This window comes from Mastacembelus armatus, chromosome 17 (assembly GCF_900324485.2).
Source record: "Mastacembelus armatus chromosome 17, fMasArm1.2, whole genome shotgun sequence".
In the NCBI taxonomy this organism is placed as follows: Eukaryota; Metazoa; Chordata; class Actinopteri; order Synbranchiformes; family Mastacembelidae; genus Mastacembelus; species Mastacembelus armatus.
The window spans coordinates 13,961,277-14,180,102 of NC_046649.1; the positions used below are offsets into that span (position 1 = coordinate 13,961,277).

A 218,826-nucleotide genomic window follows, 5' to 3' on the forward strand; every position below is an offset into this window, starting at 1 on the left:
GATTATACATAAGCAGAGCTTGTATCTAGTGATTTCTTTCAGATGTGCAAAACATTTGCTCAGTCAGCTTCCTCTTGTTGTTGAGTAATGCAAACTGACACTGAGATGGCTGATTTTGCAGTAATCATCCCTAAATCCAAAGTGACCACCAGTCTCTTAGTCAGATTTCTGGGCTCTTTATGACGTATGGAGTGAAAAGTTATGCAAGAGGCATTCATTTCATTTTCCTTTCATAATATAATATAATATACACATATCTAATTTAACTAACATTAAAGCAACATCATTTATTATCTTTTCAAAATATGGAGCTGATTACCAATTAAATTAGTCAGTCACTGAATCAATAGTGATAACAGTGTTGAAGGTTCATGTGTTATATAATAGAACTGCTAACTGGAATTAATATGTTTATTGTAGATGCAGTGACAGTAGAAATATAAAATCATAAACCAATGACATGTTGATTCTAAAACCACCAAAAACACATTATTTATCACATTATATTTATTATTTAAAGGCAAAACAGTTAAACCATATGTATAATATTTTACACATAAGTTTTTCTGTCATTTATACAATTAAAACAAAACACACTAGGGAAATATCAAATTTTACAGTTTACTGATAAAAGGAATAAAAATCATATTAGTTGGTGAGTAACATTCAGCTCAGAGGCTTTGTGAGAAGCCAAGATAACTGTGCTTGGTGTCAATGTCACTTACCCTCTGATTGGGATATGGTTTACCATGTGACACAACCAGCATGGTGGTGAGATCAGCGTATTAAAGAAGCCATAAAGAGACACTGCTTTCACTCAACCCGATGATAAATGGAGACAGTCATGTTTTCTCCCCTGGCAACTAAAACACTATTTTCACACCATTTAAGGCAAACATCTTGACGATAGAATATTAATTTGATAATACACCAGCAATGATGACGAGATTCTCACATCTACTGTGTCAGAACTAATTCCTCTTGTTCTGTGGAATATAAAATCAAACTTTTAGAACAAAGAGTTTTTTTTGAGCAGATTAGTGAATGAGGACTGTGCTCGTTTTTGGCATTGAGGTGACAGTACTGGGAACCAGTGAGCTCTGTGCACGGGAAACCAATATGGAGGTGGTCTTTGAGCAGAGGAGCGTGCACGTAGAGTTGTTCTATTTCCAAATTTCCACAAGAGAGCTAATCCCTGCAAAGCTTTTACTACAATGAATGGAGGAGAGGAACTGACCTTGCCATACACGCTGAACAATAAAGCTTACACAGTGATCTAGTGTTTGAACGTGTAGTGCCACAGAGTTTGGCCGTTCAGAACTCTTTTTTTCCTTAAATCAGGATTTCATTTACTGTATTTACCGTGCTGCCTGTGCTCTACCTGGTGCAGTGTCCGCCGGCACAGTGAGTACAGGCAAAGAAGCTTATAGCCATTCACTCTTAATGAGACTTTGTACACTCCAGTCCCCCTGTCAAGAACAATGACCCAGCTTTGTGCGGCTCTTTTCTCTTTGGTTTCGTAGAACATAAAAAAAGCTCTGTTAACAGGTCAGTGGGAATGTAATGACCCCTCAGTTGTTTGGATGTACTGTATATTTTTGTGTTGCTCTGGCCATAGATGAAACACAGCTGCATCAGGAACAAAGTGTACTCAGGTGTTTTCCTCTTTGTACAAAGGAGGCCAACCATAATGTTTTGGGGACCTAGTAATCAGATCATATATTCATATTTTTTCATTCGGCCACTCATTGCTTCATATGTATACGTGATTCGGTTTAAATTTTTGCAGATCACTAGTCCAGTCGAAGTTTGAAAGAGGGTTTAACCACTCGCCTGATAATAGAGCCATTGAGATCTGAAGGGGCTTTTGCACAAACTGAACTCACCATGAATAAACAAGCTCCTCTTACATAAACTGCTAGAAAGGCCAGCTCTAATTATCATACAGCCACAAACAATGGGCTTCCAACTTGAATATCATTGTGTCAGAATTTGTTTAGACTTTGTCTTATGATGGGATTGGACATTTAGTGACATCTCCCTGTCGTTCAGTGCAGCGTGATACAATCATAAAATCAAAGCTGTAAATGGAAGAAAGTAGGTATTTTGTTAAAAAAAAAAAAGAATAACTGTACTTAAAAATATTGATCTGATTTCAAAGTACTTTCTATTTTAAGCAATTTTAAGCCACATAAATGTACCTTTCTGTTTACAGTACAATAACCACAAGGTCATTATACATCCTGCTTTTTGTTACAGGTTATCTGTGGCCATTACACTTGCAGGGCACATTCTGTCCGAGAGCAAAGTTATTGATTAGGTTTCCTCTATGGCTATCACCATAGCTGCAACAACCTTAAATACTATGATAGATATATGTATATACAGTGGGTATGGAAAGTATTCAGACCCCTTTAAATTTTTCACTCTTTGTGTCATTGCAGCCATTTGCCAAAATCAAAAAAGTTCATTTTATTTCTCATTAATGTACACTCAGCACCCCATCTTGACAGAAAAAAGCAGAAATGTAGAAATTTTTGCAAATTTATTAAAAAAGAAAAACTGAAATATCACATGGTCATAAGTATTCAGACCCTTTGCAGTGACACTCATATTTAACTCACATGCTGTCCATTTCTTCTGATCCTCCTTGAGATGGTTCTGCTCCTTCATTGGAGTCCAGCTGTGTTTAATTAAACTGACTGGACTTGATTAGGAAAGGCACACACCTGTCTATATAAGACCTTACAGCTCACAGTGCATGTCAGAGCAAATGAGAATCATGAGGTCGAAGGAACTGCCCAAGGAGCTCAGAGACCGAATTGTGGCAAGGCACAGGTCTGGCCAAGGTTACAAAAGAATTTCTGCAGCACTCAAGGTTCCTAAGAGCACAGTGGCCTCCATAATCCTCAAATGGAAAAAGTTTGGGACGACCAGAACTCTTCCTAGACCTGGCCGTCCAGCCAAACTGAGCAATCGTGGGAGAGGAGCCTTGGTGAGACAAGTAAAGAAGAACCCAAAGATCACTGTGGCTGAGCTCCAGAGATGCAGTAGGGAGATGGGAGAAAGTTCCACAAAGTCAACTATCACTGCAGCCCTCCACCAGTCGGGGCTTTATGGCAGAGTGGCCCGACGAAAGCCTCTCCTCAGTGCAAGACACATGAAAGCCTGCACAGAGTTTGCCAAAAAACACATGAAGGACTCCCAGACTATGAGAAATAAGATTCTCTGGTCTGATGAGACCAAGATTGAACTTTTTGGCGTTAATTCTAAGCGGTATGTGTGGAGAAAACCAGGCACTGCTCATCACCTGCCCAATACAATCCCTACAGTGAAACATGGTGGTGGGAGCATCATGTTGTGGGGGTGTTTTTCAGCTGCAGGGACAGGACAACTGGTTGCAATTGAAGGAAAGATGAATGCGGCCAAGTACAGAGATATCCTGGAAGAAAACTTCTTCCCGAGTGGTCAGGACCTCAGACTGGGCCGAAGGTTCACCTTTTAACAGGACAATGACCCTAAGCACACAGCTAAAATAACAAAGGAGTGGCTTCGGAACAACTCTGTGACCGTTCTTGACTGGCCCAGCCAGAGCCCTGACCTAAACCCTATTGAGCATCTCTGGAGAGACCTGAAAATGGCTGTCCACCAACGTTCACCATCCAACCTGACAGAACTGGAGAGGATCTGCAAGGAAGAATGGCAGAGGATCCCCAAATCCAGGTGTGAAAAACTTGTGGCATCATTCCCAAGAAGACTCATGGCTGTACTAGCTCAAAAGGGTGCTTCTACTCAATACTGAGCACAGGGTCTGAATACTTATGACCATGTGATATTTCAGTTTTTCTTTTTTAATAAATTTGCAAAAATTTCTACATTTCTGTTTTTTTCTGTCAAGATGGGGTGCTGAGTGTACATTAATGAGAAATAAAATGAACTTTTTTGATTTTGGCAAATGGCTGCAATGACACAAAGAGTGAAAAATTTAAAGGGGTCTGAATACTTTCCGTACCCACTGTATATGATATATATATATATATATATATATCATATATATACATATATATATATATATATATATAGTATATATATTTAACTACTACAATCCCAAGAAGAGCTAGAAAAGATGCGTAAGGTGAAGGCAACAGTGCTCCCCGTGGTAATCGGCATCCTTGGGGCTGTGACCCCCAAACTGGGAGAGTGGCTCCAACAGATCCCAGGAACAACATCAGAGCTCTCAGCTCAGAAGACTGCAGTGCTAGGAACAGCTAAGATACTGCAAAGAACCCGAAAACTCCCAGGCCTCTGGTAGAGGACCCGAGATTGAGGAAGACACACACATACCACCCGTAAGGATGAGAAGGGAGTTATATATATATATATATTTATATTCATCATGTTTTTAATAGATAACTACTATGTGTGCTGTATCAATTACATTCATCAGTGATTAACTGATCACACAGTTGAAAAAGTCCAGTCATTCTCTATAAAAGTTTCTTATCATGAGAATGTGCTGACTATAGTAGGAGGACAGTACAAAAGGAAACTGAAAACAAGGAAGGTTTATTTAAGCTTGCTCCATGACGAAATGCTTTACTTTGCAGAAAATCTGCAGACGTATAATTTCTACTATAGTAAAAGACTTGAACTTTATGAAAACCTTGTCAAAGTCCAAAGCCTTGTCCTGAAGACAGGTGTCAGTGAGTCACTGTAAACTTTAACCTGATCATGCCTCCTGTTCATGAGATATTCCCTGATGGCTCTGGCAACATAAAGAGGCCGTTTGTTGTCTTTGTTGTGTTTAAGCTTTAATTAACATGGCTCAGCTAAATGTCTTTGTCGATGTGTGCATCTGCTGCACTGTAGCATGGAAGACTGAATAACAGGGCATTCAGTCTGTACTCAGTGTTGCACCCCAGAGACGAACAATCAGATCCTTCTAGCCTGACTCGGTTCGGGTTGAGTCGGGTGATGTTACACGAACATGTTGTTGTGTGCCAACCAAATGAATTGGGTCTATGCTAAAAGACAATTCTTGTTTTATTCCGCTGTCCCACTTGACATCGCCTGAGCCACAATGCCCAGCTCTCCACAGATCCTGTTCCCACGGTATGGTGAGCATCCTGGGACTCACTAAGTTATGTGGTTAGTAGTGTAAGAGAGCACCAGTGTGTCCTTACCTGAGCCAATCATGCAAGAGAAACGACACCCAGAAAACAGGGATGTGGACAGAAACAGACAATAACACATCACACAATAAAAGTGTTCAAATGACTGGTACAGGCTTTTGTAGGTTTATAGGTGGAAATGAATGGCCTCTTTGGCATGTTATTGTGAAAACCTTCTTTGGAGATTGAAAAAAACAAAGATGTGAAAATGCTGCAGAGGAAGTTGGTCCAGACAAGGAAATAAAAACAAAGAGAAAGTGCACCCAGGTCTATTTTGAACATATTGTATATATTGACCAGTGTGTGTGTTTGGCCAACCAGTTTTAAAAGGATTTTTAAATCAACTTTGTTAATTTCATTTATTCTTGATCAAACCTTAAACAGATTTTAGATTTTAATGAGTTAAAGTCTTGAATGAATTCAGTGAACTTCTAAACTAAAGTTTACTTGAAATTTGACTAAATATTTGCTTCATATAGGAATTACATCATCATTCAAAAGGGATATTTTGTTTCATATGTACTAGAGGATATTTCCACAGAAAAGATCCTCTATTGAGTGGTGGTTGCTCGATGCAGATGGCCTCTTTCATTCCTCTCTGAAAACATCTGTCTTCTCTGGGCATAATGTTAAAATGACTTGTCCTTCAGCTGCAGGTGGACTGCTGAGTCTTGTCCTGACAAGTAGGCTGTCCTGTACTGTACCATGCACTTGTGGAGGAGTTGTTTTGTTTGTCCAAAGTTTTAGCATTCCTCACTGCATTGAGCTGCGTATGCTGCACTGCTCTGGCCTGTTTTGTCCTCAGGGTGGGCGAGCTTCTGCCTCAGTGTTGCTGGGTTTAAAATGCACTGATACTGTGTTTGTTAAAGATCTTCTTGAGTTTTTCAGATACTCCAGGTGTGGATGAAATGAAAATTTTGTGTCATTTGTTCTTTTACTCTCTTTCTGTTATAGAGGACGACTTATTTGCTTCTTTTGTGGTCTTGACAAAGGCACATTGGGGGAGCCACAGGTTTTAAGTGCTTCTTTTGATGTGCCCTTTTCCTTTCGCTGTATTTTAGCAGAGATATTCTTAGCTCAGTGGTGTATTGTGATAAATCCCACTTTGTGCTCCAGTGGATGGTGAGAATCAAAAAGTAAATACTGGTCTATCTGTGTAGGTTTCCTGTGTTCTTCAGTGTTCATGCCTCTGTCATCCAAGGAAGTCAGGACTTCCAGTCAGTCAGGACTGAAGATGCTTCTTGGATAAGAAATGAAACGTCTTCAAGAACTTCAAGTGATTCCAGTTGTCTACTTTCAGCACATGACCTGGATGATTGAAAATCTCCACAGATGTTTGTTATGGTTTAAAGCAGATACTGTCTATATTTGGTCTTTAACAGTGTAACATGATGATGACAGCAATGCTAAACATTTGCTTAAAAAAAAAAAAAAACAGTCTTGGTGTTTTGTTTTTTGTTTTTTAAATTGCCCTCCTCTGGCCACTGGAGGGCAATCCCTAGCTTTAGCATTCACAGTGGTTTCAGTGTATATGAGTCTTTAGTCTTTTAGTTAAATTGAGCACCTCACCGACTCGGGTTGAACAGGACGAACAGTTTAAGTGCATAATGAAATGTGTTTTATTAACTTCTTTTATTTCAAGTTCTAATTATATTTTCTATTGTGTATCATTATCAGCTAGAAAAACTTTATGTAAAAAAACAGCTAAACAGCTCTTGTGCTAACTAACTAAATCAAATTACTGGAGTGAAAACCACTATTTATATCAGTTCCATGAGTTTGAGCTTTTCTAAATTTGTATTAGGTCCCAGCCCAGCTCATTTCAGGTCAGGAAGCTTTTTCATGCCTGTGTCTCAAATGGATTATCCCAACAACCTACAGACATTCACCACAAGTTTTGTTCAGCAGCCTTTAAAAAGGGGAGAAAGAAAGTGGCTTGGTTGTCATGTCTGAAATGGAAACGAACTCTTCGATGCCTCAGTGTTGTTTGATAGACGGTTTTCCTCTTTCTGCTTGTAGACACAGATACTTTAATGGATGGACATGCACAGGTTACATGGAGATGCAACACAGTTGCTAAAGTGATAGACAAAGAGTTAGGTACAAATTTTTTAGACAATTACTGGTAGATGTTGTGAGTCTGTAGTTCTGGGGACTTTAAAGAGACATATCACTCAAAATCTTTCTTATGATTGTAGCACACCATCCTTGCAGACTGTACAAGCTTTGTAGTTTTCAAAGGAAACAGAGGTCATCGTCCTCGTAGATCCTTTGCTGTTACATGGAAGTGGTAACAATTGAAACACTTGATGATGAAGTATTAGTATGTCCGAGGTGACTTTTTAAACTCATGCATCATGATGTGCTTTTCCATTTTTTTCAGTTTGCATTCTCACTACTAAATGGTTGGTGCGCCTAAGTACAGATAAATGTACTGCTACTGTGTCTGTCACTGTGTGTGAGTGTATTAGGCATGTGAGTAAGGCCATGTTCACGAGGTCAGGCAAAATGAACGTCACGCAGTAAACAAGCTGGATCTGGTTAAACTGTTTCTACAGACCAATGTGATGCTGCTTTGGCCAATATCGTACGTGCAAGCGTGCATTCACGGTGAATTACTTTGTAACGTGACTGACATATTTCTGCTCTTTAGCTCGAGATTGTCACAGCCAAAGATAAAATAGTTTCCACAATAACTGTCCAGAATGGTACAGTCCTGTCTCTGAGTATTACAAACCAGTGTGCTGTGTTTTGATGTCTAATAAGCTTTAACCACATAAATCCTTTCCTCAGCTAACCTTCCCAGAACATATTTCAGTGTGTCACTGATACATGAAACAACATACTGCCACCAACAAAGTGCCTTGTGCTTTTACGTGTGGGTGCTGCATTGAAATCATCTCTATGCAAATACCAGATAAGCGTGCCTACTGACTGATGAGCTCTACAAGAAAACATTTGGATGTTGTCTGTCCAGTGTCGCACTTAAGGTGCTTATGCATGGGCTAAAAATAGGAATGAAAAGTGCTGAGAATGCAGATCACTTCCAAAATATGAAGGTATCAGTATCAGTATCTGTGCATTAAATGTTATGGAAGGTATCCTGGCAACAAGACAAAACTGATTGGGTTGTGCAGAACAAGCCTTGTTATTCCTTTTTAACAGTCCTGAGTTGTGAAGGGCTCTCAGAGTGAAGAAGGTTTTTAGTCCATTGAAATTTGGACAGACATGGACAGATTTTGGTAGTGAAAGTGATGATGGGGTCAGTAGACTGCTATACTCCCCCCTAATTGTCCTTTAACAAGCAATAGCTACAAATGATATCAGCCATGACGACATACTAAATGTTATAAATCTGATAGACTGATTAGATTTCTTTATTTAAAGAGTCACATGCCCTTGCCTCCTTGACACGCTGTTAGGTAAATGTCAAACATCTGTGAGAAAGATTACTGAGATCACCCACCCTGTAATCGTCAGTTGTTTCACCCTGCTCCTGACGTAGATTGTCGAGCTGAGACAGCTTTTCTGTTTAATTTTTCACAGGGGAATTTCAGTGTAATACACAACTGGCCACAAAGCTACCACAATTATTAACAAAATGTAAACATTTTCAATAAAATCTTGCACTACATAGGTTAATAAATGTTTCCCCAGATTTATTGTGGTTTAGAGGCAGCAATGTACTGTAACATTTTTTGAATTAGTCTTATTTGATTTCTTCCTGAGCTTTAAATGAGAAGACTAACTCTGGTTTGATGTCTGTGCTTTAAGTGTGGTATTGAAAATTCTCTTGTTGTAAACAGCTTTGTGATGTTGTGAAGAAAATGTATACTATACTTTCTGACACTTCTGTTAATTGCAGATTATGTTGACTTGAACACATCGACAATGTGTGTTGTAAAACATCATATTATCACATTGTGAATTTTTCAGCATCTGTCCCAGCTTCAAAGTGGACTACACATGTCTGAATAATTATTGTTCTCTCTTATGCCTGTTGCATCCCCACCTTAAAACCTTGTGCCCTCTGCCGCCTTATGGGAAAATGCGTCATTCCCGTCTGATGTGCACCACTGTATTTTGATTAGTGCCTGTGGATTAGAAGGAAATTTATTCGTCATGATCACAATCCTTAGCGCAGCAACACAACAGTTTTTATTCTTTGCTCCTACTTTGTTGTTTTACCCTACTTGTTGTGGCTCCGTTAAGGCTGGCACTGGTGCATGTCTCTTGGATGGACTGACGAAAATAAAGGATTTGCTGGGATTAGGACCTTGCAACAGACTAATGGCACTGGAAAACTTGCTGTGGCACCACCAGATACATGATCAGCCTTTAATCTTACAGGAGCTCAAGGGGGTGTGGGGTTTAGACAGGGCACTGCTGCTTTCGTGTAATCATTTTTAAATCACTGTGTTAGGGAAGGCCTCATGAGTTAAGCAAATGATTTATCCACTGCCACTGTTGTCATCTTTACATTTCAAAGAATATTGACGTCTTGCATTCACGGCAAATAGTGCACAGACATATTTCAAGAATTCAGAAAAAGCATAAAATACTGGCATGACTACATTCACATTGGTGTGGGGGTGGAGGTGGGGATAACCAGCTTTTCTTTGTCGCGTTTCCTTCTGTTAATGCTTCACTAACCCTGACACTCGGTTGGCAATTATACAACAACAGCAACCAGTCTGTTCCTATGATATAAATCGACACTTGATGAACAGGGATTGTGTAAGAGGAGAGACTGGGCTTGGTTCAACTATTCTTTAGAATACTTTGGAAAAGATTAGTCCCTCTAAGATTTTTTCATTTAATTTGAATTCTAGAAATTTGATATAGTAAAGTTGGTATACTCACAGCTTATAGTCAGCACCACAACTCTGCGACTTTATACTGTAGCAATGCTTTGAGCTTAACTCTTAGAAGGTCACCAGTCCATCACAGGGCCACATAGAGACAAACAACCTCACACACTCACACTCACTCCTATGGGCAATTTAGAGTCACCAATCAACCTGACATACATGTTTTTGGACTATGAGAGGAAACCAGAGTACCTGGAGAAAACCCACGCAAGCACAGGGAGAACATGCAAACTCCATACAGAAAGGCCCCTGCTGGGTTTCGAAACAGGGACCTTCTTGCTGTGAGGCAACAGTGCTAACCACTTTTCCACCATGCTGCCTATGAAACATTTAGTAGAAATCCAGAAATCTGTTGAGAAAGTTGAGTCTGTACCAAGATAGACTAACAGAGCAACCAGCTGAATGACAGACATTCTTAGTGCTAAGTCTCACATGAGGGTAATTTCTTAGATCTAACAAAATGTCTCCAGAGCCACAGAGGACGTTAGAGAACTGTTTCTAAAAACCTCAGCCATACTTCCTATGACTAGTAATGTGAACTTTAAATGTGTAAAATAGGTAAATTGAAGCAAGCCTTTATACATCTAAAGCTGTGAGCTGTATCAAATAGAAACTTGGATTTGTTAGCCATAAACAGCACATTAACAAAAGGCAAAACACTGAAAGGAAGATAAGACAAATTCATTGACAGCAACAGAGAAACTTACAATATGCTTTTTTCACAGTATAGATGACTGGTTAGGGAGGGCATCAATTGAGCACACCTCAGAACATGTTGTAATCACGTCTATTTAACTGTTATTCATGCCATTTTATTGCCTGTTCATATAGAAAGATGTTTGTTAGCCTTGTAGAGCTGGTATGTCAGGTCTTATGCCAAAACAGCCGCCCAGATATGACTAACTATGAAGGAAACATTTTACATTTCTCAACTGCTGATCTGCCCTAGCTATGTTTATTAAAGTGAAACATTAGGGAAGTTTGACTACTACTACTACTACTACTAGTTGAATTTACTTGGAACAAAGCTCAAACAGAGGTGTGGTTCTGCACAACCAGTGGAGGAGCACAAGTACATTCACAAAAGAATACTTCTGAAGTACTAGCACTTGAGTGTGTTCATTATTCAGTATGCAAAACACCAGCATTCTAACATACCAGCATTTATATACTTTGAATCAAGACAAATTTTAAAATAATACACACATTGTGGTAGTTTTATTATAAAAATACTAAATAATTCTAAAATAAAACAATAAAACCTATCTATAAAGTCAAAATTGATGAAAAAAAAAAGGATTAACTAAATGAATAAATAAGTGGAATTGTATGAAACAAAACTTTTCTTAAAGCCCTAAGTGTAATAATTGCTGATAATAACTGGTTCACCTGTGTCATTTGTGTGAACAGATGTTTTGAGGAATATTTATTCATCTTATGTAACCCATTTTTTCTTAAAACCTAAACAAACAGAAGAACTAATACAGTGGTGAACTATAATGTGCGTGTGTAATGGGTATCTCTTTTTTAATCTAACTATTACGTGCCTTATCAAGATTCAGGCCAGGTGTAGGGTATAATGTTATTTAATACTGAACACAAACACTTTGACATTCTGGTTCGTCCTCAACGGGCTTATATGGTAGAGTACATCCCATGATGACAAGGCCTCGTGTCATTAGAAACGTGTGCATTGTTACATCAAATGTGTACTAAAAGGGAGGTGAAAATAAGTAAACGTAGGTCCTGCAGATCCTGGGCAAATAAGTGTTCCTGTTGTTCTTCCTACAGATAATAGTGAGATGTGTTCAAAAGTGAAACCAACAAACAGGCTTCTCCTGTCTTAGCTGGTGAGGGCTAGAAGCACACGGATAGATCAGCAAAGAGCGAGACAAAGCAGTTTTCACTCTCTGTCCCACCAGTGGAATTCTCTCGGCCTATTCACCAAAACCAACTAGTTAATGACCCAGGTTGTTTGCGTTACGCTGAGTTCAGCCCTGTCTTAATATCCTGAACATATTCACTATGCTGTTTGTACAGTTGAGTATAGGTGGATGACATGGCAGTGGGTGACAGGATTGGAGCTAAGCCATGCCAAAAAAAAAAAAAAAATGTCCTTGATCATGCAAGAAATCAGTTTTTACTTTATTAGCTGAAAATCCCAGGCCCAGAAACTTTTAGTTTGTTGTTACAGTTTCACAGTAACATAGTTTCTCCATCTCTTATTTCCTCAAAAATGTTTCAGTGGAAACATGATCGAAGAAGACCAGGAAGCACTGCAAGTATGAGAAAACTCTGCTGTTTGTTGAAGCACAGAACATTCAGATATGAGGAAGATTAACCTTGCTTAGTTGTGTAGACTGTATAGTTATGTCTGAACATGTTGGGAGTATATCTAGCTGAATTCCCACAAAAACGCTGCTGTAGCACCTTTGTGGGAAGATATTCAACTTTTAAATGGATCTAAACAACAACAGCAACTGAGTCTGATGTCATGGTACATGAATGCTGGGTGTGGAATTTATTTTTTAAAAATGGGCATATGTTACTATTAGATGTCATCTCAAAATATTAGGTGTTTATGTTGAGCTACTGGCAATTCTATTTCTAAACTCATCTTATTTCTATTACATCACATGTGCATTTCTTCCATAAAATCACAAAATCCTACCTCACTAGTCTTATATCCTTACTCATCTCATCCTATTTTCCTCTTTGAGCTAGAATGCACAACCACACACGTTAAAAATATATTGTATTATAACTCTTATTTGTGGTATTCTAATATTTGCACTAAACTCATAGAATGAAGTGTTTTTTGTGTGTGTGATTGTGTTTATTTTTATTTATATCACTGACCCAAATTCTCTTCAGGCTTTAGTTGTGATGAAGAAAAACCTGTGTGGAACAAACAGAGTATTGAAAACCTGTCAGTAGTAATGAAGTAGACATATTATGAAGAAAAAGCAGAGCCATTAAGAAAGTATATCGGCAGCTATGTTTGGCTATTACGTCAAATTTATTAACAAACGGTTAGATTCAGATTAGACAATAGCTCATCATCAAACATGGCAACACTACACACACACATCGGGGGTGCACCTACAGTCACTTCTAAAATTGATGGATGTTGCAGCTGAGGAAGCAGAGAATCACACAGCGTTTAAACACAAAAACAACACAGAACAGCCTGTGGGTGGCCACAATATGAGCTATGAAAGAAGCAGTGTATTCTAGTTCAAATGTATGTATTAGGGGTTTAAAATGCAGGACTTTTACATGTAGTGAAAGGTTTTTACATTAATGTATTGGTACTTTTAGTAAAGTAAAAGTTATGGAAATCTATCTCTGCCCTTCTTTGATTTGATTTAATTTGAGTTACTCTAGCTAATTGCTGTTAAATGTCAGAAGTAATCAAAATGATGTACAAAGTACTTACTGTACCTCTTGTCGGTGACGTCAGTCAACTTCTTAGGCAGAATAGGCGTGTACATCCTTGACTAACGCAGAGAGTGGGTGTGAGTGAGTGAAACTGCAGGAATTTATGGCAGAGTCATCTGATGACGTTGCTGCTTGTTGATCGTCTGGCAGTCATGTTTATTCACTGCTGAAGTGGACCTTAAATGTAGACATGGGCTATGTTCTTCAAATGTATCTTAACTTGATCAGGTCAACATGCCGTTATCAGGTTGATAATAGTTTGGGTTATTCTTATCCAGTTATTTTAATTAGCTAATCTTTGACAAAGCAAAAAATGGTAATAGTAAATTTCTTACAAACAGGATCATTTAAGTGTTTTTTTTGTTAACTGATTGCTTGTCATCACATTATATCCATATCCCACAAGAATCACTACTATAGTTGTATGAAAATGTGTCATTTTGGCATTTAGTAGTTTAAGGCTCCTCATTTTGCTTGACAAGTATACTCATTTTATGTACCATTATGATGCATATTTATACTATCCACTGCATTGTCCATATAGGCCCCCACTTAAAGCAATAAAAGTGTCATTTTATACTAGCTTTTAAACTCACTAATTGGCTTTAATTGCGACTACGTTAAAGTTTTACTGGACAAATGTGATAAAGGTTTACCAGGAAACACTTTTGTTGTCATCCTAAAATTGTTTCTTATGACATGGGTGTTTTTGCATGTCTTTATAACTCATTATAATATTAAAAAGGAAATGGTCTGGGTGTGCCACCCATTTGTTGTTTCTACAGAAGAGACAGCTCCAGCAGATACATCAGCAGGGGGGATTTGAAGAAGAGAGGCTTTCTTGTGAATTTGGAGTTGGAAGGGTACTGGTATCTGGCTTTTTATTTAAGCTAAGTAAGTGTGAACTGACTGAACTTTAGTGAAACTGAGACGGAACAGTTTGTTAACTACTAACAAAGCTGGTTTTGCATCAGGTGAAGCTTTAAAAACAGTGCCAGGTGCAACAGAAGTGTGCCCTCAAAAGCAAAACAGATTCTTATCAGCAATCTGACTGTGAAGGAACTTGAAGGCACCATGTATTGCGCCATAGGATTCTACTCTTCAAAGCTATAAATAAAATTGTTTTTATTTGTGAAAACACATTTCACCCACTGAATCAGTTTTCTATCACTTTTCTGGTAATTTATTTATCCTGCTTCACTGCAAAAAAAAAACCATTTTTTTCAGTAAACAGATCTGTACTATCTATTCACTGTTTCCAGAAATCATACAAACTGTGTCTGTACAGTTAAAACTGTGTCACTGTGTCATACATAACGGCAGGACCAATCATGGTGCAGGTAAGCTTGAGAGACTAAAGGAGATATAGCATCAGCCCAATCACACCAGAGCTCTCAGCCAATCAGAATCCACGACTTCACATGATTGTGACAATACCAAACTGTCTCAGTACGTGACTGTGCTGCCCATGTAAACACTGACTGAGCTGTGGTGCTGCATATGTTTCCAAGAGTCAGTGCAAGCTTGTTTTTCAGCTTCCTCTTCTGCATAAACACATGTAAGGGAACATTGTGGCCCACGTGAGAGAGGCAGCTGCAAGATAACAAGATTTAGTTGCCATACTTTTTCCTTGTTATAAAAAAAACATTATGTTGTATCTTTTCCTTTTGAAAGTATTATGCGCACTTCTTGCCAAGTAATGAGCCATGAGACAGGTCTGTTCCCTCTCTTCCTTCTCCAGTGTTTTGCGCAAAATAACAAGCCATTGTTTTCCTTTCTAAGCTGTTATGCAAATGTCATAATTCACTCACCCTTCCTAAGTCATGGCTTTAATGGTGAGTTCTTCTGTTACATATTGCAGGAAGAAGAGCTGCCACTAGTCTGGACTTGTATGATGTGTTACACAACACCACAGTGCGAGTGAGGACAGTCTGTCCATGCAGTGACAGAAAAAGCATAACCTTTAAAAATGATAGATGCACAAGCTGTTTTGCAGTAAATTACAAAAATCAAACAGCAATTTTTTTTTTCATATGAAAAGACTGAAAACATCAGAGGGTGTTTTTATTCTCTGATGCCATAGTGTGAGTCCATGTTAAGTGACTAGCATCTTAAAGCTGTGTTTGGCCAGGGGGTCTATTGTGCAGCTCCCTTTACGAGGCCCCGTTTCATCTTTTTTCCCCTTCTTACATAACATGAATGTTTTTTTTTTCTCCCGCTCCACACAAGAACCACCACGATCCAGTCTGTACATTCCAGTGGTTGTCATAGCAACAGGGCAGCATCCTTTTCCATCCTTTGTCCAGTCTTCCCATCGTTCAAGCTTCCTAAACAGAAGGTTGTTTGGATTTTGCATGCAAATCAAACCCCCTAATTGAGCCTCAAATTGAGGAAGTGAAAGGCATTTTTAGATAGAAGCTGTCATTAGGTGGCTTTCACAAATTACCCACATCTTGCAAATAAGAACACCCATGCCAGGGCAGAATGCAATAGAGCCATACTTTTTTTTTTATCAATATACAAACAGAAAGTGAAGAATTGGAGCTAAATGACATGCAGTGCACTGATATTAAAATGTTACCTTTGGTAATGTTTTGATTATCCATGTCCCCAAAGAGATTAGCAAAATACTGGCACAAGTGGAAATCAGTGGGTGGGCTAGGGAAAAGAACATAGTGTCCCAGTTTGTCTGTGGGAATGTAGGAAGTTTGGTTGGAAATAATGGACTGTAATGAACTTTTCGGCACTTCTTTAACAAAAGTGTGTGAAGAAGACTTTTAGGTCTGGATTCACATCTTCACAGCAGAAATGTGTGTGTGTGTCAGGGACTGTAACATTTACCCTACTGTTACTCCACTAATTTGTAGCCAAACTCCACAGCAGCTTTATTATGAAAATAGGCAGAAATGAAAATATGAATAAGGAATGTGCAAGATTTACCTCACAGTAGTAGTGAATTATGTTGAATTGCGTGCATTCAACTTAAAGTTATAGCATAGTTGTTTCATAACAACTAAGCTGTTTTTCTTAACTATGCATCCTGTAATGCAAGTACAGGATATTGAAGCATGAAGTATCAGACTTGCAAAGGCATGCACAAAACAAATGTTAATAATAGGGAAGTTGTAGGTTTTTGAGTGAGGGGTTGAGGGGGTGGGGGTGCGGGGGGTTACCAAAAACAAAAGATTGAGTACATATGTTGGTTTAGAGCCCAGAAACATCCTCTAAATTTATGATTGGTTGACTTGTTTCTGCCAAAGCCAATCAGTGAGCTGACTAACATCTGTTGTTAGGGCGATCAGGATGTAGGGGAAAGGTCACAAAGCAAACTTTGCTACCCTTCCCCCAAGAGGTTATGGGACACCAGAAATATCTATGCTTTATAAATGAGGTTGTGTTTCTTGTGAGGGGTGGTTGAAATGTATCCCTGTTGTTTAGGGACACAGAATAACTACACCGTGTTTGTATCTTTGAACCTCTCACTCCAAGTTCTCTCCCAAAAGCAGCCTTGCCACGAATACTGCTGATATGCTCTCAAGACCACAAGCGTCATATGCGGACACCATAAACATGCCGAGGTGTTTTGCCTTTACTGTGGCATTTCACAGTAATGTGTCTGTATTGGATTTTTAGGATCAGAAATGACAAGGAACGTGTTTATAGTAGATGTCCCTTATAGCTTTTCCTAAACTTGTACTCAGGAAACAGAAGATTTCACACACCAAAGTGCCTTTCTGTTTTGGATTTTTAGTAAAATAACATTTAGATATGTGTTGTGCTCAAGTCACAACAATCTGGCACAGTGTAGTTGCTACTGACACAACACTTCAAGGCCCGGTGGCTCCGCGATGTTGCAATGAAGGAGCTCTGAGTACACCAGTTTCCAGTTACATCCCATCCTGTCCTAAAACGAACCCAGCCAACCCCGTTGAACTCCTGCCAAGAGATCAGCCAAAGTGCAACATCAGAACATTTAGCCAAAGAAAGAACAGCCAGTCTTTAGTTATCACCTTTAAATGCACTTCAGTTTACTTTGGGTTTCTGAAATATGCATTGTTTAGTAAAATGCTGTGTCAGCAGCTTCATGTTTCAGTCTGCAGACCAGCAATGAGCCTAGAAAGTTGTAAAAAAAAATGTTAAGAAATTAAAGGGACGTCTGTTCTACTATTACTTAAAGTGCTGAAATGTTTTGAGAGTGTCAGGCTGACACTTTAACAAGCTAAACCTATGATAAACAGAGGCTTTTGATTTGTAGGTGAAAAAAAAAGTGTGGCCCTTATTTTGTTAAAGCAACAGCTATTCTGGGAATATTTACCTGCCGTGCTGAGAAACACTAATACAACTCTAATGTCTGTATGGGAAACAAAAGGCTTCAACACCAGAACAGCGCAATATAAAGACTGAAAATAGTGGGATACAAAGAGCTTAGCCCTTCTGCAGGTCCTCTAAAGCTAGTTAAACTAGACAAATTACTTTGAGCAGAGCCATCAAAGTGAATTTTCCTGTTTTATACTAACATTTACCTGGCAGCTATTATAAGGGTAGAAAAGTCTTTATGTAACTGACTTAAGAGGAAAAAACAAGCCTAAATACCAGTCAAGAGTCAAACAGCCATGATGTGATAAAAATAACTTTTTTTTTTTTTTAAATTTATCAATAAAAACCACCAGGTTCAGTAAACATGACTTACCAAATCAGGTGCATTACAGTATTGCAGTTAAAAGGATAAAACTCCTTGAGGAAATCTACAAATGGCATTATGGACATATCCACCACAGATTAACAACATGCGTCTGGGTTCAGACAGACAAAATGTACCACACAAGTTGACCCAGTGTGTCAAAAGCCGACGACAAATGTTGCCATTGCCAAAAAGAATTAGTAACAAACACTGGGTAGTTGAAAAGGCAGGTCAACAGATATTAACAATACATCATCAGATTTATTAAGTTAGACATGCTGTCCAGCCTTAGCAGCTCTACTCTTCAGTGCTCGTGTGCTTTAATTCTTGCTTTAGTTACAGACAAAAATGGAGGATGTGAGTTATAGAACAGTGTTGTAAACGCCGTTCCCTTCTCGAAGAAGACGGGAAAGACATACCCTGCTGTTACCAGCTCCTGACTACCAAGGATCATTACCTTGTCATGTTTAAGTTGACCAGCCAACTTTAACTGATTAAAATGCATGTTAAAATCAGGTCAGTGGGAGAAAACAAAAAAATACAGTACTAGCTTAAAGAAAGATAGTAGGGTAGTGGGAAATGGTCCATAATTTGTGGATTTAGTAATCCACAGGTTCGTCTCCCTCCTCGCTCAGAAGACAGGTGCGGATCAGAGCCTCGGTCACAGCGTATGGGTCACAGTTGGCTGATGGACGGCGGTCCTCAAAGTAGCCTTTCTTCTCCTGGCCAACGCTACGAGGAATGCGGATGCTGGCTCCACGGTTAGCCACACCTGCAGAGAATTCGTTGATGTTCGATGTTTCATGGTGACCAGTGAGGCGACGGGCGTTGTCTAGTCCCCCTTTAGGATCGTAGGCCCGAATGTGATAGCGATGCCTCTTGCCCAGCTTCTCAATGGAATCTTCAATGGCTCTGAAACAAAAAGATGAGGTTTGGGTCAGAAATTTTAAATTAATGGAAAAAAAAAAAAAAAAAAACAACCCCAAAACAAAACATTTGTCCACCCCACAAAGCTGTTGGCACTCACTTTAATCCACCTTCTTCTCTCATCTCTTTTGTGCTGAAGTTCGTATGGCAGCCGGCTCCATTCCAGTTACCAGGGATTGGTTTGGGGTCAAATGATGCAACAACACCAAAATCTTCACAGACGCGGTGCAGGATAAAACGTGCCACCCAGAGATGATCACCCATGGAGATTCCTTCACAAGGTCCGACCTGAAACTCCCACTGAACATACAGCAGTTCGTTAACTTAGTGGCTGTTAAAACCATAAAAACATGCAAACTCCAAACACAAATTGCTTTAAACATTACCTGAGCAGGCATCACTTCTGCATTTGTACCACAAATCTGGACTTCAGCGTATAGACAAGCTCTATAATGGGCCTCCACTATATCTCTGCCATAGGCTTTGTCAGCTCCCACACCACAGTAGTATGGACCTGCAAAAATGCAAATTGTTGAAAAACCCAACCAAACATTACCTCATATCTAAATGTAGAACATAATTTATACTAAACTCAAACCAGCTGCTTACCCTGTGGACCGGGGAAACCATTAGATGGCCATCCAAATGGGTGTCCATCTGTGCCCAGAATGGTGTACTCCTGCTCCATGCCAAACCAGGGATGCTGGTCTTTCACCATCTCCATCACCTTATTACATGTAGTTCTAAGGTTTGTTTCTGTAGAGAGAAAGTTCAATATTAAAGCAAATAAATATAACACTTTTATAACAGTTACCTGGGCCAGTCAGGACAATCACTTTTCATCATAACAACAATGTAGATTATCAAACCACTTCCAGATAGTACTTTACATTATTGAAGTTTAAGGTTGTAGAGTTAAACAAATGCAACATGACACAGTAAAACTGGCCAATTATAGTAAGATCTGTGTGTGTAAATATAAATTAATATAACTAACTTCATTATTCATATATTTAAACTTTTAAATCAGCTCATTTTTTGCTAGACTAAGGATATTTGTCATGTCTGTGTACACACCTTAACTTTTGAATGTTTTAGGGGTGTGTGCATAAGAATGAATGGGTGTATGCAAATGACTTTTATAAATATATAAATCTGAGCATGTGTATGGCAGCACACTTTTTCACATGTCTGTTTGAATAGGAGGAACAATAAATTTGGAGATTAGGTCAGATTACACATTTTAGTCACCATCTAAGAATAAATAACATCGAAAATTTCATCATAATTATATTGATGTTTCTGAGCATGATGCATTTCTAGATCCATGTGCACGTGGTCTCATTCACTACTGCTATTGTCCCACCCCCTTAACTTAAGGTCCAGTCAAATCAAGCAGATCTGCGACTACAGCCTTAATATATCTCACTGTTTTGGTGAGGTTAGTTTTGAAATTGTTAGAACATTTTCTACCCATAACAACTAAAAACCTACACAGACTGTGCTTCTTTGTTACCTGCAGGTTTGCGGTTGTACTTGAACACTTCACACAGGACCAGCTTGTTGGGGTCTTTACGGAATGGATCACGGAACATGGCAGAGGGGATCAGGTACATGTCGCTGTTGGATCCTTCAGCCTGGTAGGTGCTGGAGCCGTCAAAGTTCCACTCAGGTAGGTCTGCAAGAGGAGGTGAGCTGCTCTGTTACACTGCACTGAGGGGAATTACCGGGTTCAGTGTCGGAAAAGTCCGCTTACCTTCGATGCTTTTGGGCTCAAAATCCAGCGTCCTGGTTTTGCATCGGAGCCCCTCTCCGGTTCCATCAATCCAGATGTACATGGCTTGGACTTTATCCCCCTGAGGGAGCGCCATGTACTGCTGCTTGACAGCTTTACTTAAAGTGGCACTGGCGGACGTGGCCATCTTTATATACTATAACACACCTGAGGATCAGATGAGGAGAGCAGGTATGAGACCACAGCTGTGGACCACATGTTGCATTAAGCGGCTTTGGGGGACAAACGCGTCGTCTCATTTTCCATAAGGGAGAATGGATGAAAAATCTTTTAAAAAAGCACCGAAGATGTTAAAGGAGCCACATTTGCAGTGTCGCCCCGTCCCCCCCGTCCCCCCACTTAACAAAACAAAACACGACTTCTGTTTATCGCTTGTGTAAAGTTGTGACTATTAAAGACTAAACAACACAGATCACCAGCTCACAAATCTCGATAAACAACTCATGATGAAAAAAATACACACCGTCCAAATAATTTTCACCAAAAAGCGCGTCTTTTACTTCACGTCCTCGTATTGTAGTGTTGCTTACTATAGTTTACTACGAGTGAGGCACTATTACATCATGGGTTTCCCCATCCTAAGCTCCTGCCTGCAACAAAAAGCCGGATCTAAAGATACAGACTACAACAAGCAGATAGAAAAGCTGTGTCGACGGCACTGAAATGAGATGAATATCCATGTTAAGTGGGAGTTTATTGTCTGAAGTCCGTAACAATGGACAGTCTGCTGCACTGAGGACAGGCTGACCACCCCCCGCACCCCCTTTCTCTCTCCCTGCTCTATGACTGCGGTCAATAGGGAACAAAGGAAAAGGAATAAGAGTTACCTGGAGAGACGATGAAAATGAAATAAAAACTAAAGAACGGACGGGTCCGGGGTCTCGATGTGTGATGTTTCGCCAGTGTCTGTCTCATTCTCCGGTACCGATACTCCGGGTCCGGCTACATTTATAAGAGCAGGAACTGGGACGTCGCATCTGTGATTGGTCGGGGAGGCAGAAGCGCGTTTCCTCCAAGGCGATTGAAGGCAAGAAGCAGCCCGATCATTGGACAGATCATTGGACACTGATTCCGTGCACCGCCCTCTAGTACCTCAGCCGCATGTTACTGTGCGTGACGCCGCACCCCCCATACCCCACTGTGCGCGCGCGCGCGCGTGTGTGTATGTGTGTGTACCCCCCTCATCCCTACACGAATGCACGATCTGAAACGATTTAAAGCCAAACAGAAAGTGTGAACAGGCCTGAGATGGAGTCTTGAGAAGTTTTCTGGAAAAACGTTTTATTATTGGAGACGGACTCGAGTGTGACAACACAGGAACAAAATGTTCAACATCGTCCTCGTGAGATCAGAAGCATCAGGCAGTTTTCGGGTACAAGACGCCACCCGGTGGTTTGAGTCTGAGGTGCTTTTAATGTGAGATTATGTAATCCCATCAGGAACAGTCCTCCTCTGCAACCTCCTGGTTTTAGTCTGGACATCCATGTGAGAAAGCTCTGTGCAAAATGCGTTAGTATCATTAAAACAATAACAATACGTATTTCCTTTTTATTACACTTTCTTTGTCTTGGGTTTTTTTATGTATTATTCATTAATAGTTTGCAGTATAAAGCTGTTTGACGTGGAGCCATTTTTTAATGTAGTGATATATTTGTCAAGTAAATAATGGAATAGAAAAAGTGCAGCATTTCCCTGTAAAATAACATTCAAGTAAAGCATTTTACTTAAGTTTTAAAATGTTATAACTAGATATTTTTATTTTGTGACATAACATGAGTTTTTGTGATATATGAGGTGATTCATACCAGCATGTCAATTTTTTTATTACACCAGGCTCATTAGATTCTTCAGTGCCGCTCAGAAGTAAGTCTCATTCATAAAATGTTTTCTGTTAATACTTCTATTAATTCTTCCTGCTAAAATCCAATGTTAAAACTGAATAATACTAAGAAATCATTACATCTTCTTCAGAAACTAGAAATAGAATTTATAGCTAACTCAGACACTATATCATCAATTCTCTTCCATTTTATATGATATTATTTAGTGTTGATGCTTTTTGATTTTTAAGATCACACTATTGCCACTGTTCCAACTTTTATTTTGAAAATACAAGGAAAGGTTTATTAGAATGAATTTTCTCTTCCAGGTCAAATTAAACACCCTTGCTCTAAGATGAGAGTATTATGATACATCCTTGTGCTTTATACATGATTTATTTTTGTTCATGTCCTAAAAAGAAGCAGCTTTGGTCACATTTGTGTGTTGATTGACAGCTGTGAAACCCCAGCATTTTGACTTTGTTAGTCTCTGATTGGTTAGAAGGGTGAGTCACAGATGAGTGTGGTTTACAGAAGCATGTCTACACTTTAAGGTGAGATTTGCAGAACATTTTAATGAAAAATTGAAAATTACTGTTGTTACTCTGTGCACATGAGCTAAAGCACATCACCTCTAAGAGCCATCCAGACCCTGTGGCCTTAAGCTTGTTTTGAACTAAAAGTTAATGTGAGTCTGTGCAGGGTGGCATCAATCAACAGGTATGTGGTTGTGGTCACTCTTGGAAAGGAGGAGAAAGAGAGAGAGTGTGCTTTGATTTGCACACAGAGGGTGAATTGATGGAGAGGACAGAACCAGCCAAGAACCATGAAAACATGCTGCTGTCTGAGTTGTCGAATGTCACCTGAGGGAGCTGAGAAACCCTCCCATCCACTTTCATATCCCAAACATCGCCAAAATATTTGAATGAAGAAACAAAAATCTCTTATCTTGTAGACACTTTTGTAGTTGTTTTCCCACCAGTGCCAATCATGTTTTTTTTTTCGACCTACACTAGACTTTGCCCTAGTAAACACTAAATGTTTCTTGCTAGACTCGTCTGTTCATGTTACAGCAAGGTCCTTCTGAGGACTTCATGTGGGCCAGATTTAAAATACATTTCTGAAACTGCTTCTGAATGTCCCCACCAAATCCCTGCAGCAGATTCTTGCCCAGAATGTTGAAGTGTATCTGGGTGTCGACACTAGAAACAGAAATGCAAAACCCTACCTGAAACCCAAAACATGCATCCAGTCAACGTGACCTGAGTTCAAACTGCTGAGCAAGAAGTGAGCCAGGAAAATCTGATAACAAAACTCTGTTAATATTAACAGGCTCTTATATGAGTAAATGTTCACATTGCTTACATTTGTCTATATGCACATGTAATGTAAGCACATTTGTCTCCTTTCCCATTATTAAAAAACCTGCACTGGTGATCTCCTGAAATCAAACAGTATATCAGTCCATAACATTTTCCTCTTGTGTAACACTCTAATATCATTTTCTGCTCAGTTCTGGTGTTCAGTGAGTGCACAGCACCATTTGATGGACTAAGAGCTTTAGTGCAAGAGATGAACAGCAGGAGGGACTATCTATTGGAAGATTTCTGAGGCCATGCTAACTCCAATTCATCGACTACACCTGAAGTTTTTTACTTCAGGTACACCTGAGAGGGGGATTCCTCTTCTGCATGCACTATGGACCAGTAAGTCTGAGACTTATACATAGGACTGGACAATGTGTGAAATCAATATAATGACATTATGATCAAGAATATAAAAAAAAAATTAAAATTAAAAAAAGTAAAATTTTTAAAATACACCTAACTTTAATGGCCACAGGTATTTTGAGGTTATAAGAAAATGATTTATAGAAGGGAAATTTTATCCAAGAGTGTTATCCAAAGGTTTTGGGTAAGCAAGAAAGGCTATTTTAATTTTTTCTTATTTCAGTTTATTTCACTTTAATTTTCCCATGTGAGGAGAGTTAAAACATTTTTTAAGATAAAAGACAGATAAACACCACTCTGTCTCTGTAGCAGGGCTTTATTTTATATACAGTGGGTACGGAAAGTATTCAGACCCCTTTAAATTTTTCACTCTTTGTGTCATTGCAGCCATTTGCCAAAATCCAAAAAGTTCATTTTATTTCTCAATGTACACTCAGCACCCCATCTTGACAGAAAAAAACAGAAATGTAGAAATTTTTGCAAATTTATTAAAAAAGAAAAACTGAAATATCACATGGTCATAAGTATTCAGACCCTGTGCTCAGTATTGAGTAGAAGCACCCTTTTGAGCTAGTACAGCCATGAGTCTTCTTGGGAATGACGCAACAAGTTTTTCACACCTGGATTTGGGGGTCCTCTGCCATTCTTCCTCGCAGATCCTCTCCAGTTCTGTCAGGTTGGATGGTGAACGTTGGTGGACAGCCATTTTCAGGTCTCTCCAGAGATGCTCAATTGGGTTTAGGTCAGGGCTCTGGCTGGGCCAGTCAAGAACGGTCACAGAGTTGTTCCGAAGCCACTCCTTTGTTATTTTAGCTGTGTGCTTAGGGTCATTGTCCTGTTGAAAGGTGAACCTTCAGCCTAGTCTGAGGTCCTGAGCACTCTGGAAGAGGTTTTCTTCCAGGATATCTCTGTACTTGGCCGCATTCATCTTTCCTTCAATTGCAACCAGTCGTCCTGTCCCTGCAGCTGAAAAACACCCCCACAACATGATGCTCCCACCACCATGTTTCACTGTAGGGATTGTATTGGGCAGGTGATGAGCAGTGCCTGGTTTTCTCCACACATACCGCTTAGAATTAACGCCAAAAAGTTCAATCTTGGTCTCATCAGACCAGAGAATCTTATTTCTCATAGTCTGGGAGTCCTTCATGTGTTTTTTGGCAAACTCTATGCAGGCTTTCATGTGTCTTGCACTGAGGAGAGGCTTCCGTCAGGCCACTCTGCCATAAAGCCCCGACTGGTGGAGGGCTGCAGTGATAGTTGACTTTGTGGAACTTTCTCCCATCTCCCTACTGCATCTCTGGAGCTCAGCCACAGTGATCTTTGGGTTCTTCTTTACCTCTCTCACCAAGGCTCTTCTCCCACGATTGCTCAGTTTGGCTGGACGGCCAGGTCTAGGAAGAGTTCTGGTCGTCCCAAACTTTTTCCATTTGAGGATAATGGAGGCCACTGTGCTCTTAGGAACCTTGAGTGCTACAGAAATTCTTTTGTAACCTTGGCCAGATCTGTGCCTTGCCACAATTCTGTCTCTGAGCTCCTTGGGCAGTTCCTTCGACCTCATGATTCTCATTTGCTCTGACATGCACTGTGAGCTGTAAGGTCTTATATAGACAGGTGTGTGCCTTTCCTAATCAAGTCCAATCAGTTTAATTAAACACAGCTGGACTCCAATGAAGGAGCAGAACCATCTCAAGGAGGATCAGAAGAAATGGACAGCATGTGAGTTAAATATGAGTGTCACTGCAAAGGGTCTGAATACTTATGACCATGTGATATTTCAGTTTTTCTTTTTTAATAAATTTGCAAAAATTTCTACATTTCTGTTTTTTTCTGTCAAGATGGGGTGCTGAGTGTACATTAATGAGAAATAACATGAACTTTTTTGATTTTGGCAAATGGCTGCAATGACACAAAGAGTGAAACATTTAAAGGGGTCTGAATACTTTCCGTACCCACTGTATATCTTACTCATATTGGGACAAATATGCCAATTAAAAAAAAATAAGAGTAAAACCTTTCACTTTGTCTGCATCATAAAAATATGCAGTTAATACTGTTTTCTTCAACAAGCAATAGTAGTTATCCTAGCATTCCTAGAAATCTTACTGAAAAGCAATACATTATTTATTTATTTATTTTTTTTGGCACATAGGAATTTAAATTATTTAGGGCACTTGTGGATTCAGGCCATGAAGTATAATTATCTTTTACATCTAATTTTAACAGATTTCTTTTTGGTTTGGTGTTTAATTGCTGTGAGTTGTTAGGTATATAAAAATGATATCAATAGGCCATGCTCCATCAGAAAGCTGAGATGTAACAGTATATTTTTAAATTCTGAAATACTCCCCCAGGCACAGATTAATGTCACGATCAAAGCCGTAGACATTTCAACCAGGATATGTTAGCGCAGTGTGCAGACTCGCTGATACTGTGAGAATTAAAGGTAACTGTCGGTACAAGTCTTATCAGACACTTTGATATGGTGACATTCATTTCATAATAGAACTGAGTTTTTCACCATTAATATTTATGCATTTGTCCACTTCTCACAATATAAATCCTGATTATTTTCAGATTGAGAAACAGATATATGAGTAAATCAATGAGTGAATCTAAGTAACATAAAATGGAGATATGAAAACTAGGTACAAGTAACTCACAATTTGCACAATGAAGATCTTCCAGCATCATACTCTTCAGCTTCAAAATAATTCAAACTAACAAATAAAGACTGAAACATACTAACAAATAAAGACTGAAACATGCATGTAAAATATTAGAAGTGAAGAGAAATGTGAAAAAAAAAAAACAGGTTTATTTTGTAACTTTATATGCTAATCCAGCAGAGGGCAGCAGCAACCAATGTTCATCCTGCATAGCTGTGGTCCAAGGTTTCTATTCTGAACCACTAAGCAACATTCCCCTTTTTTATCATGTACATTTTTCTGTTGTGTATAACTCATGTAGTCAATAGATAAATATTAAAATGTGCAAATATCATACAAATCATCATCATAGTGTAATTTTGTAAATTAAAGGCCACTAAACATCTTCCATTTTGTTCAAAATTACCACATGTCACATGCTGTTTGATCTAATCCAGACTTGCTTGTCAAAATATAATTGAAGGCCTTTATAAAGAAGACTGAAGCGACAGTGAAGACAAAGATTGTATTTTTAGCAACTTACTTTAGTGCAGAGATTTTTAAATAAGGTTGTTGTTGACAAATGGAGGCTGTTGTTGATCGAGGAGGGAAATGTATATACAAACTGTACAGAGCCTTGTGTGTGACTGCATATCCCCAGCAAAGGATTTTGACTGTGCTCCACATACTTTTTCTCTAAACTTGTAACACCCGCCCGGTTTGCAGCTCCGTCACTCAGTACAAAGGTTGACGAATAACCCTCCACATATTTTACACCTTCACCCCACTCAACCTTTTAACAATTAGGCCCTAACCCCTGCGAACCCATGGCCGTCATATATCATCATGTCCTCTACAAACCACAGGACAACACTCTACCTTAAAAATTAATAAGGCTGACAACATACTTGTCGCTATTTCAATGCCCAGCATGTCCTCTGTGACTCATCAGTTCAGCTGTAAATCAGGCCAGGAGGAGCCCCGAGGGATTGTGTTCCTCTAAAGCTCCTTCAAAACGTTTTATATGGAGCATCAAAACCCAAACACTTTGCAATAACACTTATTGGCATGGCAGCATGAGATACTATTGACTGTCCAAGTGAAAATCAGCAGGAGCACTAGCTGCTGCTTGGATTGTTCCCTTTGCACGATCTTTGTCTATATTCTCTATCCAGTATCACCGAGGATGAAGGCAGAGCAGCGTGAGGCATCATGGGTTATATTTAATCCAGCCTTGCTCTTCTTTGGGATAATAACTTTTTTTCTCCATTCCTGGACTTGTCTGTCATCTTGACATGGCAATATCTCCCAACTCCACTGTTTCATAGTCAGTTTCATTTATTTCCAAATACCATTTCACACCCTGCTGGCTTTAACTAGGTATTATACAGCGTGCAGAGAGTGTGCTGCAGATTGAATCGTGACAGAGACAACAACGTTTCTGGTGAAAAATAAGTGCATATTGTAAGTGGCAGACTATATAAAATCATTTTTTGCTCCATTGTCTTGGCATGAATTTGTGTGTTTGTCATCTTGGTCTCTCAAATTCGTATGGGAAGTCTGCAGCTGATAAAGTTTGCTGCATTTATTTTGTTGTTGTTTTTTTTTTTTAAATTAAGCTTTGTATCAAAAATGAGTAAACACAACATTCATGCTTCTGTGACCCACAATCTTTACAGTATCCTTGGGTACACAGCACTGCCCTTCCATGAATTAAAAAAAAGAAAACATAAATGTATTGTTATTATTTTTTTTAATATTCTTAATGAATGAGGAAAACACTATCATCCAAAAACGAGTACAAAACAAGGCGGGACTCTAGTGTATTGCAAATCTGATTATTTTGGTGATATCCATTTTCAGTCTGGTCTTTTTTTTTTTAGTATTGTTTTTTTATTATGAAGAGTTTAAATCTGAATATTATAGGGAATGTGTTTTTCCCCAATGATTAGTATTAAACTTAAACCAGGAGATGGTTTGCTTAGCTTAGGCTGGAAACAAGCAGAACAGCTATTTCCAATGAACAATTATTTTTGGTCATTTTCCAGCCCATTGTCTTTCCCATGGCGTCAAATGCCGGCACTTTGTAAGGTACCATTTGTGTCTCATTTGTACACTGAAGGCTACCTTTGGCATACATATGAGACGCATAGGGTTTTCAGTAGAGAACAGTGTTAACCCCGTCACATCAGTGCCTAAACTTAACCAAGTAGCTTCAGTCTGTAGTTTGTTTGTTTTTTTTCTGCTAAACTTAATTACATCTTTTTGGTGCCCAAGCCAAACCAAGCCTTCTTAAATGAAGCCATATAATTTTTTTTCCCCTAAACCTAACCACACGGTATTTATGCCCTTTTTGCCATATCATCATATTTGATGTCGTGGGATGAGAATTTGTTGGATTTTCTGTTTGTTTTTTTTTAATGGTCAAAATTGACATTTGGAAGTTGTACGTAAAGTATTTGTACTTTTACTTGTACCTGCTGTAAACTGAGAATATTGTGGTTTTATTTGTACTGTAATCATGTACAAGTCTCTCAATGAAAACCTATTGCCTGCGTGTTTCGTGTGTTCTACGATTGTCATATTGCACAAAATCAAGAATGCACCTTGTTTAAGTCACACAGATAAACTCAACCACAACAAAACCAGCATACATTCAGATTTTTCACAGATCGTATTGTATATTTTACCTTCAGTCTTACTTAAACAATGAAATGAAGTGACAGGATCTTTTTTTTTTTTAAAAGTTATTTATTCTTCTCCAGTAATTGCCCTGCTAACACCCAAATGGGCCTCCATATGCAGAGGGCGCCCATGGATGTGTATGCTGAGATGCCAGTAGGTGGTCCTGCCCATTGGCTTGGTGGGTGAGCCTGCTGTAGTCCCTGCTGCCACTGTCACTGACATATCAGAGTTGTTTATTAAGAGCATGACAACTCTATCAAGCCCCATAAGCGGGCCCTCGTGCACAGGAGTTCTTTTGTTACTTTCAGGGAGGGTGTCATCAATCTTGCTGCCATGCTACTCTCTTGAGCTGTTGATGGCAAACACGATTCCTCCCTTTCTGCCTGGCCTCTCCCGCCTCGCAGTCTGGATCAGGCGTGGTGAGGGGGATCGGCGAGATAGGAGGACTTTCCCCGAGAGTGCCTTTTCTTGACAGGCGACAGAGCGGACCGTTTGGACACCAGGGCTGGATATATGGGACCATGTAATGAAAAGACGTTGACAGGACCTGCTTGCTCTGTAATGAAGGTCCTCTGGAGCTGTGAATGGATACACACATCTTTCACGCCTTTGTCTCCCTGCCTTTCCCACAGAATCTATCTCATCCATTTTAACCAAAAAAGAAGGTGTAAGAGAAGCATCCCAGACAACTGCTCACAGTGTTAAACATTTACATGCAAGAACGTGGTGTGAATTTTTAATGAAACAGCAACTAAGTTGATTTACACCCACGATTTGGTAGCTAAATCCCCTCAGCATCAGCCCATGAAGGTGCAGTTGAATGTTCTGCCTCTTTCCTCACTCTGTCAGTGCTACTCAAGACTCAGTGCAACTCAGAGAGATGGACTATGATGTATGTACTCCACTTTAGCATTGACTGAGGTCACAGACTCCATAAATGTCTTAGACAAGTCTGATATTTTAATCTCTTTTTAGTGAGGGGATGTTGGGCCTTTGCCCAATCAATACACAGGGCAATAGCCTTGCCAAGATATCTCATGGTAGCTTTTCATTGTTCTGTCTGGAACAAGCTGAAATGTCACACAGAATAGTACTGCTCAAACTGAAGCTGAAATACAGCTGTCCATATTCAGCCGTATTTCAGTTGTAGTATGATCTCGAAGTGTCTGACAGTAATGAACACAGATGTCGTCGATCACAGACTGAAGAAGACTCACGTCTGGGGGGGGGGGGGGGGGGGGTTAGACTGATGCCTGAGGTTTCCTTTTTATTCGAAAATCAAATCTATTTAATTCACCACTCACAAATTGTCCTAAAATCTAAAGAGAGCGAGAGAGAGAGAGTGTGTTAGGGTGGTGGGGGGTTGCTGCCTTTGTAAGCACACACCGCCAAAAATATCAAGACACTCTCTCACATTAACATTGCTAATTTGTTTGCCAATGGTTTCCAAGACGGTGAATAATTGGCTGTGAGATATTGTTTGTTCAGGTGTTCCGCGTAATTGAATTCTGTATTGAAAATACTGTGGATGGATGTAGGAAGAATACTGCAAAGAATCATGTACTTTGTGATACATTTTCTTTGAAATGGAGCAATTGCTGTAGATTAATTCTCATCTGAATAGCAGCTACTGATGATTGCTGCACATTAATAATCTAACCAGTGTATAAAGCATACACAATTTGAATTTTAATTTCAAACAACTTGCTTGTGTTCACCCATTTTCTATTAACGTCCTGTTGTCGAATCTCTTTTTGTCTCCCTTATAGAGATGATGTGGTTTCCTTTGACCTTTTGAAACTCACAGATTGATTTCATGCATCCATTATTCCACCAAAATGCTGCTTTTGTCAGTGCTCTGCTGCGACCTACATGCCGCCGATGTGTGTTGCTGTATAGCCAGTCCCATATGCACATGTGGAAGTGATATAGCATCCAGCTGCACATGTGTTGACAGAGCCGGATGATGTATTTGATCATAGTTAGCTCTGAGGAGGGTCTTGGTTGAGTTTGATTCAGCTGCCCAATGCTGACCTAATGCCTCAGCTCAATCACTCACCTTGTCCTCCCCTTGACTTCTCACCCCGTGATCTTTCTCTCCCGTCCCGAAGGACTCAAGAAAAACAACCCAAGTGCTTGAGACACTCGCTTCCCTCAAACCACTGCCTGGGCAGAAATAGATTAGATATGAAATCACTGCTGGGTTCTTCATTATTTTCAAACACGTTTCAACCCCAGATTTTAAACCATGAGGCCCTGAATTGTCGCGTCAAACATTTCACGACACTGTAATTAAATATTTGAGCACTAAAACTTTTAAGTTATAAAAATCTAAAATTGAAAAAGTTAGGTTTGATAGTAAAAAATTAAATCACAGGCATAATTAAACTAATTTAAAAGGGAACTCCACCGATTTTACACCCTAAAGTCTTTACAGGGCTTTGGCCAAGCCATATGTGAATAAAGTAAAGCCCTTTGTGGAAGGAGCGCCACAGTCTAATAAACTGCTTCCAGTGTCGGCATCAGTTGAGTTAAGCAGGGGGCTTAGCAGATTTCTGAGGCCCACTCTTTATCTCTGCTTGAGGCCAGACATTTGTGTTACAGTAGCCACTGCCAGCATAACACACCTCAATCCAAAGCCTCAGAAATTGCACTGGGCAGTGATGTAGAGGCCAAACTTGGTTACTCCAACTTTTGTGTTCATCATGTGACACACACTGGCCCAAAAATCATTTTTTCTATAGTGAGTCATTGGAAGGAGCAACTGTAAAACAGTGTATAGCATGAAGCATAAAGAATTGTTTCAAAGCATGTGGCACTGAGCTAATTTCTGACTGAACTGTGGCATTTGAGCTGCCTTGAACTCTTTTATTGAAAGTAGCTGCAGTATTTAAACTCACAACAAAGGATTTAAACATATGGTCACTCTTGCATAGTTTTACTACAGTACAGGATACTCTAATATGGTTTAGTTACAGGAATTACAGCAATACTTACAATGCTAATTTGAAATCTCACAGTCAGAGATAAAACAAACTTTTATTTCGAGACTCTCACCCTGTTGGATTCCCTTGTTCCCTTTCACTCTGATCCGCTGTCTTTTCACCAAAACAACCTTTGTCTGCTTCCTTCAGATTTATTAGGGGTTTTCTTGAATTTCTGTTTACCAGTCCAATAATGTATGTGTGTGTGTGTGTGTGTGTGTGTGTGTGTGTGTGTGTGTGTGTGTGTGTGTGTGTGTGTGTGTGTGTGTGTGAGGGTGTGTGTGCGCATGTGTGTGTGTGTGTGTGTTCGCCTCTCCGGTCTGATAATCAGTGACAGAGATGTTATAGGAGTGTGACAGGGTTCTATTTGCCATAACTGACATCTTCATCCCATCACTTTCCTTGTTTTTTGCAACTTACCAAGTGCTGGCATCTGTGGTGTTTCCAGGCGGATACACCGCAGTGGACTGGGAATTCACAGGATTCAGACAAGGCCACAGCAGCTCAGGCAGGTGGAGAGACGGAAATGCTGTGATACACAGGCAGTATAGGAGGATAAAAGAGGGAAAAAGAAAGGCAGAGGGGGGGGAAGGAAAAACTGACTTGTCTCTTGAAGTTTAATTCTTGAAGCGTTTAGCAAACATGCTGTCAGATTCAGAGGTCAGACAGGATGATTAAATCGATGGATTTTATTTGCTGGTCACAAATGAAAAAGAAACAGAAAGCAGGCTGTGATGCACAAAAGCATTAAAAATCACCACGTACAGCTTGTGCTGAATGAAAGCTGATTAAAAGCAAGAATAGTTGTTGAATATGTGGCCAATTTTCACAGTACTCTCTCTTCAAGCATATTTGCACACTCAGCTAACGTCCGATTTAATTTGGCCCACTCAGTTTTGAATTGGATTTACACTCGGAATCCTCATCATCTAAAGGCAAAACCTCAACTCCACTGATTTGATTTTAAATACTTTATTATTATTATGATTTATGGATACCATGTTTGGCATTTCTAGATTTAGGCATAGACTTTCATGCAAGAAAGCAAGAAAATATCATCATTTAATGTTCATAAAACTGACATTGCAAATATGCACAATTTTGTGACACTATTAAAAGGCTTGAATTCATTTAAATTTATTTGGATTTCTAAAAATAGGTTTTGCAGTTTACTGGTCTGAATTCAAAGCATTCGGATCAACATCCAACTGACGGTACTGAGAGAAACATGTAAAGTCTTATGTATATAGATATATCCATAAGATATATCTATACAAACATCTGCATACCACAGCTTTGATCTTTTCTTTCTTCACCGATCTCATTTGTACCCTCACAATTTATGTACAAGATCAGAAACATAGTCCATGTCATACACTGAACTGCATTTGCAGTCTTAACAAAGTCAGAGCATCTGGCAACGTCAAACATCCATTATTAATTATTAATAATCAACAACATCAGTTAACAGATTGATAGCACAAGATTAGCACCTGTGATTGTGACAACATATTTTTCAATACCATTTATTACCGAAATGTTGACTTTCTCAGAATAAGAAAACAACCTTGTTTTTCAACTTTTTCAATGTCTTTACATATTTGATTTAAGAGGGTTTATTAGCCTGAGGAGATTTTTTTTTTTTTTCAATTCAGAAATGGAAAAAAAAGATGCAGCAACTGCATACTTACCTTCATTAGAATTAATTTACTGTCTAAGATTTCTGGCCTTCATGAGAGCACAAATGTAATGCTCAGATGAAAGTCTATGTGACCAAGAGCTTTGCAATCATTCAATATTGTTTTACATCTAGCACCTTTGAGTCATAGTTTTGAACAAAAAATAGCAGAATAATACTTAAAATACAATATAAATATGGTGTTATTTGGTTTTTATTGTTGAGCTATAGAGTTAGTGTAGAATAATTTCTTTGCAGAGGTGTTGGTAAAGTTATTCTTTACAAGTACTGAATGGATAATTGAAGTGTACAGTGTTTGTGACACAAAGTAAAAAAGGCGTTGTGTTTCTCAGGGCAGTTTGCAGAGGCTTTTCAGTTGGCAGTGGCCCATGATGCCTGACCCCTCCCTTCCTTTGTCACCACTGGCGCTGTACTGTGTTTTCTCCCATCTCCTTGGCAACCGGCACTGCATGCTATTGTGTTGATGTTTGTCCACAGCTAAGGTGTCGCCTATGTGTTTAATGGACCTCCCAGTCCGCTTCAGTGTCCGCGTTGGAGTCCCCTAGCAAAGCTGAGAGCCTGCTCTGCCACTGTTTGTCCCTGGGTGTCAGTGAGTCAAGGCAGGGTGGGGATGAGATAGGGCTGATAATGGATGCTTTGTTCCTTTACTAGATGTGTTGAAGCTGTGCTCCTGTGGACCAGGAGACGCCTGGTCAAACAGAGACACACAAAGGCTCTGGAAACGGCTGGCCATGGCCCATTCTCCACAGTCTGCCATGCTGCCAACATACACCACCTTCTGCAGCCGCGCTGAATTACTACCCTCACAACCTTTCACATGTATAAAGGCACTCTTTCACTCAGTGGGAACACTGACATTTGCCTTTTGTTGGATACAAAGGATTTTTTAATACGAAGTTTTTTTTTTAGGTGATTACTCTGAGGTCATATACACCATTTGAATCAGTATGGGGGCTGGTTTTGAAGGGCATTCAATTTATTCACTCGTAAAAGCCACACAAACATTATTTGATTCATTCGAGCTTGAGTCAAGATTGATGCATTTCCACTGCCTTTGATGTGTAAGTGGCGCAATTTTGCTTTTAAGGTATTATTTTCACTTGATTGATTGACAAAGTAGGCGCAAAGCAGCCCTGATATCCTCACTAGTGTTAGAAATTGAGGAGAAATGACTCTCCATTATTGTGCTTTTAACATTTGCAGAAAGGATACATGGGTGCACAGAGAATAGTCATATTTTGTAGTTGTGAGGAGATAATGGCGAATTTAACAATCAATAAGACTGAAAACCAAATGTGCCACATGTTCTCATCTACCGGCTGGTGTTTTAACCTCTTTAGCATAGCCCCTCGAGGAAATGGGGGATATGATTAGGAATTCGTTAGCGGGCTTCTATTTTTATGCTGATGACACACTTTCTTCTCCCAGGCTCTCAGTGTTGCTGGCTCTTGACTTTCTCACTGTCTTTTCTAAACTGGATCAGCTGTTTACCACTGTGTAGGAACGTGACATGAAGTTCACTGACTAAAGCAGCTGCAAGCAGAAAGGAGTAATATCAGTCAGAGAGAAAACTCCCCTGTCATCTATAATCCAGTCACATGCCCTTTTTTATACAGCTGCTCCATTTACGTTTTACCAGTTGGACCTGCAGTTGTGCCACCTGCCTCAACTATTGACTGTGAAATACAAAAAGGATGCACAGAGCCAATAAAGGATGCCATACAATTTTGTTGAAATCCGGCGTTTTTGTTCATCCTATCATGTTTGGAGCAGATTACAGTGTGACCACACATCCTTGCTCCCCAGGGTGCCTTCTCTGTGGTTCAGGTTTTGTGACCAGGCAGGCGGGCTGGTGGCCCTGGGCCCTGGGTGCTTTGGAGAAGAGAGGACAGTGGCTGCATTTGTTTCCCATTGAAAAGGATTACAGGTCCTGACGGCCATGATTAATCACCCAGAGGCAGACATCTGAATACGGCCAGGGAAAGGTTCAACTTTTTAATTCATCCCACACACAATCTATTCAAACCAGCTGTTGGCGCTCCTTTCCCTCATCTCCCTGCTCTTTCTTCTCAGTGACCATTGCCTTCTACTGTCTTTCTCTCCCCATTTATGGCTCATATAATTATCTGGGGACGTGCAGTTGTTTTAATTGTGGGGGTGCTTGGATGATGCTCTGCACTCTATTTTTATTGGAGATGGGTTCCTTTCTTCTTTGTCGGAGAATAGTTAATTGACTTTGTTAATGCATTTGGGGATCAGTGATTCCTCAACAACAAATGACCTTTATGGAGCTCAGCATCACATAGTGTTTATTGTGTGTGTGTCTTAGTAAATGTGTAAGGGTCTGTGTGTGTGTGTGTGTGTCTGTGTCTTCTGTGTCTGTGTCTGTGTGTGTGCACGTGCACGTGTGTGTGTGTGTTGATCCATTGTGACCTTTTCTTGTGTCAGGTGTGTTTGTGCAGAGACGGAGAACTATTTCCCACAAAACTTCAGATTCATAAGCACTTTCGTGCCACTACCATGCTGACAGACAGCTGAATTCCTGTGTTTTGAATAAATTTCACATCTCGCCATGTTCATATCCACTCATATGAGCAGGCCTTCTCATTAAGACTCAGCAGGTTATATGATGGTATTGCTGGAATCCCTGGAGCAAAATGAACAGGGACAGCTACACTGCTTAATGCAAGGTAGCCTAGCAACAGATAGTGGGATGGCGGTGGAAACATACCCTCATATTTATGTTTACATGAGAGAATGATTTGTCTGTCAGGCTGATGGATCCTAATGTTCTCCTCTCCCTGGGGCTTTTCTTGTGCCGCACACAGGCCTGACACTTACCCTGAAGGACAGGCACCACCTTCCACAACACGCATGAATACTTAATACTGTTAGACTGCATTTATGCAAAGAATGGAAATGGCACTAGACGAGGAGAGGGAAGCTAAAATGCATCACTAGCATGACACAGTATGCATCACAAACATGGGGCGAAAGCACAGGGAATGACGGCAGACATAACGAAAGACAGTGAAACAGGTTGTTTTTTTTCCCCCTGCAGTTTATTCCTCATAACAGCGTGCAAGTAATCAGATTGTAGTTTAATAGAAAACCGGTTTCATGTGCATGGCGAGTGTTGACAACAGTGACAATCTAAACACAAGTCACTTCCTGTAAGTACAGTACATGAGCTATATGACTTGATAGAGTCTGTCTTTACTGTATGTCCAGCTCCTCCAGGGACAGACTACATCAACTCAATTAGCCTGGCACAGCCTGAGTATCAGCACCATAGATTAGATTTCATTCTGCCTTGTTTACCAGAGAGAGGTCTACAGAATAATATCTATACAATTTGTGCTTTCAGAAAAATGATGATGGTATCATAGTGTGGAGCAGCAGATATACGCTTATCCTGTGTTGTGGTATAGGGTAACTGGCTGGGAGAGATATAAAAAAGCCTTTTGTCAAGAGATAGGCATATCCCTGTTCATCTTGGGAACTTGTTTCCATAGTTACATCAATGTTGTTGAAGTGAGAAGATCAGGTATTCCAGTGAGTGATCCTTTACATGAGCTTTGCTCCTCTTCTATTGATTTTCATCCCACGTTGAAAAAACAGCCCACTGCAAACTGTCTCAGAGATATTGTTGAATGTAATGAAAGGGCAAAATGTGTCGGAAACGTGCTGGGCAAAAACAGAAAATAAAATAAAAGCCTCTCAAAAAGCATTGAGAGATTTTGAGATGTCTTGTCCAGCTTCTCTGCAGGGGGTCACGTAATGCTGTCTGAGCCACAAATCACAAATCATGGTAAACTAAAAAGTAATCGCTGTCTCTAACAGTCAATGATCGCCGTGTTGTTAGCCACATGCTTATGTGTTCATATGAAATCTCCTCAACAGCGTGCTGTGTGCTGTAATGCTAATGGCTGTGAAGAGAGAGTTAATCACTGCTGCGCGGTTAGCCACATGCTTGCCTCTTGCAGGATGGCTGGTGTGTTCCAGGGGTTAGCAAAACACTGGCGTAACACATGATCGCTCTTTATGAGGCTGGGGCCTGCAAGAGAGAGAGGGGGCCCACAGACGATGCTAAAAAGACGGTAATGACAGCCATTCACCGCAATCCAATTATGCAAAAGGGAGTCTAAACTATTCCATCATCCCCTAAATTAGATTGTCCTAACGAGATAAAGGCACCAATTAATCCTGAATTAATTTCTACAGCTCATTTTCCCCAGAAAACACTCTAATATGCAAATGCCAATGAGAGACAGAGAGGCATCCTTCTGCAGGAGTTTACAGCGCCAATGCTTGTTGGCTTTTCTCTTCCAGTGAACTTCTGAACCTGGACACATATTGTGAGGATAAGATGTAGGAATATAATATATGTAACAGCACAGGTGTCCCACTGAAGAGAAACTGTTTGACACCAGATTTAAAAAGTTAATGTTGAAGGGTTGAACCTTTCCCTGGATGGCATTGGTTTATTGGCACAACACAGCACAGTTCAGTGAACCATTCATAGCACTGCTACTAGTGTGACAGAAAGCAAATCAAAACCATAATAAAGTCAAAATGTCTAAATTCAAGTTTGTAAGGAGTTCAAAAGGTTTCTGCCGTGTCTGGATGACACTACAGTGATTTCTGTATGTAGAAAAAAAATTGAATTCTTTGTTCACTGTTGGTTTGCTTTCGTTCTAAATCTGCACACTCCACATCATCACCTTGTAAAAAACAGGTGTCTCCAGATTGAAGGAAATCTGACTTGTTTTCAGCTTTCTCACAGTCATACATGGATTACAAGATAATGGGTCCGTATTTATACAGGAGCACAACACTAAGGCATAAAGACACAATCAAAATGTTTAATCATTTTCTCCATAGCCTTTCAGTATCTCTCTGTGGCCTGGATGTTTTTGCACCTTTGATATTAGTTTGTGTGTCTGTCAAGATTTTTTGTGGTAGTTTTACATCTCTTTCTGGTTGGTTTAGGTTTCATTGTGATCATCAAGTGTTGCTTCAAACAGAAGCTCTGGCCATGAGCTCCCCGACCCCATTGGGAGTGTTCGAATGAGAGGACAGTACAGTTTTTAGATAATTCAATGTTTTTGTTAATTATTTGCTTCTCTTCTCCACTTTGGGTTTTCATTGAACAATGATGACTTAATTATTTTTAAGGATTCGTAAGTTAATGATCGACAACCAATACTGAAATCCATGTTACCCAAGATATAAGAGGTTGCACCCTAAAGCCTGTAAATATCTGCTGGCTTTGAAAACAAAGCAATTAAAATTTTTGTTCATCATCATCATCATTATCATTTTCACACTCCTAATTGTCTCGCTGCCAGCTGTCTCATGTTGTTATAATTGAATGATCTGACACATTTTCTCAGTAGTGTCTGAGATGCAGCCTCCACCTCTGGAGCAAATGTATGTTCACAGCAATGGCTGTTTACTTTTTATGTAAAACCGTGACTTTCGGTTGTTATTAATTATGATTCATGACCAAATAATTATTTTTTTTTTTTGCCTTAGCATGAATCTAATGCATGATTTAAATTTAAATAAATGAAAATTTAGAAATGCCTTTTCACTCCATATTTTATGAACCTGGTTTGGGCCTTGAAGTGCAGTATTCTATCGATCGGCAGTGAGCTACTACCACCTGTGCACCCCCCAGTGATGACAGAAACAACCAGGCTGTCAGTTTCCAGGCAATATTCACAACCACTGGCCCACATCAGCTAATTACCAGTAGAAATCACATATTGACAGATGGGCCCATGCATATTGATCGGCCAGCACTGCCACGTTCTAAATCACCAAACACTAATGAATCATTTCCCATTTGGGAAAGAGAAAGAAAAAAGCATTAGTCTTCTTCTTGACATCATACCTGTGTTGCACACAGCACATGACGGGAGTACACACAAATCACAGCAAACTCTCCCAAGACTTCAGCTGCTCATATACACACCACCAACCCTCTGTCTCAATCTCTCCCTCTCCCTGTCTGTCTTAACTGTCTGCCTGCCTCTCTCACCATCTTTCTCACCCTAGTCGTCCCTCTCTCTCTCTGTGCTGGGTGGCAGTTATTTTTCATTGCGTCGAGCTGGCCAAGGCAGTAAATACCCCGCTCCTCAGGCTGCGGACCCACAGTGACCCTGCAACCTCTGTGTGTCTGATGCCTCTCCCAAGGTCTCTCATTCCAAGGCCCCTGTGATGCAGCGTTCTGGTTGCAGCGCAGACCATGTAATTCACCAGCCTGCTAGATCGCCTGCCAGGAGCTATTGATTTTTGTTTCCCCAATCTCCAGGAGAGAGGGAAAGAAAAGATTAAAAACACTTTGTCAGTTTGGTAGGGAATAAGAATTCTGCGCAGGGGGATACCTAGGAGGGCATGGGGTCAGGGCTGAGGTACTGTACGTCTTTATGGCTTTAACTATTTCCACACCATGGACATCTCTGTCTGTGGCTCTTTGTCTTTCTGTGCAAAAAACATTCAAAAGTGTAAGAGAGGCAGAGATTTTTAGTCAGGGTTGACCTTTCCTCCTCTTGATAGCTTATTATGATGTGAGCCAGTGACTGCATGTAGATGAAAACACAAAGAAATGGTGGAACTCAAATGAATATGCGTGTTTGACATTAGTCTGATAATGAAAAACAAGACTTTACTTTAAATGTGCTCAGTAACCAGAATTATTCTAAAAATGACATTTTAGATGCCATCCTTTTAGGTATTGCTTCGTAAAAATATATGCAGTGATGATATAGATATAAATCTTACCCTTTCAGGAAAGCCAAAGCATCCCTGCCAACTTTATGGTTTGGGATAACAAACCTGAAACTAATTTTTCTAATGGTTTGTTCCCATCCAATATGTCCTGTTCTGTAGGGAAGAAAAGAGCAAACTGTGGCGTAAGCAAACTGCAGATGAATATATGAATGAACCTCACATCATCACTCGTCCTTGTTATGACAGTTGGTGTTCTGTGTGCAGATACCTGGTTTGCAAAAATACAGTGACAGAGACCAATGACACTTATAGTTATGTAGTTTCTAGTTATATAACTAAATAAGATGTAGCTATCTAATTTCTAAAAGAGACAGAAAGGAAACTATTTTAGTTCACAGAAGGAGAAGGATTTGTCTGTCTCTCTGTAGACATCACTATGTCAATCTCCAGTATCTATTTTTTCCTCCCATTGAAAAATTTTCACATCCCTTCACATATTTGTAGCAAAGTAGCAAACAGTTTTTTGCAGTCCGTGTTTATTCAGAGGTTTTCTGTGTGATAATGGTGCCTCCAGTTCTTCTTCCCATTCTCTCCGTTCATTAATGAATGTGCAAATTTTCAACGCACATGTATGTGTTTTTGCTTCTGTTTGTACTAAATTAGTATCCACTCATGTATTTTCTTTGCGTTAAGTGCATATTATACATATATGTTTATGTTTCCTGCGCTCGCAGTTCACAAGCAAAGTGTGATCTGGTTTCTTCAGCAGGAAACTATTTGTGTTAACTTTCTTAGCCCAAAATAGGAAAAATATCAGTCCATTAAGCACAGTTACATAACAGTATCAGATTTGGGTTCTACGTGTAACTCATCGTGTGTGAGTTGGGTTTTAAAAAATTATTTGAGTTTTTTTTGTGTGTGTGTGTTTCTCCCAAGAAGAAAAAGATGTATTTGAAAACCCTTGTACAGTTTCCTAGTTTAGCATTTCCCTCACACATGCTGCCATGCGGTCAGATACAGTCGTGCTAATGTGATGCCAATGCATTACCCCATCAGATTGTTTTACGCATGGATTGCTCTTATTATTTCACCCTAACTTTCAGCTAAACGTGGAGAATGTTTTCCCCCTGACATTAGGGTTTGGTAATGGTGGCTTTCAGGGCCACTCTATTTTCTGAAATGAAATATTCATTCATTGATGAAGACAGTCTTAGAGGAAGCCTGTCTGAAATGTGAATTCATGGTTCCAGCAGACATTTCTTCAATATTTGATGGGTCATCAGACTTCTGTGTCTAATACTGCACAGTTCTTCCAAATATTCATTCTCACTATATTTTCCTTCTCTTCAGTTGGTTAAATCTAGTTACAGCTAATTAAATCTGGCATTCTATTTACAAAAACACCTTCTAGGATCATTCTGGTACATATTTTGGTCAAGTTTTAAACATAGATCACCCTTTTTCATTTTTTTTCTTTTGTGACAGTGTTTTTTTTTTTTTCCTTCTCAACAGGTTAACATCTCTTAAGTCCAATCCATTGTGTGAAACCATCAGCCAGCACACACTAAATCAGCTTGATCGCATGCCAACAAGAAGATAAAAGGCTCGGAGGTGGGTACAGTAATCCAAAGAGAGCGGGTGGTCTGCTTGAAGGCATATCGTTTTTATTCTCTCACGCATATTCACTCCTAAGCCTCTGAGTATGCAGATTAGTCTTGTCTGATCAGTGGACTCTCCAATCACATCCTATTTTTGCTTTTTTTTTTTTTTTTCGTTCCTTCTAACTGCACCCTGCTGTGCGTGAGTGCGGGCACAATGAATGTAATGCGCATGTGTCTGTTTGTAAGCGTGTGTCTAGAGGGGATTTTTGCTTGTTTGCAAGTTCGGGGGCAGGCGGGTTTGAGTGTGCATGCATGAATAAATGTTTGGGTGTGTGTTTGTGCATGCGTGCTTATGTGAGTGCTTAGGTATGTGTGTGGGTATGTGTTTGCCAGACACATGGCTTTGTCTTGTCCTGGCACTGTGCTCGGCTCACCAGATGTTCTCCTTTTTTATCATCCTCCACTTGCACCGTGTTCTTTGAGGTTTAGGGAATCTGTGTCACTCGCATTCAACTTGTTCTGTTGTTTTCCACTGTTTTGTGGAAAAAAACGACAAGCTCTTCAAAGCCTTAACAAGGTTTTTCATTTTTAGAAAAAACAGAGAGAAAGATCTGTGATATTCATGACCTTAGTAGCAGCAATTCGTTGTCTTTTTAGTTTGTGATTTTAGAAGAAAAGTAAAGTATCAATTCAGGGTATTTAGTCAATTTAGTCATTTGTGCATGTTATATTGTAACACTGCTGTCTCTGGTGTAGACTGAAAACACAATTGTTTATTTGGAAAAGTCATTTCAGGAATTTTCTTGGGTAAACTCTACAAATGAGTATAATACAGATAATAAATAGCACCCAATTATGCAGTGTTACTGTTACAATAAATGCTGTAAGACTACATAAATCCAAAAAAATTATATAACATTAAACTACAAGCAATCAGAAAACATTTTGTCAGTGTAAAAGTTAACGTGTTCTTTTCACAAATACTGTTTCCACCTACACCGTCCTCACCTGTATATTTTTGATCAGGAGGTGAAATTTAAAAAAAGAGCACAACAACACTCCTATAGGTAAGCAAATTGTTTATCAGTCCGAACACACACCTCTGACCCATGACACTATGCTTCTAGCTGCTAGACTAACAGGTTCATGTATGTTTTTAAATGATGGGCAGGGTTATCCAATCATCACAAATGATATATGATTGGATGCAGTTTTCGTGTTAGCCGGTATAGATTTTGGGAGGATGGATGGATGCTACATGCTTAGCACAAAAGGGCTCAGACACAGTTAGTGACTAGCTGGTAAACACAGAGGAGCATTTAGTTGGCTAAAGAGCCAGCTATTTCCTTTAGGAGACCAAAACAGAGCTAAAAGACGGAGAGTGAATGTTTGATTTACATTTGTCAGGAGAATAATGTTACTTTTTGGTAACTTATATTCATCAAGTATTGCTTGTTTCAATTTTAATCCTCAGCTTTTTCTCCTGAGTTTAGATGCACTTTTTGCAAGACGATTTGTACAGAAGCATCTCCCATATGAACGCGGTGCACTGTTGAAATGACACAAATATTTTGTTGACAGCACCACTAAGCATCCCAGAGTTCCCTCATCTTTAACTTTCTCTTTACTTGACCTCATCTTGTCTGTTTGTTGCTAGTGAGGTGAAAGGTGGTGATGACCACAGCTGGAAATACACCAGGATTCTTTTTTTCTTTTTTTTTTTTTAAAGAAGTGAAGACCCAGAATAATTTTCATTCAGGGCCCCCTTGTGACATCCCTCTGACAAGAGGTCAGAGAGCAGACTTGCATACAAAAAAACATTCCTAATGGTGTAAGTGATGCAGCATTTAGCTCAAGGATACTTCAGCAGGGCAGATGTGTGAGGGGAGGGGAGAATTTGGAAATTAATTGCACTTAATTGCATGTTTATACTCACCTGCTGTTCAGTGTGAGCACCAGTGCTTTATTAAAAAGCTAGAATAAAAAGTCAGAATTTAAAACCACTGCACCACACTGCAGTCACGCCCATGTGGAATTAAATCAAGCTGTCACCTGGTCAGTGCCACCACCCACCAAACACACACACAGATACACATCAACGGACACACTCCCATCAACAAACACAGAGAGCTGTCAAATAAAACAACACTTGTAATTATGGGAGGGGGTGAAATTCATATTTATTTATTCCAATGAAGCCCGCTGATCGACAGAGGGACAGCTCTCCTCCATCTGTCATCGTTGAAGCCACACACATCTGACACAGGGATTCATTCGTCTTGTCGTCTTTGACAGTCAGATTTTCCCGGCGTACTCCCACCAGGAGTCGCACGGGATTTTTGGAGGCAGACTAAAAAAGAAAACACTCTGTGACAAGGAGTAGGCTCTTTATGAATGCAAATGAGTCTGGGAAAATTCACAGAGCAGCTAGCGGGCTCCGAGGCTCCGGCATCCGTCACATCTCCCCCCACCAGGCACAACCCACGCTTTGCCAAGAGGTCTAAGGGCTTACAGGGGCCCTACAGCAAGAACAGACACACTCATGGAAAAGGGCATGGAAATCCTGTGGCTGACAACACACCGTGAGTGCCACCGGTGACTATTATTTTCATGAAAATGATAAGCTTACTATTTTTCCATGCCATCCACGGAATGGCTGGTGGGTTTGAGGTTTTATTATAAAACATTCATCTCCCCATCCGTGTGTGTGTGTGTGTGTGTGCGCGCGTGCGTGCGTGCACGCCACACTCGCACGCGAGGATGCGTCACTTGTATCGCTTGACATTTGGTTCCCCTTTTATCCTGTTCCAAGGATAGTAAGTCAAATGCTATGTGACAGGTCAACCTCTTCATATCATTCATCCTTCACCCTGACCCAGCCACAGCTGCACAAACACTCATACGGCTCCTCCACACTGAAAATGATCATTTGCCATAAGATTCAAGCAAATCCTGTCACGTTAAATCTGTTTACTCCCACCAACAAGGAAACACTGCATAAAATCTCCACCCTAACCAGCATATTCTTGAATCCTAAAGTCCCATTTTCTTAAACAAAGGCACAAGAGCAGACAACATTAGTTCACATGTTTTCAAGCAAAAAGATAAACTTACTTAAGAAATTAAGTTTCAGAAAGGATAAATCAGGCAACGAGTCTTATTTAGTGACAATTCTAGAAAAAAGGGGATGCTGAACTGAGAAGCAGTTAATATGAAATCATCTTCATGCTAGGACTAAATTATGGCACTACACCAAATTTAAACACAAAGATCAGTTTACTCACTAAAATAGAAAAAGTCATCATAGTTAAAAAGCACAATTTCACCTATTGTTAACGTGAGCATTTTCAGATCCTTGTATGTGTCTCATTTTTCAATATTGGGGTTTGATGAAAGAAAAAAATACTTGACCTGACAGTAATCTGAATAGCCTCTGTGATATCACTGCCGGGTGTGGTTACAGGTGCAACAACCTCATTTCTGACCATACCAGTGTGGCACAGTGTGGTCAAAGGTGAAAGTCTTCAAACTGTCAAGCAGAGAGGGCATCAGGACACGGCCTTTCAGCATTGTGATTGGTTATTTTTATTATACTGAGTATTTTTAGGATGATTAAAATATGAACTGCTTGGTTAAGAACATTTGTGCCCATATTTCAGAAACACTGACTGTCGGTATGAACTTAAATGCCAACACTGGTTTCCCTGCATCCTGTTGGACTTTTGCGACCATTTAAAAAAACATGTCTTTCACCAGTCTTCCAGTTTTATGGAAGCGGAGTACTAAGTTTCTGGATCTGCAGAGGTTTCGTTTTCTGCTCCAGATTTGATTTAAGCACCTTCTTTGCCTAAAAGCTAATGCAAGGTGCAAAAAAATTGGAACTTGTGGGTATTTAATTTAGCAGGAGTTCAAAGGAGGATGGTCAAGTGAGGCAGAGCAAGGGCTTGGAAATGCTGACTCGGCTCCTGTCGCTTAATCTATTTGAGGCGTGATTAAAGTTTAATTCGTGCCCATCTCCTAATGCTAGTTGGTGTGTGTGTGTGTGTGTGTGTTCCTCAGTAGTGGGTTGTTGGGTAGTTTCAAGCTGAGCCCAGGTCTTTTCTCTCTGTCTGGGCCTCACTTTATTCATGCCTGAGGGACGCCAGGAGCTGCAAACAACTGAATTTTTCATCAAGGTTACTTCCTAGAGAGATGTGCCATGCAGTTGCTGTGCTCTCCCTCAGTGTGTTCTTAGCTCATACATAACTTACCTCAGTCTGACCTGCAGCTCTCTCTGGGAGGGGTTGTTTGACCCGGGTCTAGAAAGTGTGCTGTGGAGTTTGTCACAGAGCTTGAAATATGTGCGTTTATTTTAAATGGTTTTAATTTGAACACATATATATAATAATGCTATTTCAAACTGTTCTATGTAGCATCTGTATGCAGTTTAGCAACACTTACAAAGAACACACTATAATATAGACTAGGTAAACAGCTAACATTATCATTGTAATGACATTTAAAGATCCATCCATCCATTTCCTATACCCGCTTTTTCCTGAACCAGGGTCACGGGGATCTGCTGGAGCCTATCCCAGCTCTCTTTTGCGTGGAAGGCAGGGGTACACCCTGGACAGGTGACATTTAAAGATTTTATGAAGTATTTATTAGCTATTGTTAAGTATAACAACTGTCATTCCTAAAGCACCAATTAACAAATGCATTATAATATAACATATTAGTAATATAGCTTCATGACTTTTGAACATTTTTACAGTTTTAGATTGTATACAATTTTATACAGCACTGTAATGTAGTTATAAGCAGATACGACTGCATTTTGTGAACATTACTTTGTTTTTAACAACATAACTTGCCTTAAGAAGCCTTCATAAGCATTTAAGACATGCTTCAGAACATAACATAGTTGTAATTATATATAATATCTTTTTATTTTCAGTTTTAAACCAGACTGTAAATGTACATGTTTGCACAAATGTACAATTGTACATGTTTAGAAACAGTTAATAATGTAAATGTGTTAAGGATTTGTCCATGTGTGTAGTAACACAACTACATTAGACAGTGTCATCACTCGACGGTTGACAAATACATTAATAAACACTTGAATGTTACAAAGCTTGAACTATCTGGGTTAGTGTTTTTTCTACTGCTTGTTAATGTTCAATGTATAGTTTGCTTTTATTTTGAATACACACCATACAATTATCTTAACCCTTGGTTTACATGGTTCCTACAAAAAATTATTACAAAATCTTCCATTTCTCAGTCACAAATGTATTAAAATCTTTGTTTTCTTATGTATTTATCAAAGCATCTTCACTGGAAAACACAATTCAGTAAGTTAGTTGTTATTAGAGCACGTTTCTGTTGGGAATACTGACCTGCTTGGCATTAACATTTTTGGTTTTCAGAGATAAATTTTGCAGAAAAACATTTACTATTTATAAGAATATTTTACATCAAAATTCATCCGCAGTTATAATCAAATCCTACATATTTTTTTTTTTTTTTTCAGCTGCAGCAACACATTTGGAGGGAAAATATGTGATATCGGATGATTTTTTTCTCTTTCATCAAGGCTGCAAATGTTGCCTTTTTCTGAAATATAGCAATCAGAGCCACAAACAAAGTCTTATTTATTGTATTGAGAGTGCACTTTCCCAAAAGCAACCGAGCAATAAGGTCATTTCTGTTTATTGGCTTACATTGGAATACATTTGAATTCAGAGCAACAAAAATGAACTCTTTAGATCATATTTCACACTAATCAATGCGGCCTTGATTTTTAAATCAGTGTAAGATGACTGATGTGTGGGAGGTATAGATCAGGATTTGAAGAGCCAAGCGCACACTTTTAAATTCATGATTTGGGAGACAAATAATCAGATAAAAAAAATAGAAAAAAAACTAAGAAAACCTCGATATCTGCCATGTGTGACGAATATTTTTTCCACACCTCACTATGCATGTTTACAACTGAAGCGCCATCTCCTTTTGTTGGGTCTACAACACAAAGATAATCCCTCCATCATTATGACCCTGTTAAAGAGGGAATTAAATAAAGCAGAATGGCTGTTGGACTGCAGACTTCCATTTCAGGGCTGTGCTGTGCAGTCTTGCAGCTCCTGAGTGTCAGACATTATCACCACCACTACCCTCAACCTCTCCCTGCCCCTTGTGACAATTACTGCCCTACCTCCCTATTCAGCACGTAATGAGAAAACTGACTGATCGATTTCTGTCCAGCCAGTAAAAGAAAAGAAGGAAGCATTTGGATATAGCAGAGACCAGACGTTCAAACACAGACCTGCTATATCACCGTACTGTGATTTACATTTTATAAGTTAATATGAGAAAATTATGTGACTACCAAAATTAGGATTGTGGGTAACAATTATTTTCATTATTGATTTGTCTGCTGATTATTTTTTGGTTCACTGACTAATCATTTGTTCCTTAGACTGTCACACATCACAAGTGACATGTTGAAACAGATTCTTTTGACCAGTCAACAGTTGAAAACCAAGGATACTAATTTTAAGACTTAGAAAACCTATAAATACTGAGCAGCTGGAACCAATGATTATTTTAAAAATGTCTGAAAAAATGTGTTTGTTTTTTTTAATCCATGCACAAACACAAAGCATGACGCAAAGCTAACCCAGCGCCCCCCCCCCCCCCACCTCCAATTCTCCAAAACTTGTAAACATACTTTGCTGTGTTCAACTTGTGGAATTGCCCTTTGATCAATCAAGCAGCCTGGACTAATGGACTAATGGTAGTAGCTCTGTTAGCAAATGACAAATACTACATGTGTAATGTGAAGAGTGTCTGGATGTTTAAATACATGGCTGGTTCGACTGGGGAATGAGCACATTTATAACTGTTGTGGTCTGGTGTTACAACACAGGGCTCATGAAAAGTGCTCCCCACAAACTGCTGCATGTTCTAATAAATTCTTGATCTTGATTTATTATTCCTTTGACTGATTACATGGATGTAAATATTCAGCAGGAAAATATATGGTCTGGGTGACAGAGTGTCTTTTCCAAGCACCACCATGCTGTCCTGTTGGGTCAGAGCTCCACTGCCACTCACAATTATTTATTAGGCTACATATTCACTCTCTATCCATCACTGTATTACCACCCGGTTCGGTCACATCTCTTTATGTTTATTACAGTGTCCCACCTTCCCCCTGGAGGATGATTGACGTTTTCGGAGAGGACCGAGGTGGGACTTGCGCGCTCCTTCTCCAATCGTGGCTCGAGGGGCGGGGGCTTTTCCATCCATACTCTGATTATGAGTCAGTTACCAGACATAAGCGAAACAATAACAGTTGGTGGTTACTTTGTGTCCAAAACCTTCAGAGGCAAGTTGAGTCTTAAGCGCGTTTTGGCTCATCAAGCCTTAGAGTATATCGGGGATTTGATGAGAGGAGCACAAAACGCTCCACTTTTAATCAGATTAGGAGCCTTTAATGTTCAGTCCTTGTTTTTTCCCTCTCTACAGTAGCTGTGCAGGAGTGGCCAAAAGCAAAAGCAGCGATTCAGATCAGATTTCACCTAAACCAGCTGGGAGAGACCGAGAGAGAGAGCGAGCAGAGAGAGGGTTTGTCAGTCTCCCTCCTCCCAAATCCAGAAAAGCTTACCAAGGAAAAAAGGAGGAGTGTCGGGGCTGAGAGAGACGCAGAGGGATCCAGAGGAATTTTCCGAGGATATTTTCTCTTCTTTTCCCTTGTCTTCATATTAAAATTTAAAAGTTGGAGACGAGGCAGCAGGGACCGTGGTCAAGGATGGACGAGCAGCCTCGGTTGATGCACTCCCACGGGGTAGGCATGGCCGGACACCCCGGCCTGGCGCAGCATATGCAGGATGGCACGGCGGGGACGGACGGAGATGGAAGAAAGCAGGACATCGGAGACATATTACAGCAAATAATGACCATCACAGACCAAAGCTTAGACGAAGCACAGGCGAGGTGAGGTTAAACAACAACAACAAAAAAAAAAAACAACAAACACTTGTATTATAAACCGGAGAGTGGAAATATTACGCAGCGTTGTTGGGGATGGAGAGGGGAGGTTGTAACATTGTGATTTGTATTAAGACTCTCTCTAATGAAAGCAATTACGCCCACTGAAGTGCCGTGACTGCGCGAAAGCGATAAAAAAGACACTAAAAAACTTGTCACGATTCATGTTACATGATTCAAAACAACTTTTGTGTTGACGTTTTTTTTTTGGATCCAAACTATTAATTAGTGTTTGGTCGTCGCTGATTGAGACGAACCGTTCAGAGGTTTGTTTAAAGTGTGTGGAGCTGTTGGCACCTCAGTTTCACTTAGACGCTTCTACCTTCTTACAAAGGAGCTTGTATTATAATCCTGTGCTGCAAAAGCATGTTGCAGATCCTGTCCTACAGTCCTGACCCTCTTAGTAATAACACAACATACAACACAGAATACAATGCGTGTTACAGTTGTGTAACTAAGTGGATTTTCTTGCACGTTACGTTAAAAGCAGTATTTTGGTTGAAGTGTCACGTTACGCAGCTGTTCCTGAGGAAATGAAACACAAACATTCAGATGGATTCAGTGTCACTTTAATTCATTTTCTTTGCTTAGGCTCATTCTGACTGCCTCTGACAGTAAATACAACAGGGAAATATGTGTGTGTGTGTGTGTGTGTGTCTGTGTGTGTGCGTGTGGATTTGTAGGGGGGGTCAAACTGATTCTCCATCCTTTTTTCAGGTTGTTACCACTTGTTTGAATATTGATCTGAAAAAGTGGTATCCTGTCCTCTTTTTAGGAAACATGCACTGAACTGCCACAGAATGAAACCTGCTCTCTTCAATGTCTTGTGTGAAATAAAGGAGAAAACAGGTAAGTTCTGTTTGCTGGATGTGTCTGTTTTGTTTTGCTGTTTTGTGTTTTTGCTTACTCCTCATACTCATGATGTCATTGTCCACTTTTACGATCTCGTACAATTTTCCTAGTATCTTAGCATCACTTTCTTCCTTTATTCTTCAAAATCTTGTACTAATTAGAAAAATGACTATATATACAGTATATGGATTTAATTCTACATGATCACCCATGGATTTCTCCTGTAAGTCACGGGAAATTGAATTGGCATAAATCATATATTTCGCTACACGTTTTTCCTGGCAAACGTCACACAGCGTGCATGTGAACAGCTCTGGCCCCAGATGACGTGCTGTCATTGGACAGGAGTGTTTTCATGCAGACATTCGGGCCTTTCTGGGGTTGGGCTTTCTCAGCCCTCTCTGTCTGTTTTCCTTGGACGAGTTTGATGCTGTTCACCAAGTGAGCTGTTTTACATGCAGAGGCACATCAGAGGGATTTTCTGTTTATGTTTGCAACGAGGGTCATAGTCATGAAAAGGAATGTGTGAATTATTACTCACTTAGCAGCAGATTAAAAGAAGAGCAGCTCACATGATGAAAGCTTGTGAATATTCTCTGAGTGATGTTGCAGAGAGCTACTTTTCAAGGGAGGAAATAAAACAGAAATATCCAATATAACCTTATCTGTGAACACAACTCTGAAGCTGACATTATTTAGAGAGTGTTGTCACTTTGTCATTCAGGTGTTCTTGCATGGCAGCCATGTAGACAGTTGAATAAAAACACAGACTATGGAGTCTGCACCATTTTCCTCAATTTATCATAAAATGTTATTCTCTGGCATTTCATTCTTATGAGTCACACATTGGCAGAGATTATCCCAAGAAATTAGAAGGCACGAGGAGACACTTTAGGATTTTCACCAGAGTTATTGAGGTCAAAGAGTGTGCTCGACAAGGAGGAAGCTGTAGTACAGTAGGTTCAGGCTCGGTTTCTAAATCGCAAGACTCGGAAAAGTGAGAGAGCAATGGCTGGCTCTTTGTAAACTGTCTGGCGTCTCCCTGGGTTCAACCAGAGTTCGTTTCCAAAAAGAAGAACAAAGTGACTTGGACCTTTTCCTGGCTTTCCCCCCTGTCTCTCCTCTCTTCCCACCGTTCTTGGCAACCAGGGGGCTTCGGAGAGCTTCTGATGAGTGAGGCTCCCATCGGCCTGCAAATTCTCTTGCCCTCTCTCTAGGACCAAGTTTGGAAATGAACATATTTCAACAGAGTTTATATTTTCTCTGTTTTATGTATTGAATCAGTGTGGCTGAAAACCATGCTCCAAACCACAAATCAGCAAGCTGTAAATAACTACATTGTTTTCATAAGGACAGAGAGGCATTTAAAAGTTAAGAATAAGCCAAACAATTTGTGAGAGAATTGGGACTTAATGGCTGCCTCACTGAGTCCTCCCTGTCTGCGTTTGAAGAGCTGAGCTGCGTCTCATCTTCGCCCATAGGTGGTTTGTGCAGGCGAAACTGAAAATCCTTTCACTGCAGTGACAGAGAAAATGACTCAAACCTTCACCATGGCATTTACAGCCAAATGTGCTGAGTGCAGTGTATGTGCACGGAGTACAGCCTGTAATTTGTCAGGTCTTTTTTATATTCTTTATAAAGAGTCAGCTACTCCTTGCTTTTCACATTGTTGCAGTCAGAGTGTCTTAGAGGAGAAGTGCAGCCTGTAGGAGATGAGTACAGCAGTTCACATTTCTATAGGTCATATATCATTTGTTGCATGTATGGTAGTTCCTCACATGTACGTTGCATGTATTCCATCATCATCATAGTATATGAGTGTTGTGTGAGTGTTGACAGCAGCAATAGGAGATATTGCAGCAGGGAGTCGATTGGCAAGCAGCGGACAAACAAAGCGGGTGTTCATGCCAATCGTGGACGGATCAGCCTTAAGTGATGACCCCACCCCACTCCCTGTATATTTGTGCCAGGGTCAGACTCATGTCATGGCAGGAGAGTATTTAGCAAGCCTAAACAAGCTCAGGTTCGCACGCAGGTCTGTTGAAAATCAGCGACAGAGACTTGTGTTACCATATGCAGATGTTCCTTTTCGCCGCCAGTGTTGTATTTCACGTAAATGCTTGCCCTGACTGCCCGCCCCATCGTGACGGGTTTTCAGGCTAAGCTACAGCTTCTGAGAGCACTTAGAAGTTGCCTTCCTGTTCTTGTTTCACATCCTGTGAAGAGAGCGTCTTTGTTTGCATGGAACCATTACAACCAGAGAAACTGGCACATACAGGTTGACTAAGTAAGAGAAGCCAGACACCAAGTCAGTGTTTCTGGGTGTCAGATTTCAGGCCTACTCTCCCTCTCTCTCTTTCTCTCTCTCTCTCTCTCTCTCTGTCTCTCTGTGTGAGTGTGTGTGTCTTTATCTGTGGGCCTGGGACGGTTTCGTCAGGCCACTCTGTGTCAGCAGCCTCACATTACCCCCATGCAGGCTTGGGTCAGATGGAGAGCTCCTGCATGACTAATGTGATCAGACGGATAATGCATTACAGCGCTTGAACTTATCAAAGCTGGAGACCTGCTGAATCAGTCGGCCCCACTAACTGCAGCCCCCACCCCAAGGCTGCGCTGCTAATTAGACATGTACACGCATTTTAGATATTCACAGCGGTGTTGATCTGGTCCCTTTTAAGGTTCCAGCCAGGACTCATGAATGCTGGGAGAAGCAGTTTTCATCACTGGCACAAAACAGTTTCTCTGGATAACGGTTCTCAAAGTGCTGTGTCGATGGCAGGGCTGAAACTAACAATTATTTACATTTTTGAGCAGTCTGCTGATAGGTTTCTTGACTAAATAATTAATTGTTTAGTTAGTGAAATGTTAAATATAAATAGCCCAAAAAACATCATAAATTCCCAAGGTGTCATTTTTGAAAGACATTCAAATTACAGTTATAGACAAGCAGCCAGTCCTCACATGTGAAAATCCATAGTAAGAAAAGTTTAGCATTTGTGTTTAAAACATGACTCTAACAACTGAATCGATCATTTTAGGTCTAGTTAAAATGTCAAATTACTACTATGTCTAACATTAAATGTTGATGGAGGTACTGCTTGAGCTCCGATGAAGCAGTGTATGGACTGGTCAGTATGGCTGCCAGTGCTGCTGTTTTTCAGCACTTAATTGACATGGCTGTCCATGATGAGTTCAGGGGTTAGTGTTGCCTCTCTTTGTTACTCTCCTCTCATCTCCAGTGACAGATGGAGGCATTAGTCTCCAATGTGGCGCTGTCCTGAAACTAATGGCTATGTCCTTGGTTTCCCCGCACTAGCTGGGAGACTGTATATCTGTCCCCGGATTGGAAGTGCCGAAGCAGCAGTTTATCCCCCCATGTTTTAGTTTCCACAGAAATAAGGCTGAACAGGACTCTTGTCTGTTCTCTCATAAATAACTTCAAATAAATAACTTCAAAACGAGTGCGAAGTTTTCCTGAGAAAATGCCGCCGGGCTTTGATTCGCAAGTTTATAGGAAACTCTTCCTCCACTTACCAGAAATGTTCATCTAAGTGAATAATAATAAACATGCAATATATTTTTATAAGTAGTCTGAGCAGGGATGTGCTGATTGTAAGTTTATCTTTGCTTTTAAAGTGAGTTATATCGTACATAAATAGCCTGGATTCCCTTTCATCCACTGACATTTCCTCTATATTCATATTTATATGCACTACATTATCAGTGCACTTCAGAAGCAACAGCGAGTATTTTTGCTGTTCCCTGTCCCCGATATAAACTCACTTGCAATTAGGGCAGCTAATATATTATGCAAATGTTGACTGCCTTAATTGAGACGTGTTAATCATGTTTTAAGAGGCTAATTACAGCCTTGTATATCTGAGGTGGGAGTAGTAATTAGCCATGATAACAGATCTGGCTGTAGAATGGTCATATTCTGTGTGTTGACGTATGGCGAGGGAGTGTGTGTTTGTGAGAGTAAAGGTAGGTTGCTAGATGTTTCTTGTTTGTTTTTTTTTTCTGCAGGTGTAGCACCTGTTTATTTTTTAAACAAACAAAAACATTTATTTTTCGGTTGGTATTGAGCTTAAGTGTGTTTCTATGTGTATTCCAAGTGTGTTTTTCCTTCTACATGCACTTTTTCACCTTCATGGAAATGGCAAGGGCACAGATATATTAGTTCGCCTACTCGCAGAAATACAAATGCATTGCATCCCTGTCCATAGTTTGTCTCCTGCACTTTTCAATTTAGCTATCTGATGCAGCAGCACTGGCCATTCTGCACCCTGGGCTTTTATACAAGGCTGTGTTCTTAGTTTTCTGACAGCGATCATATTCAGATCCATTACGTTAAGAATGCCTTCCCACTTATCGAATATAAAATTGCTTTAGAGGGGAAATTTGCTCTATGGTGGAGTGGAGTGGAGTTTCTTTTTTTATCAGATGTTTGTCTCTGGAGCAGCTTTTAGTGTCTACAAAACAGCTCTGGTGACATTATTGCAGTTGCAATTGCCTCAGCCATTGTTTTTCTTATTGGTGCTGTTTGGATTTGATTGGATTTTCCACAGTCTTGTGGAATTGCTTCATGCAGCAGGGTCGGTGGATGCGTATATCCTCATATTGTTGTGGTTGAAACACCTGCAGATCTTATTGCTGATATGTTCATGGGGCACCGACTGCGTAATCCAACTACCTCTGAATTATACTGTTTAGTTTTTAATTTATTCTTGTGTTAAATCTGTGTGGTTACATACACACTTCACCTTTTTTCTCCCGTTTGACTTAAGAAACAAATCCTTTTTTGTATCAAAAATGTCACTTATGCAGTGATCCAGATTTTCTTGGACCTTTTGATAGAAGTGGTTGCCCTGGTAGTTGATAACCTTTAATTCGAGGTGTGGGATCTCATTTTTCTGGCACCCTGCCACTACAATGTAAGTGGCGTGTTGGCAGCATGTTGGGGTTGTACAAAGGAACCCCCCACCCCCGACTTCGATGAACAGTCAAACATAAAATGGCAAGCGCTCTTCCCTGGCTGACTTAGTAAAAATGACATAAATTAATACATGCTGCTTAAACAGGACCAAGATTAATGGTTGCCTTTCGCAGCGGCTTAGATCCACTGTCAGTCGCTGCTCGCTGCCCAGATGGAATCAACACCAATCAATGAGGCTACCCGACTCTCCCTGGATATCTGCTTAGGCTGTTGAGTGGGCCACACACACACACACACACACACACACACACACACACACACACAATTTAAATACACGCTGTGTACACACAGACACATTCAGACACATAGTCATGGAAAAAAAAAACACATGAATTGCACCCTTGTTGATGCAGTATTTTTGCTCCTCTCTTCGGCATTTCTCCATATAAACTGGAAGGCATATCCTGTATTACTTCCAATACAGTGGGATGTTCAATCAGGTGCCACAAAGTCAGATGGGGAAAAGCAGTGAGGCTGATGGCTCAGTAGTGATTGGATGTTTCAATTACTGATAGTAATGCCATGGTGTAGTGAGTCATGCAGTGCAGATAGCACCATTTATTTTAATCAGGACAGGGGAGAGATGGGTGTGGATGTGTCTCCCTCATTTCAGAGTAGTTTCACATTTAGATGCAGGGGAGTGTGCTTTCTCTCTCTTACTCTCTCTCTCTCTTTCTTTATTTCACACACACAAACACATGCACAGACACACACGCACATGCTCAGGTGGATTGAGAGTGGAGGAGAGGTTGCCGTGGGTAACGCATAGCGACAAGGTACTCTCTCGGTGAGCTATTCTAATTTATGTTAATAAACCTTGCCGTTGCCGTGAGAGACAAAGGGGCCACAGATGAGCCCTGGTAACCTCGGCACCTTCACTGGAAGGAAAAGGCGCAGACAAAGAACAATGCAGACACATATACACACAGAGAAAGAGGAGAGATATTGAACTGTAGAGAAAGACACAAATACTGTGACAGAGAGCGATGATAAATTTAGCCACACAAAGAGTTGTTTTTGTGGTTGCAAAATCAAACAGCCACATGCTGGCAATCTTCAGTGTGGTGTGTGGTATCTGCTATTTCTGCGTCTGTGTCAGAGTGTGTATTGGAGGGGCACAAATAGGCAGGCAGGCAGTCTCTTGGGGTTGTTGCTGCTAATTCCATGGGGCCTATAGAGACATGGGGTGTTCCAGTTTTGGATCACTTCCCGGGGCAGATGTGACACCACAGGTAGCATTTAGCACAGTGGGGTGAGAGCATGAGTGTTAGCAGAGGTCAGCACTTGGCCTGGCTGCCTGGCAATGAAAAGACCATCTCAGAGAGGCAGATAAGGGCACTTCAATCTGTTTCTAAAGTCGTGTCAGCTATTTTGGCCAATGGGAAGCCCCCAGGATGTATGAGCCAAGGAAATATTCAAGGAAAAATATAAAAGAATAAAATGCTTCATTATGGTGAAATGATTTCACTTGTTTCCAATAAAAGTCAAATAGTTTCAAAAACCTTGGTTTACATTATTGCAACTTCCATTATAAATTCATCATTAATCTAGAATCGCACTAGAAACTGTAGATTTTTCTCAGCCATCACCTGGTTTAACTTGTGACCACTTGTGATGCCTCATTATTCAACATCATTACTCAAAGTATTTTTTTACTGTGAAATTTATAGTGTCAATTCTGATTAGAACAAAGTAAAGTATGTAATATGTATTTCACAGTAACACCAACAAGGATTGATAATAGAGTGATGCCTGCTTGCTGGTTCCCTGTACTGTAGATATCTGCATCACAGCCCAAAGAATGAAAGCTGTGGGTTTCCTCTGTGCCTTCTGTCTGCCAGCTTGCCTTTGGCGGTGTTAGTTCTGGACAGTTAACTCCTGCTGAAATTATGTTAATTGCTGTCATTTTCTTTTTTCTACTTGAGCATAATCAGCAAATTATATACTTCTGTTCATTTATTACCAAGCCACTTCTAACAAAGTCTTTACCCTTCAAAGATCTAAAGTTAGGAGGTTGTTGGCTCTCATGATTTGTGAGTTTTCTGCACACATTTGTGGTTTCAACAATTTGTGTAATAATTTGTTATTGCATCAGCAGTGTCATAAAAAGTGTATGACATGTTGGATCTATGCAGATTAATTGAGTGAGTTAGAACAAAATGTTATATGACAAATTGCAACACATAATTGTATTTTGTGTATTAGTCCACTGCCTGTTTGTAATTGCTAAATGGAAAAAAGGCTTAAAGACTGTTATATTTAACACCTTAAAAATGTTTGTGCTATAGCAAAATATACAACCTTTGTTTACCTCTATTGCCAATTGTCCAATTGGAGTCATTTTTGTAGTGTTGTTTGGGTTATAGTAGTCTCATTTTACATTGTGCTAGACCACAGGACATAAGTACAAATTCAACTGTACATATACATATTACAGGTTTTTGTAGTTTGTAAAGTGCATCATGTTGTAAGACAGCTCTAGTATTGCTTCACAAGTTAGAGGTATTCACAAAATTAATATGGACAAACAAACAGTAACACTTGAATAGATCAAAGAAAATACAGGAAGCCGCTCACTGTTTATATTGTTTATTATTATCATTTCTGATGTTATGCTTTTCTGTGAAGTCACTTTTATTTATGGAAACCTCCCTGGAAATCAGTTGCAGGTGTGTGTGTGTGTGTGTGTGTGTGTGTGTGTGTGTGTGTTAGTACACAGTGACTCCCTGACACAAAACAAGTGGCATTGAAGTAGTACAGTTTCATATTGAAATTTACAGTTTTTAAAAGTATTCTTTGTATGCAGTCTCAACATTTAGACGTTCATAATTGACCAGCAGACACTCACAAACACACACACACACACACACACGCACACACACACACAAAAGGCTATGTTACAATATGTATTATCAAATCGACTGAAACAGTTTCTCATTGTGCTTTGTGCAAATTGAATATAAACTATTAAATTGTATTTTCTTTTTTTTTTTTTTTACATGATGCTAAATAGTTATTATGCTTTAAAATATTTTTTATTACACATGCAGCATGAAGGTGAAGACACCTGTTATAAAAATGGGAGATGCCAAATTGAGTTTTTGAGTATGTCAGTGGCTTGTTCAAGTTCACTACGAGTCTTGTTGTTAAAGGAGCGTTTTGATGTTTTTTTTTTTTCATGCTGTGACCAGTCGTTCACAAGATTTGAACCGACGACCTGGTGACTGAGAGCTGTTCTTCTTCTGTTATATTTTATTTGGTTTGCTGGCACCACCTTGTAGCCTTGTTTTATTGGACATGTCCTTCAGCACCACGTTTAGCAGTCTCCTCCCCCAAACACATAAAATTCCTTTATGTTCCTATTACTTGAGTTTATGAAGAGCGTCTTCACCCCCCCCCCCCCCCGCCCCTCCCCACCACCTCCCTGCCGATAAGATCATATTGATAGATTGATATTGGGAGAGCTGTAGTGTGATAAAGGCACAGGGTTAAGAGCTTCTTGGATAGTTTAACCTTGATAAAACAGTTGTTTCAGTGAGGCTGATTTTGCCCCATCCGTCTTCATCCGTCAGAGCCCCGCTGAAGTATGCAAATGAAGGCAGTAGAGGGAAGCGCCGTGTGCGGTTAAATGGGGCGTTGCGAATGTGCGGTGTACCGCGCCGACGGGGTGATACTACTTACTGTCCAAATTTAGTGTGTCTCTTCTGAAACATCCTCCCCTCCTCTTCCTTTTTGTCTGCGTTTCAAGAATATATACAGCCCTGAGAGGAACTGTGGCCTCTCGTAAAATGATTACAGCTGTGGCAGCAGAAAAGCAGTTTATGCTTGTACGTGTTTTATATTATTATAGATTTTAATGTTTTTGAACTGGAATGTAGTGACTGCAGAACAGTGTGTTAGCCCTATTTGTGTCTCTGTGTGCATAGTATCTGTATATACATGTTGCAGCAGGTTTCATTGCATGCTCCAGCCATATATTTTAGAATATGGCTATTTATTGCGCTAATTAGTGAGTCTGGAGGTGTAAGGGTAATAATCTTTATGATAACAACTGTTTATGCCTTAACACTTCTCTCCATTCACAGTTTACGTTGCTCGGGCAGCTTCATTTGCCTGATTAGTTTTGTACCTACTCAGCAGCATTAGGGATGTTTTTTTGTGTGTGTGTGTGTTTGATTCTCTCATTTATCTCATGTGTTGGCATATTGATTGATTCCCCTGCTCACTCATTATTTTGTTCTGTTCTTCACAACTCATTTTCAGAAGGGGGCCCAGCACTGAGGCCAGAAACAGATACCATGTCTCCTCTCTGCTGTCTGACTAGCCACCACACACATAAAGCTGTCAATCAGAAGCTTTCCTGCCTGCCCTTTGTTATGGAACGCCAGCTCTGTGGGTGGGTCCTCTGGGTGATAGATGGCTCAGAGAGCCTATCGGACTGCAAGAAGCATCCATCTCTGTCTGGAGCCTGTTAAACAAGCTTGGGAAAGCAGCCATGTAGCCCTAACCACCACTGGCCTCCACTAAAAAACCCCATTAACATTAATGAAGGATAGCTTTAAAAGTTCTTCAGTAATAGGCTTGAATTGGATTTATGAGTCAGATAGTTTGCCAGAGAGTACGTCATGAAAAATGTGGTAGATGAATGGAAATGAGCATTTGAAAGGTCTCAGGACACTGTTTCAGCAAGGATTTCAGCTCAGCTTGGAAACATTTTATTTTTTTCATGCCTCTCAATCATTTTCCCGCCAGCTCTAAAATCAAGCAGGAGCCGCAGAGTAGCTGTGAGGGAAAGCAAGGTGTTTGATGTTTTAAGTGACTGCAAAGATAAAGCTGCTCATCTTACACACACACTGCAACTTCTACAGAAATAAGTTCTTAATGCTTTTTCTAAAGGCCTTTCATCCCAGGTGGCACTGACCATTTCAATATCTTGCAACTACCAGTTTACCTGTCTGCAGGTCCCTATAGATGGCTGATGTGAAACTGCCATTAGTCAGCCAATTCCTCAGCCACAGATGTGCCAGTACGTGGTAATCACAATGTTGAAAAAGGTCTGATTGCACTCCATCCAAGCTACAAAGTGTGCCATAAATGGGTTTTTTGAAGGTCTGCAGTTGGTTGTTGCGATGTCATCATAGTGCATTAGGACTGTCAAGGGCGAAATGGCAGCTTTTGAAACCTCTTTCATTTCATGCGAATGTTAAAAGGATGCAGAAATACACTTGGACTGAACCAGAGAAATCAGTGAGATTGTTCAATCAAACCACCATATTTACAAGCTGCACCTCACCATGCTGTTTACTGTTTTTTTTTTTTTTTTTTTTTTTTTGCTTTCACTGAAAATATCATTATTTTAAATATTTCTAATATTATGTGCCTCTAATTTTCTTCTTCTTCTCTCATCGCCTGGCTAGTCTGCTCTCTGCTAACCTCTGATGTCATTAGCGTTGGAGTGAGGTTGAGGGGAGATTCTTAATGAATTCCAGTGTGTCTTTGCACTCCCTCACCTAGTTAACCCCACCCCCCTCCAATGCTCAAGGTGTCAAATTAGAGCAGCTGGAAAAGGGGAGAACAAGGAAATGGCCAAGGTACATCTCACCCCACCTCATTTCCTCACTCTCCTTCAAATCACCTAATACAACATGATATTCATGAATATTATCCATGTAGCAACTATGCAAAAACGGTTGGATGCACTCCACATATCCACTTTAATGATTAAGGAGCTGGTACTGGAGTTAATAACATGTTGCTCATACAGGGTTGTGCACTGAAAATACAGTTAGAGGAAAAACTTGCCCTCAGGTGCTTTCATACTGTTATATGCAGTATCACAAATCTGCAGTGATGGAAGAGGTATTTAGATCTTGTAATAATGCTATAATGTAAAACTACTCATTTATAAGGCAAAATCTGGCATTCATTCAGCATCAACAACAAATGACATTTCAAGAAAAAAAATTACACATGCAACAGAATGATCATTGTGGTATATTAGTATACTGTATAATATATATTGGGTTATTTCTCAGAATGTTATTGTTGCCCGTGGTTGAGGTAGAGCTAATCTGATGTATTTAAAATACTGTTATTTGTAGTATTTGAATCTACTACAGGGTTTCCCAAACCTGGTGGGCCTATAAGCCTTGTAATGAAACTCTCTCCTTATAACCCTTTAGGACATGTTGCATAAGCAGTTATACCAAAGGAAAAAAACAAAAAAAAAAAAACTTTCTCATTTCTGAGTTGTTTTTTTAATAATTATCAGCTACCAAAAAGGTCAAAATATCAATTTTTTTCAAAATGAATAAGCACATATTAAAGAAATATCTAAAAAAAAAAAAAAAAAAAAAAATAGTAATTTATGCAGCAGAACTATCCTTTTCTTCTTTCCCATCACACAATCCCTCAGAGTTCTCTCAGGCTACAGAGCCTCGATGTGGGGATTGCCCGTTTATTACAGAACAATGCTCATTATAGGCTCTTTAAATATTCAAGTGGTAGCCAGTAAATATAGCTATCAAATAAATATAATGGTGTAAACATACAATAGTTGCCTATGGAAATCAGTGTGGAATAAATACTATACAAGTAATATAAATACGCATGAGATGCAAGTAAAGCTTTTAATTACACAGCATGTTTCAAAACAAAATACTTAAATTTATCATGATCGAAAAGCATGATAAATACATAACACACAACAAAACCAGCAAACCTTATATTACAAGACAGAATAGCTTTTAAAACACACACGAACAAAAAGTTGTTTTTAATGTGAGGAGTCGTGTTTTATGTTGGTGTACATTTGGCTTCCAAGCTCTCAATTAACTGAGTTGTAGCCACTTTCTCTAAAATTTTTGGCATGAAAGATAACTCTGAGATAGGCCTGAAATTATTACCTAAAGTTGGATGCACGTTAGGCTTTTCATAACAGTGCTGCACACTAGCTCACTTAGGAACTAGAGGTGAGAGATGTATAAACAGTGGCCAGTAACCATAGACCTACAGTGCCAGGGGCATGTTTCAGAAATCTGGGAGGAATCCAAGCTTATGGACTGGAAGAAGGTTGTAAATGTGACAGTATTAAAAGAGATTGGTGCAAACTTCTATACCGTCCCAGAGGGTTTGCATAGTAGAGCTATAAAAACCTCTATAGAGTGTACATGTAAAAATAGTTTGGAATCAATGCTTAAAGTGAAAGGTATAGAGGGGAGTAGTGTTTGAAAGATGGTCAGTTGTAAAACTGAAAACCTGTGATTATTCTTGGTAGCATCAAGATCAGAAAAATGAATAGGTCTAGCATCAATAAATGAGGAAGTTCAAAAATCCTTATTATGAAGATAGTGAAATTGCATTTCTGAATTTTTCCGGCTATGATCTGCTTTCCAGTACTTTCATTAGAGAACCATTCTGAGCTACTTTTAGCTCAGACACCCTGGTCATTACAAACTCACAAAGTTCAGCCAAACACCAATCAAAACCAAATGAGAGATTTTTAAGATCTCAAAGCAAAGATAACAGGCTGTCAGGCTGCATGTTGGGGAAATATGTATATAATGATGTGCAAATACATCAGGAATCTATGATGATATTAATAGCCTTTAAAGAAATGAATTGTCTGGTTTAAGTTTTTTTTTCTGGTTTGAGTTTTCATCATAAACTTCAACGAAAATATGCAACAAACTGATACAGAATATATGTGATGGTGTCTGGAATAAGATCATTTTACAACCATGAAAGGAACTTAAAGCAAAATGTAAGGAGGCAATTAGATGTTAAGTTCTTGACCTAAGCTTACCTGTAACTTTGTTTAAGTTTGTGCCGTCCTTCTGTCCACTTAAGTCCTTTTGACAGTCTCCGCAGAGTAGGGCATGAACTTGTTGCATTTATTGCATGTGGATGGACAGAGTAATAGTGACAGTGAGAGTGAGAACATATCATCCTCCTTCTTAGCTCTGCAGGAAACATCTCTGCATGATGTCACATCCTCTTTATTTGGCTGGTGGGAGAAAAACACACCAGATGGACAAATAGGCTCGAAGACGCAAAGCTACACTGCTGGTAGTGCTTTTTAACGATGTTAAAGTGTTTCAGGGTGGATTTTCCTGTGAGCCTAGCAGAGTTGTTGTTGTCTACTTCACCCCAGCATTAATGGTTGATAGTCCTGACTCAACAGAGAGCCAGCATCCCCCTGTGGCTGTGCTTACTCACTCCTGAGCCCAGCGTTTAGTTTTCCTTGGCAGACCCAGGCCACAGCTCATTAGACTAAGAGAATGTGCTTGCCTTAATTAATGATATGTAAATATCCTTGAATTGGCCACATTTGCATATTAAGAGAGATTTGTGGAATCTGTGGAGTAATATATTTTAATTAGGGATTAATTAAAAATAATGGGAATTTCATTTCGCCTGGCAGGTTGTGTTTGGTGTGAAGCGTGCGTCGGGGCTCAATCTTTGAACGCTGAGGCAGCTACCACGATGTGAAGGAAGCTCGCTGTGCGCTTCCACCAGCTATCTGTGCTGCATACAAACATGTGCCCTCACACACACAAACACACACACACACTCTGGCATCTCAAGGAATGTGATGCCAGAGCCTTCCCAGGGGGTCTCCACAAAGCGCTGTAGTTTTGAAAAGCGGGCGAGGAGGAGGGAGAACCAGTTTGAACACCCACAATATGTTTTTGGGGATGGTCCCAGTTTGGCTCAATTTCATCTCCTCTCGTCTCTGTTTTTTTCCATGTAGTTGGGGAATGGCTCTCAGACACGGAACACTAGTTATGTTGGCAATTATGTTAATGGAATGCCATTAGGCCATGATTGTGTATGAGTGAATGGGGAGAGAGGGCACATTTTCAGAGGCCCAAGTCAATGTCTGCTTTGATCCACTTCTTTGCCAAAACATTTTCTAACAGATTCTCCATTTTTTCCACCCATAGATCTTCAGTACAGCAAACAGTTTGACCGTCATGTCAAGGGTTGTTTCATTTCAGGCTATTTGTACTGGGTAATGATGTACTCGGGGCGGGTTTTTTTTTTTTTTTTTTTCTCAGACAGCTGTGAAAATAAATCCGAACAGAGACAAAGAAACCATCTGTCATCAGCATCACTAATAGCACAGATAGCACGGCCACTATCGCAGCATCTCTTAGGTGGAAATCATCCCCATTACCAAGTATCAAGACTGCTTCCTGCTTCCTGATATTCCTTGCTGCAGCACCGCACACAGACACACTCTTTACCGTTTCACTCGATCTGCAAAGACAATTTTTGATTCATTCTATCATCTATTTTTTTTGGCCATTTTCATGGAGCAGAAGCATGCAGTAAATGTCTGTTTTTCTTCGAGTTAAGCTGGAAGCAGAGAGCTCCTTTGGCATTTGTGATGTGTCGTCAGTGTGCTGATGTTATTGATCCAGTACCTTCCGAATTCATTAGGAGATCCAGCCCAACTGTGCCGCATCTTTATTTATGTTGCTGCCCCCTCCCTGGCCTGCCTCTCTCTCTTGCTGCCTCACTTCGTCTGCCTTCCTCTTTCATCCTCCATGCATTATTCTTTTATTATTCTTTTACAGCTGCCTTATCGCCCGCATTTTGGTGAGGATAAGACCTGTCATCTTTGGGTCTTGTCTGGGAAGATGATGGGAGACTTCAAGGGGGGGGAGTGGATGGGAGGGAGGAGGGAGGGTGTAAAGAATGCCTGCTGTCCCCCTTTTTTCCCCGTATGAAATGGACCTCTCTGTTTTTTTTTTTTTTCCTCCCTCTACCTTGCTCGCTCTCACTCTCGCTGTCTCTCTTTGTAATGAGAATCTCTCTCTAATTGAGGGAGCTGCATCGAGCTGGCTGAGGGCGGCAGGGTTAGATTGTGATACTGGCTACGTGACCGTTATGCTGATAGAGGTGGCAGATCAATAATTTAGGCCCTGACCTTAATGGTGGTGTTAAAACGCTCATTCCTCTGGAGTCTGGAGGCCTTAAAGGTGCAGAGTTGGATAAAGCCGTGGAGCTGGCTGGATGTGGAGGTGGAGTGGGGGATGGTGGGAGAAGCAGATAAGAGGAGAGGTGAAGAAAGACAGTGAGAGAGAGTGTATTTGCAGTCAGCCCTTGAGTCTGTGAAAGGAGGGATCATGAATGATGTTTTTCCTGCTTCTACATTCAGTCGCTCACATTGTCACCAGCATTCATCCTCTTAGTATCTATATGAATGCTATAAGCTTTTTTCTGGCCTCTGTTTAGTATCTGGTTGTAATCCGTTTTCATAAGAAATCCTCCACCCATTCTAAGTGATGCACTGAATGCATCACCAGACACCAGAAGTGAACAAAGACTGTGGTAACGAGTGGGTTTAATCTGGTTCTGGGCTTGTCTTGTGCTCCTAGCTTAAGGCCATGCACACTGAGGAGCTGGACAGCCATCGATTTGATTCTGAGGGACATTAACGTCACGGCCTCATGCGTCTCTCTGAATCTCTGAGATCGGACTCATTCCCTGCTGGCAGGATGCGACCATCTCAGCTCTCCCCCTGCTCCTCCCCACCCACCCACCCAGCCACCCTTAGGGGATGATATATTAGATATAACCAATTCAATTTTATGCAGCCAAGACAGACGCCCTGGGGACATAAACACACACATTTTTAATACACTCCTCACCAGGAAGCCCAATGTGCCAGAGCCTGCGGCTGCCCTGGGTCTCCTCTCACACTCAATTATTAATGTAATGGCCGTAGTGGCTTAATTAAATAGTAAAGACAAGCTCACTGCAAAGGAATGGGCCAAGGACAAGTCGGTAGAAGAGGTGGTTTCCCTAAATGTCTGATTTTGACATATATGAGACACCAATGTTATAAATGTGCAATATTGTAATAATATTTGGTGACAAAAATGCCTTATCTGTCATCAAATATATATTGATGGTTAATCTACTATGTATTTGTGGACTGTCACTGTTTTTATACTGTCTTTTAAATGAGGTGCCATATTCCATCTAAATTGCTTTCTGAGAATAGTTAGTTTCATAGTGGTTTTTTTCCAGAAAGCCCTTTTCCTAAAAATAAATCATTTGAGAGTGAGGTGTAGACTTTTGGCTTCAAGTCTCGGATCTAGTCATAAATCAGTTGTCTTGAGAGTCGGGTCAAACAGGGGCTTTTGATACCTCAACTACATAAAAAGAGTGATTTCCTCAGATTATGGATTCCTACCACCTCAAGGGCAAGCCAGAGGAAGCACTCTGTCTCCGATGTGATGAAATGTGGCGTTATCTTTTACTTTGTTTCATTAGATTCACTGGAGATTACACACTCAATCCTCAAAGACTAGATTTTCCAGCATTCTGAGATGAGAGATCTTCTGGCCTCAGGGTAAAAAAATATATTTCCACGCTCCCGTCCCCAGCCTGTTTCTTGGGGTTCATGTCTGTTTTAACTTACAATTAATTATTTAAATTCATTTTGAAATGCAGGGTTACATTTTAAGCGGCTTGTTCAAAGGCAAAAGCAGTTTTTTTTTTTTTTTTTTTCACTAATGGCAAGTAGGCTCCGCCATTAGATTGAAAAATAGGCCCATTGTGTGTGTTGACTTGGTGGCGTACTGCTATGAAGGATTGCGACAAACTGGAGTGTTTAAATCGGCGAATTGAAATTAATGCCCTCTCAAAGCCAGGCTTGCTGACGATACATTAAAGCTAATACTCCAGTGAGGTCGAGCAAATGTTTGTTTATATACATGAAATACGCTGTGAGAGAATGAAATGATTAGATTTTGCCCAAGTAAACACTTATATTAAAGAGGGAGACAAAAGAAAGAAATTGTAATACAATGAGGTGTGGGAACTTTCTGTGTTTATTGTTTCTCCTTTGTTTTTGAGTAGACTAATCTTTCTTGACATGTTTCACTTATGGTCCTTTTTTTTTTCCTTTTGTTTTCATTTTTCCTTTTCTACAATTCAGCTTCTTTTTGGTTATATCATACATCCACATGCTTAAAGTATGCACGTCTTTTTTTTTTTTTTTTTAGTCTGCTGGCACATTAAGACACTTTCAAAGGTCATGCATCAAGTCTGTCTTGTCGCATCACTTATTCAGGCGGGTTTTATTTATTCATGCCACTTTTTGATTTTAATAATTTAATGCAGCGAAATGTTTCTTTCATACAGCTATAAAGTGCTCACAAGAAGTGTTGATGTGTCTGAAAATATGGTTATATGGCTTTGTGGTACAGCTTGGACAATCCTCCATGTAAAGTGTGAGCTGTTGCTGTCAGTAGAAGCTGTAATGCGTATTGATTGAAATTATCCCTCAGTTCCACTGCAGCCAGAGGACCTCTTAGATGCCGGACGAAGAGGCAGAGTGTATAAGAGGCTCTTTTTGTACTTTTCTTTTTCCTTTAGAATTTACTGCCAGCAGCTGAGAGTGGTATTTATTTTCCTCAGACTCTGCTCTGCTATCCTGGAGTTGGCAGAGTGATTTTGTAGAATAGAAACATTATAGACTGTTAGTGTCAAAGTGTTAAATGTGATGTATAGAGCTGGGGGTCTCTGAGGGAGGAGGGTGGACGGGGTTGAGGAGGAGGCGGTAAGAAGGTGAGCACTGCCAGCCATGACTGCAGCAAGGTGCTCATGGGAGAGAGGAGCCATCCACCATGTGAGGGATGGCAGGGTAATGTGGCGGGAGGTAATGGCTTTTCTCAGTCCGCTGAAACAGAGGGGAGATCATTAGGGGCTGCACCGCAACGTCCGTTTACCCCGACTCTGCCAGCGTCTCCTGTCAGAGCAGGGATGTGGAGATACTCATTGTGTTTGTCTGTCTGTTTTTCTGTTGCACTGGCAGCGTTGCTCCAAAGAGGCAAGAGTGTTTGATTATTATTTTGGGCCATCCTTACTGGGATGGATAGACACTGACACTTTGGCTTACACCTGCGCTCAGATATTTCCTTACCAAATGCTTCTCCAGCTGGAAATCAAATCAAAGAGCTAGCCTGGACCTGATGACAAAAACAAAACTCCTTGACTTCTCCTTTGCTGTTATTTGATGGAGTATCACTTTCCCACACGCAGTTCTGTAATTGGGTGCAAAAATAAGGATTAAAAACCTCTGAGACATAAGATGGTTTAAAGTACCACTACTTTGTTTTATCAAGGTGTTGCTTGACTTTGATTAATTAAAAAGATCAAAGTGGCAGTGATAAATGCTACAACATAGGACATATCTTTATACAGTAGATCAGAACTCAAGTCTTAATCAGAAGAGAAACTGACTTCAGACAGAGGTAGTTTGAAAAGCACTTAGACAAAAAGACCTTCAGATCTCAAAGCGACTGACTATGCAAAATAAAGATACGTCCTTTTATTTTCTTCAATGTGGTGAACATCTTTGGTTTGTGTTTACAAATCATTACAGTCACTGCCATTTATGTCTAATTACAGTAGGTACAATATAACACTTTACAACTGCAAGATTTTTATCAAAAGAGAAATTGTGTTCAGAGCAAATATCTTATTTTGAAATGCCAGCATTTCAAGCTTCAGACCAGTGTGGGTGAATATTTGGGAATGTATGTTTGTTTGTTTTTATAAATGGAGTGTCTAAGCTTTAATTGTGAGGAAAGAAAGTGATGACATGCTCTTTGCAGCCCATGGTAGAAATAAAGGTGTGCTTTGTGCATCAGCAAGGAGTCCTCGAAACCAGTTAACAGCACTTTGAGCTGTCGGTCGATTTTTGCCCCGGTGAGCCTCCAGCCCGGCGTGACAGAGAAGATTGGACGTCATTAAAGTCTACACTCATTCCGTTGTCTGGGGGTGTGTGAAATGGGCTCTATTGCTGCCAAAAGCGTGGACTGGTATTGTGTATCTCCATCATTCATGTGAAATCCCAAAAAAAAGGTCTTGCAGCACAGAAGACCAAGAGCTGCATATTCATCTTGTGGTGCCATTTAGCAGGTGTCTATTGGTTTTTCCAGATGTGTTTTTCCTCAGTTTTTATATGCCTTGCTGTTATAGTTGAAGGTTGGTGTGGAAGTCACATCCCTAACAAGAAGATTCTCCTTGTGTTGCTGTCAAGACTCATTCACAGCTTATGAAAAAAGCTTCAGAGAAATATGATCGCTCCTGTAAAACGCACCAATTACTCCCCATTGACAACCTTCAAAGCCCATTTTTATTGGCCGATTCAGCCAAATAAAACTTTATTGCACAAGCGGAAAGGGACGCCGTCATTTTTGCATAGCTTTTCCAAGCCCAGCATTTATATGATCCCTGTTATTACACCTCTGTGACATTTAAACTTTATTGAACAAGACTTTAAAATCTGTACGCAGTATATAAAATATCAAGAAATTTATTTCTTTCAGATGGGAGGAAAGTCCCTCAGTAGTTGAGACCTGCCTGAAACAGATTGACATGGTTTTGATGGAGCAAATGATTTGTAAATAAATTGTTAAAATGCATGTCTGATCTTTTAATATTTATTTTGTAAACTAAAATGTGTCTGCAGCTTAATAATATCCAAAATTTATTCATACTGTCATTGTGGTAGGTCTTGTAGAATGACAGCCCAGATTTCTAATTAGGGTTGCTATGATGAACTTTTTTTAAATTATTGATTCATTATGCTATTATATAGTCTACAGTATACAAGCTAGAAAGATGCCCAGCACAGTGTGACATGTTCACAGTGCTCCTTTTGTCTCAGCACCAGTCCAAAACCTAAAATTTAAGACTCCTGCAGTTATTTTCATTAATGATTTATCTAGTCGTTGTTTTATCTTATGTTCTGTTAAAAAATATATATATATCAGTGTCGTAACTTTCAAAAGCCCAAGTTAACATTAATAAACATTCTCAAAAAGCCCAAGTTAACATTAATAAACATTCTCAAAAAGATCCATTCAGTGATTTTTTTCTGACAGACTAACCAAACCCAGAGATATTCAGTTTACTCGCACATATTAGAAAGAACAGCTTTCAACATTATAAGACCTAGATTTAGAAAAAAAAAAAAAGACTTCAACAGTTAATCACTTGCCAAATTTCTTCTGTTGATCATTGATAGATTTTGACAGATTATTTACCAATGTTTTTTATTCCAGTATCTCAAAAGGTCAGTGTAATACAAGGACTCTAAGATGAGATTCTTCCTTAAAGAATAAATGTATTTCCTAGACAGCCAGACAGAGAGAAACTAAAGCAGAATAGGGAAAGGCACAGGGAGAAAGGTCCTGCCCCCCTCCTCTATGTAATTAAAAGGGGGTGTCTGTCAGGGGCTGCTGCTGCTTTGTGTGGCCCCATATGTTTGGGCGCTGATACAGGGAGGATTATTCTGTTTGGAAGCCTGATAACAGCCTGTTTATAACCTTGGCACAGGCTGTAGCCTAATCTGGCAGCAGCACATCTCCCCCCCCCCCCCCCCCCTCTAAATTTTCACACAAAAACCATATTGGCTATTTTTTTCTTCAACTGGGAAAGCAGTCATGACCCAAAAAGGAGTGCTTCACCTATATCTATCATTTGCATGTATGCTTCTGCTCAGCCGTAATATTGCGTGTGAAATGTTGATGTCAGATTCAAGATAGCTGGGACTGTGAATGTTAACAGGTGTAAAATTAGTCCAGCTTGTTTTGCTATTTTGGCTGATTATCGCTGCAAGGTGCATAAATAAATCTTTCCTCTCTCGAATCTATTCTTCATTTTTCTTTCAAGGTTTTATTTTCTGGGGTTGTACAGCATCGGTTCTACACTTACCTTTTCCTTCTTTTTCTGGACGTCAGCGCTCCCTTTGTGGTGAACTTCATTTTCATTTTTTAATCTGTCGGCTGATTAGTTCGGTCTTTTGTTCTCGGAGTATATCGCCATCGTGGTGCCTTTCACATGACTGAGTGTGTCATGACTTTAATTCTGCTACTGCAAACTCTTTTGTGATTTAAAGTCCTTTGTGCTTTTCGAATAACAGCTTCAAATTGTTTCTTTTGAATGCCTAAATAATTCCCATTCTTGACTAATTGCCACATGATTGATTTGATGAAATTAATTGAACACTAGTTGCCCAGGATGAAGGCCATATTCTTAATAAAACATGAAAATATCCTACTGGTTTGGGGTATTGTAACACAGAACATAATACTTCTAGTGTTCCCAGTAGTAGAGGAAAGTAATTAAGTGCCTTTGTTCAAGTATTGTACTAGGTACAATCCATAAAATTTCCATTTTATGCTGTTTTACATTTATCATACTGTATATCACTGTGTTTATTTAACAGCTAACAACTTTTTTAGATTTTATGGAATATTCAAATCTACAGTGTTAAATAACAGTTCAGATTATCTCTGTTTAGAATATTTAGGTAGTGTTTACATGTTAAAACATGATCCAATAACATAATAATCAGTGCGGCTATTCTGAATAACAAAACTGCTTTATTTTGTTAAATAGCCCAAATATTGTTGCTCATATTCCTGTTCTTTTACATAAGTAAAATTTCAAATTAAGGCATACTACTTGTGATGGAGTATTTTTAGTTTGTGGTATTGCTCCTTTTATAACAGTGTATGGTCTCAATACTTCCACCATCACTGGTGACAACTGAGTGTGAACATAAATGTTTTTGGTTTTTTGCTTTTTCAGCTGGTGAAAAAAAATGAAATTCAGGTTTAAGCTTTAATTGTGAGGAATCACATCGCGTCCTGAATCACATCATTTTGCCTTAAATGTACACATTAATAGGCGTGTTCTAACCTTGTTGATGAGTTTCCAGTGAGCTGAGTAAAAGTCACTCTCAGTAATACACTGTTCTATAGCAAGGACCCTTAACCGGCACACTGCGGGGAGAGGGAGTGCTCGGAGTGGCAGGCAAAGAGAACTGTCAACCTGTCACATTTTTCCCTCCTCTTCCCCCTGATAAATTAAAGTTACACAGTGTGCGTGTTGTAGCAGCGGAAGGCTGTGCAGAAAGCCGGGCTCCTCAGGTCTCAGGAGATAGCTGGCAACTAGGTCAGACTGATAATGTAATCCGCTGACTGGATCCTCAGCCCACTACATCCAGAGAGAAAGCATGACAAAAAAAAAAAAAAAAAAAACCTGAAACGCAGGAAGAAAATAGGAACTTCTATGTGTTGTTGCACTTATTTAGCAATACCTGACTGACTCTAGTTAGTTTAGCTCATGAAGGAGTAATGTCCATGCAGGCTATTGTGAGGAAATGGACCGATAACATACACAGCTGGGGTACACGATTATTCAAAAAGTGCAATCCATGTCAATAAACCTCACACTTCTCACAGGAGAATCTTATTTACATGGATTCCTTTTTATGTGTTATTTTTGCACCACATACTGCACTGCACATCCCCAACAAAATAGTATCATGCAAGTCCACAGGGAGAGAGTGACAAGAATAAGTTCCTGCATCAGCAAGGTGCATTTTCATTCCCATGCAGTATTCCAGAGAGGCTCTGTGGGCCCACTGTGACAACTCAGCCTCCCTGCAGGTGTGGAAATGAAACAGGGCCTATAAATAGCCTAGGCAGCTGGGAGTAGAGCACTGTAGAGCAGGGGGGAGTGAACAAGGAGGGAGGGGGGGATTAGAGGTCCAGCTGGGGATGCAGGTGTGTAGAGGCTGACCGACAGAATATAACTGCTGCCTCACCCAGGGGGCCAGGAGGGAGGAAAGAGTTTGGAGCCACAGTTCGATCCAGTTTGGGAAGTGGAAAACTACAATATTTTATTAAGCTAAATTCATATACTGTACATCTGATAATTCTGAAATACCACATCAAACTGGAAGTGATATTTTAGTAGTCCTGTGTCACCATTGTTGTAGCATTTGATAGGGTAACTTTATGGCCACCTCCATATGCAAAATGGTTCATCTAGGACTATTACCCTAGATAACAATGATTTCAAAGGTTTCAAATATGACCTACAAAATTTTTACATACATACACAAAAACATGAAACATAAAAAATGACCTTGCATGAAAGCAAAAATAAAAAAACAAATATGATAATATTCAACTCCAGTGGACAGAAATAAAAGAAGCTTGACTGATAAATCGTTGTGCCGATATGAGCTTTGTGCAGATAAATCTATAGCGGGGTACATAGTGGACAATAAATGACAATTAGAAAGCAAGAGAGAGGCAGAAGACTGGTGACCAGGGTGTACCCCTGCCTTCCACCCGAGAGAGAGCTGGGATAGGCTTCAGCAGATCCCCGTGACCCTGATTCAGGAAAAAGCGGGTATAGAAAATGGATGGATGGAGAGAGGCAGAAGATGAATCTTTCAATATCATACTTCAGTGTCATTCAAGTGCTGTTCACGTACTGTTCAATACTGCTCAATATCAATAAGTTTAATTTTAAACTGCATTATGTCATGCTGTCTTGGTGAGGACAGCGTAACCACACAAAACAAATAGGGGAAATCTTTGTGTAGGCTTTCTTGAGAAGAAAGTGTATCCGCTGATATGTATGGCATATTGGATTTTTAAATCATCAAATAAGAAGAAGAAGTATTGGTCTTAAAAATCGGTCAGACTAAAAAAACTGTTAAAGCAATAAATACACATATGTAGTTTCATTGTCTCTCTTAACATGAAATTAGCTTTAATCACCTTTGCTTGGTTTTGTATTTTTGCTCTCAGCACTGGTTTAGTGAAGTGGTTAAAATGAATGAATGAATCCTGACCTGCACGTTTGACGCTGTTACCATGGTTACAACCATCTGGATGTTCTACTGCATGGTGCAGCCATGTGCCAGCACCTCTTCTCCCTTACAGTAGTGTATCCCAGTGACATCTACAAACATTGTCCTATATGCTGAAAATATTTAAGATTTTTGTAAAAGTCTATATGTCAGTGGTGAGAAAAATATGGGTTATTATGACAATACTAACATCATCCTGGACATGGAACAACAGCTCTATATTCATTTATGAACAAGTAAAAAGTAGAACATTTAAGGTAATTGCATTTGATAATGTTGCAGTTTGATCTAATTTGGGGTTTAAAATGTGAATGACTTATTTTTATATCCACATGGTATATACTGTGTTTTATTGATTTCTGAACACAGTAAGACAGGTACATCCTCATGTTTTCACATACACTTCCCTGTATTGACAGAGCTGACCGCAGCATCGATACAAGGGATGCATGTCTTTTGCAGAATTAATTGTTTTTAAAGATAGATGGAAAAATGGAAGAGGTCTGGGTTGTTGGACCAGAGTTTAGGTTTCAGTAGTTTTGGTTGTTGTATTTTTTTTTTTACATCTGACACTGGTTTTCTGATGTGCCGGTTCAAAGACTTGGTGTGATGACTCCATGTGATTTGGCAGTTGACTGTTCCCACATTGCCCTGCAGACAGATACGGAGAGCCAGGTTAAACCCAGACTGATTTTTGATCTGAGTGGATCAGCAAATAAACTGTCTTTACATTTGTGACGATGTATGAACTCGTGAGACTGAACTCGCAGCATGGAAAAAACAGAATTCAGCAGACCCGTGTCATACACATCTCTGATTTGAATGGGATATTAGTGTATCTGGTGAGTGCTGCTGATGCCACAGGGCTGTCTGTGTTTTCTCCATTTACACAGAGCAATGTTGTCTTTATTTTTTAAAATCAAGCCTCAGCTTTTAGAGCAGAAAATGCTGCTTTCCCGATGGATCGCTCCATATGCTTTTCATGTAAATGACGTCTAGCGCTCACACACTGGTGTTTGCATTAATGCCTCAAATCTGAAGTATTATATGCTTTTTGTAGCTGGAGGCAAAATGATTCGTTGTCATCAAAAAGACCAACACCCCCACCCTCCTCCTCCTCCCAGCTTACAGTCCCACTCCACTCAGACACACACACATTTCAGTGCTGATTGACAGCAGGAGCTCCCTCTGACCCAGTACTCTGCTACAGTGGGACGATCCCACAGGCCCGTGATTAATGACTAGGCTTTATCCGCTAGTGGTGTGGTACGCCTGCCAGCCAGGCCACTTAGACTGCCTGGACCACTACCTCTGCTGTAAACACACTCTCTCCCTACCTCTGTGTTTCTCTGTCTCTCTCCCACTCTGCCTACAAGATTTGCGTCATCATATTCATTGTAAAAGCTCTAAAACTTTGTCCCAAGTTGACCCCCTTCAGTACACACACATGCATTTATTCAGCATCGCCATGAACTCAAATGGTTTTGCTTTTGCCCTGAAGGAATAAGAAACAGTAGCTTCTCATAGCAAACAAATATTATTTGCATAACTTCTGCATTAGGACACTTCTGGTATTGTTGTGTGTCGTATCATGCATGAAAGCCTGCCTTCGTTTGTATTTTGGTTGCTCTGTTTTGTTTATGGGAAATTTCCACCACCGATTTAAAAAAAAAAAATACAAATAGCCATCACCTTTTTAGTACTCTGGTATAAGAAATAGCTCCGAGTGTATGAAATGAAGCTGGTCTCACTAATGGACAGTGAAGCCTCACATAGTTTTTCTCTCCTGACAGCTAGAGGCAGACCAAGCATCACTAGTCTTTTAACCAGCGGGCCTGGCATAACAGTAAACCTCACAGGGATTTCCGTAGTTGTGACAGCGTCCAAACAAAGTGCACACACAGCAAAACAAAGCTGGTTTGACTTATTCTGCCTTGATGGGAAGCTCCCTGATAAATGCGGGAGAGACTATATATCCTGCCTGGAGCAAATCTCTCAAGTGTTACAATATTAATGGCATCTCAAAGTCTATCAAACATTTGGATGGCATCTGTCCACCTGCCAGATTTGTGCTGAAGTTAAGGGCACCTTTGACTTGTGTTGTGATTTTGTCATTAAATACAAATTCCTGCTGTGTAATATTTAAATGGTAATGTGAGATTTTTTGCTTGTGTACTTGTGTACTGGAAAAAACAAGCCATTTACAACACAGTTCTTGAATCTGGGCTCTTACGTTGGCTTTTTTTAAATTTTCTCTCATTCTGAGATTAAATTACAGCTGCAATTATTGGTCAATTTATTGTTTATTTAAATAAACTATAATCAATAACAAATAATGGTTCTAGTTTCTCAAATATCTTAGCTTTGTAATGTCTTTCTTAAAACCAACTACACTGACAACATTCTAATATTTTTAGCTTTGCCATGGTTTGTCATGGGACATCAAAAGTGTCCTTTGTACTTTTATGGGAGGATGATCTGAACTTCTGAAGGGCTTCTGGGCTTTTGCTGCATAACTGCTGAGAAATGAAAGAAGCTGCCAGTGATTTAAGCCATAAAATCTTTAGAGTTACTTTCCAAAAAATGTAGGTTAAGCTAAAAGCATTTTAGCCAAGAACAACTGATTCTCTTGAGCATTAAATCAAAACTTGTCAATTCGTGTTGTTTATCAGGACCCTTGGACCTAGTATGTGTACTTCGTGACATAAAACTTGACCCTGAGATGCACAGATACTATATATACATAGAGGAGATGCTTAGTTTGAATTGTGTCTAAATATAGAAAACAGAATAGGATCATATCTATTTACAGAAGAGGCATTGGCATATGGCTAACATTATTATCATGCTATTCAAAGCACTCAGTGACCACTTGTGCTTTATGGAGAGGAGCATTGTCATCATGAAAGATATTGCTCCTTGGGGAGATGAAATGCATCATGGGATAATCTAAGTAAACACTCAGAATCTTTTTTAATAGTAGAGGATGGTACAGACTGAACCATGTGACTCTGTTTGGACTCTACACAAGAAAATAATAATGTATCAGCAGCATCTCTGTGTTTCTGTTCCCTGTTGTTTACCCCATAAATAGTGGTTGTAGTTTTATTCTTCCAGAGATGCAAACTGCAAGCCAGCTTTGCGACGTTGTGTAAAATACATGTTCATATGGTGTTGAATGAAGCCGAACACAGCGTAGCAGAACCACAAAGCACTAACTCTATGGCTGTGAGCGGCCATATGGTGGGTGTCCTTGCATGGTAGCTTAAGGGATCCTTTCTCCCTGAGATGAAACAATTTTTGTTCAGAAATTAACCTCCCCTCTCAGCCCTCAGTGTGCATGAGGGCCCCATCACCCACCTCCTAGATCACACAGTGGATCACAGGTCCCTGGAGCAGAAATGGCAACCCTGACATTCCAGGTAAACCTAAACAAGCTTAGTCACGTGGTCGCTGCATCTCTCAAAAATCCCAGCCGTACTTGTCTAGCCTTGCTCCGTGCCTCCAGATGTGGCTTAATTTACTGCGACTCTGCTAATTGCTGTAATTAAGGATTAATTACTGTTAATTACCTACGCATAAACTCATCACCAGTCAAAGAGCGGAGCCTTATGAAATGTGCCATGCACAGGAACACACACCACGGGGACTTGAGGAGGATTGTGTTACTGGACCTCTTGTTTCATGTCTTGTCTGGGTGTGTAGGGAGGGCTTGTAGGGCAACAGTTAGGGCAGAATGCTAACTGTCATGGACCATCTCCTCCTGGCTCTGATCGCTTCACACGTCACCTCCTCGCCAACTGTTGCCTGGGACAGCATCACTACTCTGGCTGTCATTTGATTAGAGGCAGGCATTTATTTCTGGAGGTAGATGAAAATTTGATACATTAAGGTGGTCTTGATAAAATTGTCTACAATAATATATGATATTTGTTTTCAAATTGTAAATTGACAAAAAAACTTCTTATACTAACCCCAAGGCTTTGGGTTGGGAATTGAACTTCAGTATTTATTGAGTACCAACCAAAATGTGTCTGTAGAATAAAGTATTACAAAGTTTCAACAACTAGGAATGAATGTTTACATTCTTAGTCCAAAAGTGGTTGTTATTGCTGTTTGTATTGACATTACTATAAATAAATTTGAAACCAGTCGCATCATAGTGGGCTATGAGTCTATACTGTGTTGTCTCATCATGTCGGACAGCCTGTGCGAATGTTTGTGAATGTGAATCAATCAACAATCAAATAAAGACAAAAAGGTCTAAAATTATTTTAGAAAAGTGAAACAATACAAAGCCCTGCCCAAGCTTTATCCAGACATTGGAATGATCAGTTATTTGTGTACTTTGTGTTTTCCTGTGGATGATCTTCTCTTCATAGAGATGCCTTTGTCTGTCTGCTAGGGGATTGACTGTGCGGCTCACTGCTCCCTAAGCTCGTGACTTCTCTTCAGTTATTCAGCCATCGTGGTTTCTAGTGCAGCCTGGAGCTGTTAGAACTCCAAGCGCTGAGCATGAGTTTGATTCAGTCAAGAAGATATATATATATATTAAGACACCTTAAGAAAGACTGACGGCCACGGGGCTAATATAGTGCCTATTTTGAATAATGAATTATTTTAATGAAGGCTTTTAAATGGGAGTGCTCTGCGTTGGTGGCAGGGCTGTGCTCTGAATGGTCTTCTCCTCTGGCACTGGCTGCCTCGTTATCAGGCCAGCCCCTCAGGCCTCAAACTGGCCTGCTTAAGCCTCAGATGATGACGATAATTACCGTTATTAGGAGTAGCTGCAGGGGGAACTTGTTCTGAAAAACACCAAGCTGAGTTCTTGCCTCGTTTGCCGCCGCCACTGCTGCCGCATGAAAAACTACCGATCGCCAGTAGAGAAAGCCATGAGAGAGAGAGACAGAGGGAGAAGAGCGAAAAAAAAAGGAGGGGATGAGGGGAGCGGCCACCAAATCCGCCTAATGTGACGCCTGTCAGCTCGTCTCCCACCAGCTGTCACCTCCCAAATGCACTGGGGTTCATTTTTTTAATTGACACCTCGCTTTCCTATTCCATTTCTATTTTTCGCCTTTCATTCTCCCTCCATCACTCTTCCCTCCTTGCCTGAACCATCCACTTCTCTTCCTGTCCCTCCAGTATTTCTTTGGTGTTCTTCCTTGTCCTTGGTATCCCCCATCCCCCCTCCCAGTGTCAGATGCAACACTCAAGCTCTGCCCCCTTTCTGCACATGATGCTTGAGCTGGTTGATAAAACATAAAGCTGTTTTAGAGGTACTTTATGACTATGCCCTTGTGTACTGAAGCTGTACAGCTTCCCATTATCTGGTGATGGAGAGAACATTTTGGGCCCGAGAAAGTTTCCCATGAGTTCATGGATAGACCACAAATCTAGCTTTCATCTTACACCACAGAACATTTAAGACGATTTGAACAGCGCAATGTTGCAGATGCAATAATAGTTTCATGTCGTAGAATTCATTGTCAGTTATGATTATCAATTTCATAATTACTGTACTTATGGCTCAGGTTCAATTTGGTAGAGATGACCACATATACAGTAAATTGGATATAATGCAACATAATATTGAGTTAGTGTTCTCAGTAATGACAATAATGCTGTTCAGCACTGCAGTTTAATTCTAGTTTGCGGGTCAAAATGAAATATAGCATATTTAAAAGTCAATTTATTGCATCAAATGACGTTAGTTTTGATCATTTTTGTTTAAAACAAAGATGACAACGTTAAAGGAGTGCAAAGCCAAATCGACTGTGTAGCCATTTAACAGCTTCTCATTATGTAGCGACGGAAAGAGCGTTTTGACAAAGTTACACACGAGTTCATGGATACACTACAGATCTAGCTTTTAGCTACAGTTAAGTACAAAAACAGTAAAGGACATTTTAAGACTACAATATTTAGAAGACAGCTGTTGTTTTCATGGCATAGACTGCAGTGAGCTATGATTAGTAATTTCATAATGATTGTTCTTTTTTTATTGAAGCTAAGATCCAGTTTAGTAGAAATTACCACATATATTGTAAATTGGATATAATGCGACATAATATTCATTTAGTGTTCTCAGTAATGATAATAGCATTTCTTAGCACTGTAGTTTACCTCTGCTGTGTGGGTCAGTGTGAAATATGGAACAGTGCTTATGAAGACTGCTTTATTGGGCTTGTGTCAAATGCAGATGAGAGCAGGATGCTGAACTCCTTGAAGCAGTGGGGAGGGGAGGATTTGTATTAGTGATACTTGTCATGTCTGCTGTAAATCACGCTGCTTTTTTTCAGGTTCCTAGGTTGTTGTTGTTTTGTCTCAGAATGCTGTGTGGCAGGGATGAATGGTGGTGATGTTACATTATCATGTGGCTGTCGCTTTCACTCCTGCTGACTGGTCCGTGACAAGCCCACACACACACACACACACACACACACACACACACACAATGTTGTGTCAGGAGTAGGCCTGATTTATTAACTGCTGAAACCCTAGATGACGTGTACCCACACAATCAATAGAGAGCAGCGCCACTGCCTGACCCTCTCCTGGGTCATGTGATGTGGACAAGAGCTAAGCAAGGAAGGACACACAAAAACACACATATATACACTGCACTGCTGCAGAGCATATTGCATTACTGTATTGATGGGAAATGGATCCAGTCCAGCCTTGGCTGCTAGCTGCCAGTCAGAGGCAAGAAGGGTAAACTTTCATCATGGCTGTCAGGGACATCACTGCTGCCTTGTTTGACAGTAAATCTTCCTAATTGTGACAGAATACTTCAACATCATTAATTAAACATGTTTTCATTTAAAAGCACTCGCAGGGCGCCAGGCTGGGTGCTTAGGGTAGTCTGCCAATGTGCATAGCTATATATTTTTCCCTCTGTGTGTGCGCTTTTGTGTGACTATATGAGTGCTTACATTTGTGCACAAAGTGTATGTTTGTGTTGTGTGTTTGCGTGTGTGTGTGTGTGTGTGTGTGCGTGTGCACCTTGTTTCTCCCTGTATGAGTGGGTGGCTTAATCGTCATGTTTATTTACACTCCCGTTGTCTGCAAACAGCAGGCAGTGTAGCGATAGGCATGAGCCAGCTCTTAAGGAAGTAAAACAGCAGAAATTAATTTTGTCAATAACCGAAACAAAGGCTTATTCTTAGGATTCCATTCATTATTCAGGAAACGGCTCGAGAATTGTTTATGATACATATTCATTTTTTATGCCTTGCCTTTTTGGGTTTAGTGCCCCACATCTCAGGCAAGGAATTACACAAGAGTGTGCACAAAGGGAAGGAGAGATGGAGGGGGGGGGAGGAACGAAGCGACAGAGAGGGGAATTGTGTCCTCTCATTGTTCAATTAAGTCTGTCGGTAATGATCAAGATGAGATGATGGCCATCTTCCTTTTATAGACACTAATCTGTGACTGTCCATGGAATAAGACTATTTCAGAGCAATATGGACTCCATGGCTTTGTTGCTATATTATACTAGAAAGTGTGTATTATATTATTTTTGGTGTTATACAAATGTTGGGAGTCTGTGATGTATTGTAATAGAATGTACTTTCTTGTGTCAGCTGATTATTTTAATGTATAGTCCATGGGTGCAGAGTTCACAACGAACACTCTGACTGGCACTGAGGCCTAATCAATTTCATTGCTATTACTGAACAGAAATAAATAAAGCTGATGGCTGTGGTAGGGTAATTATGCCACAGCACAGTGAATTGTTTGATTTTCCTTATTAATTGTATTTATTTAATCCATTTCATGCTTTTAGTTGTGCACTCAGGGACTTGGGGGGAATGAATAAATCACTCTTAGGCTCATTAGATTCCCCCTCTGGTTGGGATGTGCCACTATTTTGTCAGAATCAAATTGGGGAGTGTTATAATTTCCCGCTGGTGTGATTCACATGAGAAATATCCACATATTCATCTACCAGCACATGTGCACATCCACCCACACACACATGCGCGCCCGCGTTTGCTCCCCATCTGAACTCCTGACCTTTTTCAGCCGTCTGATAGCCATTGACATTTGCCTCTTGAGCTGAGCTTGCTCACGTGTTGCAGCTGATGGGAAAGGATGATGTTATTTCTGAAGGAGAAAAAAAGTGGGAAGGAAAAGGAGTTGGATGTGTGTATTTTTTTGGGGGGGGGGTGGTGTTTGGGCGTTGAAAAGAGGAGGACTAGGGTAGACAAGCTCTCCATGCAGCCCTGAGAATCCATCTGGACCCCCTGCTCACCAGAAAGGTCACAGGTCGATTCAGCCTTACATCCTCATTATAAAAGAACCATCACTGTGACTGGAGACTGTGAGCTGCAATAGCCATCATGGAAAAGACATAGTGTATATAGTATTAGATTGTCCTCCTGAAACATTTTGATAGATGCATAGATTGAAGTGTGCAGGAAAAATACTGTGGCAGCATGAGCTTTGTCTTTGTCCTTGAAGACAGTGGATGGAATGAAGGGCTGCACCTGGTCGGCTGTTTTCAGCACCTCTGAGAAAAGCAGGACCGTCTGCTGCTTTACCAAGGGAGCCTTCTGGTGGCAGGAAGAGGCAGGGCAACTGATCTAAAAAAAAAAAATCATAGTGAAACACCTGCATGTTTTATACTCCAAAATATAGACCAAATAGTGTTACTGACAAAGCCTGCAGCATTGTCTTTGTGCGAGTTGTGCCTGTGTCACATATATTTCTCAAAATATCTCAGTGTGTGGGTGTGTGCGGTAATGCATTTGTGAATTTGCATCTGGCTTATTATGTGTGTGTTTTATTTGTGCATGTACATCTCAGCAGGCCTGTCTGATTGTTGTGTTTACACTTCACTCTTTGCACCATGGGAACTGAGTGTCATTTGAGAGCTGATTGCCTGAAGGTGTGTGAAGTCTCAGCGTAGGTTCAAACCGCCAAACAAGAGTCTAAACAGACCTCAGTATTAGTTATAAAAGCATCCTTAGCGCTGTCAAATTAAGATTACAACACTGTGAATACTGAGTTGGGGCTTCAGGTAGTAGAACGCTGATCATACAGATATTTGTTTGATATGTAGAGAAATAATTCACATATTGAAATGAGAAAATACTTGTTCAGTGTTTTACTATTATCATGATAGTTAAAATAATGAATACAAATTATTGTGAAGTCAATGTTGGTGAATTTGGATCTTTTATATTTTTCCAGTAGCCATGTAGTCATATTTTCCAATGTCTATACTGTATTTTAACTATTTTATTTAACTCAGATTTTGTAATCTCAATTTATTTATTTGACCCACACATCTTTGCGATAATATACTGTGTCAGATCAGTTTGTTTCCATTTGAAGACAAATTTGACAAGACAATAAAGTCCTCAGCCAGAAACTAAACAGTCTGAGCACAAGAAGAGCAAAAGATGAACTGTGGTGGAAGGGTGTGCTAATTTTTTTTTTTTTTTTTTAACTTGAGATGATAGTCTGAATCAATGAAATGATAGCTTTATGGTCTTGCCTAGCTGCAAGCCTCTGTGAGGTTTTTATGGCGCAGACTTGAACTATTAAAATGACGGTCATATTTCAGGGTGTTCAGTTTGGTAGGCTGGAGAAATAGTTAAGATTCTTTCAGTCATTAATGAGTTACCTTAAAAGTTAGTCATTTAGAACTCAAATTTGACTGTTTAGTGTCATTGTTTTATTATATTGACATCATCTCCTCCTGTCCTCCACAGTGCTCAGTATCCGAGGTGCTCAGGAGGAGGAGCCTCCGGATCCCCAGCTGATGCGCCTGGACAACATGCTGCTGGCAGAGGGTGTGGCTGGGCCCGAGAAGGGTGGCGGGTCGGCAGCTGCAGCAGCTGCTGCGGCGGCCACTGGAGGCGTCGGTGCCGACAACTCGGCAGAACACTCCGACTACCGGGCAAAGCTATCTCAGATCCGACAAATATACCACACGGAGCTGGAGAAGTATGAACAGGTGGGGACAGACATTGCTTTTGCAACACTGGCTCTGGTTTGGTTTTATTTTAAAAGTGTATGGTCATTTGGGCCAGAAAATTTGTTGTCCCACCATAACAAGCTGTTTCCATAAGTGAGACAGTTCAGACTCAAGGGAATCTGCTGGACCACATACTGTACCACATGTGTTGACTCCCCCCTTTTAGAGTAATGGTCTATTTCATGAACCTCTACATTCTTTTATTAGGAAGATATAGATAGATAGAGAAAAGACAGGAAATGATAGTAATAGTGAGAGTGAGGAAAAGACTTACAATAAGTGTCTCAGGCCAGATGTGAAACAAGGTCGTGGTTTTTATTGCTGCCTTTATTGCTGCTGGTCTGATTAATTATTTCAGCCAAGAAGGATTATATCACAGTTGATGGAGTGTGGTCAGGTGCCAAATCAATCCAGTTGTGTTATTGGCTTGATTTCTGTGTATTTATTTAATGGTCAGCAGAGGACAACATTGAACAGTATCTTCACTGATGATGACAAGGGATAATGACCATGTCAAGGGACTATGGCTCCAGTGTCTAACCTTAAGCTGTGAAACAGTCATATATATGTATATTTTTTTTGTTTTGGAAAGCAAAGAAAATGGTCTTATACTTGTATGGCGCTTTTCTACACTCAAGTGCACTCAAAGCACTTTTACAAAGACAAAAGGGAATAAATGCAATAAAAATAGCAAGATACTCAGACCATGTCTTCCATCATATATGTTTAAGTATCATGTTCAGGCTTTTTTCTTGTATCTTGTTTTTCTGTGTATCCTGTAAGGAGATGTATTTGTAAACCTAAATAGGAATAAGCAGGTATAAAGGATAGTTAGGATTTACAGGGGAATTTCTACCTCAGAGTAATGCTCTTGAAATCAGCTATCACAGACCAACTTACGACAAGCCAAGCTTTCAGCGATGTTATCTTCAGTGGGAAAGCAGCCATTATATCAGTCACACACCAGCTCTTTTCCAAAGACTGTAACATCTTGTCATTCCCTCGGAAGTCAAAGTGTTCTGGGTTTGTCATCTTCTCCGAGGAAGGCTAGTCATCGCTAACTGTCACAGTCAATATACACCTGAACATTTTTGTGTCACAATGCTACATGCAGCTCACACGCGTTATGAGTGAGTAGTGCCTGGCATGTGTGTGCAAGCAGAACGGCTGCTCGGTGCATCACTTTGACTGACGTAACCCTGGTGTTGACAAGCAACAGACACCTTGACTTTGAATGCAGTTATATCCAGTGACTGATTCAGACTGAGAGAGAACGAGGTAGACTGAAAGATGGAGTGAAAAGAGAGGGAGACAGTTTAAACCTCTTGAACGTGAACGGGACTGAAAGCCTGCTGTCATTTTAGATTTCACTTCACTTGTCACATTTTCTCTTCTATTGAAGAGAAGTCTTTTTAATATTCAGAGCACTGCGAGTCTCGCTGCCACCACTGTATGACTCCACTGCCACATTTGTTTGGCGTGAAACATTACGCTGTGTCTGCTGCTTTCATCTAGACTGTTCTTATTACCTCTAACGCTGCTGCTGTTATACTGTCAGCACTGCTTCTGCAAGGCCAAGGTCTCCCGGTAAAGGTGCAGCCTCTCCAGAATCCAATTTCAGCCTTTTGTTCTGTCTGAAGCTGTCGAGCCTCCAAAATAGTTATTCTTTTTATGAATCCTGTCTCTCTGTGCATCCAGGCGTGCAATGAGTTCACCACCCATGTGATGAACCTGCTGAGGGAGCAGTCTCGAACACGACCCATCTCGCCCAAAGAGATCGAGCGCATGGTCAGCATCATCCACCGCAAGTTCAGCTCCATCCAGATGCAGCTGAAACAGAGCACCTGCGAGGCCGTCATGATCCTGCGCTCACGCTTTCTTGACGCCAGGTATGTGCGTGTCCCCGGACTAGGAACCATAAAATCAAACTTTTTGTTTTAGTGCATTTTGCTCCGCTGTGTTCTCTATTTTAATTAAAAATTTTATTTTCGCTTTTTGTTGTCATTGGTCAGACAAAACCAATAGTATCTTTACCCTTCTTTTATTATCTTTGTTCCTTTAAATCACTATTCAGTCAAACTAAGCTATCTTAGGTAAATTCAGGTGAAGGGTAGAGATGAACTCACTATTTATTTGTTTACCGGGAATATTTCATTTATTTCTGCTCTCTCTTTTTCCTTGCTGCTGTCTATCCAGACGAAAGAGGAGGAACTTCAACAAACAGGCGACAGAGATCCTAAACGAGTACTTCTACTCTCATCTCAGTAACCCCTATCCCAGCGAAGAGGCCAAAGAAGAACTGGCCAAGAAATGTGGCATCACAGTGTCACAGGTAACCAGAATAAACGCAGCTATTTACCTTACAAATTGTATAATTACAAAAAGTGTCTCTCAATCAAGCCTTTGTTTCATTTGGTTTAATTTAAAGTTGCTGACGTAAATGTAAACGTTAAAGCAGTGAGCTTTAGGGTTGACATTACTGTAGTCATTGTTAATATCTGGACTGCATACTTTACAGTAGCTTGTGAGAGTTAGTTGTTGCTGGATATTATGGCTAAATACATTTGCAGTACAAGTTAACACTGTGCATCAGTGCTCAGATAAATAAAGTATAAAAATAATCACTTCATACCACTGTTTGTCTGGTGCTTTGTATGACGCTTAAATGAATTATAGTTCAGCTTATGTGTTTTGTCACTGACAGGTATCAAACTGGTTTGGTAACAAGAGGATCCGATACAAGAAAAACATAGGCAAGTTCCAAGAAGAGGCCAACATGTATGCAGCAAGGACTGCAGTCAATGCAACCAACGTGTCTGCCCATGGCAGCCAGGCAAACTCCCCATCAACTCCCAATTCAGCAGGTGAGCTTCGTTTCAGTTGCATCACCAAACGAATCTGCAAAGTTTTTTTTTCTTTCTTTTTTTTTTTTTTTTTTTTTTTTAACCGGAACAGGTAGAAGAAGCACCACGACAAAGCACAATAATGTTCCCATACCTGAACCGCAACTCAAGAATTCAGTCTCTGGTGCTATTTTGTTTAGACTAACATATAGTTATTCTTCTTCTTAACTAACCCAATAATAGAGTATGGCTTTTTTTTTTTTGCTCTTTGTTCTATTTTTGCTCACCCCTCTCTGCATTTGCCGTCTCTCCGTCTCACTTGTTTTCTTTTTCTCTCTCTCTCTCACTTTCTCCCACTGTCTGTTATTGACCTCTTGGTCTTGTGGACGTTAATTTTTCCTGCCTCTTGTCCGGTTGACCTCGTGCATGCCATTAAGCTGTTCAGAGGGCAAGCGGAGTCTTTTGTCATATAGCGACTTCACAACTGTATTGGATTAGGACCGGGTGTTGAAATCAAGTTAAGCGATGGTCTCTTTACATCTGGGGAGCTCAAGTCCATTAAAGGACGAAGACAATTCTTTGGGTCTTCCTGCAGATCAGTTATTACTTCCTTAGTGAAACACTAGCAGCACGGACATTTAACAACAGTATAATCCATAAGGCTAATTTAAACTGGACTTAAACCATTTTGTGATGATTTTCTGTCTTGTCGATCTTGTTGATTTTTCCTTTTAAATTATGGTTCAGTGATATGTTAATGTTCACCTAGTAGATCTGTAGTGTGCAGGTTTGTAGAAAAAGCCTTTTTCACGATGCTTGGCGTCCTCTCTAACTAACCACTTAATGCCCTTTTGCTTATGCATGTTCATTTTAACTCCTTTTTCTGCCTCTATCTTCTTCCCTGTTACTTTCTTCTCTTTGTCCTCCTCCCTTGCTCTCTTTTTTTCTTCTCTGCCCCTATGTATTCTCAGGTTCTGCTGGCTCTTTTAACATGTCAAACTCCGGAGACTTGTTCATGAGTGTGCAGTCCCTCAATGGGGACTCGTACCAAGGGGGTCAGGTTGGGGCCAACATACAATCCCAGGTAGGTGCCTCTCTAAGTTTAGTATCTGAAATACCCAAAGGCTCAAAACTCTTGATCACTTATGGTTTTGTTCAACTACTGACAAGGCAATGAATGTAGATAACACATAACAACTTGACCTACACGATAAATCAGAGGTTATACTTAGCCCGAAGCTTAACGTTAATGTAGTTGCCATTGTCAGCCCATAGTTGAGTAGACGACTGCAGACAGTTTTGGAAACGGTGCAGCACTCATCAGCACTCCTGACAAGAGTTCACATAGCCACTGGTACTGTAGCTAACCTGACCTTGCCCCAGTGGACAGTGATGACCAAAACAGTGTTTCTGAGTGTTACAACTCTCACCGTAGTTTTAAGGAATCGCTACCGATGGTAATGTTCTCATTTTGTTTCAGAGCTTTGGGCATAATATTTTTATCCTTACATCCCCCTTTTTCTATTCAGACCAGCTCTCTAAATGCTCTGGGTCATAATGAATATGCAAAAGGGACAACCATGATAGGAGGTAAAGAGGTCTTCAGGGTTGGTTTTTAATTATTAAAACTCATGTTCCTCTAAAAGGGTTATTTTTCTGATCATGTTTTTTTCCTAGGGATGTACAATTTAAATAAAAGAGGAAGTTCAACTTCTTCCCCAATGTCAGTTGGGTGTAGCCCCCAGAATAAGTGTGTAGATGATAGATTGAGAAATTTTAGCTTGAGCTAAATTTGCGTCCTGTGAGCTGATGTGTTGTGAATCAGGAGGTGTGATTTCATGCATAACCAGGCTGGCTGTTCTGCCAAAGTCCTCAAAGCCAGTTCCAGTGACTCAAAGAAGAACACAGAAATGGCTCTATTCCAATAAGACTTTTAGGTCTAAATCATTTAAGAGGTGACCTCAGTTAGACCGTATTTTTATTGGGAGCCATGTCAGGTAAACTTGTCTTGATGTAAAGCTTCATCAGAGTATTTGGTTCAGTGATATTTCTGGGATAAAAAACCCTGTTTGTTTGCATATACAGAGAACAGTATAGTCAGTATTGTGCTACATTTAATCAGTTGCAGAGTGTTGTGGTTTATGTCTTATTTTGATGTGTTATTTTGCTACAAGTACAAATACATTCATAATTAGTCACTTCACGTTGTGGCTCTTGTATGTTTGTCCTTTTGCAACACCTGTTATCAGCCTTGTTATAGCAGCCAAACCATAATGATTCGCTGTTTGTAACCTTTTCCTGTTTATGGTACCCTTTTACTATCACGCTGACCTTTCCTTGTGCTTGGCTGTCTTTGTTATCCAGAGCTTTTGTCTGACCAGGCCTTTTGTCTGTGTGTCCCTGTGGTTCCAGGTGGATACCCTTCGCCATGTTATCAGCCAGACCGGAGGATACAGTGACAGCCTCGCAGCCAGCCAGATGTACAGTCCACAGGGCATCAACGTAAGACCTGTAAACAATCTACTTCTGTCCTTCTCAATGTTTTTTGTTTTGTTTTTTGTTTTTTTTTTTGCTGTCTTGCTTTGCAATGATTCCCCAGTTGCAGGATGTGTATAAGATTATGTATTTCCATGTGCACACAGGAATGCCACTTAGCAGAGTTTGCCAGTGTTGGGCTGTTGTCCAGACAGTTGCCCCCTTGCTCTAGTCGTGCCCTAGGTGGCAGGCAACGAGGCAACTACCAGGCTGAGTAGCTGGACACGCTCCGAGTCTGTCAGAGGATATTAGCATTAGAGAGGCACCTGTAGTCGACAGGAACAAAGACACGGGTGTCATTCCCCCTCCCAACACTACTCTCACATTAGCACCATAGGACAAGTCTTATAATACGTCCCATTCCCACTGAGACTGGCTTCACACTGAAGTGCCCCATTGCTAATTCTTAAAATAATTCTTTAACTAGCCCGTCACAGGGTGGGCCAGATTTCTGTGTCTTCTTGCTGGGCAGAGCGGGACAGGCAACACTGGAGGCATTGTGTTAACATGTAGATCTATAGCGACAAGCTGCACGGGGCTGAACAGAGTCAATACGACAGTCACAGGGACAGAAAGAGCGGGGCTCTGGGCTAACAGTCCAAGCACATTGGTCAGATCATTCATCTACAGGAACAGCGACACTGACAGCCAAGCCTGCAACACCCCTCGTGCTAAAATAAGAATGTGGAAGCATCAAGCCAGTCGCAAACATTCAACAGGCTGAACTGGAAATAGGTGTTTAATACACTGTTAGTAGTGTGACTAATGAAAGCAGACAATATCATTTAGGAAATTTACAAAATGAAACAAATATCGCAACTAGGTGTTAGAGGGTATATTTACGGTTGGCAATAAACCAAATGTATTGAATTGCAGACTTTATTAAAATCTAGCTTGGGATTTTCTGAACAGTAATTACCTTTTGGTGTTTAAAAATCCCAGGAGGTGGTTCAAGAAGACTTAGTATTGCTTTGAAGATACTTTCCCATTTCTTAAAGCTTACAAAACAAGACACAAAAGGTGAAATCATATTGCTTTATAGTGATATATAAATAAATATTTTATTTTTTCATTCAAAACAACTTAACATAATACCAATAATAATATTAGCTAATGTTTTGCTTGTGGTTTACACAACAGCAGAGACATCGTGCAGTTTCCATCCACTTAAATTAGGAAATATAGTTGCAAATACAACAACTTTTAGTGGGCCACAAACTGAATAGGGACTTATAGTGATTTGTTAAAAAACTACTTATCCTTACACTTATAGAAATACATATGTGAGTTCATTGTGAAGTGGTTTTAGGTCACACTTTTCTAGTAGGAATACCAACTGTTAAAGATTTATTTTTTTATATAAAATAAAAAATAAAACAATTATAGTGGATACTAATGATGACAATATGAGGCTATTACTGCTTTTAAACAAAAATTACAGTCTTCCAGTTAAGAGTTGTGAATGAAGTGCGTGTATTTATTTAGCTCAGATGATATATATTTTTTTCTTTCTATGAGCTGCTAACTGAACCCTCATGGTTCACCTCTCCTTCTTTATCCTTGAACAGCAATTACAGCCCTCCAAATTGCTGGTGGGTGTTGCCTCTCTCAGAGACTGGAAATGTTTTTTTTCTCATTCTTTCTTTTTTCCCACTTGCTTCTGAATAAGATGACAGACAGTCTTTACGCAAAATAACAGGGTTTGGAAATAAGAGGCTGCCAAAGCATGTTTCAGGCTCTCACTAATAGTGTGGAAATTGCAATTAATGTCCCTAATGGTCTTTAGTCAACCTTTTATTATGATTTGAGAAGGCTACCATTTTAAAGAGCTCCTTTTTATTGTGATAATTTATTCTTTTATCAACTCTTGGGGGTATATTCTAAGATATATGAAAGGTCTGTGTATTCTGTTTTTCTCAAATTATGTCAGCTGCGTGGACGCAGAATTGAGGAAAGTGGTGCAAGAATATTTTTAATGAACAGTTTCTCGTGTTGACCATTAGAGTAGCTGTTGATAACACTGGAGGAAGTGCCGGAGCTTTTGTGTTTTGCTTGTTTTTAAGGCTTTAGATGGTCAGGCCCCCGCTTTTATCTGTCATTTGCTGACTCCATGAGCCTGTTCGCTGCTTGAGATCTTCTGGCCTGGCCCTTAATTGGTCCACAATCTGGACTTGTAACTAAAGGTGGCTGAACATTTGCTGTCCAAGCCCTGCTTTATAACGCCAGGCACACAAACTTTACGTACTCCTTTAAATCTCTTCTTAAACCCCTTAAAATGACTTTTCTTAGCAAATGCATTGTTGTAACTATTTTAATTAATTATCACGTTTTAGACCTTTACTCTTGATTTTATTGCTTTTATTCTTTGCTTTTACTGTAAAACATTTTATAACTGTGTTTTGAATGGTGCTATAAAAGTAAAAGTTATGATCATCAATAATATTACCCCACCTCTAAAGATCACTAAGATCTTGTTTATTCACACAAAAAGTAAAACTGTAAAACTGGCAAGTACAGGTTTTTAGAGATTATGTGCCGGACCATTTTTTTTATTTTTTTGCACTTTGAATTTGTGTTTATATCAAACTAACAAAACATAATGTGTTAATCAGTGCTTTTTAGAGGTGCTAGTGGGTAGATTACTTTAAATTTTGGACAGTCTGTTGTTGCTCCCAGTCTTGATGCAACCCTAAGCTAAACATATTCTTTTCCCCATGTTTTTTGCAATCAGAAGTACATGTTACAGTTGATTGGGGACTATTTTGTGTGGTGGATTGATACATAATTGCTAATTGCAACAGCAGTGCTCTGTTCTGTCTGTAGCATCTACTCAAAAGAAACTACCTGGCTCATGTTCACTGAAGTGAAACTGCATGTCACAGTTCAAGGATGTGGCTTGTTTAAGCATTGGTAATAGTTTTTTTTTTTTGGATAATTGAACTCTGTGGTGCAGAGGACTAAGCTGTATCAGGCTTTGGCTACACAGATGATACTTGTCAGTGGGTTTAATTCATTGGTGGTTTTGGTCCTTTTATGGAGTTTTTTTTTTAAACATTTAGAAAAATATGGAAAGGTGCCATCTTATCCTTCAAAACACTTTTGTGCTCATCTTGTCTCAGACAGCACACTGTGTCCCCATTAAGCTAATTATTTGCTGTCTTATCTCCACAGACAAATGGTGGCTGGCAAGATGCTCCGACTCCTTCGTCAGTGACATCGCCCACAGAAGGACCCGGAAGCGTTCATTCGGATACGTCCAACTGAATATATCCATCTCTACACCTCATATACAAAAAACATGGACTGACCTTGACATTCACAGTATTAGACAAAGGAATTTACTGTCCCACACTTCAGAGAGTTGCTGTGAATTCCAACCAGAAAAATAAATAATATTTCCTCCGCATATAACATTGGACATTTGGGATACAAACAAAAAGTTTCACAATAAAAGTCAAAAACAATACTGCAATCAATGGAGACCTTTGTACAGATTTCACATTATATTCAGAGGGCTGGGGTTACTTATTCACTTGTAATGTTTTCACTCATGATGAAATGATACAAAAAGTAAATAAGTCATTGGTTTTAACTGAAAATACTTCATTCTACCTCTCAGCCACAAAAAAAGTAGAAAAAAATATCAGTGACCATTATTTGTTTTGTAAAATTGAAACTTTTGTCATTGCAAGCAAGAGGCACATCTTCTTACTTACATTTTGTTGTCTCTCACCCATTCTATGGTACGCCATTTAGACTTAAATATTGCTCAGTTGTTTACAATGTGTGCTTGATAAAAGTATGTTCATCTTCCCCGTCTGTCTCCTGACAACTCAAAACAAAGTTCTGTCAGGAGATTTTACCTCTAAGGTAACCCTGTGAAGTATGTTATCTGTAAAACAATAAATAAATACTTGTCATCAAATCAGACAAGCTTGACATCATTCATTAAGATGGAGGATATACTAATTTAAAAAAACAATTTTTCAATTACTGTTAGTTTTGGTTCTGCAGCATATTGGTACATCAACAGTTCAGGATTCTCTGACACAAAGACAAAAACAGGAATTTTGTCTTTTCTGGAGCAAGGTTTAATTTACTTGAATCCACCATGATGTTTTTATTATTTTCCACCACTGGAGAAGAAATATTTTTGACAATACCAAAATGCTGATGTAACCAAAACAAAACTATCAAAAAAAAAGTAAGTTATAATATATTTTTAATCACATATATTCAGTACTATTTGTTTTTCTACCCATTTAAATTCCCATCTCCTGTCATTTAGCTCTGGTGCTACAATCAAGTGAATAATTCTGTCCCATTGGAAGAACATGAAAAAATATCACTTTCTACAGAAAACAAAGTTTGTCAGACATTTATAACTGAGTTTGTTTTTCAATACATGAACCACAATCCACTTAAACAGGGAAGTCATTATGGTAATAGAGTTTTACGTGCTGACACAGTGGATCCTTAATCCTGAATCTACCGCACAGGTCCAGAGATGCTTGTAGCATGGAGCTACTACTGATCATCGCCATGAAAGAAGCATCTGGAGGTGCCTGAACTGCTGCTCAGCTGAGGACACTTTGATGTAAAGATAATCTTATGTTCCACATTTTGTTGAATTGTGTCCTCTTCTGGGCGTATATTTGCATATAAATCAATATATTATTCTGCTGGTACTGCTTTAGTAACCCTAGAATTGACACCAAAACAAATGTACGCATTTGAATTCATGCTTGTCTCACTACTATCAGACTGATTTCTTTCAGTATAAAACATTTATGAAGATTGTAAATGTTAACCATTAAGCACTAAAGAAGGGACATGTCATTATGTCTAATGTGTTTTCTGAGCAGTCTAACCTTGTTTATAGACACTTTTTATGTTTTGTGGCCTATTTTGTATTTTGTTGTTTTGTTTTTTTTTATTGTTATGCTTAATGTAGACTATTACTTTTTGCTTTCTTACTCTCGTGAATTAGCTCATGAACTTTCAACATGTGTTTATGTGCACCATTGTGCTTGACTTGCTTTGTTGGAAAGGGTTTTCAGCACATTAAAAATGATATGTAATACAGCGAGACCATACATCAGCATTTTTTTATCGTGGAGTTTACGAGAGCAAAGATGCTTCATTTTGCTCAGCATCACAGGCATCAGTGGCATGGCGGTAATCGCAGACACTGTTGCGATAGCTGAAAGTCAACCAAGGTTAGTGACTACCAGCAGACATCTCCCCCGTTTATGGCCGTGCATGCCCCTGCCTTCTGTAATGGCTTCTATCCAACATTAGTGTACATGTTCTCAGACAAGCATACAAAGACACATGCATGCACATTAAGTTAAAATCAAGATTAGATAACAATGAAAGCACACATGCCTTTACAACATCAGCATCACAAGCAAAAGAAAAAGAAAGAATGACCTTTAAAAACTGTTGCTGCTATTTTAGATCGAAAACTTCCATAATTGCAGTTTGAGATTCATGTTGTCTTTTTTTACATTTCAGTTCAAATAAATGTAACCTCCAACACCTTCTATCAGAAACTGAAGCAGTGTTTGTGCTTTCTGAATATTTTTTAAAGCAACATGTGATACCAGATACAGTAATTTAATCAAAAAATTCCTGAAAACACCAAAAACATATTGTCTCATTTTCAGGTCCTACTGAAGATATAAATCAATTCAAACTAGTGATAAATAGTTGTATTCAAAAAATAGTTTTCAAGTTATCTGTGTACTATAATTTTTATAAACCAACACTTCATCAAGCATAAATAAAACACTATTTTCAGCTGCTCTTCTGGGTATTTCTGGCAGCAGGATGGTGTGTGTGGAATTTATTCAAAATAAACTTCAATGCCCATGTTCTTGATAATAAAGCCGTATGTCATCTAGTACATCAGTGTGGCTCACAAATGTGTTTTTAATAGTTTTTTGGCCCATGGAGGCCTATGGCACAGAAGAAATTTGTTGGATAAAGAAAGAAAGACATATGTGATATTTGATCATTTTACACTTTGTTTTTGTTCTTTGTCCACAGAAATATCAAAATCTGATAGAATTTTTTTTTTTTTTTTTAAATGGCCACGTCCTTGTGAGATTCTCCTTTTAAATAATACAAACAACACCGCTGACATTATCTAGCTGGACAGTTGCATGTCTGACAGAATTACTTTCATGGCAAGTGAATATTAATAATTGGTCAAACAACAGGGGTGAGGGTATAAGGGAGCAGTTGGCGGTAAAGTCTGCAGACGGTCACAGCCCTTGACTGCTGAGCGAGTGTGAAATGCCAAAGCCAGACTGCTCTCCTGCGCCCCGAGGGCAGCGAAGGAGCCGGCCTGTGCTCACCAACACAGAGAGCATCAAAAACAATCTGACAAAACTTCATCTAAAAAAACATCTTCTGGCTTGTGCAGCATTCCTCGCTGATTATCATGTGAAACAAAAATATCTTGTAAACTATGTTGTGGTCGTGATGATAACTATTTCCAGTCATTTTTGAAGGATTTTGTTATGCAGCGTAGTTCTAACACCTCGGTTTTCTGAGATGGTGGCACTGTGCAGGCTGATTGAAATCTAATGTTGCTGTTGACATCTGCCTCCCCAGCTGTCATTGTACCACTGTTTATAATTACTGCCGTCGTGGAGGAGCACGGGTGGGTGGCCCAGACACCTTGTCTTCACCTCTCAACAGAGCCCAGCAGACTGCTCTAATGTGCAGTGACACAACAGCCCAGACCCTGGTGCTGCTGTTCCCGCTGACCACATGAGTCCCTGGGTGGTGCTTCCAAAATTCATTCATTCACACACTGTCAACCAGACACAAATTATATTGTGCATAAGTGACTGGGTGTGGCTTCAAGATCTCCTAAATTACAGGTCTTTATTTTTTCTTGTTTTGGAGGATGAGACGAGACAATGTTTAAGAAGACGGTGATTGAATTAAATAAGACAATATCAAAGTAGATTTGAAAAGGCATCATATGGAACTAGTGTACAGAATAACCAGGAGTGTCTGTCTCCCTCCACAAGGTGGCAATGTTAACATATTTGTTAAAAACCTCTATATTATCCACAAAATACAGGTGGTGGAAACTGAATCATACCTCCTGGGAATTTTGTGATTACAGTAATCAAACAATCACTTTTTATTGGCAGAGAACAAAAAGCATTTCTGCCAATTTTCTGTTTTTCACTGATTTTTCTTTGTCAGTTAGACTTGCATAGCTCGAAAAGCATTTTGTTAGGTCTCCTGGGTGATGACATAGTCTTGTGCTTGAGTTTCCTGCTGATCCCTCTCCGTTTTCTTCTTCTTTATGTGTGTGTGTGTGTGTGTGTGTATGATGCAGATGATTCTGGTGTATATACCTAGCTTTCAAAACCAGTGTAGTAGCAGAATAATGTCTCTGTGTAAAAATCTGATCATTTGAGAGCTGTACAGCTTTGAGGTTGTATTTGTGTAACTACACTTCCATTCCACTTCTTTGTACTTTAACATATTAAAAGTTCTAAAATATGGTGTATTTTAATGGATTTAACATAACCGTATTAAAGGTTGTGAAAATTTGCTCCAACTTGGGCAGCTATGACATTCAAATGTTCCTTAACACATTCATTCATTGATAATATATTTCGATTTCTTTCTGCCTGATACATTTGTACTAAATTCAAATTTTAAATGAAGAACTTTCCCCTTGTTATTAGGTCTCACAGCACCATGTTTGCTAAAATACAGTTCTGAATACTCCTTTCACTACTGCCAAGTATGCGTTAAACCAGATCCTGGCTTGTCTTCACCCCGCCTGGCCCCTGGGCGACCATTAACTGAAAGTGGGGGACGTCTGTGAACCAGCAGCCATGTGCACATGCTCTAATGGAAGTGTTGTGTTAGAGCGCCCCTGGAGGCGCAGCGGTGCAGTGAGACAGAGTGGGAACAGGGGAACATTCCTTGGCCCAGATGCTCCTCCTCTCTTCTCGCAGTGCCAAATCTTACCGAAAGCTTGCACCACCACTTTCCTGAGCCTTTTTTGTGTCGCTGAAAAACAACATGGCAGACGTTTCCGTCCAGTCTGACAGACGAAGCGGTGGAATTATGGTAATTAAATACAGAGACAGGACAAAGTTGATTAATTCCTGGATGCGCAGGCTTGGTTGCTGCGCAGTCAGCCAACTTTGCGCACCATTTACATATGTTTTTTTTAGAGCCACATGGGACTCTCCTGGTGAAAGGGTGTAGGCAGGAAGCAAAAATAAAGCTCGTGTTTAGTGTGCGATCAATGAAAATGAGTGAACTTCAACATGATGTCTGCGCTTATCTTTTCCCTCCAGATTAACGATGACTGGCCAGGCTACAGTTTAGACCTCTTCAGCTATCCAGCTCACTACTCCGGAGATTTAGACTCTGTCATCATTCCACATGGCGTGATTATGGACAGGTACAACACAAAACTAACAGAGGAATCTGTCTTTGGAGGCAATTGGACAGAATTTCCGCTGCTTAACAAAGAGTGTGAGCTTCCCACATGTTCACTGCAAAAAGGGGGATTATAGTCATTTATAATTCATGAAAATTTGATGTTTTAAACATTTTAATGTGAATGAGAACAAATCAAAGTGTGGATTGATTGATACTTTTAGCGATATGCACATGCTTCAGAATATTTAAGTGAAATTTAGTATGGGCCCTGGCGATTACACTGAAAGCGCTACAGAAACACTTTTAGTAGTGACATCACATTGTGGCACATGTTTGCAAAATCACAAATAATCCAAATGATGTCCACTACAATGAAATGTGTTTTGGTATTAGGAGTTTAATGAAACAAAGCCCAGAAAAGTTTGTAAAAGAGCAAACAATGATGGCTGCATCTGTTTGATGTCACCACATCCCAAGGCAACGTCGTCAAATGTCATGTTTGTCCAACCAACACAGGTGTATTCAATTTGCAAACATGTGACAAAGCACAAACTCAATATTTAAATGACCGTGCCTCCACTCAGAATCATTCCTTACTTATATGCATGAAACAATAACACAGAGCAAACTTTACACTTTAAGGCTTTTGACATAGCTTACAAACAAGAACAACCTTCACAGATTGCTCTGATAAAATGCTCCTACTGCATTTGTTAGCTTTCAAACATGGGTCACCCAGAGCTGTGAGCAAAAGGCCTGCAAGACAAAGACTACAACTTGAGGAAAGTCACTTTTCTCACTGTGTACAGGACAGAGCGTCTCGCTCGAAATATCATGGATGACCTGGGGGACCATGACATCGTGGTTCTGTGCGTGCTGAAAGGAGGCTACCAGTTTTGTGCTGACCTGGTAGACAAGATAAAGGCACTGAGCTGCAGCTGCGACCACACAATTCCCATGAGGGTCCACTTCATCCGTCTCAGGAGCTACCTGGTGAGCCACTGCCCACTCCTGTAAATAAAGGGCTCAGAGACTTACAGTTTGACTTAAGAGACGTGTGTGAGATAGTAGAGACACTCTCCATGTTTAAGATCATCAGTCAGGACCGTGACTGAAAAGATGTGTGAGTTATAGTTTGTATGTCATTATGACATTGCTATCTCTGTGCTGTTGACCTTGAAAGATGTTGTTGTCATGGCCAATAGAGTCACAGTACCACACACTCATACTATATCTAAGTTCCTCTGTTGTTTCAAGTTTATAGAGATGATTCCTGTGCACTTGTCTGTAGGGAAAGACAAAATAATGCAGTCTCTTCAAATAATGTGCTTCACCTTTGTAGCTGATGTTGAACAGAAGTTATGTAAAATGTTTCTTTGGAATTGGGAATCTGTCCATATTTTTCCAAACTTTCCATTCTTCACTCGTATAGTTGCCTAACACATCAAAACATTTAGGTTTCTTTTTTTTTTTAATTTCTTTTTTTATTTTTTATTTTATTTTCACAGAATGACCAGTCAACAGAGGATCTCCATATACTCGGAGCAGAGGACCTGTCTTTTTTAGCTGAGAAGGTAATATTCCTCATATCTATCATCACCAGAAGCAGCTCTTTTAATAAATAACATAATCTGAATCCAATTTAACATTATCACGGGCTCTGTTACAATAAAACAAATTCACAAAAGTGACAGAGATTGTGGGCATTGATAGATTACAGCCTCAAGAGGGCAGCCTTCTTTCTAATCTGCTATCTCCCTTTCCAAATGGAGGAAATGGTTCTTTCTGCTTCTGTAACTCAGATCAGAGATGGTAATTTCAAATACAGTGGTGATCTGATGGCAACAGTTGTAAGATAATTGTCTAACACCTTCGTCTATTTTATCTCAGCAAAGGCAAAATGTAAAATCTATCTGAATGGGAGGATATACTGAGTGGATATCACAGTAGATCTGGAGGGTGGCAGTGGTCTAATTGTTACAGGCTCACTATTCATTCAGCCTTTCACAACTCACAGACCTGGACACTGTGACACGGAGCAGCAAGTAGACATCACTTTGTGTTAATGGTTCACAAAAACAAGGTAAAGAACTGCTCAGTCATGCTTTTACAGTGTTGCAAAAGCAGTCACCCATTTAGAACTGTGAACGTTTTTTTGAAAGTAAAATGATTTCCTCAGTAATAGGTCCTGTTTGTTTACTACGCTGAAAGAAAAGACAAACAACAACATGGAAATGGCACTGCTTCTGTTCTTTATAATATGTTGTATGTTCAGCACAAGCGCTGCAAATATTTTGCAGTTTACTTTCTCAATTGACTATTTGTTGTAAAAAAAAAAAAAAATTCAGAAAGACCCATGCTTACCTCTGACAAACAGTCCAAAACCAAAGACGGTAATTTCTGTGTCCTATAAACAGATTTATGATTCATATTTAAGAAGCTGGCACCACAGAATTAATTCAGTTAAACTGTGCAGTTTGTACATGTGTATCTTCAGATGATATAGGCATTAAAAAATTAGGCGAAGGTTTGTCTGCGGCTTGTTTGCTGGGTCTACATTCTTTTCTCTTTACACAGTTGTTCATGTCTGCATTATTGTGTGCACAGGGATTAATTACTCAGCCACTACTACAGGAATCATAAGTCAATGAGAGTATTTCTATGAAATGTAAATCAGCTGATCTGAACACTCACCGTCACACAGTCTCAAACACACACACACACACACACACACACACACACACACACACACACACTAATACACCTTGTAGCCAGGCGTGGTGCAGAAGTCTGAAACATGAATAAGATATGAGATAGTAAGCTTGAGTCATTGCAGGCTGCTTTGCTCTCAGTATTTTAAGTGCGCTTGTGAAATCCCTGAACTCCATGTGATGTACAACTAAATTTAGTCGCCCATTTGTAACTGAATGCTGTGATGTTTTGCTGGAAGAAGTGAACTAATTGTGTGTCAGGGAACATATTACGCAGTTCATGTTAACGCCTACGCCTCCCTGCAGTGTAGCTGACAGATGGTAGCTTCCCCTTTCTGCTTAGATGTTATTCCTTTATATTTCTCTGGGGTTTACTGCACTCATAAATAAATGTGTATGAATAATGAGGCCAAAACAATGCTTGTCTACAGAGTTTGGGCGAATCTTTTGTTTGAAAAGCAGAGTGCATACAATTACGTGGCATTTCAAGTTTTTTTAACTTGACCTATAGCTAAGCTGAAGTGAAGCTTAGAGAGAGACTCTTAATATAAATAGTACCCAGTTGTCTCCAGTTGATTAGGAAAACATTTGCAGAATTTCAGCTATTTCAGTGTGACATTCAAAGAAGCAGTGTAGGAACACACATTTCCAGTCTGGATGAGGCTAACATTTTTCTGTTGCATTTATTTCCTCGTCTAATCACCGATATCATAAAATGTAATAAAAGCCTTTGTAAAACAGTGCACACTTTAAGAAATATGGCTGGCAGTTGACAATCAGTGTTTCAACACTCCTTTTAAACTTTTTCAAAATGAAAATTTCCTTTCAGATATTTCATTTTTCTGCAAATCATGAAGTTTAAGTTAATCTATATTCCTAAACCATTTGTTACTTTTATTTTTGTTTCAGAGGCATTATTTGTTGCTGTTTCTGTTACTAATGTCATAAGTTTTTTTTTTTTACATTCACATTGAGTGTTATCTTGGAATAGGTGTGTTCAGTTGATGAGAAGATATTGTAGCGTTGCATTCTATTTCTAACAAGAATAATTTTCTTCTTTCCTCCCGCTTCCCATCCAAACACGCTGTCATAAGAATGTACTGATTGTGGAGGTGAGTCAAGCATGTTTTCTTTATTTTTCCTCTGCAGCATAGAGACCTATTGTATTTCCTCCTATCCAGGTCAAGAGGACCAATTTAAAGTATTTTAATTCCTTCTACAAGACGTGAGTTCAACATGAGGAAACTTTTTAATTAGTTGACCTATATTTTGGAAATAAGAGAGCTGTTTTTTTTGGTTTGTTTTTGTTTTACCCAGCATTATCATGAACTTTCCTTGTTAGCACAGTCATGTAGCCAGGCAATGGGGAAGAGATCCAATGGGAAATGACATTTACAGGAAGGAAAGTTGCTCATTTATTAATAGTTCCTTACTGTATGGAGATATTGGGTGATTAAACTTAAAATAGCACTCACTGGTCAGTACTAAAACATCTGTGAATATGTCATTCACTCAGTGACTATGACTACTATAGCACTAAGTATTGTGCTTCTTTGATTCTTTGTTCATGGTAAAAGACACTTGCAATACTGGAGTGGATCGTAGCTGATTTAAAAACTTTTAGAGGAATGCTCCTGAATTTCTGTGTATAATGTGAAAGTGGTTGGTCATCAGGATGAATCCACAGATAAATATGTTCTGATATTGTGGTCTGCATCCCTTTGCCTGTATAAAGCTTTTTAGGGTTGTTGGTTGCAGCTGTGGAAGAACTACACATTATAATTGGGGTGTTGTTTTTAAAATGTCTTTTCCTCAGTTTTCTTATTGAAAATATAAATTGACAGTCATCACCAATTTCACTGTTTCAGGGGAACATACAATGGAGGATATTTTCTTTAAAGCAATAGACATAGTCAAGTCATAGTCAAGTCAAGAAACAGCATTTCTGGAATTTTTACATGAGCAGCACCTCACAACTGTAAACCTACATACCATTCTGTATATAGGGCATGTTAACCTTTATCTACATGACAAGGCATACTTCTGATGGTTCATTCCTCTACTTTCCCCGGTTGAAGTCAAGTATTTTTTAGAGAATGCGCCTTAACAGTTGTGTAATGCAAGTGCAATGTGACCAAGTTCCTTTTCACTTAAATGTAAAACAAGTCTGTTTTTGTCTGCATTTCCACACTGGCATGCTCTTGCTCTCTCAATCCAGTTTTTCTGTCTTTGCTGTTTCAGGCCATTGTAGGTACCGGAAAGACGATGGAAACTCTCCTGAAGCATGTGGAAACCTTCAGGCCTAAAATGATCAAAGTAGCAGGGTAGGTTGTGGTTGTTAAGACCTCAGAACTAAACTAGTCCAGTTTCCCCTGATTTGTGAATCACTCCATTTCCACCTTCCAGTCTAGACAGAGAAAGACAATGAAAGAAAGAATAAGTGACACAGGTTTCAGGTGCTGCCATTTTGAAATTAAAACTGCCCCAAACACGACATATAAAAGTGTCTTCTTTTGTTTTTCCCAGACTCCTGGTGAAGAGAGTGTCACATAACTCAGCATGTCTTCCCGACTGTATGTACTTGACCAAACCTTTTATATGTTTATGAGTCAGTGGTTCTATCACATTTAAAACAATTGTTGCAGCCAGTTAGTCAGTGAGTCAGTGGATGATGGAAATACTTGCAATTAATGTTCCTCTTTGTCTTTTGTTTCAGATGTTGGCTTTGAGATACCCAATTATTTTGTGGTTGGATATGCCTTAGATTACAATGAGTATTTTAGGGACCTCAATGTAAGTCAGTGGCATTTTCATTTTAGAAATAACAGTCATTCTGTCTTAGACAAAGAGCACACAATGTCCGAGAGCACTGACCTTCACACATGTGACAGAAATACTACAAGTTCTGGATGTTGTAGAACTTGCTCATATTGTTTTTCCTCCTTCTCTTCCTTTAGCACATCTGTGTGATCAGCGAAAGTGGGAAGCTGAAATACAAGATTTAAAAAAACCGTAGAACGAGAGCCTGACAGATTTCATCTAACAGCAAGCCCAAACCTTTTTAGCAACATGGCATTCATTTGTAGCTGCTATCGAGACATCTGAGGTCAAGAATCCATGTTTTGTTGTAACATTCCTTATGTAAGATGTTTACGTTTTAACAGCAGACACTGACATTTAACAGAATCTAGCACTGCAAACTCATGTTTGAAAATAGCAACTTCATCCTTTATGTTTACAAAACTGATTAATGTTTAATGCTGATGTGCTTTAACTGTTTGCTTACATATGCTATCTCAGTTTTACATTGTCTTGTACACAATGTAAAGAACTTGATCATCATAACCAGTATGAATGTGATTTTAAAAATCACTACATGAAGAGGTGACAAAAGAAATAAAAGGGACTTATACTGTGGTTATTAAGAAATTAGTGCCACTTAGTGATTAAAATGTTACATTTTCTTCACATGTACAATGCTTTTTTTGGTGTTTCATTGTGGGGATGAGAAATACTTTTGTAAAGACACTTGTCTTTTTGTCCATTACTTGAGGTGTAAAAGGGCACTGTTATTTTGACTTTCTCTTAACATTTCTGTGTGCTATAAATGTAATCTATCACTGCTTAAAACTTCAAAACTTTTTTGATAAGTATTTTATGAATGATTCTGGTTTTTTTAAAAAAAAGGGTTAACTGCAAATGAATTAGTTAGAAGGAACAAAAGTGAGTGTTGTGTTGAGCCATTGTGCTCCTTGTACACACCTGACATATGACTCCCAGTTTTTAAGCAGGGAACACGAAGTACTGTGAAAACAAAACGTTTTTTTCTTGGCTCTGACGTCTGTTTGGGATTACACTGACTTGGCTGTCTGACCTATCAACAGAATTTAACTACAATGATGGTTTTCCGGTGTAATTACATTAATACTATCATAGGATGTAGTGAGTAGTTTTTGGCAGTTATGGAGTAGTACTGTAGGACCTAGTAAGATCTTTTACTGAAGTAAAAGTACAACACTAAAAATACTTCATTATAACTGAAAGGGAAGCATTTAAAATATACTACAAAAGGTTTACACAAACTATTTTTACTGGTGGTGTTTAGATACTATTGTACTGGTGTAACTTTCATTGGAGCTAATTTAAACTAACCAAATTAAAGTTAAATTTTAACAGCAAATTTGTAAGCTGATCATTGATTATTGTTTGTATGTGAAATATAAATTTGCAAATAAAATGATAGAGGAGGGACTACTTTAGCCTATAAAGTAGCACAAATTGAAACCAAAGTATTTCACACTTCTGTAGTGAATACATTCCCTTTTTGTGAATGTAGTTTACATATGTGTCATTTCTGTGAACACTGATATTGGCCAGAGATCTACAAGTTTTTTTGTTTTTTTCCAAGCTTATATCCTTAGTAAATTCACTGGAAGTAGAACTGGCTGCGCAGGGCAGCTTTGTGAAAGTCTCCACCCTAAACTGACCTCTGCAACAAAAGCTGCCAATCCCAAGAACAGGTGGCCCCTTATGTTGGAGGGGAATAAAAAGAACATTTGTCAGGGCCCTGAGAATCTGAGCACCATCCTATGCTACAACTACAATCTGCTCCAGACTGTGTATTACAGGAGTGGCGGTGCTAAGCATTATAATCTAAGTTATTTACTTTGGGGTGTATATAATAGCAGCACGATGAGACCAGAGATTATATGCCGTGTGGTACGTGTGAACTCATTCCACATCCAGTGGCATCCACATGCCAGCCCTGCTCGACCTCACTGTGAACCAGGACATGTGACTCCTAGTTCTTGTGTTCATGAAACGAAGACGGGTGATTATGAAACGAGCCGAGAGAAATGTGGGCTCGATGTGCAGTGTGCGTTTGTTACTTATACAGAAATGGTGTGCGGGAGACTCGGTGAACTCCGTTAAAAAAAAAAAACACAAAAAACGCCACTTTCCTCAGCGCAGCGGAGTTTTTTGTAAACTCGCATCTGATTGGTCCAATCAAATACAACGCCCTTTCTGATTGGCTGAGAGTGTCCTGTTGACCGAAGGTGGACTCCCAGAGAGTCGGGAACACTGGAAGCAAAAAAAAAAAAAAAAAAATTCCAGCTACGAAACTGCACCATGCGTCTGCCCTGAGTGGGAGCGGAAAACCACGGGGAAGCTGTTTGTATCAAAACTATATTAAATTATGACAACTCCTGACCACCTTTGAGTTTGTACGCTATGTTTTTACGTTGTCTTGTTGCTGTTATGGACACCCGCCGCTGCTGGCCGCCTGCACCGACGCTTCTGAACTACACAGGTAACTTTGTTGAAACTCAAGCCGTTAGCACGATGCTAACCGCGGCGCTAGCAGCCTGTTGCTCCACTATGCTAAATAACCTCAGGCTTTACAGGTGGCGTTCACAAAGTACCTAACGTGGGGAGTGGATTCCACGGCTCATATCACGCTTTTGACTCTTTGGTGCTGATATTTTCTATTCAGAGTAACAAAGGTAGCGCTGCTTTTGTTTGTCGCCTGAGAACAACAGCTCGACACGCTGTGTTCCTGCCTCGGATGAACATCGGTCCCAAACGAGACAAATTCAAAATAAACCTCTCTAAATCACAAAAGCGATGGGGGTTTTAATTGAAATGCGACTTGGGTGACTTATATTGTGTAATTCCCATGTTGTAGGTGTGTTACACCTTCATTTCAAGTCTGACGGACATTTACTTCGCCCTGCCTCCCGTCTGTAGTCCACTTGTTGCTGGCCATTCATTATGCAGTGTTGACGGTCCACGTTGTTTGTGCTTCACGCTGATGACAACAAGCCCAAATTGTTGCTGCGTGAATAACGTGGTAATGATGTGGCGTGTCATACCACAGCGTGTTTGTAACGTGATAATTACTTGTACATTTTGAGTGTTGTGTAAATTTAGAACTTTTTGTTTCGCTCATGTTTTGATCATTTTGAAAAGGTTTGGAAAGCGAATAAACAAAAACATCAGGTAGAAAAGAGCATTGAGTTCAGACCTATTGCAGAATGTTGATTGTCTAAAATTTAGCATGGATGGGCTGATGTTGTGTGCATTAAACAGCTGAAGTATTGAACATTGATATTCCTGAAATTTCATATTTACACATTTGTAATTTGACATAACAAAATGTAGCAAAAACATGTCTCTTCCCCTTTGTCAAATAGATGGACTAAGAAATCAAGCAAGAATGGAGGTGTAAATTGGACAGAGTGGAACATTGGATATCTCCCTGCATCCTGCTGGATCTGCGTTTTCAATGTGGGTGTTCACGGATAACAGGATTTTGAGTGAATTTGAATGATGGCATCACGTTGGGTTAATTCGTGTGAAGACGATGAGAGACAACAAGCAAGATCTTCTCTCTGTGAGGTAAACATAACTGAGTCAAATCTCTTTGTGTATTGTTTGCAAAATCATGAAAGTGTTTTTTGGAGGCAGATGACTCAAATGTCAGTGTCTTCCCTCTCTGTTTGGTGTTTAGTGGAGTAATTTTTGGCACAACTGTAACAATTACTGTTGCATTGTTCTCCCCTTTCTGTAAAACCTACAGCAATTACCAGTAATTATTTTGCCATTATTTTTTTTCTTTTTTATCACTGCAGCCAGAATTATGTCACAATTTTGTCGAGTACGCCCCCTTTTGTCTTTGGGTTAAAACAGTTTTCCACTGTAGTACAGCACTTAATACGATTTGAAATCTCAAACAACCTCATAACTGATGGAACTGGGAGGAGAAAATGGCTTTGAAAGTGTTTTTTTTCAAGCTCCATCTTTCAGATTTTTAAGCTGTCCCTGTAATACCAGACAGTACACCATCTGCTCCTCTGAAAGCTTGTTGTCTAAATGAAGACCTTGGTAAACTAGGTAGCAACCACATAGGGCACCTATTGATAAACTCTTATCATTTTTTAATTTCCTGCACTGCCTAGTTTAATTTATTCTTCACCTTAGAGTGTGTTCTTCTATGTAAATACTCTGTGAATGTGGGATGTAAAGCTTCTTTTGTAGTTACCTCTAACAGGCTAAAGGTACTGAATTTGATTATTAGAACATTAGACAGAGCACAAGAGAACAAAAGACTACTCAGTACTCAAAAAGATATTAAGACAGTTAGTCAAAAAGAGGAAGAATATAATTTTTGTACCTCAGAAAAAAGTAATACTTTGAAAAGTCCAGAAAAGAGCATAAAACACTAAAATAATAACACCTTTTTATGGGGGAAGAAAGCAAGCACAATATTTAGACATATAACAGTTTACTCTGTGCAAACAAGACAAACAAAAGCACACACTGCTAGAGCTCATTCTGAAGTCGTCTTCACTGTCACAGCTGAACTCCAGTGATGTGCTTGCCTTTGCTTAAACGACCATCTGGATACACCCTCTTAACTTTGAAATGAGTTTAACGAGTGAGTATAACAATTCAGATGCAGAAAATGTGCACATATCCTCATAAAATAACTCCAGGCAATATACAGGCGTCAGTGATTATTGTGAAAAATATTTTTCAATGGCATGACTTTTTTTTACAACACAAAAATATATTAGTTTTCCTTGTGACATACAAATTTTATTTTTCTTTGGGAAGGTTTTATTTTGCTGAATGTGTGAGTATGGTGTGAGGGGAATGTCTCACAACAGTGGAAATCTTTCCTTTAGTAGTCCTTCTATTAAAGCGACCACACAGACCAATTCATGTGCTAATTATGAGCCGGAACCCCCCTGGAGTCTGTGGTCCTGGGATTTTCTGGAAGTTAAGTCACTGGGTTTAATGATGTAGGAGTGGATTTATTTTTATTTTTTTTTGGGGGGGGGGGGGGGTCATTTTTTATCAGTGTATGTATTTATTTTTTTCATATTTAAATGACCTAAACTGGATGTTGGTCTAATAAGCTTGATGTGGAAAATTAGTTATTTCACTTTTTTTCATTTCAGTTTTTTCATTTAGTAATTGGCTAGTTTTCACTTTACACTGGAGTGTTTAGCCACTTTATCAGCTGAATAGTGCATGGTATTCAAACATAGCAGACAGCTATCTTAATGTCTCCATTTGCTGCTTGGATTCCTCTGGTGAGATATGGAGTTTGCAGCATAGAGATTTTCAGATTAGGTGCTTATCTTTCTGCTGTTATGTGCTGTGGTTGTGGTACAGTATTCTATCTTAGCATTATTCTATCAAACCTTACTACAGTATATGATCAATCTGAAACTATAGGACGAGCATAAACTTGAAGCTTTTCTCATGAATCTTGATAGTTGCATTTTAACTTTTTATGCTTCAGTAGAACAACAACTGACAAGGGAGTGAAATGGATTATTGTTTTGGATGATGAAGCAGGATCCATATTTAGCACTGCAGGGGGCTACTGGTGAACAGGCCCTTCTGTCCCCACCGTCTTAGGCTCATTATAGCCAGTTTTTATTTCATTTATGCTGGCTGCCTTTTACAGAACCCTCTGTGCAGGCATCATATGGCTATCTGATGGCAATCAGAAGGGAAAATTAACCTTCAATTGGATAGAGTAAAGTCTGTTACTTCCTGTTGCTTTATGCTTGTGTCTGTGTTTTCTCAGGGGTAAACATAAGAGATGGGCCATGTGAATCAGTTTTTCTTTTTTCTTAGTTCTGTGCAGTATGTATTGAAAAGACCATGTGAGATGAAAAAGCCAGTGTTATTTTGTATGTCTAAATACCTCACCTGTTAACTTCAGCCCAGTCACTCAAGCTGAATAAAACAGAAATAGATATTTCAGAGAGCTAACAGCTGCCTTCTTTTTCATATTATTGTGTCCTCTGCCTGTTTTTTTTTTTTTTTTTTTTTTTTACTGCTATATCTATTCTTTGTTGAACCCAAAAGATTAATTAAATTTCAGTTTCACCTCTGCAAGTAGTGAAATATATGTAGTGTTTGCTGCTTAGAAGTAATGTTTTTGCTTTTTTATAACAGTGATGTTAGGAGTATTGTAAAGAAAAAGGGCTAGTATTTTGGAAAGACATTATAAATGAACAGTAACCTACAGGACTTGTTCTTTGTTCTATGTTACAACTAAAAGTGCGGTGGACATAAAACTTGCCAAGTGTCTACCTAGGCGGAGTAATAATACTCCTGACCACGTCTTTTACTATAAGACTGAAACGCCCTGGGCTCACCAGTGGCCCTCTGTATCATTATCTTAGGCTTTTCACAGTTAAGTGCTTGGTTTGGATGGGATGTTGTGTAGAATTTAGCAGTCTGCAGAGAACTCGGTTTTTTCACATTTTAAGGCCGTGTACTTGTCTGATATTTTTTGAGAGCTGATGTCATGTGGTGTCTGTAATGTGTCATTTGATGATGTCAACAGAAGTAATATCACATGAACAAATACAGTATGGATTCATAATACTAGCTGAAAATGAACCAGATGGAAATTCCAGTTTCTTCTAAAGTGTGTTGCTTGCCTCAAGACATCAACCTTAGTGGTTTGTAAACAGCTGTGTATGTACACTGTTTCTGCCTAAAATTTCTGATGGTAGTGGGTGGTTTTGGTTGGCCTGTCCTCTAATCTCAGTGGTAGGGGAAACCACTCATGCAGTCTGACTGAAAATGGATTTAACATGTTAGATCAAACACTACTATAAACAGCATAACATTTGTTAAGCTTTTGATATTTAAGCCCTTGAGGAACATCCATGTTTTTTTTTTTTTTTACATCTATTCATAGAGGTAATGTGTGATAGCATGTTTAATTGAACACATTGAGGAGTTTAAATTTAAATGAATGAGAATGGGTCTGGGATGGCTGCTGTACTATACTACACATATCAAACCATGTCTTGTATCAATGTCCATATCCCACCTTGGCTTGAACATGAGTGGTGTTTTATTCACTTTTAAAAATGCTTAAGAATTTTGTTAAACTGTTGCTCTGTTACCTCAAATGAGTGCATTCGTGTGATTAGTTGACACCAAAAGAAAAACATAGAATATCACCAGGCCAGCTGGTGGTTGAAATCAGTGCTCCTGCTGTGTCACATTGGTCTGGTCACTGCTCAAAGCCAAGAGGTATCCTGCCGAGGAACAGAAGCCTACAGAAATCTCATTCCCAGCTGCCTCACCCACTGCAAATATCAGTCTGGCATTCTGGTGATTCATAAAGAGGTGAGAGGCATTCATTTTGTGGGCAGGAGAAGACAGGTGTGTATTTTGATGTGGGTGTTCCTTTCATTCTTTGTAGCCCCTTTTTTGACTAGTAATCTCATAATTTTCTCCTTTATATTGATTCCTCTTTGACCTCTTGTCATAATTATTTGAAAGCATTACTTTCTGGTTCATCAGGTTTACACCAGTCTTGTTTTGTCCTCTGTCTGTAATAATAGCTATTTTTAATAAATAAAAGGAAGGGGATACCATGAGAGGAAATGTGGATCTAAAATTTATTTATTTGGAGTGTCACAACAGTATGTAAGCGGCAAAGATAACACTGCTTGGCATGTGTCTGTCAGGAGGTACACACCCCTCCTGTCATCCACATCTGAAGATCAGAGGCTTGGAAATTGTCCTGTTTTTTGTGCACTGACTGCTAAACCAAATTCAGTAGACTGGGATTGCCATGCCTCAGAAACATTACGGGGGAGCAATGCAGAGAGAATTCAATCATCCAGTTGATCTAATGTTATATTGTCGCAGGCACTTCACTTCTGCTAAATGTTTCTAGTTATGTGAAGGAACAGATGCAAACATCAACGTGGAAGTGCTGGTATCAGAGAACAGCCAAAGTTTGGTAACATAGTAAACCTGTTTTGCTGGTTTCATCAAAATACATGGGTGTCAGCTGCACCTGCAGCTCTGTTTCCCAGCCAGCCAAAGTAGTCTCTGGATCCTTACTCTGTAGTATGCACATTTAAATTAATTTGCCATTAAAATATTCTTTGATTTAAGAGATTTGTTACAGTCTTTCTTAGAAATACATGGCTAAATACAGAAAAACCTAGTTGCTGTGAAGTAATAAAACATTCTGCAAAGGCTACAGTACAACATGCTTTAACTTGGTACATCCCTCCAGGCACACAATGTATTTATAATGAATGTTCATACTGTGAAAGACAGAGCATTGAGATGGGATGTTGCTGATTTTAAGTTTGCGTTTGTTTTTTTTTTTATAATGTGGTTTGGCTTACTACTTGGAACAGCTGGATCAAGCGGGAAAGCACTTCATTTATTTATTTCATTTCTGATTAAAGCAAACAGTTTTCATATCCAAATGTATAAACCTCTTGCAAGTTCTTTATTATAGTTTAGCACTGGTTTTGTTAACATGTAGGGTAATTTGCTCTGATTTTCTGATTTACTCAACAAATCTACCCAGGCACAGATAACATGAATGCAAGCTCATCAGATTCCTCACATTGTGGGGGAAAGTCTATACTTTTGGGGGGGGGTGGCAGGGGAAGGTTTGTTTGAAACAGGGTGTGGGAAAATATTTTTTTCTGTGTGGAAATACCAGACTTTGAACAAAGGTGTTGCTGCAACTTATATTGGAACAGGGAATATGATTTGCGGAGTCCTGAGTAAAGGGAGAGTTGCTGCACACATGATACCACAGAGGTGTGAGGCTATAAATAGCCAGTAAACAGTGGAGTGGCTGTCCAAAGCCCTGAAGCCTGACAGGCTCCACTCTCCAGCTGTTCAGCTCCACACTGTAGAGCTACCAGTGTTTTTTTTTTACAACTCATTCTCGTCTGAAACCATATTCAACTTTTATGAATAGCTGACACTTGCTGTCATTGTACAGTAATTTGTTGCGTATGTCATGCACTTTTAGTAGCATCATTTTTTGGAATCTAGCTTTGGGGTTTTCCAACATTGTCGCTTTCAGTTTCAAGATTTCATAGCTGCATGTTTTTGTTTGTTTTTTTTGTTGTTGTTGTTTTTGATCAAATCTGTTAAATCTCTTTGTGACCCTAGAAGCATGAACTAAGAACTATGTCATTTACATTTAGTTCTACCTTTCTTATTGTGCAGAGTGATTCCCCAGAGTGGAGAAGCTTGTTTGATTCTCCTTCAGCACAATACCCAACAGAGGACGAGCCGTTTTCATGGCCGAGACCTAAAACTGTGCGTTTACATCGCACTTCCCAAGGATTCGGCTTCACCCTGCGGCACTTTATCGTGTACCCACCAGAATCAACAGTGCACTCTTTCCCGGTAAATGTGAGAATTGTTTTTTTTTGCTAAACTTTTTATGAGTTTCATACACCTGAGTATTCTTTATTACATAAACTAAAACTAAGTCAACAAAAAGCTTTGATAGCCACTTCTGTGACCAAAAGTATGTTTTTGTGTTTTTACAGGAGGAAGATCATGGCCGCAGAGGTAAGCAGAAAAACTTGGCTGTTCCTCTACATGCCTTCCCCTCAATACTGCTGAGTCAGAGCACCTCCCCTGACTTCTCATGGCTCTTAATCCTTCCCCCCTTAGTCTCTTTTCCCTTTTGTATGCACTGAGAACCACTAGATCCTGTGTACTACTGACCTGTGTGAAGCTCTGAAGAGTTTGGTCAGGACCACCTGCTTCTGTCCTACATTGCTCCTCCCCTGCTTTATATTGTTGTACTTAGTTGTTTTGCTGCTTTTCTTTCTCACCATAAAAAGCAAAGATTTGGCCTTTAAAAAAATGTCAGTTTGTGATTACGGTATGTTTTAAAATCAAATACTTTATATCGAAGATAGACAGTTTATTAAAATAACACGTACTTTTATTATGCCTCAGCTTCTGCTGAATACAGAAGACATCAGGTTCATCTTAATCAATTTACAGTTACAGGAAATGTGAAGGTGATTCATTAGTTAGTTTCATGAAGGTTTAATTTTGACCAGTCTTGTGCCAAAATATGAAATTTTCCGCTGAATTTTATCAAACAAGATTTCATAAGTCATTGAAAGTCCGAGTTTTAGTCTCACATCTGTTTGGCTGCCAAGAAAACAATGTAAAACACTTTTGTTCTTCATAACACATACAAGAGATTCACTATGCTTATTTGAGATTTTTTAAATAGTAAATGTTTCATGTAAATTTTACTGATAGGAACTCTCTTTAATTTAAGTGAACTCCGTTACTTCCTTTCCTGTCCCGGTGTGATCACTGTGATACGATTTCCTAGTAACATCTTTGTGATCTAAACACTTTGTTCAGCCGTTTGTTGACAATGAGGAGGTTCAATCAAAGGAATTTGTCCAGGTGTACAACAGTCATTTTATTATACATTTTATTATATTAAGACCCCTTCACTTTTTGGACAGTTTATTTTGTTATAGATTTAATTTTACAGTTTTTGCATATTCCTTGGAAAACAAAATTATTTTACAGGGCAGCTCAGCAAGCTGAGGAACTACATTATTGTACGCACAAGTAAACTATTCGTTTTCATTAGCAATGGGAAAATCCCATGAATCTGTTTTCAACATTCCTCAGACTTTATCTACAGTTTCATCAATTATGCAGTCATTTCTGATCTTATACCACATTGTCTGTATGTATTGGAAATTTTTTATTAAGGGATTGCTGGTGTTTTTTAGTATATATTCTTTAAAAAAGAAATCATAAAGGAAAAATATCAGTAATATTATATGATGTTTATTGTAAAACATGGGTGATGAACTCCTGATCCTGGAGTACCACTGTTCAGCTTGTGATGGAATGAGATGAGATAAACCTGGTAAACTTTCAATTCAGAAATTAAATTGTTTTCTAATTATCCCTGCTATTCCACATTAGGATTGGCTGAACACACCTAATTCAGGTAATCTATGGGCAGGGCAGGGATATTTGGAAAACAACCAGGACAGTGTCCCTTGTGAACCAGAGATTGCCACCCCTGATGTAACATGTGGAGGCATTCATAGCTGTATGACACAGTGTGATAGTAGGTATCTGTCACATAAAAATCAGCCTTTTAAAGCATAGGTTCACTTTTTTTTTTTCCAGCTCTGTCATTAAACAAATACCTGTAGTTACAGGTGCATGGTATAATCATTCCTAATATTCACACTGGCCGTTAAAAAGTGCTCAGTGTGCTTTCAGTGTAAGTGATGACTGACAAAATTCATATGCCAAGGTCATTGTAAAAACCCACAAGTTAATCTGAAAATAATTTGAGGCTCAGCAGACTGACATAGTCAAGTCAGGTGGGTATTTTCCAAAGTTAGGCTTTTTAGTAGTTTCTTTGTTACACTCTCTCTCCACCGCACATGATCAAGGCAACATTATCCAAGGAAACAAAAAGAGGGAATTTAACCTTAAAAATGCTGTAACTTTGGAAGATCCCCCTTTAACTTTTAGTTGGATATAAACTTTTAAATCCTTTTATGCACATAGTACTGTGGGTATTGTCCCCTATCACTTACATAATGTTATGAAAGCATCTTGTAAACCGGTTTGAACAGGATGAAAGATTACAGTAAATAAAAAAAACTAAAAAAAAAACTGGTTGTACATATGCACAATGTTCATATGGGCAGCTGACTATTGTTTTAAGACAAGCCAGGGAAAATTGTGGCGCTGTCATGTGTGTATAGCATAGTACTGATGTTGGAGTGCTATACTGCTCTCGTATAGATATAGGTTAATGAACTGTGTTGGCCTCATGTGGGCTCTTGTGTATGGTGACATCACTCCGTAGAAAGCCGAGCCTACTTAGTCACTCAGGCCTTGGCATTTAATGGGCGACGTACTTGAACTTGTCATGTCCTAATGAGAATTGTTGCTTTCAACTGATTAAACTCCTGAATGGACAGAAATATTGTTGGATCATGCATGTAGACACTGTAGACATGCCCAGACATGCTGATAAAAATCACCGCAGCTTTTTTTTTTCCTTAGAGATACCCCTCTGAATAGCAGATGACTTATATTTCATACACCATCTGCACATAACCATGTGATAAAATGTTATTGTGGTGCCTCAGTTCCAATTTTGAACTTTGTTTCTGTGACCCCTCTTTGTGATATGTGCAGCAACAGGAATAGGCTGGAAAGCATACACAGAGCTTTCTCACTATCCAGATTTAAACTTCATTTAATACAAAAGACGCAACCCTCATTAACACAGTCAGGATTTATGCCTTACCCAAAAACTAAAACACTGTAACACTGTTCATGCTTTAGTCTGGAGCTTTGCTGCTTCAGACTGAGTAAGCCAGAAAATCTGAAAGAATCCTGGACGTCAAATGATGCTAGAAAAAGACACAGACAGAAAGTCAGAATTGAAGAAGGAACAGCCTGGTGTGTTTTGTTGGGGTAGCTTGGACACAGTAGCACCCCCAAATAATAGAAATGCTAGGTTGCTCTCACACCCCTGATAATCTCTTTTAATTCATAAATAGATTTTCTTTTTGTAATTTATTCCCTCTTCAGAATAAAAGTATCATACAATTAATCTGCATGATTAAGTTTGTAGTAATTTTTTTTTTCTTTCTTTTTTTTCTTTTTACAAAATGTATATAATCTAAATTGTTTTATCGTGTAGATAAAGTTTGGCTATATTGTGAAGAAGTGTGCGAAAACATGGATTTAAAAACATCATTTATGATTGTGCCACTCTCACCCCTGCACAGTGCTGCACCACCATCGGTTTTCTCAATTCTCTTATTGTATTAGTCTGCTGCTTCCAAAGACAAAGCTCTTCTGTCATAACTCTGGGGTCAAGTTTGGGTGCACTTGTGATCTAATGTTTGCTTGTCAGCTCTCTGCTGACAAAGACTGTTTTATTTTTTTTCTATTCATTTCATCCTCACCTCAGTTACAACTGATCTTTATTTACATGTAAGTGGTTGTTGTTTACAGGCAATGTTAGCTTTTATTTTGATAGCAATTTTTATGTGGGCTTTGTTGAATGGTCAGTAAGTAGAGTTTTTACTTCCAAATCATTATGCAATGTTATTTTTAAAAAATCATCTTCTTTAGCTTCACAGTGAATGAGAATAAAGTGAGCCAACTGCAGGCAAATCATATTCTTTACCCAGCCTCTCTCCCTGCATTTGCCAAGTAATTAAAATAGAGCAGATCAAACCTGGCAATGTTTTATTTTCTTAAGCATGTTTTTCTGTGTTTTTTAAAGAAACACTCCAACAGCCAATGAGCAGAACATGTAGAGATGAAATTAATATTGATTTTTACATTGAACTTTAAGGTTATACAGCAAACACAAGTCTTTTCCAAAATTATATGTGATTCTTTAAATATGATTGTGCCATCACTGCTAGTTAGGTGGCGAGTCTGTATGAATTACATGGTTAGGTGGTGCTAAACTGCTAACAGTAAAAAATAAATAAAACCACAATAATTACCACAATAATAACTAAATAAATTCCCAGAGCAGCCTTGTAGATTAAAAGCAAAATCAATTGAATTGATTTAGAGCCTGTAAAAAAAAAAGATACAAACTGCTTACTCTGATTAATACAAACTATTATTGCACAAATCTCTGACTCTGTATTTTCACCTCATGTTGGTGAGACAAGGAGTCACCATACCTTTAAATGTATGTTGTGTTCAAGCAGTAATTTATTTATAGCTGGATTGTGAAAATTGATGCAGTCCTTATAGTTTGCCACAAGAGGGAGCCTGTCTCAGGGCTCTTGTTGTATGGGACTCCTGTTGCAGCGTTACATAATGCCAGTCCCCAGGTTTAGTCTGTATGAGTGATTTTTGTGTGTGGATGGGAGAAAAATGTGTTTGTTCATGAGGTTTACAAATATTATTTCTGGTTATTATTAATTAATTAGCCAGCTATTTTCCTATATCATATTTATCCAACATAAAACTCTTAGAATAGTTTGACAAAAGTCTTGTTTCTTATTAATTTGTATTTTTTGCTTCACATTAAGAACATTTACTGCTTTTGTTCAACATCCCAGAATTTTTAAGCAAGTTGTAATCCTTTTTTTAATAAAATATCAAACCCATTCTCTTACACTCCTTCCCATCCACTGTTTGTGAGCCATCGTGCTCTGACTCACTACCAGAATGTTAAATACTGGGCAAGGATTTTTAGCCACTCTCTGGCTGTGCCCAGAGCTATTTTTCAGTTTATAAGGAAAGAGTGGGAGTTGTGCAGCTGAGCACACTGCCACTCTACCTTTGCTTAGTCTCTTTCTCTTACTCCCTCCTTTCTTTCCTTCTTTTTTTCTGCAGCTACTCAGCTGCTAGGAGACAGGAGCAGCATGAGCAAACAGGGCTTCCTCGCTTTAGCTGCTTTTATCCACCTCCCTAAAACCACACAATTGCCCCATATTGACATTTTGTTTTTCTCTGAACAAATTAATGATCATGCCTATTCAAAACTGTTGTAATGTGGGCAAGCACTGGCCAGCACACAGTCTGTTCTGCTGAGATAATGTTGATTCACATGCCTTCACATCTTGTGACAAACCTCCCAGTTTCTCATTTTCATAAACAGTCATTATCCCTCCTCACCTAAATGTCATGAAACTGATCAGTCTGGTAGTGATTGGTAGGTTTTGGAGTTGTTGTCACCTTTCAAATCCTGCTTTAATGTAAGGGAAAGGTTGTAAATTAACCTATAATAAAGTGGAGGTTATAACAGAATTTACCTTTTACTCTTGAAAAATAAATAAGAAAGGGCTCTTAACTTTGTGAAATCTTTCAGTTTGACATTTTGGAAACCAGATGACAATACATGCTCTGCCAGAGCCTTCATTACATTTTACATGCTTTCACATGTTTGCAAAATTGTCTACTTTCTCTCTCTACTTTCATCAGGGAGGCAGCGGAATAGGCTAGAACCGATGGACACCATATTCGTGAAGCAAGTAAAGGAAGGTGGCCCTGCTCATGAAGCTGGGCTTTGCACAGGTAATAACGAGTCATTAACCAGCCTTTCTCCTACATTAACCACAACATAATAGAGACTGATTGAAAGTACTCAGAATACATGACATCATCGCCACTGAAGCATTATCCTCTATTTGATATAATACAGAGCAGCAAACTTCTTCTCAGCACAGGCAAAAAAGTGCAAAGACTGCAGCTTTCTCTGGTGGCCTTCTGTGAAATGACATTAACCATTAACACATAGTTGTAGGGAAGTATTCTTTTTTTTCTGCTGCTTTATTTGCTAGCTACCACCCTGATTTTGTAGTTTATTGGATGGAGAGAACATTTTAACATAATCACTGTTAACTTCAATATTAGGTACTTTATTTTAGGCTGTTTGCTTTCTCTTTCACTGTTGGCCTGAAGGCACATTTCCTCTTTCGTCATTAGTGTGAGCTTTTTTTGTAAAGACAACTTACAGTCCTTAATTACTCAATGCTGTTGTTTTTTTTATTGCTTGTTAGGCGATCGCATCGTAAAAGTGAATGGAGCAAGCATAATTGGAAAAGCCTATTGTGAGGTTATATCACTGATCCAAGACAGGTGAGATTTAATATTGTTTTTTAATAATTGATACTGGATAGTAGCTCTGTTTTCCTTGTTTTCAAAGCCTGTTTGATCTTCAACAGTGGTGACTTTCTTGAACTTTGTGTGATGCCAAAAGATGAGGATATTCTTCAGCTGGTAAGTTTCTCATTACAATCCTATTTTATCAGTGGTCTTCACTGCATAATTTATCATTGTTTAAAATAAAAAAAGCACAATTTGACTTGAATTTCTCTGTTTAAAACAGAAAACACATTCTGTTAGTCTAGTCCCACAATAATTTCCATGACATGTGGTCTCACAGAGTTGCTCTAGTTTTTGGTGTTCATGTTGGGACAGTAGTCACAAGATGCAGGTAGGCTATCTATCCCATTAGAGTTTTCTATCTAGGCCTCCTAATCAGGCCAGAGCAGCCTTTCTGTCCTCCAAAACTGCTGCTGCCACTACTGCTGAAATGCCCTCATTGCCATTCATATACCGTCATATTATTAATGCTAGTAATTCTGTGTGATATGCTTTGACTAAACGGCAGAGAAATACAAGTTCAGGTTATTAAAAATTGTCTTTAGACTTAAAATAACTGTGTCGAAAGTGTTCTGTGCTTGTTATTCTGGCATGATGTTTATCAGCATGGTTAGGTATTTTGGATCACTACCTCATGCTGAGCTATATGTGAGACCCTCAGTGGTTTGCTCCCTGTGGTAGATTAACTACATTCAAAAGAAGCAACAGAATTTAAATGGAGTTAAGTTTATGTAATCATATACTTAGTCATATTAGGACTGTGTAGTAACATTTTCTTTCAATTATGTTTGGGGAGTTGTCTAATTCAGTAATGTGCCAGACTAGACAGTTTAAGAGAAATGAAATGACACATAAATTCCACAACAGTTTAGAAATAGCTTAAGATGTCACATAAAATAGAGTGTTTAAAAACTACAGATTATTCATCAATGAAGGAAATGTTATAATTAGGGGTGTCAAACTCCAGTTCCCAAGGTCACTATCCCTGGCCTTGCAGCTTCTTAATGGTTGAACATACCTGAGTCAGGTAATCAACCGTTCTTAGGGCAGGGATAGTAGGAAAAAGCAGGACAGTGAACCTTGAGGACTGGAGTTTGACACCTGTGGTAAATAAGTATGCCTAATGTATGGCTACTTTTCAGAAGTCAGTTATTCTTGTGTAAATTATAATGTCTAACCATCGGTTTGCCTCTTGTAGTCTGCCCCTAGTCTAGAAATACCTACTATTATGGCTTTGTCTTTCCTTGTTCAAGCCGTACTCTACAAAAACATTGTATTACATATCATCAGATGATTTCAGGTGAAGAGACAAGCCCTCATACCTGTGTGCACTTTAGAGCTCATCATAACCTTTAATGTGTGCAACAGCAGCTCTTGGCAGTTACTGTGCATTATGCTCATTCAAGACAAAGCGAAGGTGCTCTGATCTTTTCCATATCTATAGCAAATCACAGTAAGTGCTTTGTCAGGATGCTCAGGAATCCTCTCCCAAGGGCTTATTATTATTTGACAACCAGCTTATGAATTATATAATGAAAGAGCTGGGCTCTTTGCTTCAGGTGAAATTTTCCCTTGTGGATCCTTTATGGCTGCATTGAATCAGCATAATTAACTTGGTAAATAATTCAATTCCTCATTGAGGACTGTCATAGGAAGGATTGCAATGTCAATATGTATTGTTTTAAATAGTACTCCATCCAAAGAATATATAAGCATCATTCACCTAAAACATGGTGCCTGTGTGTTTGATTTAGTTATATCATTCAGTCATAAGATTAGAAAAAATTATTGTTCACAAGCATATAAGTCTTATGTTTATTATCACCAAAGTTTCTGTTTCTGGTGGCAAATTGACTGTTACTCCACCCCTCTTTCATATAAGGTCCTCCCTCTCTCTGAATCGGTTTTTCCTTCTGTACCCATTAACCCAGTCTAGTGTGTGTTGTGATAACACTGGTTGCAGTATTGCTCAGTAAATTGCCAGCAGCCCCACAAAAAATATTTATTATTGTAGGTAGGCATACTGATATAGACTGCCCATAAAAAGCAAGAGGATTATCAGAGACGCAGGTTGACATTACACTGTAGGAGGCAGCACATGCTGACTGCTCAGAGACAGGCAGCAGTTGCTTAGCAAAGACACAGATAGAGTGTACATTCAGGGAGCTGAAAAGGGAGGGAACGGTAGACCAGGAAAGCAGAGGAAATACGGAGCAGGGAAAAAGAGGGAACAGCATGAATGATGAGGTGAAACCAGTAGATAAAATCAGCTGACTGCCCTGTGTTTTGAACAGGTTGATGCTGTGAGGGAAAAGGAGAGAGGAGGAGGGACTGGGAGGGGGAGCTGTACCATCACAGCTGAATGTATAATCAGCAGCTGCTGCTGTTATGTGAGCAAGAGCAGAGGGAGGGGGAGAGAGAGTCATAGACTGGAGGCACCTTGTTCAGTTATCGTAATATTCTGGCTGAAGATGGATAGAAGCATGGGGACTTAACAGCACCATGAGAGGCAAGCTTCTGCTCCTGCCACTTCACCCAGGACAGACTGGCACAGGCAGGTTGTGATGTGGCAACCCCTGTTACATCTCTGCTTCTTCATCCCTCTGTACTGCTGCTGCAGCTTTAGTATATTTTTAGCATGTCAAGCCCATGCATTGATGTGGCTGTTTCACAATCTCTCTTCTTTGAATCTCTTCTGTTTTATAGAAAATGTGCATTTTCCTCTACTGGCATCTTTTTCTCTCCCACCCACTCTTTCTTAATTTCTAAATGCTCTCGGTTTAACATGGTGTAACAGCAGCCTTTTTCTTGGGAAACTACTTATCGGGTAAGCAAATAGCAGACTGGGCAGCCACTTGATGTTGGCATGTTGTGCTTGCTGTCTCGTTTTGCATGTGTCATGCATGTCATCATCGTCATTCCAGGATGCAGTGTTCAGGGGTCACGTTATTGCTACTCATTTTCCTTGGACCACTGGTAAACAGTCAGCTCTGTGCTAGTGATTCAGATTTGTGGACTATAGAAATGGCCGATGCATTGTGCCTGCAGTACCTGTTTGATTGAGCACTCGAGCTTGCCACCAGCTGGCTTTTCAGTGAAGCCTCGCCCCTTCTTCATCCTTCATGCCAGGTGTCATTAGTGTGATAAAGGCTAGTGACCTCTGAACTCTCTTGTACACTTGTGCTTACAAAGGGAGGAACAGAGTCTGGTACTGATTGCTGTGGCACACAGCTTTATGTAAGATTGTAATTTGACACCAGGTTGTAGCAAGATCAAAGTCCTCATACCTTTACACGTCTCTTGCTTCTTGTATGTGCAGTATGAACAAAGTAGGTAGATGTAGTGAGGTGCAGTTTATGCATTGGAAGAAGCTTTACTTTAACTTTGTATTCATGACAAAGAATTGAACCTTGGACAGCAATCAGCCAGGCTAAATATAGCATGTTCTCTGTGAGGGATTGGCAACCTCCTGTCTATCTGAGCTTATAGTCTGCCAGTCTTACATGGGTAAATGTAGACATTGGTTACCAGTCCAGATTTATGTCCGTTTTTATTTAGGTAATCAGTATGAGTTTTTTTCATCTGTGTTCTATGTTGTATCTATTATTTTATTGTCTGTACTTGAAAATCTTTGAAACTGTCAGAGATGAGGCAAAATTTTCAGTTTGGTATAAATATGTACCAAACGTACCATATACACCATCCACATCTTACAGTTTTTGCAGTTTTATTTTTTCATAGGTTTTGTTTTTTGTTTGTTTTTTTTATTGAAAACTCTTTGCTAGATGTGGGGTAGCATCAAATGTGTTGTTTAGAGAACATGAACTGAAAAATTTCTTTACCATAAAATATTATTACCACTGTCATATCTAAATATTTTCTACATTGATTACACTATTATCCGCATTGGAGTGAATATTACCATGAGAACTCTAAATAAGGAACAGCTGAAGACCACTGACACCCCTAAACTGCTAACGCCTCCACACACTCATACTGCAACATGCACTGCCCACACATGCATCCAGTAGCATTTATAATATCTTAGTTTGCCTTCTCTGTAAGCATCTAGTAGTACACTGTTGAATTTTACACACACTTGCAAATGCAGCCTGTAACATATCTGTTGTAACACTGATTTTTGCTCTGCCTCTAGGCCTACTCTCAGGATGCCTACCTCCGTGGCCACAGTAGCTACAGCGGAAATGCCTGTCACATTCCTGAGCCGCCCCCACTATGTTACCCCAGAGTAGACTGTAAGCCTACGGGCATGGCCCAGGTGACTGACTCAGCAGGACAGGTCTGCCGAGGGTCAGCAGCGCCTCCTGACCATGGGTACCGGAAGGAGATCACTGTGCCCCCATCTCCTCCTCCTCAGCCATATCCAAAAAGCCAGATGGCAGTTTGCATGCGCAACGACAGCGTGAGAACTGTAGTGGTTCCCCCTGATACAATCCAAAAAGGGCGTGTGGGTCCAGCACAAAGGATAGATTACATAGACCCTGTCTTAGTCAAGGGGAGACCTGGGTCACTAGCGCAGTACCCTCAACCTAGAATGGCTGATGTCTACCCCGCTGGTCCAGCAATGGTTTCATATGGTGGTCAGGCACCTCACTACCAAGCCAACCATCAAAACATTGATTGGCGTACTTATCAGACATACAGGGAATACATTGACAACAAAGGAATCCATTCCTATGGTAGTCGGACTATTCAAGAGAGACTGGACAGTTTGCGAGCTTCCAGTCAGAACACCTTTAGTGCTACTCATCACATTCCCTGGGGAGACTGGGGTCCTAAGGGGATACGACGGAGAAGTACCTCCCATGAACGGTCATATCAAGGACCTCCACCCCAGTTTCAGATTGCCCCACGCAGTGCCTCCCAAGACAGGATGAGCAATGCAGAGAGGATGGCCAGGAACTGGCCCCCTCGCAGCGTTTCCCAAGATGCCATACTGCACAAACCCCGGGCAAAATCCATAGATTATGTTGAACATACAGAGTTTTCTCGGCCCAGTGAGAGGAGAGGAGTATATGGAAGAACAGACCAAGGTACGAGACCCAGCCGACAGTCTATGCCCAGACAGGCCATGCTCTACAGGCCTTCAGTTGGATACAGTGGTGGCATAAGGGGGGCACCCAACCCTTCTCTCTATTCTAAGGGACCAGATTCTCTTCAGGCCCGCTCCTCACCCATGCTTTCAGAGAGACACTCACATTTTGCAAAGAGCGCAAGGGCTGAACAGTCTTTTGCTGACCAAAGAACTTCAGTCAAAGGAAATTATGCAGCCCTCACTATCCAACAGGGCCAGGGCAGGATGCGGACTGAAACCATGCAGCCTGTTGAGGCAGGCAGAGATGCAGCATTGGTAGGACACAGGTCTTCCTCATGCTCAAGTCCGAAACAGATGCATCAGAGACCTAGCATTCTTAGACCACCCCACCCAGACTCCCAGAGTCAGATTAATGGACAAAGCCCAACAGAGTCCGGTGTCGTTTTAAGGGAGAAGCCACCCTCTGGAAAAAACCCCAGCCCTCTGCGGCATCCTTCTTATATCCTGGCTGTAAATGACGATGGAGCAGATTCCACAGCAGATGTGGTGGCATGCTGGCTTCCCAACGATGCACGTCGAGAGATACACATACGCCGCCTTGGGGAACAACATCACACCTCCTGCTCCAGCAACCTGGATGAGTCTCTGGACTCCATTCCATTCATTGGTAAGAGAAGAATCAGTTGTAAGCTTTGTCGGCTCACGTTGTCATAGCAACGACAGTAGGCAGTAGTAGCATGAGGCATACTCGACATGCTCATGCTGAAACTAGTTAAAGGGCTACCACAAAAGGTGCTAATAGATAAAATGGATGGAAAAATGACTGTGGAGCCTGTAGTTTTACAGACCAATGTAGTTTCATTGTTGATCTGATTCTGCGTATTATTGGTGTGTGTATATATACAGTGCTGTGGAGATGTTCCCAATAAATTAATCTTCTTGGGAAGATGTTATTAATCAGGTTTTGTGGCATGACAGAGAGGGTTTGTGGGATGTTCAGCTTAGCTGGGGCAAAACGAAGGATGGCTTAAGCCTTTTGGAATATATTGAATTTCTTCTCTTAATATGTTGGCTCCTTGGATGTTCTCTCTTCAAAATGGATTGCTTTATGCTTCAATAGTCCTGTAATGCATTTTCTGCTGATTAAATAGTTATCTCAAAACAACCATCTTATCATTGACATAACAAGTGCTTAGAGAGAATTGAAAAGGAGTTTCAAAAATGTTTTCAAATTCATACCCTTTTAAAAGGGTTATCAGAATGTTTTGCTTTGTATCAGGTTTTGGATATGACACATTTCTAAATGATGTCAAAATTTTACAGGCATGACTTTTCAGTGGTTTCTTTCTCTTGTAAACCCTCCAGTAACAGGAAAATATTCATAATTGACAGGAACTCTTCTGTGATTTTTGGCATGTCTTGATGAGGACTTTGCTATAGTTAGGAGGCTGGGGGCATTAAATGTTCTTTGAAATCTACTGTCTCATGTTTAAAATTTTTAAAACTGTCTGTTCTCTATATATATGTTTTAGGTATGTTTCTGTATCTGTCTCTATCAGACTATATACTTTAAAATCTGTGACAATGGGTATCCTGTTATTCACACTTGTTTTTCTCTGTATTTGTTTTCAGTCTTAGTGTGACCACTGTGTTTTAGGTGAAGAGAAATGGTCAGTCCCTTACAGCTAAAAGAATTTTTAAACAGATTTGCTTTTAAACTGAGTAACCCAAATCAGCAAAGGGTGGTTTTAACTGTCTCTGATGCTGATCTACTTTTGTTTTGGAAACATTTTGTACTTTGCAGGCAGACTGTATGGAGGAACTAGGTCACAGGCAGTAACAGTAGTTTTTGTTTGTCCCTTGGCTGAAGAATCAGTTTCAGAGTTGTTTGGCTCATTGAAGCTGTTCCTTAACATATTCTCTAAGGTTCATTTTGCCATTGATTTGTAAAGTGCTTCATTCGAGATTTTGGTCTGCAGGGAACATTTCAAGTTGGATGTAAAGCATATCTAATATCAGTGAGGTCAGTACACCAAACTTTACAACAGTGCCACTGCTGTTTCTTTAGTGTTCTGCGTAATGTAGATTATTGAGACGACATGACAGTCCAGGTGCAGACAAAGCAGGCAGTGACAGTGATGATGCCGCAGTACTACCATTCTGGGACCGTGCCCAGCTCAGGAGAACAGTGCCCTTATTGAGAAGAGCGCTGGGCCTCCATCAATGGCCTGTTTGAAGTCCCACTGGTCAGGGCCTAAATTGTGTAAGCTCATTTGGTCCTACAGCGCAATTCATAATTATTCATTCATTTACAGGAGGTTATACATCTGTCTGTTTGGAATTATGGATTTATGCAGACTACATTAGATTGATGTTTTGGTAGTGTAGATATGAAAAGATGAAAAATTTTAAAGTTCTTATTACTAAATAATGTTTAGCACTCATGGGCAGAACCTTATTAAGGTAGCCCAATAGGCCCTACAAGGAGTTGGAGACATCTTTTTTTTTTTTTTCCTTTGCCCTGCTTCAAAGTTGGTTCTGAGTAGGATCTAGGACGATTGCTTTTAAATTTAGCTCCAAAGGGCCCCTCAGCTGCAGGGAGCAGCTTTGTACTATGAGCTGTTTCAGACTTGAAGTGCCAGAAGTGGGTGGTAGTTAAAAAGTTCTTTCTCACTCAGATAACATGTCAGAAGATGATCTGTTCCCACTCTCAGCTGTGTTGTGGCATGTTAGCCATGGGAATCATGTAAGCCTGTTTTAAAATTTTCCCACAGATGACAGATACAAAAGTTGTTTTTGATCTGAAAATGTCCTTATCCAGCATGCCTGCACTTTCTTCTTTAAATGAGACATATAGACAATGGAACGAATATATACTATGCTTTGATTAGTTTAATAAAACATCATCCCCATAATACATCTGTCCAGGTATTCTTAAAATGTTATTGTGGTGTCCTAACTGAACGTTTTATTTTCATAGATGAACCAGTTAGCCCCAGTGTAGACCGAGAGGCTGCTCCTATTCCACCTTCTTCTGTGATATCTGTTGCACCATCCATAACGACAGGCCCCTCCAGTCCAGGCTCACCATGCCCTGCCATTCGTCGTCAGCTGTCACATGACCAAGGTAAACAGCATTTGGTTGGTTGGGACATGGATATGCGAGGCAAGGCCTAAGCTTGGAAAGACCACAGTACAAATCACTTAAATTTTTGTTTTATTTTTTCCAGTAAATGCTTGTCTAATTTGTCTTGGGTCTAATTTGTCTTTTTTTTGTCAATTTTGTCTTTTTTTTTTTTTTTTTGGCTAAATTACAAATAATTGTTTCTTTTTTTTTTTTCTTATCTCTGTGTAGAGTCTCTGAGAAGTGCTTTGCTGGAGTCTGAATCAGCCAGTAAAACAGAGCGGTCCAAGTCCTATGATGAGGGTTTGGATAATTACCAGGAAGAGGTCAGAGGGTGAGTGCATACTAGGATTGGGTCTTTGCTTTCATTTTTTCTTATTTTGATTGAGTTACAAATCTATCTGACATTGCCTTTGACTTAATATCAGCCCATTCTTTTTTTGTCTGCTTCTTTAGGAGATCTTCCAGTAAGCATATGCCCAGTTTCAGGGGCCTGAGAAAGGTGAGGAAGTATGGTAGTTCATATCATGCCAGACTTTCTGATGCTGTTAAGCATATTTGAATTCTAGTACTCTCATATGTTAGGACTGTTTTTTCATTATTATTATTATTATTATTATTAGTAACATTTTATAACATATTATTTGACATATTAACAGTAACATATTATTTGACTACCACATCTATATTTTTGCAATTATAAATGTAGTGGGGATGAATATTAACTTGTGACTATGGTTAAGTGCAAATGAGTTTCAGTATGGTGTCCTGTTTATAACACATCCCATTCAATTAAATTCACTTGTATAGTGCTAAATTACAATAGAAACATCTCAAGGCACTTTACATAAAATACAACAAAGGGTGTAAAGGTTGAAGTTGTCTAATCCTGTTTTATATGGTGTGTGATGTGTTTCTTCAGAGTTTTGATTTTTTTTTTTTTTTTTTTTTTTTGGTAGTTTTAGGCAAACAGGCTTTGGTATTTTGTGTCTTGCCTGTGAATGAACACAATTTTGAGTCACATTTCATATATGGTGTTTCCTGGTGACTATATGACTGTGCCATTCCCAGTTTGATTCCTCTAGGGGATTTTTATTGCATGTTCTCATCTCTTACCCCATGTATCATGTCACAGTGTACTGTCAGCTACTGCTATAAAATGTCATGTATTCACATTTGCAGGCTCTGGATGGACATAAATCATCTGCAGACTCTGGATCTCGAAGGGATTCCTCTTCTGATATATTTGCTGATTCTTCCAAAGAGGGGTTGCTTAACTTTAGGCAGCTTAATACAGATAAAAATAAGGTATGTCTGTACGTTCATGCCTTCATCTAACAACCATATATATCGCTGATGTTTTGGTGTGTAAATATTTGTCTTTGTCTTGTGTCCTTATCTCTGTAGCGTGTTGGTGGGGGGATGAGATCATGGAAGCAGATGTATGCTGTTTTACAAGGTCACACTCTAACCCTCTACAAAGACAGGAAGGATGCGTCGTCACACGCTTCGACACAATGTGACGAGGACCCACAACGAATTAGCATCAAGGCCTGTCTGATTGATATCTCCTACAGCGATACGAGACGCAAGAATGTGCTGCGACTGACCACCTCTGACTGCGAGTATTTGTTCCAGGCAGAAGGGAGGGATGAAATGCTGTCTTGGATCAAAGTCATTCAAGAAAACAGTAACCCAGATGAAGAGGTGTGTTCTAGTAAGACTCATGTAGGGTTACACAAGACAATATTACTCCTACGATTCATCTCCCATGTCACCTTCAACTAAAATGATGATGAGAACTACAGAAGCTAAAAGATGATAAATCTCAAAAGGACATTGACTGTTTGGGCTGCTCTCTTCTCTATTTGGTAAAATGTCATCAGGGAAGAGTTTAGCACTTGTGGTCATTTGAATACAAGTTTGGACTTGGCGTACCCATCAGGCTAACATAAAGGGAACCAAACACTATCTTTGAATTAAATACAATGGAGGAGGTAAAGGGAATGATTACCGGCTCCATTCATAAAATCTCTAACAAAAGATAAAATAAGGTGTCGTAGGAATCTTGTTCTATCCAGACGGAACAAAGAAAAAACTGGTGGCACTTCTTTGGGCGTGAGGAGAAAAAAAACCAACACCTTTTGGCAAGAATTCATAGCTCACTGCACATGATTAAGTAACAATAAAAATGTTCAAGAAAAGTAGTAAAACTTTTGTGTACAGCATGACACAGGTGTTGAGAATCCCCATTTTCCGTACACACCATTGTGACCACTAATCAAAACATTAAACTAATCAGGCTGTCGCATATTTAAATAAACACTCCTGTTAGGATCTGTTTATCCCATTGATAATATATTTTATGTGAATCAGAATTTTCTGCATTTGTGTGATTTTGTTCATGCTTTTGAAATTTCATAATTAGTAATTAGCAGTTTAATTTGTGTGAGAGTATACTGTAATCACACTTCAGACTTCCTTACATCTGGCCTTTCTGTCAGTTATGCTGCTGTGTGGCAATACAAGTAGGTGTGTCCACTTTGAACATATTGGTTGACACTTTTATGTGCCCTCTAAGCTTTAGAAGATAGCTTGGTCACATGATGCAGAAGTAAAACTGGTGTCACAGTTACTGGCCTTTTCTACAATTTGTCTACTGTTTATCTTTGGGCTGGGCCCCACTTTGTTAGTCAGCCAGTCTGTATAATGAGTGACTACTTCCTGATTGCCCCATAGTAAACATTTTTACATTGCATTTTTGCATTTGTAATTGATGTTTTAAGGATTTGTCTTTAATTATCCCTGGTATTGGGGATGTTGATTTTGTTGGATTTACAAGCAATGCCAAGTAATTAGCAGTTGTTTAATCATTATTTAAAATCTGTTGAACTGAATTGTATTTTGATGAAACTTAGTTTCGTAAACTTTTTCAAATGCTTTGGGATTTCCAAACTGTGTTTATCTTTACAGAATGGTGCTGTAACAAGCCAAGACTTGATCAGTCGAAAGATCAAGGAATACAACATGATGAGGTATGCTGGGCTCTATATTGCCCCCTCCAGCACATCCACAGTACCTAACCACATATCTATCACTTTTAATTATATGCCAGTGTAATGTTAATATTTGTGTTTTCCTTTTCAAACTTTTCATCTGGATCAGTGCTCCCAGCAGTCGGTCCGAACCCTCCCCCAAAACTACCCGTCAGTCCCTCAGCATCAAACAAGCCTTCCTGGGAGGTAAAACAGATGCAAAGATCCACAGCCCCCATTCTCCAAAAACAGGAGAGGAGCGGAGGGCACTGAAAGGTAAAGACACTAGTTCTACATGGTGAGCTATGCCATCTAGTTTGGTTAGAGGGCATTTCTAGCCTCAGACTTTAAATTAACCTAAATATTTCTGTGTACCGTGTCAGATGATTCTAGTCCTCCAAGGGACAGAAATTGGAAAATGGGTATTGCAGGAATCATGAGGAAGCCCTTTGAAAAAAAGACTTCAGCTGGGGTCACATTCGGGGTACGGCTTGATGACTGTCCACCTGCACAGGCTAATAGGGTGAGTACCAGTCTTTGTTTATGTTTCTGAGCAAAATGCTGTGTTTATTTCAGCATTCAGAAGATGTAACCTCCTGCTTCACATTTTGATTTGTCATTTCTAATGTCTTTCCTGGTGTGTGTGCAGTTTGTTCCTCTGATCGTGGAGATATGCTGTAAAGTGGTGGAGGAGCGAGGGCTGGAGTACACAGGAATCTATAGAGTCCCAGGGAACAATGCTGCCATCTCCAGCATGCAGGAGGAGCTCAACAGCAAAGGCATGACTGACATTGACATCCAGGAAGATGTGAGTGATTGACAGTTACTCTTGCACAGTACAGTGTTCCTCTCTCCTGACATCTCTAAGTAGTGACTGATTAGTGCTGGAAGGACTGCTTTAACATAATGTCTTAACCTTTAAATTGTCTGCAGAAATGGCGGGACCTTAATGTCATCAGTAGTTTACTGAAGTCGTTCTTCCGAAAACTTCCTGAACCTCTGTTTACAAATGGTAAGAATTATTACAGTAAAATTCCCAGAAGCACTATAGTATTCTTATTTTCGAGAAGGTTTTGATTAAAAGCTTTTCTGTTCAACAGAAAAGTATGCTGATTTTATTGAAGCCAACAGAACAGAAGACTCAGTGGAGAGGTTAAAGGAGCTCAAAAGACTGGTAAGTAAGAATCTGAGAAACATTTACTTAAATAGCACTACAATCTATTATACACATCATTATTAGAAACACTGTGCATTACTGTCAATTCTTGCAGATCCATGAATTACCTGATCATCATTATGAAACTCTGAAATTCCTCTGTGCTCATCTCAAGAGGGTTTCTGACAACTGTGAAAAGAATAAGGTATGACAGTTCACTGGACCAGTGAGTGTTTAGTATCAGTATGTAACACCCTCCAATTCCAACAAAATCTAATGTCCTTTTTGAGGATTATTTCATTAAATCTGATTTATCTTAATCATATCTGTTCAGATGGAGCCTCGTAACCTGGCGATTGTGTTCGGTCCTACGCTGGTCAGAACCTCTGAGGACAACATGATCAACATGGTCAATCACATGCCAGACCAGTGCAAGATAGTTGAGAACCTTATCCAGCAGTATGACTGGTTCTTCACTGATGATACTGTTGAGGACCCTGTTGTATGTGACAATTTATGTTCTTCTGTTTTATTATTCTTATGTGTTTTTGTGTGTTTATATAGATATTCATAGCAGCACTGATTACACCAGTCAATATGTTTATATGAGTTATGTTCTCCATATTTTAGCTCATTATTTTTATTTCAGTTTATTTTTTTCATTCTCACTGGTATTGTTTCTAGTTGCAGCAGATGGCTGATTTCAGTGCACAGTGAAGCATTTAGCAGCTAAAAAAACCACATACTCTATTTCCCTCAGGAGATAGTGTAGACCATAACAGAGTTAAATTATTTAATTCATCTTTTTAGCTAATCAATGGATGCAGCTTTAATGCAACGGACACCTTAATTGTGGTTTTTCCCCATTTATGTGTTGTGTTCAGTCACTTATCATCTTTGTGCTCTCTCTGTTACTCCCTGCATGTGTGGCTCCAGACCACAGCTGAGCAGGAAAGCACAGTGCAGTCTCAGCCTGTGCCCAATATCGACCACCTGCTTTCCAACATCGGAAGGACCGCACCTTCACCGGGCGAAGTCTCAGGTAACTCACCGGGATTTTTCACTTTGGAATCAGCACTCTAGTATCATCACAGCAAATATTTTTATAAGGCAGCAACACAATTTTTCATTAATATAACAATAATTTGAAAAAAATGTGTTACTTAGGCTTGTTTTAACATTAATGGTAAGCTGTGTCTTGGTTGTTGCTTAAAGGATGCCTTTTAATTTTAAATACTTTGAGCACATGCAAGCGAACCAAGTTTTATTTGTGTTTGTTAAAGCAAGGTTTTTCAGTAATTTTTCAATTAACGTATTTTGCTGAACCATTGGAAAATTGTTGAAAAAGGCCTTGCATTATGTCAAGCCTTTTTTAAATTATTTGTTTTTGAATAAGTGTTTTGTTTGTGTTTTGTTTTTGTTTTTTTGCCCAGATATAAAATTGTCCTGTTTTTATTTTTGTTCATTTTTTTGCTTTACTCTTTATTTTTTCCAGCTCTAGTCATTTTTTTTCTCCCTGTGCTTTACCTGTGTTGAGACGACGACTCCTTTTCTTTCAGTTCTTTTCTTCCCCTCCTCCTCGTCTCTCACATAAACCCGGCATGTTCTTTCCCGAAGAAAATCTAACAAAAAGAAATGATGGAAGTTATAACCCTTCTGACCTTTGCCCTTTTGTGTGTAGTGTGTTGTTTTTCTCCCTTATCCCTGTCCAGCACTCACACATTACCCAATCTTGACACAGGCCAAGTGGGCGGCGTCTATCACTCGATGATGTCACTGATGGACTCTGTTTTGTCAGTGATGGACAGCTGGGACTGTAGGAAGAAGGACGAGTGTTGTGCCCAGTGTAGCTGCCTAGTCTGCAGAAACCCCCAGCTCTTTTAAAATTGGGCGAAAGGAGGAAAAAAGATAAAAAAGAAAGAAAGAGAAGTCGATGTTTGTCATTCTTCCTGTGGTGTGCACGTCTCATATTTAAACCAATACCCTAAATTGAGGGGATACAGAGCGATGCTGCTGTACTTTCTCTGAAAGCCCTTTTGCTGTCTCTTGTTGTCTCTTAAGCTGATCGCAAGGACAAGTAGCATGGTACGGTCAACCTCAGGTTCTCTCCCGGTCATGTGGCATAATCTGTTATGATGTCTGAGGGTGGGGGTCGTAGTTTTGGGACTGAGCTGGATGTTCCCCAGCACACATGCGTTTACACACAGACACACATAAAACCACGTTCCCAGGCCGTGATCTAATCGTTTTTGCTGTGGCAGGTAGTTTTTAAGTTTCAGGTGCCTCCTCTTGTGTCTTTTTGTTTGAGTTAATGTTTGTGATGTCCTTTTTTCAAAAACTTTATCTTCATTAAAAAAACATCACATTATCAACTACAGTGAAATATACTATCACATATCTCCTCATCGCCGACTGTTACATATTATATGTATAATGCAACACCTACATCATTCACTAACATGTCCCTCACAGTCTACTTAGCTAACCCTGTCCTATACTCATATTTTGAACCCAAATTAGATCATCAATAGCCCATTTCTGCTGCAGGAACTTTTTCAAGAGCCCAGAAACCAATTCGGGCACTTCAGGAGTCTTACCTGTTAGACTAATAGACTAAAATCATTTTGCCATAGTCCTCGTGTCATAGTCATAGTGCCCATTCTCCAGGCATTGCACTTTATATCCCTCAAATGAGCAGGGTGAGTTTTTTTTGCTTGCTCAACTCCTCTCCAACATCATTAAAACAATAAGTAGTGAATGCAGTTAGAAAGATAGATAGATGGATGATGGATGGATATCAGGAAAAGCACCAGACACTTTGTCATACTGGAAGATGAAAGCTGAAAAAGAGGCAGTGAGAGGGTGCAGAAAGAAGAAGTTTCTTTTTCCTCTCTGCGAGTGTCTTGTCTATTTATTACGTGTTTTTAAACATTAGTGCCACAAAGAATAACACAATAACCCAGTGTTTCTTCCTCTTGTAAAAACTGCATCTCTAACACTGATGTGATATTTTAATCTGGCTCATTACCCTCATCTTCAGTGCTTACTTTCTGAATTAAGTTCCTGTGGCTCCATAGGTCCTGAAATTATTTGGTTGAAAGGGGCTATTGGTGTATTTGTTTGTCAGCTGCAGTTTGTGTTTTCTTGTTTTTGGGCTTTGAGAAAACATTTTGTGAGCATGGTTTCTTTTATGTTGTTCAGAGTCATAGGCTACATGTTATAGGGGACCACAGGGGTTTATCTAGTGTGAAGTAGGCGCAGTCTGTCTGTTACACTCAGGCTTGCCTGCTCCAGCTGTATCGACAACACACACCCACTGATCTGTTCAGCTCAGGCCCCTTTCCGTCACAGCAAACTCATCACTCCCTGTCCTCTGTGATGTCTTTGAGTTGGGGAAAAAATGCCTACAGCTGGTTGGTGGCTACATGCGATGCTCTGTGATTGGCGTGTTTGTTCGTAATGTGCCGTCGTTCCATCGATACATGAGCATGAGCTGCTTTTTGTGTCTTGGTTTACTGCCAGGTTTTCACTTCCTTCCCTCTCATCCTTCATCTCAGGCCTCTTCTGCTGCTTTTGCCACTTCTCCATTTACTGCTTAGTGTGGTTACTTGTTCCTGTATCTCTCTTTCTGAGCTAAAAACGTGTCATTTGCTTTCATCAAGTTGCTCTCATTATGCTCATCATGTCTGTCAGTTTCACTCTGAACAAACTTTTAATCCTCTCTTTGCCTTGTTGACTGTTTTCAGTATCTACAGAGGTAACAGACATTTACTAATGACTTTTTTTCTCTTTAAAACAGATTCGGCATGTAGTGACTCCTCCAAATCAAAGGTAATGGCCTTTTACTTAATTTAGATTCACACAGATCTTTCTGTCCTTGCTTTGATATTTGTATATTCTTATGTCTTGTTTTGAAGATTCTTAATGCTATGTTTCTTTATCAGCAGGGCTTGTGGGGGTCAGGTAAGGATCAGTGTAGCAAAGAGATGCTGCGCTCCTCCTTCTTCGCCAGCCGCAAACGCAAGAAGCCTAAGGACAAAGCTCACCCCAGCAGTTCAGACGACGACCTGGATGCTGTGTTCTCCAAGAAGGAGCTCCCGGAGGAGAGCCAGCAGCAGCCGCTGTGGTCCCCAGACAGGGGGGCCGAGGAAGAGGGGGAGACAGATAAAGAGTGTGTTAAAGAGAAGCACAGGGGCAGCTCAGAGGAGCAGTGTGACAAAATCAACAGGGAAGAGTCTCTCTCCAGTAGCCTGGTATCGCAGCCATCTCCCTCCCTGCCTCCAGAACACATTTCCTCCAGTCTTCATACTGGCTCTCCCTATACCTCGCCCTCCCATTCCCCTAACCTCAGCTACCGCATGCCAATGGTACACCAGTCGTCTCTGTCAGACCCACCCTACAACTATGATGATACAGTGTCCGACCTCGGTACGATGAACAGCACCAGCTCTCAGGCTTCAGTGCCCAGAGTGAGGCGTGGCAAGATGGTGACTCTGGGTCCAGAGGCAGGCCCCAATGGACTGGGAGCTGAGGTTTGCTCCATCACCTCCGACTACTCCACCACCTCTTCCATGACGTTTCTGACCGGAGCAGAGCTCAGTGCCCTCAGTCCTGAAGTGCAGTCTGTGGCTGAAAGCAGGGGTGGGGATGATGCAGATGATGAGAGAAGTGAGCTCATTAGTGAAGGAAGGCCAATGGAGACAGACAGCGAGAGCGACTTGTCTGTGTTTACTGTTGGGAGAGTGAATCAAAGAGAACTGCAGCAAGCGTCGCAACCTCTCTCCTCCCACAGACTCATTGAATGTGATACACTTTCCAGAAAGAAAGCTGCTCAACAGAAAACCAACAGCGAATCCTCACTGGATGGTGCCCGGAGTGACAAAGATTCCAACAAACTGCCACATATTATGGGGTCTGTTAAAGGCCGTTCTACAGGCAGCCTCAGCTCGTCATCTCGTGGTGACCTGGATAAGGCAGAACCTACGTGGAGGCTGAAGATCACAGACCGACTGAAGGTGCGACTGCGAATGTCTGTGGATGACATGTTTGGTGTGGGCAGCCAGAGGAGCCGGTCCCCAGAGGGCCGCAGTAAGAAGAAGAACATCAGACGCAGACACACCATGGGTGGTCAGAGGGACTTTGCAGAGCTGTCTGTTTTGGGAGATTGGCCACAGCAGGGTGGTATTGGTTCAGGCTCGCGGTCAGAGCTCTCAGCTGTCGACCGACTAAAGCCGAAGTGCAGCTCTCAGGACTTCTCCATTGGAGACTGGATTGCTCGCGAGCGCCACCGCACCAGCAATCCTGAGGTCAGCCTCGACTCCTCTGATCAGCAGGGGCTGCTGTGCATGGGAAACCCCCAAAACCTCGGAGCCTCGTCCTCATCTGAACTCCCACCTCTTCCAACTGAGGTGTTGAACGGTGTCCCCCAGAGTAAAAATCTGAGCCTTTCAGCGACCGCTCATCCACATAAACTTAGCAGTTCGCAGGTGGTCCATTCACGATTCTATCAGTACCTTTGAGAAGCGTTGGACGTGTGTGACTGTATGTTTTCTGTCTGGGATGTGTACGTATTTGGGAGTCGGTCAGTATAATGTCTGTTGTGTGACCAATGTTAGTGAATGAGCAAGTTGTACAAATATTGTCTGGAGTGTGTGTCACCGTGTGTGCTTGTGAGGAGAATTACTGCACACAGGGGTTGTTGATCTTTCTCATGTATAAGGCATGGAACAAAATGTTTATACCTTAATTTCTTTTTTCTTTTCTTTTTTTTTTTTAATACAAATCCCTTTTATGTTGACCTGTTGCATTGAGGACCTGTTGCTCATAAAACAATGAGCCTGTGAAATCTGCACAAGGAAGTGTGAACATTCAGAGTTGAGATTGTTTAAAGGTTTAGTTAAGTGGCTTTAAGGATGAACTGACTTTTAGAACGAATAGGAAGTAGTGAAAAAGTACAGATTTTTAGTATTGCAGAGGAACTATTTTTGTGTAAAGAAAGTTATGTTCAAAGTCAGTGCGTTTCTCAGTAACCAAATGAAGAATGTACAGACATGTTTGCTGTCATACTGACTAAAAGCTTTAGATGCTTGTTTCATCCTAAAGTATATATAACCATATTTTTCTGTGTACTTGAATTGTGTTTTTGGTACAGCCTGTGTGTGGACTGCCTACAAGCTCTCTGCTGTCAAAGGGCCTTTCCAAAGGTACAAGGGTAACAAGAAAACACTGGACCTCTACAAATGGAAACAAGTTCTTATTCATCCCATATATGTGGTTTTAAGAGCAGTGAACAACATACTTCTGATGCAAATGTGATGATGTGTTTTAGTGTTCATAGTTCACACAAATGTCAGGGACCGGCAGTCGATTGCAAACAGAAATAAAAAGAAGAAAAGGTAAATGGGTAGCCCAATCAGAAAAATCATGTTTCTTCACAATAGGAAGTGCCTCATAATGAAATGTTAAGGGTGCCATTGTGTCTTTGTTGAGATACATGAAGATGTTACTGTAAATGACATTTTTATTTTCGACTCCCAGTTCTGAGCATTCTATAGGTTATGTTCTAACAAAATGCAGAGCTTCCATTCCTTAGGCATTCCACTCTGGTCTTAACATGTTTTATACATTTTTTTTCCCTTTCCTATTTCTCTTTTTTTAATTTTTATTTTAACAGAACTTGAATTTTAAATATTGTAAAATAAGTAACTTAAATGTATATATAAATGCCATGTTTTAGCTGCTTTACTTTTCATTTCCATCAAATTGCAGGATATAAGTACAGTATTGTGATGATGATGATGATGCTCATGTGGCCTTTGTGCGTGTTGTGGGCAGTTTGGTACTTCTCTGTGGAGAGAGGTTCCTGCAGGAGGAAATTCTTCATTGAGTTGGACCATTTGTACTAATGCTGTGTTCCTCTGATTGTTAGGGGGGTTTGCGCAGACTCCTGAAACACTGGAAATAAATTTTGTCATTTGCAGATGTCCATATATGTTTTTTTTGTTTGTTTGTTTTTTTTTTTTATTCTTATTTTTTTACTGTTAAGTAGGAAAGCAGCAGCAATATATGGAAACAAAGAAAGAACTGAAGGCCTAATTGTAAAATTTATTCACACTGAAGAAACATTGACCTGCCCTGGAATTTTGAGTTTTATTGTCTTACAATGTTGAATCGGTCAGTTTAATGTGCTGCTGTGTCTTATATTTGTAACTAATTTAGATCACCTTGTAGATATGTTTTCACATTAAAGGGTAGTTTTCTGTTTGTTAGTGTCAAAACAGCAGTGAATCATTTTATAGACACTTCAAAGAACATGTTGTGAAGTCTTAGGGGGTTGCAGGAGGGGACACTGAGTGAGAGGTTCAGTACACTGTGTACAGGTCAGTAGTCTGTTACATGCTGACAAAAAGTTATAAACGCTGTCACCTACAGATCATTTAGACTCACCAACTACCCTACTCTACTTTATCTTGTAGTTCTTCAGATAGTGGAAGGAGGCTGAGCATCACACCTGTTGAGATTTCCGGTTGGACGCAGACTTCAACCTGGAACTTTCTTGCTTTGAAGTGACACTGCTAACCACTGCACTTCCGTGTCCATAAGGTAAATAATGATTTTCAGTCAAAGATTTCAGTGCTATACATTTAGTTGTATTTGAGCATTCGAACATTAAGGTCTTTTTCTCAAAAAAGGTTTTGATTTTGAGATGTTGCAGTAGGTAAAGCTAAGATATAAACAAATGATATTCAAATTCTAGTTAGCTGCTTACAGGGTCTTGGTGTTCCTACAAGTCAAAATGTCTGCTGTAAAAAGGCCCATCAGGAAATTAGATAGAGGTTTACATAGTCTTATCTTATATGCTTTATGATATCTTTCTTGGAAAAAGAAAAAAAAAAAAAAAGCTCAGCCCTCAGTTGTACTGCACTACTTCTTCTGTGCAGAAGATGGCACCCCTGCCTAAGTAAAGTAAATCATCAGTCACATAGTTTGCTAAACAGGCAAAATAAAGCCAATAAAAGTACATTTCAAAATGCTTTATATACAAGTTGCACATACAACATAAAGACTTAAACAATAGAAGATTTACACTTTGTACATCAGCTGACTAGAAACCACTGACAATACTAACTAACAGGGAGAGAGTCAAGCCATTTAACACACAAGTCAAAGAAATTCACAAAATAATGAAAATTTCAGCATTAACTCACCAATTTGCAAGGTAAATAGAGAACTGCATTTGTAAACTAAATGTTCTTTACATTTTGTCAGTATAATAACATCTTCGAAGCAGACATACAGTTACCTTGTATTCACTTCCTTCCCTGTTGTGAGATCAAATGTACCATAGCTTGTGTTTGCAATTTGTCTCACGAATAACTGGCTTAGAGGAGAAATGGAATCATGTTCTGTTTTTAACGAAATGCACAGTCCAGACAAGGCCTATCCATATTTACTCATTTTCAGTGACATGTGGGCTCCTAACATGAACATTTCACCCACAGTAAGGCACAGTGACAAAAAGAACTAGAGTTCAATTCAGAAATATGCAGAGGGAATTATTTCCTAGCATTTTTTTTTTTTTTTTTTTTTTTTTTGTATAGACACTTTTTTTGGAGTACAACACAAGTTAAACATTGTGCCTTTGACTGTTAAAGCAACTAAGGACTGATGCAGCCAGACATCCACTCATAGACACAGTACTGTTGTAAGACACTGAACAGATTAATTCTGAAAAACAAGTAGCAGTAATCATAGTCATCAACACAATAATCAGTAAGCTGGATGGAAGGTTATCAGAAACTGTCAGCCTTTCAAATGTTAAATGTCAACATAACAAACTGATCTTCACACAGGGATACTTTGTGCTGCAAAGCGTTAGACTGATGTGCCCAGTTTGGAATGGAGACTCATTGCTCAATGGGTGTTGTGGTGATCCTCTGTCTGTCCACCAGAGGGAGTACTAGTCCATTTATTGTAATAGAGATATGAGTGTTCTCATCTCAGATTTATTCAACGTCTTTCTGACTGGTTTCCTCATCAGCAGCCAGCACACGGTGAGGAGAGGGGATGTGGGCCGAGATCCTGTTTGCACATGCAGGTGCTGCATTGTGGACAGCAGGTGTTGTTGACTGGGTTAGAAAGATCTGTTGCATATTGTGCTGTTGTAGCTGGCCGGGGATCTGGATCAAGAGGAGTGGGTTTAACTGTTGTCCTCATCCTCTTCCTGCTGGTCGTCAGTCAGTACCTCTGGCACCCGGAAACATTCCTCAAAGAAGTTGACCAGAGTTTGGCTTAGGTGCTGCTGCATCCCCTCACTATGTAGAAAGTGTCCCTCATCTGGGTAGATCTGTAGATTAATACAGAGCATGGGATTCATTTACAGTTGTAACTTGTGTTTTTAGAAAAGGTCATTTCTGACCTTGCAAACAGAAAGTGGTAGATTAGTCTCACTACATAATCCATTTGATGTTGCTACTTGCACCTTTTGACCCAACATGGACAGTTCTTTAAAGTACTAAGCAGAATAGAAATGTTAACATCTACACAAAACTGGAAAGATTTTAGTACAATTCCTTTTTTGCGTTACAGTCCCACCACTGCCACTCACCAAGGAAAAAGAGAGTTTGTAAGATAGCTATCTGAATGGTTTTATGGACATAATGTAACAGGAGGAACAAGTACAGTGTGTATACAGTATGGGCACATGAGTGTTGTTTAAAATAAGCTTGTAAAAAATCAGAATCTATTGATAAAATGTCCATCTAGATAACAAAACAGTAATATTTTTTCAAACAACAAAACAATAATTTTTCTGTTAATTTCTCACCTCCCAATAAATCAGTCTTCTTCGTAATGCACAGAGCATGTTAATAAATGGTGCATTTAGAGATAAATTCATCAGATTGAATTCAGGACCAGTAGTTTTAGAAACTGCAGCTCACCTGTAGAGTGTAGTTGGCCTTCTCGCTGATTAAATGGTTGATAAATTTGGCCGTGTGCTGGAAGTGCACTTTTTCTGCAGTGTTGGTAGAGAAGAGAAGATTGGAGAACAGCATTAGATACTAATAACAATTAGTTGATGTTTCCCGTCACTGTAGTGCTGATATGAGACATGTCTGTTACCGTCAGCAGTCGGGTGGATTATCAAGTACTGCTTATCCAGAAGCTGACCTGCTCTGTGTGCTAAATTTGCCATCTGAAGAAGAAGCAGAAAATCCATGTGGTTAACATCCTCTTACTAACGTCTACTTCAGCTGAACATATTGGTCTTAAGATTTCAATCAGGTAGCAGAAGCTTTGAAACTTTACCGTATATACTCGGGAATCTGTCTTAGAGCCAAGATATCGTTCTGAAAATGCAGATGCTGTAATTCAAACAAGAGACAGACCGCATTAGAAAGACCTGTGCTCCTTTGAACATTGTCCCAAGACCATGACATTCAGAAGACATATATTTGGGAGTTATACCATATAGCTCGAAGTCTGTGATGGGTGAGACTGCGGTTCCACATTTAAGTTGAGTGAACTCTTCAGAGCTCAAAAGCATCGTGGCTAAATATCCTCCATAGGCCTGAGCAAAGTTGGAGGAGACACAGAAACACATCAAAAAGAGAAATGAATTAAACTTTGAGGTGATAATTTCCATTTGACGCAGTGTCTCTATTTCTGAGGTGACATGTAGGTAAAGGTACAATATGTAAAATGTGAAACATTTAGCAGCATTTACTACCATCCAGGAAAGGAGGGTACAGTGGTGGTCAACTTTAGAGTCAATGTTTGATTTGTCTGTTCTGGGCTACTGTAGAAACATGGCTGCGCTATATGGCTGCCTCCATGAAAGGAGACCCGCTTCCTATGTAGATTTAAAAGGCTCATTCTAAGATTAAGAAAATGCAATAGTTGGTATTTTCTAGTGATTACACACTAATGACAATATATTTGTGAATACTATATTCCATTTCTCCTAGTAGAATATTACACATTGAACCTTTAACTGACATCCGGCCTGAGCATGTGTTCTTACCTTTCCATAAACTCCCATTCGATTCTTATCAATGTAGGGCTCTTTGGATATAAACCTGAAAATATAAATAAGGAAATGAGTAAAACTATTAGGCTCTTGGCTACAGCCACGCTCGTGGTTCAACTGGACATCTGACCTGAGTGCCTCCAATTGGTCCCTCTCCTCTAGTTTTCCCAATTTCCTCCTAACTTTGTGGAGAAGGTTGGTGCCCTGAAAGCCGCTGCCATGGCCATCGAAGCGGATGACAACAGTGCTGAAGCTGCTGACCAGGACCGTGGCCCAGTCCACCTGGAACTGCTCCGTCACCATCTGTCCACCAGGCGTACCGTCCCTGTAGAAATTATGACACAGACATCTTGTTAAAAAGGAAAATGAACAGATTTTATGTTCAGTATTATAACTGGACAAATTAAAGGTGTAAAATTAAAATGAGAACAGTCACCATTAAGAAAAAAAAAAGATTAACCACATTTAGTAAAAAGGGTTGTAAAAAACAATGGATTAATTTTCAAATTAATGGAGTCCAAACTAAGCAGCTGTTTATTGCTGTTTAAATGTTCATTGTGTTCACTATTTTTCTCAGCTTTTTCAATATAATTTAAAATTTAATTAAAAATATGTGTTCAGAATTGTGATTTTTACTACTTTTATGATTTTATGCACTAACTAATCATTCAGTTGAGAAAAAAAAGTAACAAAGGTGTAGTCCACCAGTTTCACACATCAATATCCATTTGCTTATCAATCCCGAGGAACTGCAGGGTTATTTGGACAATTTTGTTCCTGAGTTTAAAACTCAGGACAGGAGTTATAGAAGGATCCAAAATACACTATTTAGTTACATTATGGGAAATGTAAAATCCAGCATTTTTGGATCTTACTGGAGACTTAAAATCAAGGTAGCTCAGTCTTTTTAACCATTCTGTTAATAACTCCTGTGATTTGGTGGAGACTTATACAAAATTGTCTGGAGTAAACCTTTTGAACGATGGTGAAAGTGTTGGTTAGTTATACTTACACTAGAAGCAGTAATGGGTAATGGGCCGTATCTACAAACCCAGCTGGCTTCAGAATCTGCATTGTCAGAACTGCAACAGTCAGGACAGGGTTAATGGTAACGTTATATCACAAGAGGATTGGCTGTAATTGTGTTTGCTAATGGAACATGAAGACGTACTGTAATCATCTATGGTGATGGTCTCATACTCCACTCTGGGCATCTGCATGTTGTGGTAGGTGGTGTTTACTTTTTCATTTGTCTCCACATCAAACACCTCTGCAGTTAAAGAGAAAACAGATCGTGCTGCAGTCTCAGAGACAAATCTCTCCCTGGATGAACACATTTGTGGTGAATCATACAGTTCATTGTATGTGTTGATTTAAAAGGACAACACCACAGAGACAACACTCACTCTGCTTGTCCTCAGTGCTATAGATAACCACACTTGGAATATCTGGGCCTATAAAGAACAATTCGGAGAACAAACAAAAACATGAATGCAATCGAAGAATGTTTTTTTTTTAATTTGATAAGCTTGATAAAATATCACATAAGAATTTCAACACTCAAATGTCTTCAAACTATGAAACCCAACTCTTCTCATCTTGCAATAACAGGCCTCTGCCAGATTCACAGTTGATAATCTACTTCTGTCCGATGAGGAAGTACATTATTATTTCACAATGGAGCTCCTCTCCAAAGATCCAATTAATGAAGAAAGCCACTGGCACTTTTCCTCTCTGGAGTGAGCTCCTTAAACAAATCAGCTTCCATGGAAACTGGATTAAAGCCACATGGGCAAAAAAAAAAACCTCAGAGGAGCACAATACATCTAGTAAACAACACAATGGTAATGACTGGGCACTCTCTGACAGCAGCTCAGTAGCCCTTGCATGACTGTTGGCATGCAGTCAGACAAGACATTTACTTCTGTGGCTAATCAGGGGAATCCAGCAGTGGTTTGAGGTTATATGCTAATATCCAGTTTGGTATAAAAACTCAACCTGACACAGAACTAATTCAATTACACTTCCTACTGTACGCAGCTCTCTGCCTCCTCTAGAAGATGTTCATGCTCAACAGCGCTGGGATATAAAAGCACTTTCAGTCCATTGTTATAGAAGAGCCTTGAGTGGAGAGGTTTGGGGTTGAGGATGCTCACCTTTACAGTTGAGTAAGAAGTACTGCATGTTGTGGCTGAATGACACGTCCACATAGCCGCACTTGAATTCACAAGACAAGCAGCAGCGATTAAACGGAGGGATTGTGTCGGCGCTGTGGAATGGCACTCAGTCAGTATAGTTATATACCTTAAAGAGCACTCGTGGAAATAAAAACCTAGGAGCACATATATTGCAGTAAAATCCTTACCTGTACAAGTGTCGTCGCTTAGGGTCATCCTCTGTGCTCAGGAAGTATCTGAGAAACATTGGCATCAAATAATAAAAAACAAAGATTCTGCTGCACATCCATCATAAATAAGGCAAAAATATAAAAATGTCTTACATAAGGTTCCTTTCATGATTGTAGGCCAAGATGCTGGTGACATCCCAATCTCCAGAGGTCAGAGACTGAAGTATGTCTGTACTGGTGTTTGGCTGGGAGAGAATAACACAAGGGACCACTCCTGATCTTTACCAAGCCTCAAAGGACACATGATATAACGGTCATTTTGTTATTTCTTACCATTGAGGTTGACATGGAGATGTGGAAAAACTTTCCTCTCCCACCCTGAGGGATTGCCCTGGTGAAGAAAAACTTGTGTCCATCTTGGGAAAAGAGTGGTGCTTCATTCTACAGAGAGGAGAGATGAAAACATCTGCTTGTGTATTGTGTATAAATAAAAACCTGTTTACCTGTTAGTTACTTGTTCAAGCTCAGACCCATGGCGCAAACAGAGGCTGCTTTCTTTTCTTTTTTCTATGCCAACAGCAGTTTTGATCACGTACCTGTCGGTGCAACCAGCTCTCACTCTCATCCTCATGTTTCTGAAAAGAAGAGCGTACAAGTCCAACAAATTAATTAAATTAGGGATAATTTGTCGTATATCCTATTTAATGGACAGATGTGAGAGCGGCATCCATCTTCTCATATAACTTTCTATCGGATAGCAAAGAATATTTTCCCAAAATATCAAACAATTCCTTTACAAAAGCAGGTCACTAAATGTACATTTTTGCAAAAGATAAAACTTAAGTTTTACTCTAGTGTTTGGCAAATGTGAATTTACCTGGGACTAGTTTAAGCTGTGGGTTTAGTTAGCTGTACAAGGGTGAATGTAGGTTTGACTCAAAATAAACTTATCAGACTGAAGAAACATGTGGTCCTTTCATAGGATTTGGTTGGCAAACACAGAATATCACCAGATTTCCAGAAATTGACAGTCAATTTCACAAGGAAATGTTGCTGAATTTTCACCTTAATGCAGACTCCAGTTGTAGCTTCACACAGTGTCAGGATAGAGTTGTTCTGGGCTCTGTTCAGCCAATTGACAGCCAGTTTGGTACTGGTGGCCCATTTCACCATGGTGATATAATATTCCCTTCTGCAAATCCAAAAGGCAGAGAATGAATCACCAACACTGACAACCTCCAATCTCAACTATTGTTAAAAAAAAAAAAAAGTGATTTTATGATTTTTGGTGATCCGTAAACAATAAGGCACCTTCATGCTGTCACTCACCCTATTCGGGGGTCATCTGGTTTTTTCATCACCACTGTGTGCAGAGGACCATTGAGGCTCACTACTGACAGGTGCACTATGGGGTTTTCCTCACCAGCCTTGAGGAAATAAGACAGGTCAGACTGAATTTCAGTTTAAGACAGTGAGCAACTGTTTTCCTGTCACCTTCAAAGTTAAATACACTCTGTCAAATTCATAGTTATAGTCCACCACTATACACAAAGTACAATTCTGAGGTACCTGCACTTAACTGTATATGTACTACTTAAGTAGTAGGATTTTATTACTCCACTCCAGAGGGAAATATTGTAATTTTTACTCCACAATACATTTTTCTGCCAGGACCTTTGCTTTTAAATGCACTATTTTCACTTGTAATGAAGTAATTTCCCATTGGGGTTGTAAAATATCTTCTACGGCTGCTTCTTTCACTACTGTCTGTGTGTAATCAAAATGACAGATTGAGCTCGAGATTCGGGGTGAGATGGCGGCTGAATCCAACTTGCCTTCGGGTAGTGATATTCCAGACTAGCGGGGTACGGCGTTCCTGTGAAAAAAGGAACTTCCATCTTCGGCACCAGTGAGTCATTAAAGGTCATGTAGGCCAGACGGAGCCCATCAGGAGACCACCAGTGAGCTATGTTTGTCTGTAAGAGCTCCTCTGAAATAAAAAGCAAGCAGAAAATGCACTATACACTGCCAATAATGCATAAAAGTGAAGACCAGAATGCATTATATTCTATTTTCATTAATGTTGTCTTACTGTTTCTTACGGATTATACACCACCAATTCTCAGCAATGTCTGCCACACACCTGTTAGATGGTGTTTATGCACTTAATACTCTGACACTGGTAAAGACATTTCCAATGTGCCACCTTTGAAACAGACGCTCGTTAACTTACAGCATGCATGATTTATGGTGCCCATTTCCTGTACTGGCCCCAGCAAAAAAAAAAAAAAAAAAAATCAATCAATTATTCACATTTAATTTTGACAGTTTGCAATCTAAAACAGTAAAACCACAAGCTGGGATTTAAACACGCTGTACTGATGGAGATTTAATGCCTGTGAAACAAATAATGTCAAATACAAATTATGATCAAAATATAGCTGTACTTAGTATGACTGCCTTCTTCATTAATCAAGTGTCAACCCACAAAACACTTCTCTGCAGATTCTATGGGGGTTTTTCCCATTATCTCCCCCTCATACTCTTCCACTGAACCACAACGTGTTTTCCCTCTTTATTTCACATTCTTTCCTTGTTCCTAGTTCTGGTGCATAAGGTGTATTGGGTGGTGTTGGATACCAAAGCCTTGAAATATTCCTCGTGACTCAGGCTAATTTGCTGTAACTCAGGGAGCTGATGGAAGATCAAATTATTTTAAGAGGCTGGTTAGTTGATGAGTGACTTTCATCCAGCAGGGGGCAGGAGATCTCTTTGAAAAAACATTTACAGTAAACCCCTGACCGTTCCTACATGAGGTCCAAACAATAGCCTTTTGCTGAAATGATCAGTTCAACCTTGATGAAGAATTTCTGATTTTGTTATAATTGATGTTTTCAGGCTAGAATTATTTTTTCACATGACAGTGAATGCAGAGGTCAAAGCCCGTTACACCAGGTCAGAACGGCCAAAGGAGACTATTCAGTGTTGAATTCTCAGCTGCTGATTGAGTTCTCACTATGTTGCACTGCAGCAGAATTTTCAAGGCCTGTGCCCACAGAACATCAGCCTACACTATTTTTTCCATAGCCCAGGAGGAGCACATAAAATTTATTTTATTTATTATTTTTTGAAGGCTGGCACATTTAATAGCACTCCTGGAGTGTTGCTCTTTAACAATGCTGCTTTTATTGGCATTTAACATGAACCATAGGATGTACAGTGAATCAGAAGCAGAACCTCATACAAAACAAAACAAACAAACAAAAATTTAGCAATTGCTGTGGCAACTTGCTTGTCCTTGCATTCACTGTTGCAGTTTAGTGTAGGGGGCACTGCAGATAAACCTCCATCCACCGGGGGGACGTCTAATGCACAGACCAAAAACTATGGTGATTTGAGTGTACACATGTGCAATCACGTGAAAATACAAATCTATACAACATATTTTTATAAAAAGCAACTCCTCTCATCTCTTCCCCTCTTTCCTAAACCCTACATGAGACACTGAGAATCTTTCCAACATTAATCCCATGACTTCACTATGTCTAATCTCTAGAGCTTGCACATTAGCTGAAGCTTTATTATGACAACTGAGGAATAATTATGAACACAACATCAAATGATTGCATATATATATATATATATATATATATATATATATTTTTTATATATGTTTGGCCAAGCATTGTTTAAACCCACAGGACTATATTTGAATCATTTTATTGTTTTGATACTGATGGCTAAAATATTGTATGTAATGCAATGGTGCAGTAATAAAAATGGCACAATTTGTTTGAATATTGGATATACTGTTACTTCAATGACCTCTGCTCACAATAATATTGATACTTGGGATGACTCAGGCAGCCTCACCTTGAACCATATTCAAGCATCCTCTACCAAACGTATCTCAGCAGGACACACCCTAAGAATGTGTTTAAAAACATATGCTACTGTACATGATCTCTGTTTCCCTGAGACTGTGTCTGTTATCCACTGACAAATACATTAAACACAGCAGGAAAACATAGTAAGGCAAATCCTTCTTTAGAACTGAAAATTCATTATTTCTTTCATGTCATGTTGTGTGGCTACAGCAAAGAAATAATACCATTAATGAAAAAAACTGATTAGAGCTGACCCTGAAGCAGTTCATGCACTGTAACAGAATTTCTCTCATAACAACTGGTATTTTTCAGTTACGTAATAAAATTACACTGCTATTATTTATCCTAACCGTCTCTTGATATAAAGCCAAAATTAATAATTATAACAATCCCAGAAAATAGAATTTTTTATTTATTTATTTATTAAACTATATAATTTATAGTAAAATTTATCATAAATAATTAGTGTCAAATGTAGCAGTGTATTGGTAAACAAATCCATATTCAAGTGGCATCTAAAAATCTCTCACATATGAGATAATCAGAAAATTGTCTATTAATTTTCAAGTATGCTGTCTTTTGAACATCTGCTGCTTAGGATTACAGCACTGCAGACATGAATTAATTAAAATTGCCTCAACAGAAAGAGAAGCTATGGGAAGTCTAGAGGGGCAGTGAGGCAAAGCCAACTGTGTTTTCAACTGTCATGCACACAAACAACCAGAACTTCTCAGAGAAGGGCAGGTGTTGTAAGATTGGATTAAAATGGTCATCACGTTTAGTTCCTTAAATACACCAGACATCCCTGCACTCCCATGACCCATGTTGTTTGTACTTGGTCATGGTTTTTGACATATCACAACCCGACAACTAGTGTTGTAGTGTCTTTCAGCTAACTGTTCTGTTGTTTCTGCTGTTTCTTGCTATGTTGACTTCACTGTTCAGAATAACGGAGCTAAAAGGAGTGTGAGTAGTGGACTTACAGTCATTAGGTGACAGGAAACATAATTCTAAATCAGTTATTTTGTTGTTCTGTCTGTGGGATGTGTAAATACACAACTTTTTTTTTTACACAACACATACAACTTATTTATTTGAAAAATAATGTTTTTACAGCCTGTGTCCCTGCCTCTAAAGTGGATAAAAATCAGCCAGTGAAAGTTTATGTTGAATGATGTTAATAGTGTAATTCCATCTTTGGAGCAACAGCTTGGAGGAGGCACTTTTCTGTTTCCATGACAATGCTCCTGTGCAAAAAAGCAAGGTCCAAATGGTTTTCTCTTTCTGTTGTGAATAAACCTGATTGGCCAGCACACAGCCTTAACACAAACCCCATCCAACACCTTTGGGATGAATTAAAACACAGACTGTGAGCCAGACTTTATTGCCCAGTATCAATCTCCAAACTCTAATTTACTCTCTAATGCTCTAGTGGCTGAATGGGAACAAATTCTTATCGCCAGCATCCACATTTTTGTGGAAAGCCCTCCCAGAAGAGTGGAAACTGTTTTAATGGCACATTATAGTGCCTCTACTTTTAAATGAGATGCTCCAAGAATACAATGTGACACTTCGATGACCACAAACATTTGACCACTTAATGACTATCTAGACTTTTTAGACAATTTCATTCACTTCATTCAGGCTTAATATTTTTTTTAAAAAAATCTAATACTCTTACTGAATCTAAAGGAAAGTCCACTATTTGCAACACAGAAATAAGGGACATGGCACGATCCTGGGCTTTGTTGTATTTTGGTGTAACTGTTTGCAGTTGTCTTACCCTCATACAGCCAATCAGCAAGTCCGTTGAAGATGACTCCATCCTGACCGGTGGAAACCAGGCGGATCGCTCGACTCTCTATCGTCGATTTGTAGTAGATGTTGTTTTCAAATATGAAGATCTGGACAGAGAAATGCAGAAATCATTGCTCTCTATATCACAGTATGTAACCTAGTATTGTTATGTGTTTTGCTCCATTGGTAGATTTAGAGCTGGTCGCATTTTTCCCTTAGCCTCTGTGCCTCTAATCTTTCTATCTACAGTATGAAATTCTACACCAAACACACTTGTGGCTCTTTATCACAACAGGACTTTATCTTAATTCAGATAAAAAAAAACAGCTCAATGACAAGTTAATACAGTCTCAGTTGACACCTGCTTTAAGCACTGTATTAAAAGACATCTGCCTCATTGTGGTACAAGCTGGATTCCTCTCCAGAGCAGTGTGAAACCCTTTCTCTTGCTAATTAAGGCACTGGAGCCGACTGAGGTCCTGCAGCCATAAACACATCACTGAAGACATATACCAGCACAAACAACATTTTCCCCCAGTTTACGGAGACATTATGTTGTCTGGTGGGGGTAGATGATTGCTCAACTGAAGCGTGGGTTACACTGCTGATTTAAGTCCTCAGCATCTTCAGTGGCATGGCCTGAAGGAAATAAGACATCACTGGCAGATGAGTGTGTCACACTAAAAACCCTCTGTCAATCCACTTCACTGTCCCCTACCATTCGCCCTGCTGATGCAACAACCTGCCCCCTGAAAAAAAAAAAAAAAAAAAAAAAGGTACAGGCGGGCATGTGTTACTGAGGGCGTGGCTTATCCATGCTTCTCAGGGTAAATCCTAATTCCACTAACTGCATCCATGTTTCCCTCACTTGTGTCTTTTTCTTGCATCTTAGTCCCAACTAAACACAAGATAATTCACAATATTGCAAAAAGAAACAGAAGCTTTAATGCATGATAGGAACCATTTTAAAATGGGTAACTTTGGAATTTGAATAGAGTTTGAATAGACCCTCCCAAACACATTAAAAATAATATTTTGGGGGGTGTGGCCTTAACATTTACACATTCATCATACATTAGTCATAAATGTTCAAATAATATTTTCCCCAAGAAAAGTCTAACACAATATCAGACACCCCTAAAGTGGCTCACACCACTTCTACTCCATGATACAAGCCGCCAAAACACTGAAACTAGTATTGAAAGCCACACTCAATGGAGAGAATGTGTAAGTACTGTAGTTATCCATCCATTACTGCACCTAATACATTCGTGTTTTCATTTGACTCATCTTTATAATGCCAATATGCTATGTTTGGAAGGACTAGATTAATAATAAATACTTCATTGTAACTTGATGGAGCAAGAGAAGCTGCCTACTCCTGTCTCATTGTAGACTGAGATTTAACATGAACCAAAGGAAGACAGGACTGGCTGCCACATACGAGTTATAAACGTGTGATCTGCGATAATAGTTGTCACTGTATAATTTGTTATAAAGTATTTGTATGTTGCCAAAAACAAAACAAAAGAAAAAAAACACTGACATTTTTACTCTCCAGTGGTGCCAGTATGAGGGAGGTCAATACTGGACCAACTGGTATCAGGTCATGTTTGGTGTGACCGTGCTGTCAGCTGAAACCTCTTCACTTACATCGAAGCCTCAGATCACTGCCACAAGAATCAAAAAAGAGAAAGACATTGCTCCTTTCGAGAAAATCAAAGATTTATATTGTGGGATCGATATCTGAGGTAAACAGATCAATGCAGGGCTGTGGAAACAGAAGGAGACTAATACTTGGCAGATGTTGCAAAAGTGGTGCAGCTTTCACAGAAGGTAAAAATCTCAATATCCTGATTTTTAATATACTGTAACAGCTGCCTCAAAATTCAACCTCGATTCAGCTTCACAATATTAACACCAAATGATTAGGAGACATATGCAAAGTCCCCAGGGTCAGATATATCATTGTTAGCAGCATTTAGTGGTAAATGATTGTGAATGGCCTCTAAAAACTGGAAAACTTTTGACTTATTGATCATTAGAGGATTTAGATGAGAGAGAAAAAGCAAAAGGCAAAGAGTTAACTCAAAAGGTTGGCAAGATGAAAGTATCAGCATCAAAGACACCCATGGAGATTCAACAGCAGGGTTTCTTATTTGCTTTTTGTGTCTACAAGTGTGTGTGTTTCCTGTTGTGAAATACTGTCCAATTTGGTCAAATGATCTTTTGATTTGGTTTCATTTTTGCTCTTAAATGCACCACTGTCTTTGGCCTTCTTCACTTCTGTGTTAATGTGACCTCTTTCTCAGGTGTGTGTGTGTGTGTATGTGTGAGAGTGTAACGGTGTGTGTGTGTGTGTTAACCAAGCCTCACTGATTGCTCTGTCACGGTAGAGTAATTGCTTGTGGTTTAATGAGGGGAGTGTTACAGCATTCATCTCGCTGCCCCTCTCACTGTACACACTTAGACCTGCTGCTCACTTTTATCTTCTGATGAAACACCTGATGATACACTACTCCAATTCTGATAAACTGGGAAATCATTGTATTCATAAACCATCAGTAAAAAAAAACAAAAGCAAACACAACATGTCTGTCATCTCCAGGTCAGACAGACATAAGGCAAGAGCTCATGTCATTTTGCTGATCATTAAATCACATGCACAGCTACAGTAACAGCAACGCATCTGCAGTTCTATCAAATGATACGACGAGAGCAATTATGCAATAAGAGAAGGCTTTGAAATAATAGCCAATGAAACGCGGTGCTGTCTGTTGTCTAAGTCCTGTAATCCAAACAGAAAATAATCTAAAATGTAACAGGTTAAAAAAAAAAAAGGTAGTGTATGCATTAGGCAATAAACCAAACTTTTATCAGGTGCTTGAATCAATGGCACTTTTAAGCACAAGAGGGATAAGTTATTGTTCTGTTTTATGTCTCAATATTTTCTGACTATTAATAGTCTGTCTGTGGTATTTAGCCTCAAGCTCATTGACGATCATAAGATTCCTACTAAAGATCTATGATGAAGTCTCGGAGGGGAGGAGGGTTCGGGAATTACGGTATAAAATATACACTGAGACAAATAGAGGATATACACAGAAGTAAAACTCTAGGCTATTTTTTTACACCAGGAGCACACTGACTTACATACTTATATACTATACATAATATCTATAAATCAGCCGTGTGACTGTATGAGTTATTGTGTTAAATAATAAAACACCTGCAATTGTGTGTGTGTGTGTGTGTGTGTGTGTGGGGCATGAGATCTCCTTCACTATTGTTATTTAATGCATGTTACCATAGATTGTCCGGTTCTAGGTGTTGGTGGATTCCTCGTTTTCCTCACAAGTTTAGTCTTCTTTGACTTTCTTGTTTAATCTAAAGTTAGCCAGATTTGCAGTGTCTGTTTTGACATTGCTCAAAATAAAACCTTTTCTAGCCTCTGAAAACTGCAGGTGCAAAAACCAGCCAAAGTTCAGCTAAAAACAGCACCCTCTGTGCTGCGGTGAAGATGTTTAGGACAGAATAAAGAGGAGAGAGAGAGAGAGAGAGAGAGAGAGAGAGAGAGAGAGAGAGAGAGAGAGAGAGAGGGGTGTCAAGCTTATTTTAAGGGTCTGAAGCACTGGAGGTGTTAGAACCCTACTGTTTCTTCCTCTACACATTATCCTAGGCATTAGGTAGGTAAAATTAATGTTTGGTAATTAGTTTCAGCTAAGCTATTGTTGGTTCAACTCCCAGCTACTGCAGACTTTGTGCTCTGTGATTCGTGTGTTTTTTAGTGAAACGGAACAAATAGTACAATGACAAAGTACCGACTTTATCTAGGTTTACCACACTATTAGTTTTTGCAATTATTATAAGTGTTAAAGTGTATTATGTAATTTAAACCTGTATAAAAGTTGAAAGAGAGAGTGTGTGAGAGGGAATGAGAGGGGGTGGATGTCATTTCATTTATGATTGTCTGAAATTGCAGAAAATGTTTTTGTTTATCCAGTCAGACAAATGGCCTGCACACACAATCTCTCTCTCACTCTCACTCACACACACACGCACACAGTTTTATCGGTGCCATGTCTTTGCTCCACCCAGCAATCCCACACTGTCCAACCCTCGGGTTGTGCCACTGAGATGCCATCTGCCGCCATGGCTCTCACCAGCTCAACTGCTCTAACCAAGTTGTGACAGTAAGAACTATATTCGGTGACAGTAGCAGAGGTCAAAGGAAAGTTCACCTCAGGACCATTATAGTGTACATCAAACCTCTGACTGCCACAACATTTTTTCAGTGACAATGCCACTATGACGAAACCTAAATTACTACTGTGGCTCCTCTGCAGTGTCAGGCTGATTCTGACAAATGCCCACCACTGTGCCAGTATTCAGAGTGTAATCAGGTTTTGGCAACCTTACCAGCTGCTGGCCTTGGGGTCCCCATCCAGCAAACTGAAGAGCAGTGTCATGCACCTCAGGGGGATTCAGAGGCCAAGTCTCTCTGTGGACACAACACATTGAAGAACCAGTACAGTATTTGTGTGTACTATATGCAAAATGCGCACTATCTATATACAAATGCACAGTTAAAGCGAAAAAGTTGTGTTTTTGTCTTGCTCCCTCACTGTAGGCTGCATCAATCATCTACTGTACATTCCTTTTTTTAGCACAAGCTGAGTGTGGCTGACTTGGCTCCCTACAAATACAGAACAGTAGGGAAAGAAGCAGACACAGATGGATGAAAGGCTAAAAAACAGGGCAGGTCGATTGCAGTGCACAAAGCTAAAGTGAACTTAAATGCATTCCCACAAAGTAGGAGTGAAAGCAGGTAAATTGGGCTGATGCTGGTGAACTATCTATGTCTGCTGAGAGCATACTGTCCAATCAGAGGTGTGCACAATGAAGAGGACCAGAAAGAAAAAAGCAACACATGATAAAGGAAGACACCACAAAGGTCTGTCTTACTGTGTCACAAGGCTGTAGATAATGTACTTGGCCACATAGGAGTGTTGGTAGATCTGTGGAAATAAGCAGTGTAACAATTAAAGGAGGACAAAGTCTGGAACAGTTATATGATGCGAGGTAACACTCAGATTCTCTCACCGGTTTCACTTCAAAGGCAAACAACACATGTTGCATGTCTGGAGACACCTGATAATTGGCAGCTCTGGATCTGTCCTGGATGGGATCAAAAACACACTTGCAGTATTAACAGAGCCAATAGATCAGTTGCAGAGTGTATAGTTACTGCTCTTAAATTAAACTGTGCGTAAGATGATACTCACAAACAGCTGGTTCGGCACAATGACTGTTCTCTCCGTCGTGTCAACATTGAGCTTGACAACATCCCCATGTCTTGTACGATACAGAAGCTCATTGTCTGTAAATGGCAAAGCAACCAATAGAGTGGGAGCTAAAAGAAACTGTGCTAGCACAGAGTTAATAGTTTTATTAGGATTTTAAACCTAAACTAACTGACCTAAATGTCATAATATCTCTATAGAAGATGCAGCTGGCCAGTCAGGGTCAGTTCCTTAATCTAAACCCAAACTCTAACCAGTCTTATGATGTTTAACCTCACTCCAATCTGATTAGAACCATAAGCAGTTAAATCTACCTACTTCCAAGACTTAGGAACTAATATATACCCCAGCATATGTATCATGGCCATGCTCAGACCATGATAATTAGGCAAAAGAAGTTTTTGACACCTGACTTTGGCATCTTGCAGAGTTTGTTCTGTTTCACTTTATTTCTAATTTTACTCACTAGGGACACAAGCAAAAGCTGATAGCATTAGTGCATGCAGACTGTAGGATAGGAATTCTAATTAAGCCAAATCAATTTCATAATATGATCTGAGCTGGGAATCATAAAGAGTTGTGATGGTGATTTAGTTGCCCAAGTTGTTGCTTTTGTTTCATGAGTAGATGTAGATTCAGAAGTCCCCCGTTGATACCTTGCTTTCATTATTAAACAATAAAACATTCTGTTATAGCTCAAAAATATGAATGTGTCAGACAGGCAGCATCAGCTCTTTGTTTCAGAGATAAGTCTGAAGGTTGAATCCCTTGTCTTTGGATTTTAGTCTGTGGGAGAAACTCAGAGGTGAACCCAAAGACTACTGAGGCAAGTGGTGATCAAAGAGCAACGGGGATCAATTACACACTGCTGTGAATGAAGCCCACAAAATATTGATGAGGACTACTGAAGTGTGAGCTTGTCCCATTGGACTTCCTATCAGAAGGTCATTAGCACCAAATGGGAGTTGATTGCATTAACTGACAAGATGCAATGTCACACAATTGATTGACAGAGTTTCATCAGGTGGTGAGGACGTTTTCATCATGGCTGTGAATGAAGGGCATAGAAACACAGGAACTTAACTAATTATATGATAATAATCCAATAATGTAAGTAATCAGGGGAGCAGTCTACATGGCAGAACAAATGGACAGATGAAATTTTATAATATCTCTGTAGAAGATGCAGCTGTCAGCTGACACTGACAGGTGGAGAACCACGTGGCTGTAATTTTCTACCAGGATACTTTACTGTGTAATTTTTTATTTAGGTAATACTCTAAGAAGCTTTATGGAGACCATAGAGTGCACGGATATCACACTCACATAGGAAATGTAAATGAATCAGCAGTGGATAAATATAGTCTATGTTCCTGGTTTGGATAGTCTAAATAAATACTGAGAATGGAAGTTAACTTTTGACCTTGAAACACTTGCATGACTAAAAAATTCTTTACTCAAGGTTAACTTTTTTTTCCTGGAGTGGTTACCTGCTCAGTTTACCTTGAGCAAACAGAATTTACTGAAGAGGACTCCAGTTTATAAACCGTATCTACTGTACACACTTTTCTCACATTGTAAAAATGCAGTCACAAACATCAGCACTATACTACCCTAAACATTCCTTATAGCACTTTACAAGCACACAGATTTATTAAAATTCCTTATTAAAATTATAGATAAGAACAACTTACTTTGGGATTTAACAGTAAAGTAATAGTTAATTCTGTTAATAACAGAATGACACTAGTTTAGACTGATGTAAAAATCTTGTAATCCATCCAACAATGAAGACTTACTGAGTTTCTCACGCAAAAGCTGAAAATGATTTCAAGCCATTTTCTGGTCGAACACCAGAGGGCACTGAGTGAAGTGATGCAAAGTTCACCAGCTCAGCTCAGCTTCCTGCTTCCTACTTTGTCAAGGTTACAGAGGCCAGAGCAAACCCAGTCTGTTCAATTAAGACAGTCTCAGTGTGCAACCAGTTCAAGGCATACTGAATTTGTAAAATATTAAATAACTTGGAAATGGGTGCATTTGTTTGCCATGGATACAAAAACCAAATCATGCATGTGCATAATGTTGAATAACATTAAAGAGACCTTAGATTTTGTAAAAATGCTTCTCACATCTCTTCACTGAGTTCTTGCTAATCCACCCGCCACATATGGATCCACTCTGCAGCCATTACACATTAACAAACTTAAGACTGCTTGGACTCTCTGGGTCCATTCATTGCCATTCACTTACATTCATTTAACACATCACAGTGTTAAACCAAATCAGCCTTTAACCAACTTTGGACCATTTAAAGATTAAAAACACTCTTAGGGAAACCTAAACTTGAAATACTAACACACACGTTTGTTTCTTCCAGGCAGGACTATTGTAATGTTTTGTTTTCTGGTCTTCTAAATTCTTGCCTCAGTGGCATACAGATAGTCCAGAACGCTTCTGCCAGGTTAATTACTGGTACTTGGAAATTTTATCACATTTCTCCCATTCTTGCATCCTCACAGTGGTTACCTTTGCATTTAATGCATTTTATGCTTTTGGTGGTTCCCACAGTCAGTAAACTTTCCTCTGGTCAACGTGCCTTTTCATACCAAGCCTCAGTCCTCTGGAATGCTCTGCTGTTAGACATTAAATCTGCCCCTAGTGCAGTGGTTCTCAAACCTTTTCTGTTGGGCTCCCCTTTGGAGAAAGAAACATTTCTGTGCGACAATTGGTCAAATCTAACTTTTATTGAAAGAAACATCAAATATTATTAAATGTTTATGAAATGTTAAAATGTTTGCCTAAATAATGCAAAAAAAAAGAACATAAAAAAACATTTTCCAAAAAAAAAAGATTTTTAGCAAATAAAGATAAATATTTTTCAGTATCAGTGGCTGCAATGAGCCCATTATAAATTGCACATATTTTTAGAACAAACTCTCCAAACTGTGCAAAAACAAGTGCAAATATGAAAATATGACACAACATTGTCTGTCACTGTCTTGTTAGTTTCGGAAACGTCGCATGTTTTTCTTTTCACTTCAGTGAGATACTTGTATTTATTCAAACGTGTGTAATCAGTGAGAAAGAGACCGGTGAGAAATCATCATGGCAATAGATTTGTTGTTGTACGTCCCTAAAATGGGTTCGGGGTGCACAGACAGACTGCCCTAGTGTTTCTGTTTTTAAGAGAAGACGGAAGACATTCTTATTTTCCCGTGCCTTTGACTAGACCACTACTCGTTATTTATTATTCAAGCCTTAATATTCTGTGTCTATTTTAGCTCTGCTGCTGTGTAGATTTTATTAATTTTATCAAATTTATTTTTCTTGATTTTAATTGTTGATTTTAACTGAGATTATTGTACAGTGTGTTTGTTTGTGAAACACACTTTAAATAAATCAAAATTGAAATTGAATTTCATTTAAAACCTTTAACTACAGTTACAGTTTAGTTATTAGTTATATGATGATCTCTGGGCTAAAACAGTCGTAATGTTGTGGATGAAAATCACTCACTTTTCATATTCTAAATGTGAAAGGCAAAATGTTCACTCACCGCTGAGCCATTTAGCCTCTGGGTCATGGATGTGAAGGTCTGGACCAAAAACATCATCTACGGTAACTTTCTTCTTTAGGGCGAGGCTGTCATCTTCACCTGTCAAGGGCATCAACAAAAGATAAACATGGATGTATAAACGTGATTTGCAGAAACCTAATGAAAAAACTGGGGACTATCTTTTGACTTTTTCATCATGTTTGCTCAAAACGCTGCAGCCTCATCACAAAGACTGTCAGCATCTCAGTGTAATATACTCCTCTTCTAACTGTGGTGATAGCATCTCCAACAACCATTCCCCACTATAGGTAGAGCAATTTAGAACAAGTTACAAACAAGAAAGGGGCCTCTGGTATTGCTCTATTGATCTGAGAGCCCCTTTTTCATTTTTCACCAGCAGGAGTGAGAATCCTTCCATCCCCAAAACTCAAAAAGAGAACCGAAGCTGACAACTTCTGGTGCAGACAGCGGGGTAACACAAATGAGCATGGATGTGAAGAAAGAGACACAGCAAGTGTTTGAGCCCTTTAACTGTCTTCTACCACACCTCTACTCAGAAAACAACCATTAGACATGAGTTGTTAGAATGGCTGACAGCCCGGTGTTACTGTACAAAACATTTAGCTGACATTCTTCAGCAGGTTCCATGTTGTGATTGGGCAGGAAATCTGTGTGTGTAAATACTACGTTACACGTTGTCAAGTGTTTATCGGCTTGAAAAAATTTCAGAGAAATTCTCTTGTCTGGCAAGAAGCTGCAGAGCGCGTGGAGAAAGCTAATTTCCAACACGAGGCAAATGGTATCTCTGATTCTGTGCCAACCTGACAAATGGCTGGAGCTATTACTGCATAATCATCTCCATTAAACAGGCCTGAATGGCATTACACATTAAAAGACCCATTACCTAGTGAGACGATGACCCCGCCTCTGTGTAAAACTGGTACACAATCACCAGCTCGAAAGAACCATGTCATCTGTCTAACCTTGCCCCCTTGGAAAAAAGGTTATTAAATTAAAAAATAGCTGCCTGCTTTGTGAGGTGAAGCTGAATCCTCTTGCCAAAGGACTTCGCCTCATCCAAATCTGAATTTAAAGTTGCGTGTATGTGTAGAATACGTGTGTATGCCTTGGTTACTTAGGAGACAATAAAAAAAAAAAAAGAAGTCACATATTTTACCATTTACCATGTGCAGCAAAGAATAGTAATAAGGATCCATGTGGGTTTTTTCCCCCCCAACATCTGGTACCTTGTATGCTGTGTGTTTCTGTATATTTTGATGAATATTCAGGTCTATCTGGGTGCAGCTTTGCAGATTTTCTAAACCTTTTCCCACTATTAAAATAATCATTTAAGAGAAATGCATACCCTTGGCAGAAGTATGTGCAGAGGTATGTGCTCTCTGAGTTTTACCTGAGGTGCAAAATGTTTCTGCTGTTCCCAATTCAAAGTCAAGGCTGTGTAGAAAACTTGCATATTGAGTGCAAGTGAGTGAGTAAATACTGAGCGTGTTGTTACTGCTGCCAGGGAAGTCATGATTTATATCTTTATTTGTTATCTCAATGCCTGAAAAACTGGACTGAAATTTGATGGAACACCCAAGAAACAATCATTAGTGAGTGAGGAACCAGGGAGAATGCATAATGGGGAATTTTTGAACATTAAAGATTAACGCTGAACGTTAAATCTGGATGAGGCATTACTACTTGGCAACCCTACTGCTAAAAACGACCATCAATTCTGGACAGCTCTGCAAAAGCTCTGATTATTATGAATATATTTTTGCATTCAATACTAATAGTGTAAAATTCTTGTTTTCTACAATACAAGGCACCTATGGGATGGTGTGGTATACAGTATATTTTGTACTAAGAGCTGAGTATGGGTGGGGTTAGGCAACTAAGATTGAATTCATGGCTAATAAATAGGTGGTGAAATCAGGTCACCTGCATGTAACCACACAGCTATTTATCACCTTGATCTCCATACCATTCCTTTGGTTCAATGCATAACACTTCACTGCTCACTTCCTCCTGCACTGACACTAAAGCTTGGCATGTGGATGTAAAGTATAAGGTACAGAATTGTCCAGGGTGGTGTCGTGGTTTGCACGGTCGCTTCACAGCAGGAAGTTTCCAGGTATGAATCCCGTTCAACCTCGCTGACATGCAGGATGGAGGCTAATTGGTGACTCTAAACTGCCTGTAGGTGTGAATGTGAGTGTGAGTATCGTGTGTCTCCATGTGTCAGCCCTGTGATAGACTGGTGATCTTTTCAGCTGTATCTACCTCTTGCCCAGTGTCAGCTGAGATTAGCTCCAGCCACCCAATGACCATGGATGGATTGAGTTGTCAAAGATTTTCTAATATAATAATTTCTTGGATATACATTCTGATTGCTAACAAAAGTGTGTGTGTATGTGTACGTACGAGGGGTCAGCAGGATGACGGAGGTGACAATCAGGGAACAGATGATGAGGATGACCAGCAAGGCGATGGCTATTCCCTTCCAGTTCCTCTGAGGTGGCGCGCTGCCCACCAGGTCCTGAAAAATATACACGACACATATTTTGTTTACACTGACGCAAACACACACATACGCAGAGAAATATGACCTTGTGTTGGGTAAAGGTAACAGATAAAATGTTTTCACTCCTGCAGGCTTGATCTGCTTCACTGTATTATAGAAAATGCTGAGGAGAAGGTGCTTAGGTGATGAGTTTTATGTCACAATGGATACTCAGCGTTTTAAAGTTCAATTCCTCGTACATAAGACAGATGTATCTTCTACTATCACAGCTGGAGGCAGGAACTGGCCAGAGGACAGTTCATTCTGTCAGACATGTGCAGACAACTCTGCATCCTACAGCTGCTCCCCCATGCTCCCATGCAAAGTGTCCCTGCAGCTTTGCCTGATAAGTGAAGCGGAGCTGCTGCTTCAACACAGACACAACGGGAAGAACAATGAGCTGCTCTGCTCACACAGCCCAACAGATGGTAGATGGCTAATCAGCACTATCCGACACACATATACTGCGAAAAAAAAAAAAAAACACAGGACATACAAAACATTTTAAACACAGCAGTGTGGGAGGAAGCACTGCCCAATACTCTAAAAGCTTTTAGGGGTTTTACTGCTAATAACGCACAAACTCACATCACAACCATCATCCACTCCTTGACACACACTACGTCTGTACCACAGTAACAGGACCAGACAGTTTTCCTGGATAACTGCAGATATAGGTTAAAAACCTCTCGAATTCCAGGCATTATTTTTTTTACTTTTAGGGCTTTAACAATGTGGCTCTTAGTTTTCACACACTTTCCGTAGCCAAATATATTTAATTTCAATTTTTTCATATCAGTTGAGCTACTCCACAATCTTGCCATTTATTATGTGGTAATTGTATCAAGTACAAGTGCCCACTCTGTACCACTGGCTTAAAATCACCACACTAACTATTGGTACATTGGAGGGGCTGAGGTCAAAAGTCAATTACAGATGACAGATATAATTTCGGTCTAATTAATTGTGTCAGACTGTGTGTGTACACAGACAGACACGCACATATGCACATTAATCTATCCAGTCAAAGTCATTAAGAAAGCCAAGCAGTTCCAGTCACTGATATCATTCCAGCTGCTGAAGTCCTTGTTACCAATCAGACCTTGTCCCTGTCTGCCTACACTGAGCAGCCATGCAGTAGGCAGAAGCTCAGTGAACCATCTACAATTAAACCAGGGGTGTGTGTACATGTGAGAGTAAAACAGACATTTCAATTCTTAGGCAGAGACCATGATTTTGATATATTTAAAGATTTTAAATCAGTACATTGCGAATACCTTTCCATTTGTATGTTTAAAGTGTGTGTATGTGTGTGTGCATTTGCTTTGCCTGTGCACCTACTATCTCTGCACAGTTTGTCTTATAGAAAAACAAATCAATAGTGAAGGCGGTGACTACACATAGAAAAACAGCAGGCACATCAATAAGCTGATTTATTACTGCAGAGGTAAGGATTTTCACGATAAGGTGTACAGACTTGTATACCGCATTCATAATGTATTAATCCCCCAGTGTTATCATACTCTAATAGGAAAGACATGCTGTTGAAGTTGCCTTTGATACCAACATTCACTTCAAAGCTCTGGCAAAAATACAGCAGATGCTTTGACGGCTGCACAGATAACAGCCTTGTTTCTGCATCTGTTTACTTGTTTTCCTAGATATATCTGGACTGGAAATGGCAAACTGTTTAGTGCAGGGAGGTGATTTAAAAGCATCTCAGTCCGGTATCCACTCCAGTGCAGCCTGTACCTGAGTGAGAAGTACAAATCTATAAATGTGACAGCTAGATTTATGCAACATCATAGAGGAAAATGATCCCACAGCAGAATATTTCCAGACACTTTTGATGCCAGCCTGGGAGGCATATGAGTAAATATTTAGTTCCAGTCATTTTTCCTGCCGTGACAAATCCAGCATTACCCATTGTACCACAGCAGAAGAGACATAAGGTAAAATTATTTCAGACAGCTTACTTTTTGATTCTTAAATACATCTCCCATAGGCCGCGTGGGCTAATTCAGACTAAGGAAATGTAGGATACAAACAACTTGGCAAGCACCAGTAGCTTCCCAACTATGCTTAGCATTTCTGGTAACATAGACACACACACATACATAACTAATCAATCAGAGTTACGGATTTTCCACATTTCAAATCAATACACAATCAAATGAGGTTGTAAATGCCTTTCACTGTCAATATTCATCAATACAATCCAATATTAGATTGATGTGATCAATGTTTATTGTATTTCCAGTGACAAGCAAAGCAGCAGTCAATAAGACCATGAGAGCAGCTGTCACTGCTACTTAACCACCCACTCAATTAAAAACAGCTATTGCAAAGTATAACATGAAAACCAAGCACCAGGAGTTTGTTTGCTCAACAGTGGGTCTCTTTTTAAAAAAAAATAAATAATAATATACAAAAATTACACAGACACCTTTCCACCTCAAAAAGAAAAACAGTTGTTGGAGCAGGTCTGTTTCCATAATCTACAAGGAAAATGCAGCAGATTACTGATTCACATCATCACCAACAGAGTGTCTGAAGCATCTAGTGGAAGGTTGTTGTTTGAACTGTCTGCAGAGTGAAATACAATTTGAGGGAAAGAGATCGAGACGTTTTGGAAAACTGCCTATTGAGAAATATCTCAATGTCAAAGCCACTGCAAGTGGAAAAAGCCAAAATTCAGCTGAATCAAAAGTAAATGTGAGGTAAGAAGAAAATAAATGAATATAGGGATTTGTGCGTTTATGCATGTGTCTGTAATAATGCAAACTGATTTATTCACAAATGAGTTCAACTCTGCTAAAACATTCACAACGCAGGATGTATAACAGATTTTGAAATGATAACATTTTGAGCACTCACTCTTTGGAAACTTTGTGTTTTAGTGATGAAAGACCTCAAATTTAAATACGGGCTTTAGGAAGTTCTACTGGTTCTTATACAACTGGTTACGCAGACGCTCGTTTCTTTTTTGTTAATCGATTATTTTATTGGCTTTCTGGCTAAAGACACAGCCACCTGCCCCCATCCATGTACTTAAAACTCAGACTCAAAAGTAGTATCTATTTTAAAATACCACTATTATTAAAGTGTCTTAGCTCGGATTGCTTTTTCCCCGCAGACTGCTTTATCCCTGTGTGATATGGTGAACACTTCATCCTCCTACTCAACTACAAATGAACAGAGAGCTTTAAACTCAGGATGAATTCACTCACAAAAATGTATGAAAATCACTATCACCTCCTTTGTTTCTAGCAAATTAAACCCCAAAGGAAATGCACAGTACACAATCTTAACTCTGACTTGATTTCCCTGATGTTCACTGTTTTTAAGTATATAGCAAACTGTACAGCTGTAAACATAAGTATTTTCTGAATGTTGGCCTTTCTGAAAAGCTCTTAGAAAAGCAAAGAGTGCATTTGTGCGCGAGAGAAAATCTTGACCTTTGGCAGCGTTTCCAGACATGGTGAGACATTACAGGCTGTCTGCAACAAGCCATCTCCTTCTATTAGTTTGTATGAAGAGCAGGCATACATGGTTTACAACTGATAATACAAGCTGCTTCGATAAATAATAACCACAGCCATTTCCAACACATCTAAACAAATTTTGTGCACTTTAATACTGAAGGTAAGCAACATCATTTTTTAATCCATTTGTTACTACTTTCATTCTGTTTCATTCTGAATGAAGCATCTTTTAAGGTCCTGCTCCTTTATTCCCCCCCCCCAACTCTCTGTTTCACTAATCCCTTCTCCCTCCTCTTTGTCTAACCATCTCTTTGTCTCTCTGCTCGCTGCTGAAGTGTGAAATGGATCTTTCCTGATCTCTGAGCACCTGGTTTCCAAGGGAACCAAGAGAGTCATTTCAGTCTGGTTTCCAGTGAAGATGCTGCTGGCTGATGTACAGTACGGTGGAGACTAATATTACTGCTGAGAACCGTGTGGGAAATTTGCCCTCAGAGGCTCAAGAAATTAACTCAGTAAAGGAAGACACTCAAATATGAAACAAGGGACACAATTTAAAATGAAAGCAAACTTCGGCTGTCTGAAGACATTGGGCACTTGACATATGATATGTCACACTGTAACACAGTCTGTCTGAGAACAGTCAAACTTGAGTGAAGCAGTAGCCAGGACGTGAGAGTAAACCTTTCCTCTGGAACAGCATCAATAAATCATGGGCATTCATGAGTGAGATTAAGAATTCATGCCAGTTGGCTTTTGGTTTATAGATAGTAGGGGATCAGCCTGTCTGCCCAGCCTGTCTTTGTCCACTTCGGAAAATATGCATTGTGACTGTTACACTCAACTGAGGCAAGAAAAACAAAATGTTCTTTAGATGAGAAACTGTAACCCACAGACATGATTGTGAGGGAGCCACAAACTGGAAATTCAAGCCTTCTGAATATTAAATTACACTGAAGATAAGTATAATAAGGAGAGTAAATAAATAAAATTGTGGGTTGTCATAGTGGAGAAACTGAACAAAGGGGAAAAGGTGAAGAAGAGAGGAGACAGGGAGAGTAATTAAGAAATATATTAGTTACATAAAAACTCTTTTTTGACTTGTCTCTGTGGTGTTTTGTACATTTGTCTAACAGTGAAGAAATTAACTAAGGAAAATTATCTATTTGTAGTGAAAGGGGGACGAAACAGTCATACAGCACAAAAGACATACGAAAATAAGTCGATGTACTTATCTACTTATATAACACTTTTTTCTTTTTCTTTAGAGCTTCCTTGTGATTGTAACTCTGAAATAAAACTATGATCACATAATCTTTCCTAATCCAACTTTTTTATTTAAGTGCAATGATGCTGAGTTTTGGGCTCTTCAATAGAGTTGGAGAAAGTCTTTTGCTGGGCAACATACCCACATAATAAAATATTAAAGAGAAAATTCAGATAATGACTGTAACACAGAAAGAGGAAAGCAATTCATATTGAATGGATCCTTAAATCTGATTATCTGTAAGTATATCACGGATGTCTGTTTGAATCACCATTTGTCAAAACTAAACAAATGTGAAAAAACACAGGAGCAGGAAGATTGGTTGAGGAGTTGTACTGCAGCTTTAACTTAGAAGTTTAGTTCATTTTCCAGGAGCAGGTGTACTCTACAGACTTCTGCAATGTTTAGCTTCTTAAAATATCAGTAGGACTAGCAGGGCTACTAAAACCGAGCCACTTGATGCCTTTAGCTGTCTTGCCCCCTTATAAAAGTCCAAAACGTTGCTCTGACCTCCACCAACCGCTGAGAAAATATGTGGTTGTTTAGCAGCTATTTGGTGGTAGACAGGTCGGTTTATCAGAGGTTTACAGGCTGAAAATAGCTGCTGGAGCAACTTTTCAGCTTCACTGTGACAAATATTACAGGAAGTCTTTCCTTGCCAGCTGCCATCGCTTGATGTCTTCTGACAACATATTTATTAAACATATGTTCATCTCCCAACACTTTGTTAATATCCATGGATGCACCTTAGGATGTAGTTTTTTATTAGATTATTCACCTGACTTGGACTAATCTACAGTGTAACATAGTATTACTGTGCATGTTAGTCTCTATTTAAGTCTATTTAAAGCCATTTATTTTTATTTAAATGTGACTCTGTATTGTTAAACTTAGATTTTACTTGGTAGTTTATTTAGCAATATACTGTATGTAATTCATCCTGTAAGTGTAGTCTGTGCATACCTTGTTTCTGTGGTGATGTCCATCTGTAATTTCCTTTTAATCTATCTAATAAGTGCGGTGAACCACAGTTGTGGGCCGTCCAAATGAAAACAAGAAGCTGAAAGACACTAAAAAGCTGAAGCCAACTGAGTTAAATGATAATTCTTTGAGAGTTCACCACTATTAGCAGCTCCTTTCACACACACACACACACACACGCACGCACGCACACACACACACACACCTGACCTAGTGGTAATATACAAACACTGATTATTGCAACATTAAAACATATACTTCTTTGTACTTTATTGAATGAATAGCAATAGTAGTTGTGGTAGTTCTGCTGTTGGTCATCGCAGTAGTGGTTGGAGTACTAATGGCACCACTGATAGACTGATACATACTGGTGAGAAGAGGGCAAGTGCATTGTGTTGTTCTTTCACAACAACTCAAAATAATATTAAATGATTTACACTCCTGCCTTTTACCTGGGAATAAATTATTCACTCTCTGATGAGATGCTTTTTTCTCTTCCAATAGCTCAGGCACTTAAATTCTTCCAGTTAGATACAGTATTCTGAATGTTGACAATCCAAAATTAAATTACACCCAGTGAGCATGTCTCATTTAAAAATGTCATAAGTGCTGCACTTGCCTTATTATTAGCATGGATACATTACTACAGCAGAATGGGAGGTGCTCCAATGGATCTGTTTTATGCTGTTATCTACATTTGACTTTTAAACCAATCGGATCTGACAGTCGCTCACATGTACTGGATGCCTTTTAGCTTGTAATAAAGTTACACACATTGTACAAATGATAACGTGTAGAAACACACATAAATACAGCAGTGAACACAGCAGAGTCAAAGCCCTTATTAAGCTGAGACTACAATCAGGCTAACAGCTGTGTGTCTGTGCACAGCTGTGCTTTCAGCTAAATACGTCAGCATGCAAACACGCTGATAATGCTAATATTTTCACATGTTCAACTTAATCTAACATGTTACCACTAAATACATTAGCAATTATTAATTACCATTAAATACATGAAACCAAATTATTGGACGTCATGACTTTAAAATGATGATAGTAAGAGTAAAGGAAAATGTTTTGCAGAAATCCAATGGCTCTCAAAACCTTTTCCTAAAAACCAAAAATGTAAACTTCACTTCAGCAGTTACAAGCACAGACTGTATCAAGCTGCACTAAGATGCATCCAAACAGAAAAGACTGCTTGACATTAAACATTTCAGAATAGGTAGGAACAGAGTAATTAGAGCAGAGAGCCAGTGAAAAGGGTTCGTTATGTGATCAAAGAGCACTATGCAAAATAACATAATTATAATCCTGTGCTGTCATTTTCCATTTTGGCATGGGAACAAAATGTTTCTCATAGTCTGGTGCTCATTTGTGGAGCAGTACTGTCCTCTAACATTTTGCAGCAGGTGGGGGTGATGAGTGGAGAGTTTCTATTCCAAGAAAGCTCTTTTAGAAGAGAAGCGAGTTTGAGATGCTGAAAATCTCAATGTCTATAAGTGATTATCGAATCACTGGCATCAACAATAACCCAACATCACGCATCTTACTTTAACGTTTGAAGCATGCACGCACGCACGCGCACACATGCACAGACACGCACAGGCAATCATAGTGGCTTAGTAATTTGCTAAAGAGTAACTCTGAAGGCTCAGTATGTTCCCATGACTGAAAGTGTATAAATTTCCTGAAGTGAATTGTTTTAAAGAATCTACAACGGACGCCATCAACAGATGGGAAGGAAATTCATCCCAATCTATGTAGAATAAATAAATATTTGAACATATGCTTCAGAGATTAGATGTGAGACGCCGTGGGAAGATATCTATAAATGTGGGAAATGTGAATTTCTGTGATCAAAAACACAAAACGTGGGGATATGAGCAGATACTTTCCAGGCTTTGTGTGCTCTTTCACTGGTCTTTGTAAAAATTAATAACATCTTGTACTGAATATGCGAAACTGAGAGGGAGATGAAAAGGTAAAAATGAGGCAATGTTCATTCCTGCTGACACCATCATCACGAAAGAGGCAAGACTGAGGAAAAGAAGTGTTTTCTCAAAGGATGTGAATTACTGCCTGCCTCTGGACAAAACTGGCAGAGTATCTTTTAATCATCAGACAAACCGCAGCTCACAAAAACATGACTGAAGTTGAATCACTGAAGAATACATCCGTTTGAAGTAACACTTTCTGTTTTCTTTTTTTTTTGTTTGTCTGTTTCCCCTCAACATGTCCCTGAAATTTAAATATATTTTTGAGAAAAGGAAAGTTAAGAAGCCAATTATCTTTTTAGAATACGTATGTGCAGATGAAATAGTTCTAATGGGATAAAAGTTTAGAAAAAAAATTTAAAAAATCCTCAAAACATTAAAATTGAATTTTGAATCATTCTTTTTATAACAGGTATTTTAATACTGCATGAGTCACCTTTGGTTCAAACTGGATGGGTACTTTTGTTTTAAATGACAGCACTGTAACCGTATGACCACCCAGGAAATGGGACCCATTAAAAATGGATTCTACCTTGAAAAAGAGAATTGAAATTGCAAAGCAGTGCGTGCAGTGATGGAAGAGATAGGATTGTAAACAGCAAACTGAGAGCAGCGAAACATTGTGTGCTCCTTGAAAGCATCATAACCTCAACAGTGTTAGAGCTGTTTGCTGTAGGGCTCAATGAAAGAGGATGACAGTGATGGCGCTTCAAATAAAGATTATGGAGATGCATTTCCTGAGCCTGTAATGATTTCCCTAATGAAAGAGCAGCATTTTAAATGGAGAGCTTGAATTTTCCATATATTTATTAACTCATATTTCAGATAGATAGCACATGTGTACTGCATTGCCCAGCAGCAGTAAAAGCTCCACTGTCAGCAGCAGAGATGTTGCACTCCGAAGGGCTGGGGGTTCAAACCTCAGATGTCTGAGCTGCATGATACTTCCTGTGCTATATCTTCATCTCTCTGCCTCCATCTCTGCATCATTAAAGCACAGACACACAGGCTGACATTCACATTCGAAAGTGATCTTATCAACAAGCGGGTCATACAGCATCGGTGTATATTTTCCAAATATCCCCTTCCAATGAGAAATGCTGTTTGTATACACTGTGCATGCTGGAAAAAAAAGAAAATAAGTCCCGACCAGTCAGATATGAAAATCACTTGGAAAACAGTGTAATGTAACCGTGCTGCACTGATATGCAGATGAGCATATGTGAAATCCACTCTCTAAGCTTTCTTTTGTGTGTGACATCCAATTTCATTTCAACCTTCAAAAGAACTCAGGCTCCCTTTTTTTAAAATCTGAACTTGGTTAAATATCTACTGTACTGCTATCTCTGCACTTGCTATGATTAGGACACACACACACACACACACACACACACACACACACACACAGTAACACTCAAAATATTCAAAGGGGCTGACTGCAGTTGAGACAAAAGAGAGTTGAAACACATGAAGTTCATAAGACACAACAGATAAATGCAGGTCGGGTTCTATAAATTTTGCAGCAAAAACCTTTCCCATCAGGTCTAATATAAAACTTAGTTATACCCATTTTATGAAACAATCACTGTAGGTACAGTGGAAAGCCTTCCCCTCCACTAATAAACCTGGTTTTCTGGTTGTCACACATCCATTCTAGCTTTGAAAAATGAACCATAAGTGCAACTGTTTTGCAACTAAATTTACTGCCAAGATGTTTTCACTCTAGTTGAGCAAACAAGGGTTTATTTTGGTGAAGCACCTTTCAAGCTAAATATCAGTGTCAAGAGCTCAGTTATGTAAAGCCAGACGTGGACCGTCTGTCTGCACGCTGTTACATCACTTGCCAGTGTTGCCTATGGCCTCACACAACATTATATTCAATGAGATGGCAGAAAAATACAGAGCAATTAACACCCACGCACACGCTTTTGGCTCTGCAAACTTTTATCTTTGGTTCAGAACCAAAAATGAGATTTTGTCCCTTAAACCAAGGCCCTTGAAAAGAAATGGGACTAGAATCTGTTTGCACAGTCTAACTTCATGAAGACAGAAGACCCTGTGTGTTGTGGGGGCTGAGGTTACTATAGGAGTTCATTAAATATTAAGGTAGATGTTTAGAAGTTTTGTTTGCATTCAAACTGCACCACTCTTTACCATTTCCAGCTATAAAAAAGGTCAAATTGTGATGAAATCCTCAAATGGAAACCAAGCCGTCACTGATATTTCAGTGTTTTCACTGTTTTCGGCATCGATCTCACACAGGACTGTTCATGAAAACAAACAAACAAAAAAAAGAGCAGGAAACGCACGGAATAATGTGAAGGCAACAGATCGGCCGACGTCTTACCTGATCATGCTGCTGAGCCGCTTTCACCGGCCCGTTCGCGTCTTTTGCAGAAGTCATACCGGTAAATAAACACGAGAGGATGGAGGGAGGAAGGGAGAGCGCGCGCCGGCCGCCGCTCCTGACAGGTGCAGAATAATGAAGCGGAGAGAGACGCAAACCCAGAGGGAGAGAAAGAGAGAGAGGGGGAGAGAGAGAGACAGAGAGGCGTACTAAGTGTTGGAGGATATCCTGTGATTTGCCAAAATAACGAAAAGAGACCGTGGGTGCAGACAGTTCAGCAGCTGACGCGCAATGGGAAGCTGTGCGCCGCAGCGATGTTTCAGAATTACAGGGCTTGTATAATTCAAACCTATATCTGATTTCTTCGGAGCAATACGTCTGCGCTGTTTAGGACCCAGGCGCTTTATGTCGGAGAGTTTGTGAATTATTGGAACAAAGACTTTTCTGCAGCTGGAGCATCAGACACCAGTAGCAAAAACAAATCTTTGAGGCAACTACACACCAAATATCTGCCTTTTTTTTTTTTTTTTTTTTTTTTTTTTAAATCAATACCCTCAAAAGGTGGTGATATTTATAGGACAGTATAACTACACAGCAGGTGAAAGATGTAAAGGTTTAATTAAATTTCCAAAACTTATCAGGTCCACGTCTGCAGCCTACTCTCAGATTACAGGGCTTTGCCATTTCCATTTCTGCATTTCTCTTATTTATCTCTAGCACAAAGTAAAAGGAGAGCTCAAGGTTTTGTCCTTCCACCCGAACCTATATTTAGTCGTACCAGGCTCCACCGCTCAGCCCTGAGCTTGCAGCAACTGATAATATGGAGACCTGTCAGTTTGGATCAGATCACTGTGGGCACTCATTACTGGCAAGTCCATTACACAGGAAATGGAAACAGGAATCAATGCAAGAAGAACAAAATACTTTCAGGTATCAGCAGAGCGCTTTTCTGATGGGATTCTTAGTCTTATCTCGCTGGAGCTACAGTTCATTCATGACTGACAATGTTCTGCGCATTGCAGTTTAGGGAGTGGGAGAGAAAAGCATTTGCATAGTGTGTCTATATGCATAAAAATCATATTCACTCCACTATACTGTATGCCAGTGCGGCTGTGTTATCTGCCAATAAAACAAAGGGTTGCTGCTGGCCTGGCTCTTGAGAAGCAGTGCTACAGTCCTCCCACGTAGAGCAGAAATAGTTCCAGTTCCTAACAAAATATTGTTTATGCTGTAACTCTTGCACTGTGTGGCACATTCTTGTTAGCACAGCTTGTCTGCTTATTTGTGCTGTGCACACACGCACGCACACAGACACACACACACAGTGCTCTCATAGCTGGGGAGAACGTTCCTTCAGAAGTCATGCGCAGTCTCTCCAGAGCTCCTGGCCTTTTGAACCAGTCATCTGTTGGATGGAAAGGCACTGAACAATCTCAGATAAGACAGAAAGTCTGTGAGTTGCAGGCAGAGAAGAGGATCTATTTTGCATCATTGTGAAGGAAAGATTCCCTTGTTATAATAATGTCTTGCGGCTAATGCACAGCGGTACCTTTGTTATCTGAAGGAGTAATAGTTGTTTTTACGGACAGCAAAGGGATATTGCATTCTCTTTCATCCATTTGCACATCTAGAAATTAACAGGACTAAATAGTGCAACTTCTAACCACCATACTAAAGCTATCCATTTGTATTAAAGTCATAAAAGTCTGCAATGATCATAATATATGATAGAGTGAACCATGAAATGTTTTGATTGCTCCAGGAAATTAAACTGTGCAATCGATCTTATTCTCAGATTGCTCTTTGTTCATTAGTTACTTGGGAATTATGACCATGATGACACGAAGTGCAGCCAGATCACACAGTCAGATTAAGAAAAAGTCGGTTTTATCAGCCCAGTTTATATGTAGGGAAAAGGTGAATTTATTATAGTTACATCATTAAGATTTTGTTCATCAGATTCTGAAAAACATCTTCAGAGTGTAATACTAAAGCCTTTAAAGGCCCATTTACTCACGTTTTGATAATCATCATGACTGATACAGTTGTAACATTTACTTGTACCTGAGGCAACTCTGCCGATGTACCCTGGTGGGTATCTTTAAGTCTTATATAAAGTGTAGTTGTGTATGTTGAGAAATACGTAACATTTCACTTTATTTTTATGGCCAATATTTAATTAAATGAAGAAGTGGTGAAATTGAGAAAACTATAATCTATAGCACCATAGAAAACACTCAAATTAGTGTATCACATGAAAGCAATCCAGAAAATGTGCCCAAAAAGTCAAGCAATAGAACACAATTATAGCAACCAGTCAAAAAAACAAGCAAAAATCACATTGCTTGATGCAAAAAAACATGCTCTCCTTTCAAACAATGAGAAAAATGAATATAAATATTTATAAATAAGACAATGGGCAGCATATTTCATAACCACCATAGGTTATGACTCTGGGCATAAGTGCCTCTTACAGGGAGAAATTTAAAAAAAATATATATTAAAATATTAGGAAATAAATCTTGAAAAATGTAAAGTTAAATGCAAAAATAACATATTTTGTTATGTGGCTGATAAAAACACTCTTATTATAGTGGTGGGATGATTCAGAAAGTTTAAGGGCCAAACTTACTACCAAACCCGACATTTGGCACCGCTGTCACTGAGCAGCTCCACACACGGCCCGAGGGAGCTGCATGACCAGCTCACTGCCAGGACTGATTTCAGCACCACTGCTGTGGACAGCTCCACTAACACAAACTAAAACACATTCAGGTAATCGTGTTCACACATAAAGCATGTGTAATTGGGCTTGTTTTGCACAGCTAGTTCAACAAGTAAGAAAACAGCATACGTTCCACAAATGAAGTGTACAGTTTAATCCAGAGATGTGTGACAGTGTCTCTCTTCTCTCTATTATCTGTTTTCGCTCATATTAATGCACTTTCCACAGTCATTCAGTGAAAGATTAAACTCGCCTCGCTGTCAGAGGATACAATGAAATAAATAAATAAAGTTTTTAATGGAGGTGAAAGCTGACAGGTCAATGTTTAAAAGATAAAAAAAACATGGGGAGACCAGCCAAGCTTTGAAAGAAAAAAAATGCAGCCATGTGGGGTAAGAGTGTGCAAGTAAGATCTTTGTTTTTACAACACATGCTCTCTTTTAAACCACCTTTTATCACCTAATTGACATCATTTATAATTACATTTGGTTTTATCATCTAGTGGTTTATGTGCTGCCTGAGACAGCATCTCTAGACGGCACCTGTCAAATAAATCCTGTCTTCCATAGCCCTTAAACAAGCACTTTGCACCATGCAATGAATGGGCAGTGCTGTTTAAGTTACTGGCAGCATCTTTTTTTTTTTCCCCCCCTTTCTGGAAGATCAACACCAATCTATTTCTTTAACTGACTGTGAACAGTGTGAAAATCTTCAATTGCATGCTAGCTCCCCCCAGTGATCACTAGCTGCCTGACAGTGTTATTGCTGGTCAAACATAAATAAATATTTAGCAAATTTCTCATAGGCCAAATCCTCTTTAAGCTGTTTTGGTCCCCAAGTATGTGTTTATCTTATTACAGAAACAGATACAAATCAGGATTTAACATGAAAGCATAATGTATAGTGGGTCCATACAGTTTTAGAAAGTGCAAATAAATTCAACTGATGAATGGAAGAATATGTGTTTGAATGAAAGAGATTATGTGTAGATTATCTGAACAGCTGAATCCTTGATGCTCTCTGACTACGGCTGTGGTCTTCAGGACTGAATCAAGACTGAATAGGAAGAGAAAAAGATAGCAAGAGGCGAGGATGCCTAACAAAGACTAGGACAGTTTTGTTTGATAACTGATCATTATCAGCTGCACTCTTTCCACAGAGAGCACAGACTCACACAGCCACATCCACTTATGGCCAACAATGCCTGGCAGTCAACCACTATCCACCATGTTTTTGTATAAATGCATCCCTGACGGTACAGAGGGAATAATACTGCTACAGTGATGAACATAATATCAACACCTGTGCCATCTCACGCAATACAGCACAGCTGCTTTGAAGTAAATGCTGTTTTTTTTTTTTTTTGCAATTGATCTAAACTGTGTCAGAGAGGTGTTAAGTCAGCTGTGCAGTAGTTTTTGCAGTTGTAATGGTTGTGTTAATGTTCCATACATTATTAATCAGCCAGCCACACTGTTGGATCTGACTGCTAATGGTCATTAGTGTGTACTGACAGTTTAAGATATTAAAATGTGACCTTTTTTATATACAACATTTACACTTTACTGAGGTCATTTCCTCAGGGATTAGGAAACCAAATGCTAGAATTAGAAAAATGACATGGTAGGTATATTATTTTAGCATTTTTAGACAGCATTTTGAATTTTGACTTCTTTGGCTAGTTCCTTTTAGAATTTTGTCTTCATAGTGTGAGAATTACTATGAACAGGCATTAAACTATGTTGGATCTTGTTGCAAAAATTACAGAATAATTAAACAGTTTGAATTTAAAAAAAAAAAATCTGCCCTCAGTGCACTCTCTGCTGTAACAACACAGTCTGTCATGTCAGCTGTGAGTCTGCAGTGTCCCATCCTGTCTTGTTTTTCTATAAGTTTTGTTGGCTTGTTTCAGTCTAAGATCGTCTGTTGCTAAGTCTATTGACAAGCTAATTGTATATGATGCCAGATCAATACAGCACTCTGCATTATATTTAGAAGCTTATGGATCATCAAGAGTGCTTGGTGCTCTATCATGTACAGCACTGTGCGTATGTTTCAGACATAAAAAATATAGTATGTTTTTCTAAACTTGATGTTCTTTATTATAAGCCAAACTGAGTAAATAGTAAATACATAATTGGATAACGAGGAATTTAGAATTATAAAGGAACAAAACAAAAATGGGGAGTATACAAAATAAAACTAAATATGATAGAAAGTAGAAGACTTTCTGGTAAAAGTGAGATGCTACAGTGTTGGCTAGCATAGGATACAGGACTCAGGCAGGTCATGCACAGCCTTCAAAGCTAAAAAAGCCTAAACAAAACTCTCAAGGAGTCAGTGTAAAGATGCAAAAAGGGAGTGATGTGATCTGATTGACTAGAGCTAAGTAGCAGCATGTTGAATGAGCAACTGACTTAGAGCTCAGACCAGAGGAGATTTACAGTGTTGCAAGTCACTGCAAATAAAGCCAAGGACTATTTTCTAAAGATCTGCTGCTGTTAGAAGTGTTTTCATTTTAGCTGTTGCCCTGAGCTGAACTAAGGGCAACATAATAAAACATTTTAGAGACTCTGTTTTAGTTGTCTTGTCAAAGTTTTCTGAGTTTTCTGATGACTTGAACTATGACTGAATTAAAATCTTGGCTACAGTCCTGCCTCTCAGTGTTTTCACCACTGAAATGTTTGACACCGAAATGGCTCTCAGCTCTCTGAGCAGGGCGAATCTGCTGAAATGTTATATTTAAAATGTGCAAATATATAAATGTAAGTAAACATAACTGTTATTTTAAACTGTTCTCATGCACAAGGCCAATGAGTGTCAATCAAGAAAGGCTTGCGATTTAGGAACAAGCTGTTTCCTTTCAGCTATGCTGCAAGCTGTCAGCCTGGCCAAATCAATCGTCAGTCATGTCCTCTTCACCCTACGTGACTCCTTCAGCTGTCCAACTGGTAGCACACCTGCCTCCCTGAGTGTAAATATTGAGTCTGCTGAGCTGCAGCTGTAAATCACAAGGTAAAGATAGAGCTGCAGTGTAGCTAGCGAATCATCACAAATCATTACTGTACTTAAAGGTCATCAATTTGGCCCCGAGAAAACACGCCTCTGTGTGTCGTGGACTGATGAAAGGCAGAGAAGTTTTCAGACTGCAGGCAAAGGCAGTTTTTCACTGTCTGGATGCTACAGAGGGGTAATTAACAAGTCCACAAGTCTTTAATCAGACTCATTATTGGTCTTTTAGCAACAGAGGACTTTCAGGAGAAAACAATTAATCTACCATTGTCTCTGACTGGAATTATTTGGGCACACACACTGACATGCACATACATGCAATGACACACACCCACACCCTGACAAGATCCCTCCCCCCAATCTGTGACCCTCACTGCCAGTTTTCCTGGGAAGACTGCCCCACTATTCAACTTACTGATCAATGATCAATCATCACACACTCTACATTCTTACAGCAAAGTAACTCAAAGTTTATATGCATCAAACCATTACTGCACTTCTATATCACATAAACAATAACAGCACAGTATTTGAAATGAAGTACTAATGTTGTGTATTTAATATGGCTTTTTGCAGTGTTCTTGTTTGTTTATTGCTTCCAACTTGTAATTACCTCCCCTTGCTGACATGTTCTTTTCCCCCAGATAGCTACTGACATTTACACTAAAGCCATTATGATGTGAACAAGACAATTAGATCCTCCCACTAGCACCCTGCTTCCCATCTGATGATTAAAATAAGTTTCTAATTTTGCAAGGAAAGGAAGCAAGACATTTCTACACAATAGCACGATCATAATTTCATGTCAGTTTGCACTTTATATCCTCTAAATGAAATGCATTCACTGTTTTATTCAGTATTTGACTTACAATTTAAACAGCACTGTGTAATGTATGTAGAAAAATAAAGCCGCTGAGGATGAAATTGGATTATTTTACATGCTGATATTTTCCAGTTTCATTATGCAGTTTGCATGATGACAGTTCCACATAACCTCTTCCACTGACTCAGGCTCATGACTTCTGATGTGCCACAGTCCCCCTGGTGCCTGCATGTCCCAGAAAAAAAAAAAAAAACATTTATATGCCAAAACATTTCACTCCTGTAAACCCTTAACAACACGACCCCATAAGCTCTCTACTTTCAATCTGAGACTCCTCCATGTCAGAGTAGCATGGAAAAGGATTTTACCTCTAATAGAATGAAAAGATCCATACAGATCATTTTCTGACAAAAGAAAAACTGCATAACAGTATTACAGTAGTGACGTTGCCAGTACTGGAAGCACAAGCGAATATGTCTATCTCTCTATCTCTTTAAAACTATAAATAAGGAGCAATTATAAATAATTATGTCTATTTATGTCTATACATTCTCCCTCATTGAAAAAAAACCTGAATGTGTTACAGACTTCAGTATTATGACAACTAGTTCAGTGTGAACTGTGATAACATTATTCATCTGCTGACATGTAGATTTTTTTAGAAACACCCATGCAAATTGGATAAGTAATGATGCATTTAGATTTGAAGAAAGAGTAGGAGGGTATAATTCTATAATTGATAAATCACTTTAATCAGGCTAGAGTCTGACATATTAATAAATATTACCATTTCTGCTACTACCTGTCTGTTTATTCTAGTAAATTATAATTATGGGGGACAGGACATCAACACCCTATTACAAACAATCTTCACAATGAAGGTCAAACAATGAAGTGAACTGAAATTTTGGAGTGAAAGAGGAATTTTAAATCAATTTAATTAATTGTTACTGCATGTAAATCTGCTGTTTTAACCTAAATAGACAGGCCATAACACACTTAATAAACATAAATGCACTGGTGTTGACGGTGTGCAAAGTTACAGCATCTGAGGAAAACACCTAAATGCATCTCACATTGGTTTATTTCATCAAAATGGCTTTTGAAGATTTGCAGTAATTCCCCAAAATAACAGAAAAAGCACCTTTACGCAATTGTGCGCTTAAAGAAACTGAGCGAACAGAAACTGAGTGCAGATCCTCTGAATGTATACGGCTCAGATAATAAAACAGAACAGTGAGAAAATTATGTCAACAAGGAAACGTTAAAGTTGTTCATTAACTATAGCGCATGGGCAGCTGGCATTTATACAAAAAGAAATGAGCAGGGTGAGTCAGCATGCATTTACAGAGCATTAACCCATCTGCTGATCCAGTCATAAAACAGACTTACAAGCCTCATGAACTTCGTGTGTGCTCATCAATGTCTTAAGAGAGGGCCATAAAACGACAAGAAGGAAAAAAAAGTTTAAAGTTAACACTGCACTTTGGCAAGTTGTTATGAAAATTTGTTGGATATAAAGTACAGTCACTACGGCAATAAAAGAGAAATTAGCATCAACATGCGCTGTATAGTCACTTCAGGGGGTTACAAATCAACAAGTAAACAAAAGTCACAGGTGTAAAACAATTTGATTCAGGGGGCTCAGAAGAAATGATAATGAATCACATACAAGGATGGGATAAATAATATATTAGTACTGCTCTATTCTTAAGATTGGAGTAGTAAAATACCAAGGGGGTGATTAAAAGCAAATTAGAAGCATCTGAATAAGTAGGCTAGTGGTTAATTCTCTGCAGGTTTGAAAAGGTTTTCATCATCAGGCTACTTCACATTTCCAAGGACGCCCCTAGCCGCTAACAAAAAATTTCCAAACTCATCTATGTTTAATTTTTCTTCCTCTCTCTCTTTAGCACTGTACTTATGGCTCAAATACGGCATTTTACACACACGCACACACACACACACAAACACAAAAGTCTGTTTTCATCCTGTGAGAAGAAATTACATTGAGTTAAAAAGTGCATAACCACTACTTACCTAACACTAACCTTATCTAACCTTAAACTAAGTCTTCACTCTAAAATGTAATAAAATTGCATTTTGGGGACTTGCTTTGTGTCCCCATAAAGATGTGAGATCGACAAATGTGTCTGTGTAAACAGTTTTATGTTGACAAAGCATGAGTGACATTGTATACACAAACCTCTATCTCCCTCTCACACATACACATGTTCACAGAGAGCTATGGGCAGAAAATCAAGAAGCCGCCCAACCACAATAATCACAAAGCTTCTCTAGTGTTACTACTGTAATTCAAGCATCATCAACTTTGCTTCACTCCAATCCCAAAAAGCCTTACCTTTATAGCAGCATGTAGCCACACACATCTTTTTGGTTTTATTAGCTCACATTCTGAGATATCCATCTTAAACACCAACACTACGGAGGCAAAAAATTTTGTTTGTGGTGCTCATGCTATTGATTTTTCAAATGTAATGTTTGAAAATCCTAGTAAAACCTGAAATTCCAATTACTGCATTCATCTCCACTGTATAGGGCTGAATGGAAGATCACAAAAATGGTTCCTTGCCCAAAGCAAGCCACAACAACTTGCATGGCTGGATACTGCTAGCACTTTTGTGTTATTTCAGAGAAACATCCATTCAACTTGATCATCAAATGTGTTGTAGTGAGGGTCTGTGAGGCTCCACAGTGGTGCCTTGAGTTGAATGCCAACGTCATCCTGCTAACATGCGCACAGTGACAATGCTAACGTGGATGTTTGTTAGATCTGCTGGTATTTGTAGATGAGGCAAAGTATTGGACACACTGAATTTTGGTCTGATGATGCCAACAGAGAAAAAGTCAGTCAAATTGTGCAGGGAATACGAACACAAGGCAATCTATCCAATAGTCCATGAGACATATCAGCCTGGACCAGAGCTGTGGACAGACTGACATTTCCATCTCTGAGGGTATCATATTATGATTACTAGAAGTTTTACTGGTGGCAGCTGTAGTGATAGTAACATCCTTGAAACACAGAAAATATGAGAATATTGTGACAGATGTGCACACTGACAGCTCGCTGCCAGAGCTCTGCCTCTCATGGGAGTTGGATGCAGTTTTGAAAAACTTGTGTCAAACTCATATCATTTCTAAGCAAATGCATATTTCAGGCATCAAGGCAGCGACAAGGACAAAACCCCAGGACACCCAGCTAGATCAGTATCAACTGGTAAGTCTAACAAAGTCAGACGGTGTCTTTTATTGTTGCCTCCCTCACCCTACATGATGTTGATAGCAAGTGAAACAGCTTGCCCTGCTGAGCTCCAAAATGTGCCTAACTATGCCAGGGAAATATTTATTACTATGGCCCTAATGAACAATTAGTGCTAAATGAGCCACAAATGCACCAATGCGCAAATGCACTGTAAATGCACTTTAAGTATTTTTGGGGTGTGTTTTTCTCCTTTTCCTTTATTAAAGAGAAGATGGTGTAGAGGTCATAGGAAACGAGCCGAGAGAGAGATGGTGGAATGATGATTCCAGCTGGACTCGTACTGGAATGTTGTAATTGCATGGCCAGTGTCTCAAAGCCCTCAGCCACCAGGACGACCCACATTTTAGTTAAAGTTCTGCCATTTAGGTTAAATAATTTCAAATGAGAACTAGATTCACAAACGTAGTATAACCTCAACTAAGACAGAGCTTGCGACAAATAAGAATATTCTATAAAGTTTATTAAGTGAAATAGATTTTTGGTTGATTTGCTTTCATACCCACTTGTTTTTACTGCATCTGCATATCCTATTTAACATGCATTTTTTTTCTCATAATGTCTTATTAGTTTAGTGTTGCTAATGCAAGCTGTGTTTAGGATTCAAAAAAAATGTGGTAGAAACATGTTTTTATTGGCGACAAGTTTTTTTAAATTTAATTACCTCATCCCATCGACTGCTGCTTCATACTAAATGTTTGTGCTGTTGAGGTTCATCTTTGTCTAGTGGGGAGGACTGCATATTAAATATGTATCTTAGTAAAAAAAAAAAAAAAAAAAAAAAGCTGATAATGCATGATAGGAATGAGGAAGCACTCTGACCATTACAGTGCAGCCTTTGCTTAACCACAATTAATGCTTCTCAGGAAAGTGCATTAAGGTATTTCAATACTGGACATTCTGTCTGGTTTTACTTTTTACATCAGACTGCAACACTGAACTAATAAGACATTATGGGGGGAAAAAAACCCATGTTAAATAGGTAGATATGCAGATGCAGTAGAAACAAGGGGGTATGAAAGCGAATCAACCAAAAATCTATTTCTCTTAATAAACTTTATCTAAACTGTATTGTAGTGCTACTTAATACGCGCTTATAACATCAATTTGCCCTTCAGCATGTCCCCAGAGACGACCTACTGTTTAAATTTACCAGCTGACAAGTTTTTCAGTGTAACAACTATGATTTTGTAAACAAATTCTAACAACAACAACCTACAGCACTGGCTGTCATCTGAAGTGCTCATTATATCGTCAGACAGCGTGAAAGCTAAATAAATAAATTAATAGCGCTGACACTTCCTCAAGCATTCAGAACAGCTTGTAATTTCTTCTTAAGATGTCCTTCAACTGCTCAATAACACGTTGATTCAAAGCATAATTATAAAGAAGAAAGACGCTAAAATGCTTCACATGGCAAATATTAAACTAATGTAAACACCAGTTAGGTGTGTCCCTAAAAAGGTTTAACATACTCACCTTCCAAAGTTTCTCCACCCGGGACAACTTGCGCGTTTTCATTATGACAGAGTGGTGGTAGATAGAGAGAATGAAGAGGGATACGGATGCGCACAGAGATGGTGAATAATAACCTGGCCATGAAAGAGACAGACCTCAGCTCTCAGTGAAAATAATCCCATAGTCAGCATCTCCGCACTAAGTTCCACACATTGAGTGAGTGCCCACGTGGGTGTTTGTGGGTGCGTGTGTGTGTGTGTGTGTGTGTGTGTGTGGGTCTGTGGATACTGGCATGGACTTATTCCAAATGAAACACTGGCTTGCTCAAGTAAAGACCATATTATCATGGAGACCTCAGGATCCAAAAGCGAACCTGACACCACTGCTGCCATGGCAGAGGAGGTCACTTCAGTTCACCAAGAGAGAATCACAGCGAACATGGGTGTCCAACAGCTGACGACAGCTGCACTAATCAATGAAACACAACCTAAGAGTACACTGAGGAGGGATGAAGCCAAAGCGCTCTGCCCCTTCACAACAATCAGCACTGAACCACTTACCTGGGCCATTAGCTGCATCTTGCTATTCAGCACAGATCAGCATTACACACCACACGCAGAGCTGGGCCACTTTATGGCGCTTTTTACCCAGGGTTGTTTATCCTGTCTCCCCTCTACTTTTCTCCCAGGAGCAATTTACCCACAGCACTGCCTTTCTGGATTGACAGAAGTACTGCTTATACAGGTACAAGCTGGTGCAGGCTAGAATTTCCTAAAGTCTTGGTCAGATGGACACTACCATGACCCAGTCAAGCTAATGTTTACAAGTCATCACTAAGTGTGCATACTAACTGTGCCCTCAAGGCTTTGCCAGAATGCTGAATGCAGTGTCCAATATAAAAGCACTGATGGATTCCCTGCATGTGCAGCCTTTAAAAAATAAATAAATAACAGCACAAATTTCTGGAACAGCAAAGATTCTACAAATAATATTATACTACAGATTATTAGCTTTCAGCTCGTTGTTTTGTTCTTACATTACTGTGTTACTATTTTAGTTGCTAGCTACAGTTAATTAGAATTATCTAAATAGAGTATTTATCCATTAATTAGCAGATTTTTGGTATTCGAGTTGGCCAAGACCTAAACAAAGTTAAGAGATGGATGTATCTTGGATCAGGTGACCAAAGTGACCAAACCTAAATCTAATCAGTATTTGCAGCACTCCTCTTTGCCCTTGAACCAGCAGCAGTTCTCTTTGGTTTGACCTGCACACAGTTTCTCTTGGTACTTTGTAGCAACTTGGAGAAGCTGCTACAGTTCTTCTGTAAATTCAGGCTGTTCCAGTGTCTTCTGTCTCCTCCTATTATCCCAGACTGATTCCACACTGCTGAGATCAAGACTCTGTGGGGCTCAGACCATCTGCTCTAGGACTCCTGGTTCTTCTTGCCTCTGAAAATAGTTCTTCATGAACTCTAGTGGGCTCTTTATGGGCTTGTTGTCCTGCACAATGAATCTGGGATCAACCAGACAGTGATGATGGTGTGTGATATGAATCTAAAACATCTAAAATGCCTAAAACTTCTGCACAGTATTGTAATTCTGTCTCAACACAACGTCATGCTGTCTATACAGCGTGACTACTTCCTAAACACATCCTGCAATAAAGTCTCCGTATTCCCATGATGCAACAGCCAATCTGGTGAGGGGAGTAACATAAATCATCACGGTTTGGCTTTCCTGCCTTTGGTGGGGTACAATTTGATGGGCTGCCAGCTTCAGAATAGTGAATCACTCAATAGTACTCCCTGTTCTCTCCCCCCTGCTACACCAAACAATCATTATCTCCCCCATCTCTGTTCTGCTCTTTGTGAACTCCACACTGAACATCATCACAGAAATCAGTGCTCGACTCCCAGCTCAGGGAAAAGCAATCTTCTTCCCCGGTCCCAGAGCTCTGGATCTGATTCAGACTCCTGACTCTGAGCTTAGGGGAACGGGAAAGAAATATTGACTGGAGATGATGGTGTACATGCAGGGAAAGCTCAGCAATACTAAATGTGCCCGACAGCAAAAACTCTCCAAAGTGACGCTGACCTACATGTGCCTGCACCCAAGTGGTAAGCTGCAGATATCAACACACACACACACACACAAACACAGTATACAATAAATTCAGAGCTGAGACGCAGCAAACAACTTGTTACTCTGTGCAGAGTCTGACAGGCCACCTTCATGCTGAGCTTTCTAACAGAAGTAACAAGCTACAAACCCACCTGCATGGCTGGAGGGACAAAACTTTTCTCTCCTGTTGCTCCTCGGGAAAACTGGAATGCCACATAAGAGGTCTGGCGAGGACGCAACATGAAAACCTATCTCATGTGTTATTCATCGAAAGACTAAACTAGGGCCTGGAGGCGTGAGAGTGCTATGGCACCGTGTTGTTAGTGAACTGGCAGCGGCAGGCTTTTGTCACAGAAGACGTTTTGGCTTGTCAGACAGGTGTAACTAATGGCTGCCTTTCATTTAGGTGTCTAAGCTCCAGGGCCTTGGTGTTGTGCATGTACAGTGATTTAATGACATGAATTACTGGCATGCCTAAATGCAATACAGTCATTGCTGGAGTTATCAGTAGCAACAATATCTAAACAATAGAAATAATAACATTAACAATATCTAAAGTACTACTACAGATGCAGGACAACATGTGTTTAGAGCATAGTCCCCATTTTAGCATTCAGGACTGAAGTCATTCAGAGAGCTGTGTTTAAAAGAAATTGTTGGGCACTTTGGAGAGTATGTGTATTTGCTTTCTTGCTGAGAGTTAGGGTGAGAAAATCTGAGAAAATCAATACAATTGTTGTGTCTGATGGTAAATATGAGACTACCACCAGCAGCCAAATAGCTTAACTAAAGAGTGAAAACAGGGAAACAGCTTGCCTGGCTTTGTCTTTATGCTAAGGTAACAACTGCATCAGGACAGAGATCTAAACATAAACACAGATCATGACTTAATTTTCTGTCAGCAGACTTAATGCACAAATTCTAGCTTGTTAGCTTTGTTGAGGACATAGTCCACCGTAAATGACCCTATGTGCTTTGCAGCACTACCTTTTGTTTCAAATTCAGCATGTGCAGATGTGTTTGTGTACCTGTGCCTGTGTGTCTGCATTCATGTATATCCCAAGGGTGGGCCAGTATTGTATCATGGCGGGGTCGATAAGAGAATTTACCCATGTGACACAACACATTATTGCTGCCTGGTTTGAGCCCAGGAAAAGACTAAGAGAAGGCTTGAGAGGAACGGCAGCTCGGCTTTGCTGCGCTAATTCTAGCTGACAGACGTAGGAGAAATTTCTTCCACTTGTATTAAATATCTGTTTTCATTATTGATAACAGATTTTAGGTGTTCATTTTTGATACGAAAAACTAATGTCTAAACTCGAAATATTTCTGCACAGTAACAGAAAATAATTCTCAGTTTTAGCAGACTGAAGAGTAAAGGAGAGTTGAAGAGTTGAGCCTTGCTTAAAGACAGAACACATGGCTGCTGCTGCTGCTGGTGGTGGCAGGTAAAACTCACCCTTGGCTTCAGCAATATAATAATTTGCTATTTCACCCCCACTTGATTTAAACGTTACAATTAAGCAATGCCACTGAGGACTGTTTGCCTTTTCTGCCAGTAGAAGGTCTTTGTATCCATAGGTCAGAGCAAACACTGAGTGTGGCTGATGTTGCTAAGTGACCGTATACCCTTTCTAGTCCTAATAAGAGGTGACATTATGTTCCTCTTGGATGTGGGTGAGACATCTTATGTTTCCCAGTGGGTTAGTTTTACTTACAGAAAATGAGGAGGAAAACTAGAATCCTGGGTTTTGGTTTGTTGGCACAAGAATGACTCTTTTGGTCTTTAGAGATACTGAAGCTATATTTCAAAATTATTTTGATACTGTCAAATACTGTCTTAGTTTGTGGTCACAAGAACCAAACCTTTGGTTCACCTATGGTACAGTATGTTGATGTGTATAACACAATGCAGAACTGGTACATTGATTGGAACACAACAGTCTCTAGTGGCAAAAGAGACGCAGTGCATGGAAAAAAAAAAAAAAGATTACTGCAATATCAATGAAATGTCAGTGTCTACTAAATAAAAACTCACAGTGAGGAAAACTAATGTTTAATTTACAACATTTCCCTCCTCTCTTAAAAGATGCTGCACTGCTGATTACCAGTTATGCAACTAATAAAGCTAATTCTTAAAAGGTACGCAATGAAAGTTATAAATATAACACACAGACTGAAACACAAGAGAAAAGTACAAGGGAGCAAGATGAGTTAAAAGGCAGTTATATTTAAAGTTCTTAAAGCAGCAGAAATCTTTAAGATCCATAGTGAAGTTACATCAGTGGAGTGAACCAATCTCCAGTGAAATACTGGGAGGAGATGAGACTGCCTTCAAGAAGCTGAAGATCAAAAATTAAGGCTGGCAAAAAAAAAAAAAAAAAAAAAAATACTGCATGAATATTTGACTACATTTCAACCAAACAGATTGAAACTACTGTTAAAAAAATATCCAGGAAAAGTGAAAGGGATTTAAAGTGTGATATGAAAAAAAGCCTAAATTAAAATTCCCACAAAGGGCCCTATTGACTGATGATGATGCATGTGTTACTTCACATGATCTTTGCAGGGAAAAAAAAAAAAAAAAAAAAAAAAAAAAAAAAATCTACCAAAAGAAAGTGAAGCTTAGCAGCAACCATTATCCAGTGTCCGGGTCTCATCACGAAGTAATAAGGCTTCTCTGTTTTCTAACACTGACTAATACCCACTGTCAGCTCGTGTAATAATACAGTAAATCATCAAGAGAAAGAGGGACAGTCTCACAGCGAGACAGCAGAGGCAGAGCAGCCTGCTGACGTGCTGCTGACAGGTCCGCGGTGGGGGGGGAGCAGCATGGCGAGGGATGATCGATAACATGTCAACAGAGCGGTGAGGTACTGGGTGGGGGATGGATGACCTGTTGAGATGCCCTTAGGGAAAAGAGGAACGAAAAAATTAAAAGAAAAGGTGAATAGTCAATGAATCTGTCAGCAGCAACCAAGACACACACACAAAAAAAAGGGTAGAGGCTCACAGCATATTCATTAGGAGCCATAGGGGAATGATTGTTTTCATAATGAAAGAGGGGAAAAAAAACATGTCAGGCTATTTACAATGGATAACATGGTAACATGTTGCATGACACAACTAGAGGATGCTCAGTGTGCAAAGGGAGAGCTGCGTCATTGCCACATGGCAGTCAGCGCCACCAGTGAGCAGCAGCGTGTGTGTGTTCCCAGAGCTTACAGCCTCACCCTTTCCACCTTTGCAACCATGGCAACGCCGAGCAAGAGGTTCTATGGAGGATGGCGCGCTGTCCTGAGGAGAGGAGCTGCGCCTGGTTTGAATGCTTGGCCACCTTGTATTGGGGGTTGATTTTCCTTTAACTGAATTTTATTTTAAATTATGTTTAAGAGAAACCAATGTGACTATTGTTTATTTATCAATAAAAGCTTTTGTTTGTTTTTTAAACTTGATGCCTTGTGTGAATCACTTTTACACAGTGCCCTAAAAATAGAGAATAGAGAGAAAGAAAACAATTGCATCTTGAATTTTAGCTCATATTATTAAGTTTTGAGTTGAGCTTTATGATCCAGACAAGACCTTCAAGCTCCTACAATCAATATGTTTTATTAACACTACAGTGTAGTGTGAAAAGAGCTGCTCATAGTAACAAACCTAGAGAGAGTTATGACCCAACTCTACAGTCTTGCAGCTCATTGTTTTGGTTTTATGGCCCACAAATTTACTGGTCTGGTTCACTGTCTCATCAGTGTCGCTTTCAGCCACAGCAGGCAGCAGCACAGTCCCTGCCCAGCACCAGGTGATATACAGACAGTTCCTGAGTAGCTGTTCAACACAGTGCAGCATTTAGCAGTTAAAGAGTCGGCAGGAGAGACAAAATAACAGATCTAATTGCAGACAGAATATTGAAGTTATATCCATTAACATGACCCAGTTTTCCATGACTAAGTTATATTTTTACTATGTGCTCTGTCTGTGTTTCAGTATCATAGGTTGTCACAACTGAAACAGTCTGATAAAGCAACAGGTGAAGTCTGACTACAACACTTTACCGATGACACTGTCTTGTGTCCATGAAGCATACATGTTGTAAAAGGGGCTCGTATCAGGACACAGCATCATTTTATACTGGAGCAGCAGGTAATGAATCCAGTGGCAGCCATCACCTGAAGCATACAGTTGGACTGACCACAGATATAATGAGGACAGCCTATCACATCTCGCTGCTCTCATTCTGTTATCTGGCTGTTCTTGTTGAGCTCTGTCTGGCTGATTTATCTGAGCTCCAGACCTCAAAGGAAGCACTGAGCTAAACTAAGACTTGGGAACCAGGCCAAACTGTCTTACTCAGATCTGGAGTATCTGCAAGTAGAAAGCACAGTTAAGTGCACACGAGGACAGACATTTTGTGTGTGTGTGTGTGTGTGTGTGCGTGCGTGCGTGTGTGCACATATGTGTCAGCTCTGGGCACTATTATCCAGTATGAAATAATTTCTTTAAATTCCTTTTTGAACTACAAATGTCCATGATGCATAAGCAGATAATGTTATGCAGATAGGAAACTGTCTTTTATAAAAGTACAATTTTGCCAACATGAAACTTAAGCAAATGAATATAAAGGCGACAGCCATGCAAGCACAACTGAGCTTTAAAGGCTATAGAGACACACCCAGAAATATATTATAAAAACACTCCAGTGATCTCTAAAGAGAAATTATAGCGCTTGTATCTTTTTGTGTGTGTCTCCAGATAGTTGGCCTGTGTAACCCTACTTTCTCTAAACAAATTCTTTGCCATTGTCATCCTCAGGATGAATATTTCACTTTCTCTGTGCTGTAAGAGTCGTGCAGACTAAGGACATTTTTCTTTGGAACAGCCTATTAAAAGTAAAATTAAACCACATTTCCAGAGCACTTTAAATAAAAAATCTATAGCCTAAGAGAAGAAAAAATTACTAATGTATTATAGAACAATGTGCCACTCTCAGAATAAGGTAGTGACTAAATTAAATTAAATGGGCTGGTCACTGGTGCTTAGCGTTAAACTTGTTCACACAGTTCACAGTTGCATCACAAATTCATAAGTGTCAGCTTATATGACTAAACTGACCATGATTACCTTACTTATGTTATATGATATTTATATATAATATTATTTCTGACAGTTTGAACAACCTTCTTGAACAGTTTTAAGAAAAAAACATCATGAATCATTACTTTGGCCTTTAATATACATTTGCAGACTGCAACCTCTGCAGAGTCTTGTGGTATCTTTCAATATCACAACATGAACTGCACACACATCACGTATCTATCCATAAAGAAAAAGTCAATACAGACCAGGTCGTGACGGTTTGCCTGGACCCTGGTCTGACAGTAAAATGTCACCATATTTCACCCTTACACACAACAACAATTAAATAAGGACTCTAATGGGTTTCTATTTGCAGTAAAAGGCAGTGAGGAGGAGAAAGAAGTACTGCTGATATCTCCCACTGAGACTCAAACCTTACCACAAAATACTGACGTTTACACACAGAGCATAGCGACAATTAATCAATCCCATAACATACACACCTCTCCTACAAACAAAGATGCAGTGCCTGCATATTGTGAGCTAAGAATGCCACAGTAAACAGATTAAAGAGCTGTTTATCTAAAAAAAAAAAAAATAAAAAAATCAATTTCTTTCCATTTTATTTACTTGTTTTAAGGGAAATGCTGCCTCAAACAGCCAGACCTGTATTCTGGAAGTGAGGCATTTTAAAAACAAACCGAATTACCCTGGAAGTTAATATCTGAATGGCTCAAAAATAAATTCATGCAATTTCCAAGTCAATGTTTGCCCTTTTCCTCTGCTAAATAAATGGAAGCAACAATAGCTTGTTCAAACTTTTACTAGGGAAGGGAAGGTTTGGATATAGCACTTCTTGAAATGGTCTCCCCATCTCCTGAGGCAAAAGGCAATTTCATGCTCCAGCACGACTCAGGGGGACATCAGTGCTAAAAGGTGACCTTGAGGTTAACAGTGCAAAACTAATAAATATGTTGGAAATCCAGCAGTACAAGAACAGCTTCTGGTCACACTCCTAAAATGCTATCCTGAAGTTTAATTGTCAGAGGAAATCATGATTTCAAACTTTCCAGCAGTGAAGTAAAGCCACATAGAGGATTTTGGAAAAAGTAATGGGACATACTAGGTGCTGAGGAGCTGTCTTTAAAGTCAGTGGTGTTGTTGACAGCTGAAATAGTGGCAGTATTCAGCCTGTTGCCAACCTTATCACTTGATTCTCAATGTGACAGACATCAATAATTCAGAGGAGCATCCTAGTGTTGGCAGACATTTAGAGTTTAAAGGCCAGTGAAGTATACTTGTGTTTACTGTAGGTCTGAACTGATGTCAGCGGCAAACAAGAAACACATGTATAAACAAGTCTGTTCATCAGGCCTTTGTGGATGCACAGAGGAAATGAGATTTCAAACAAAGACACAAAAGCAACTGATTTCACGTGTCAGATTTCATGTGTCATAATCTGATATTTGGGTATAAAATAAAAATATTATGGAAAGAAACTAGAAACAACCTCAGATACCACCTTAAATAACCTCAAACATCTGGACAATAAAGCAATATAAAGGGAAGAGTCTTACAATGAGCTTAATTTTGCTAAATTTCTACTAAACCTCTCATTGGTCTTTGCCTCACTGACTATGGAATCCACATCTTGGCACCTGATAAACAGAAGGCTACTAAGCCACATTTTGCCTCATACCAGGAGTATTTTTTTAGCTTCCTGACATATATACTGACAAATGTACTAATGACGATGGTAATGATGTACCAACAACAAGAAAGTCATGGACACATATGCATTGACTTGTCTAAGCTACTGGTTTTCTCATTGTCACTTGATTCTACTGCTGAATAACCATCAAACTGGGTATGATTTTTTTTTATAAACTAGTTTTTGACAAAAATCTTCTGGAGTTAGTGTTTGGTCATGAAGATGTTAAGTGTCATCCATGACGCCTAAACCTGCCACACCTGCTTCTACCTGTTGACCATGTTTTCTGGCTCCAGTACACAAACTGCCAAGATACTGACCAGCTTCAGGCCCAAATCAGTGCTGCACATCATCCCATAATGAATCTCTTAGTGATGTGACGTCACATCCACTGTCTATGAACTAAACACCTCTGACAATTAGAGCAGACAGAGTGGCCAAACCTACACCAGGCAGTGATGACTTTCACCTCAACATCATCTGTTCAACACCTGCCAACATTTAGTAATTAATATTAATGATTAATTAAATGGCATTAGATTTCATATCAGCCAAAAGGAACAGATAGCTCATGTAAGCTTTTAGAGGCCATTTAAAGTGTTTCCCCCACCCCCCAGTATTTGAAGACAGACTGACAAAAACATTACAGCCAAACACCACACAATAAATCACAGACACAAGTCAGCCAGAGTGAAGCTGCTATGGAATAAAAACCCACTTTTAAAACTTTCTTGGACAGCTTCTAAAAGTGAGAGCAATAAAAGAGCTTATTTATCTAAAGAGTTATTGTATAGGCCTATGTAGACATGAGTGTTTGAGTCTGTGTCTCTTTGAATAGGAATTAAACTATACATCTGGAGGTTTTTCATAAGGGGACATTGTGCTGGCAAAGAAAACATAAGTGTCTTACATCCTCATCCTCCCGCAAGCATTTTTTGCGGTACTGGACGTGAGGTCTGCCGTCGATGGGTTGGTGAGGGGTCTTCGCTGCGTTTTCTTCGTCTGCAACCTGACCACCGAGGAGGTGGCTGGCCTCAGGTGGATGCGGGAAGGAATTGGTCGTATTGATCTTCCCGGTGAATCTCTGATACAGGGAAGCCATAATAAAGGTCCAGTCCAGATAACAACTTAGAGCATGTCAAAGGCACAAAGAGATCTCGCCTGATTCGGGTTGTTTTTTTTTTTGTTTTGTTTTTTTCTTTGGCTAGGTCTGCCGGGCTTTCTGTGCGCTTCGAGGAGAACCGATGGCAGGCAGCCAGATTTCACCTTCGGGATGGAGCAAAAAGATAAGGTGAAGATATTTAGCTAATAAATAAGCATCTGTGGATAGTGGATGGCTCACAGCCTGGAGTGTTACACCGATATTAAGCTGATTCCTTCGTAGCGATGTCCTTTTTTTAGCTTTGTCCAGGCGCACAGCAGACCGCTGGGTTGTAGGTGTCAATAGTTACTCTGTTCTGTATTCACAACACGTTGTCTCCTCTCTTCAGTTTTGCGATGCCTCCTTACAGCGAGATAGCAGGCGGGTGCGCTAACTTTCCGATCAGATATTCGATCCCCACCAGAGCGCACGGAGCAAAAGCGGAACAAGGCAGTGTTTCGACACTTTCAGGCTCTGTTTCTTGCAGTGCTCACGCACGAAGAGTGTGAAGGACGCAGGGAGCTCGGCGGTTTTCTCAGCAGACGCGCTCTGCATGAGAAGTGCCCAGCACTGAGAGCAGCTTTACTGTAGCGCTGCTGTCACACAGCACTTCTCTCTGCGTGCTGCTTTACGCACAGACACGCACCAGGACCGCATAGGGGTTTTTTTTGTTGTTGTTTTTTTATTTTTACAATCATTTACCTTCACTTAGAACCTCTGATTAACAGGTTCCACTCATTTATGATTTCATCAACTAGATCGTAACATTTTCTCTTTTATGATTTCATAGAGTCCCAGTGCAGACCTCGAGTGCCTCTCTGTGGCGCTCTGCATTAGGGCAGGCCGAGCACACAGGTCTCCTGACAAAAAAAAAAAAAAAAAAAAAAAAAAACAGTCTTCCTTTTGTTTGTGTTTCTCAGAAGATTCGACTATTAATCAAATGTGTTCTTCCATTTTTCTGAAATAACTTGGAAAATCTCAGCAATGTAATGTAAGAATGAAAAGCAGAGAATTTTTTGTTTTTATATTAACTAACATTAACCTTTCTCCTACAGCATCTTCAAGACTTTCTCAAAATCCCAGTAATAATTCACCTCTAAATATTGTTTGCACCAAAATAACAATTTAAAAAAAAAAAGTTTTTTTTCCTTCTTCTATGACAATTTTTAGTCAGTTCACATCCACAAGCAGTGCTCGGCTCATACACTACATCGCAAGTGATTTCATGCTTGAAATCCTCACAGAGGCCACAGCAATGCAGCTCTCTGGTAAATGCAGAATACTGACTTATGTGTGGCGCAGTGGGGGGAAAGGTTCTTAGTCAAACTGTTCAAATCGCTGCCATCCTCGTCGTGAATGCCAAAGGCGAACACCCCTCAGCCTCACTGTGACAGCTCAAACTATCACTCCACTGGGGCCGAGCTGTATTTCTGGGAAATAGGTCATCTTCACAGGGGTACATCTTCAAAGCAGCACTAAAGCACAGCTCAAAACAGCCCCTTTACATGTTCCAGTGAATGCCACTGTTTCAAATCTCCCATTTAGTCAAATCAAGTTCATTTCATAATCGTCTGCAAAGAGTATTTAAGCCAGACCAACTACAAAAGCGGAAATGAAATATTTGACTTTGAACAAAGAGCTCCAGTCATCGCTTATGTTATTATTTTCATTTTACAAATAATGAGTTGTCTCAGTGAAAGAAGGAGTGGAAATTCATTGATTCATGGCTTGAATTATGAATGTAACCTCTAATAGGATAGGTATCTGGAATACAAAGTATTGATTTCAAAGGTTTGAACATTCATTCAAAAACAAGGACACAGGACATTACTTCCTTTTCCTAATTAAACTTAGTCCCCATTCCTCACTTCCTTTTCATTTGAAATCAATTTTCCCTTGGCTTTGAGTATGATTCATAAATTAATTGAATCACAACTTTGTCTGATGTTTTTGAATGCTTTTTAATTAGAGTTTCTGCAAAGATTTATGTCATAGACTGAACATCTGGGCTTCCAGCAGTCTCATCTTCCACAGTGACTCGCTTCGGTCCCTGTCATCATTTGTTTCTGTAGTTCATAAATGCTTTCTCCATGTCTGCACACCCTGGGGAAATAGGCCACTTGACATCCATCCCAGCCTCTCTGATAGATGTCTTCCAATCGCCCTTACCTTGTTGAGGAGCTATTGTGAACTGCCTGGCTGCTTGAACGCTCCCCTCAGGACTGTGTCGAGGAGACTGGGCTCAGCCTGACTCCCCTATCGCCTCCGTGCAGAGACAGCAGCTGACTGGAGCTACGCCTTTTCCTGCTTTCACAAACATCACTGCACTCGAGCTCTGCATTATAGGTGGTAAAAATTTGGAAAGGCATGTAATAGTTATAATGATGATGATAGTTGGACCATATCTAATACGCCTGCCTCTGCGGGTAGCTGATGGTCCTGTTGGACACAGACAAGCTAGAACTTGCTTCCAGAGTGATATGGTACCTTGTAATTATATTTCAAGCAAATGACAGATGCATTTTAATCTAAATGACATGATGCACTTCTGTGCATTTAATGATGGCATGAATGATGGCTATGCCCCCGCCAGTGGACAAGCAGAAGGTGGGCCAAGAAGCCAGAACCCTTCTGGAGGATGAGATGGATGGTCTGTGGTTCAGGCCAGGATGCAGGACAAGTAGAAGACTGGATGTCCGATCAGGCACCTAGTGGCCATAGTGTGAAGCTAGTAGCAGGAACTCAGGAGATGCCGACTGGGAAACTATCTTCTTTTTCTGTCTCCTGTTCTGAAGGTTTAGGAAAAATTCAAGGTTGCTCCTGACTCAACAGCAGAAATGACATGTCTACTACTTTGCCTGCTACCTGTATTTCTTGCATTGAGTATTGTATTGTTGCATTATACGATCAGCTTGACTATTTTCAATGTATTCTTTTGAATCCTGTTTGTTTTTAACATAAACATAAGTCACTGTAAAACACCAGTTTTGAATATTTAGGATTTTAGTAACATCACACAAAACTATTCTGCTGCATACTGTGTAGTATATAAAAACTCAGAAGGCATATTTTAGCCCATTTATAGCATTGTCTTATTTGAAAATATGTGAAATGCATAAATGGAGTGAATAACTTCAGGTACAACTCAATGTCAGAATATAATTGTAATTGTACATGATTCATACTGTCATATATAAATGTAATGCACGTTTGACGCACAAATTAATGCATTTGCAATAACTAAAATGTCACTACAGGCAAACTGCTTTCCATCAGCATGCTACACACCACAACAAAAATGACACACAAATTAATTGGATGGAAGAGCAAACAGATCAATCAGTTGATGTCTTGTGGGAGTGCCATAATATCCAATTTCCTCCAAACATCACTCAGCTGAATAGGGAAATGGCTGCACCTCTCTACATGCATGTAACTGAATGGATTTAGTTACAGCCCAGCATAATCACATTTCGCACCATTTTCCATTTGGTTTTATAAGAACGACTAATGATTTCCCATGCTGCTAAACTGAGCCAACCACAGCACCAAGTTTCTTTATCATCCTGCTGTGTCGGATTACATGCCCCACTTTGATGTAGACTGGACATATATTTCATCCTTAAGCAGTCCTTAAGACAGTCCATTAATGGGCTGTAAATAGTTTACTCTCACACTGATTAAAAATAATCATAAATCCACTTAATCTGAACTGTGAACATTAAATTTGTCCAATTATCAGGACTAATCTTCGAGTAGGAATTAATTAATACCTCTAGATCAGGGGTTTTCAAATTGTGAGGCATTATTGGGTATGGGAGGCACAGAGGCAAGGATACTGCATGAGGTTAAAGGAGCAGATGCATGCTGGTGTTCAAAAGGAAGTTAGATGTGTATTTTCTACATTTGTCCTGTTTACCAACACAGTCAACATCAGCAGAAGCAGCTCTATTACACAGCTCATGGAACCAGTTAACGTACTCTAAGCCTTTCACGCCCAATGGCACACTTACTTCTCATCAGAGTCAACACAGAGATACGAGACACATATATAAAGATTCAGAATACCTTCAGAACATGCCTCATAATCATCACAATTATTACGTTTTTTTCCCCCCATATGAAAATCAACCATTGACAGTTGTCTGTAAACAGGAACTGCTAACAGCGAATTCATAATATTTTTACTGGTGTCAAAGTAGTGGCACGTGAACAAGTATAGGCTAAAAAGAAAAAAAAAAAAAAAATAGGGTTTACAATGTAGCGCACAGGTCTCTACATAGCAATGTTACACTCTGTTCAGAAGAGCCATCAAATTATAGGAAATGTAGTTTTAAAATTATCCTCTATATAACAGTGAGACAACAATAAGCGTAGCTGGCCAGCTAGATATCATATACTATATTAATAACAACTGAACAGCATGCAAGTCCAGGTGAACCCACCTAGATATAAGGCCAATTGGCTCCAAGGGTAGAAACATCTTCCTCTGTCTGTGTCAGTACCAAAACTTAATTATGCCTCATTGAAGGCCAAAGTCAGTAGGACTGTGCCTAGGAATACATTCCTTATCATTGCATTACACCCTAATTTACAGCGTTTGGCTCATTTCAGGCCATGTAACAACAGTGAATTCAAATGCTGTGTGCTGAACTAATGGCACTTCACTGCAATTGTGGCCTGAAGCACAAAAGCACAAAACCTCCATACTTAAACAAGCAGCATAACACATGGTGAGTTTCATGTAGACTGCATGTTTTTCATTTATTTTTCTAGTGTTGGGAACTTCTCAAACTATGTATCAAGAAAATCCTACTATAAATTCACATCACTGTAAATAGTGTTCATTCCCGACTTGCTCTAAACTCATATTCACTGATCCCTGTGGAAAATTGAACTGCTTTCTAGGACTGAAACTAGCTGGCCATGTAGCCTGTTCGAACGGGCATATCACCTTCTACAGAGAATAAGTGCTGAATCTTCCAGTACATTACAGATGAAGAGAAGCTATGTAGTAAGCCCAAATTGAAATGGCAGCAGATAAGTCACCGAGGAAATGGAGTTTAATGCTGGCTGATGTGGTAGAATAGACTGTGGCTATGTTTCAGGTGGGGCAGTAGACTACAGTTGTGGATTGTGGCAGCAGCAGATGATGGAAGAAGGAGGACAGAAACAGGGAGATAGGGAGCGAAGAAACTGAACAAGAGAGCCTGTCACTAAAAATTTATTGTAACGTACTGTGTGGGTAGATAGATAGTGTGTATAGCCAAAAAAGGACTCAAAGGAGGTTTGTGAATTAAATTAAGTAGCTTATCGCACAAGGAATATGAGACATAATCTAAACTACTCTGCCTTCCCCGCTCTTTTTTATGCAGTTGTTGCTTATGTGGTTTTTCTGGTGTGTGTGTGTGTGTGTGTGTGTGTGTGTGTGTGTGTACACCTTTTTTGCCAATAACATTCATTATGGTTCTATATACATATATCTCTTCTTGGGCACACTGACTGTCTTATTCTCTGAGAAGTGTCCAGTTATTTGTGTACCTTGCATAAGTGTTTATGGGGTGGAGTAAATGATTCTTTTATCTATTCATTGATCCAATAGCAACTTCAATCCTTACTGTCAGATTGCATCTGTTTTTACATCACTTAAATTGCTTGAGAACAAAAATTGTCCCAAAATTCTGCCTTTCATTAATCTTCCTTGCAGCCCATCTGCATGTAAGCATAACAGCATAAAGTCAGCATTTAGTCAAAGCTGAGCAATTAGCTGACCTCAGAGCAGATGGATTTGCACCAAAACAAAGAATAAACAAAATCGTTCAATTCAGAACATGCCAACAAAGAATTCTAAGCAATCAAATATCCAAATAGGTGACAACAATGCACATGCACTTCTATCCAACTTTCCCCCACAATGGGCAGTTCCCACGTCATACACCGAAAATAATAAAACAGGAAAAAAAAAAAGAAGCATTTTCCACATCAAACCATTCCTTAGAAATCATAGAAATCAGCACATGAAAGAAAATTAAAAAGGTAAGCTTTGTTCATCCTCAGAAGGGATGTCGGGACCCGCTGTTCCCTTTGCGCCTGTCCAGCTGCTATCAAGAACCGCCAGCAGCCTTTTCTGTCAGGAGCAGGAGACTCACCCATAAGCACAGACATTCCCCCACAGCGTGCCATGCATGCTAAAAAGGGCCCCCTTACCCTTCTGGAGGAAGTGCTGGTGTCTAGCTTCAGCTGGGTAGCTATGAGGACAGACATAGTGAAAAGTGCCACTTCCCTTCCCCGCTCGCTGTGCTCACACTTTTGTGCTGTGAAGTTAAGGGCTGCTGGAGGTGTCTAAGAAGTTCTGCCCTCCACCCCTCCTCCTCCTCTACCTCCCTCACCACCCTCCCTCCCCTACAGCTAAGACATAGGATGACCCAGGGTTCCAGGAGTCTGATCGGGACCGCCTCCCTCCCTCCTTACAGGGTAGATGAATCAAACACAGACACTGGCATCAACTCCACAGAGGGGCGACAGGGTGGGATGGGAGGTGGGAGTTCATCTCCTCCATTCAGGCTGTTCCAAAAGCCACTTATCTCGCACATGCCTCCTCCCTCCCTCATTGCCTTTCTCACAAACTCTCTTTTCTAAGCAAAGGTGGAGAGCTCAATATTGTAAATAGGTAGGCCACACACATACTGTGTATGTATAAACAAACACAAATTGTTCCTCAGCACATCAGTATCAATACTGTGTGTGTGTGGGCGGGTTCACCCCCCCCAATCTGAGTGTGTGGACATATTACCAAGAAATGAATCAATTCAGTCGGCTTTGCAGCTGCATTGTGATTAAGTGCAAGTAATATTTATGCTGCCTGTCTTCAACATCATAAAATACATCCCCCCACCCACATACACACACACACCCAATAAAGCCACGCTTACAGGACAGAAGCCTGGCACGAGATACACTGCTGCTTTATTTATGTAGCATTAGTGTCTTGTGTGTTGGATCCCCAGAGCTGAGACTGAGTAACCGGTTTATTCAACCAAACTGCAGCAGAGGGAATGAAATGACTTTTATAAAACTAGGAGTAGTGACATTTCTCAGTAAAGGGGTGTTATCACATTGCAGAACCGTGCCTCAAGTCTGACACTTCACAGTTTGGAAGTTGGAGTCTAATTTAACATTCATGAGCAAAACGGGCACAATTTAAACTGACCTTGCCAATTATTCATTGGTAAAGTGAATAAAGTAAAGCTGAGTTTCCTATGTACTTATTTCAAAACGGTGATATGTTTTATACCTTGTGGTGGGAACTGATTTGAGGTTTCACAGCACTTCGTAAATACTGAAATTTAAAGTCAGCTAAATTTCTTTTCAACTGTGACTCATGGACTTGTTAAAAGACCTGCAGCTGCAGCAGTTTATTACTCACGGCTGCCAGACTTCAGTTTATATTTTAACATGTTTGATTTGCACACACACAACAAACCCACAGTGACAGCAGCAATTGATAAAGAGCTGCACTTTGTCAAAGGTAGGCAGTGTAATTACGGAAAATGAGACGATAAAAATGCAATTAAACACACAAGAACAAAAAGAGAAAAGCTGCACATGTAAAGTTTTTCTCTAGTAATTAGGCTTACATGTAAAGTAATGCTCTACACTAAGGATGAAGATAAACTATTTGTTCATATTTGCATGCACACCACAGGAGATAAGGTTTCATCTGAGAGAATAATTGCTCGGGTGATAGTACCAGGGAATAATAAAGTCTTCTGAGTTAATGCAAGACATGCTGCTTGTAGTTATAGACATTGCTGTTAACAAGCTGATTTGGTGCCATGACATTTCCCTGGGGTCCTTTAAACAAGCACCTGATTGGTCATCTTCTGCTTTCATTTTTGTCACATTTATAGCCATGACATACTCTCCTATGATTATGAACATTGCTGGCTCACAGTAAGTCACAGTAATTGCAATTAGTGTAAAAGGTCAGTACCGTTATTGCTGTAGAGTACAGAGGTGATGTGGTGTTTTATCATGCTGACAGAAGATTAACAATGCACGGCTTGAATTTCTTTACTTATTTACTTTTACTACACAGCGCTGCTTACCCTCATTTACTAATTTCCTCCATTTATCACCTCCTGCTGATTTGGCAGAACATGAGCTGCCATTAAAGCATTTTAGCAGCTGATGTCAAAACAAAATCATTAATACGGTCTGTGATCGATGGCATGAACAAGTTGAAGGAGACACAGTTTATTTCAAAACTTAAATATCCCAATGACAGTGTGCATTTTGCTCTTTTTAAAATCACACATATCAGCATGTTCAAGGGAAACGCCTAAAGCATATGGCTCTCTAGATCTGTAAAGAAAGCTGGATTTATTATTCAATACTGTGGGGTTAATGAAATCATCAGTTTAGGTTTTGGCTTCTATAAGTGTCTGCCTAACTGGTGTCTCCAGCTGCTGAATTAAATTGGTAAATCATAAACTGATCAATAAATAAGGCTGGTAAATACCAAACCAAACAGCTCTATGTGGATTGCAAGGAGCAAATCATCCCTAATGCATGTTCCTATTGCTTTTTTTTTTTTCTTGCAAGCAGCAATGTTGTCAACATTACTAAAAAGATTAGAATGACAAACCTCTAAGATTAAGGTCTATGTGAAGCACCTAAATAGAGACAAAATTATTTATAAGACCAGGTGCATAAATTTCTAGACGTGTTTGAGTGTTTTCTTTGTGTGGGCTTCTGTGCCGTATGAATGTAAAAATCTAAACTCTATTCAGAACTTTGTGTCCCACGATGCTGTCAAACCTTTATGTCCTTAGCCCAGCTCTGATCTTGACCTTCAGCCAGACCACACTACCTATCACTGGCTAATCGACTCAAAGGCCCCAAGCACTACTCCCTGTGGATCCAAAAGCTTCATATCCCTGTACTTGGTATGCTTCTCAGACCAGCTTCTCTTTGAGCTCAGGGAAGGGCAGTGGTGCAAAGATATGAATAGAGAACACAACTCTGTTTGTCAGAATAGGAATGAGTCCAGGAATACGTGCATATCGGGCAATGACGTGTCTTTATCAGCAGAACACGAGTGAGTTCACCACAGAAGGAGCTCTGTCAGATCATTTGTTACAGGTGACAGGTACAGATGAACCCTACACCCCTGAGGGCAATGATTGGGGCTGGGATAAAGAGCTTTAGGTGTTCGAAGGTGGCCAAAAGCTGGAAAACCTGGACAGCTTTCATAAATGTGGTTCTCATCTACAGGCAAACCTTCCCTGGAGAGCCAAACCACAGCACATGAGTTAGTGGTGACAAATGACTGCTGTTGAATGATGCTGTCCCTTGCTGCTGGGCGTCCCTGGTTGTTTCTCTGTCTCCGAATTTCATTTCATTGAACAATGTGCTATTGTTTGCCACTGCATTATCGCTCTCAATGCAGTCATTGGATAAAATAAACAGATGGTATCAAAACGTGTGGATACTATGAGTGTCTGTGCGCATATCAGGAAAATGAAAGTCATTTTATAACAGCTAATAACGACTGTGGGCGGCAATATAAACATTTTAAGCAGGCGATTCAAAGTGCAATGGTTCAATGCAGAAATACAGAGGGCTCACTAGATGAATACAGAATGCTTTAAAAAGGCATTTCATTTGTACATATTCCTGCCGCATACAAATCGTTTTAGTGAAAGTTTGTCTGCATGATTCTACCACGGGAACCTTTAACATTCTGCTCAGGGTGCCAGTAAATCCTTGACACACACTCTCAAACAGACACACACTTTCTCTGATACAAAAAATAGACAGATAAAACAGATTGAAGTTATGATAATGTTCGCTGCCAACACATAAAATATAGTTGTTTAATAACATGCACTATGACCCCACAGACAAATTAATAAAAACACTGTATAAACTCTGCGTGTCTAAATATCTGAGGCAGTACTACAATTTGACTGTTTTTCAGACAGTTAAACAATACCATTTTTATCCTGGAAACAGAGCACGCTGCCAGCTAGCTGACACCTTTTCAGTCTCAGTAAATGCAAATGATAGAAGTCTAGACTCAGGAGAAAGGTACTGGCCCTGAAAACATCAGACATCAGGCAGCAACAGAGAGCACAACAGATGAGACAAGACACCATAAGGCAAAATGTAAAACGTATTTTCTGCTCTGTGATGTAGAAGGAACGAATGAATGCCAATGTTTAAAAGAGGGTCACATGTAAATATGATTAAATAACACCAGACAACCTCTCCATTGGGTTTGCATTTCAAATTAGAGATCTAAGCTGTACTTGGAATTCTGAGTGAAATGGATGAATGAAATGTTTTTGATCTGAGTCTGTGGTATGACAAAAAAGTGCAGTTTCCAAAAATACTACAAGATACTAGAAACTGCAAACACAGAGGTTCAAGTGACAACCTTGTTTCCAGTGAGCACTTTTGGGGATTTTTTGGGGGGATTTGTGGATCCTCTTGGGTGATATTTCATTATGAAAGGAGGCACGCGGGACACAAGCGGCACAGAAAACATAAAAACAACAAAAAAAAAAAAAACACAGGAGCAGAAGCTGTTGAAAAACAACAATAAGCCTAATTCAGTGCAGTTATACACAAGAGAAATGTGGTGACACATTGCAAACTTTAAAAAGGCTCAAAATGAAACTATCCAGATGCGTAACATGCATTTGACACAACATATTACACGTTAAACTCTTCTGATCGCTAATCATAAGCCTCATACTAACAGCTATAACACCTTTCGATTACAAAGTTTCTTCTCAATCTGCCAATTTGTGGTGAAAACTTGAAATACTACAGCAGGAGCAGGTTTATTCATGGCTGTGTCTTGTTCAAAGTTAATACGCTAACAAAGTGCAATTCCAGTGGTCAAAAACAAAAAGGAGCAAAAAAAGAACTAGAAGATAATGATGTGTAACCATGTAGATTCAGCAAGTCTGCTCTGTAAGTCAGTGCGCTCTCATTTTAGGGGCAAGATCATAACAACCAAATCAGGCATAATGGGTTTTAGCAAAGACATGTCTGCATTTTCTCCAGATTTGTTCTGTCCTCACAGAAGTGTAGGCAGCTTGGATATCCACAGCCATTTCTATGCAAATTGACCAGAGATTATGGTAAAAAATTAATAGGCCATGTCTGGGAGTCCTTAAAGAGTCAAAAATTGGTCACAGAAACTTAAGACCTAAGGACTTATGGGTGCAAACTTATTTTATTTCAGTTGTATGTAGTGTCAGCAGATATCTAGAAGTACAGAAATCAAAGCTCATTCCAGCTGAAAATTGTGTTTGAAAAGAATTGACTGGAGACTTGCAATGCCCAAGTTATAAGAGAACTATGTGGAAACACAGAGTTAAGTGGAACAGCTTGGCAAAAGAAGCATTATCTTGAGTGAATGTATGTCTCTGTGCCTCCAGCAGGTGGCAAACACTCTCCAGGCTGGGTTTTTATGAACACACTGGATGATATCAAGAGTCATTCAAAGTCTAATCTATGGCAATCCAGCAGCACTGGGAGAAGGGTGGATCCCCACACACAGAAAGAAAACACGCATCCACAGACAAGACTACGTCACACACCATGACCTCGGACAAAACATGCAGAAACGTGACATCTAAGTTTGATTCAGTGAATTAAATTACTTTAATGGGACAAAACCCACAAAAACCTTCCACATGTGATTAACCTGTCATCAGTTTTGGAGTGCTATACATCAATGAGAAAATTCCACTCTAAAACTAAAGAATAGATTTTCAGACAAATCCTCCTTGTGGCACTACAGGGCTCACTGTGCTTGTCATCTGAAAACGTTGTTGTTTTTTTTGGGAGGGGGGATAACATGCCCCCTAGAGGCAGACAGGTTTGTCACAATTTAAATATTCCACAGCCTCTCTTCAGAGTAACAGATGCAGGGAAATTGATTCATTTGTCAACATATTTTTGCCATGTACTGAAACTACAAATCGATGCGTCCCTGTGTGTATGTTCAAGTTAACTTTAGCTCCTTTATGTCAGTGTTGCTCGGAAATGACATTATGGGAGAGCTATTGCTGGGGCAGACAAGATAATAAAAGGATTTTTTTCCTCTCTCTCCATGGGTTGATTTGTTTATATTTTGTGAGAACACTGAAAAGGAGAAATCCATTCAATATTGAGCCAAAGTTTGTAAAAACATAGTTGGAGCTGGAAGAAAATAACAAAATATTAGGCTCTAACCAGATTATTCTCAGGACAAACTCATCTGTTTGTAGATGGAGAAGCAGACTCATTTAGGCCATGAACTTTGCAAACATGTAATCTTCTCAAATGATTTGGTCTTTTGAGTCTCAACTTTTAAAAGCAAGTGAAGAACAAGCCAAGTGATAATTGCCTTGGTACCAATAGAGAGATGTATTTCACATAAATGAAACTTCCAAGAAAATTCCTGCCTCATATAATCCTACATGAGAAACTATTTAGTGCCAAATATGGTGGTGAAATGTTAAAACTAACATTTACGCACCGAGACACGATCACTCTGACAACATTATGCAAACTCTAAAACTGATATTTAAAAAAAACAAAATCCTGTAAACTTAAGACCAAGATGAAAGACCAAGAAGACAGTGCATCATCTCAGACATGTAACACGACTCTGATCGTCTTTTACTGCTGAGGGTGGATCCACACCAGAGGAAATAAGATCATGTTCTCACGCATCAGAGCTCCTTCAAAATTACTCCAACAACGCTGCGCGACGGCGGTTTTAAGCTTAATGGGAAAGAAAATAATGTCGGCTGGATGTAAGCAAAAAGTGGAAAGGTTCTAATATAAAATACCTTTTGTCCCTTCGTGGATCCTCTTCGGTAGCTCCCTGCACCTGCTGATGAGTTCATGATCCCAAATAGAGATAATCTGCAATACAGAAATATTCACTGGAAGAGGCGTGAACAACCAACTTTGATCTCTCTCTCTCTCTGGTGCGCGTAACCACGCATACACGCACGCACACATACACAGCCAACAACCACCTCAAAAACCTTCAAGTTAAAAGAGTCTCATATATACAGACATTCGCTCGATGACAATGCATGGGGTTGAGCTTTACCTATTCCACTACAGACCGTGATTAAACGTCACTCACCTGTACTAATGCTTGTTTTTAAAGCAGTGTTGTCCAGGGGCAGCCTAAGTCGGAGAACTAAAAGGTGCAGCCTTTCTCCAGAGATCCTGTATACGGCGGCACAGCGGGAGCCTCCTGCCTGCGCGCTGAGCAGTGAGACAGTCGATGAGCAGAAAGTTTCCTCAAGATGACAAGCCACTGCGTTTTCCAGTCAGCAACAAAAGTTTCTTTTATGGCTTTGTGCTCGAAAACGAGCTGATCCACGGCCAGTTTAGGGCCCCGAGTTAGAATATGCATTTGCAGAAGAAGGGAGAGGAAAGGAGCAGTGAGGCAGCTGCTTTATCAGCAAATTGCACATGCGTTTCCTTTCCCCAGGAGTGATGAGCCACTGCAATCCTCAACGCGCCCTCCACTGTGCTGTGTGAATCCACTTAGTTGAATAGGAATGTGCATGGCCGCCTCTGCGCCACCTTTTCTGCGATGTTCACGCACCATCTAGAGTGTCAGAACATATCGAAGATGGTTTGTGTGCGCTTTTGTGTGGCGCAAGGGCAAATCAGTCCAGGCCCGGCATCTACAGCTTATACTGTTAACTGTTGCCACAGCTGTATTGTTGTTTTCTCTGATCCCATTATGAGCTGGACAGCTGCGTAACCCTGCGCGTCTTGTGCCCACCGCCTCCGTTTCCTGGCAGAGAAATCCGTATGAAGCGCACTCCTAAGATTTTAGCAGTGGGTGGTGATCAAAGGCGAAACTGTGTCACCCCTTTGGCCTCTCGTCGGTTAATATTTTTCCACAGGCCTAATGAGCAAGGGGATGCAAGAGAGTTCATTACAGTGAGTAAAGTGTGAATTTAGAGAAACCACGGGGAGTTAAGTGGCGGAACACTCTGCAGATACTAATGAGCCGAAGCTGGGGAGTTTTCTCCAACTTCAGCTGCAGCTAATTAGAACGAACAAAAGACAGACGCTTCTTTTGTTAAAGAAAACTATGATTGATATTTAGTTAAGGATATCTGTCCCTTGAGGCGAAAGACTGTGTGCCCCCCCCCCTCATCACTGTCGTTTTTTTTTTTTTATTCGTCTACAGGCTCGTAAATGATGTTGTGTTCTCAGATTAGTGCGGAAATCAAACGGAGGTACATGCCTGATTACAGAGGTAGGTGAGTGAAGGCAAAGTTGATGCGTCTGGCTGAGGAGAGTTTACAAAGTGTTTGGAGAAGTTTAGAGTTTTTTTTTCTTCCTTGCCGCATTGCACTGGTTTTGGACCATAAATAATTGAACAGTACAAATATAATACCCAAAGATTTACAGTTTAGGTATGACAATTCCCTACTGGGCTGCTTCCATGAAAGGGGGACACAAAATGTATCTCCTTCGCTTTAAGGCAGATAATAAAGAAGAAACAACAAAATCAGGCAGAATTTCTGCTCTCTGTTGGACAGTCATAGTGATAGTGGTAACTTCAAATATTAAAATAATGAAACTGTATTAGGCTTACAGAATTTTCTATGTGAAACCATACCACCATGACTAAGTTCCCTCTTTTTATAACTTCAGAAAGAACATTTCATGAGGGTACTGTAGCATCAGTTTTTTTTGTTTTTGTTTTTTGTATTCCAGAAAAGCAATCATGCACAAGACCGAGGAAAGTATAAAATAGTGTGTGTGACAGAGGGCTGAGCAGCATGGAGGTGTCCTGCATCTCAAAGCCATCATTTTCAAATCAGCAACATGGACAGCAGCCAAGCAGCTCTGTGGTGGTGTTAATGGAAGAACAGGCAAGGGGCTCTAGAGCCACAGGAGACCAATTACAGTTGTTATACTGTTGTGGAAATGCTCAAGAGGAGTAGAGTTTTCAAACCTGGAGCTGAGTTACAATGAACAAGGACATATTGGAAATCAACCAGATGAAATAGTGGGAAATCTGTATAATAAACATTCTTTATGATGGTCCTCTTTTTTGGTCTTTCTCTGTCTCTGCTTTGAACATTTTAGTGTAGTTTTAGAGGACCTTCAACAAAGTCTAGTATTACTCTAGTAACAAACAGTTGTGGTAAAGACATACAATTTCATATTGGAGCAAAGGTTAATCAAAATTTTGTAATTTCATAATGCTCTTAGTGGTGGAGAATTATTTACCTGTCAAGATTGCAAGTCATGGGCAGCATGGTGGCTGAGTGGTTTGCAACCCGGCCTTTCTGTGTGGACTCTGCATGTTCTCCCTGTGCTTGTGTGGGTTTTCTCCAGGTACTCTGGTTTCCTCCCACAGTCCAAAAACATGTATGCCAGGTTGATTGGTGACTCTAAATTGCCCATAGGAGTGAGTGTGAGTGTGTGAGGTTGTTTGTCTTTGACTGGTGACCTGTCCAGGGTGTACCCCTGCCTTCCACCTGAAGGAGAGCTGGGATAAGCTCCAGCAGATCCCTGTGACCCTGGTTAAGGAATAAGTGGGTATAGGTGATGGATGGATGGATCGCAAATCGATCACAGCACTTACTGGTTGTTCTCATACTTTTCCATACTGAAAAAATGGCAAAGTATAGGGCAGAATAATGGTGATATTGATGCTAATAACCACCACATTGCCTAAGAAGACTTCATATAAAATGATCTGTGCCCTCCCTGGTTGCTGTGTTATTATGTCAGTGAATGTTTATTCATAAAGACATTCATGTCTTTTTAGCAAGAAAAAAACTGACATTACACAGTGTCAGTGATCCCAAGAGCCTGTTATCAATAAGGCATTTCCTGTTAAATGGTATGTGAGTGCTGTGAATCCTGTGCTGCTTTCAGATCCTGTTTCAGTCCCTGTAGTCTATAAAACTATTTTTAGATGAAACTTAATGACATTCAGCACAGTAGAATATCCATCAACCTCAACAGATATCAACCTAAAATTGGTCAAATTTCAAAATCACTGGCTTTTATCAACATATAGGGTTTTCAGCCTATGGTGAATGGATTCAAGTATAGTTTTAGTACTGACTGGACAAGAAACCCAAATTCTTGGTTATTCAAAATGTGCTTCACAGATTTGCACGTATTTATTCCTTCATCTCTGAAACAGCAATCTAGATGCAGAAACTCCTTGTTGGAAATCCATTTTTCTCTCAGTTGGCTTTCTCTTGTCTTCATTAGAATATCAACAAAGTTCACTACATGAGCTGTGGGGCGATAAATAAATTTCTGTTTTGAACACTACTGATTTAATGGGCCTGAGGATCTCATAGGTTGGAAATTGTACATTTCATGGAACACTGCTGGCATACAAGCCAAGTCATGTAGTGATAATGACCTGATTGACCAGGGGAAGTAGCACTATCAGCTTAACAACCTCCACGTAATGATGTGCGGCTGCTGAAGGGCTGAAGTTGGACTGACATAAGACTGAATTCAGAATGCAACAGCAATACCCTTGACATTCATTTCCAGTCCTTTTTTTTGCTTAAAATTACTTAACATAGTTGCCTGCAGGAACGGGGGTCATCCAACACCTCTTAAATCCATTTGTACTACTGACCTAGTGACTTTTCACAAACCTAATTGTAACAGAGGAGCAGAACAACTGCAAAGACAGAGCTGATACTGTATTGACTGCTCAGGTAAATTTGTTTTACTTGAAAAACAACACCGAAATAGTAAGTATGCATAAAATATATTACAGGATAAGGATGGTGATATTCAAAAACATATATTTTTACTGACTCCAAATAAAAAAGGAAGACTATAGCAGTGGAACAGAATCAGTCAGAGTAGAACCACTGTAGTACAGAGGAATTAGATGTATTAGGCTACGAGCATTTCTTATTAGTGCAATGAATTCATTGTTGGTTTTGGCCACTGCATGGAATTTTGTGGCAATAATGAAATTATTGAACATAATTATATTAAAAGAAAAATAAAACATTCTATAATAGAAATGTGTTTTTTTTGTTTTCAGGTCAAGATATAAATGAGACCAGTAATATCGATCCTATACTGTATTCAGTATGATCCTAAAGCCAGAAGATAGTCATCTTAGCCTAGCGTAAAGACTGATAGTTGGAAACTGCTGTCCCAGCTCAGCCCAAAGGTTAAAAAAATGTATCTTCATCAGCACTAAAGGTCACTAGTTAGAATGTTATAGCTCATTGATTTAATCCGTACATCAGTTTAAAAAAAAGGTTTGGGTTTTACAAGGGGTCATGTGCTGGAGTGCTTCTTCGCTCTACACAGCGATTTCTTGGAATTCACTTCTCACCATGAGGTTGCCAAGCATACACGAAAAACTCCTGAAGGTCACAGCTCCAACCTGAGAAAAAAATACACATATCTCACAAAACTACTCATGTAATCGGTAAAAAAAGTGAATCACTGACCTAATGCTTTCCCTAAGTGACTAACCAACCTGATTCTAAGCCCAAAATTAAGTCCTAACCCTCACAATTCTTTGAATAACAAAAACGTACAAAAGCACACACACGCATGCACATAAATACTCGTTTTTATGAAATAAGATACAATTGGTCCAGTAAAATATGACTTGTTTAATAAAATACATCTAGTCTCGAGAAATACAACTGGTCCAATAAAATACGACTGGTCCAATAAAATACGACTGGTCTCAGAAAAATACTGGTGAAATAAGATACAATTGGTCCAATAAAATTTTACTTGTCTAATAAAATATGACTGCTCTCAGAGAAATATGACTGGTTTAAAAAAAATATGTCTGGTTGAATAAAATACGACTGGTCTCAGAAAAATACGACTGGACTCAGAAAAATATGACTGAGCCAGAAAAATATGACTGGTCTCAGAAAAATACGACTGGACTCAGAAAAATATGACTGAGCCAGAAAAATACGACTGGTCTCTGGAAAATACGACTGGTTTCTGAAAAATACGACTGGTCTCAGAAAAATACGACTGGACTCAGAAAAATATGACTGAGCCAGAAAAATACGACTGGTCTCTGGAAAATATGACTGGTCTTTGACTGGTTTCTGAAAAATACGACTGGACTCAGAAAAATATGACTGAGCCAGAAAAATATGACTGGTCTCTGAAAAATATGACTGCACCAATAAAATACAACTGGTCAAATAAAATAAAATACGACTGGTTTCTGAAAAATATGACTGGGCCTGAAAAATACGACTGGTCTCTGAAAAATACGACTGGTTTCTGAAAAATATGACTGGGCCTGAAAAATACGACTGGTCTCTGAAAAATATGACTGGGCCTGAAAAATACGACTGGTCTCTGAAAAATACATCTTGTCCCTGAAAAAAAGAATGTTTGGTGCCTCGAAAATACATCTATTACTGACAAATACGTCTGATCTTTGAAAAATACGTCTAGTTTGTGAAAAATACAACTGGTTTCTGAAAAATACGTCTAGCCCTGAAAAATACACCTGGCTCTGAAAAATACATTTCGAAACAAAAAGAATACTTCTAGCCCTGAAATATACGTCTGGTCTCTGAAAAATATGTCTGGTCCTCAAAATATGTCTACTCTCTGAAAAATACCTTTTTTCTTTGAAAAATACATCAGATCCAGAAAAATATGACACATCTTCAAAAAGTGCATCAGGTCCAAAAAAATACGTTTCTGAAAAATATGTCATGTCTCCAAACAATAAAATGAACTTAGAACAGTTTCCCTCCAAGCATTTCATGGTAGGCCAACATTGACACCTAAACAAAGACACACACACATAGAGAACAAAAGACCTGAACAATGACACCTCCTACAGACAAAACAAAAAAACAGCTACATACGCAGCAGAAAAATGCTCAGAAATCTCTTTTAAGATACTAACTATACAATAATTAAAACAAAGTGATCGGCTGGAATAATAGTAAATCATGTAGATAAAAAAAAAACACTCACCTTTAACAACACTACGATCTGGGGGGACCTGCTCCACAACCGCTTGTACTGTTATAACGGCATCTGGTAAATTAGACTTTTTTGTTCAAAACAATAATGCACTTTCAATGAACAAGAACTGTTTGTAAAACTTTAAAAATAGTCAAAATAATTGAAGAATACTCACTGTTTGGAAACACTATACAACCATGTTGCTAGCAGCCGCACAAAGGACCCACCAAGCACTGACTGTTCCATTTCGAACACCCAAACATCACACCTAGGACTCTAGGAACCACCTACAGTACCACCCACTGAACCCATCGGACACGCCTATCATGCGCACAGACATGTATGTGCATTTCACATGCGCAAAAGCACCATCCTATTACTACTCCTATATTAAATTTGAACTGCACATCATCTTTCTCTGACACCTGACAGATAATGAAACCGCTACTCCTGAGCTATTTGTTGCAAATTAGATAAATAGGCTTACAGTTACAAAAATGCAAAAGTGTGAATGTCTGTAATAAATAAGCACTTAAAAGTATCACAGACTAGAAAAAGCTGAAAAAAAAGCACACAAAAACGAATGTGTTTTCTAATGTGAATGTGTTTCTCTGGCACAGAGAATATTAGCAATGCTCAGCTGCATGGAGTATGGCCATTTATTGTGAAGCACGGTCAAATTTGTTTGTGTGTTTTTGCCTGAGCTTCCATTGGTGCCCAACATTCATCACATTGTGTGTAATATGGCAATTTCGCATTGTTGTGAGGAATTCCCAACTCAAAGTGTTGCGGCTGTATTAGAGGGATAAATCATGCCATTAGTGGCTATGCTGTTTCACAGCGCCACAAGGAATATGTTGGCCCAGATTAATCTTCAAAATGAGCCAACAATTCAATAACCTCCACAGTTTATGTGCAAAGTGTCATATTTTATTATAGAATTTGTCAACACAAGGATGAGGGGTGACAGATACTACACAAAATAAGCCTGGGAGAGATTTGATTTGGACACATTTGTGTGGGATCACAGCACTGTGTTTTTGTACAGAAGATCTCAGCAAACAACATTATGTGCACACACTCTGAGTAAGTAGCTGCCATGTAAGGTACACACTCATGGATAAATCTCTCTCTTTTCTCATCTAAGCTGCATTCCCAATAACTTGCCAAGGCTACAATGCCTCTGAAATTCTCTCAATTACAGACACCAAGAGGTCAAGATGATATCTACACTTGAATCAGACCATGCAGAAAGAAAACCACCACTCTGATAGTGTTGCTCCATTAAATTATTCTGTGGACACCCATCTTTATGCATCACCTTGGCAGCACATTAAGCCTTACTTGCTTTAAGAAGCGGGGTTATAAAAGGAAAAGTGAGGCAAATATCTCACATTGGCAGATATACTCTGCACGTACAAAGGTCTACATATTCCAGCTCAAAAACAATTACTCATCATCAAAGCTTTTTGTCTCTGTGTGCTTTGTAGCTTTGACAAAAAGATGGGGTGCATTTATCACTCTGAATGGGAGGAGACACTGTGACTTTTCACTGTACTTTTCTTTAGCATATTCAGCCACAGCCAGCACTGCCAAATCACTGGCTTTAAGATGATGGTAATTTATGGTTTGTGATTTATGATTCTTTAAGCTTGGAAAACAAGCCTGTCTGCCCTGCATGTATAAGTTGAAATTCTATACCTCAGGTCAGCAGGTCAGCAGGAGCACACCGGGTCTGTAGCTAATCACATTTTACTCCTGCTACAAAATATCTGTCACATTCACAGCTGAACTATTTCAAGGTTTGATCATTCTGAAGGGTCTTGAAATGACTGAGAGGAGAGAATATATTTCTGCTGTTCAGCTGATATTGTGTTCACCATGGTTACTATATTCATTTAGTGTTACATTTTGGGTGTGCACTGAAGCAGGAGGAGGCGCAGGACCCAAATGCAGGACACTTCTCTTTATTTTTCCCCAACACAAATATATCAACATTAACCATTACCATTGACTGAGATTAACAAACAGTTCTCTGACTGGGAACAAAAGACAGCCGGTGGTATATATAACCAAAGACACCTGGTTAACTAGACACAGGTGCACCCTATTGTGGCTAATCAACATAAAGCTGCCCGGGGACCTTTGCGGGGCAAACAGGAACTCCATACAATAAAGGTCCCTGGCAAGAAATCCCAGATGGGAGTCATGACATTTAGCAAGTTCACACACTAATATTTGCTAATTAGCACTAAATACTAATACAGCAGGGCCTGTCAGAATGTTATTAGACAAATGAAGGTGATTCTGGATAAAAAGTCAGGAGATCACTAAAGTTAGGCACTCCTTACCTTCACTGTTTTTGGCTTGGTAACCACTATGTTTGTCTGGCGATTCAAGAAAATCTCTATTGTTTTATGTTTGAGATTATATTTACCATTTAAAAGAGCATGTGATCTGCCAAAATAGCAGGCAACATGTAAAACTATGGCAGGATAATTCACAGCTGCGCACATATCTTGTGATTGCACACACCTTGGAAAAACCTTTATGTTCGTGACACATGCCCTGCAGTCTCATTGCCTGCCTCATCAAATTTTGAAGTGATCCCTTGGTAGCCGGCAAAGAGAATTCAGGCAATTCCCTTATGGATCTGGACACCATAACTTATTCAGCAGCCTCACATTCAACCTAGCACTTGAATTTGGGATAGTTTTCACCCTTTTCATGTTGGTTCACTGCATCAGTCCCAGGTCTGTCAAAGAACCTGTTGTAAAATACATGAAAACACGAAGGCCTGTGGTATAGACTTCTGGCTGCTGAAAGGGTTGTGCAAATAACCCTAGTGACCTAGTTTAGACAGCTTGTATATTATCCTAATTAGTCTGTTTGATAATCCTGATTACATTCAAGGATTTATGTAGATGTGCATTTTAAACTACATAAATAGCGTTTTATGATCTATATGTAGTAGCCAGCAGGGACAGTGATGCAGTGCTGTTCCTTTTCAACAGGATTTCTCAGTTGGGCCACAGACCTCTGCACCTTATTTTTGAACCTAACTTAGAAAAGTGGCTTTGGGCAACAAAAACAACAAACCCTAAAACAACAGTCACATCTTGGAATATTTTCAAATAGTTGCCTGAGAATTCAGAAAACCTCCTAAATTATTCTTACCGTGCATGAGTCTGCAGGTGATTTTTTCAGCTAGATTACAGCAACAGGAATGATGGGTGTCTCATAGGGTGGATTTTTCAACGCTTCAGTAACCTAAATACTACCTGCAAACCTCATTTCCTGAGAGTACACACTTAAATATTGACAGATGGACTCTCACTAACTTCTTCAACTATGAGATTTAGGACAGAATGCATCTACTAGTTCAAGAAATTGACCTATTTTGAAAAATGGCTTTGTTTCCCTTGGAAATAATTCATCTGGACCCTGAAATCAGACCGCAAAGGTGAGGCAAAGTTAACAAGATGAAAACATATTCTAACTCTCATGACCTTACCGGTCCTACAGCTGTCAACTTTTCAGTGAAAGGTTGTGTTAATTAGTGTGCTCTGACCCAGAGTCGACCAGGTACACAGTCATCAGTAACCAGACAGTTGGCCAGACTGAGCAACAGAATCAAACCTTAATGAAATGCCCTCAAAATTTTCCTACCTCACAAAAAGAAACATTTGATCATGCACAAGTCACATCAACTACCTGGAGGAAGGACAAGTCAGGTCAGATGGACTGAAAGAATAATTCAGGCCAGAAATCTGACTCCAGGCCAGGCCAATACTGGCAAGCCAGTAGTCTTTACTATTTTTTTACTAGTTAAAACATAGTTCCTTCAATGCCATGTGATCATTGTTTTGCACTCATTGCTTTGACGTAGTATAATTCCTCTTTGAAGACGTAGGAACTTCAAACTGTATGACCTATTGGGCATTGTGTCAAACTGTTATTAGCTACTTAGTCGGGCGTGTAAGTCATGTGATGGATAGCAGAAGATCTGGGCATCTGTGTGCAACCAGAATATTACACTAATGGGCAAGAGTCTACAGCCACACTAGGCAGTTCTGCCAAGATATACTTAGTGCTCCGAGCTTTGCAGCTGCAAAAAGAAAATATTAACAAAATTATAAGTCCCTTCCATGCTGGTGAGCATATTGAGTGACTCCAGAAGAGATGCTCATTGTTTCTGTAGCAGTGAGGTTTTTAGCTAGGCCAACATCCAACATGGGATGTTTCCCAATTCCCTAATGAGATTGTTCCTCAGTCAACCTGGAAGTGGTCCTGGTCAACCATGATGAAGGACTTCACAAAGCTCTTATTTTTACTCTGACAAGTGAGGACCAAGGAGTGAGGAGTCTGCTTGGAGGAGCTATAGGTGAGGAGAGACAAGTGCATCCTTCATGGAAGTATGTTGGCACATCATTTTATCAGAAATCATTTAGTGATTGGATGCTTCACATTAAGAATCGGCGCAAAGGACATCTCATGTCTCTTAAAACATCTTTCCCTGCCTCCTCTGCCCTTGCTTCCTTTCCTTGCATCTTACATAAGCGAGACTTAGATGCAAGTGAAGGAAACATGGATCCAATTATAGTAATTAAGATACACCTTCTGAGACATTTTGTATATGACAAGTACTAATTGCAGAGTTATATTATTGCTTAGTTTTATTTATCGCAATGTAATAGAACCATTTTATGGCCGATGCTTTATTACTTAGAACATTTACAGAAAGTCACTTGATCTAATAACCAAAGCTGTGTGGACACTTGGAGATTATTCAAATGCAGAGGGCTACTATTTAATCCTGTGGCTACAGCTCTCAATGAAGGTTTAGTAAACCACTGAAAGACACAGCATTTAATTTGTTTTACAGAGGTCTGTGTTAGCTCTGTGATAAATTGGTAACTTACCCAGGATGTACCCCATCTCTCACCCAATGTGTGGCTGGGCTAGGCTCCATAAGCAGATGGATGAATGGATGCTGGGATCTTCCTCACTGCTTGATTCTTTGTCCTCCACAAGTGCAAGCAGCATTTTGATTATCGCTACATAACAACTAAACTCATTAGATAAGTCATGTTAAATCATCAGTTATATCCAAGCAACATGCACAACAGTAATTACTGAATTAGATATGGGAACACACGACTTTGCAAGTTCACTTATAATAA

At 39.6% G+C, this 218,826-nt stretch overlaps 5 protein-coding genes across 10 annotated transcripts; 3 read left to right on the plus strand and 2 right to left on the minus strand.

Annotated features, from left to right (window-relative positions):
- Positions 1 to 18,100: 18,100 nt before the first annotated feature.
- Positions 18,101 to 21,873, minus strand: LOC113134701 (glutamine synthetase). Its single transcript, XM_026314186.1, has 7 exons — positions 21,714 to 21,873; positions 20,848 to 21,033; positions 20,608 to 20,769; positions 19,701 to 19,847; positions 19,478 to 19,605; positions 19,192 to 19,391; positions 18,101 to 19,076 (listed from the first exon to the last, which is right to left on the minus strand). Exons 2-7 carry the CDS (start codon positions 21,011 to 21,013, stop codon positions 18,764 to 18,766), a joined length of 1,116 nt encoding a protein of 371 aa, XP_026169971.1. The 5' UTR covers positions 21,014 to 21,033; positions 21,714 to 21,873; the 3' UTR covers positions 18,101 to 18,763.
- Positions 21,874 to 50,125: 28,252 nt separating this feature from the next.
- On the plus strand, positions 50,126 to 94,667 carry pbx1a (pre-B-cell leukemia homeobox 1a). Of its 2 annotated transcripts, XM_026314587.1 has the most exons (9): positions 50,126 to 50,774; positions 51,604 to 51,677; positions 85,096 to 85,340; positions 87,060 to 87,250; positions 87,558 to 87,693; positions 88,066 to 88,225; positions 89,176 to 89,288; positions 90,617 to 90,706; positions 93,911 to 94,667. In XM_026314587.1, the coding sequence occupies exons 1-9, from the start codon at positions 50,590 to 50,592 to the stop codon at positions 94,001 to 94,003; spliced, it is 1,287 nt and encodes a 428-aa protein (XP_026170372.1). In that variant the 5' UTR covers positions 50,126 to 50,589; the 3' UTR covers positions 94,004 to 94,667. The 2 variants fall into 2 exon arrangements, with proteins under 2 accessions (XP_026170372.1, XP_026170371.1); XM_026314586.1 differs by lacking the exon at positions 89,176 to 89,288.
- Positions 94,668 to 98,708: 4,041 nt separating this feature from the next.
- prtfdc1b (phosphoribosyl transferase domain containing 1b) lies at positions 98,709 to 105,354 on the plus strand. The gene is made up of 9 exons (XM_026313806.1): positions 98,709 to 98,848; positions 99,082 to 99,188; positions 99,979 to 100,162; positions 100,678 to 100,743; positions 102,975 to 102,992; positions 104,122 to 104,204; positions 104,407 to 104,453; positions 104,597 to 104,673; positions 104,838 to 105,354. The coding sequence occupies exons 1-9, from the start codon at positions 98,801 to 98,803 to the stop codon at positions 104,883 to 104,885; spliced, it is 678 nt and encodes a 225-aa protein (XP_026169591.1). The 5' UTR covers positions 98,709 to 98,800; the 3' UTR covers positions 104,886 to 105,354.
- A 1,621-nt stretch (positions 105,355 to 106,975) lies between these two features.
- Positions 106,976 to 139,707, plus strand: arhgap21b (Rho GTPase activating protein 21b). 4 transcript variants are annotated; one of them, XM_026312706.2, is made up of 24 exons: positions 106,976 to 107,191; positions 108,075 to 108,279; positions 113,911 to 114,099; positions 114,240 to 114,261; positions 119,668 to 119,760; positions 120,246 to 120,324; positions 120,411 to 120,465; positions 124,508 to 126,074; positions 128,388 to 128,534; positions 128,763 to 128,865; positions 128,988 to 129,033; positions 129,714 to 129,839; positions 129,939 to 130,238; positions 131,505 to 131,566; positions 131,697 to 131,842; positions 131,950 to 132,089; positions 132,216 to 132,374; positions 132,500 to 132,578; positions 132,667 to 132,740; positions 132,838 to 132,927; positions 133,057 to 133,224; positions 133,659 to 133,764; positions 136,522 to 136,553; positions 136,667 to 139,707. In XM_026312706.2, exons 2-24 carry the CDS (start codon positions 108,208 to 108,210, stop codon positions 138,239 to 138,241), a joined length of 5,430 nt encoding a protein of 1,809 aa, XP_026168491.1. In that variant the 5' UTR covers positions 106,976 to 107,191; positions 108,075 to 108,207; the 3' UTR covers positions 138,242 to 139,707. The 4 variants fall into 4 exon arrangements, with proteins under 4 accessions (XP_026168491.1, XP_026168492.1, XP_026168494.1 ...); XM_026312707.2 differs by having other exon boundaries at positions 136,670 to 139,707; XM_026312709.2 differs by having other exon boundaries at positions 113,911 to 114,093.
- A 1,589-nt stretch (positions 139,708 to 141,296) lies between these two features.
- LOC113133802 (dipeptidyl aminopeptidase-like protein 6) lies at positions 141,297 to 200,931 on the minus strand. 2 transcript variants are annotated; one of them, XM_026312711.1, is made up of 26 exons: positions 200,843 to 200,931; positions 163,069 to 163,183; positions 160,642 to 160,740; positions 157,068 to 157,162; positions 156,886 to 156,960; positions 156,748 to 156,800; positions 156,202 to 156,283; positions 151,769 to 151,889; positions 147,934 to 148,088; positions 147,428 to 147,525; positions 147,164 to 147,290; positions 146,695 to 146,733; positions 146,432 to 146,539; positions 146,252 to 146,343; positions 146,117 to 146,164; positions 145,908 to 146,020; positions 145,158 to 145,205; positions 144,923 to 145,021; positions 144,764 to 144,833; positions 143,882 to 144,076; positions 143,746 to 143,800; positions 143,190 to 143,292; positions 143,031 to 143,086; positions 142,845 to 142,917; positions 142,664 to 142,737; positions 141,297 to 142,068 (listed from the first exon to the last, which is right to left on the minus strand). In XM_026312711.1, the coding sequence occupies exons 1-26, from the start codon at positions 200,897 to 200,899 to the stop codon at positions 141,922 to 141,924; spliced, it is 2,397 nt and encodes a 798-aa protein (XP_026168496.1). In that variant the 5' UTR covers positions 200,900 to 200,931; the 3' UTR covers positions 141,297 to 141,921. The 2 variants fall into 2 exon arrangements, with proteins under 2 accessions (XP_026168496.1, XP_026168497.1); XM_026312712.1 differs by lacking the exon at positions 200,843 to 200,931 and adding an exon at positions 184,606 to 184,667.
- Positions 200,932 to 218,826: the final 17,895 nt, after the last annotated feature.

Excerpts from the sequence above, each read along its gene's own strand:
- LOC113134701 (XM_026314186.1), bottom strand. The coding sequence starts at position 21,013 with ATGGCCACGTCCGCCAGTGCCACTTTAAGTAAAGCTGTCAAGCAGCAG. Across the intron at positions 20,770-20,847 it reads TGAGCCCAAAAGCATCGAAG|ACCTACCTGAGTGGAACTTT; the intron begins GTAAGCGGACTT and ends CTCCTCTTGCAG. Across the intron at positions 19,848-20,607 it reads GTACAACCGCAAACCTGCAG|AAACAAACCTTAGAACTACA; the intron begins GTAACAAAGAAG and ends TTCTCTCTACAG.
- arhgap21b (XM_026312706.2), top strand. The coding sequence starts at position 108,208 with ATGATGGCATCACGTTGGGTTAATTCGTGTGAAGACGATGAGAGACAA. Across the intron at positions 131,567-131,696 it reads AAGGAATACAACATGATGAG|TGCTCCCAGCAGTCGGTCCG; the intron begins GTATGCTGGGCT and ends CATCTGGATCAG. Across the intron at positions 132,928-133,056 it reads ACAACTGTGAAAAGAATAAG|ATGGAGCCTCGTAACCTGGC; the intron begins GTATGACAGTTC and ends ATATCTGTTCAG.
- LOC113133802 (XM_026312711.1), bottom strand. The coding sequence starts at position 200,899 with ATGTCTGTCCTCATAGCTACCCAGCTGAAGCTAGACACCAGCACTTCC. Across the intron at positions 147,291-147,427 it reads CCAGATGACCCCCGAATAGG|AAGGGAATATTATATCACCA; the intron begins GTGAGTGACAGC and ends TTGGATTTGCAG. Across the intron at positions 142,069-142,663 it reads AGGCCAACTACACTCTACAG|ATCTACCCAGATGAGGGACA; the intron begins GTGAGCTGCAGT and ends ATTAATCTACAG.
- prtfdc1b (XM_026313806.1), top strand. The coding sequence starts at position 98,801 with ATGGCAGACGTTTCCGTCCAGTCTGACAGACGAAGCGGTGGAATTATG. Across the intron at positions 104,454-104,596 it reads CTCAGCATGTCTTCCCGACT|ATGTTGGCTTTGAGATACCC; the intron begins GTATGTACTTGA and ends CTTTTGTTTCAG. Across the intron at positions 104,674-104,837 it reads AGTATTTTAGGGACCTCAAT|CACATCTGTGTGATCAGCGA; the intron begins GTAAGTCAGTGG and ends CTCTTCCTTTAG.
- pbx1a (XM_026314587.1), top strand. The coding sequence starts at position 50,590 with ATGGACGAGCAGCCTCGGTTGATGCACTCCCACGGGGTAGGCATGGCC. Across the intron at positions 87,694-88,065 it reads GTGGCATCACAGTGTCACAG|GTATCAAACTGGTTTGGTAA; the intron begins GTAACCAGAATA and ends TGTCACTGACAG. Across the intron at positions 88,226-89,175 it reads ATCAACTCCCAATTCAGCAG|GTTCTGCTGGCTCTTTTAAC; the intron begins GTGAGCTTCGTT and ends ATGTATTCTCAG.